This window comes from Carettochelys insculpta, chromosome 11 (genome assembly GCF_033958435.1).
Source record: "Carettochelys insculpta isolate YL-2023 chromosome 11, ASM3395843v1, whole genome shotgun sequence".
Lineage (NCBI taxonomy): Eukaryota > Metazoa > Chordata > Testudines > Carettochelyidae > Carettochelys > Carettochelys insculpta.
This window is the reverse complement of record NC_134147.1, coordinates 49724806-49989886: the sequence shown is the minus strand read 5'-3', so window position 1 is coordinate 49989886 and position 265081 is coordinate 49724806. Positions and strand designations below refer to the sequence as shown.

At 58.5% G+C, this 265081-nt stretch overlaps 5 protein-coding genes and 1 long non-coding RNA gene across 20 annotated transcripts; 4 read left to right on the top strand and 2 right to left on the bottom strand.

Annotated features, from left to right (window-relative positions):
* Positions 1-3850: 3850 nt before the first annotated feature.
* LOC142019227 (uncharacterized) lies at positions 3851-10468 on the bottom strand. The gene is made up of 3 exons (XR_012647027.1): positions 10399-10468; positions 9587-10054; positions 3851-4533 (listed from the first exon to the last, which is right to left on the bottom strand). It is a non-coding gene; the product is annotated as an uncharacterized LOC142019227 (long non-coding RNA).
* Positions 10469-11067: 599 nt separating this feature from the next.
* On the top strand, positions 11068-77983 carry MTMR14 (myotubularin related protein 14). 8 transcript variants are annotated; one of them, XM_075004968.1, is made up of 19 exons: positions 11078-11354; positions 11719-11867; positions 24591-24699; positions 33840-33915; positions 34732-34792; positions 47200-47322; positions 48038-48111; positions 52558-52628; positions 53666-53740; positions 56632-56698; positions 57705-57790; positions 58157-58233; positions 58469-58505; positions 59486-59556; positions 60344-60393; positions 60539-60677; positions 63304-63471; positions 74658-74813; positions 77759-77983. In XM_075004968.1, the coding sequence occupies exons 1-19, from the start codon at positions 11226-11228 to the stop codon at positions 77934-77936; spliced, it is 1896 nt and encodes a 631-aa protein (XP_074861069.1). In that variant the 5' UTR covers positions 11078-11225; the 3' UTR covers positions 77937-77983. The 8 variants fall into 8 exon arrangements, with proteins under 8 accessions (XP_074861074.1, XP_074861072.1, XP_074861073.1 ...); XM_075004971.1 differs by lacking the exon at positions 63304-63471 and having other exon boundaries at positions 11072-11354; XM_075004970.1 differs by lacking the exon at positions 74658-74813 and having other exon boundaries at positions 11082-11354.
* A 35586-nt stretch (positions 77984-113569) lies between these two features.
* On the top strand, positions 113570-161437 carry CPNE9 (copine family member 9). Of its 2 annotated transcripts, none has more exons than XM_075005313.1 (15): positions 113570-113623; positions 116822-116885; positions 118763-118866; positions 118978-119082; positions 120644-120685; positions 121385-121460; positions 138692-138745; positions 140866-140927; positions 146413-146459; positions 146884-147065; positions 147344-147471; positions 147918-148020; positions 155133-155190; positions 155421-155505; positions 157687-161437. In XM_075005313.1, exons 3-15 carry the CDS (start codon positions 118775-118777, stop codon positions 157733-157735), a joined length of 1083 nt encoding a protein of 360 aa, XP_074861414.1. In that variant the 5' UTR covers positions 113570-113623; positions 116822-116885; positions 118763-118774; the 3' UTR covers positions 157736-161437. The 2 variants fall into 2 exon arrangements, with proteins under 2 accessions (XP_074861414.1, XP_074861413.1); XM_075005312.1 differs by having other exon boundaries at positions 155432-155505; positions 157687-161416.
* Positions 161438-169114: 7677 nt separating this feature from the next.
* BRPF1 (bromodomain and PHD finger containing 1) lies at positions 169115-208954 on the top strand. 6 transcript variants are annotated; one of them, XM_075005009.1, is made up of 14 exons: positions 169115-169242; positions 170400-171008; positions 173601-174560; positions 178126-178282; positions 180665-180796; positions 181225-181353; positions 182632-182944; positions 183953-184255; positions 205552-205839; positions 205931-206078; positions 206760-206896; positions 206990-207108; positions 207743-207897; positions 208025-208954. In XM_075005009.1, the coding sequence occupies exons 2-14, from the start codon at positions 170410-170412 to the stop codon at positions 208206-208208; spliced, it is 3624 nt and encodes a 1207-aa protein (XP_074861110.1). In that variant the 5' UTR covers positions 169115-169242; positions 170400-170409; the 3' UTR covers positions 208209-208954. The 6 variants fall into 6 exon arrangements, with proteins under 6 accessions (XP_074861110.1, XP_074861109.1, XP_074861108.1 ...); XM_075005008.1 differs by having other exon boundaries at positions 181225-181371; XM_075005007.1 differs by having other exon boundaries at positions 206760-207108.
* Positions 208955-209281: 327 nt separating this feature from the next.
* OGG1 (8-oxoguanine DNA glycosylase) lies at positions 209282-250764 on the top strand. 2 transcript variants are annotated; one of them, XM_075005105.1, is made up of 7 exons: positions 209282-209416; positions 211849-212198; positions 234088-234267; positions 249693-249871; positions 249965-250112; positions 250194-250243; positions 250323-250764. In XM_075005105.1, the coding sequence occupies exons 1-7, from the start codon at positions 209334-209336 to the stop codon at positions 250584-250586; spliced, it is 1254 nt and encodes a 417-aa protein (XP_074861206.1). In that variant the 5' UTR covers positions 209282-209333; the 3' UTR covers positions 250587-250764. The 2 variants fall into 2 exon arrangements, with proteins under 2 accessions (XP_074861206.1, XP_074861207.1); XM_075005106.1 differs by lacking the exon at positions 249965-250112 and having other exon boundaries at positions 250323-250485.
* Positions 250765-250915: 151 nt separating this feature from the next.
* CAMK1 (calcium/calmodulin dependent protein kinase I) lies at positions 250916-263545 on the bottom strand. The gene is made up of 12 exons (XM_075005107.1): positions 263411-263545; positions 261558-261749; positions 257681-257809; positions 257189-257263; positions 256554-256692; positions 255517-255643; positions 255208-255283; positions 254990-255102; positions 252159-252237; positions 251900-251987; positions 251559-251691; positions 250916-251467 (listed from the first exon to the last, which is right to left on the bottom strand). Exons 2-12 carry the CDS (start codon positions 261644-261646, stop codon positions 251403-251405), a joined length of 1113 nt encoding a protein of 370 aa, XP_074861208.1. The 5' UTR covers positions 261647-261749; positions 263411-263545; the 3' UTR covers positions 250916-251402.
* Positions 263546-265081: the final 1536 nt, after the last annotated feature.

Genomic DNA, 265081 nt, shown 5'->3' with positions numbered 1-265081 from the left:
AGGGATGCTGGGGGGCGGGGTGCTGGGGGTTCCGGACGGGGGGGCGGGGGGTGGGGAGGGATGCTGGGGGGCGGGGTGCTGGGGGTTCCGGACGGGGGGCGGGGGGGTAGGAGGGCTGCTGGGGGCAGGGGCCGCGGGGGGCTGCTGGGGGGCGGGGGGCGCACAGCCCGGCAGGCGCTAGGCAGCGGGGCGCTGGCCCGGGAGGGGCTCCGGGGCGGAGGGCGAGCCCGGAGGGTGGCCCCCGCGGGGCCAGGCCATGGGCCCTAGACGCGCCCGCTCGCTCCCAGCAGCCGCAGCAGCCGTGACTCCATCTTTGCCGCCGCCTCCCTGCTCCGTGTGCGGCGCGCTCCCGCGGCGGGGCGCGCTCCCGCGGCAATGCAGCTGGGGGGGGCGGGGGTCTCGGGGCTCCCCGCGGCCCCGCCCCCAGGCAGCTCCCGGGGGCAGCCTCGGCCTCTGCTCCCGGCCCCCTGCGGGCTGCGGGGCAGGGACCCCCGGGCCGGGGCCGGCGGAGGGAGGCACAGCTGCTGCGGGGGGGCCCCGGCCCGGCCCGGCCCCTGAACGCCGAGCTGCGGCTCTGCTCGCGGCTCTTCTGGTGCCAGGAGGGGCCCGGGCGGCGCGACCACGGGGCGCTGGGTGCCCTTGGCGCGGCCGCCTGCGGGTTACGCGTCTCTCGGTGCCTCAGCTTCCCACGCGCAGGCCTCGCTGGTAGCCGGCGCACCAGTGTGTCTTCCCGGGGGCAGCTGCCGGCTGGTAAACGCGACCTGGGCCCACGAGGGGATGTGCCCAGGTGGCACCTTTTGTCCAGAAAGCCACGAGACTGGAGGAGGCTCTTGCGAGGCAGCTGGGGCTACCAGCTGGCCGGGCCATCCCTGCCACCATGCCAAACAGGCAGCCGTGTGGGGCACCACAAACTGACCCTAACGTCAACGCGCCCTGTGCAACTGGGTGCAGAGCATAGGCTCCAGCCACTCCCAGCCCACCCCAGGCTGCAGCCGAGCCCTGCTCACTGGTCAATGCGCAGCAGCACAAGCCTATGCTGCAGGACTCAGGAGGATCAGAGGGCAGAAGTGCAGCTGGCGAGAAGTACCAGCTTCTCCTTCAGCGCTTCTCTTCCCAATGGCCGGCTGCGCGGCAGTCCTCACCTCCTCCAGCCCACGCTTGTGCTGCCCAGCACCGCCTGCACCCCTGGGGTTGCAGGTGAGCCTCCTACTCAGCGCTGCACCAGGTTCCCAACTCTTCCAGACCAGATGGATCAGGCACCATTGCCGCAAATTGCATCTGACGCAGGAAAGTTGGTAACCCTAGTTCATGGGACACCCCTCCCGAGCTTCTAGCCTTGTCTCCTTCCCCTGCGGAGCAGCTGGTCCCCCTACAGGGCATGAGGAGCTGGTGCTGGGCTGCCAAGGTGTGATGGGGTTGAGGGCTCCCCCAAGCACTGCACCCCGTCCGCAGGCAGGAGTGACTGTCACTCAGCAGGTAGAACAGGAAGTTCATAAGGCGACAGAGCCCAGCTCAGCACAGAGGTGTCACTGCAGCCGGCAGAGACAGTCATTCCAACCCGTTCTGGAGAGAGGAACCCTAGGGGTGCCCCTCTGAGGTGTAGCTTCCCCCCTCGCCAGGCTGCCTTCCAGCTCCCTCTCCTCCCAGCTTCTAACTGCCGCCTCTGATTCAAACCCAGCTCAGCTCCTCCCTGCTCTGTGTTCAGGACAGAGGTGTTACCTGCCAGCTTAGGGTACAGCCCAGGGGTCATCCTTAGCTGCTGGGAGCTGCTCTGCCTGTCACACACACATCCAGCCTGAGCCTCACACCTCCCCCCCCCGCACCCCACCACGAGTCCATTGGTAGGAGGAGCTCTCTCAGCTGCTTTGGGACACAGAGGGAGGGCCTGGGCCCTGGCTCTAGGCTTTGCTTTCCCTGAGATGGATGTTACTGAATGCTCCTGGCTCCTGTGCTGACAAGTCTGTTCTACACTGGCCGTGTCTACACGTGCCCCAAACTTCGAAATGGCCACGCAAATGGCCATTTCGAAGTTTACTAATGAAGCGCTGAAATGCATATTCAGCGCCTCATTAGCATGCGGGCGGCCGCGGCACTTCGAAAGTGACGCGCCTCATCCAGACAGGGCTCCTTTTCGAAAGGACCCCGCCTACTTTGAAGTCCCCTTATTCCCATCAGCTCATGGGAATAAGGGGACTTCGAAGTAGGCGGGGCCCTTTCGAAAAGGAGCCCTGTCTGGACGCGCCGCGCAGCTGCGAGGCGCATCAATTTTGAAGTGCCGCAGCTGCCCGCATGCTAATGAAGCGCTGAATATGCATTTCAGCGCTTCATTAGTAAACTTCGAAATGGCCATTTGCGTGGCCATTTCGAAGTTTGGGGCACGTGTAGACGTAGCCACTATGTCCATGTCAACTAATAACCCTGCTGTTGCCCCAGCAGGTTGAGAGTCACTCCTCCCTGCAGGGGGGCAGTACAGGGCCTCTCATCCCCAAACATCTGTGACACGAGAGTCACAGCTCAGGCCCCAGCCGTCCCTGGTGTGAGCTGCGGTCTGGAGTCATGGGGCAGGGCCTTGGCAAGGTCAGTGCACGCTTTGCCAGGCAGCCGCCACGGGAGGTTCTGGTGGAGCCCTCCCTAAGGGAGTCTCAAGCATCCCCCATGCTTGGAACTCCCTGGCTCCTGCACAAGACGGGCAGAATCCCAAGGCCCAATGGAACAGAATGGAGGGTGGAGAATGGCAGGTGGAATCGCAGGGATATGCTGGTAGCTCTGAGGTGGATCTAGGTGGAGAACCGTCCTCCCAAGGCCTGGACTGGGAGCTCCGCTTCATGCATCTGACAAAGTGGGCTTTAGCACGAAAGCCCATGACCTGATAAATGTGTTAGTTTCTAAGGTGCCTCAGGCCTGCTTGTTGTTTGTCCTTTAGGAACGCTGCCAGCCACTGTCCCGAAGGGGACACCAGAGAGAAAGGCACGGGGCCTGCAGGGTGGAGTAAGACTTGGTCCTCTTCTAGTGCCACGCTGTGGGCAGCGCACCTGGTCTGCTTCAAAAAGGACCAGTTCAGGGCAGGCAGGTCCATCAATGGCTGTGAGCCAGGACAGGTGGCGGGGGAGGAGGTACCTCCAATTGCCAGAAGGGAACACTTGAAACTGCGCTGTTTTGTTCACTCTCTCCAGAGCATCTGGCACTGGCCCATCAAAGACAGGACCCTGGTCAGGATGGAACCCAAGCCTGACCCAGTGTGGCCATTCCGACAGGCTAGTGCCATTCCCCCTTGCACTACTCCAGTAACGCAGCCATGCTGTGTCTGCCCCACTGTGCACTGGGTGACAGCAGTCCCAATGGGGTGAATACCCAGCCCAGGATCAGGATAGCACAGCACAGTCCTAGCCCCATGCCCTTTCCCACTGCTCCTTGGGGCAAGGAGGGTGTGTGCCACTGAGCCCCGCTGTCAGCTCCACACCAGCACACCATTCCCCATCACGCTTGGCTGCAGTCAGTCCTCCCAGGCCAGGCACACAGCTCTCCCTGCCAGATCCAACCCTATGATCGTAATCTTCTCTGGCATCTTCACATTAAAATTAGACAAAGCAAACCAGGCACCAAATAGGCCCACGGGTGATGGGGAGCCCTTTCTCGGAGTCAGCAGTTCCTGTTCCAGGGCTTGTTAGAGCTCTGTGTAAGGATGGGCTCCCCCGGCTTACGGTTTGGGGCTTATTTTCTCTACCAGGTATTTCCTTGGCAAGGCTTCCCTTTCTCTGCTGATGTTTGGCTGGATCAGGCGTTTGGCCTACGGCAGCTGGGAATCCCCACTGAGCGAACATGGTCTGTGACACAAAACACTCACTTCACATCACCAACTGTTTCTCCAGTCATGCTGCTGCATACAGCACAGGGGCCTTTGTCAGAGAAATTCTCTGAGCAGAGCTCTTTACACCCTGACCGCGTTCTGAGCGAACAGCCTTCCACCCAGCACAGGGAACAACCCGTCTATGGCACAAGGGAATGCGTCAACCCCTCCTGACCTACCCATTCCTGGGACGAGAACCACAGTCCCCTTATTAATCACAACAGCTACCTGTTTCTGTACGTTTCACTGAGCACATCTCCCAGTGAGGCTCCCCGTCTCTGGGGGAAGCTCAGCCCTTGCCATGCAGGGAGAGTCAGAAGCTGTCCCCGAGGAGGCTGGGAATCTGCGCAGGGAGGCAGGAGCTCGGGGGCTGAAAGAAGACAAGGTGCTCTGCATGGCTTGTGATCTGGTGTAGCTCACAGGGTCCTTCTGCTCTCTCGAAAGCCTTGCTGCTGTGTGTTTCAGCTGGGTACAGGGTTCTTGCACATGGCTGCTTGCTTGGAGTTGCAACGTACTGCTGAGCAGCACCCAAATGGCTTTTCAGGGGATGATGAAGGGCACTTCCTCTGCTGCTGGAAGGTGCAGGTTTGTCTTGGATTCGTGTGTGGTATTTCCAAGGATTTCCTGAATTCCATTATGTACCTCTTTGATTTTGTCTTCATGAGCCTTGGCAGAACACTACCCTCCTGCAGAAAGGGGAACAATTAGCCAATACCAATACTGCTCCCAACTCCACCATGAAGCCTCTATGGCTTCCATGCCATTCCCAACCCTGGATAAAGGAGGAGGGTTGGTCAGATGAGTGACATTGCGCTGATTGTAAAACAATACACATGAAATCTGATCGTAGTACAACTAATTGATAAAAGATGCTGGCTCAGATGTCACCTGGATAAACAAGGCCTGCAATACCAATCGAGTGATTGAGGCTAGGTCAATAAGTTGGCTACCGAAAGAAAATTACATCTAACACATACATTATCCATTGGAACATGGAATGTCTGAACACTGTGGGCAACTGGAAAATTAGAGCTGCTTCGGGAAGCGATGGAGAGATACCGATGCGATATACTTGGACTGGCAGAGATGTGTCGGACGGCATCAGGAGAGATATGCGGTTGCGAAGTCATTTGGTCAGGAAACGAAACGAAGCATGAAGCAGGAGCCGGATTCCTTCTTAGCAAAACAGCTAGAAGAGCGTTATTGGGATACAAACCAGTGAGAGCAAGAATGATGGTAGCGAGATTTGAAGCAAAACCATTCAACATCTCAGCCATTCAGGTGTATGCACCCACATCGGACAGTACGGAGGAAGAGATTGGGCTATTCTATAAAGACTTGACAAAGACAGTGGAAGAGATACCGAAGAAAGATGTGTTGATCATCGGAGGAGATTGAAATGCGAAGGTTGGAACAGATAAGGAAGGTTGGGAGAGAGTCACGGGAAGGTTTGGATATGGAGAAAGAAACGAACGAGGTGAGAAACTACTAGAGTTTGCTACAGAGCATGAGATGGTGATCTGCAACATGAGATTCCAACAAAAGGACTGTAGGAAGCAGATATGGCGATCAAATAATGGGAAGTCCAAGAACATGATGGATATGATCGTGATAAGATGGGTAACATCAATACAGCAGTGACGACCTTCCCAAGGATTGGATATAGACTCAGGCCACAGTCTAGTGATCGCGATCATCAAGATGAAACTCAAGAGAAAGTATAAGACAGTTTAAAAAGAGAAGAGATGTAGCAAGGCTAGGTGAAGAAGAAATAGGGAACACGTATAAAGCAGCATTCGAAGAGAAGATCGGGAATGCAGGCAAAGAGAAAGACCTACGTAAGAGAGTGGAAGGGATAGCCACGGCAATAGAAGAGGCAACTGAACAGATGGTTCCAGAAGAAGAGAAGATCAATAAGAAGTGGATTATGCAAGAGATACTGAAGTTGGTCCAAGAGAAGAGAGCACTGAAGATCAGAAAGGATGTTTCCAAGAGGGCAGAACAGCAATACAGAACAAAATGCAACGAGATAAGGAAAGTGGCCAGAATGGATAAGGCGAAACGGTTAGAGCAGCAGTGTGAAGATATAGAGAGGTGTTTCAGTGAGTGTAAGACTAGGGAGGTGTATACGATGATCAGGAATATTAAAAAAAAAAGTGGCAGCCAAAGCAGATGGTGATCAAAGACAAGAATGATGAGATGCTCGTGTGCAGCAATCGACAAGATACTGCACCAATCTGTACAAAGCACAGTTGGACCCACGTGTCTCAGAGAGACTGATCAATGAACTGAAAGAGATATCACCATCGAGCATCGACAGCAAAAGCAATACTTCAAAGGAGGAAGTAAAAAAAAGCAGGGAAATGACTAAAGAACAACAAGAACCCTGGAAATGATAAGCTCACGGGAGAGATAATCGAATACAGCAAAGAAATTACGATTCAGGAAATGCACCAACTACGTAATATAGCATGCAAAGAAGGGAAGGCACCTAAGGAATGGACAAGATCTGTGCTAGTGACAATATACGAGAAAGGAAGCATATTGGAAGGCAAGAACTACAGAGCGATTGCCATAACAAGTCATCTAGGTAAAGTGCTGCTGATGATACTTACAAGGAGACTGAGATCGCAGCTAGAACAACATCTGGTGGACAAGCAAGTGGGATTCAGGAAACACAGAAGTACTGTCTAGCAGATATTGGCACTAAGACTGATAGCGGAGAAAGCGCAACAAAAGAACATCTACAATTACTTTGTCAATTTTCAAAAGGCATTTGACAGTATAGATCAGAAAGTGATTTGGGCAGCGTTGGAGTCATACAGAGCGGATAACAGGCTGATATGGTTCCTGAAGGACATCAACGACAACGCGAAGGCAGCTGTGAGAACATGCAGAGAGTCGGGAAGATGATTTAGAATGAGTAGAGGTACGATACAAGGGAGTATCTTCATCACACCCCTAGAGAGAGCGATGGACAAGATCAAGGAAGAGGTAAAAGTGATATTGGTGCACAGGATGAGAGAAGCTAGCAAGAACAGTGCAGGTGTTAAACGAGGAAGGGAAGCAGAACGGACTGATTATGAACAAAAACAAACAATGGTATTTGGAGATAAGGAAACAGGATGGGAGATCAGTGTAGACAGGATCAAACTAGAGAACGCAGAGAAGTTCATGTACCTGGGGAGCAATGTAACGTATGATCTAGACTGTAAGAAGGAAATAGTGACTAGAATATCGAAAGCAAGAGCGAGTTTGAAGGCGACGTATAAAATCTGGAAAAGCAAAGCAATTAGCTTAGGAATGAAGCTCAGCATCTTGAAAACACGTGTATTCAGCAGCATGTTGCACAGATGTGAGACATGGGTGATAATGAAAGATTCGAAGAGAAGGATGTTGGCATTTGAGAGGAGCTGTTCTGGAAAGATCCCAAGAATAGGATGGATGCAGAAGGTCACCAATGAGGAATTGTATGGGAAGATACAGCCGAAAGCAAACCTACAGCAGGTTATACAACGGAAGTTACAGCTATTCGGGCATACCTGCAGAATGAACAACGAATGAAAAGTGAAGGCCCCCGTATTTGGCATAATGGACAGTTTGAATAGGAGAGGCAGACCCCACAGAGAGCGGGTAGATGATATAGTAGATTGGCATGGAGCTAATTTACAGAAACTAAGCCACTGCGCACTGGACAGCGAAAGATGGAAGGAAGTAGTGAGGGAGACATCAGACCCCAACAGGAGCTGAGCACATGGTTGTTGATGATGAAGATGAGTGCTGCCCCTGTGTCCCTCCACCTGTTATAAAGGTGAAGAGGTGAGCAGAAATATTTAGGGAAGACCTCTGAATGAATCAGAAAGCCTGGTGGAATCTGTGGAGAAATGTTCTCTGCCTCCAGCAGAATACTTTTTAAAATGCTAGTGTGACAAAATTCTTATCCTCTCCTTGTGTCAGTGGCCAGCAGGCTGGCTGGGGGCTGAAGTGTGCTGCCAAAGGCAAGGGAAGGGAATTCCCTGGGTTAGCAATGAGGTCTCAGGTTTGTCACTCCTGGGGGTGTCTGTTTTGGAGTTCCTTTCTGCTTCACAGAGATGGTAGAAATGATGTACTGGGGATGCCTGCCATTTTATTGGGTGCTTCTGCATAAAGTGAGGAGTGAGATATCAGAGTATCCAAGGAAGAACGGGTCCAATCCTGCACTCCTGGAAGTCCCTGGGTGTCCTGGGTATATACAAGGCTTCCAGGGCAGACCCTGGCATGCCACTGGCATAAGGAATTGGGACTCACCAGATGTACAGTAGGAGAGAACTGAGGTGCTGAGTGTCCCCCCATCAGTCTAGAACAGGTAGCTGGTGAGCAACTGGGGAGCCCGGGCATGAAGCAATGCAGAGTTAGGCTCTGCTCAGATGACAGGTGTGAATTAGCTGAGCCAGGGTGCAGCTGGGACTCTTGGGTCACTGTACTTGATATGGGAGACCAGCAAACATGAGTTTAAGCACAAAAACGGCATTTATGTAATTCCTCCCCATGTGCCTAAAAAGCATCACTACTAATCACAGAATCCCAGGGCTAGAAGAGACCTCAGGAGGTTGTCTAGTCCAGCCCCCTGCTTCCAGCAGGATCAACCCCCACTAAGTCATCCCAGCCAGCACGTTGTCCAGCCGGGACTTAAAAACCTCAAGGGATGGAGAATCCACCACCTCTCTAGGCAACACATTCCAATGCTGCACCACCCGCCTGGTGAAGTAGTTTTTCCTAATGTCTAACCTACACCTCTCCCTCTTCAACTTCAGACCATTACTCCTTGTTCGGCCATCTGACACCACTGAGAACAGTTTCTCACCCTCCTCTTTAGAGCCCCCCTTCAGGAAGTTGAAGGCTGCTATTAAATCGCCTCTCAGTCTTCTCTTCTGTAAACTAAACAAGCCCAAATCCCTCAGCCTATCCTCATAGGTCTTGTGCTCCAGACCCTTAATCATTTTTGTTGCCCTTCATTGAACCTGCTCCAGCAAATCCACATCCTTTTTATACTGGGGGCCCCAAAACGACACAATATTCCAGATGTGGCCTCACCAGTGCCGAATAAAGAGGAATAACTACTTCTCTAGATCTGCTTGAAATGCTCCTCCTAATGCACCCTAGTATGCCGTTAGCCTCCTTGGCTACAAGGGCACACTGTTTACTCATATCCAGCCCTTCATCCACCATAACCCCTAGGTCCCTTTCCATCGTCCTGCTGCTGAGCCAGTCGGTCCCCAGCCTGTAACAATGCTTGGGATTCTTTCACCCCAGGTGCAGGACTGTACACTTCTCCTTATTGAACCGCATCAGATTTCTTTTGGCCCAGCCCTCCAATTTATCCAGGTCACTCTGGATTCTCTCTCTACCCTCCAAGGAATCTACTTCTCCCCCTAGTTTTGCGTCATCCACAAACTTGTTGAGGGTGCAATCCAGTCCCTCATCCAGGTCATTAATAAAGATGTTGAATAACACCGGCCCCAGAACCGAGCCTTGCGGCACTCCGCTTGAAACAGACCGCCATCCAGATATTGAGCCATTGACCACTATCCCTTGGGCCTGATCATCAAGCCAGCTTTCTATCCATTTTATAGTCCAAGGATCCAATCCATATTTCCTTAACTTATGGACAAGAATGGTGTGGGAGACCTTATCAAAAGCCTTGCTGAAGTCAAGGTATATCACATCCACTGACTTCCCCATGTCCACAGAGCCTGTTACCTCATCATAGAAGCTAATCAGACTGGTCAGGCAGGACTTGCCCCTGGTGAATCCATGTTGGCTACTTTTGATCTCTTTCCCCTCTTTCAAGTGCTCCAAAATGGATTCCTTGAGGATTCCCTCCATTATTTTCCCAGGGATTGAGGTAAGGCTGACGGGTCTATAGCCCCCTGGATTGTCCTCCTTTCCTTTCTTAAAGATGGGCACTACGTTTGCCTTCTTCCAGTCATCCAGTATCTCCCCTGATCTCGAAGAGTCTTCAAGGATAACGTCCAAAGGTTCAGCAATGACCTCTGCCAACTCCCTCAGTACCCTGGGGTGCATTAAATCCAGACCCATGGACTTCTGCACATCTCGTTTTTCCAGATGGGTCAGGACTTGTTTCTTCCCCACAGATGGCTGCCCTCCACCTTCCCATACTGCATCGTCTCAAATTGTCATGTGGAAATTGACTTTGTCCATGAACACCTATGCAAAAAAAGCATTGAGTACTTCAGCTTTTCCTATATCATCTGTCACTAGGTTACCTCTCTCATCCAGTAACGGCCTCACACCTTCTCTGACAACCCATTTATTGTTAACATGCCTGTAAAAACCCTTCTTGTTATTCTTCACGTCCCTTGCCAGCTGCAGTTCCAATTGTGCTTTTGCTGTCCTGATTACTGCCCGGCATTCTCCAGCCGCACGTTTACACTCCTCCTCAGTCAACTGTCCACGCTTCCATTTCTTGTACGCTCCCTTTTTGAGTTTAAGCTGACTAAGGATTTCCCTGTTAAGCCAAGCTGGTTGCCTACCATGTCTGCATTTCTTACTATGCAGCAGGGAGTCGAAGTCTGCTCTGCGGAGATCAAGGGTCCGTGTGTTACTGCTCACCCCTCTTCCTTCGTCCGGCTCCTGAAATCTACCACCTCATGGGCGCGGCAGCCCAGCTTCCCTCCCACGTCTATTTCTCCTGCTGGTTGCCCGTTTGTGAGCCGCAGGCCAGGCTGCCCGCGGCCCCGGCCGGGTCCATCAGCCCTTGTACCGGGCAGCTGTCCCCAGCACTCCCCACGCGCGATTCCTGGGCTGCCCGCGTGCTGCGGCGCGGCGCGGCGCGGCCCGGCCCACCCACGCCCGCGTGGTTAACGTCCCCCAGGAGAGCCAGGCGGCTCCGCGTGCGACCAGGGAGGGGAGGGGCGGGCAGAGCGCCGCGTGCTTCGAGCCGGGCTGGGCAGGGCGCCCGGGAAGAGCCGCCCCACGAGCGCCCCGCCGCTGTGACACGGCCCCGCACGCGCCCTGCACGCTCACACCCGAACGGAAGGGGGCGAGCGCGCGCCCCAGGCCTGCGCCTGCGCCTGCGCCTGCGCCGGGCCTCACGTCCCGCAGGAGTCGCTCACAGGATCCCGGCCCCGCCCCTCACGGCTCTGGGCCGGGCCAACCCGTCACCGCCCGCACGCGCAGGCGGGAGCAGGAGCCGTCGCGGTCGCCCCGCCCGCGGCCTGCCTTGTTTGTGTCGCGCTCTGATATCGTCACGGGCGGCAGCGGATTGGCTGAGCCCGTCACGAACATCCGGTGCGCGCTGCAGACCCGGAAGTGGGGAGCGGCAGCGGCCCGGAGGCCGAGTGGGACGGCGATGGGCCAGGCGCCGTGAGAGGGCAGCATGGCGGGGGCCTGGGGCTGCCCGCAGGCGGGCTCCGCGGAGCGGCCTCTGGCGGAGCTGCTGCTCGAGTTCTCTCGGGCGCAGTATCGGGCCAAGGACGGGGGCGGCGGGGCTGGGAGCAGCTCGAAGGTGAGAGACCGAGACCGAGACCCCGACCCCAGCCGCGGGGCCCAGTTCATCTCTCCGCGGCCGGCAACTGGGAGCCCCGCCCGTCGGGGTCTGGCTGCAACCCCGCAGAGAGAGCCCGCTCCGCCCCGAGAGCCCCTCCCCATCCTTCCGCAGCCGGGCCGGGACACCTGAGCCCCCGTCGTCCCGCTTCACCGACCCTGACGGCCTGATCTCTCCTGTCCCGTCCCGACCCGAGAGAGACCTTAAGCAGCCGACCCCTCCTGTCTCGGGCGAGGCATGTGGTGGGGAGGGCAGCAGAGCTGCCGTGTGGGTAAGAGGTAGCCTGAGCTCCAGTCTCTGAGCTGTAACTCTACCTGTGTTGCAGGTGGAGAGGATTGAGAAGCGCTGCCTGGACCTGTTTGCCAGGGACTATTGCTACAGCTTGATCCAGAATGTGAATGGAGAAATATGTGGCCACTATCCTCGACAGATTGTCTTCTTGGAGTACGAGAGCAAGGACAGGGATCAGAACATGTAAGTAACTCCAGCCCTGGCCTCTCCATTTTCTGTTAGGAGATCTGGGTACAGCAGAACAATTGAAAACTGCCCAAATCTGGCGTCATCTGCAAGGCAACCAGCCATGTTTCCTAGGTGAGTATGGTAAATTCCTGACTAATGCATAGGTTGCGTTGCTGGGCAACCATGTGTAAGTCAAATTTTGCACAAGTCGGGGAAACTGACCAGCGCTGGCTCCCAGCTCCTGCAAGTGGTTCTCTGCCATTCACAATTTCAACTTGTATTAATCTAAATAACATGCAAGTTGAAATCTCTTAAATAGGGATTTTGCTGTAGATGTGTGATTTGGTTCTGTATTTTTCTAGTCTTCTAGTCCCTTTCAGAGCAGCTGCTGCCTCAAACTCTTGTGCTTTCCTACAAGAGAAGCAATATTTTAAAGTTCTGTGATTTGCAGAACGGGAAAAACAAAATGGCTATGTCTACACTAGCCCAAATCTTCTTCCAAATGGCCATTTTGAAGACTACTAATGAGGCGCTGAAATACATATTCAGCACCTCAGTAGCATGCCAGCTGCAGCAGCCCTTAAAAATTGCCAAGGCTCGTCCAGACGAGGGTCCTTTTCAAAAGGACCCCACCAACTTCAAAATACCCTTATTCTTATCATCTGATAGGAATAAGGGGATTTCAAAGTTGGCGGGGTCCTTTAGAAAAGGAGCCCTGTCTGGACGAGCCACGCGGCAGCGAGCCATGGCAATTTTGAAGTGCTGCTGCGGCTGGCATGTTAATGTAGTGCTGAATATGTATTTCAGCGCCTCATTAGTAGTCTTCAAAATGGCAATTTGCATGGCCATTTTGAAGATTTGGGCTAGTGTAGACACGGCCCGTATGTTGTAAGGCAGCTTTAGGTGCACATCCATTAAGGGCGGGGACTAGTTTTTTCCACAGTATGCTATTTAGTGTAACTACTGTAGCATCTCTCTTATTTGTGTGGGGACAAATGCACTTTTGATGATCAATGAATGCTACGGGTATTTTGAGTAAGGGCAAGGGAAGAGTATGTGGATGGAAGCAATGTTACTGTGAACTGTGTTGTGCCACTGGCTGTGAGAGTGAGAAACTGTCATTTTACGTGAGGGCTGAGGCTGTCTCAAATCACATCACCAAGCATGGTTAGGCTAGGCCAGTAGTTGGCTCCAAGCTCTCAAAGCATAAATCGCTTTCAGGTAGTCAGCAAGGCTGTACAGTGGGCTTGTCATGACTGGTGACTTCAGTTCCAAGGTATTTGTGTTGTCTGGACAGATGACTGAAAGTTTTCAAGCATTAAAATTAGACAGACATTTGCAATAAGTTTTTGGACAATCATTTACTATAAAACGTGTTCCACTTCTGGGATTAGTGGGCTGGTGACACTAATTTAGAGACACATGAGCCACATAAAGAACCCAAATTCTGCTTTTATTTGCAAAATATTAGCAGGCCAGTTTACTGTATGTTGGCAGCCATTACTTTTGTGAATAGCATGTGTATGGCAGGTGAAAAGAGAGCTCCATAAAGTCTGAACATGCGCACTTCCAGAGTGTGCCTGCTGAGAACATTGAGCCACTTTAGAAAGGATAGACAGACTGGCTGTCTTTTGCAGGAGTTACAAGTTAGCATTTGCCTTATTACCTGACTTACTGGTCTGTTCTCTGTGTATATGTAGAAATAAAATAATGTGAAAAATAAATCATTATTTACTTTTGTACACAGATGCACAAGACTTTTATGTGGTTCTTGGTGTCATAGTCTCCTGTGGCAGATTGGTTTAGGGTTACCCAGCAGTTAATTTTGCATGTAAACATACAACCTATGTTTCAAATCTGTTTATACCTCTGATCAAACAATAGATGGCCCTCACTTCCACACAGTGATTAGAAGCTGAGCTGTGAGAAGGGGACCAAATTGTCTGGGCACAGCCTGCTTCATTTATGCAACACCTGTCCCCAGTAGCCATTAAAGCACACAGTTGTTTGTCATGACATAGCCAACAGGCCCCAGCAGAAGGGCTAAGGCCTGAACCAAAGTGCATGCAGTAGTTCCCACAGAACAGATTAGAACAGCCCCTGTGTTGCCAGGCGTGGTCCAGCTGCACCCACCATGTTCTCTTGCACTATGTCAGTCTTGGTGCAGGTAAGAATCTTGGTCACTGTTTCAAGCATCTTCCCCTATATGCACACCTGTGAGTAGGCCTCATTGTGTTATAAGAAGCACACAGGATCTGTTTCTGGAGAAAAGGTTATATGCCACATCAGCTGAAAATTGTTCTAAAGATTAGCATCGGTATCCATCCACACATGTGCAGGCACGAATCCTACAGGTGGTGTTATAGTTATCACTTTATCATGGCTCAGGTCAGTCTAGCAGCCAGTTAGACTGAGCGCAAATGGGGAGCTGGACACTCTTGGTTCTATCCAATGTGTCAAAATTGTGCAGAACAAACCCAAAGAATCAATATACCCTATTTTTAAAGTTGTAAATTCCTATTTGAGTCTATGGGTTTTGCAATACAGGCAGAACCTCTTTAATCCGGAACTCTCCCATCTGGAAAACTCTGTAGTTTGGCATGATTTTAATTAGCTGGATGACCACCTATCATAGGTGTGACCGAGTTTTCCATTGTCCCAGAAAGTTTGTTTACAGCTACAAGTCCTGACTCAATGTTCTGTGCTGTAATTTACCCCTAAATGGCTTCCATTGGTTACTGGGCTCCTAGAAGTGTTGGTAATGTGCAAGAAAATATTGACCTCCCATTGTTCAGCAGTTTCTCTCATCCTGCAACAGTCAGGTCCTGAGCGTGCTGGGAGAGAGAAGTTCAGCCTGTATTATGCTGAAGTAATGAATCCTAAAGAGGTGGTTATCAAAAGATTGTTTCTTTTGTCAACAAAATGTTAAAAAAAGCAAGAATCCCTGGGAGTCACTGCATTTGGTTTTGTTTTTAGTCTTGTTTTCAAGGGTGTGCCTATAGTTTAGGGTAGTCAGTCGTCCCTTCCGCCCTCATCAAGGTACCCTCATAGTCCAAATGACATGTCTCACTCTTCTCTTGCTTGACCATCTGGTACTGACATTTCCATCTCTTGTCTATTAGCATAACATGCACATCTCACTCACGCAGAACTACTACAGGACAAGCCCAAGAAGGAAAATAACAGAACATCATTGTTTATCAACTACAGCCCCCAGCTAAAATCCCTCCTGTGCCTCATGGACAACCTACAGCCTATCCCAGAAAGTAATCCCTCACTCTTGCAGACCTTGGGAGACAGGCCTCCAAACAGACACAAATATTCACCAAGAGCCACGCACCACACCTCAGAAACGCTAATCCAGGAATCTGTCTGTGCTATAGACCCCATAGCTAAATCTGCCCACATATCTATACAAGCAACACCATCACAGGACCTAACCACATAAGCCACATCATCGGGGCTCATTCACCGGCACATCTACTAACAAGGTATGTCATCCTGTGCCAGCAGCGCCCCCTGCCGGGTATAGTGGCCAACTCATATAGTCTCTGCTCCAAAGGATGAATGGACATAAATCTGACACTAAGAAAAGTAACATACACACAACCTAGTAATCTCCCTGGACACTCAGTAATGGATTTAAAAGAAGCTACCCTTTTACAAAAGAAACCCCTTCAAAACCACACTACAAAGAGAAATAGAAGAGCTGCTATCTCACTACAAAGGCAATTTTCCCTCTCTTGGTATTCACACCTACCCATTAACTGCTGGAAGTCAGCCCATCCACCTTGACTGAATTGGCCCTTAACATGGGTCCTATACTTGATAAGTAACTCCTTTCTTTTGATATGCTAGTACGTATATATCCCTGCCTCTATAATTTCCACACCAGTGCATCTGACAAAGTAGGCTTTACCCCTGAAAGCTTATGTCTAAAGAAATCTGTTAGTATTTAAGATGCCACAGGAATCTCAGATTGCCATGGCTACCCTTCTGAGACAGAACTGTGAATAATTGAAGAGATTTTCTTTTACAGCAGCAGAAATAATCTGTTACGGGGAAAAAAGAAGAGCTTTACTTCTTACTTTTAAAATAAAACATTTAAAGAGGTTTATATAAATAATATACCTTGTCTGGTGCCTACAATTGTCGGTAGAGTTTGTATTTATGCTTTATACACAAGCTACCTATTTTGCTTTTGGTTTTGTTTAGTTATTTTCTTTAATTTTATGCTTTCCTAAACGCACACATTCTGTTACAAAAAACTAAAAGTAATACACAGTGGTGCAGTTAAACACACAGCAGAGGAAGCATTTCACTTGCTGAGCAAAAAGCTAGATACAAACTGACTCCAATCCAGCAAAGTGCTTAAAAACTACATGCTTAAACGTGTGAATAACCCATTGATTTCAGAGGAATTATCTGCGGGTTTAAAATGCAGCATATGCTTAAATTGTTGTCTGGATTGTGCTCACATCTCTAGAGTTGTACCCTATTGGGAGGGAGGGAGCATGGGCTACAGTGTCAGAGTAAAAAGAGGGTCAGGGCAAAACAGGGAGGCAAGATCAAATCAATAGCTTACATGCCTGTATACAAATGCAAGAAGTATGGGTAATAAGCAGGAAGAACTGGAAGTGCAAATGAATAAATACAACTATGACATCGCTGGCATCACAGAGACTTGGTGGGATAATACACATGATTGGAATGTTGGTATTGAAGGGTACAGCCTGCTTAGGAAGGATAGATAGGGAAGAAAGGGGGAGGTGTTGCCTTATATATTAAAAATGTACATACTTGGACTGAGGTGGAGATGGACGTGTTGAGAGTCTCTGGGTTAGACTAAGAGGGATAAAAAACAAGGCTGATGTCCTGCTGGGGTCTACGACAGGCCATCTACCGAGGTGGATGAGGCTTTTTTTAAACAACTAACCCAAGTCATGCAGGGCACAGGATTCGGTGGTGATGGGGGACTTCAACTATCCAGATGTATGTTGGGAAACTAATACAGCAGGGCATAGAGTATCTAATAAGTTGTTGGACTGCATTGGAGACAATTTTTTATTCCAAAAGTTTGAAAAAGCTACTGGGGGGAAGCTGTTCTAGATTTGATTTTAACAAATAGGGAGGAATTGGTTGAGAATTTGAAAGTGGAAGGCAGCTTGGGTGAAAGTGATCATGAAATCATAGAGTTCACAATTCTAAGGAAGGGTAGAAGGGAAAACACCAAAATAGAGATAATGGATTTCAGGAGGGCAGATTATGGTAAACTCAGAGAGCTGGTAGGTAAGGTCCCACGGGAAACAAAACTGAGGGAAAAACCGCTGAGGAGAGTTGGCAGTTTTTCAAAAGGACATTATTAAGGGCCCAAAAGCAAGCTATCCCGCTGCATAGGAAAGAGAGAAAATATGGCAAAAGTCCGCCTTGGCTTCACCAGGAGACCTTGCATGATCTCAGAATAAAAAAGGAATCTCATAAAAAATGGAAACAAGGACAAATTACAAAGGATGAATATAGGCAAACACAAGAATGCAGGAACAAGATTAGAAAGGCTAAGGCACAAAATGAGCTCAAACTGGCTACCGGCATAAAAGGAAACAAGAAGGCTTTTTATAAATACATTAGAAACAAGAGGAAGACCAGGGACAGGGTAGGGCCATTGCTCAGTGAGGAGGGAGAAACAGTAACAGGGAACTTGGAAATGGCAGAGATGCTTAATGACTTCTTTGTTTCGGTCTTCACTGAGAAGTCTGATGAGGGAATGCCTAACATAGTGAATGTTAGTGTGAAAGGAGTAGGGTTAGAAGTTGAAAAAAAAAAACCAAGTTAAAAAGCACTTAGAAAAATTAGATGTCTGCAAGTCACCAGGACCTGATGAAATGCATCCTAGAATACTCAAGGAGCTGATAGGTAAAGGCTGAGCTACCTCCTCTATCATTTTTGGAAAATCATGGGAGACAGGAGAATATCCAGGAGACTGGAGAAGAGCAAATATAGTGCCCATCTATAAAAGGGGGAATAAGAATAACCCAGGAAACTACAGACGAGTCAGCTTAATTTCTGTGCCAGGAAAGATAATGGAGCAAGTAATTAAAGAAATCATCTGCAAGCACTTGGAAGGTGGTAAGGTGATAGGGAACAGCCAGCATGGGTTTGTAAAGAACAAATCATGTCAAACTAATCTGATAACTTTCTTTGATAGGATAACGAGCCTTGTGGATAGGGGAGAAGCGGTAGATGTGGTCTACCTAGACTTTAGTAAAGCATTTGATACAATCTCACATGATATTCTTACCAATAAACTAGGCAGATACAAGTTAGATGAGGCTATTATAAGGAGGGTGCATAACTGTCTGTATAACCGTACCCAGAGAGTAGTTGTTAATGGTTCTCAATCCTGCTGGAAAAGTATAACAGGTGGGGTTCCACAGGGGATCTGTTTTAGGACCGGTTCTGTTCATTATCTTCATCAACAATTTAGATATTCGCATAGCAAGTACACTTATTATGTTTGCAGATGGTACCAAGCTGGGAGGGGTTGCAACTGCTTTGGAAGACAGGGTCATAATTCAAAATGATCTGGATATATTGGAGAAATGCTCTGAGGTAAACAGGATGAAGTTTAATAAGGACAAATGCAAAGTGCTCCACTTGGGAAGGAACAATCAGTTTCGCACATACAGAAAGGGGAGAGACTCTCTAGGAATGACTACAGCAGAAAGGGATCTAGGGGTTATAGTGGACCACAAGTTAAATATGAGTCAACGGTGTGATGCTGTTGCAAAAAAAGCAAACATGATTCTGGGATGCATTAACAGGTGTGTTGTGAACAAGACACGTGAAGTCATTCTTCCGCTCTACTCTGCGCTGGTTAGGCCTCAGCTGGAGTATTGTGTCCCGTTGTGGGCACCGCACTTCAAGAAAGATGTGGAGAAATTTAGAGAGGGTCCAGAAAAGAGCGACAAGAATGATTAAAGGTCTAGAGAATGTGACCTATGAAGAAAGGCTGAAAGAATTGGGCTTGTTTAGTTTGGAAAAGAGAAAATTGAGGGAGGACATGATAGCAGTTTTCAAGTATCTAAAAGGGTGTCATAAGGAGGAGGGAGAAAACTTGTTCTTTTTGGCCTCTGAGGGTAGAACAAGAGGCAAGGGACTTAAACTGCAGCAAGGGAGATTAAGGTTGGACATTAGGAAAAAGTTCCTAACTGTCAGGGTGGTCAAACACTGGAATAAATTGCCAAGGGAGGCTGTGGAATCTCCATCACTGGGGATATTTAAGAACAGATTAGATAGATGTCTCTCAGGGATGGTTTAGACAGTACTTGGTCTTGCCATGAGGACAGGGGGCTGGACTAGATGGCCTCTCGAGGTCCCTTCCAGTCATAGTATTCTCTGGTTCTGTGATTTTGTTGTCTCCAGGTATTTATGTTCAGGAGCAAAATACAGAGTCTTTCCTACCAAGTACAATAATGTTATTGATGTGGAAACTTTCTGACCAAAGTCTTACACTAGTGACTTCAAGTTTGTATTATGTGGTAGTTTAGCTTAGCAAAACTTACTTAAACTTTTGAAAAAGCCTTTTAAAAAGGCCCACCAAAGAGACTGCTGAAGAAACTAAAAAGTCATGGAGCAAAGGGGTGCATGAAGTGCCAAGAACAGCAAACTCTTTCATAACTGGCATTCTGTTAAATTTTAGTTACATTTTTCATAAGTACAGTATAGTGAAAGTAAATACAAAGAAATATAGTATAAGTTTACAGTGTACGGTACTAGTGTTGTTGGTAAATAAAGTACTCTGCATGCATTTTTGTTTAATATCTAATCTTGTTTTTCTTGAGTGTTATGCATTGCTAAGTATACCTCTTGTTATCTGTGGTTAAACTGCTGGTTATTTGAGAGTTCTGGATAATAGAATGCTGGATATGCAAGAGTTTACTGTAGCACCTTAAGCTAGCGAACCATGATACTGCTGCAGCCAGTCTGTAGTGACTTATTTGGGTAGCCATGTATGGAATAAAGTATGGCATGCCTTGGTGGCTAGAGTACATCTGTGTCCAACCATTGTTCCATGCCCTATTGAAAGAGCACACGTATGGTCTCTGCCCAAATCTAAGAACTAACTAGTTGACTGCAAAGTGTTCATGCAGAGAACAGTTGTAGTGTTGTTTCATAGAATGTCTTATTCCAAGTGGGTTGGAAGTGAAACTTGTTACCTGAGGAGAAGCAGTCTGAAAGATGACGCAATAAGCATGGATGCCTGTTCCCTGGAATAATGACCTGTGGCAGAGCTGCGGCTGGCCTGGTTCACCCCATTTGGGGTTGTGGAGCTTAGACTGCAGACTAAATGTTCAAAGTCAGGCTGGAACCCAGCTGTTGGTACCCTACCCCCTCATAGGCTACCAGGGCTCAGGCAGCTGTCCAAGTCTCAAAACTTGCACTGTGGTTTTACAGCCTCTCAGTGCAAACCCTGGTCTCGTAACTCAGGCAGGCTGTAGCCATGCCAAGGGCCTTTCATTCTAGGGAAGGCCTGTCTCATGAGAACAGTGGCTAGCCTCATAGAATGCTAGGACTGGAAGGGACCTTGAGAGGTCATCATGTCCAGCCCCCTGCCCTCATGGCAGGACCAAGGACTGTCTAGACTATCCCTGATAGACACTTATCTAACCTGTTCTTAAATATCTCCAGAGGTGGAGATTCCACAACTTCCCTTGGAGACAGGCTGTCAGTATTAAGTGCAGGCTTGAGATTTAGAAAGACAAACACCCTCAGAGTTCTTGCGGGGGGGTGGGAAGGCGGGCAAGGCTAATAGCTTGCGAGGTTATACAAGCAGAAGCAGTGGCCCAAGTGGTTATCCATCACAGGAGGAGACTCTGAGCAGTGATGAGGAGGGTGACATGAAAATTGGGTCCCACTTTGAGTTGGACAGGTGCTGCAATGACCAATCTTGAGTGAGAAATGCCTTTTGAGACAGAGCAGTGATGTGGTGATAAGTGTAGGTCCCAGATTTAATCTTTTATTTTTCCTCTTATTTATCACTTTGTTTTCAAATCCTTGTACTACTTTGTACTGTAAACCCTCGCAATTCGCAGTTCCGAGTTGTGCTGTGCGAGTTAAGTGCAACTAAAAAGCCCACTCCCCCAACCCTGACTCAACACCCCCGGCCTTGTGTCCGCCCAGCTCACATCACCCCCAGCACATGGCTCCAGCTCACCACCTCCCCACACACACAGCCTGGCTCACCACTCCTGTGCACTGCTCCAGTTCAGCACCCCTGCATATGGCTCTGGCACAACCCCCACTCCCAACCCTGGTTCAAAATGACGTGTGCAGCTCCAGCTCAGCTCCACCTGCAGACCCCTCTGTAGCCCCAACCCACCACCAGGCTTAACCCTCCCCAAATGTGCCCCCCTCAAACCCCCGCCCCAGGACTTACCTTTCCTTTCAAAAGGAGCTCCAGGTGCTCCTGCTGCTTCCCCAGCTGCAGAAGGTGCATTCCACTGTGGAAAAAAGCACCCCCCCCGACACACACACACATGAAATTTGAGTTATGTGAGGGTGCGTGGGAATGCAACCAACTCGAGGGACTACTGTATTGTAATCTCTGTCTCAAGCACGGTTACATCCTCGTTAGTTTGCACTGAGGTGAAGCCACTGAGCTGGAAGGCCTGTTGCCATGGAGGCAGTGGCTTGGTACACATTGCTGGTGCCCAGAAGGTGAGATTGGGCACTCAGGTGTAATGAGGCTGGGTGTGTAAAGTACCAGCTTGCATTGGGAGAGAGTGGGACTCTGGGGGCCAGAAGCAGCATGCCTGTGTTGTTGGCACCCAGTGACAGGGCAGTGGTTCCCCTGGTGGGTTTTCAGCACTTCTTCCCGCTGCAGCAGGTAGCAGTGATCTGCCCCAGGCATATCAGATAAACCCAAAACAGCATCACACAGTGACCCAGGGACTTTGTCATAGGACACAAGGCTAACTAAGAGTAGCAGAGATCCCCTGGGTTTGGTGTCTACTTGCCGGTCCTCAAAAAAATGTCATGGGAGGTCACCGACTAAACCCCACATCTCCCTGCACAGTGAAAACATTGCAAGAGGGGTTGTGCAGGTGATGTGCAAGAAGACATGAGTGTACATACTGCAAAAGGCCTCATACTCCTAGGCAGGGCGCTCAAAGAGACAGTGCTTTGAGACAAACATCACCAGACGGGAGGTGAGGTACTTAGTGCCCTGGCTAAGCACTGACTACCATGTGATGTGCACTGTAGTAGATGTCAAAAGCCAATGAAGAACCTGTGGCCACTTAGAAGGAGGTTAACAGAGGGAAAACATGGGGTAAGGGAGAATCGTATCTTCAGGTGAAGGTCAGATGGCTGGTCTGGTGTTTCTGGGGGGTGAAAAAAATGCCCTGGCACCCTTCCCTGGGAAGGGAAACTGGCAGTGGGTTTGTGTCATGGAAAGAGGATCTCAGCTTGTCTGAAAGCTCTGGGAGTAGCTGAGAAACAGTATAGACAGGAGGAGAGCTTGTTAGGTGAGCTCAGACCACAAAGTGCGGTAGGGTTTTGCTGTCTGTCACCTTTAAAACATTGGGATTAAACATATTTTAGGAATCCAGGTTGTTCATAACTGTGAAATGTTCGTAGTTCTGATTTACTGGTTCTTTCAGAAGTTTACATTGACTTACCACAGCTCTGGCACTTTACTGCGCAACCCCACGTTTTAGTGGTTTAGATTTAACAGGGCACTGTACAGCATTTGCCTTCTATTTGAGTCTTGGTGGCTACTTGATTAGTTTACTTCTATTTCCAAATGAGTTGTGTGGTTGATTGCTCAACTCATAACTCTGAAGTTTACTGTATTTGTTTTAATTGCATGAATCTCTGCTCTTCACTAAAGAGATGCATATTTGTCTTCTCTAAATACACACACCCACTTAGATTTGCTTGAACTGGAGCTGTAATCTAAGATGGCTAATAAACTCTTGCCCTGTTCATTTGGGACTTTGGGCTTACCATCAGCCTAAAGAAGACAAACGTACTCGGTCAGGATGTTGCTGAATCCCCATCAATCAGCACTGACAACTATACGTTAGAGGTCGTCAATGAGTTTGTTTACCTCGGGTCCACCATCACTGACACCCTGTCATTGGAGACTGAGCTAAATAGGAGGATCGGAAAAGCAGCCACAACTCTGTCCAGACTCAGCAAGAGAGTGTGGAATAACAACAAGCTGTACACTCACACCAAAATGCAAGTCTACAGAGCCTGCATCCTCAGCACCCTCCTTTATGGCAGCGAGACTTGGACCCTGGATGCCCGCCAGGAAAAGAGGCTGAACATCTTCCACTTGCGCTGCCTCAGGCGCATCCTTGGAATATCATGGAAGGACAGAGTGACCAACACCGCCGTCCTCGAGCAAGCTGGAATCCCAACCATGCACACCCTCCTCAGGCAGCGGCGGCTCTGCTGGCTTGGCCACGTCCACAGGATGAAGGATGGAAGGATTCCAAAAGACATCCTGTATGGTGAGCTAGCCTCTGGCAAAAGACTTCCCGGACACCCCCAGTTGCGCTACAAAGATGTCTGCAAGAGAGACCTCAGAGAGGTAGACATCGAGCTGGACAACTGGGAAGAACTAGCAGACGACCACAGCAGATGGAGGCAAGGGTTACACAAGGGCCTTCAGAAGGGCGAGATGCGGATCAGACAGCTAGCAGAGGAGAAGCGAGCGCACAGAAAGCACACTAAGGACTTGCCAGACACCCACTACATCTGCAAGAGAAGCAGCAAGGACTCACTCTCGTGTGGGTCTTCATTGTCACAGTAGACGCTGTAAATGAAGTCCTCAATTGAAACTTTAAAGGGCGTGATCCATAGTGTATGCAGACTGAAGGATGCCTTCTACTACTAGTGGGTCTGATAATTGTGTGTCTGGTGGAGCAAGGCCTGGGCTCTCTGCAGACTGTTTGGAGGACTTGGAAAGTATCTATCACTTCCCTGCAAAGGGACAGCAGGGTTGAGGGTTCTCTGTGCCTTGGGGCCTGACCCTGATAGCTGCAGACAAGACACTCTCATGCTTCGGCGAGGTGGTAACAAAATGCTCCACAGTCTTGCATGCCCCAGGAGTGCCGCATGTGACACAGGTCCTTCTACACCCCTAGTACTGCTGCAAGAAGTCTCTTCAAGAGCAAACTGGGCTGCTGGTTTTTCAGCACCGTTAGATTGACTTAGGAGAGGGGTCAGCAATCAGAAGAGCAAGATGAGTCATTTTAAATTCGGTAGAAAAAACTCAGTAATTCAAGAGCCACAATACAACAAAGTCCTTAATAAATAAGGTCAAACTGTACTACTTATAACCGATTTTAAGAACAGTGCGTGCGCACATCCCACAATGCACTGATCATATTAAAGGGGGAGTTATCAGCCGTTTTGAGATCGCATATCATTTGCTATTTAGGTATGAGGAGTTCGTCATTCAGCTTTCAGACATTCACTGAAATAACAAAAATAATCATAATGTTTTTTTACTTTGCAGTGATAGCGTCTGTAGCCACAAAGAAGCCGGTAAGCAGACCGCTGTCTTAGGTGATGGGAGCTCATCCACCTTAGTGAAGCCAAGCAGTCTCTCGAGGAGTCCCCTGACGCCTTGACTTAATAGCTGGCTTTTCAGTTAATGGGATAAGCCTGCTGAGCTGTGACCACCAAGATGATGTGAAATAATGGACTCTTCTCTCCTCCTGACAGGTTTGAGAGCACTGTGCAGGTCAGCAAGCTGCAGGAGCTCATGAACCGCAGCAAGATGGCCAGGTGTAGAGGACGATTTGTCTGCCCAGTCATTCTGTACAAGGGAAAGGTAAAGCTGCATAAGTGTGTTTGTCTTGGTTTGCTTTAACTTTGGGAATGTCCTCTCGCTCATCTTTCTGAATGACATTTACTGGAGCTATGCTAAGGGAGGTCTATGTGGGCCATCAGCTCTCCTGCCCCTGGGACTGTAGATGCGCACTGAGGAGCCCGAGAGGTTGCTGTGAAGCAGTGTAGGAGATGGTCACAGTGTGAGGCTCTCTATCTGCTCTGCAAGCTCAAACAGATGGCGTTTATGCTAGGACCCTGGATGCTTGTGTTACGATGAGGCGTTGTGCTGGGCTGGCTCAGCTCTCACTCAGCCTCAGAACAGCACTAGAGATCTGCAAGAATGCACTGCTTCATCCAACAACCCTTCTTGTGAGCCACCTTGCTGGACAATGCCTCGAGCATCTCTGAGTGCCGCATTGTTCCGGAACAGTTGGGGAAATTTGCAGGAACGAGGGGTTGAGAGGGAGGGTTACTTCCTTTCTAGCCCTGCCCTTGCTGGAAACATGGTCTCCAAGAGTTTGATCATGGAGGCATGCAGACAGGTTGTTCCTGACCAGATGAAACAGCTTGCTGTTTATGCACTTGGGAGGCAAGAGCAAAGAAATAGCCTAATGGAGCTTTGTCTCAAACATTCATGAGTCTTTATAGCCATTCTCCCAGGGGAGCTCTCCATTTGGGACAGAAAAAGGCTGATGGGGCTTCTGGAGGGAAAAGATCTATGGGCAAAAGTGGCCAGTGTTTGGAATGACTGAATCCTGAACTTCTGCTTGGCCACAGTGGGGCTGGGGATACAACCAAAGTTCAGACTTCAGCATAATAGTAAGTCCTTTATTGGTGAAGAACAAAGAACACACAGTGGTGGTGGCTTTGGAAAAGATGTTAAATAGAAGAGAGTTTGTGGGAACGTTGTATATCTCATGGCTCTTCCGTGAGTGAGTCACGTGTCCATTCCACTCTAGGTGTGTGTGCACCTTGTGTACAGCTTTCAGAGATTTTTCCCACAGCAGTACCTGTCAGCAGTGTGAGCACCCCTGGGTACCTCGTGCCACTGCATATGGGTGTAAAGGGCCATGCTACCATTGACCTGCCTCAGTTTCTTCCTACCTCCAGTGATGTTTGTTGGAGCTGTGATCTTTGTATCTACGTGTCTTCATTCTGTCAGCATACATAGTGCCAGTAGCGTGCGTATTCAATCTGTTATAGTATATCTGTAAATAGTTTAGCTTGTTAGAAGACTCACTTAGCATAAGGTTACCAGTGCTGGGTTGAGTTACACCAGCAACGACTGAAAGTTACAAAATTTGCACCCACATTGGACTGCATTGGGTGGGGGCAGTCCAGTTCTCATGAGCCCTCTTTGGGTGATGCCTTGCCCCTTGTCTGCTCCTGTTACCTGCACAAATTTCTTTATCCCTTCCAAACTTCAGGGACACACACCTTTACCCAATTCGCAGAGCTCAAGGCGTTACACTCTTAAACTCCCACCCTTATCCAATTCCTAGGGCTCAGGGCGTGATTCCCTCCAGGTATGCAGGATCTGTGCCACTGACAAAGCCTTACACAGGAACATTCTTATTCTCTCTTTATTTACCAAGAAAGCAGAGCACATGCTAAGCACCCAGCATCATGCTCACCAATGCTGATAAGGCTGGCAGGCTTCCCCGGCTGGGAGAGACAAAATCACTCTCTGGATGCTGGTTGCTGCAGCTCAGGGTCTGGCAGTGCTGGTCTTGGGAGGACTCACCTCCTCACCAGGTTTCTTCCTTAGGGTGTTCCTTCTTCCCTTCCTTTTTGCCTTTCTTCTTCCTTTTTTGGACCCCAGTTTAAGTAGTGAAACTTGAGTTTTGCTTAGCTATACCTGGACCAATTATTTTAGTATAACTTTACTAACCAATCATAACCTATTGTAACAGAATTACCTAACCAATCATAACTCACCACCTTAACTGATTTACACCTAGCTAAATTAATTATACATCAGATGGGAGCAATAACAAACCAGACAGAGATTATGCAGAAAACTGTGGAAAAGTGAAGGCAATCATCATAGAATGGGGATTCCACAACCTCAGCTGTCAAGAAGTCATTGCCTGCCAGATGAAATGCAATTAACTAAGTTTTCTTTACCCGTCTTGAGATCTGTTTCTTTATCTGGAGACAGCAGGTGGCACTAGGATGTGGTCGTCTTCGAGCAGCATGATGTGACACTGTTGTACTGAAATGTAGACGGAATGTGAGTAAGTGACCTGTAGCTTCACAGTCACTGGCTGCTGCTCTTTATTCTGGCTGCAGAAGAGCTCTAGGCCTCTCAGTATGACACTAAAATACCCCTATGGGTTATGCTGTTACACTCGGCTGTCTCCACTTAGAGCCACATCTCTTCTAGACAGTAGCATCCTCTTCAGGGCCCCTACTCTCTTCTCCCTGCTCCAGGGGAACTGGCAATCCTCGGTCCTGGCACCTGCTTCAGTGGGGAGCTGCAGTCCAAAGCCCCTCGTCTCAGGACCAGATGGCAGTCTGGATTGGCCCCACTCTGCTGCACCCAGGCCTGCCCACTACTCTGGGCCCTGACTCTGGGGTCTCCTAGGCAGCAGCTATGTGCTGCATCTCCTGCACCCCTCTATACTGTTACATGGGCCACTTCCCCATAGCCCCAGCACCTTCCTGGCCCTTTGTATTGGGCCCCAGTTGGGCTTCTCTGACCCTGTGCAGCACTGTTCTAAACAGCCAGTCCTCCTCCTGTGTCCTCCAGAGAGAGGCTGAGCTCCCCTCTGCCCTGCAGCCTTCCTCCTTCTAGGCCCAGTCTGGCCCTAACTGCTGCTTCTGAGCCTTTACCAGATTAGCTTCCAATAAGCCCTTTCCCTATTGGCTGGGCTCTATGCAGCCTCTCTAAAGCTGCTCTAGCCCCTTCCATGCCAGTGTGCGGCAGCCCCCCAGCCCCCACCATATTGCTCATTTGTGAGATGATAGCGGTACGGGACATACGGCATGGCCTGTGAGGTGTGGGGAAAGGCCATGGTCCACGGACAGTAATGTTTCTGTCTAAAGATGTCTCTAGTGCAGCTGAAGTTATGAAACGGTGTTGTATGGTTTGTCTCTAAAATGGGATGTGAGCTGGGGAATCAGCCAGATATCAGCTCTCCAGGGACAACCGCAAGGGAAGTAACCAAAGCCCAGCCAGGAAGCTATAATTCAGTGACTCATATGCATACAGTCACACCTGGGGAATTAGGTGGACTTGTCTGCGGAGTCAGCAACGCCCACCAGAGGTGCCTGGAGTTTTGTGTTCTGCAAGCACATGGACTATGGGTGCAAAACTAACCATAGCAGTTCTATGCTCTGCTGATTGTGACGACAGAAAACAAGAGTCACGTTAGTTGTTCCCAAGCTGGTCATGGCCGAGGTTCAGTCATGGATGCTTTCCGCCTGGCCTGTTGTATACCCGCTGCTGTATACCCTCCCATCACTCCTGCTCCTGCCCAAAGTCAAGCAAGACTCTGCTCCTCTTATTCCAAGAGCCCCGCATGACCCTGTGAACACCGGAGTTATAGTAGCATCCTGCACTGTGCTCCGTCAAGGCATGGATGTGATTTCCCATGGCCACAGCCACCTCTTCCATCCCAGCCCCCAAGCCTTGCACCTGACCCCTTGGGTGCTCCATGGCTGGCTACTCGGAATACGTTCATCTTGGGCATACAAGAAGCCATCCGCCACCTTGATTAACTCACTAAGTGGAGGTGCTCTGTCTGGACTGTTCCAAGAGGCATGCCCCTATTTCAGGCTCCAAATTGCTATTATGTTGAACTGTCTTTTAGTTCTAAAACAGGAGGGGTTAGCTCTCAATTCCATCAGCGTGCCCCTAGCGCCTAGCTCAAGATTCTGCCCTCCCATGGATACCCAACCCATCGGATTCCTGAAACGCTTGCTGAGTATTCCCACAGGTTCATAGCCTGGTTCCACAGTGGAGTTTCAATTTAGTGCCGTCAAACTTGATGGGCTCCCCCCGTGTAAGCCACTGGCATCTTGTTCTCTGTTGTTTTGAAGAGGTGAGTCTTACCCACGAAAGCTCGTGGCCTAATAAATTTGTTAGCCTTTAAGGTGCTACAGAACTGCTTGTTCTGCTATACCTGTTTGAGATTGCTATCACCTTGGCTAGGAGAGTAGGGGAGCTGCAAGCTTTGGTAGCAGAGCCTTTCTGTACAGTGTCTTTTAGGTGCTAGGTATTGCCTCAACTGCACCCTACATTCCTGTCTGAGTGGTTTCTGAATTTCACATGAATCAAGCAATTTATTTCCCGGTTTTCTTTCCAAACCCGCATTTGAGTAAAAGGGAAGAAAATCTCCAGATTCTAGCCGTTAGAAGAGATTTGGCTTTTGATTGGATTGGACTAGATCTGAACTCTTCATCAGTGTCAGAGGGCATAAAGGGCCACCCGGACTCTATCAGGAGGATTTCTGCCTGGATTTCTAGCTGGATTCATTTATGCCAATGATTTCAAAGGAGCAAAGCAATGGCTCACTTGGGCCTTTCTGCTTTGTATTCCCATTCTGATATTTCTGGAGTGGCAACTTGGTCAGCACACCCTACGTTTGCCTGTCTCATCAGTCTAGAGATGAGCTCAGATTTGGACAAGTGAACAGTTGAAAAGCTGTATGTGTTGCTTGAAGAAAAAGCCATTCCTTACCTTTGCATTATGGTTATTATTCGAGATGCATTGCACATGTCTGTTCAATGGCCTGCCCTCCTTCCCCTCTCTGCTGGAGTCTCTTTTGGGGTGTGTGGGGGTGAGAACTGAGGGGGGTTGGGGGCAGTATGGTTTCCTATCGCTGCATGCAATGGCATGAGGCTCAAGCGGTTGCTCATGCTACCTGAGAGGTACTGCTGAGGGGAGGATCTCCAAGTGTGCATGAAGTGCTACTACCCTGGAATGGGTGTGTATAGCACAACTCCTCGAACTATGGTAATCGTTGTTTTTCCTTGGGTTTCATCCAAAACATGTCCATTTGGCTTGACTAGGGCCTTAGCCCCACTGCCTTGTGGGTTATCCTAGGAAGGAGCAAGGCTAAGGGAGTAAACCCTGACAGAAAATCCAGAGGGGAGTCCTAAGGCAGTTCTGTGCCAACTTCTGGCATTGACCCGGCAACTCCTGCAGCTGAGCTGGTACCAGACGTAGAGGTTATCCTCTCCTTCGGACTATATCAGTAAAACTCAGAGGGGGACACTGGCGTCTGGGCAGCCCAGGGTCCCAGAAAAATTGCCCAGGCTCGTGCCTGGAGAAGTACTCCGGCATCGCTTAACAGCATTGAACCAACATGGGAGGTAACAGATACCGGTTATAAGCTCTTGCTTGATTGGCATAGAGAACAAGCGCCAGGGGTTGCCTTCAACGGTGGGAGAGATGATCGCATCTCACTGGACAGTCACCGCCCGCCTCAGGCTGGGCAGCCCCTAGCCAGAAGGGTACTGTCCCGCCACAGTTCACCTGCCTCACTGGGTGCGTGAGGCTTAAGGTTCCCAAACCTGAGAAGTGACTGAAATTTGAGCACCAGGCAAACCAATAAGAAAATCAACGAGAAAAGGAAACCACCAAAGTTTTAAGCTTGCTTGCTGGAATGTGCGGACCATGCTGACCGGTTTGACTGAAGATCTTCAGGACATCAGCGACACCCGAAAGACTGCTGTCATCAATGAGGAACTGAAGAGGCTCCAAGTTGACATTGCTGCTCTGCAAGAGACGTGACTTGCAGATTCGGGATCTCTAAAGGAAAATGACTACACCTTTTTCTGGCACGGTAAAGCCCAAGATGAACCCAGGGAGCACGGTGTTGGCTTTGCCATCAGAAACACCCTTCTACAAATGGTGGAATTAGTCATGGGTGGATCAGAAAGACTCCTTCAGGTCATACTTCAAACTTGCACCGGTCCTGTCCACCTGATCAGCGCTTACGCTCCAACCCTGTACGCCACACCAGAAGTAAAAGACAAGTTCTGTGGCATGCTTAGTGCTGCCATAGCGCAAATACCTGCTCGCGAACAACTGTACATTTTGGGTGACTTCAATGCAAGAGTTGGAGCCAATCGTGACTCATGGCCTTCCTGCTTAGGCCACTTCGGAGTGGGAAAAATGAATGAAAATGGACAGCGTCTTCTCGAACTTTGCACGTACCACAATCTGTGCGTCACAAACACATTTTTCCAAACCAAGCCACAGCACAGTGTCATGGAGACACCCATGCTCAAAACACTGGCATCAACTAGATAGCTGCATGTCAGAAGGACGTTTTTGAGGTTATCATAGTGCCGACTACGATACAGATCACTCGCTAGCTTGCTCCAAACTCAAGGTGAGACCCAGGAAGCTGCACCACTCTAAACCAACTGGAAGGCCCCGCATTGATGCCAGAAAGACGGCAAACTCAGAGAGAGCTGAAAAGTTCAGAGACCCTCAAGGAGAATCTGCGCAGCAGCCCAGGGGGTGCTGATGTGACATCCAGATGGCAGCATCTGAGGGATACAATTTACAACACGGCCTTGTCGGTGTTTGGAAGAACAGCCAGCAACACAAATGACTGGTTCGAAGCTAACTCTGATGAAATGATTCGAGCCATCGAAAAGAAGCGCGCTGCACTCCTGGAGTACAAACGCTCACCGAGCCAGATTGCCCTGCAAGCACTCAGAGCAGCCAGCAAAACAGTACAGCAGACAGCCAGGCACTGTGCCAACAACTACTGGCTCGAGCTATGCAGCAGCATCCAGACCAGTGCTGACTCTGGTAATCTCAGGGGAATGTATGAGGGCATCAAGAAGGCATTAGGACCCACCCAGAACAAGATGGCACCTCTGAAATCCAAATTTGGTGAAGTCATTGCTGACAAAGCTAAACAGATGGAGTGCTGGGTCGAGTACTACTCTGAGCTGTACTCACGCAAGAACATTGTGGTTGATACAGCCCTCAATGCCGTCGAGCTCCTACCAGTAATGGACGAACTGGATCAGGAACCAACTGTGGACGAACTGAAGAAAGCCATTGACAGCATTGCGGTAGGAAAGGCCCCGGGCCAGGATGGTGTACCACCAGAGGTAATCAAGTGTGCCACGGACACCCTCCTGAAACCCCTACATGAGCTACTGTGCCTGTGCTGGAGAGAGGGAGAGGTTCCGCAGGATATTGTGATGCTAACATTGTAACCTTGTATAAGAACAAAGGAGACAGAAGCGACTGCAACAATTACCGTGGAATCTCCCTCCTAAGCATCACTGGTAAACTGTTCGCTCGCGTCATCCTCGGCAGACTCCAGAAGATTGCTGAGAGGGTGTATCCCGAATCACAGTGCAGATTCTGTGCAGAGAGCTTTACCGTTGACATGATCTCCTCTCTGAGGCAGCTGCAGGAGAAATGCAGGGAGCAGAGGAAGCCACTCTATATTGCCTTCATCAACCCGACCAAGGCCTTTGACTTGGTCAGCAGGGATGGACTGTTCAAACTGCTCCACAAGATAGGCTGTCCACCATGGTTACTCAAGATGATCCAGTCTTTCCACGAAGACGTGAGAGGAACCATCCAATATTACGGCACATTATCGGATGTTTTCAGCATCAGGAGCGGCGTCAAACAAGGATGCGTCCTTGCTCCGACATTGTTTGGGATCTTCTTCACACTCCTCCTGAAGTACTCCCTTGGATCTTCAACAGAGGGCATCTTTTTGCACACAAGATCTGATGAGAAACTGTTTAATCTCGTAAGGCTGAAAGCTAAATCTAAGGTGCGGGAAGTCCTCACCTGTTCGCAGATGACGCTGCTGTAGTGTCACACACAGAAGACCAGCTTCCGAAACTGCTGGATCAGTTCTCCAAAGCATGCAAGGACTTCGGGCTTTCCATCAGCCTAAAGACGACAAACATACTTGGTCAGGACGTTGCTGAACCTCCATCAATCAGCATTGACAACTATACGTTAGAGGTCGTCCACAAGTTCATTTACCTCGGGTCCACCATCACTGACACCCTGTCATTGGAGACTGAGCTAAATAGGAGGATCGGAAAAGCAGCCACAACTCTGTCCAGACTCGGCAAGAGAGCGTGGAATAACAACAAGCTGTACACTCACACCAAAATGCAAGTCTACAGAGCCTGCATCCTCAGCACCCTCCTTTATGGCAGCGAGACTTGGACCCTGTATGCCCTCCAGGAAAAGAGGCTGAACATCTTCCACTTGCGCTGCCTCAGGCGCATCCTTGGAATATCGTGGAAGGACAGAGTGACCAACACCGCCATCCTCGAGCAAGCTGGAATCCCAACCATGCACACCCTCCTCAGCCAGCGGTGGCTCCGCTGGCTTGGCCACGTCCACAGGATGAATGGTGGAAGGATCCCAAAAGACATCCTGTATGGCGAGCTAGCCTCTGGCAAAAGACCTCCCGGACGCCCCCAGTTGTGCTACAAAGATGTTTGCAAGAGTGACCTCAGGGAGGTAGCCAACGAGCCAGACAGCTGGGAGGAGCTGGCAGACGATCGCAGCAGATGGAGGCAGGGGTTACACAAGGGCCTTCAGAAGGGTAGGATGAGGATCAGACAGCTAGCAGAGGAGAAGTGAGCCCACAGAAAGCACAATAAGGACCTGCCAGACACCCATTACACATGCAACAGATGCAGCAAGGACTGTCACTCTCGTGTGGGCCTTCACAGTCACAGTCGACGCTGCAAATGATGATTCCAAATGGAACTATGAAGGGCACGATCGATAGTCTGCGTAGACTGAAGGATGCCCGCTACTACACTAAACTGCTGGCTAGAGGTGAATGGGTGTCGTCAGTTGGTGGGAGGCAGTGTGGAGAAGTAACAGTGTGGAAGATCAGATGCAGCCAGTATGTTAGTAGGCTGCTGTGCTTGGTTTAGTGACAGTGCAGAAAATGCAGGCAGCTTTAAGTCAGCAGTGCAGTAAGAATAACCCTGAGAGTCACCTGGCCAATGCGTAAGCAATAATCCAGCCCATTGTGAGTCAGTTACAGAGCAACCCCTGGGAGCCGAGCAGGCTGAACTGGAGGGCTCTCGGTGCACAGAAGCAAGGCCTGGGCTTCCAGTGGGACGAGCAGGAGGCCTGCAGAGAACTGGAGGTTTAGTTAATACTGACCTTTTCTCTAGCACATTTGTAGGTCAGCAACCCTGGCTGGATGGGGGGAGCTGTATGGACGTACCGGCTACAACTACATTTTCTCAGGTAAGTGGGGAATCTGGGCCAGCACGGGTGCCACATTGTGTGCTCCAAGTGTAGGTTAGGTGAGTGGGCTGGGCGGGCCAGAGAGTCGTGCGTGTCTGACCCGTGCATCATTGGGAAGGGGGGCATAGGCCAGTTAGTGCTAATGGTTTCTGGTCAGCTAACACCTGCAATATGATGTCTCTCTCGGGGTCCTGTGCAAAGCATAATGATGTGATTGAGAATTCAATGACTAGCAACAAAAACAAATGAAGGCTGGAGGGGGTGACTCCCCAGCTGCCTCCATGTCTTCCCAGTCGCCTCCCCACCCACTGCCTGGTGGTTGCTGCAGATGGGGGTCCACTCTGGCTCAGCTGGAGTGTCCCTGCTCATGGCAACTCCATGGGGCTGGAGCAACCTGCTGCCCGCTGGTTAACTGCAGTCAGTAAGCCTCGTTAGTTTGGTGACGCTTACCAGTTAAACATCAACATCCCTTGTGGGACGATCCCATGGCCTGAATTGTCTGAAACGAGGCTGGACAAAACACGAGTACTTGTGGGTAACTTTTCTGCCATAGCTCTTTGTGACTGAATTCATCTATTTTTTTTTTCTCCTCTGGGTTCCATCCTGGAACAGCCCTGTCTGGGGGTCCACACTCCCTGAAACCAGTGGGTTTGGCGACTGGGACAATGGAGTCACTTGTGGCTGGGGATGGTGACAGCAGAGTGCTCTTAAGTGAGGTTTCAAAGCCAGCCTTTAAGCTACTTGTGGGAGGGATGTTGGAGCCATTACATGAGCCTTGGTCACTCTTGCATTGTGTCTCCTCTGGCATCCTTGCAGGGGGCTCCGACGATGCCTGGGCCGACACTGAAGACCTTTCAGAAGAAGATACTGTGTTCAGGTCTGTGTGTGACATTTGGGTGGGGAGAGGATTGAAGGCCTGATGGACATTCAAGGACTGAACTAGTCAGTCAAACATCCCCGTCTGAACTGAACCGTGGGAGCAGTTAGGGGTCACTGCAATCTATGGGTCCTTATTTTCTTTGGTCATAAAGAGGAGCCCTTCAGGACATAGGCACAAAACTTAACATGCTCGCACCCGGGGCAGCTAGCTGGAGACTGAAGGTTGGGGAAAGGACAAAGGCCGAGGCAAGTAGGTCCCAAGTCATTAAAGAGGCTCCTAATTTGGGTCTAGCAGAGATATAACCCAGGCAGAGGAGAAGTGGTTCTGGACCTCTGCTTAGTGAGGAAGAGGCTGCACATGTCACTGCTGCAGCGTGATGGATCGGGGCAGGAATAGTGCGGCTGATGTGCCTGAAAGGGAAATCCTCACAAATCGACACTCACAGGTGGCAGAGCCGTACAATGTCAGCAATGCTGAAAGACCTGTGGGGAGTGGTGGCCAGAAATAGACAGGTTCAGAACAGCACAGCAACAAAGCAGAGCTGCCAAACGATTAAAAAATTAGTTGTAATTAACTGCACAGTTAGCTGGCAGTAGAATGTCATATATTTAATATTTTGGATGGCTTCTACATTTTCAAACATGCTGATTTCAGTTACAAGTAGGGTGACCATCTGTCCCGTTTTGGGCAGAACAGCCCCATATTTCAGGTGCCATCCTGGCGTCCCAATTTATTTTGCAAAAGGGGCTAATTGCCCCGTATTCCACTGGTTCTGTCTTGCCATGGCTGGGGGAGCTGGGAGCCGGACCTGCATGGCTGCTGCCTGGCTTCCCCTGGCTGGGGGAACCAGACCCATGCTACTGCCAGCTGGCTTCCCTGGGAGCCGGACCCACGCAGCCGCTGTCCGGCTTCCCCCAGCTGGCGGGAGCTGGATCAGTGTGGCTCCTGCCCAGCTTCCTGCAGCTGGTGGAAGCCAGGAGCTTTGCCAGTGGGGTGGCAGCCCCGTTCCTGGTGTCCCCAGTCATGCAGTAGCTGAGAACTGCAGCTGCTGCATCGCAGTCCCTCCAGCAGGGTGGCAGCTACCACCTGACTCCCAGGTAGGGTGACCATCCGTCCCATTTTGGCCAGGATGCACCTGTGCCTCATGTTTGGCCGGGGAGGTATGGTCACCCTAGTTACAACACAGAATCTGCAGTGTTCAGCGCTCTCTTTATTTTTGTTTACAAACATGCACACTGTAAAAAAGAAAAGAAATAGGTTTTCTCGGTTTAACTAATCAAGTACGTATTGCGATCTCTTTGTCGGGGTTGGGCCCCAGCAAATTCACAGCCATGAAATCAGATCTCTCGTGCTTTCGCCCTGTACTATCCAGATTTCATGGTGGGGGGAGGGGACCAGCGTTTCTTAGACTGGGAGTTCTGACCCAAAAGGGAGCTGCAGGGGGCTCACAAGATTATTTTAGGAGGCTTGTGATATTGCCTCCTTACTTCTATGCTGCCTGCTTTGCCAAGGGGACGGAGTAGTGGTTGTTGGTCAGCAGCCCAGTTCTGAAGGCAGTACCTTGCCAAGAACAGCGCAGAAGTAAGGGTGGCAAAGACATACCCTGTTACCCTTACTTCTGTTCTGCTGCCTTCATGGCTGGGTGGCCGGAGTGGTGCATGCTGATTGAGGGCCTACTTCTACAGGCAGCAGTGCGGAAGTAAGGGTGGCAATCCCACAGCTGGCATCCTTCGGTGCTGCTGCTGCAGGAGGCTTTGCCTTCAGAGCTGGGCTCGCAGCCAGCAGCTGTTAGTCGGCATGTGTTCAGCTCCAAAGGCAGCAGCACCACCACCACCGCGACCAGCAGTTAAGCTTTCATGACAGAGATTGCAATATAGTACTTGTATGAGGTGAATTGAAAAATACTGTTTCTTTTCTCATTTTACAGGGCAAATATGTGTAATAAACACAATACAAAGTGAGCATTGTACAGTTTGTATTCTGCATTGTAATAGAAATTTGAAAAGGTAGAAAACCATTGTGGCAGACCCCTACCTGGAAGCTTCAGGAACCTTCTAGAAGGACGGTATACTGGATGGTGGGCCAATGCTTTTTTTGTTCCCTGACTAGGCCCACGCCCTCATTGGTCAGCTGGGCCTTGCGCTCCCTATAAAAGGCTCCCCATCTGGTAGCGGGGGGCGGGGTAGAGGTTTTGGAAGGCGCACCGGAGGAGCTGAGCCAGAGCAGAGCTGAGTGAGTGAGTGAGTGAGCAAGAAGGTACCACAGGGAAGCGGTGGGTGAAGTGGCCCAGGGTGAGGTTGCTACTTTGAAGCAGGGGTGAAGGCCCTGCCAGTTGCCTCTTGTCCTCGTAGGGAGTTAGGATATCTTAAAATGGAGGAGCTAGTGGGGGCGTTAGTCCAAGCTGCAGTGACTCAGCAGGAGGCCAACCAGGTGCAGCAGGAAACCAACAGACTCCTAATCGACCAAGCTGCTGTAGATCGGGCCCTCCTCAGAGAGGTGGTTGACCAGCTTCGGGAGTTGATGGGTCAAACCCCTGGGGGAAGGGGGGTGAGGACCCTGAGGGCTGCAGGCTGTCTCCCCAAGATGGCACCAGGAGATGACGTGGAGGCCTACCTCCTTGCGTTTGAGAGAATGGCACAGCGAGAAGCCTGGCCGGAGGAGCAATAGGCCAGCATCTTGGCTCCATTTCTCTGTGGGGATGCCCAGAGGGCTTACTACGACTTGCCAGCAGAATATGCCAATACCTATGCTAGGCTCAGGGAAGAGATTCTGCCCCGACCGGGGGCGACTCCAGCACCCTGGTCCCAGAAGTACCATGCCTGGGAATATCACAAAGGTAAGCCAACAAGGGCTCAGCTTTTTGAGCTAGTCCATCTTGCCCTGAAATGGCTGCACCCTGAGGCCCGTACTATTGAGGACACGCTGGAAATCCTAGTGACAGACCAATTCATGAGGAAGTTACCCCCAGCCCTCCGGGAGCGGGGGCACCAACACGACCCCGCTACGTACGATGAGGCAGTTGCTCTGGTGGAGTGCTGGCTAGCAGAGAAGGGGCTGGCTCACACTCACCTGGACACCAGGCCTACCCCTAAAGGAAGGCCACCAGCTCGAGTCTTACCGGGATCTGGACTTGAGAACCTGGTGGGCCCCAGAGAGGAAAAGGAGGGGGCCAGAGGGCTGCGGGTACCTGAAACAAGAGGAAAGGAGCCACCTGACCCTAACACTCAGCCCCATTTTCCCCAGGGTTCTAGGCGAACCTACAGATGCTGTGAGTGCAGGGAGATGGGACGCGTAGCCGCCCCGTGCCCCAACCAAGAGGAGCCAATGCAGTGTAACCTCAGAGACTGGTCAGACCCGTGTGCCCTGCTTGATCTAGTGGGGGTAGTGGGTACCCTCCACAAGTGCACCCGCCCTGTACAGGTGGACAGAAAGGAGACTTTGGCACTAGTAGATTCAGGGAGTGTGGTTACCCTAGTTTCTAGGAACCTAGTCAGGCCTGAGCAGCTAATACCAGGGAAACGCACAGGGGTGACTTGCGTCCATGGGACAGTGAACTTTTACCCCCCATTGCAAGGGTGAGGATACACATTCAGGGGTCCAGCACTCAGGTGCAAGCTGGGGTGATCCCACACCTACCCTATCCGGTATTGATTGGAAGGGACTTCCCAGGGTTTAGTGGCCTGCTCCCCCTTGAAGAGCAGGGATCGGGGAGCTCCCCCATCACAGAGAGGTAGAAGCCGTAGAGCGACATACTTCAGTGTTACCAGAACTGGCCCAAGAATTGTGTTTCAGCCCAGGGAGGGACTGGAAGTCAGAGAGGCAGAGGCGAATGGCTAAGGAAATAGGTACACGTATCCTGATGCTGGCTCAAAGGCTCACCTGCTCGAATTGGCCCCCTGTGACACCCAAGGAGAAAGAAAAGTCATTCAGGGTAGGAAAGACCCTAAATTGCCAAAGGAAAGAGAGACAGTGGCTGGGGAGGAGGCAGAGGTCAGCACTGACCCCAACCCAACAGGATCAAAGCCAGAGCCAGAGGGGGCCTTCCCGTGTCTTGAACTGGCTGGTCCAGGGAGAGCAACATTTGGGCGTGATCAGGCAGAGGACCCCCGATACACAACCATCAGAAGGGAGGTGGTGGAGATCGACAGGGTACCGGTAGAGGGCAAGGCACGTGGCCCTGGCCCCTATTTTATCATGAAAAGGGACCTGCTGTACCGCATCATGCAGATTGAAGGGCAACAGGTACACCAGCTCCTGGCACCCCAGAAACATCATCAGGTCATCATGGACCTGGCCCACAGCCACCTCTTTGGGGCACACCTGGGGGTGGAGAAGACACAGGCGTGGATTTTGCACCGATTTTACTGGCCCGGGATACATGAAGATGTCCGCTGGTACTGTGTTTCCTGCCCAGAGTGCCACCTCTGCAGTCCACAGCCCCGTTTAAGGGTCCCACTGGTACCTTTACCCATTATTGAGGTTCCATTCGAACAGATTGCAATGGACCTTGTGGGTCCACTGGAGAAAACTGCCCGAGGACACCAGTATATCTTGGTGATCCTGGACTATGCTACAAGATACCCTGAAGCCGTACCTCTCCGAAATACAGCCTCCAAGAACATTGCCAAAGCACTGGTGGAGATATTTGCTCAGGTCGGTATACCAAAGGAAACTGTGACTGATCAAGGCACCCCGTTCATGTCTTGACTGATGAAGGACCTTTGTTCCCTCCTCCATGAACAGACTCTGAGGACCTCAGTGTATCACCCTCAGACTGATGGCTTGGTGGAAAGATTTAATCCTACTCTCAAGGCAATGATTAAGAAGGTCATGAGCAAAGATGGAAAGGACTGGGACATGCTATTACCCTACCTCATGTTTGTTGTCTGGGAAGTACCTCAAGCATCCACCGGGTTCTCCCCCTTTGAGTTACTGTATGGGCGCCACCCGCGAGGCATTCTAGACATTGCCAAGGAGAGCCGGGAGGAAGAGCCAAGCAAGGGGAAGAACATAGTAGATTATGTGGTGCAGATGAAGGACCGCATAGCTCAAGTCACTCCTATAGTGAGGAGACACATGGAAGAGGCTCAGGAGGCCCAAAGGACCTATTACAACCTCCAGGCCAGGTTACGATGGTTTCAACCTGGAGACCGGGTTATGGTGTTACTCTCATTAGTGGGGACTAAGCTGCTGGCCCAGTGGCAGGGTCCGTATGAAGTCATTGAGCCAGTCGGGGAGGTAAATTTATAAGATACACCAACCTGGGCGATGGAAGCAAGAACAGATATATCATATTTAACCTCCTGAAGCCCTGGCAGGAAAGAGAGGCCTGTCTGGTGGGCTGAAGGGAGGAGGAGGACCACTCTCTGGCTGAGTCTGGAGTACAGGTAAAGATAGGACCTGAGCTAACACCAGCCCGGAACCAAGATGTGCTTTCTGAAAAGCCTGGTCAAACATCAGAAGCCATGCACCACATCGTTACCAATCCCAGGGCCCGTGTAATGACGAGACCTTATCGGGTCCGTGCTGCAAAAAGGGAGGAAATCAAGGCAGAGGGGCACAAGATGTTGAAGATGGGCATTATTGAGGAATCCCACAGCCAGTGGTCCAGCCCCATAGTTCTGGTACCAAAACCAGATGGCACCACGCGGTTTTGTAATGACTAGAAAACTAAACGAAATCTCCCAGTTTGATGCCGATCCCATACCACGTATTGATGAGTTGGTGGACCGCCTGGTCAATGCTCAGTACCTGACCACACTAGACTTAACCAAAGGCTACTGGCAGATCCCACTGGCTGAAGACGCCAAGGAGAAAATGGCATTCTCCACACCTGAGGGACTGTTTCAATACACAGTTTTCCCATTTGGTCTTCATGGGGCACCAGCCACCTTCCAACGCCTGATGGACAAACTGTTGCAGCCCCACACCAGGTATGCGGCCGCCTACCTAGATGACGTAGTGATACATACCCCGGACTGAGAAACCCACCTGGAATGGGTAGAGGCCGTCTTGGACACCTTTAAGCAAGCGGGTCTCACGGCAAACCCTTCTAAGTGCGCTGTGGGGTTTGCTGATGCCAAATACCTCAGGTGTGTTGTGGGGAAAGGGGTAGTAAAGCCACAGCTAAGCAAGCTAGAGGCCATTCAGCAGTGGCCTCAATCTAAATGGAAAAAGCAGGTCTGGGCTTTCCTGGGGATTGTGGGGTATTATCGACGGTTCATTCCCCACTTTGCTACGCGGGCCAGCCCCCTGACAGACTTGGTGAAAGCTCGAGGCCCTGACCCAGTAAAATGGTCAGAGGCAGCCGAGGCTGCGTTCAAGGATCTCCGAACTGCGCTGTGTAATAATCCGGTGGTGTTAGCCCCTGATTTCACCAAAGAATTCATCCTACAAACAGACGCATCAGACGTAGGCTATGGGGCAGTCCTGTCCCAGGTGGTGGAAGGAGAGGAGCACCCGATTTTATACCTCAGCAGGAAACTGCTCCCCAGGGAAGGGAAATGTGCAGTTGTCAAGAGGGAGTGCCTTACGATATTATCTTCTTGGGCGACGTCCCACGTTGCCCAACCCCCTGGTGTTGAGCGGGGGGGAGGATATGTGGCAGACCCCTACCTGGAAGCTTTAGGAACCTTCTAGAAGGATGGTATACTGGATGGTGGGCCAATGCTTTTTTGTTCCCTGATTAGGCCTAAGCCCTCATTGGTCAGCTGGGCCTTGCGCTCCCTATAAAAGGCTCCCCATCTGGTAGCGGGTGGGAGGTTTGGGAAGGCGCACAGGAGGAGCAGAGCGCGCGAGCAAGAAGGTACGACAGGGAAGCGGTGGGTGAAGTGGCCCAGGGTGAGGTTGCTACATCGGGGCAGGGGTGAAGGCCCTGCCAGTTGCCTCTTGTCCTTGTAGGGACCCCGGGCCGGAGTCCAGGGTGGAAGGTGGGTCTGGACTCCCCCCATCCTTCCCCAGAGGGTTACTCCACTGGAGCAGGCGCAGGCCTGCAAGGGGACTAGCTTCATTCTCCCCATTCTGGACTTGCCTGTGATGAGGATGGCTTGCTAAGCAGAGACCCCTGCCTTTGGAAAGGCCTGGGCAGATAAGGGGCCTCCGTGAGTCTCTGAGGCAACAGAGAACCGCCGGGAAGCGCAGGAACCCACAGGGGCTGACAAGGGACTTTGTCACACCATCCAAAATATTTAATACATTTCAATTAATATTATGCTGTTTAACAGTATAATTAATCACAATTCATGTTTAATCATGATAATTTTTTGAATTAAATTGCATGATTTAACTATTAATGGACAGGTCTAAAACAGCCAGTGCAATGCTGACCTGTACAAAGGAGGCAGTTTGTTCGTATGGGTGGACTTGAAGCTGGAATTAATTAGGGAAGTCCTAGATCTGTGTTGAGCAGGTCAGACTGTCTCTATCATGCATCTGGAAATGACACCCCATGAAGCGCTTACCCCAATTCTTTCCAGCTCTTGTTAGGCCATGCCTAGAGGGCCCCATTCACTTCTTGACACCAGGGTTCTGAGGCTTGCCTGTGATATTTATGTGGAGCAGGATGCCTGTGGCAGACTCAGAAAATTGCTGAAGGACAGGTTCTGCCTCCACAGGTGGGGTAGCTCCAGAGGGTAAGCTGGCTGTCATTTATCCCTGAAATTCTGCTTTTTGAGCATGGTCAAGTACATAAGTCTCCAGCCTCTGATGAACCGAGGCCTGCCTTTCTTGCTCGGTGCTACAAGCTTTTTCTCAAAGATAAATAAATGGCAGAAAGTTGCACAGGTTCTGCCATGTCTTCTGAGATTCTGCCCAATTCCTTGTTACAGAATTAGTCCTTAGCCCCTCTGCATTCTTAGTGAACAGCTAAGCAGTCTTGGTAGGAAAGAATGGCACCAGCCTGCTTCTTGGTGGCAGGTTTCTGCTGAAGAACATAAGAATGGCTATACTGGGTCAGACCAAAGGTCCATCCAGCCCAGTATCCTGTCTGCCGACAGTGGCCAGTGCCAGGTGCCCCAGAGGAGGTGAACCGAAGACAATGATCAAACGATTTGTCTCCTGCCATCTGTCTCCAGCCTTTGACTAAAGGCTAGGGGCACCATACTTTACCCTTGGCTAATAGCCATTTATGGACCTAACCTCCAAAAATTTATCAAGCTCTTTTTTAAACTCTGCCAGAGTGCTGTCCTTCACAGCCTCCTCCAGCAAGGAGTTCCACAGGTTGATTGTGTGAAGAAAAATTTCCTTTTATTAGTTTTGAACCTACTACCCATTAATTTCATTTGGTGTCCTCTAGTTCTTATATTATGGGAACAAGTAAATAACTTTTCAATATTCACTTTCTCCACATCATTCATGATTTTATATACCTCTATCATATCGTCCCTCAGTCTCCTCTTTTCTAGACTGAAAAGTCCCAGTCTCTCTAGCCTCTCCTCATATGGGACCCTTTCCAAACCCTTGATCATTTTAGTTGCCCTTTTCCTAATGCCAGTATATCTTTTTTGAGGTGAGGAGAACACATCTGCACGCAGCACTCAAGATGTGGGCGTACCATAGTTTTGTATAGGGGAAGTAAGATATTCTTTGTCTTATTTTCTATCCCTTTTTTATCCCTTTTTTAGTTATTCCGAACATCCTGTTTGCTTTATTGACAGCTGCTGCACACTGCGTGGATGTTTTCAGAGAACTATCCACTATAATTCCAAGATCCCTTTCCTGATCCATTGTATCTAAATTTGCCCCCATCACATTGTATGTATAATTGGGGTTATTTTTCCCAATGTGCGTTACCTTACACTTACCCACATTAAATTTCATTTGCCATTTTGCTGCCCAGTCTCTCAGTTTGCTGAGATCTTTTTGAAGTTCTTCACAATCTACTTTGGTTTTGACTATCCTGAGCAGTTTGGTGTCATCTGCAAACTTTGCCACCTCACTGCTTACCCCTTTACCTAGATCATTGATGAACAAGTTGAACAGGATTGGTCCCAGGACTGAGCCCTGGGGAACACCACTAGTTACCCCCCTCCATTGTGAAAATTTACCACTTATTCCAACCCTTTGTTTTCTGTCTTTTAACCAGTTTCCAATCCATGAAAGGATCTTTCCTCCTATTCCATGACCACCTAATTTACGTAAGAGCCTTTGGTGAGGGACCTTGTCAAAGGCTTTCTGGAAATCTAAGTATATTATGTCCACTGGATTCCCCCCGTCTGCATGTTTGTTAACCACTGCAAAGAACTCTAATAGATTAGTAAGACACAACTTCCCTCTACAGAAACCATGCTGACTTTTGCCCAACAAATCATGTTCTTCTACGTGTCTGACAATTTTATTCTTTACCATTGTTTCAACTAATTTGCCCGGTACTGACATTAGACTTACCGATCTGTAATTGCTAGGGTTTCCTCTGGAGCCCTTTTTAAATATTGGCGTTATATTAGCTGTCTTCCAGTCATTGGGTACCGAAGCTGATTTAAAGGATAGGTTACAAACCACCATTAATAGCTCTGCAATTTCACATTTAAGTTCTTTCAGAACCCTTGGGTGAATGCCATCTGGTCCTGGAGACTTGTTACTGTTTAGCTTATCAATTAGTTCCAAAACCTCTTCTACTGACACTTCAGTCTGGGACAGTTCCTCAGATTTGTCACCTACAAAGGACGGCTCAGATTTGGGAACCTCTGTAATATCCTCAGCCGTGAAGACTGAAGCAAAGAAATCATTTAGTTTCTCTGCAATGGCATTATCTTCCTTGATTAGTCCTTTTATATCTCTGTCGTCCAGGGGTCCCACTGCTTTTTTAGTGGGCTTCCTGCTTCTAATGTACTTTAAAAACATTTTACTATTGTTTTTTGAATTTGTGGCTAACTGTTCCTCAAAATCTTTTTTGGCTTTTCTTATTGCATTTTTACACTTAATTTGGCAGTGTTTATGTTCCTTTCTATTTTCCTCACTAGGATTTGACTTCCACTTTCTAAAGGATGCCTTTTTATCTCTCACTGCCTCTTTTACATGGTTGTTAAGCCACGGTGGCTCTTTTTTTAGGTCTCTTACTGTGTTTTTTAATTTGGGGTGTACATGTAAGTTGGGCCTCTAATATGGTGTCCTTGAAAAGTTTCCATACAGCCTACAGGGATTTTACTTTAGTTACTCTACCTTTTAATTTCTGTTTAACTAACCTCCTCATTTTTGTGTAATTCCCCTTTTGAAATTAAATGCCAGAGTGTTGGACTGCTGCGGTGTTCTTCCCAACACAGGAATATTAAACGTTATTATATTATGGTCACTATTTCCAAGCGGTCCTGTAGTAGTTACTTCTTGGACCAGATCCCGCGTTCCAGTCAGTACTAGATCAAGAATTGCCTCTTCCCTTGTGGGTTCCTGTACCAGCTGCTCCAAGAAGCAGTCATTTAAGGCATCGAGAAATTTTATCTCTGAAACCCGTCCTGAGGTGGCATGTACCCAGTCAATATGGGGATAATTGAAATCCCCTATTATTACTGAGTTTTTTATTTTGATAGCCTCTCTAATCTCCCTTAACATCTCAGCATCACTATCACTGTCCTGGTTAGGTGGTCGATAATATATTCCTAGTGCCATAGTCCTATTAGAGGAAGGAATTGCTATCCATGATGATTCTATGGAACAATTTGATTCATTTAGGATTTTTACTTCATTTGAGTCTATATTATCTTTCACGTATAGTACCACTCCACCACCCGCATGACCCGTTCTGTCTTTCCGATATATTTTATATCCCGGTACGATTGAGTCCCACTGATTGTCCTCATTCCACCAGGTTTCTGTGATGCCTATTATGTCAATCTCCTCCTTTGATATGAGGTACTCTAGTTCACCCATCTTATTAGACAGACTCCTAGCATTTGTGTAAAAGCACGTTAAAAAACTACCACTATCTACATGTCTGCCCTTCACTGATGCGCTGGATTTTTTTTTTATATGTGACTGTTTCTCATCTGATCTGGCCCATACTTTACCATCTCCCATCTTCTCTTTCTGACTGAGTTCTAGGGAATCTCTATCAATGGAGTCTCATGTAAGAGAAGTCTCCGTCTGATCCACCTGCTCCCCTGCACCAATGAGCTTTCCCCCCATCTCTTAGTTTAAAAACTGCTCTTTGACCTTTTTAATGTTTAATGCCAGCAGTCTGGATCCACCTTGTTTTAGGTGGAGTCCATCGTTCCTGTATAGGCTCCCCCTACCCCAAAAGTGTCCCCAGTTCCTAATAAATCTAAACCCTTCCTCCCTACACCATCGTCTCATCCACTCATTGAAACTCTGAAGCTCTGCCTGTCTACCTGGCCCTGTGCGTGGAACTGGAAGCATTTCTGAGAGTGCCACCATTCCTGGATTTCAGTCTCCTTCCTAGCAACCTAAATTTGGCTTCCAGGACATCTCTCCTACTCTTCCCTATGTCATTGGTACCTACATGTGCCACGACCACCGGCTGCTCTCCAGCACTGCATATAAGTCTATCTAGATGCCTCGAAAGATCTGCAACCTTTGCACCAGGCAGGCAAGTCACCATACAGTTCTCCCAGTTATCTCAAACGCAACTATCTATATTTCTAATGATCGAATCCCACACTACTAACACCTGCGTTTCCTCTCCCGGAGAGGTATCCTCGGCGCGAGAGGATAACATAGCACCCTCTGGAAGGAGGGTCCCAACTATGGGATGGCTTCCCTCTGCTCCCATTGACTGCTCTCCTTCCCCAAGCCTTTCATCCTCCTTAACAGCATCAGGGCTGTCAGGCTGGAGGTGGGACAGTCCTACTATGTCTCGGAAAGCCTCATCAGCATAGCTCTCTGCCTCCCTTAGCTTCTCCAGTTCAGCCACCCTGGCTCCAAAGCCCGCCCTGGGTCTCTGAGGGTCAGGAGCTGCTTGCATCGAGTGCACACACAAGCCACCCACCCACAGGGCAGGTAGTCATACATATTACACTTGACACAATAAACAGGATAGTCCCCGCTGTGCTGCTGGGCTTCTGCCTCCATTGCCTGCTCTGATTTAATTTAATTTAATTATATATGGGGATTTTAAGTAAATGCTTCAGATGGGGATTATTATAAAGATTTATGTTTAAGGGTAATAGAATAACTAGCTCCCTCTAAGCTCCCCCTCTAAGCTCCCCTCTCAAAACTCCCTCCTGTTAGCAATCAACCTGTTCGCAAGCACCAGGTCGCAGGGAGTCCAGAAGTCACGTGGTGTAGCGCAGGGAGCAGTGCTCCTTTCTTTGGTCAGTGCTCAAGGATAGCTCCCCAAGCAGTACTGGGCTGCAAGTATGACCCCGTCTCACTGCAGCCCTGGTTAGAGAGTCACAACTCATCTGTTCTGAACTGACCCCAAGAATCTTGCCTTTCCCTGTACTGTGTTGCAGAAATGCAGACTCCCAGCTGTTTGACAGGGTCCGCGGACATGACATCAAGCTGCTTCGATACCTGTCTGTCAGATACATCTGTGACCTGATGGTGGAGAACAAGAAAGTGAAGTTTGGCTTGAAGTGAGTGTGGTGCTCTTGGTCTGGATAGCAGCTTTGCTGTTTGGATTTGTGCTTGCTTAGTCCCTGGTCTACACAAAGTCTGGACACCTGAATGCACTCTGAAAGGAGTACCTGTGTCCTGCCCCTCAGGGCCCTCTAGAGTTGTTATCCAGACAGTCAGCTGGTGCTGTAAAATGAAACTCTTGGGGTATTCAAGGCCCTCTTTTCCATACCCAGCTCCAGTATACCAGTGCCTTTGTGAAGGCCCAGCAGTAAGTTGAGTAGCTACTTCACTTTGTCTTCTGCATCATGCTAGCTTCCTGTTTGTCCTACGGCTTCTTTGAGCAGGAAGTGAGTGTTTGGATGTTCTGATCCATGGGGTACAATCTCCATCACATCACAGTGGTGATATGACTTCCTCCTGTGAGGCTGAGTTGATGCAATGAATGGGGGAGTCCTCCCAGTGTGGGGGTGGAGTGACTGGGAATGCCTCCCCGGGATTCAGCTGGGCGGAGGGCACAACTGTCTGTTAGCTGGACTCTTACTCCAGACCCCACAGATGGAGTCAGGTCAGGACAGTTCCATAGTGTAACATTGTGGGAGGTATTGTTTGACTCTGCAGATTCTTCTCCTAGGTCAGACTGAGTAGCTCACCTGGCCTCTGCAAGGTAGGGCTGCTGTGCTGCCGATACACTTATACTCGATACATGCGCTGTTCTCCTCTCATCCTTCTCAGTGTGACATCTTCTGAGAAAGTGGACAAAGCTCAGCGCTATGCCGACTTCGCTCTCCTCTCCATCCCATACCCAGGTATTGGATTGACATCCGTCCGGGGGTCACCCAAGGGCTGGTGACAGTCTGCTGTGGGGTGGGAATTCTCTGCATGTGTGGGGAGGCAGTTGGATTTGCTGGATTTTTCTCTTATTTTCTTCAGAGGGGAAACTTGTCCTCTGAGGACCACTGAGGACGGACTAGAGGGTGCACTCTGCCATGCAATGGCAGAAAGGTTTCTGTGGGACCCCAGCAGGGAGGTGGTCTGACACCTAGCTGGCTCAGCTGCTTCCTTTGCATAGCCAGCCGTGATACTGAAGCCCACCCCAGGCTGCAGTGTCTCCCATGGCTGCATTTTTTGCAGGTTTGCCACAGAGCCACCCTTCGCTGGAAAATGACGCTAACATCTCTGTGGGTTCTACTCTTCAAATGTTTCTAGCCTTTTGTGGCGCTGAGGAGAGCAGCCGTGTTATCTGTGGTGCAGTGCCCTGAGACTGGAAACTGGAGTGAACTGCTCAGCTCAGCTGCACCAGTTCTGTTGGCTCTGGAGCGTAGAGAGGCCCTTGTCACTTGCTATCTAAGGCTAACCATGTAAACGGAAAAGAAGGGGCTCAGCCAGCTGGTCAGCGCAGGGCTCGGATCCATGTCTGAGTGCGTGCGGTGTGACTGAGACGGCTGCTCTCTGGAGAGCAGGGAAGGGCTCTTGGGCTTCAAGGCTCCACCCTCCTGCCCACAAAGAAGGGGGCAAGAGGGAGATTCTCGTTCACGTGTGCACTCATGTCCATTCTGTGTGTGTGCCTGGCATGCAAGGTGGCTGGAAGGCTTTTCCCCTAGCAGTACCTGACAGGGCGGCTGTGGAGACCCCTGAAGTGGTGCCTGTGTAGCAATGTATGTACCGCTGCCTGCCTGTGACAGTCATTGGCATAGCTTGGTCTTGTGTTCTCAAGTGCCTCCCGGCAGGCTTGCTACTAGCTCTTGTATGTCTTTCTGTTGTTAGTTTTCCTTTATTGGCTGGGGGATTTCCCTGGGCCAGGACTTGAAGCCCTGTGAGAAGTGCCTGAAACCTGTGCCACATGGTGACCTGCATGACTCCTGCCTCGAGTGCCTCACAGAGGGTCACCAGGCAGAAAGGACCTGCAGAGTCCTCAAGCCTAGGCCAGGGAAGGGGAGAGGCTGCATCTGAGGCAGCACTTGGTCCCTAAGCCGCTCCGGAGTCGGCTCTGGCACCTCAGTACGGGACCTCACAGTGCTGAAGGACACTACCAGGGAGCACCGGTCCCCGGCACCGCAGCCCAGCATCAGTACGTGGCACCGCTCACAACTGCCATCGCTGCACAAGGAGAACAGGGCAGATGGGGCCCCTATCCGGCACAGCGCAGCAGGGGGTTCGTCCCATGCCCACCTCATTTGACACACGGCTGCTGACTTGGCTGTTCGCAGGGAGCTATTGGGTCCAGCTGGAGTGGACTCTCTGTGCTAGAAGTGGGGCAAATGATGTGCTTGGCCTTGGTAGCACTGATGGCAACACCACCTCCAATTAGAACAAAAAGGCCATCCAGCAGCACTGCAACAACTAACAGGAGAATTTATTAGGGGGTGAGCTTTCATGGGACAGACCCACTGGTCTGATCGTCTGAAGAAGTGGGCCTGTCGCATGAAAGCTCACCCCCTATAAACTGTTTGGTTAGTCTTTAAAGTGCTGCTGCACGGCTGTTTTGTTTTGGTAGGATACAGACTAGCATGGCTGTCTCTCTCTCACCTCCAGTTAGGCACCGGGAGAAGCTTGTGATGCTGAGCCACAGCTCTTCATGGCTGTGGCACACTTTCCCAGCACGTACGCTGCCGTCCTGCATGGCGCTGTTCCCTCAGCCCCAGCCCAATAGCAGAGAACGGGCACTCCCCTCTCCGGATGTCCGGCACTCACTGGCCTTTTCTGCAGTGTGTGAAAACCACATGAAAAGTCCCTGCACCTCTTTGTTGCTCTAGTGCAGAGAGCAAAGGGGCTTCCAGTCTTGTGCCAGCGCATCTTGGCCTGGATCATGTCCTGCATCAGGGCAAAGGTCCCAGCCCCAGCGCGGATGGCACACTCCACCAGAGTCCAGGCATCGTCAGCTGGCTTCCTGGTGCAAGTGCCCATCCAGGACATAAGCAGGGCAGCCACTGGGTCTTCTGTTCACACTTCTCTGCAGGCTAGGGACGATGCAGCCTTTGGTAGGGCAATGTTGCAGTCCGTAGCTGTAATCTCTGGCCACTTCTGCAGTGGTACAACATGGCAGTCACCTACAGGGAATGGACGTGAGCACCCACGTCAAGCCGAAACCCTCCCTTCGTACATATTTCTTTGAGATGTGTTGCTCTTGGCCATTCTGAGTCTTACCCACCTTGCCTTCACCAGTGCACTCTGGTAAGAAGGACTGGAGGGTTGGCAGGGCTGTGTGGAAGTGCCACTCCAGGGGCTCTCCCGCTGATCCGACACGTACCGCCGGGGAGAAGCCTTCCAACGGTCATGCCAGTGGCGCGTGCGTATCTAAATGGAACAGACAGAGCCAGACATCTCAAAGAACAACTGTTCCGAGAGTGGAGTAACCATCAGCTGTCCCAGCTGCTGCTCCAGACCCCGTCTCATGCTACATGACTGCTATTTTGTTTTGTGGAGGCTCTCCCCAGACCTTCACAATACCCTCCTGGCAGCCTGCAGGTCAGTGCAGGTTGAGACAGGGACACAAGAAAACTGGGGGGCTGCATTGAAATAAGCTGTGGACTAAGCTATGAGCCACGTCTCTGTGCCCCACAGGCAAGGTGCAGAGAAGCGGTGCTGGCTTCTGGGCTTAGCTGCATGAATGTCCCCCTGCTATTTCTGCCTGACTTGAGCAACTGCGTGTGCTGCAGTTTAGGGCCAGTGAGCAGCAAAGTCCCAGGACCAGGTCTTTCCTGCCAGCAGCTAATTCTGGGAAGGGGTTCAAGAGAGCAGGGAGAACTGTGCAGGACGCTGTGAGAACAAAATGCGGTTGTGTTGTGAGACCTGGTGTGTTCCACTTCTAACGGTCACAGCAGCAGCTAAACGCTCCTTCCACTTGTCGTGCCCTTGGCAGCTGCTTGCCTCTGTGCTGGAGTGAAATGTAACTAGCGTGCCAGCCTGCCTCTTTGCAAGCGCTGCCTAATCCAGGCAGCGGTGTGGAAGGTGGGGAATGCTGTGCATTGCACTAAGCAAGCACATATACACACAAACCAAGCAACCGTGCAAATGGGTGGTCAGACTTGGTGCACCCAGTCAGTCAGTCTGTGCTGTACGGGTGTCAGAGTGGGGTCTTGGCTGGAAAGCTGGGGTCTTGGGGAAACGAGGTGGTTTCCAGAAGGCGCTGAGCACATGTGTTGAAGGAGAGCGGTCTGTGGTTATGCTTGTGCTCCTGTGAATCACATGGGCTTGTTGTCGCTCTGGGGCGTGCTGTGCCCCCCACTGTGCTCACTGCCATCGTTCTGGATCGGCTCTCTGGACTTGTGTCTGGTGTTTGGAAGCCCGCTTGGCAGCTCCTCTGTGTGTGGTCGGGTGGGGTGGGTTCAGGTCAGCAAAATCCTATCTGACCCTTTGTCTTCCATGAATGCGAGCTCTGGGGCAGAGACCAGCTTGCGTGCAGCGCCTGGCACAGTGGCGCCCTGATTGGCCTCTGCTTGCTACAGCTGTACGTCCCAAGGGCCCCTGCCTAGGCTGTGCAGCCTGCTGCAATCTGCAGGCAGCTGCTAACATTGCTGCACAGAGATTTGCCAGGCAGCAGCGGCAGTGGCATGAGCCTGCTTCCGAGAGCTCTGCACAGGCCTGACTTGTGCACATGACAGCAGAGGCCAGTAGCAGAGTGGTTCCAAGGAGAAGAGGATGCAACAAACCGGTTGTAGGACAAGTGGGCTTCCCTGGTCCATGCAGCTGAGCAGTTAGTGTACATCCTGAATGGGGGCTTTCTGAAACTTGTTGGGCTTCCCCCAGGGCGTTGCCCTCCAGACCTGCTAGTGTTGGTTTGGCCCAGCCCCCCACTTTTCTGGTCATCACTGTGTGCAGTTCTTACCAAGGTGCTCCTGTGAACATCCACATACCTCCTTGAGGTCCCTTCCGGGAGCCGGGGGGCCTCTGGTGTTGAGTGAGGACACTCAGTGGCAAATGACTCTCTCCTGTCTGTGCCAGTGCCCTTTGGTCCTGGTCTCCCTCTGGCCCTGCCCACAACACCTGCTGCCTTTTCCCTGGTGACCACAGCAGCCTTGGCCTAGTCCTGGGAGCTGGGCTCGCTGTTTGGAAAGGGAGGCAGGCAGTGATCCTGCAAGTTCCAGCTGTGCTCCTCTAGGCGCTAGCTGTGGGAGTAGATGTGCTGGTGAGTGCTTTGGGTCATGGCTGCGTGCTGCTCTGTCTCCCACAGCCCTGGGGCTGCAGTCCCAAAGGGCTTTCTGCTGTCCATGATCAGAGCTGGGTATTGCTATTCCTTCTCTCTTCTCTTGCAGGCTGTGAATTTTTTAAGGAGTACAAAGACCGGGCTTACAGAGCTGAGGGTCTCGTATTTAACTGGAAGCAGGTACCAAGATTCCTCTCCCGGGGCAGTTTTCAGTTCCATTTCACCTGGGAATGCGCTTGAAGTTTGAAAACAGCATGTGGCATCTTTGCTTTCCTCCCTGCTGTGGGAAGGGACTCGCAGTGCTCAGACCAGGCAGAGGGCCTCTGAGGGCTGACCCTACAGAGCTGCTCGGCCCAATGGTCCAGCCTTCTGTGGCAAGCATGGTGCCCTGGTGTTCAGCACTGTGAAGTCATCCCATCAGAGCTGTGCCCTCTCTCTGGTTGGTCTGCCATCCATACGAGATGAGGAGGAAGGAGCAGGCCTGGGGGGATGCTGGAACTCCCCAAACTGTAGGCTGTGTCACCTCATGCTGTAACGTTCCCCTCTCTTGTGGGGTGGATGGAAAGAAGGTAACAGGTGACGTAGTCTGTCCTGGATGCTTGCAGCTGCTGACCCAGCTGTCTCCTGTTCTGGAGGAGTGCACGGCAGTGGGGAGGGCATGCAAGCATTGGGAAGGCTGTGGTGATAGCAGAAGGCCTGGAGGGCAGTGGACAGTATGTCGGGGTGCATGGCATGGAACGCTCCTCTGTCCTGGAGGATGGGTGGAATATCTGCTCTCCAGGAGAATGCTCTCACAACGCTGAGATGGTTCCCAGAGGATCGGATTGGAGCATAATCTCCAGGACCTGGGCAAGGGCAGCACTTTGTGGTTCGCAGAAGGATGAGGGATGCTGCGAACAGTGGCCTGTGTTCTCCAGTGGGGCTGGCTCTGGGCAGCTCTGCCATGGAAAACCTCTGGCACAGCTGGAGACTTTGTGCCAGCTTTCTGCAGTCCTTGCAGCGGGCACTGGGCATTCATATCCCTATCCCTGCAGGCATCACCCACCCAGAGGCATTCTGTCACCCTCTCTAGGGAGAAACAGCATCCAGAACCCAGGGAGGTGAGGAGAGGGTGAGCCAGACCTGCCGCGGGCGCTGCCAGGCTGCATGCTGCTAGAAGCACCCTTCATCTCTTCTCCACAGTAGTGCTCCCTGCCTGATTGCATGTCTCTTTGCAGGACTACGTAGATGCTCCCCTCAGCATCCCAGCATCTCTGACCCAGCCCTTGAACATCGCCTGGAGCGAGTACCAGGTGAGGAGAGGTGCTCACTGCTGACTTCTAAGTGAGGCCAGGACGAGCCATTCTGGTTCTCTGCTCAGGTTTTTGCTCAGCGCAGGTTGTGCAGTGTCCCCTGGTGAGCACTGGGGTGGCCGGTTTAGCTGCATGCAGTGCTGGGGGCTCCCCCGGCTGCAAAGCTCGGCCCACGGGAGGTCAGCTCGGCGGTTACCCACTGCCCAGATCTAAAAGCAGGGCGCTGCATGTACAGAGGGCATCTCGCCTCTGCACAGAAGGCAGTTCTGGGCAAAATGCCACTGTTCCTCTCCGGACAATAGCCCCTCTCTGGCCTGTTGTTTCCCAGCATGGCCCCCTGGCCTCATGCCCCTTGGGGTAGCTTCCCAGGGCCTGGCGCCCACACCTAGTCTACCCGTCAGTGTGTATGCTTGCACCCCTCTGCCCTTCCTCAAGTCCCTTTCTTTTCCTTCTCCCAAGCTCTCTGTTCAGAGCATCTCCTGGGGATCATCCCTCCACCTTTCTCCGCTCCAGTGGCCTTCACAGCATTGCCCAGGAGAGCAGCTGATTTTCCCCCAAACCAGAAGTGTCACTAGCATGGGGCATTTGTGGCCATAGGCCACCACATATTAAACTGGGCCACTGGGAGACAGCAGCGTGGGGGCTAGTGGGGGCTGATCCTGCTTGAAGCAGGGGGCTGGACTAGATGACCACCTGAGGTCCCTTCCAGCCCTGTGATCTGTGGTAGCCTGTCTTCTAGGTGGGCTCAGAACCCCTGAGGTATAGGCAGTTCTGTTCTGACCTACCCCGTTTTGTTACTGTCCTTTCCTGAGTTGGAAAGCAACATCCCTGGTTCCGAGTAGCTGAAGAGCAGCTGCAGTAGCTCACCTGGTCCAGCTGTGCAGGCTTACAGGGTGGGTTTGTGGAGTTATGCATGTGAAAATTACATGGCACCAGCCATCCCAGTATGAGACCACAGGGAAGGTGTCGTCACGGGACTGATTGCTGAAGCAATGGTCCGCACTACCCCAGAGCGGAGTGGTGCTCCGGGTACCACCTGGGCGCTGGTGGTTGTATACTAACTCAGAGCGGAGGGGTGCTCTGGGTACTACCACCCACAAAAGTACCTCTGCCAGTCCCACTGGCCAGCCAGAAGCAAACACAAGCAAACCCAAAAGTTCTCCAGCTATTCCTAATGCCTGATACAGCAACCTCCTTTATTCAGGTTGCACAGATTCTTTCAGGCCCCAAAGGGTCCAACCACAGTCTCAGGTCAATACCCAAAACAGCACTCTGGGCCAAACCCTTGGAGTCTAAAACTTTAAAGGCTTATTAACAAAGAAAGAAAAAGAACAGAGTGAGAGAGAAATGTTGTTGAAGGGGTGCATTACATAAGTCAATTCCAACTATTGATACAGGCCAGCAGTGTTACGTGCCGATGTTTTGAAAGTCTCTGAACACATTCATCAGGATGGGTGGGACCCCACTTCACAGTCTCAGTTCATGAAGTCTGGAAACTGGAGACAAAGGTGGTCACTGCCAGAGCCATCTTAGAGCTTGCCATGTGGAGGGAAAAACTTCTTTCTTCTCCCATAGGCCATGCAGGGCCACCTGACCACGTGGGCTGTTGTGGCCTGTTGCCATTGGTCGCTGAGTTTGCCAGCACGTCCCGGTCCATTTACATAGTACATGGAATGGACATCTGTTTTTTTTTGTTGTTTAGTCCATCACCCTGGCTGGGGAGGTGACCACAGCCCCTGTCGTGTACCCTTGGCTCTAAAACATTTCTAATACAGCTATGGAGCCCATATCGATAACTTGACATACAAACACAGCACAGACATGTAAGTGACGTAAACAGATCCGGGGCATTGCCAGCTTTCATTGGACATCTCACTTGGCCACTGTATACAATGGTGACAAATGGCTTCCATACTTTATCTAAAAATACAGTAACATCCCAGCGTGCAAGGAGATGAGTCTGTGGAACGTGAAGACTTTACTAAAGGGTGTATAAATGTGACATACAGACCTAAAGCCGGTATCACGTTTCAACATTTGTAATGAGCTGGGTGTGCCTGAGACCCAGCTGCTGATCGTGCTTCTCCCCCCTCGGAGGGGCCTGACCCCACTTTGCATGCCCCGGATCAGAAAGCTCATATGCAGCTGGCTGGGGTGGGGAGTGCAGGCTGACAAAGAGCCCCTGCAGTCAGTGAGCATTAGATGGCTAAGAGCTGATGGGTTGTGATTGTGCTAACAGCACCAGGAGGCTTTTGTTGGGGAGGTGAAATATCTGCTTCGCCATGTTCCTCTAGCACTGAGCTCTCGAGGTTTAGCCACCGTCCTGTGCTGCTGCTGGGAAGGCCGGGCCCAGACATCCATCCGTGGTGCGTGGAGGCAGGACAGAGGGGCCAGGAAGCTCTGCGGGTCACTTAGACAGCTATGCTTCAGCCTTGCAGGAGCACTGCAGTTAGCACAGCAGGTCTGCCCCAGCACACTGTGCAGCTAAGTCACTGCTCTCAGTGTGCCTGTGAGGGTTGGCAGAAGCGGTGTCCCCCCAGCCAGGCGTGCACTGGCTCTGCGTCATTGTTCTGAATCCTGGTGGCCCAGGCAGGCCTCAGCCAAATGTTGGTGTTTCCTGTGCAGCTTGCTCTGCCCTGCCGCTGGGAGGGGAGTCAGTTCCATGTCCTCCCTTTAGTGCAAAGAACCTGTGCTTGGACACTGAGCAGCCTCTTGAAACGCAGAATTGCTTTCCTAGCCTTGCCGGGCCCAGTCTCTGCAGGGATGGGGGGCTCGGCTCCTGTGGCAGCCACGGGATTGCCTTCACTCTAGCGCCCTCTTCCTGCATTCGCAGCGGAGAGAGGAGAGAAGGCTCCCTACCCTGCAAGGACCTCACCTCCTGTTCTCTGCAGAGCTGGGACCTGGTGCAACAGACGCGGAACTACCTGAAGCTGCTGATCTCGCTCATCAACGGGAACGGTGAGGTTTCTCTGTTGCTGCAGGGCCTGTGTGCTTTCTGCAGAGCTTTGGCGTTGGTGCTGGCTGGGGCTGAGGCAGGTTGTGGAAAGTGTGCCTCTCTGTTCCTGCCCTGAGTGGGGCTCTTGTCCTAGAGACCTATTACCCAGGAAAACCCCAGCCTCTGGAGAAGCCGTCTCCTCCCCCCGGGCAGGGCAGCTGATTATGTAAAAATCAAATTGGCCAAGTCCGTTTTTTCCCTGAGGTGGCTTAGAGCCCAGCTCTGCCTCTCTGGCGCAATGCGAGTGGCTCCTTTCACATCAGTGCTTTTGCAAACTGTGTTTGTCAAAGGGAGGTTAAGGGAAAGCCTGCTGGTCCCGTCCTGCTGCAGCTTTTCTCTGGGTCTGGCTGGGGATGGGGTGCCAGAAGGGCCTCCTCTTGTCAGTCTGTGCCTTTGTTTTTAGCGTCGTCTTGCCAGGCCCATCGGCTCTGGGCTGGAAGTGCATAGAACCAGGGTAGTGGGTTAAATCCAGCTGCTCTCTGCCAGCAGCCTCTAGCCCAGAGGAGCCTGGGTGACCTCAGCTGCAGCCATACTGCATTTGCCCCAGGACCTGCCGGCATAATGGAGGCGGTGGTGGTGGACAGTTCTCAGCCTCTGCCCTCTGTGGAGAGGTTATCCCATCTCGGGAGCAAGAGGGGACCTGCAGAACTGGGGTCTGACTCATTCAGACTGGGAGAAGGATGGAAATGCTCTCCTCACGCCAAGTCGGTGCTTGGGTGTGTGAGGAGTGTCACTGGGAAGACCTGGGGAGACCAGCACTGCAACAGCCTGGCCTGACTTGCTGAATCCAGGGCTTGTCCAAGGTCTGTGCTGTGGAGCCAACCCTCTGCCCAAGGCCGTTCCCCGTTCCCTCCCGGCAAACAGCCCTGGGGCCCACAGGGAGGTGGCAAGCGGAGAGCCACAGGCCTTGTTGAAGGAGCACTCCAGGCTCCTTACAAAGCTCTCTCCTTCCTTCCCGCCCTGGCGCAGATGACAGCGGGCTTCTGATACACTGCATATCTGGCTGGGATCGAACCCCTCTCTTCATCGCCCTCCTGCGCCTCTCCTTGTGGGCCGTGAGTACAGAGTTCGGCAGCTGGCAGCTTGGGGTGGCTGAGCAGCCATGTGACCCAGAGAGAAGAGCACTGGCTGTGCTGGCTGCTGTGCTGGCCTCCCAGGAGGCTTCTGCAGGGCAGAGCTGGGCATGTTGTCTGCTCCTGAGGCCAGTCTTCCCTCTGCATCGGGGCTACAGCCGCACTTGCAGCCTGCTGAGGTGGTGATGGGGCTGGTCGGTGGCTGCTGGGGAGGCAGCAGGACACCCCTCGTGGGGCATAGGGCACTCGGTGTGGTGGCTCCCCGCAGGGCTTGCACCCTCTCCTCGGTCTGTCTAGTGGCTGCTGTCTCCATGAGGTATCCCTCCTCTGCCCTTCCCTCCTTCCCAGGATGGCCTTATCCATGCCTCGCTGGACCCTGCAGAGATCCTTTATCTGACGGTGGCGTATGACTGGTTCCTTTTCGGGTAGGTTCACTGTGGCTGCAGATGCTGCAAGGTGGGCAGACCTGGCCCCTCATGATCTGGCTGGCGGGTCACCTGCTCGGGCTGAGGTGACGACTTTGCCTGGGGATATGGCACAGCTCCTGCTTTGAGCTGCTTGCTGCCTTGCTGGGGAGGGAGAGGCTTGTGCAGGCCACTGGCTGTGCCTGAGTCCACATCTAGTTCCTAGCGGGTGATCTCTCCCTGGCTCTCTTTGCAGGCACATGCTGGTTGATCGACTCAGTAAAGGAGAAGAGGTGAATGGCCCTGTAGGAGACCATGCGTGAGCTGGGCCTGGGTGCAGAACTTTACCCAATAGGCAGCAGGCTCAGCGGAGCAGCAGTCCTTGGGGCTCTGCGTGTCATTGGCCTGGCTTGGGCATCAGTCGTCTCCAGGTCCCGGCAGGGCTGGCACCTCCCTTGTGTCTGCTCCTTCCTAGCTTCCTCTCCATGAAGGAATGCAGCACCAGACTCAAGGATGCAGTGTGGGAGGGCTGGACATGTCTGCTCTCGGAGCAGCTGGGCCTCCCTGCCCTCATCGTGGACGCAAGGGCCCTGTCCTACTGGCTGGGTTCTGTGCTGGGAGCCCACACTTCCGGCTTCTGCATTTGCAATGCTCAAACAGAGTCAGCTGGGAAACTGTTTACAAACAGGAGGGCGAAATTGCCTCATTTCAGGGGGCTTCATTAACTGCTCTTCCCTTTTGGAGCTGGGGGCTGAGGCAGAACAGTAGGAAACTTGTGGGCTTTGCAGATAAGCTGTCCCTGTGTGCAGGGAGTGGGAGCTGCATGGGGCACAGTGCTGGAGCAGGCTGTACTGGGGAGGCTGCTCGTTTCCTGAGCATCTCTTGGCCTATCGAGCTGTGAGCCTTGCTCTGAGTCTGCACTGGCAAGGGTACGGTACCTCGCCTGGCCCTTCTCAGGGACTCTGTGTCCTGTGTGACAGTTCTTGGCCAGTAGCTTTCTGTTGTGCACTGTCCCAGCTGGCCCCTGCAGGGGTATGGGAGCCTGCACTCAGCTGGGGGAAGGGAAGGGTGGTGGTAACACACTGCAGGGACTTCCACACGTGCACCCAGGGCAGACCAGCGGGGGACAGTGGAACAGGTGGCTCAGCCTGAAACTGGCTACTGCTGGTCTCTTCGCTGTAGCTGCAGGTGCAGCACCCCTTCCCCCATTGAAATCAGAGGCTGCAGCCCTGTGGGTTTTTCTCAAGCTTCTCCTCTCTCTTCCGTTGCTCAGATTTTCTATTTCTGCTTCAATTTTCTGAAGCACATCACCTCGGAGGAGTTCTCTGTTGCGCAGCTGCAGAGGTGAGCGCTTGTGCCAGCTGCTGCCTGAACTGGAGCCACGCAGCTCGTTAGTGCTGTTCCCCAGGGGCGATGGAAGCCCTGGTGTCCTGGCCCAATTTTCCTTAATTTATTCGGCACTCAGAAGGCTGAAGAATGGGGCCAGGCCTTGGGAGGCGCACAGCGTGCTTGGAATAGCTGCCCAGACTGATGTGCGCTCTGTGTCTTGGGGGGTGGGGTCCGTTAGCCTGGCTCAGCCCATGGCGACAAGGGCTCTGACTCAGTCTCTGGCCACACAGCAAGTCCAGGCTGTGCTGCCCTAAGTGAAGGGCTTGCCGGGGAGGAGAGGCTGGACAATAGCCCCTTGTGCAGGGACAGTGGGAATCCAGCCCCTCCCTGGAGGGGGCTTCCCTTGGATTTCACTAACTTTCTTTTGTGTAGGGCTCTGCTGGGGCCCGCCAGGCTGCAGGAGCTGAGCTCCCTTCCCATCCCAGCAGGCAGTGGGGGCAGAAGCACCTGTTCCCACTGCCCCCGCCAGTGACTGCTCCATCTTGGCTCCTCTTTCACTGCCACTGTCCTTGGAGGGGATGACTGGGAGCCCCTGCCCACCACCCCTCAGCTCTGGGGCATGCAGGGCAAGCAGTGGGGTTTACCATCCTGGGCTGCCTGGACAGAAGCTGTAGGGCCGAGTGCATGCGGCTGGGGCCAGACAGAGGGTCACTAAGTGGCCCCACCTTGCTTGCCTGGACTGACAGGATGGCAGCAGCTGTCTCGTGGCTCTGTCCCTGCGTAACCGTTTCCTTTACCGCAGGAGGAAGAGCCTGCAGCCTGGCTTCACTGTGGAAGATATCTGCATGCTCAGTGAGTGCTGGCCCTGGCCGCTGCCACCCCCGGGAGCAGCCACACATGTGAAGCCCTCGTGCCCCGACCAGGCACGAGGGTGGAGCATGCCTTATTAACGGCTCCAAAGCATGGTGTCAGGCTGCTCCTGTCTTCTTCCTTGCAGAGCAGAGGCATCAAGGCAGCACCACGAGCGTGAGCAGTGACTTCTCCCTGCTGCTGGAGAGCTCACCGAGAGCAGCTGGGTGCTTTGCCTCTGAGGCCACGGAGCTGCTGCCAGCTGGAGTGCAGGCCCAGCCCACTTGGTAAGAACCCTGCCACATCTGGCTGGGGCATCGCAGGCTCAAGGGTTGCGTCATACAGCACTCAGACAGTGGGTGTTGAGAAGGGAGATGCCCGTGCTCCATGGGGTAGAGGGGTCAGTAGGTCACTGCAGAGAGCAAGAGAAAGAATTCAGCTGGCCACAAGCGCCAGGGCCTTCTGTTACATCCTGGCCCATAACGAGGGCAGAACAGGGCCCTGGCCTGGCTCACCTTAATGCCTGTTGTCTCATGTAGCTGCTCCTGCTGCAGAGCTGCAACTCCATCTGCCCCACAGTGGCCTTCATACTTACCAGGAGTGACTGTGGGTCTCACCAGGCACTGGGTGAAGAGTGATCATGCCAGGAGCCAGCTGCCATTTGGTTCCCTGCCACCTGGCAGGCGCTGGAGCTATCCCATGCAGTGGGCTGCAAAGTGGATAGCAGCCTGTGAAAGTCCCTGGCCAGGGGCTAACGCCACCTGGCCTGTCATTTAGAGCTCTTGGAGATAGCGCCAAGAAAGATTGGCAAACCCGACCCCTTCTCTTCCCTGCTGGGCACAGGCAAGACGCTGTCCTGGCGCTGGTTCCCTTGTGACTGACTGGAGGCCCCAGGGGCGGACTTTGGGCTAGGCAGGGAAAGGGCGTGTTTGGCAGGCTCATGTTGCAGGGCTGGTGAGATTGGGACACTTTCGGGCCTTTCTCTAGGGGTGCCCCTGGGAGTTTTTGTCTTCTCCTCTCCCTCAACACAAGTAGTGATGCTCTTGTGCTCAGCTATTTGAAGTTCAATCTGGGCTGTGCTTGGGGCAGCTGGAAACGCTCCCGGGAGAGCAGCCAGTAGCAAGCTTCCAGCAACCCAGCCTGGTGCAGTGAAGTGTTTCACCAGCCTTGGCTCCTGAGAGCAGGGACCAGCAGCCCGCAGCAGCACTACTTGGTGCGCTGGGCCTGGCCCAGCTCACCTGGAACACCAGCGAGCGCCAGCCACAGCAAACCCCTCATGGACCGTACAAAGCAGACTCGCCCTGGCACATTCAGGCAGTGCATTTAGGCTCTGGTGAGGGCCAGTGCTGGATGGGTCCCACAGGGGTAGGCCAGAAGCTCAGAATGAGCAAAGCATGCTCCTTCCGCAGGCGCGTCCTGTCAAGGCCAAACCTGGTCCCGCCAGCCTGTAGGCAGGGGGAATCTGGGAAGGTGGGGGGGGGCAGGTGCTGTTCTTGGGGGGCTGTCTCTCACTCGTCTGGCTTTGTGCCCCTGGGACGTGTCCATGCAGGCACCCCTTGCTCTGCTATCCCCAGAGGTCCCTGTAGGCCACACAGGCCGGTGTGTGGGCAGAGTGGTGCTGCAGGGGCAGTGCTGCATTCCTCGAGCTGAGCTCTGGGGCTTCTGGGGCCTGGGAGCACTGTACATTCTGACCACTAAGTACTTGCTGGCAGATGTGAAAGAGCTGGGCCCCACAGCTCTGCCAGCCTAACCCCCATTGTAGCCCGCAGCCGTAACCTAAGCCCAGGCCTCTTGCAGCAGTGGAATTCCTGCAGCAATGGAAACCCCCTGACTGTGCCATCTGCATTGCTGGTGCACCTCAGCTATGGCCTGGTAGCCCTGTGGCGCAGATGAGCCCTTGGGAGGGGCATCCCTTCAGAAAGTGAAGGGAGGCTCTGCTGGTCGCCTCCTCTGCTCTGTGCGTGTGGTCTTTCTGGAAGCCAGGGTGGCCACCCTGCCTTGTGGGGGCACTGTTCTCCTGGGGTTCAGTGCTGTCTGCACACGCGTTTGTCACCAGGTTGTGCATGCGCTTAGCTCTGCAGTTCTGCACTGAGGACAGCCCTGCCATGCCAGCTGAGGGGAAGGGCAGCGGAGGCTTTGGACTGGGACAGCAGGGAGCTGGCTTTCCTCCCAGACGGGCCTTGGTGACCTCTTGCAAGGCCGGGGGGTAGGTCAGAACCCTTCCTTGGTGGGCTGGTGGCTAGTGCACAGCGACAGCTTGGGGCCAGGAGGCAGCAAACTGAACCAGAGTCGGGGTCTGGCAGGACTAGACGAGGGGTCAGTTCAGCTGTGTCGGGAGGGCGGCCCTGTGAAGAGAGCTGGGATGGGCACCAGAGAGCAGTGACTGTGGTCCAGGGCTGGGCACAGCTGACTTGTGAGACTGAAGGAATGCAGGGGTGCTGCCCCCTCAGATCACTCCCGTCCTCACTGCTGACACAGACGGGGTTCTCCACTTGGGTATGGCCACACTGCAGGGGACCCTCCCACCGCTGCCCTGCATTTGCTGACTCCAGCTCCTGGGCCAGTAACACTGCCAGGAGACATCTGGGCTCTGGCTGCAGCCCAAGCTGTGGGACCCACGCGGAGGGAGGGCCCCAGGCCCCAGTGGCTCCTCCTGCTTTGCAGCCCTGTAAGCCAAGTCTGCTGACACAGTCCGGCTGCAAGTGTGTCACTGCAGTGCAGGTGTGCCCAAGATGCGTGAGAGGTGTAAGCGCAGCGCGTGCAGGCCAGAGCACACGGTCTGGCAGACTGCTGGAGCCATTACATCCGCTTCCCCCGTTCTTGGAGGCCTGGCAGGAGCTGAATCTCTTCTGATCTGGGGCAGCTTCCTGCCGGGGGAGCCGCCGTCTCACCCAGAGTCCTGTCATCATGCAGCAGGAAGAGCCGCAGAGCCTCTCCCCAGACGGTGCTCTGGAGCCGGACCTCGCACTCTGAAGACAGGCTGCCTGACCAGGAAGCCAAGTCCTCCAACTCCTCCTCTGCAAACCAGTCCGACGCTTTACTGAGAGTCGGAAGCAGCCCGCTGGAGGTCCCCAGACCCAGGTGAGATGCGAGTCAGGTGTAGGCTGGTGTAGCTGCTGTCATGCAGCCCTGATGCCCAGGAGTGCCAGAAGGGGCAGGGATCAGCAATCAGGTAGGAAATCATGCAGCCCATACGCAGGGATGAAGGTGCTGTGCGGAGGCAGAGCTGTGGTGGCAGCTCCAGTTGCTGTGACCTGCATGCCAGGCTCCACCCTGCCGAGGTTGTGAGCAGGAGGTCTCTGGTCTGGCTCCCTCCTGCATGGTCGTCTCTGCTGGCGCTGGAAGTGCGCTCTGTGCTCGAAAGCGAGTGTTCAGTGCCCGCACAGCGTCATGTGGAAGGGCCCACTGCTCCATTGGCATCTCTGCATTCCCTGGGGTGCCTGTGGCAGAGGAAGAGGCCATCACTAAGAGCAGGCTGGGAGGCTTGCACAGTGCAGGGCTCTGAGCCGACACAGCAGGCTGCGCGTCCGATCATGGCCCCTGCACTGGGGGAAGCTGGGGAAGCCAGGAGATTAGCCAGAACCCAGGCTAAAACCTGAGCTAAGACCAAGCGAGTTGCTGTCCATAATGAAGCGTATTCCAACAGCCTCTGGAGTCTGACGACTGCTTTCTGCAGCCCCAGAGAGGGGGTACTTGGGAATGGAGTTGGGGGGGCAGAGAGGAGGAGCCCACAGATCAGGCTGTGAATATTGCAGCCAACAAAGGAGAAGATGTTGTCATGCCCTTGTCTGCTGTTCTGTGGGATTTCCTGCTGAGCTGTCCCATCACAAGAGCCACTGTTTCAATCATATTGACTACTCCACCATGCGGAGCAAACAGAAAGAACAGACAGAGCCCTTCTTTGTACTTGGGATGTACATGCAGCCCCCATTGGAGAGAGAACTCACTGACAGGGCAGACTGCTCTGGAGCTGGGCTGACACACGTGGCCGTGTCCTTTGCCTTGAGCTGCTGCATGGCTGCTGCCTTGTCTTGCAATGACCAGGGTCAGACGCTGGGAAGATAGTGGCCCAAAGGGAGGGAAAAAAAGCAAAGAAAATTATGGCTGCTTCAGCTGGCACCAGCAGTGCTGGAGTCTCTCAGCCATAGCTCTGCCTGCCCGGCATTCCAGCCCTGACAAGTGGTGCCCATGTAGGGCAGGCAACTGCACTGCGATACCGTGGCCAAGCAGAAGCACGCCACAACTTCCATGGGGAGCATTCTTCCCGCTCGTTACATGGAGCCATGTTTGGGAGCAGCTCTGCCGCACCGCCAAATCCTTCTCAGCCTGGCCATGGCCCTTGCTGCCTCATAGAAACAATTGCTTACGATGGTTGTCAATGCAGAGAGCCAAGGCCGCACAGGATTTACGAGATTTGCTTCAACACAGCTGATTAGGGATAATTGTACTTTAGTAAGCATACCTACCGCATATCATTCACAAGATACACATTAGCAAGCACAGTACAGCAGGGTGTATAGGCCTGGACAAGAGGCGATTTGGCGTGCTCGCATTCCTTCTGCCACAGGGAGTTCTGGTCCCAAAGGGCCTCCATCAGGGCTGCAGCAGACGTTGCTCCATCTGGGGGAAAGTCTGGGGGACTCCTGAGGCTGAGTCTCCCCGGTCAAACTCAGCTGGGGTGGGACCTCAGTGATTCTATCCCTGCACTGTTTACTGGGTGTGCGCATACTGGCTCAACACCACTTTTAATGTCCTGACCGGGCGGAAGCCAAGATTGCCCTGGTTACTGTTTCCTCCTCAGGTTCCCGTCCAAACACAGGTGTCAGGCAATGATATGGCCATCTTGTGTCTATGTTTATAGCCTGGAACCCTGCAACACAGGGATGGTAACTTGATTGTGCCCCAGCAATGGAAGTTCCCACTCTTGCTCTCTGAGGCCTGCAGACAGGTCCCCTGCTGTGTTACGTGACAATGGGCTGAGTGGGGCTCTCGTTCTCTTGGGACTGCGCAAGAGCCTGGGGTGGGCTGGGCTCTGCAGCAGCACAGGAGAGGTCACCAGCACTAAGGCTTTGGCAACTAAGTCAGCTGTGTGCTGACAGCTGGTACTTACTCTCTCCTCAGGCAGCAGCTCCAGCCAGCGTCCAGCAAGCAGAGCTGCATTCCCCTTGGCTAGGCTCCTTGCACTTGTAGTCTCTATTCTGCCCTGGGTCCTGGAAAGCTGCGGTGAGCTCCTGGCTGGGTGACCCTGGGGAATGGGTGCAGTGGGTTCCACTCCCACTTCCTCACTGGATCCAGCCACCCCTGATACATACAGGCCTTTTGCCAGGGAGGGAGCTGATCACTGCTGGGTGAGCTGCAAGCATGGTCCAAATACACCCTTCCAATTGGAGACTGACGTGGCCTGAACTCCGTAGCTGGTGACCGCATGGGCTAAGGATGGGGAGAGGAGGTTTGCACAGGGGGGCCTTCTGTCTGGATACATTGGTGCAGGTTACGCAAGGGGTTATCCAGATCTCTCCAGTTGGAGTCCATGCACATTTGAATGCAGAACAGGTGGTGGTGTCTCTTCTTATTTGCATGTTCACCAGCGGCTCCCAGAGCACTGCTGTGTCAGTCAGCACATTGATCCCAGGGACTCTGGGATGTGGGAGAATATGATTTGCCCCATTGCATGAGAAGCCAGGGGACTTACCTTAGGCCACAAGGACATCCCCAGCAGTGTGGGAATTGAACCGCCTGCCTGTCTATCTGCCCTGCCTCATGGCGCTGGTGGGGGTGGGGGAGCAAGCAGGGAGCCCGTTCCCCTGACCCTGCAGCCAGACCTCTGGCTGGAGTGGCCTTGGAGTGGGCTCCCCTGCATGGCCGTGCGCCCAGACCTGCTCTTGTGCCAGCTGCAGGCCAGCTCCTGGGCAAGGCTGAGCTGCAGGAACAGCTGTACTTGATTGTCTAATCCTCTGGCCGTCTCATCATGGTAACAGAACAGTCAGCCATGGCTGAGGTGGCAGCTGGGAAGAAATAGCCTGTTCCTAGTGGGCCAGCAGCATTCAAGCAGCTAATCCAGCTGTCTGGTGCAGCCAGAGCGGGGAGCGGTGCAGAGCAGTGCCCCAGGGAGGCCAAGAAGGACCGGTTACAGTAGGTGTTGTGTTGGTCAGTGGGCAGCTCCATCGGGGCTGGATCCCCAGAGGTTTTCCCCAGAGCTTTCATCACACAAATAGTGTGATTAGTGACCTGTGAGCTAGTGTGAAGGCAAACCCAGACAGCGGGTCTCTGGTGGACAGAAGATCACTTCTTGCCACATCTCTGCATGGAGTGTTTCGCCAAACTTGCCAGGCATCGGGTCTAGGAAGGTGCCTTGGAATTATCTGCAGAGCAGGACACGATGTTCTCCCAGCTGAATGTCTGCTGTCTAGAAAGCAACACAGCTTGCCTCTACCTCATTATGCCGGTTGTGTGGATTGAGCACTAAATGTGGTGCCCTGAAGCCTGTGTTTCAGTTACTTGTGGGAGCTCCGGGAAACGCCAGCCTTGTAAGTGCTGCTGCAGCTCTCTTAGTAATGTGCTCTGGGGGAGGCTGTGTGTAAGCGTAATGCAGCCTGTCCAGCCAGCAGGTTTCACCGCGTCTGCGCTGCGTGTCTGCCATTCACTGTGTGGGATGGGGGTCAGAAAGAAGGCCACAGCTTGTCCAGAGCAGGACTGCAGAAGGACCCCATGTGTTTCCAGCACTGAGGCTGGGATTATGCAACAAAAGTACCTGACACCAGCTCTGAGTCTGACGGTGGTGGGACCCTGCCTGGCTAATGTTGGCCCATCTTTAACACAGGGGAGGTAGGAGCACAGAACTATAGCCCTGTCAGCTGGACTTCATAGCAGGGGAGCAGCGAGAGCTGCCTGCAAAACGCTCTGTCGGTGAGTACCTGGCAGACGAAGGCACAGTTACCAGTGTCGTTTAGGTCTTTCCCAACCTAAGCCAGATCAATTTTGGTATGTGCACCCATGGGGGGGTGACAAGTATAAGCAAACAATACACGTATGCAGGGGCAAGATTAGAAAGGCCAAGGCACAAAACCAGCTTAAACCAGCTAGAGACATAAAGGGTAACAAGAAGTCATTCTGTAAATATATTAAAGGCAAGACGAAGACCAAGGACAGGGTAGGCCCACTACTGAGTGATGAAAGAGAGACAAGAAGAAGTCTTGTGGCACCTTATAGACTAACAGATATTTTGGAGCATGAGCTTTCGTGGGCAAAGACCAGATTCATCAGATGCATGAGTGGGAGGTGGGGTCCCAGTAAAAGAGATGGCCAGAGCTGAAAAGGCCTAGTCAGTCAGGGTGGAAAAGGCCCATTATCAGTAGTATGTGTGAAGAGAGGAAAAAACAGGTCAGATAAAGACAGGGGGTCTGGATATGGTCTGAAGAATTGGGTCTGTCCCACGAAAGCTCACCTAATAAACTACTTTGCTAGTCTTTAAAGTGCTACTTGACTGCTTTTTGTTTTGATAAAGACGGGGGATATGGCTCATTGTCAGAAACTAATGTGGAGATTTTAACACATAGGGCAGAGAAGATCCTTTTGTAAGGTGTGAGCCACTCCCAGTCTCTCTTTAATCCTTGGTTAATGGAGTCAAATTTGCAAATAAATTGCAGCTCAGAGATTTCTCTCTCCATTTGATTTTTGAAATTTCTTTGTTTCAGGACTGCCACCCTTAAATCTGCCACTCAGTGTCCAGGGGGATTGAAGTGTTCCCCCACGGGCTTCCGTACATTACCATTCCTGATGTCCGATTTATGTCCATTTATTCTTTTACAGAGAGACTGTCCAGTTTGGCCAATGTAAATTGCAGTGGGGCATTGCTGGCACATGATGGCATATGTTATATTAGTAGATGTGCAGGTAAAGGAGCCCCTGATGGTGTGGTTGATGTTAGGTCCTGTGATGATGTCACTGGTGTAGATATGTGAGCAGAGTTGGCAGCAAGGACCGTTGCAGGGGCTGGTTCCAGGCCTAGAGCCACTGGTTTGTGATTTGTAGTGGCTGGTTAGGATTTGTTTAAGGTTGGCAGGCTGTCTGTAGGCGAGGACAGGCCTGCCTCCCAAGGTCTGTGAGAGTGAAAGATCATTGTTCAGGATGGGTTGCAGATCACTGATGATGCATTGGAGAGGGAGGGACAATAAGAGGAAACTTGGAAGTGGTAGAGGTGCTTAATGACTCCTTTTTTTCAGTTTTCCTCAAGAAGGCCGATGCAGAAATGCCTAATATAATACATGCTAGTGGGAAGAGAGTGGGTTTAGAGGATAAAATAAGTAAAGAACAAGTTAAAAATTACTTGGAAAAATTAGGTGTCTGCAAGTCACCAGGGCCTGATGTAATGCATCCTGGAATACTTAAGGGGCTGATAGCTAAAGGCTCAGAAACCTCCTCTATCTTTGAAAAGTCCTGGAAGTTGGGAAAGATTCCGGAATACTGGAAAAGGGGAAATATAGTGCCCATCTGTAAGAAAGGGAAAAAAAGAAAAACCCAGGAAACTATAGACCAGTTAGTTTAATTGCTGTGCCAGGAAAGATAATGGAGCAAATAATTAAGGAATTCATCTGCAAACTTCTGGATAAAAATAAGGTGATAGGTAACAGCCAGCATGGATTTGTAAAGAACAAATCGTGCCAGACCCATCTGATAGCTTTATTTGACGGAATAATAAGTCTTGTGGATAAGGGAGAAGCAGTGGATATGGTATACGTAGATATTTGACACGGTCTTGCATGATCTTATCAATAAACTAAGCAAATACAACTTAGGTGGGACCACTATAAGATGGGTGCTTAACTGGCGGAATAACTGTTCTCAGAGAGTAGTTATTAATGGTTTGCAGTCATCTTGGAAGGGCATAACAAGTGGGGTTTTGCGGGGATCTGTTTTGGGACCGGTTCTATTCAATATCATCATCAACAATTTAGATATTGGCATGGAGTATACGCTTATTATGTTTGCAGGTGATAACAAGCTGAGACGGGTTGCAGTTGCTTTGAAGGTCAGGCTCATGATTCAAAATGATCTGGACAAACTAGATAAATGGTCTGAGGTAAACAGGATGAAGTTTAATAAGAACAAATGCAAAGTACTCCACTTAGGAAGAAACAATCAGCTTTCTACGTATAGAATGGGAAGCGACTTTCTAGGAAGGAGTACTGCGGAAAGGGGCTTAGGAGTCATCGTGGACCACAAGTTAAATATGAGTCAACAGTGATGCTGTTGCAAAAGAAGCAAACAGGATTCTGGGATTCATAACAGGAGTGTTGAGAGCAAGACACGAGAAGTCATTCCTCCACTCTACTCAACGCTCATTAGGGCTCAATTGGAGTATTGTATCCAGTTCTGGGCACCACATTTCAAGAAGGATGTAGAGAAACTGGAGAAGGTCCAGAGAAGAGCAATAAGAATGATTAAATGTCTAGAGAACATGAGCTATGAGGGAAGACTGAAGGAACTGAGCTTGTTTAATTTAGAAAAGAGAAGACTTACAGGGGACATGATAGTGGATTTCAAGTACCTTAATGAGGGTTACAAGGAGGAGGGAGAAAAATTGTTCTCCTTGGCCTCTGAGGATAGGACAAGGAGCAATGGGTTTAAACTGCAGCAAGGGAGGTTTAGGTTGGACGTTAGAAAAAACTTCCCAACTGTCAGGGTGGTTAAACATTGGAATAAGTTACCTAGGGAGGTGGTATCTCTGTCACTGGAGATTTTTAAGGGCAAGTTAGCTAGATACCTACTGGGGATGATCTAGCTGGTGCTCGGTCCTGCTGAGAGGGCAAGGAACTGGACTTCATGACCTCTCAAGGTCCCTTCCAGTCCTAGTGCTCTGTGATTCTGTGACGTGCGACACATGGCTTGCACATTGGTGCACATAACATAACTTGAATGGCAAGGGAGTTCTGAGTGTGGGAGGGGGCTCAGGCCTTGGGTGAAAGGTTGGGATGCAAGGGTCTGAGGGCTCAGGGGTGGGGCTGGGTTGAGAGGTTTGGCATGAAGGAGGGTGCTCAAGGGCTATTGTGAGGAGAGAAGACTCCCACCTCTCACAGCAGCACCTGGGCTGAGGAGGAAAGGCAGCTGGGGCCTCAGTGTAAGTGACCCTCCCTTGCCCTCCACTGGCTCCAGCTGAGGCTGTGCTGGAGCTGAGGGGAGGGTCACATTGCCACAGAAGATCCTGGCATCAGGGCTGTGTCCGAGCCACCCCAGTCATGTCAGGGACCCCAAGACGGGGAGAGGTGCTGTGTTTATTTCATCCTTCCTCGGACCTTGGCATGCTGGACGCTAGGCTACGCTGGGGCCGTGAGATGGGTGGCCTCCACTGGCTATGGCTGGTCTCGGGGCAGGCATACTTGAACCCCTATATGGTACTAAATTTGCAAGAACGAATCCCGCCAAACCAGTTTGATTTCCTTCTGTGACTGGTAACTTGTTTGGTGGCTGGGGGAATGCAGTGGACATAATCGCTTGGACTTCAGCAAGGCCTTTTCCCACACGACATGTGGATAAGCAACCTGGAGAAATGCAGGCCTGACAAAACTATCATTACGTGGACACAGAATTGGATAAACCACTGCAAAGTTAATGGAACGAAGCAGGATTGCAGAAAGGTCTCCAGCGGGATTTCACAGGGACCCTTGTGTGGTCGGTGGTGTTTGACATCTTTCTCAATGATCTGGGTGTGGGTGAAGAGAGCGCTCTGATCAAGTTTGCAGGTGACACGAAGCTGGCTTGCAGGTGGCTGCCCGTATTTTGGAGGATACATCTAAAGTTCAGAGGGGTCTTGATAAACTGGAGAACTAAGCTACAGACACAAAGTGGAACTGAACAAAGATGTCAGGTGCACCTGTTGGCTTAGGAAAAACAAATGTACGAATGCAGACGGGGGGAACTGGCTGGGTGGCAGCACTGCTGAGAAGAATCTGGGAGCTGCGGTGAATCACCACTTCAACAGGCGTCAGCAGTGCAAGGCAAGAGCACTGCCCTATTCAGCGCTGCCTTAGGCCTCCGCTGGAGTCCTGGGTCTAGCTTTGGCCAGCCAGCTAAAGTGTGCTGAGGAAGTGGAGGGATCCAGAAGCAAGTGACAAAGCTGATCCAAGGGACAGAATGCAGCCACACGAGCAAAGGCTGGAGTACTTGGGGCCTGTTTAGCTGAGAAAAGAGGAGATTAAGGAGGGATCTAATACAGGTCTTCAGATGTTTGAGAGGATACCCCAAAAAGATGGAGAAAAGTTGTCCTCTTGAGCCACAGAGGGCAGGATGAGAGCCAATGGGTTCGAAGTGCAGGAGAGCAGATTTAGGTTAAATCTCAGGAAAAGCTTCCAAACGGTGAGCGCAGGAGGCCAGTGGAACAGAGGCCTTGGGAGGTGCTGGCAGCTGCTCACTGGAGGTTTTCAGGAGGCGTCTGGAGCCAACTGTTTCAGATGGTTCACCACGACACATCCTGCATCTTGGGGTGGCAGGGGGTGTTAAACTAGATGGCCCTTGTGGTTCCTGCTCACCCTCTGGCTGGCTCTGTGGCTGGCGCATGGCTCATACTGCAAGGTATTGTTGTGCTTGTACAATATTGTGGTCCAGCATACGGCAGCTTTAAAATGGTTGGTGTGTAAGTGGCTGAGACTTAGCCAGTGTTGTAAATGCCACATGCCAACTGCCAGCTGTTTTCTCTCTGAAGGCTGAAGGGCCTTCAGGAAACCTGCCTGGCCTGCCTTGCAATCAATGCCCTAGTCCAGTCTGATCATTTCACCTTCTGAAGAGCATTACTGCGTAGCCCCTGGCTGTGGTAACAGCTGCAGTGGTGTAAGTGTGCAGGGCAATGCACCCTTGTCTCCAAGCCATTCATAACCATCTGGACAAACAGCACATGAGCAGAGGGCAAAAAGGGGGATGATGCCAGTGGAGCAGCCAGGCTGGCTGGCATGCAGTTGAGGTGGGCCCAGCCTGCCTGCCTGCATGCTGTCAGGGATCCACGCACTCAGAAAGCCGGCTAGAGCGCTCTGTGGGAAGAGAGGCTGCTCGGGGAGCCTTGGCCTAATTACATGGAATCGGAACCACTGCAGGGTAACAGTTGCTTGCTGGTGTCCGCGCAGGCAGCCAGCAGACTCCCTGGCACTGCTGCATTTGTGCAAAGGGACAGCTCATGCCGTTTCTCAGTAGCCTCTCATACTTCGGAGGCACTCTTCCCGCTCCTGGGCTGAACCTCGTTCTCCTCCTGGTTTCCCCTCTCCACCATGTTTGTGAGATGGGCACAGCACTGTGCAAACCCTGCTGTGGCAGCCTGCGCTTGTGTGCCACTCTGTTCCTAGTCTCACTGGCCTGCTGCCCTCGTTGGCCCTGACTCTAAGTAGTTTGCTTGCTCCTTGGGCTTCTCCCCTGCCCTGTGGGCCCCACTCCATCATGATGGCTTGTGACAGGGTGTGCAACCTTCTGGTCAGCTCCTTCATCAGCTGGTGCTTGTGCTTTGCACGAGATAGGCTCTTGTCCTTCCCCAAGCGCACTAGGGTCATCTCAGTTCTTTGAGATACGAAGTGGTGTGGGGCCAGTGCAGACCTGACTGGAACACTGAAAGACATGTAGGTCTTGTCCCTCAGCCCCACACTTTCGGTGTAGCCACAAACTGCTGTTGGGGCGAGGAATCTGCTCCCTCAGGGAGCCACAGATTCCAGGAATCCTGCCAGGGAATTTGGGTTCGACTTCGTTGGCCTTTGTTGTGTTCTAAGCATGGCATCGAGTGGCTACCTGGCATGTTCCTGTTGAGCTAAAATTTCTGTCTGGGGTACTTGATTCTTACACCTGCCCCCACCTCTCTCCAGTACACTACATTTCTGTGCTCTTTCATACGCTAACCAAGAAAGCACAGGTTCTGTCGCTGGGGCGGGGCGCTGTTTGGAAAGTCTGAGGTGGAACATGGAGGCCAGGACAGCTGAGTCAGGTAGGAAGCAGACTAGGAAAGAGAAGTTCCCAAAAGTTCAATGTTGGTCATTCCACCAAACATCAAAAGGCCATCCTGGGATTTCCAGGGCCTTCATGAGCTACAGCCCCGGAGCTTGCTGCACTAGGGAGTTGTGCTTGGTGGACTACACCTGGGAACAAACACTTGAAAGCTACTGTTTGTATCCTAGGGCACCACCAGGGCAGTCTGGCACAGTGCACAATCCTTCTTAAGCAGTGGTGCTGATGGTCAGGCCTCCGCGAGTGTTATTCTCCGGTGATGAAATGAAGCCAACAGCTGCCAGGGTGTCGGGCTATGATGTCGTGCTCTGAAGTTCTTCCTTAGGTTGCTTCTGTGAAGTCGGTGAGCAAATGGCAATGCTATGCTCTCCAGCTTCTCCCACCTGCCAGCATACGCTCAAACTCGGAACCACCTTTCTGATTGCTGAGAGCCCTGGGTCATGGGCCTGATGACCTCCAGAACCCCCAGGAAACCACAGCCTCGCAGGCTAGTCTGCGGGGATTGTGCTGTGCTCACTGAGATTGTCAAAGGAGCTCCTCCAGTTCACTCCGGTTTCTGTCTTTTCTGGTAGGAGGCTGCATGCATTGATTGCATCGTCTTTCTTGGGCTCCTTTTCCTGTCCTTTTGTTTGCCTGCTGCTGCAGCATCGTGCTTCTGAGGAGTGAATACAATGCTGCTTAGGTGTTTAGTTCTGTGCTCTCATATGTCTTTGTGGGCAGCCCATGCCTGGGTGTATCTGTTCTTCCTTCTGCCAACAAGATCAGGTGTGCGCGCTCTCAGGGACTCCTTCCATTGCCTGCAGAAGCAAGCGCTCAGGGCCTCTCCCAAACAGACTCTGGTACACAGAGGCACCAGCAAGGTCTGAGCTTCTCAGAGTCCCTGCAGTTTGTATGTGTTAGCAGCTGCAGTGGGCTGTGGAGGGATGCCCTCTGTGGGGCGGGGTATCCATGTCTCTGGTTTTGGGCCAGGACATGCTAGGATGTTGTGCTATTGGGTTTCCCGGGTCCTGCATGACCCTCTTTCATTTGAGAGCAGCTAGAACAAATCTAGCAACAATCTAGTGCTTCTTGGTCACAACCAGCCTGGCTTTTCCTTTTGCTTCCAGAAGGAAGGTCTGCCTTGTGTTATGTGCCTGAATCCCTTCTGGTTGCACCCTCACATCCAGCAGCAGAACCCCTGGCACAGACGTTGACAGCTATGCCCTGTGCCCACTGGCACAGGAGTTTAGAAGAAAAGCCTGTGATTACATGACTTCTGACTGCCCCATCTCCCCTCTCTCTCTCTGCCCCAGGTCAGTGGACCACTCCCTGCCTGGACCCTCCATTTCTACAGACTTTGGCAGCTGGCAGATGGTAACGGGTTGCGGCAGTATTCAGGAGCGTGCAATCCTGAGCACAGATGCTGCTCTCCCTTGCAGCTTCCCGGATGAGCTCCCTAGCAGTGGCCTGTAAGTGTACTGAGGGGAGAGGAGGGCTCCCTGTGTGTAACGCTTGCCTGGCTCTGAAACTGGGGCAAGCCAGAGAGCTGCCTTAGCCCTGAGACTAATTTGAGCTGTTGACGTCTCCCCTCTCTTAGTGCTTCTCAGAAGTGCCTTCTGCCCAGGCACGCAGCGCCCCGTGCACAATGTCTGGGCGGCGTGGTGCTCAGGGACTGTGTCTATCCTGGAGGCAAAGGAAGCAAGCCCAGGAGCCTTTGTCTTACTGGGGCAGAAGTGGGGGGCAGTTTGCGGTTCTGCCCTGTAGCAGTGAGCAAGTCAGGCCTGTTTGTTTCCTGGATCCCACTGGGCTGCTTGGGGTCTGTCTGTACAGCAAAGAACCACCCAGTAGCTCCGGCACCTGGGCCTGTTTCCTTGCTGGGCTGCTCTCTGGACTCTAGCCCAAGTCTGGAGGGCGACAGAGCAACGGAGCCCTGTGGCCCAAGTCGGGGGCGCAGCCCAGCGGTGGGCTTTTGTTGGCAGTGCCGACAGGCCCGTTACGTCTACCATGGTTCAGATTCCAGCCCTTCCACAGGCCGTAAGCTGCATCTTGTACACCTTCCTTCTCTCCCCTTCAGTTGTCGCACTGTTGTCCAGGTACTTGTGTCAGGTGGGAGCAGGGCTCAGTACCAGCCACAGCCCCAAAGCCACACCTGCCTTCACAAGCTGGATGGGGGACAGCCCCTTACCCCAGAACAGAGCGTTTGTGTGTGAGGCAACTTCACAGGGAGCATTACACAGGCTGTGGGCAATGCCTCTGGCCGCTCCGTCTAGCCCGAGGGAGGGGAGCGTTCAGGCCAGGGGCTGCACTGTGCACCAAGCTCAGCACTCAGGTTCTGCAGCCAGCTCTCCTGGCCCCTGGGTTGTGAACTCAGCGGGAGGAAGCCCCTTGCTATGGCACGAGGGGGAGGGGTGGAGACCTGGAAAGCACCTTTCTTTTGGGCCTGTCTGTGCACCTGGCCATGGGTGCTGACAGCCGGAACCACAGCAGGTGCTGCACTTACCTGCGCTGCCCCAGAGCTGACAGCCAGAGCCCTGGCTGAGCGCAGCCTTTCCTGGGAGCGCTGGGCTGACTCCAGGTAGCAGCTGTCTCAGCTCCGCATGCAAGCCACTTTCCGTTCCCGTCCCCTCTGCCTGTGCAGCTGATGTGGCATGGCCTCTGCTTTCCCAGGGCTCTTGCTGCTGCCAGGCCCCTCTCCCAAAGAATCTCTCCCCAGGTTCTCCCAGAAAGGCTCCAGCCTGAAGTTTGGGCCTGGCTGCACACTTGCTTCAGGCCCTGCATGCTCTTGCCCCCTCAGCTGGGGTTTAAACCCCCTAGCAAGCTGTGACAGCTCCAGGGGAGCCGAGCCGAGCCGAGCCTCCCTGCTGCACAGTGGCAAAGCAGGGGCTGAGAGCCTGCCTGGGGTGGGAGACCGCTCCCCCCGGGGCTGGACAGGACTCTGCCGAACTAGCCCATGTTGGCTGGCCTCTCTGGTGAAGGAAACCAGGCCCCTTTCTCCCCTCAAAAGTAAAGGGGGACTGGAAGCATGAAGCACTGCAGCAAAGCTGTGCAGGTAAGCTGTTCTGTGGGGAAGGAGGGTCCCAGCCCCTGCTGTGCTCCTGGGTCTGCGCTGCTGGAAGCCCTTGGCTTATGGGAGCAGGAAGTGCAGGACTGTGCATAGGCGGGATGGAGACGTCGGATCAATACAGGAGGCTCTTTGAATTTTAACTAGTACAAGGGAGCAGGGAGTTCCCCAGGCCAGAGTATTTCTGCCCTGTCTGCTAAATGTGCTGCTGCTGCAGCAGCCTTCCAGCTTCTCCTGGAGCAAAGGGGTAACTTGGTTGCCCTGGGGCTTCTAAGCATCCCCCTTGGTTGGCCCTCTTGCTACTGTTTCCAGCTGTGGGTGGTTAACGTTTCCACTCGTTCACTGTGCCAAAGGAGTCACTCAGCACCTTGTGTGATCCCAGGGAAGTCTCGAGGGGAAGGGTTGTACTGTGTCCTTGGTGTGACCGCTGAAAAAGGCCTTTCTCTCTCTGGCCCCCCGGCTCCATTGGCTGACACACACAGGAAGGACTGCTGCAGTCCTGAGCCCTCCGCACAGCTGCCTTTGAACTGCAATCACTCTTCATGCTGCTCTCTCATCTGGACTAGCACATTTTCTTCCCCTGCCTCAAGCAGTTGGCGAGGCGAGCAGGCCCCAGGGGCACCGTGCCCTGCGCTGGAGGAATGATGCACACAGCGAGCTTGCAGGGCAAGGGTGGGGAGACAGCTCCTCTCTCTCGTGCCCTTAGCTGGGACCTGGGGTCTTCACCCCTCCCCCAATCCATCCTCAGCTGGTCTCATGCTCAGCCCGGCCTATGCACGGATGGGGGGGTGGGGCAGCAGAAAGCTGCCATGCCAGGGGCAGAGGGAAGCGCTCCGTGGGCTGTGCAGCGGAGGGCTGGGCGCGGGGGCAGAGCACCTAGCGGGGCAGGCCTGCTGCCTGCAGCGTGTGAGGAAGCGGCAGCTGCAGCACCGGTCCAGGTGGTGAACCGTGGGGCTTGGAACCCTGCGCGGGGACTGGCCGGGCCCAGGACCACTCAGCCTCCCCTCCTGTAGGAGCAGGGCCAGGGGCGGGCTAGTGCCTCGTTCTCCCCGGCTGGGGCTCACGTTCCCTCCCCTTCTCCGGTCCCCGGGGGTGGGCTGTGGTCTGCACTGTGGGGCGCGCCTCTCCCCCGGCTGCCCCCAGAAGCGTTCAGCTTCCCGGGAGCGCTGGCTGGAGCCCTCGGCTGCCCCCTCCTTGGCGTGCAGGTGGCAGGGGCGGCGGGCTGGACCCAGGGGGCTGGCTCGCCATCGGCCGGCCGCAGGCCTGGGGGCGTTCGTGCCTTGCGCCGGGGGCTGTGGGGCCAGCGGCCGCCAGAGAAGGGTGCGGCTGACCCCCTCCCCTTCTGTCTTGCAGGCTGGTCCCCGCAGCAGCCCGAGGGTCCCGCCTGGAGCAGGTGCGCTCTGCCTTCCTGGCCGCCTACCGCAGCACCATCGGCCTGCGGGCCGTGCCGCCCAGCCCCTCCAGCCTGGGGGGCCTGCTGGAGCAGTTCGCCCGGGGCGTCGGACTGCGAGGGAGCAGCAGCACCCTCTGAGCGCCGGGGCTGGCCGCCCGCTGTGTGCAGTAAAGCGTGCACCCCTGCGCCCCGTCTCTGCTTTCGGGGCGCGGCGCCGGGACCCGGGCAGCCCCCGCGAGGCCAGGGGGCCGGCAGGGCGGGGCTCTGGGCCGCTCCCCGGGGCGGGGCGGGGCGGCGCATGGAGCTGCCGGGGGCCGCCGCTTCCCCGCCCGGCAGCGCAGCGCTGGAGCCGGCCGGGCGGATGGCGTTTCCCGGAGCGCTGGAGCCGGCGTCCGCCAGCGTCCCGGCCACCAAGCTGGAGCTCAGCGTGTCCTGCAGGTGCGGGGCGGGGCGGGGGGAGCGTGCGCCCAACACGTGCCCCGGGGTGCGGGGGACAGCAGGGGAGTGTGCAGTGCTCTCCCCTCACGTGTGGAAGTGACCACCTGTGTGCAGCGTGAGTGTGCGAGGCATGGCTGCTATGCGTGTGTGCAACACTTTCCCAACAAGCGTGAGTGTGCAATGCTTGCCCATCGCTGCATGTGCAACACCGTGCAAACGTGCAAAGCGAGTCTGCCCTGCAAGTGTCTGTGATGGTGCGAGAGCATCCAGTGCGTGCCCAGCGCGCGTGTACCCAGGGCAGCAAGCAGGTGTGCAACGGGGGAGTGTGATGTGTGCAAGGGTGTAGTAGCGCACGGGGGTGGCTGTGCACACCTGCCAGGTGTGCAGGGCTGGCACGTTTGCACGTGTGGCTGGCACACACTGCCAGCTTGCTTGTTTGTGGTTGTGCCCAGATGTAAGCGCTGGTTGTGCTGTGTGCGAGAGTGAGTGACACCCCCAGCCCTCCCACCCAGGGCTCCGCCAGGTGAGCCGGTGGCCGGGCACAAGGGCTGGGTGGGAGGTTGCCCCTGCCCGCGGATGACAAACAGCCTGCCCAGCTCCGGGCTGTCCCACTCCAGCACGCCCCTCTGCTTGCTCCCTGCCTTCACTCGGTAGCGCTCAGCTGTCACCCTGGGGCCCAGGCCCACGCAGCAGCTGAGGTTCTGGTGGAGCCAGGCCAGCCCACCCCCTGACAGGGAGCCCCTCCATGGGTCCCGAGCTGAGCCCCAAAGCCCCTGAGGGGCAGTACGGGTGGTGCTGCCGGAGTGGGAGCGGCCAGTGTTGTGGCTGCATGGGCCCCCTTTGCTCACGTTCTCAGGGCACCCTGGTCTGAGCCCAGCCCAGGTTCAGGGGGTTGGCCCTGCGGCCCAAGGAGGAGCAGAGGCGGCTGTGGCAGGGCAGGGGAAGCGCAGCGTTGCAGAGGACAGAGCTGTGAGATGTTCTGGCTGCCTTCCTGCTCTGGTCGTGCTCAGGTTCGTCATTGGGCTTGTGTCTGATGGCACTGTGGGCTCACGAGGGCCTTGCCCTGGTGCAAGGAGGCTGAGGTGCAGCCTGGTATGCCTGGATCCTCCCCAAGGGAATCTGAGGGGTTTCTGGGCCCAAGCATGCTCCTCAGAGCCCAGCGTGACTGGCACAAAAGGAGCCCCAGAACAGCTGGCCGATCTGAACACTGGTGACCCTTCCCGGCGTTGGTTAGAAGTCAGCTGCCTGGCTGCTGCAGCCACGGGTGTGTGGCTCAGAGTGATGCCCCAGCCTGCAGCGAAAGCTGGGGGAGGTTTGCAAGCTGTTGCTGGTGAGGCTACCTGCATCTGCCGCTGCCTCCCCCAGCCAGTCAGGGCTGTGAGGGCCACTGGAGTCACCCCACACGCACACCCCTCCCGTTCCTGCAGGACCTGGGACTGCCTGGCTGATGTGGAAGGGCCCTGAGGAAGCTGTCACCCCAGGAGGCGGGGGCAGGGGCCAGCTCAGCAGGGAGCGATCTCCCACCACCCTGTCCCTCGGGGGCGGGATGCAGGAGGAGGCACCTCTGCCCTCCAGCAGTGCAGCCAGAGGTGCTCTCCGAATCAGGAGCACTCAGCTCCGGGCACACAGAGGGCGAGAGGCAGCCGCCAGGTTCTCAGCTCTCCGGGGGCTTTCCCTGGCCTCACCAGATCGCCCCCTCCCTGTTGGGGAAGGGCCCCTGCGTCCCCAGGCTGGGACCATGGGTCCGCTGGGGGCCAAAAGCCATGGAGCCAACGGAAACCACATCCAGCTGGGGTCCTGCAGCCCCAGCCCCTGGTGCTGCGGTGCCAATGTGGCTGCAAGTCAGAGCTCTTCCTCTGCCTGGGAGGGGCAGGCCGCACCTGCGGGGATTGAGAGCCGGGAGCCGGGAGGCCAGGAGAGTGACCCCTGGAGCTGTCACTGCTCTGTCCCCTTCCTCCTGGCCCCCGAGCAGCTGCTGCTGGAGCCTCTCCACCCTTGCTGCCTCCCTCTGAGAGAGCCCTGCCCCCAGCGAGGCCAGCTGGCTGGGACACAGCTCCTGGCCATGCTCCTGCCCCTCCCTGCTGGCCATCCTCAGACTTGACAGGTGTGGGGCAGGGGCCCACGGTGTTTTACAGGCTCCGTGCCTGCCGAGGGCTGGCAGCTGCTGTGCGGGGCTCTAGTGAGCTGGGAACCAGGCTCAAAGGGCCCATCTCCAGTCAGACTATGCCCAGCAGGAGAGCTCAGGGCCCTTCCTGCTCTGCTGGTGGGGCCATGTTGCTGGGGCAGGCAGGCCTCTGCTCCAGCTGAGTTCCTCATCCGTGCCACTCGGGGCAGACTGGGGCTTCAGGGCCCCCAGCCTGGCACCTGCTGTGAATGTGCCAGCCGCCCTGGCTGGGGTGTGGGAGACCAGGCACTGCTGGGAGCAGGAAGGACCTCGGTGGAGTCAGCAGCAGTCTTTGGTGCAGTCAGAGGTGATCAAGTGCTGCGGCTGCTGCTATTTCAGGGGGCTGGGAGAAGGGGCAGTCCAGCCTGGCTCAGGCTGTTCATACCCCACTAAGCATCTTTTCTTCCTCCTCCCCTGCCTGCATCTCTCCTGATGGAGGCTCCTGCGCCTGGGGGGCAAGAGCTGCTCAGCCACCCTGCAGTGCCCCAGTAAATGGGCTCTCTGTCACATCAGTGGCTGTCGAAGCCAGAGACATTTCCCCACAAGCTCCGCACCCCCCCAGCCCCTTCCTGCAGTGCTCTGAGCTGCTCTGCAGGCACCTCTTCCCAGGACAACTCTTAGCCCCCCAGGCTCACCTGTGCAGCCCTGGGTCCCCACTGCCCAACAAGCCTCACGGGTCAGGGCCCTGGGGCTGGTGACAGGCAATGGAACCCCGTTTCCCAGGAGTAGCATGGGCTGGGCATGAGTAGTGCAGCTGGGCTGGGGCTGTGAGACCCCTTTTCTCTTTCGCGCCCTGCTTGCGTGTGGGCCAAGACCGTAGCAGAGTTTAAAAAAGAACTTGATAAACTCATGGACAAGTCCAGCGACGGCTCTTGGCCAGGAGGGGCCTGGGTGGTGCCTCTGGCCTCCATTTGCCGGAGGCTGGAACTGGGCAACAAGGAATTGGCCACGGGATGGATGGACCACGGGATGGATGGACCACGGGATGGTTACCTGCTCTGCTTGTCCCCTCTGAGGCACCTGGCACTGGCCACTGTCGGAAGACAGGACGCTGGCCCTGAGGGGCTTGTGTCTGACCCACTGTGGCTGTTCTCATGTGGGAGCTCTGTGTGGGTGCGGTGCCCAGCCCCAGGCCCTGGTCCCAGACCAAATCCATCCAGCATCTCCTCTCCCTGCTCTGTCCCCTCTGCCGGGGATACCCCCCAGACCCCTGGTCCCCTTTTGGCCAGGCCCGTCCCTTTGCTGAGCCCCGTCCCAGCTGGCCAGGCTTCTGTGGCATATTGGGCACTTGTCCTGTTCACCTCCCTGATGTGCTCGGTTGGCAGGGGCACAAGGCGCACAGAAACAGCAGGCAGCACAGAGGGACAGGTGGGGTCGAGTGGAGGGAGGCAGGGCTGGAGAGCCTGGGGACCCCAGCCTTGCTGGGGAGGGGGATTCAGGCCGGCCCTGGGCATTAGGGAGGGGGGCTCGGGCCGGCCCTGGGCATTAGGGAGGGGGGCTCGGGCCGGCCCTGGGCATTAGGGAGCGGGGCTCGGGCCGGCCCTGGGCATTAGGGAGGGGGGCTCGGGCCGGCCCTGGGCATTAGGGAGGGGGGCTCGGGCCGGCCCTGGGCATTAGGGAGCGGGGCTCGGGCCGGCCCTGGGCATTAGGGAGCGGGGCTCGGGCCGGCCCTGGGCATTAGGGAGAGGGGCTCGGGCCGGCCCTGGGCATTAGGGAGCGGGGCTCGGGCCGGCCCTGGGCATTAGGGAGCGGGGCTCGGGCCGGCCCTGGGCATTAGGGAGCGGGGCTCGGGCCGGCCCTGGGTATTAGGGAGGGGGGCTCGGGCCGGCCCTGGTTGCTGGGGAGGGGGATTCAGGCCGGCCCTGGGCATTAGGGAGGGGGGCTCGGGCCGGCCCTGGGCATTAGGGAGCGGGGCTCGGGCCGGCCCTGGGCATTAGGGAGAGGGGCTCGGGCCGGCCCTGGGCATTAGGGAGCGGGGCTCGGGCCGGCCCTGGGTATTAGGGAGAGGGGCTCGGGCCGGCCCTGGGCATTAGGGAGCGGGGCTCGGGCCGGCCCTGGGTATTAGGGAGCGGGGCTCGGGCCGGCCCTGGGTATTAGGGAGGGGGGCTCGGGCCGGCCCTGGTTGCTGGGGAGGGGGATTCAGGCCGGCCCTGGGCATTAGGGAGGGGGGCTCGGGCCGGCCCTGGGCATTAGGGAGGGGGGCTCGGGCCGGCCCTGGGCATTAGGGAGCGGGGCTCGGGCCGGCCCTGGGTATTAGGGAGCGGGGCTCGGGCCGGCCCTGGGTATTAGGGAGCGGGGCTCGGGCCGGCCCTGGGCATTAGGGAGGGGGGCTCGGGCCGGCCCTGGGTATTAGGGAGCGGGGCTCGGGCCGGCCCTGGGCATTAGGGAGGGGGGCTCGGGCCAGCCCTGGGTGGTCCCTTTTTCCCTTTGGGGACAATTGTCCCCCTGCGTAGGAGCATCCCTGGCACAGCACCCATGGCAGCTGTTCCTGCTTGGCTGCCTGTTCCTGGTAACGGAGGGGCTGGTCCCCTGCCAGAGGCAGCACAGCCCCCGGGAGCCTGGCTGCAGAGAGCACCACGACTCAGCAGCTGGGCAGAGGTGCCCGGGTGTGTGCCCTGCGTGGGACTGCCCCAGCCGGAACTCAGACTGCTCCCGCCTCTGCTGGCTGCACGGGCCTCACACAAGTGCCTCCCAGATGCGCCTGTCCTGCGCCGGGGCTGGCACTAGTCCCCCTTGGCTTCGGTCCATGTCGAGGGCGTAAGAAGGAGACGTGCTGGGTGGCAGGGGGCCCATTGTGGCTGGACCCCTTCCTGCCACGTGCCAGGAAAGAAGGAGACCCTGCAGCTAGGGTAGCTGGCAGCCCCCATCTCAGTCAGCGCCCCCTGCTGGGAGCTCCCCAGCGCCCTGCCCCACAGCGCCCCTGCTGGGAGCTCCCCCGCATTCAGTGCCCTGCCCCACAGCACCCCCTGCTGGGAGCTCCCCCACATTCAGCGCCCTGCCCCACAGCGCCCCCGGCTGGGAGCTCCCCCGCATTCAGCGCCCTGCCCCACAGCGCCCCTGCTGGGAGCTCCCCCGCATTCAGTGCCCTGCCCCACAGCACCCCCTGCTGGGAGCTCCCCCACATTCAGCGCCCTGCCCCACAGCGCCCCTGGCTGGGAGCTCCCCCGTATTCAGTGCCCAGCCCCACAGCACCCCCTGCTGGGAGCTCCCCCACATTCAGCTCCCTTCCCCACAGCGCCCCCTGCTGGGAGCTCCTCAGCGCCCTGCCCCCCAGCGCCCCCCCCCCAGCTGGGAGCTCCTCCACATTCAGCGCTCTGCCCCACAGCGCCCCCTGCTGGGAGCTCCCCCTGCACCCAGTGCCCTGCCCCACAGCATCTGCTGCTGGGAGCTCCCCCCACACCCAGTGCACTGCCCCACAGCACCCCCTTCTGGGCGCTCCCTTCACCTAGCACCCTGCCCCACAGCACCCCCTCCTGGGAGCTTCCCCGCACCCAGTGCCCTGCCCCACAGCAACCCCTGCTGGGAGCTCCCCCACACACAGCGCCCTGCCCCACAGCGCCCCCTTCTGGGAGCTTCCCAGCGCCCTGCCCCACAGCACCCCCATCTGGGAGCTCCCCCGCATTCAGCGCCCTTCCCCACAGCGCCCCCTGCTGGGAGCTCCCCCTGCACCCAGTGCCCTGCCCCACAGCGTCTGCTGCTGGGAGCTCCCCCCACACCCAGTGCACTGCCCCACAGCACCCCCTTCTGGGAGCTCCCTTCACCTAGCGCCCTGCCCCACAGCACCCCCTGTTGGGAGCTCCCCCACACGCCCTGCCCCACAGCACCCCCTTCTGGGAGCTCCCTTCACCTAGCGCCCTGCCCCACAGCACCCCCTCCTGGGAGCTTCCCCGCACCCAGTGCCCTGCCCCACAGCAACCCCTGCTGGGAGCTCCCCCACACACAGCACCCTGCCCCACAGCACCCACAGCTGGGAGCTCCCCCGCATTCAGCGCCCTTCCCCACAGCGCCCCCTGGTGGGAGCTCCCCCTGCACCCAGTGTCCTGCCCCACAGCACCCCCTTCTGGGCGCTCCCTTCACCTAGCGCCCTGCCCCACAGCACCCCCTTCTGGGAGCTCCCTTCACCTAGCACCCTGCCCCACAGCACCCCCTCCTGGGAGCTTCCCCGTACCCAGTGCCCTGCCCCACAGCAACCCCTGCTGGGAGCTCCCCTGCACCTAGCGCCTTGCCCCATAGCACCCTCTGCTGGGAGCTCTCCTGCATCCAGGGCCCTGACCCACAGCTCCCCCTACTGGGAGCTCCCCCACACCCAGAGTCCTGCCCCACAGCGCCCCCTGCTGGGATTGCACAGTGGCTGCAGCCATTTCGATATCTTGCTTTTGTTTTTAAAACATGGATGACTGTGTTGTTTACAAGGGCCGCTGGGGTGGTGGTGGGTGGCAGAGAGCTGAGGGCTGGGCCCCTCTCACCTGCATGCACATCGTCCCCTGGGGGAGAAGGGGGACAGCCCCTTTCCCACCAGGCCCCACAGAGCAGGCCTTTTGCCCCAAGGGAATTCCAAGCAGAGACAGAACCCTAAACAGACAGGGCTGTTGAGTGGAGACAGCCACGCCGCCTACCGGCCCTTGCCCCAGGGCTGCAGCGTAGGGGCACCATTTAGGAACCCTGCCCCAGCTGCTTGTGGATTGCCTGCTCCACTGAGTTCCCTCTGCGACCCTCAGCCCATGCAAGCTCCAGCCCAGCACCCCCAGATTTGCCCAGGGGCTGGGCTGTGGGGCTCAGCTCTTAGCTTCTGCCAAGCTGCCGTGACAGCAAGGAGAGGTGGTCCTGGGGGCTGGGCAGGCCCCTCTGAGTTTTGCAGGGGGTACTCTGGCCTCATGTACCAGCCCTGAGACCCTGTGCCAGAGCTCTAGAGGGGCTACCTCTCCAAGGTGCAGACCCTTCAGAGGGTCCAGCACTTCCCCACAGTGGCTCTGGAGGGGAGGGGAGGATGGGCGGGGCCCAAGGCTTGCGGGGCTGCAATCTATACTGTAGCATGACTCCCCTCCGGAGCCAGGATTGCATCCCAGTTCCCCTTCTTCCACTGCTGGGCCAGTTTCCAGCAGGGCTCATGTCCCTCCCTCCATCTGTCTGTCTGTCTGTCTCCCCAGGAACTTGCTGGACATGGACACCTTCTCCAAATCTGACCCTGGTACGTGTGGGAGTGGAGCTGGCTGTGGGTCTGGGTCAGGTGCACAGGTGAAGCACAGCTGGGACAGAGGGCTGGGCCTGGGGCTGAGGGGCGGGAAGGTTGTGTCATTGCATCTCACTGCACAGCCTGAGCCCAGACAAACCTGCCCAGGGCACTGGGGATGGGGGCTGCACAGGCCGTCTCAGCACAGCCCAACCCCATGAGGCGGCGAGCTTGTAGTAGAAGCAGATTCTGAGGAGACGGGCTGGTGTGCACCGACATGCAGGGGGCCTGGGAGCATGCACACACTGTAGGATATGCTTGTGAGTGCTGGTGACAGTGTGAGGCATGCAGGGCTGGAGCGTGGTGTGCTTGGTGTGGTGTGCACAGGTGTGAAGAGTCCAGTTCTGGGCTGTAGTACTGAGGCATGGAAGGTTCATTTGTGCATGCAGTGCAACGTGCGAAGCATCTGGGGGAGGGATGTGTGAGACAGCCACAGGCAGTGAGATGGGGACGTATGCAGTGGGACGTGCAGCGGACAGGTGCCCATGAGAGGTGTATGTACAAGGGTGCTCCAGCATGGGATGTGCACAGTGGAATCTGTGTGAGACTTGCAGTGGGGTGGAGGTGTGTCAGGGTGCAGTGTTTGACATGCAGTGGGATGGAGGTGTGTCAGGGTGCAGTGTTTGACATGCAGTGGGATGGAGGTGTGTCGGGGCAGTGTTTGACATGCAGTGGGATGGAGGTGTGTCAGGGTGCAGTGTTTGACATGCAGTGGGATGGAGGTGTGTCGGTGCAGTGTTTGACATGCAGTGGGATGGAGGTGTGTCAGGGTGCAGTGTTTGACATGCAGTGGGATGGAGGTGTGTCGGGGCAGTGTTTGACATGCAGTGGGATGGAGGTGTGTCAGATGTAGTGTTTGACATGTAATGGGGTGGAGGTGTGTCGGGAGTGTAGTGTTTGACATGCAGTGGGATTGGGTGTGTCGGGGGGTACTGTGTTTTACATGCAATGGGATGGGGTTTGTCAGGGGTGCAGTGTTTGACATGCAGTAGGATGGAGGTGTGTCAGGTGCAGTGTTTGACATGCAGTGGGATGGAGGCATGTCAGGTGCAGTGTTTGACATGCAATGGGGTGGGGTGTGTCAGGTGCACTGTTTGACATGCAGTGGGATGGAGGCATGTTGGGTGCAGTGTTTGACATGCAGTGGGATGGAGGTGTGTCAGGGTGCAGTGTTTGACATGCAGTGGGGTGGAAGTGTGTCAGGTGCAGTGTTTGACATGCAGTGGGGTGGAAGTGTGTCAGGTGCAGTGTTTGACGTGCAGTGGGATGGAAGTGTGTCAAGTGCAGTGTTTGACGTGCAGTGGGATGGAAGTGTGTCAGTGGTGCAGTGTTTGACGTGCAGTGGGATGGGGTGTGTCTCATGCAGGGATAGCCATTTAATCCTGCACTCTCCTCCCTGCAGTAGTGGTTTTGTATGTCCAGCAGAGCGGCAGCAAGGAGTGGAGGGAGGTGAGTGCCCAGCATCAGCACGGTGGAGCGTGTCCCAGTGCCTGGAGCAGGCATCCTCCTGGTTGATGACATTCTGCCTCCCACTCCAGCTGGGTTCCCTGGGTGCTGAGAAGCTGAAGGGCCGGGTTCCCTGGGTACCGCAGGGCTGAGGGTCCGGGTTCCCTGGGTGCTGCGGGGCCAAGGAGCCGGGTTCCCTGGCTGATGCAGGGCTGAAGAGCTGGGTTTCCTGGATGCTGTGGGGCTGAGGGGCCGGGTTCCCTGGGTGCTGCGGGGCCGGGTTCCCTGGGTTCCGAGGGGCCGGGTTTCCTGGGTGCTGAGAAGCCGAGGGGCCGGGTTCCCTGGGTACCGCAGGGCTGAGCGTCCGGGTTCCCTGGGTGCTGCAGGGCCGAGGGGCCGGGTTCCCTGGATGCTGCAGGGCCGAGGGGCCGGGTTCCCTGGGTGCCACGGGGCCCCTGGATCCCCAGTTGCCAGGTGGGTGCCGAGTTGGCAGCACAGTGAGCAGTTTGCAGGGCTCGGATCAGCCTCATCCTGGGCCCTTGTGAATGCACTGAGGGGCCTGTGTGTGTTGTCCAGGTTAGTTCCCAGCCCACGTGACACATAGCCGCTGCCTGACGTCCCTTCTGGTGCCGGATTGTGTGCTGCTGGGGGCAGAGGGATGGGGTGTGAACCTCCAGCTCCTGCCCGAGGGGTGCTGAATACACCAGCATCGGATGGGCCTGCTTGGCCGTACTCACTGGCTGAACAGCAGCCTGGGTTCCTGTGCACCAGGCCAGCTCCCGGCTGGCACGGCCGTAGGTCCCACAGCACCTCTGGAGTGGCTGGGCTGCCCTACTCCGATGCCTGCGGGCGCCAGGCCAGCTGTTAATCCCCTGCTCTGTAACCAGGTCCATACGGCCTCCTGCTCCCCACCAATGACTGGCTCTGCCGCCGGCCTTAATCTCCAGGCAGCTGCATTATCGGCAGGGGGCAGCTGGGACTGGCTCTGGGGTCTCCTCTCCTGACACGTGCAGGGACGCAGGGGCCATGTCCCCGCAGCTGGCCCCCAGCACACGCTGTTGCTCACCCCCTTCTCCCCGCAGTTTGGACGCACTGAAGTGATTGACAACACCCTGAACCCCGACTTCGTCCGCAAATTCGTCCTGGATTATTTCTTTGAGGAGAAGCAGAATCTGCGCTTTGATGTGTGAGTGAAACCTGGTGCCCATTCCCCATCCAACCCACACTTGCTTGACTCCCCCCACTCGGCCCCCTCCCCGTCCCACATCTCCCCCCCACCGCCTCATCCCTCTCGCCCAGCCCTGCCCTGCACTGCCTCCTCCCCTGATTCGCACTGTGATAGGACGGGGGTTCTGGGCACAGCTGAGGGACCAACCCAGGGTAAAATTGGTTAAAACCGGGCCACTCACAGCCCCAGGCTGGGATTTCCTTCTCACTGAGGCAAATCCAGCCAGCCCCACACGTACCTCTGCCAGCCCCATGGCCAGCCAGAGGCCACACAAGCAAACCCTCCGACTGCCCAGCTGCTCCTAATCCCAGAAACAGCAACCCTCCTGCTCAGGTGGGAGGTTACTGCAACCTCTTTCACCAACACCAGCCAGATTCTTCCAGCCCCCAAAGGGTCCGGCCCCAGTCCCAGGGCAAGAAATGCTTTGCTCTTCCCCAGAACAGCACACTGGGCCAGTCCTTTAGCATCTGAAATCAGAAGGTTTATTAATCTAGAAAGAAAGAACAGGGGAAGAGAGGAATGGAGTTAAAGCGACACATCACATCACATCCATCAGTTACCGCCAGTGACTCAGGCCAGCGGCGTTAAAACCTGATTCTTGAAAGTCTCCGAAATACACACCGGGGGGGCAGGACCCCAGTTCACATGGCCTCAGTTCCTGGTGCTGCGCGGTGCTCACTGCCAGGGCCATCTTACAGCTTGCCATGGAGAGGTAAAACTCCTTTCTTCTCCCATACGCCAGGTAGGGTCACCTCACCAGGGGGGCCGCTGTGGGCCTTTGCTATTGGCTGCATCCCGGAAGACAAGTCCCACACTCCTGCCATGTGTATCCAGCATCTGGGCCTTTCTTCAGTCCATCCCCCAGCTGGGAGGTGATCCCAGCTCCTCAAAAAACACCTCCAATACAGCAGCAGGCCAATATCTACAATGTCACACACAGCTCCTCACCAAAACATCTCGAATACAGCGACAGGCCGATACCCACAACGTCACACACAGCTCCTCACCAAAACACCTCGAATACAGCGACAGGCCAATATCTACAACATCACACACAGCTCCTCACCAAAACACTTCAAATACAGCGACAGGCCGATACCCACAATGTCACACACAGCTCCTCACCAAAACACCTCGAATACAGCGACAGGCCAATATCCACAACATCACACACAGCTCCTCACCAAAACACCTCGAATACAGCGACAGGCCGATACCCACAATGTCACACACACAGCTCCTCACCAAAACACCTCCAATACAGCGACAGGCTGATACCTACAACGTCACACACAGCTCCTCACCAAAACACCTCAAATACACCAACAGGCTGATACCTACAATGTCACACACACAGCTCCTCACCAAAACACCTCTAATACAGTGTGATGGGGTTCAGGGGTCCCTATGCACTGCACCCCGTCCTCAGGCAGGAGTGACTCTCACTCAGCAGGTAGAACATGAAGCTTATTAGGTGACAGACGCCCAGTTTCTCACCGAGGTGTCCGTGCAGCCGGCAGAGACAGTCATTCCAACCCGTCCTGGGGAGAGGAGCCCGAGGGGTGCCCCCTCTGGGGTGTAGCTTCCCCCCTCACCAGGCTGGCTGCCTTCCAGCTCCCTCTCCCCCCAGCTTCTAACTGCTGCCCCAGAATCAAACCCAGCTTGGCTCCTCCCTCCTCTTTGTTCAGGGCTGAGGTGTTACCTGCCAGCCTAGGTTATAGCCCCACGGTCATCCTTAGCCGCTGGGAGCTGCTCTGCTTGTCTCTCACATCCAGCCTGACTCACACATGCCCTCCCCTCACTCCATCACATCTCTCCCCCCTTCCAGACCGAACTGAGCGGGGTCACTTAGCCAGTGACCTGGGGAAGTTCGGGGCCCTCCCTGCGTGACAGGGCATCGGCTATGGTGTTGTTGTTCCCCTTGACGTGGACCACCTCCATGTCGTAGTCCTGCAGGAGCAGACTCCACCGCAGGAGCTTGGCGTTGGCCCCTTTCATGCGATGCAGCCAGGTCAGGGGTGAGTGATCGGTGTACACGGTGAAACGCCGTCCAAACAGGTACGGCTGCAGCTTCCCCAGCGCCCACACCATGGCCAGACATTCCTTCTCTATGGCCGCGTAGTTCTGCTCCCGGGGCAGCAGCTTCTTACTCAGGTACACAATGGGGTGTTTCTCCCCTTTGTCGTTCACCTGCATTAGCACCGCCCCCAGCCCCACGTCCGAGGCATCGGTGAACACCAGGAAGGGTTTGTTGAAGTCTGGATTTGCCAGCACTGGGGCCCTGACCAGAGCCTCCTTCAGCGCACAGAGGGCCTCTTGGCACTGCTCGGTCCAGACCACCTTGTCAGGCTTTCCCTTCTTACACAGCTCCGTGAGGGGGGCTGCGATGGAGCTAAAGTGGGGCACAAACCTCCGGTAGTACCCCGCCATCCCAATGAAGGCCTGGACCTGTTTCTTAGTTTGGGGTGTGGGCCAATCTCTGACAGCCTCCACTTTAGCTGGCTCTGGCTTTAAGCAGCCGCTGCCCACCTTGTGGCCCAGGTAGGTCACCTCAGCCATTCCCACCTTGCACTTCCCTGCCTTGATAGTCAGACCAGCCTTCTGGAGTCGGTCCAGCACCTGCTTGACCTGGGACACATGGTCCTCCCACGTCTGGCTGAAGATGCAAATGTCGTCCATGTAAGCCAGGGCAAAGCTCTCCATCCCTTTCAGTAGCTGGTCCACCAGACGCTGGAAGGTAGCGGGTGTCCCCTTGAGGCCAAAGGGCAGGACCAGGAACTCGTAGAGCCCCACAGGGGTGATGAAAGCCGACTTGAGCCGAGCATCTTGGTCTAATGGCACTTGCCAGTACCCCTTGGTGAGGTCTATGGTGGTGAGGTAACGGGCTCCCCCCAGCTTGTCTAAAAGGTCATCAGGCCTGGGCATGGGGTAGGCATCCAATACGGTGAAGTCGTTAAGCTTGCGACAGTCCACACAAAACCGTACAGACCCATCTTTTTTAGGGACTAACACCACGGGTGAGGCCCAGGGGCTGGAGGAGGGTTGGATCACCCCCAGAGCCAGCATGTCTTCAACCTCGCGCTCTATGTCCTGAGCCATCTTCCCTGTGGCTCTGAATGGCACACACTTGATAGGGGCGTGGGTGCCTGTCTCTATTCGGTGGACAGCCAGGTCAGTGCGTCCGGGTCTGTCCGAGAACAGCTGTTGGTGTGAATGCAGCACCTCCTTGATCTCTGCCTGCTGGGCAGGGGTCAGCTGGTCTGAGAGGGGAATAGACTCCAGCAAGGAGCCGGCTCCAGTCCTTGTGAGTAAATCCACCAAGGGATCATCCCCCTGCCCCTCCCAGTGTCTGCAGACGGCCAGCACCAAGTTCTGCCTGTCCCAGTAAGGTTTCATCATGTTCACATGATAGACCCGGTGGCTGTGGGCCCGGTTTGACAGTTCCACCACATAGTTCACCTCATTCGGCTGTTTGATGACCTTGAAGGGCCCATCCCAGGCCGCTTGCAGCTTGTTCCGCCGCACAGGTATAAGGACCATCACTTGGTCCCCGGTGGCATAGGCTCGGGCCCTGGCGTTACGGTCATACTTTTGCTTCCTTTGGGCCATGGAGAGGTTCTCCCTGGCCAGGCCCATGAGCTCGGTGAGTTTTTCCCGGAAGGACAGTACATACTGTACCACTGACTCCCCTTCAGGAAAGGCCGTCCCCTCCCACTCTTCTCTGAGCAAGTCCAAGGGCCCCCGTACCCTCCTTCCGTACAGCAGCTCAAACGGGGAGAACCCCGTGGATTCCTGGGGCACCTCCCTGTATGCAAACAGCAGGTGGGGTAAGTACTTGTCCCCGTCGTGGGGGTGCTGATTCATGAAGGTTCTCAGCATCTGCTTCAGAGTCCCATTGAACCTCTCCACCAGCCCATTGGTCTGCGGGTGGTAGGCTGTGGCCCAGGTGTGCCGGACCCCACACTTGTCCCACAAGCTTTGCAGCAGGGCCGACATGAAATTGGACCCCTGATCCGTGAGGACCTCCTTGGGGAACCCCACTCTGCTGAAAATGGACAGCAGTGCATCCGCCACGGTGTCAGCATCGACAGAGGTCAAGGCCACTGCTTCTGGGTATCGCGTGGCAAAATCTACCACCACCAAGATATATTTCTTCCCAGAACGTGTTGCCTTGCTGAAGGGTCCCACTATGTCTATAGCCACTTTCTGGAAAGGCTCCTCTATGATGGGCAGTGGCCTCAGGGCAGCTTTCCCCTTGTCCCGGGTCTTCCCCACCCTCTGGCAGGGATCGCAGGACAGGCAATACAGACGCACAGCTGCAAAGATCCCTGGCCAAAAAAAGTTCCGTAACAACCTTCTCCTGGTGTGGTGGATCCCCTGGTGTCCTGCGAGCGGGACATCATGGGCTAGGTACAGCAGCCTGCGCCGGTACTTTTGGGGAACCACCAGTTGCCTCTGGACCTCCCATGGCTCCGCTTTGTGTCTGGGAGCCCATTCCCGGTACAGGAATCCCTTTTCCCACAGGAATCTCTCCCTGCAGCCCTCCCCCAGCTGTGGAGCTGGGCTGAGACTGGCCAGTTCCCTCAGCTTCTGCAAGGAGGGGTGTCTCTGCTGCTCTGCCTGGAACTCTTTGGCCTGTGCGGGGGCGGATGCTACTTCCCCTTCTCTGCCTGGCTCCAGCACCACTGGCCTGTGATACCTCGTTTTTGGGGGCCCCCTTTCTCTCAAGTTTGGCCCCTGTGGCTCCTGTGGCTCCGGCTGGGCCTGTACCCCTGAATCTGGGGAACACACCCCTCATTTTCTTTGGCTACGGGTCAGGACCAGGGCACGAGGGCGTTCACCTTGCCAGTTCTCCAGGCCAGCCCCCATCAGTACATCTGCCGGCAAATGGCTGTGCACGCCCACTTCCTTGGGGCCTTCCTTCTTCCACCATTTCAGGTGCACCCTCGCCATGGGCACCTTGAAAGGGGTCCCGTCAATTCTTGTTATCGTCAGGTGGGAATTGGGCATCATGCAGCCCGGTGCCACCACCCCGGGTCAGGCCAGCGTCACGTCAGCGCCTGTGTCCCAGAACCCCGTGACCTTTCTGTGATGGGGTTTGGGGGTCCCCCAAGCTCTACACCCCATTCGCAGGCAGGAGTGACTCTCACCCGGCAGGAGAACAGCGGGTTTATTAGCCAACAGGACACAGCGTTGTACAGAGGAGTCAGTGCAGCCGGCAGAGACCGCCAGTCCCATCCATGTCAGGGAGAGGAGGCCCCGAGGGGCCCCCAGAGCCAGGGCCTTGCCCCCTCCTTGGCCTTGCTCTCTCTCAGCCCAGACTAACTGCTTCCAACTCCCAGTTCCAATTCAAACCCCTCAGGCTCCACCTCCTCCTTTGTCTCCAGTACAAAGGTGTTACCTGGTCATCAAGGTTACCTTCAGCAGGAGACCCCCAACCTCTGTGAGCCACACACACACACACAGGTATCCCCTGCTCCATCACATCTCTCCCCACTTCCAGACCAAACTGAGCGGGGTCACTCAGCCGGTGACCTGGGGAAGTTCAGGGGCCCTCCCCTCGTGATTGGGCATCAGCTGTACCCTTGGTGCTCCCCTTGATGTTACCACCTCCATGTCATAATCCTGCTGGGGGAGGCTCCAAGTCAGGAGCTTGGTATTGGCCCTTTTCATGTGATGCAGCCAGGCAAGTCCCTCTAGTTCCCTCGGTTTGGTTGGTCCCTGCTTCAGTCTCCGGTCCATCAGCCACGTTCTGAAGTCGGGCAGGCAGAGCCCATGCAGCTGCTGCAGCACGTTTGGAATTCAGTTAGTAGTAGTAGCATTGTTCGGTCTATGTAGACTATGGATGGCGCCCTTTGTAGTTCCATTTGGGATCATCATTTGCAGCGTCGACTGTGACTGTGAAGGCCCACACGAGAGTGACAGTCCTTGCTGCATCTGTTGCATGTGTGATGGGTGTCTAGCAGGTCCTTACTGTGCTTTCTGTGGGCTCGCTTCTCCTCTGCTAGCTGTCTGATCCTCATCTCACCCTTCTGAAGGCCCTTGTGTAGTTCCTGCCTCCATCTGCTGCGATCATCTGCCAGCTCCTCCCAGCTGTCCGGCTCGATGTCTACCTCCCTGAGGTCCCTCTTGCAAACATCTTTGTAGCACAACTGGGGGCGTCTGGGAGGTCTTTTGCCAGAGGCTAGCTCACCATACAGGATGTCTTTTGGAATCCTTCCATCATTCGTCCTGTGGACGTGGCCAAGCCAGCGGAGCCGACGCTGCCTGAGGAGGGTGTGCATGGTTGGGATTCCAGCTTGCTCGAGGACGGCGGTGTTGGTCACTCTGTCCTTCCATGATATTCCAAGGATGCGCCTGAGGCAGCATAAGTGGAAGACGTTCAGCCTCTTTTCCTGGTGGGCGTACAGGGTCCAAGTCTCGCTGCCATAAAGGAGGGTGCTGAGGATGCAGGCTCTGTAGACTTGCATTTTGGTGTGGGTGTACAGCTTGTTGTTATTCCACACTCTCTTGCTGAGTCTGGACAGAGTTGTGGCTGCTTTTCCGATCCTCCTATTTAGCTCAGTCTCCAATGACAGGGTGTCAGTGATGGTGGACCTGAGGTAAATGAACTTGTGGACGACCTCTAACGTATAGTTGTCAGTACTGATTGATGGAGGTTCAGCAACGTCCTGACCAAGTAAGTTGGTCTTCTTTAGGCTGATGGAAAGCCCGAAGTCCTTGCACGCTTTGGAGAACTGATCCAGCAGTTTCGGAAGCTGGTCTTCTGTGTAGGACACTACAGCAGCGTCATCTGCGAACAGGTGAGGACTTCCCGCACCTTAGATTTAGCTTTCAGCCTTGCGAGATTAAACAGTTTCCCAACAGATCTTGTGTGCCAAAAGATGCCCTCTGTTGAAGATCCAAAGGAGTACTTCAGGAGGAGTGCGAAGAAGATCCCGAACAATGTTGGAGCAAGGACGCATCCTTGTTTGACGCCGCTCCTGATGCTGAAAACAGCCGATTATGTGCCGTCATATTGGATGGTTCCTCTCATGTCTTCATGGAAAGACAAGATCATCTTGAGTAACCGTGGGAGACAGTCTATCTTGTGGAGCAGTTTAGACAGTCCATCCCTGCTGACCAAGTCGAAGGCCTTGGTCAGGTCGATGAAGGCAATATAGAGTGGCTTCCTCTGCTCCCTGCATTTCTCCTGCAGCTGCCTCAGAGAGGAGACCATGTCGACGGTAGATCTCTCTGCGCGGAATCCGAACTGTGATTCAGGATACACCCTCTCAGCAATCTTCTGGAGTCTGCCGAGGATGACGCGAGCGAACAGTTTACCAGTGATGCTTAGGAGGGAGATTCCATGGTAATTGTTGCAGTCGCTTCTGTCTCCTTTGTTCTTATACAAGGTTACAATGTTAGCATCACAATATCCTGTGGAACCTCTCCCTCTCTCCAGCACAGGCACAGTAGCTCATGTAGGGGTTCCAGGAGGGTGTCCGTGGCACACTTGATTACCTCTGGTGGTATACCATCCTGGCCTGGGGCCTTTCCTACCGCAATGCTGTCGATGGCTTTCTTCGGTTCGTCCACAGTTGGTTCCTGATCCAGTTCATCTATTAATGGTAGAAGCTCGACGGCATCGAGGGCTGCGTCAACTACAATGTTCTCGCGTGAGTACAGCTCGGAGTAGTGCTCGACCCAGCGCTCCATCTGTTTGGCTCTGTCAGTGATGACTTTGCCAGATTTGGATTTCAGAGGTGCCATCTTGTTCTGGGTGGGTCCTAATGCCTTCTTGATGCCCTCATACATTCCCCTGAGGTTACCAGAGTCAGCACTGGTCTGGATGCTGCTGCATAGCTCAAGCCAGTAGTTGTTGGCACAGTGCCTGGCTGTCTGCTGTACTGTTTTTCTGGCTGCTCTGAGTGCTTGCAGGGTACTCTGGCTCGGTGAGCGTTTGTACTCCAGGAGTGCAGTGTGCTTCTTTTCAATGACTGGAATCATCTCATTGGAGTTAGCTTCAAACCAGTCATTTGTGTTTCTGGCTCTTCTTCCAAACACCGACAAGGCCGTGTTGTAAATTGTATCCCTCAGATGCTGCCGTCTGGATATCACATCGGCACCCCCAGGGCTGCTGCACAGATTCTCCTTGAAGGTCTCTCTGAACTTTTCAGCTCTCTCTGAGTTTGCCGTCTTTCTGGCATCAATGCGGGGCCTTCCAGTTGGTTTAGAGCGGTACAGCTTCTTGGGAATGACCTTGAGTTTGGAGCAAACTAGTGCGTGATCTGTATTGCAGTTGGCACTATGATAGCTGCGTGTCAGAAGGACGTTTTTGAGGTTATCACGTCTAGCGACATCCACGTCTAGTTGATACCAGTGTTTCGAGTGTGGGTGTCTCCATGACACTCTGTGCTGTGGCTTGGTTCGGAAAAATGTGTTTGTGATGCACAGATTGTGGAACGTGCAAAGTTTGAGAAGACGCTGTCCTTTTTCATTCATTTTTCCCACACCGAAGTGGCCTAAGCAGGAAGGCCATGAGTCACGATTGGCTCCAACTCTTGCATTGAAGTCACCCAAAATGTACAGTTTCAAAACAAAAAGCAGTCAAGTAGCACTTTAAAGACTAGCAAAATAGTTTATTAGGTGAGCCTTCGTGGGACAGACCCACTTCTTCAGACCATAGCCAGACCAGAACAGACTCAATATTTAAGGCACAGAGAACCAAAAACAGTAAACAAGGAGGACAAATCAGAAAAAGATAATCAAGGTGAGCAAATCAGAGAGTGGAGGGGTGGGGGGGAAGATCAAGAATTAGATTGAGCCAAGTATGCAGACGAGCCCCTATAGTGACTCAGAAAGTTCCCATCACGATTTAAACCATGTGTTAATGTGCCGAATTTGAATATAAAAGTCAGCTCGTCCACTTCTCTTTCTAAAACGGTGCGATAATGTCTCTTCAGTAGCACACACACCTTGAGGTCATTGACAGAATGCCCCATTCCATTAAAATGTTGACTAACTGGTTTGTGGATCTGGAGTGTTTTGATGTCTGTTTTGTGCCTGTTGACCCTTTGTCTAAGGGAGTGAGAAGTCTGTCCAATATACAAAGCATCTGGGCATTGTTGGCGTATGATGGCATATATGATGTTAGTAGAGGAGCATGAGAAAGTGCCCGTGATTCTGTGAGTAACCTGGTTAGGTCCAGTGATGGTATTTCCAGAGAAGATATGTGGACAAAGCTGGCAGCGGGCTTTGTTGCAGGGAAAGGTTCCAGGACTGGTGTTCCTGGGGTGTAGACTGTGGCTGTTAGTGAGGATCCTCATGAAGCTGGGAGGTTGTCTGTAGGAGAGAACAGGCATGTCACCCAGGGCCTTCTGGAGTGTAGCATCCTGATTAAGAATAGGTTGTAGGTCTTTAATAATTCGTTGCAGTGGTCTGAGTTGGGGGCTGTAGGTGATGAGCAGTGGTGTTCTGTTCTTGGCTTTTTTGGGCCGATCTTGGAGTAGCTGGTCTCTGGGTATGCGTCTGGCCCTGTCTATTTGTTTTTTTACTTCTCCTGGTGGGTAATTCAGGTTTATGAATATTTGGTAAAGTTCTTGTAGTTTTTGGTCTCTGTCAGTTGGATCAGAGCAGATGCACAGTCAAGCTCTTAGGTACAATCGTATCTGCTCTGATCCAACTGACAGAGACCAAAAACTACAAGAACTTTACCAAATATTCATAAACCTGAATTACCCACCAAATGCTTTCACCCTTGGCATTTAGCCACACCACCAAAATCGTTGTGTGCCTCAGTTTCCCCTTCTATGCCACACAATAGGTGTGGAATGTTCCTTCTCATGTGAGAGGTTGCAAGACTAGTTACAGGGAGCAACGGTGACATTTCAGAATTACAAACTCCTTCAACATACAGCTCGTTCTTATTCATCAACGTCATCATGTTACTTGGCTCTTTCCAAACATTCAGTACATGGTACAATTCTACAGCTTTTGGTAGCAGCACCCACTGGTTACAGCAGTCAGCGTGAGTAACAAGAACAAACCCATTGCAACTGTACATTTAGGTTGCTCTTAGGTAGACCACAATCTTTGTGTAACCTCCTTGAGAATCTGGTATTTTGGGGCTAAATGGCTGAGGCCTTTCTTAGCACCATCAAGTTCTAATCTTGTGGAGAAAGTGAATATAGAAAAATTATTCACCTTTTCCCATAATACAAGAACTAGGGGACACCAAATGAAATTGATGGGTAGTAGGTTCAAAAGTAATAAAAGGAAATTTTTCTTCACACAGCGCACAGTCAACCTGTGGAACTCCTTGCCGGAGGAGGCTGTGAAGGCCAGGACTCTATTAGGGTTTAAAAAAGAGCTTGATAAATTTTTGCAGGTTAGGTCCATAAATGGCTATTAGCCAGGGGTAAAGTATGGTGCCCTAGCCTTCAGGACAAGGGCAGGAGATGGATGGCAGGAGATAAATCACTTGATCATTGTCTTCTGTTCTCCTTCTCTGGGGCACCTGGCATTGGCCACTGTCAGCAGACGGGATACTGGGCTGGATGGACCTTTGGTCTGACCCAGTATGGCCGTTCTTATGTTCTTATGTAATCTTCTCTCTTGCCCCCGGGGTGGAAATCTGATCTCTCTGGCTGTGCCCTCCCTTCTAACAAGAGCTGGGCCATTGATGATCTCAGGGAGACGGCCCCTCCCTGCCAGCCTGGAAATTTGCAAACCAGACTGGTTTCTAAAAGTTGTTTTGTGAGTCCCAGAGGCAGAATCCACATGGAGGAATCCCTGTTTATCCCTTACTGGCCCACCAGGCCCACAGCTCCTTTGTCCTTCCACCTCCAACTTCTGCCTCCCCATGGAATCAGAAGTGGAGTCCAGTATGAGAATATAAGTGTTTCCACCATCTGGAGATGGGGAATTGCTGGCCCTCTCCTGCATCCTACAGAGACTGACTGTGCAGCTGTTTCACTTGGTTCTCACAGGGCTGCTCACACTCCCTCACAGTTTTCACTTTATTTGGACCAACTTCCAGCTCCTGAGAAACCTTCACCCTGCCTGCTTTGGACCCTTGCAGAGCACAGCCAGGGGTTTCACACTCAGGCAGGTCCTGGCCATCAGGAGCTGAAACAAACTTCTCCCCAGGCAAAGGGCTGCTCCGGCTCTCACAGACAAGCACCTTTCCTGTTCACTCTCCTTCACCTCACTCCCATGTTCTGCAGTCCCCACAGACGGCTCAGGAAAAGTTTCAGGGAAATTCTCTTCCTCAAGAGCTCCCCCAAACAACAACTCACCCCTGTCTGCCTCCACGGGGGCACTGCTCCCTTGAGCCACAACCAGCTCCTGGGTTTCACCTGTGAGGATCACTTCTGGCCCATCAGGCAGATTCCCACATAACCCCCCTCCAGGCAGACAGCTCGTACTACCAGACAGAAGGTCAGGATCCCTTTCCTCCCTTCTGCTACCAGCTTCTTTATCTTCATCAATCAGTGTAACTCCATTGCCAGTCTGCTCTTCCTGTGTCCTGGCGAGAGGGTGACTCTGGTAGGACAGAGTCCTCTCACCACCTCCCAGTAACACCTCAGCATCAGGCAAAGAACAAGCACCAGAATCGTCTGGTCTCTGGATTCCCTGATGATACTAACTGGATCAGACCGAGTTAAAGCATCATCCTCCCTGAGAGACACAGAGGTAGGCCCACTTCCCATCTGGGCTTCAGCTGCCCTCAGATCCAGCTCTGGGATCTTGGCTCCATCTCGAGCCCCCACAGGCTCAGGCAAAGGATTCACTTCCCCAGAAGCAGAAGCACTTTTCTTGCACCAAGGACCAGTGTCCTTATCAGGGATATCACTGCCCATCCCAGAGCCATTCCCTCTGCTCCAGCCCCCATGGCTGGATTCAGAGACACACCTGGAATGCTCTTTCCTGGGGTTCCCTCTCCAGCCACCCCAGGCTGGGGAATCCTCCTCAGACAATGGACTAGTTTCCTCGCTGGCAACTTTCCCAAATGCAGGCTCTGCTCTCTGCCCAGGCTGCTGCTGCTGCTGTTCAACACAGACAGACAACGGGAGACACTCTCTCCTTTCTCCCAGCCCCCCTGGCTGGTCTCAGACACACGCCCAGAAGGTGAGGCAGCTTCTCTCACAGACAACTTGCCATTCCCAGTGGATCAGCTGCTTTCCTGCACAGACACACAGGCACCTTCCTTGGCCCAGGCCTGGAAAACTCTTTGCAGGTCTGTCTTGGCCACTAGTGGATGATGGGTTGGAATTGCTCCTTCCCTCCTTGATCTGCAGCAGGCCACTTGGTTCAGAGCTCCATGCAGTCCAGGGTTCCCTGCCCCGATCCGGGCTCACCTCTACAGGAGTTTCCTTAATCCCCAGCTCTGCCAGTGCACATCCACGCTGCCTTGTCCAGCTCCTTTAATCTCGATTCAATTTCCAGGTGCTGCCGCTTCACAGCGGAGTTGGTGAGCGTGGTTGCAGGTTCTCAGGCTGATGCCCTCTGCACCCCACAGTCCCTGGAAGAATCCCTTCAGTGTGCCAGGCTCCTTGCAGGTCACAAGCTCCCCGGGATTAGGCCGTAGGCCCCTCCGCCCTCTGGGACTAACTCCAACAGACTCCCAGAGGAACCCCTTCTTTGCTGTGACACCCCCTCTCAAGGACCATGAACACACTGTCTTGGGACGAACTCATTCAGTGTGTCAGCCTCCTCAGTGTGCTCTCTCCCAGCCCAGACTCACTGCTTCCAGCTCCCAGTTCCAATTCAAACCGCTCAGGCTACAGTTCCTCCTTTGTCTCCAGTACAAAGGTGTTACCTGGTCGTCAGGGTTACCCTCAGCAGGAGACCCACACCCTCTGTGAGCCACTCACATACACACAGGTATCCCCCACTCCATCACACTTTCTGTCCTCTACCTCGAGGTGTTAGAGACACTTGCTCCGCAGAGGCATTACCGCACCCACTCAGTAAACTGACCTCTGAGCATTTGGTCCCCCTGAGGAGCTGGTCTATGACCCTTCCGCCCACAGCGATAACAGCCTGGGTCTTGTTGTGTCCCTCGGGCCGGCTGCTCTGTCCAGGCTCTGCTTGGCTCCCTTGTGGGTAGGTGGCTGGCCTCTCTTTCCTGGGCTCACCCAAGAGGTGATCCCCTCTGTCATAGGGTCAGGAACCGGTCTCTCTGAGATTCTCGGTCTCTCCGGGACTCCCTCTCTCTCCCGGACTCCCTCTCTTTCTGGGCTCACTTTCATACACAGCCCGGCTGTTTGTGAAGTAATCCACCAGCTTCCCTGCACTGTGTGGGTCCCGGGGCCTCTGGTCCACGAGCCACACCCTCAGGGCAGGTGAGCACATCTTGTAGAATCGCTCCACGACCGCCAGCTCGATCAGGTCCTCTACGGACTGGGCTCCCATTCCGAACGCCCACTTCTGGTAGTATTGCCTCAGGCGGGCGGTTGTATCTACATGGGTTTCCTCTGGCCTCTTCTGCGCCTCCTGGAACTTCTTCTTGTACATGTCCGGAGTCAGCCCGAACTTATGCAGCAGGGCCTGTTTGAACCGTTCATAGTCCCCAGGCTGCAGCCCCTCCAGCTGGCTGAGCGCCGCTGCGGCCTTCTGGCCCAGCAAGGGGGTGAGGTGCCGGAGCCACTCAGCTGGGGGAACCTCGTGCAACTCACAGGCTCGCTCAAAGGCGGTAAGGAACTCGTCCATGTCCCCTGGGTCCTGACACTGGGCCAGCACACGCGTCTCCAAGTGACTGGCCACCCCAAGCCGTCTGGCCCTCTCCCCGCTTACCGCAGCTGGGGCCTCTTGGCGACTCGCCTCTGCCATGGCCTGCGCATGCTCCCGCTCTCGCTCTCTCTCCTCCCGTTCTCGCTCTCTCTCCTCCCGCTGTCTCTCTTGTAGCTGGCGCTCGTGCTCACGCTCTCTTTCCCGTTCCTGGCGCTCATGTTCCCTCTGCCGTTCCTGGGCTTCCAGTTCCTTCAATCTCACCTCGAGCTCCAGCCGTCGCGACTCTGCGGCGGGGGACTCTGCCCGCGATGGACCACCGCTTGCTGAGCGTGACCTGGCGGGCACCACATCTGTTTGACGGCGTCGAGCCCCCGCTCCTGTCGGAGAATCCGAAATGCTTCCCGAGGCTGACCGGCCACTTTCTGCCGGGACAGGCTCTGCCCCCCCGGATCGGTCATTCTCTTCCAGCTGGGCAATCAGCTGGGCCTTGGTCGCCTTCCCCGTGGTCAGGCCCCTCTCTCTGCACAGCCTCGCTAGCTCTGCCTTCAGGAGTCGGGTATAATCCATCTCCCCGCTGTCTCCCGGGGTATCCACTCACCAGCAGCAGCTGCAGGAATCGCTCTGTTCCACCTCCGGCACCTCTGGCTCTTGTGAGGCTCCTTCCTTCTCCTGCGCTCAGTCAGCCACCGCTGGGAGCTCATCCCTGGGTGCAGTGCATCCCACTTCTGACACCAGTGTGATGGGGTTCCGGGGTCGCACCCCATCCGCAGGCAGGAGTGATTCTCACCCAGCAGGTACAACAGGAAGTTTATGAGGCGACAGAGCCCAGCTCAGCACAGAGGTGTCAGTACAGCCGACAGAGACAGTCATTCCAACCCGTCCTGGGGAGAGGAGCCCGAGGGGGGCCCCTCTGGGGTGTAGCTTCCCCCCTCGCCAGGCTGGCTGCCTTCCAGCTCCTCTTCCCCTAGCCTCTAACTGCCCCCCCCCACTTCAAACCAGCTCGGCTCCTCCCTGCTCCATGTTCAGGGCTGAGGTGTTACCTGCCAGCCTAGGTTATAGCCCCAGGGTCATCCTTAGCCGCTGGGAGCTGCTCTGCTTGTCTCACACACATCCAGCCTGAGTCTCACATTTGCACTCCCCCCGCTCCATCACACCCTCCGTGCCTGTTTCTCCTGCTCCACCCTGACTCTGCTCCCCCATCTCATCCTCCTCTCCTGGCCCTGCCTCGGCTCCCCCGGCTCTGTTTCCCTTGCCTGGGCTCCATTCCCTGCCCTGGCTCGGCTCGGCTCGGCTCGGCTCATCCCCTGCTTTCTCACTGGGTCCCTGAGGCGGAGACCAGGCTGTCACCTGGGCCAGAGTGGAGTCCTTACTGGGAGCTCGGGTGTGGCTGCAGCCTGGCAGGGCATGGTGGGATGGAGGTGGGGGCTGTGGTGTGACACGGCAGGAAATGCACAGCATGGTGGGATGTGGCAGTGCAGCTGTGTGGTGGCTGCAGGGCGGGGTGTGGCTGTGATGTGGGGGGGCAGCGGGGTGGCTCTGACATGCAGGGTGGCTGACGTGGCAGGAGGGCCACTTCTTGGCTGTGCTGTGGCAGGGTGGCTGGAGGGTAGCATGGTGGGCTAACACTGATGTGACGGGGCAGATGTTGGATGGCTGTGATATGGCAGGCAGATGTGGGGTGTCTGTGGCGTGGCGGGGTGGAAGTGGGGTGTCTGGCAGGCGTGGCGGATGAGAGGTGGCTGGGACAGGGCAAATGTGGGGTGGCTGTGGGAACAGATGCGGGGTAGCTGTGGGGGGCGGCTGCAGGGTGGCTGTGGGGGGCGGATATGGGGTGGCAACGGTGTGGTGGATGTGGGGTGGCTGTGGGGGGGGCGGATGCAGGGTGGCTGTGGGAGTGGATGCGGGGTGTCTGTGGCGGGGCGGATGCAGGGCGGCTGTTGGGGGGCAGATATGGGGTGGCAACAGTGTGGTGGATGCGGGTTGGCTGTAGGGGGGTGGGTGCAGTGTGGCTGTTGGGGGCGGATATGGGGTGTCGATGGTGTGGCAGATGCGGGGTGGCTGTGGCGGGGCGGATGCAGGGCAGCTGTGGGGGTGGATGCAGGGTGGCTGTGGCAGGGGTGCATATGGGGTGGTGATGGCGTGGCGGTTGCGGGGTGTCTGTGGCGGGGGTGGCAGATGCAGGTGTCTGTGGCGGGGCGGATGCAGGGTGGTTGTGGGGGGCAGATGCGGGGTGCTGTGGCAGGGGTGGATATGGGGTAGTGATGGCGTGGCGGATGCGGGGTGGCTGGTGGGGCGGATGTGGGGTGTCTGTGGTGGGGCGGATATCGGGTGGCGACGGCATGGTGGATGCGAGGTGGCTGTGGGGGGTGGATGCAGGGTGGCTGTGGGAGTGGATGGGGGTGTCTCTGGTGGCTGATGCAGGGTGGCTGTGGGGGGCGGATGCAGAGTGGCTGTGGGGGGCGGATGCGGGGTGTCTGGCGGGGCGGATGCAGGGTGGCTGTGGGAGCGGATGGGGGTGGCTGTGGCGGGGCGGATGCGGGGTGGTTGTGAGGAGCAGATATGGGGTGGCGACGGTGTGGTGGATGCGAGGTGGCTGTGGGGGGCGGATGCAGGGTGGCTGTGGGAGCGGATGCAGGGTGGCTGTGGGAGCGGATGGGGGTGGCTGTGGCGGGGCGGATGCGGGGTGTCTGTGGCGGGGTGGCTGTGGGGGGGCAGGTGCAGGGTGGCTGTGGGGGGCGGATATGGGGCGGCGATGGTGTGGTGGATGCGGGGTGGCTGTGGGAGTGGATGTGGGGTGTCTGTGGCGGGGCGGATGCGAGGTGGCTGTGGGGGGCAGATGTGGGGTGTCTGGCGGGGCGGATGCGGGGTGTCTGTGGGGGGCGTATGCGGGGTGGCTGTGGTAGCGTATGTCGGGTGTCTGTGGTGGGGCGGATGCAGGGTGTCTGTGGGGGGCGTATGCGGGGTGGCTGTGGTAGCGTATGTCGGGTGGCTGTGGAGGGGCGGATGCGGGGTGGTTGTGGGGGGCGGATGCGGGGTGGCTGTGGCGGGGGGGATGTGGGGTGTCTGTGGGGGCGTATGCAGGGTGGCTGTGGGAGTGGATGTGGGGTGTCTGGTGGGGCGGATGTGGGGTGTCTGTGGCGGGGGGGATGCGAGATGGCTGTGGGGGGCGGATGTGGGGTGTCTGTGGCAGGGTGGATGCGAGATGGCTGTGGGGGGCGGATGCGGGATGTCTGTGGCAGGGTGGATGCGAGATGGCTGTGGAGGGTGGATGCGGGGTGTCTGTGGCAGGGCGGATGCGAGATGGCTGTGGTGGGGCAGATGCGGGGTGGTTTTGGGGAGCGGATATGGGGTGGCGACGGTGTGGTGGATGCGAGGTGTCTGTGGCGGGGTGGATGCGGGGTGTCTGTGGCGGGGGGGATGCGAGATGGCTGTGGTGGGGCGGATGCGGGGTGGTTGTGGGAGCGGATGTGGGGTGTCTGTGGCGGGGGGGATGCGAGATGGCTGTGGGGGGCGGATGCAGGGTGTCTGTGGCAGGGCGGATGCGAGATGGCTGTGGTGGGGGTGGTTGTGGGAGCGGATGTGGGGTGTCTGGTGGGGTGTCTGTGGCGGGGCGGATGCGAGATGGCTGTGGGGGGCGGATGCAGGGTGTCTGTGGCAGGGCGGATGCGAGATGGCTGTGGTGGGGCGGATGCGGGGTGGTTGTGGGAGCGGATGTGGGGTGTCTGGTGGGGTGGATGTGGGGTGTCTGTGGCGGGGGGGATGAGAGATGGCTGTGGGGGGGGCGGATGCAGGGTGTCTGTGGCAGGGCGGATGCGAGATGGCTGTGGGGGGCGGATGCGGGGTGTCTGTGGCAGGGCGGATGCGAGATGGCTGTGGGGGTGGATGCGGGGTGTCTGTGGCAGGGCGGATGCGAGATGGCTGTGGTGGGGCGGATGCGGGGTGGTTGTGGGAGCGGATGTGGGGTGTCTGTGGCGGGGGGGATGCGAGATGGCTGTGGGGGGCGGATGCAGGGTGTCTGTGGCAGGGTGGATGCGAGATGGCTGTGGGGGGTGGATGCGGGGTGTCTGTGGCAGGGCGGATGCGAGATGGCTGTGGCGGGCGGATGCGGGGTGTCTGTGGCAGGGCGGATGCGAGATGGCTGTGGGGGGCGGATGCGGGGTGTCTGTGGCAGGGCGGATGCGAGATGGCTGTGGGGGGCGGATGCGGGGTGTCTGTGGCAGGGCGGATGCGAGATGGCTGTGGGGGGCGGATGCGGGGTGTCTGTGGCAGGGCGGATGCGAGATGGCTGTGGGGGTGGATGCGGGGTGTCTGGCAGGGCGGATGCGAGATGGCTGTGGTGGGGCGGATGCGGGGTGGTTGTGGGAGCAGATGTGGGGTGTCTGGTGGGGCAGATGTGGGGTGTCTGTGGCGGGGGGGATGCGAGGTGGCTGTGGGGGGCGGATGCAGGGTGTCTGTGGCAGGGCGGATGCAGGGTGGTTGTGGGGGGCAGATGCGGGGTGCTGTGGCAGGGGTGGATATGGGGTAGTGATGGCGTGGCGGATGCGGGGTGGCTGGTGGGGCGGATGTGGGGTGTCTGTGGTGGGGCGGATATCGGGTGGCGACGGCATGGTGGATGCGAGGTGGCTGTGGGGGGTGGATGCAGGGTGGCTGTGGGAGCGGATGGGGGTGTCTCTGGTGGCTGATGCAGGGTGGCTGTGGGGGGCGGATGCAGAGTGGCTGTGGGGGGCGGATGCGGGGTGTCTGGCGGGGCGGATGCAGGGTGGCTGTGGGAGCGGATGGGGGTGGCTGTGGCGGGGCGGATGCGGGGTGGTTGTGAGGAGCAGATATGGGGTGGCGACGGTGTGGTGGATGCGAGGTGGCTGTGGGAGCGGATGCAGGGTGGCTGTGGGAGCGGATGGGGGTGGCTGTGGCGGGGCGGATGCGGGGTGTCTGTGGCGGGGTGGCTGTGGGGGGGGCAGGTGCAGGGTGGCTGTGGGGGGCGGATATGGGGCGGCGATGGTGTGGTGGATGCGGGGTGGCTGTGGGAGTGGATGTGGGGTGTCTGTGGCGGGGCGGATGCGAGGTGGCTGTGGGGGGCAGATGTGGGGTGTCTGGCGGGGCGGATGCGGGGTGTCTGTGGTGGGGCGGATGCAGGGTGTCTGTGGGGGGCGTATGCGGGGTGGCTGTGGTAGCATATGTCGGGTGGCTGTGGAGGGGCGGATGCGGGGTGGTTGTGGGGGGCGGATGCGGGGTGGCTGTGGCGGGGGGGATGTGGGGTGTCTGTGGGGGCATATGCAGGGTGGCTGTGGGAGCGGATGTGGGGTGTCTGGTGGGGCGGATGTGGGGTGTCTGTGGCGGGGGGGATGCGAGATGGCTGTGGGGGGTGGATGCGGGGTGTCTGTGGCAGGGCGGATGCGAGATGGCTGTGGTGGGGCAGATGCGGGGTGGTTTTGGGGAGCGGATATGGGGTGGCGACGGTGTGGTGGATGCGAGGTGTCTGTGGCGGGGTGGATGCGGGGTGTCTGTGGCGGGGGGGATGCGAGATGGCTGTGGTGGGGCGGATGCGGGGTGGTTGTGGGAGCGGATGTGGGGTGTCTGTGGCGGGGGGGATGCGAGATGGCTGTGGGGGGCGGATGCAGGGTGTCTGTGGCAGGGCGGATGCGAGATGGCTGTGGTGGGGGTGGTTGTGGGAGCGGATGTGGGGTGTCTGGTGGGGCGGATGTGGGGTGTCTGTGGCGGGGCGGATGCGAGATGGCTGTGGGGGGCGGATGCAGGGTGTCTGTGGCAGGCCAGATGCGAGATGGCTGTGGTGGGGCGGATGCGGGGTGGTTGTGGGAGCGGATGTGGGGTGTCTGGTGGGGTGGATGTGGGGTGTCTGTGGCGGGGGGGATGCGAGATGGCTGTGGGGGGGGCGGATGCAGGGTGTCTGTGGCAGGGCGGATGCGAGATGGCTGTGGGGGGCGGATGCGGGGTGTCTGTGGCGGGGGGGATGCGAGGTGGCTGTGAGGGGCGGATGCAGGGTGGCTGTGGGAGCGGATGGGGGTGTCTGTGGTTCCTGATGCGGGGTGGTTTTGGGGAGCGGATATGGGGTGGCGACGGTGTGGTGGATGCGAGGTGTCCGTGGCGGGGCGGATGCGGGGTGTCTGTGGGGGGCGGATGCAGGGTGGCTGTGAGGGGCGGATGCAGGGTGGCTGTGGGAGCGGATGGGGGTGTCTGTGGTTCCTGATGCGGGGTGGTTTTGGGGAGCAGATATGGGGTGGCGACGGTGTGGTGGATTCGAGGTGTCTGTGGCGGGGCAGATGCGGCGTGTCTGTGGGGGGCGGATGCAGCGTGGCTGTCGGGGGCGGATGCGGGGTGGCTGTGGGAGCGGATGTGGGGTGTCTGTGGCGGGGCGGATGTGGGGTGTCTGTGGGAGCAGATGGGGGTGTCTGTGGTTCCTGATGCGGGGTGGTTTTGGGGAGCGGATATGGGGTGGCGACGGTGTGGTGGATGCGAGGTGTCCGTGGCGGGGCGGATGCGGGGTGTCTGTGGGGGGCGGATGCAGGGTGGCTGTGGGGGGCGGATGTGGGGTGGCTTTGGCTGGGGGCAGCCATGGGGTGGCAGGCTGATTGCAGTGGTTCTCACACTGTTCCCAGGGATCCTGGCTCTGTTGCAGGCAGAATCGCGCCCTTTGGGCCAGTGTGTGTGCTGGGCCCTGGCCGAGCTGAGCCGAGCCAGGAGCCAGGGCAGCATCCAGGCGTGGCCAGGGTAGCCGCCGTGCCCTGGTCCATCTGCGTCGTGCCTGCCTGGCTCATGAAGGCCAGGGCCCAGCGGGTGCCAGTGCTTCTGGGCTGGAGCAGAGCCCCTCACGCCCCCGGCACAGGGACTCCGGCGGCTGCCCGCCTTGTCCCAGCACGGCGCCCGCTGGAGCCGGTGCCCATGGGGCGGGGGCAGCAGCGTCACTCACAGCTCTGCTCTGCTCTGCTCTGTCCCCCAAGCTACAACGTGGACACCAGGAGCGGCAACATCTCTAAGCCTGTGAGTATGGACCTGGCTCGGCCCCAGCTCGGCCTCCCACCCTCGGCTTTAGCCCCCCGCCCTGGCCCCAGGCCACGGCTCCACACCCCCGCCTTCACCCCAGCTCTATCCCCTGCCCTGACCCCTGACTCTACCCTCGATCCCTGGCTTCAACACCCCACCTGGCCTCCGGCTTCCACCCCCAGTCCCAGGTCTGTCCCCCTGGCCTCAGCCCCCTGCTCTCCCCTCCCCACCTCACCCCCATCGCAGCCCCACTCTCCTCACCCCGAGCTCCACGTGCCCTGAGCCCATTGTCTGGCCTGGGCCAGTGACGCTGACGCTGACGCTGGCCGGCAGCGGGTGAGGTGCTCCTAGCTGAGAGCCAAGTGGCAGTTGGCCCTGCAGCAGGGGTACCTTGCAGCCCCACTGCACAGCTGGGAGCTGCACCGGGGCGGTGGGGAGTGGCAGGAGGCCTCCCCGGCTGACCGTGGGGTCCAGGGAAGAGCATGCACAGCCACCCCATGCCCAAGGGCTGCACAGCGTGCGTGGCACAGAGAACACAGGCCTGCTCAGCTGGCTGTGCACCATCCCCTGTGCTGCTCGGAGGAGGCTGCCACAGGGGTCGCTGCTCTGGCACTGCGTGGCTGGCTGGGCCCAGCGTGGCTCTGGGCGGGCGAGGGGTGGCCCACTGCCCGCTGCTGGGCCGCCCCCAGGCTCCATTGCTGCTCTGGTCTAACCTGCTCTCTCTGCTGCCCACGTGGGACCACAGAAGGTAGGTACCTGTCCAGCTCTGCAGGGGGGAGCCCCAGAGGGGCCATCACATCGAAGGCTGGGCCTCTGTCACACCCCTTGGTCCCCCCTTGGCCAGGCACACCAGTCCCAGGCCATTCAACCGCTCATTAGCCCTCAGCATCCACCTTGCCCCCTTGGGAGCCGTTCCCAGGCCCGCTCGATGAGCCGAGGCAGCTCGAGGTGTGGTGCGGTGCGCCAGGGACTGACAGAGGCCTTGGGACAGTCTGTCTTGTTCTGTCTCACCCGGCAGTGCCTGGCAGCCCCTGCCCCTTGCATGGGGGCTGCCACGAGGGTGCCAGGGTCTCTCCTGCATGGTCCCAGCTGGTCCCCACGCTGGCGAGTGCAGGCAGGGGATGCGGGGGAGCCTCGCCAAAGCTCACGGCACTGGTGGGGGAGGTGGCGGATTGAAAGAGGCCCCCGAGCTCTAGGCAGATTGGGGCCACCAAAAGCGCCTTCCCCACAGGGGCCGGGGCACAGGACAAGTTTGGTCGCAGAGCCGCGTGCGGGGCGGAGGCGCAGGAGTGGGGGGGGCGGGGGGCCCACAGCGGAAGGGGTGGAGTGGGGTGGATCCATGACAACCCCACACATGCTCTCAGCCCCCCTCCCTACTCCAGCTGGGCCCAGAGTGGGGAGACAGGCTGAGACCACCAAGCAGCATGTGGCCTCCGCTGCCCCAGGGTGCAGCCTCAGGGCGGCCTGAAGTGTGCACCTCGGCGGCCGCTTTGCGACCCGGACGTGGGGCGCTCCAGAGCAGCTCTTCCCCAGCCGCTGTGGGCCTGGCTGCCACGTGCAGCACCACGGGCCACAGTGCCAGTGCCCAGCTCAGGGGGCAGCCTGGGAGGTGCAGGGGCGCTGAGCTTCTGGCCCTGGGTGGGGTGCAGAGGTGCTGAGGTCCCAGCCCTGGGGAGGTGCAGGGGCGCTGCGCTCCCGGCCCTGGGGGGTGCAGGGGCGCTGCGCTCCCGGCCCTGGAGGGGTGCAGGGGCGCTGAGCTCCCGGCCCTCGGGGGGTGCAGGGGCGCTGAGCTCCCGGCCCTGGGGGGTGCAGGGGCGCTGAGCTCCCGGCCCTCGGGGGGTGCAGGGGCGCTGAGCTCCCGGCCCTCGGGGGGGATCACAGACACTGAGCTCCCGGCCCTTGGGGGGTGCAGGGGCAATGAGCTCCCGGTCCCGGGGGGGATCACAGGCACTGAGCTCCCAGCCCTAGGGGTTGCAGGGGCGCTGAGCTCCCGGCCCTCGGGGGGTGCAGAGGCGCTGAGGTCCCGGCCCTGGGGGGTTCACAGGCGTGGAGGTCCCAGCCCTGGGGGGTTCACAGGCGCTGAGGTCCCAGCCCTGGTCGGCTCACAGGCATGGACGTCCCGGCCCTGGGGGGATCACAGGCGCGGAGGTCCCGGCCCTGGGGGGTGCAGAGGCACGGAGGTCCCGGCCCTGGGGGGATCACAGGCGTGGAGGTCCCAGCCCTCGGGGGGTTCACAGGCGTGGAGGTCCCAGCCCTCGGGGGGTTCACAGACGCTGAGGTCCCAGGCCTCGGGGGGTTCACAGATGCTGAGGTCCCAGCCCTGGGGTGTGCAGAGGCACGGAGGTCCCAGCCCTGTGGGGTTCACAGGCGTGGAAGTCCCGGCCCTGGGGGTGGTGCAGGGGCGCTGAGCTCCCGGCCCTGGGGGGGTGCACAGGTGCTGAGGTCCCGGCCCTGGGGAGTGCAGGGGCACTGAGCTTCCGGCCCTGGGGGGTGCAGGGGCGCTGAGCTCCCGGCCCTCGGGGGTGCAGGGGCGCTGAGGTCCCGGCCCTCGGGGGTGCAGGGGCGCTGAGGTCCCGGCCCTGGGGGGTGCACAGGCATGGAGGTCCCGGCCCTGTGGGGGGTGCAGGGGCGCTGAGGTCCCGGCCCTGGGGGGGGTGCAGGGGCGCTGAGCTCCCAGCCCTCAGGGGGTGCAGGGGCGCTGAGGTCCCCGCCCTCGGGGGGTGCAGGGGCGCTGAGCTCCCGGCCTTGGGGGGCTGCAGGGGCGCTGAGCTCCCGGCCCTGGGGGGTGCAGGGGCGCTGAGCTCCCGGCCCTCGGGGGGTGCAGGGGCGCTGAGCTCCCGGCCCTGGGGGGGGATCACAGGCACTGAGCTCCCGGCCCTTGGGGGGTGCAGGGGCACTGAGCTCCCGGTCCCAGGGGGGATCACAGGCACTGAGCTCCCAGCCCTAGGGGTTGCAGGGGCGCTGAGCTCCCGGCCCTGGGGGGGGGTTCACAGGCGCTGAGGTCCCGGCCCTGGGGGGATCACAGGCGCGGAGGTCCCGTCCCTGGGGGGATCACAGGCATGGATGTCCCAGCCCTGGGGGTTCACAGGCGCTGAGGTCCCAGCCCTGGTGGGTTCACAGGCACAGAGGTCCCGGCCCTGGGGGTTCACAGGCGCTGAGGTCCCGGCCCTGGGGGGGGGTTCACAGGCGCTGAGGTCCCGGCCCTGGGGGGATCACAGGCGCGGAGGTCCCGTCCCTGGGGGGATCACAGGCATGGATGTCCCAGCCCTGGGGGTTCACAGGCGCTGAGGTCCCAGCCCTGGGCGGGGGTTCACAGGCACGGAGGTCCCGGCCCTGGGGGGATCACAGGCGCGGAGGTCCCGGCCCTGGGGGTTCACAGGTGCTGAGGTCCCGGCCCTGGGGGGCGGTTCACAGGTGCGGAGGTCCCGGCCCTGGGGGTTCACAGGCGCTGAGGTCCCAGCCCTGGGGGGGGGTTCACAGGCGCTGAGGTCCCGGCCCTGGGGGGGGGTTCACAGGCGCTGAGGTCCCGGCCCTGGGGGGGGGTTCACAGGCGCGGAGGTCCCGGCCCTGGGGGGATCACAGGCATGGATGTCCCAGCCCTGGGGGTTCACAGGCGCTGAGGTCCCGGCCCTGGGGGGGGTTCACAGGCACAGAGGTCCCAGCCCTGGGGGGATCACAGGCGCGGAGGTCCCGGCCCTGGGGGGTTCACAGGTGCGGAGGTCCCGGCCCTGGGGGGATCACAGGCGCGAAGGTCCCGGCCCTCGGGGGGTTCACAGGCGTGGAGGTCCCAGCCCTCGGGGGGTTCACAGACGCTGAGGTCCCAGGCCTCGGGGGGTTCACAGATGCTGAGGTCCCAGCCCTGGGGTGTGCAGAGGCGCGGAGGTCCCAGCCCTGGGGGGTTCACAGGCGTGGAAGTCCCGGCCCTGAGGGGGTGCAGAGGTGCAGAGGTCCCAGCCCTGGGGGTTTCACAGGTGCGGAGGTTCCAGCCCTGTGGGGTTCACAGGCGTGGAGGTCCCGGCCCTGAGGGGGTGCAGAGGCGTGGAGGTCCCAGTCCTGGGGGGTTCACAGACGCTGAGGTCCCGGCCCTGGGGTGTGCAGAGGCACGGAGGTCCCAGCCCTGGGGGGTTCACAGGCATGGAGGTTCCAGCCCTGTGGGGTTCACAGGTGTGGAGGTCCCGGCCCTGAGGGGGTGCAGAGGCGCGGAAGTCCCGGCCCTGGGGGGTTCACAGACGCTGAGGTCCCAGCCCTGGGGGGTTCACAGGCATGGAGGTTCCAGCCCTGTGGGGTGCACAGGCGTGGAGGTCCCCGCCCTGGGGGGATCACAGGCGCTGAGGTCCCGGCCCTGGTGGGTTCACAGGCGTGGAGGTCCCGGCCCTGGGAGGGTGCAGAGGTGGAGGTCCCGGCCCTGGGGGGTTCACAGGCGTGGAGGTCCCGGCCCTGGGGTCCCTGGGGAGGGCTCAGCTGCACACCCACTGGCAGGCGGGACCAGTGCTCGGCGTGTGCCCTCACTTTCAAGCTTGTCAGCAGGATTTTCTGGGCCAGGCGTTCGTGGCTCTGGGCGAAGTGATCGGATCCCAGCGGAGCCGCTTGGAGAGACCCCTCACGTGAGCTTTCTGTCCCTGCTGCTGGGGGCTGGGGGAGGGGCTGGAGCCAGAGCGCCTGTACCCCACCTGCTGTCCCCACAGCCCCCCACAGCCCAGAAGTCTGCATCTCCAGCTGGCCAACAGCCATCTCCGCACGTCCCCTGGCCAGCCGCTCCCCACCCCCCCGAGCTGCCCCCAGGCAGCCCACCCTGCCCCCACGGGACCCACAGCCAACCAGTCACTGCTCTGCACATGCCCCACCCACCACGTAATTCCTGTCCCCTCATGTGCTGCCTCCCCAGCCAGCCATTCTCTGCCCCCCCATTCCACCCCACAGCTGGTGTCTCCAGCCGCATCGCTCCCCTGCTGGGAGCTCCCCCACGTCAGTGCCTGCCCTGTGGCACTGTAATAATATGGGGGGGTTCTGGGCCAACCTGAGAGAACCTGCCCTGGGCAAGTTGCTTAAAGCCAGGCTATGTACAGCCCAGGATGGGGTCTCGGGCTCAGTAAGGCAAACCAATCAGCCACGAAAGCACCTTCGCCAGTCCCCCTGGCCAGCCAGAGGCCACACAAGCAAACCCACCGACTGCCCAGCTGCTCCTAGTGCCCAAAGCAGCAATACTCCTCACTCAGGCGAGAGGTTAGGAGAACCTATTTCTCCAAATCCAGACAGATTCTTCCAGACCCCAAAGGGCACAGCTACGTTCCCTGGTCAATATACACTCAGCTCTTACCCAAACCAGCACACTGGGACAACCCTTTACAATCTAAAGCCTAAAGGCTTATTAACAAAGAAAGACAGAACAGGGTGAGAGAGAAAACTTTTGAAGTGATACATTACATACGTCAGTTAAAGCTATTGATGCAGGCCAGTGATGGTACAAACTACTATTCTTGAGAGCCTCTGCAATACATCCTGTGAGGGATGGGCCCCTAGTCCACACAGGCTTAGGTCATGAAGAATGAAGAACGACATGATCACTACCAGGGACCTCTTATAGACTTGCCATGTGGGTGGAAAAACCCTTTCTTCTTCTCGGAGGCAATGGAGGACCACCCGATCAGGTGGCCTGCTGGGGCATTCTGCCATTGGTGGCTGGGTTAGCCAGCATGTCTCAGTCAATTTCCATAAGATGTGGAGCCCACATCTGGGTATCTGGTTTCTGTTCTTCTGTTCAGCTGATGTCACCTTACTAGAGAGATGATCTCACTCCCCATTGTCAATTGCAGCACTTTAAAACATTTCTAATGCAGGAATAAAGGCAATACCTATAACTGTAAATACAAGCATGGCACAGATATACAAGTAGCATAAACAGATTCAGGGCATGCCCAGCTTTCAGAAGGCACCTCACGTGGTGCAAGATTTGATGCAAATCTGGTACAGTGATCACCAAAACGGTTTTATAATTATTATAAAAATACAGTAACATCACAGACACCCACTGCCAGGAGCTCCACCCACCCAGCGCCCTGCCCTGCCCTGCCCTGCCCTGCCCTACAGCTCCCCCTGCTGGGAGCTCCACCCACCCAGCATCCTGCCCTGCCCCGCCCCACAGCGCCCCCTGCCCGGAGCTCCACCCACCCAGCACCCTGCCCTGCCCTGCCCTACAGCTCCCCCTGCTGGGAGCTCCACCCACCCAGCATCCTGCCCTGCCCCGCCCCACAGCACCCCCTGCCCGGAGCTCCACCCACCCAGCGCCCTGCCCTGCCCTGCCCTGGCCTGCCCTACAGCTCCCCCTGCTGGGAGCTCCACCTACCCAGCATCCTGCCCTGCCCTGCCCTACAGCTCCCCCTGCTGGGAGCTCCACCTACCCAGCATCCTGCCCTGCCCTGCCCTACAGCTCCCCCTGCTGGGAGCTCCACCCACCCAGCATCCTGCCCTGCCCTGCCCTACAGCTCTCCCTGCTGGGAGCTCCACCCACCCAGCGCCCTGCCCTGCCCTGCCCTGCCCTGCCCTGCCCTACAGCTCCCCCTGCTGGGAGCTCCACCCACCCAGCATCCTGCCCGGAGCTCCACCCACCCAGCGCCCTGCCCTGCCCTGCCCTGCCCTGCCCTGCCCTACAGCTCCCCCTGCTGGGAGCTCCACCCACCCAGCATCCTGCCCTGCCCCGCCCCACAGCACCCCCTGCCCGGAGCTCCACCCACCCAGCACCCTGTCCTGCCCCGCCCCACAGCACCCCCTGCCCGGAGCTCCACCCACCCAGCACCCTGCCCTGCCCTGCCCTGCCCTGCCCTACAGCTCCCCCTGCTGGGAGCTCCACCCACCCAGCATCCTGCCCTGCCCCGCCCCACAGCTCCCCCTGCCAGAAGCTCCACCTACCCAGCATCCTGCCCTGCCCCGCCCCACAGCACCCCCTGCCCGGAGCTCCACCCACCCAGCACCCTGCCCTGCCCTGCCCCACAGCACCCCCTGCCCGGAGCTCCACCCACCTAGCATTCTACCCTGCCCCGCCCCACAGCGCCCCCTGCCCGGAGCTCCACCCACCCAGCACCCTGCCCTGCCCTGCCCCACAGTGCCCCCTGATGGGAGCTCCACCTACCCAGCATCCTACCCTGCCCCATAGCACCCCACAGTGCCCCCTGCTGGGAGATCCACCCACCCAGAGCCGTGCCCTACTCCACAGCTCCCCCTGCCCAAGCGCCCTGCCCTGCCCCGCCCCACAGCGCCCCCTGCCCGGAGCTCCACCCACCCAGCACCCTGCCCTGCCCTGCCCTACAGCTCCCCCTGCTGGGAGCTCCACCCACCCAGCATTCTACCCTGCCCCGCCCCACCTGCCCGGAGCTCCACCCACCCAGCACCCTGCCCTGCCCTGCCCCACAGTGCCCCCTGCCGGGAGCTCCACCTACCCAGCATCCTACCCTGCCCCATAGCGCCCCACAGTGCCCCCTGCTGGGAGATCCACCCACCCAGAGCCGTGCCCTACTCCACAGCTCCCCCTGCCCAAGCGCCCTGCCCTGCCCCGCCCCGCCCCGCCCCACAGCGCCCCCTGCCAGGAGCTCCACCCACCCAGCGCCCTGCCCCACAGCATCCACTGCTGGGAGCTCCGGCCAATGACTTGCTCTTCAATGGGTTGAGCTGCTGATTTCATTTCCACCTCCCCATTGGCTAGTCGCTGGTGGGGCCGACCGGCACGGGGGTGTGGGGCGAACAGCCAGACCGCGGCAGCTGTGCTCCGTCCTGCCAGCGCTGCACTAAGGGGGTGTTTCTTGTCCCAGGGGGATCCCCGGGAAGAAGTGTGGGGCCATCCTGCTGTCAGCTGAGGAGCTCAGCAACTGCCGGGTGAGGGAGTCATCTCGGCCACCGCGCGGCAGGGCTCACAGGGGCCGTGCTGGGAGGTCCAGGGGCGTGCGGAGCCTGGGCACAGAGCCCTTGCTCAGGTCACGCTCCCCACCTCAGCGGGCTGAGGGCCAGGCCTACAGGCTCTGAGCATCCATGTGCCTCAGCCGGCCACGTGGGCAGCTCCTCGGGCCCAGCCGCTGTAAGGGCCAGGCGCTGGCAGGCAGGAGGAGCTGTGCCTTGTCCCAGCTTCCTAGCCACCCCAGCCGGGCTGCTGCATGGGCGCCTGTGCCCATGGTCCTGGGCTCTTCCCTCAGCACCAGCGGGGTAACCGTGCTGAGAGCCGGGGCGCTCCTGGGGCTAAGTAACCTGCCCCCGAGGCCAGGCCCCCCAGAAGGGCACCATGCTGGGACAGGGCTGTCTCCAGAGCAGGGGTCTCTTCCAGCCTGGGGAGTTTCACACAGGCTGAGCTGTGGGCAGCAGCTGGCGGGTGGGGCCCAGGCCGAGCTGGAGGCAGGAGGGGGCCCAGCATAAGCTGGGGGCAGGAGGAGGCTCAGGTGGGGTGGGACAGGGCCCAGGTGGAGCCGGGGGGGCGGGAGGGGTCCCGGGCGGAGCCGGGGGGGCGGGAAGGGGCCCAGGCCGTGATCGGGGCGGGAGAGGGCCCAGGCAAAGCCAGGGGCAGGAGGGGGCCCTGGCTGAGGCGGGAGGGGGCCCAAGCGGTGCCAGGAGCAGGAGGGGGCCCAGGCTGAGCTGGGGGCAGGAGGGGGCCCCGGCTGAGGCAGGAGGGGGCCCAAGCGGTGCCAGGAGCAGGAGGGGGCCCAGGCTGAGCTGGGGGCAGGAGGGGGCCCCGGCTGAGGCAGGAGGGGGCCCAAGCGGTGCCAGGAGCAGGAGGGGGCCCAGGCAGCGCCATGGGAGGAGGGGGTGGGAGGGGGCCCAAGAGGTGCTGGGGGCGGGAGGAGGCCCAGGCAGAGCCGCAGGCGGGAGGTGGGCAGGAGGGGGCAGGAGGGGGCGGGAGGGGGCCCAGGCCGAGCCGGGGGCAGGAGGGGGCCCCAGCTGAGGCGGGAGGGGGCGCAAGCGGTGCCAGGAGCAGGAGGAGGCCCAGGCACAGCCATGGGTGGGAGGGGGTGGGAGGGGGCCCAAGAGGTGCTGGGGGCGGGAGGGGGCCCAGGCAGAGCTGCGGGCGGGAGGTGGGCAGGAGGGGGTGGGAGGGGGCCCAAGCGGTGCCGGGGGCGGGAGGGGGCCCAGGCAGAGCCATGGGTGGGAGGGGGTGGGAGGGGGCCCAAGAGGTGCTGGGGGCGGGAGGGGGCCCAGGCGGAGTCGTGGGCAGGAGGGGGTGGGAAGGGGCGCAGGCAGAGCTGCGGGCGGGAGGGGGGCCCAGGCTGGGGCGGGAGGGGGTGGGAGGGGGCCCAGGCGGAGCCGGGGGCGGGAGGGGGCGGGAAGGGGTCCAGGCCAAGCCGGGGGCGGGAGGGGGCCCAAGAGGTGCTGGGGGTGGGAGGGGGCCCAGGCAGAGCCATGGGTGGGAGGGGGTGGAAGGGGGCCCAAGAGGTGCTGGGGGCGGGAGGGGGCCCAGGCGGAGTCGTGGGCGGGAGGGGGTGGGAGGGGGCCCAAGAGGTGCTGCGGGCGGGAGGGGGCGCAGGCGGAGCCGTGGGCGGGAGGGGGTGGGAAGGGGCGCAGGCAGAGCTGCGGGCGGGAGGGGGGCCCAGGCTGGGGCGGGAGGGGGCCCAGGCCGAGCCGGGGGCGGGAGGGGGCCCAAGTGGTGCTGGGGGCGGGAGGAGGCCCAGGCAGAGCCACGGGCGGGATGTGGCGCCGTGGTGGGTGCTGGCCTCCCCCCCGGCCTGGCTCTCGTAACGCACAGCCTGAGTGACTCCCGCCTCTCTCAGGACATCGTGACCATGCAGCTTTGCGCCAACAAGCTGGACAAGAAGGACTTCTTCGGGAAATCCGACCCCTTCCTCGTCTTCTCCCGCAGCAACGAGGACGGCACGTAGGTTGGGCTCGCCTGAGGCCTGCCGCCCCCCGCCCATGGGCATCGCCCCCGGGGCTGGGGCTCTGCCTGCCTGGGTGCCCTCAGCCCTGCTTCCCTTGCCTCCTGCAGGTTCACGATCTGCCATAAAACGGAAGTGGTGAAAAACACACTCAGCCCGGTGTGGGAGCCGTTCTCCATTCCCGTGCGAGCCTTGTGCAACGGGGACTACGACAGGTCAGGGCCGGAGCTGCGTCCCCGCGGCCCCCACCCGCACCGGGGACAGCGGCACCGAGCAGAGTGCGGCCGAGTGCCACACGGGGCCCTGCCGAGAGGCAGCCGTTTGGCATTGTCTGGGGGCGGCGAGGGGAGACGGCAGGACCCACAGAGGGGGAGAGGCAGCTCTTGGGCCTGGCCCAGCACAGACGGGCGAGTGGAGACCCAGGGAGGGGCTGGGGGAGCAGGTCCCTGGGGGGACAGTGGGGTCCCAGGGAGGGGCTGGGGGAGCAGGTCCCTGGCGGGCCGGTGGGGTCCCAGGGAGGGGCTGGGGGAGCAGGTGCCTGGGGGGACGGTGGGGTCCCAGGGAGGGGCTGGGGGAGCAGGTCCCTGGCGGGCCGGTGGGGGTCCCAGGGAGGGGCTGGGGGAGCAGGTCCCTGGCGGGACGGTGGGGTCCCAGGGAGGGGCTGGGGGAGCAGGTGCCTGGGCGGACGGTGGGGTCCCAGGGTGGGGCTGGGGGAGCAGGTCCCTGGCGGGACGGTGGGGTCCCAGGGAGGGGCTGGGGGAGCAGGTCCTGGCAGGATGGTGGGGTCCCAGGGAGGGGCTGGGGGAGCAGGTGCCTGGGCGGACGGTGGGGTCCCAGGGTGGGGCTGGGGGAGCAGGTCCCTGGCGGGACGGTGGGGTCCCAGGGAGGGGCTGGGGGAGCAGGTCCCTGGCGGGCCGGTGGGGTCCCAGGGAGGGACTGGGGGAGCAGGTCCATGGGGGGACGGTGGGGTCCCAGGGTGGGGCTGGGGGAGCAGGTCCCTGGGGGGACGGTGGGGTCCCAGGGAGGGGCTGGGGGAGCAGGTGCCTGGGGGGATGATGGGGTCCCAGGGAGGGGCTGGGGGAGCAGGTCCTGGCAGGATGGTGGGGTCCCAGGGAGGGGCTGGGGGAGCAGGTGCCTGGGCGGACGGTGGGGTCCCAGGGTGGGGCTGGGGGAGCAGGTCCTGGCAGGACGGTGGGGTCCCAGGGAGGGGCTGGGGGAGCAGGTCCCTGGGCGGATGGTGGGGTCCCAGGGAGGGGCTGGGGGAGCAGGTCCTGGCAGGATGGTGGGGTCCCAGGGAGGGGCTGGGGGAGCAGGTGCCTGGGCGGACGGTGGGGTCCCAGGGTGGGGCTGGGGGAGCAGGTCCTGGCAGGACGGTGGGGTCCCAGGGAGGGGCTGGGGGAGCAGGTCCCTGGCAGGACGGTGGGGTCCCAGGGAGGGGCTGGGGGAGCAGGTCCCTGGGCGGATGGTGGGGTCCCAGGGAGGGGCTGGGGGAGCAGGTCCCTGGGCGGACGGTGGGGTCCCAGGGAGGGGCTGGGGGAGCAGGTCCCTGGGCGGACGGTGGGGTCCCAGGGAGGGGCTGGGGGAGCAGGTCCCTGGGCGGACGGTGAGGGCCCAGGGAGGCGCTGAGGGAGCAGGTGGCTGGCAGGATAGTGGTGGGGCAGGGCAGGGCAGGGCCCTGAAGGCAGAGGTAGTAGCACAGGGGCTCCTATGCCCCCGTGGGGCTCTGCAGACCCATCCTAGGTGCTCACTAGCCCACTGCCTGTGCTTGTGTTTCAGGACAGTGAAAATAGATGTGTACGACTGGGACCGGGATGGAAGGTGAGGCCAGGCTGCCATGAGTGCTGCAGTACAACCCCCCCATGTCCCCCCCCACCATCCAGCCACTGCCGGGCCTCAGGGGCTGGTCCCAGGGCCTATGGGCCTATAGTCCCGATCGCTTGGCCCTTGGCCTGACGGGTTCCTGCCCTTCTCTGCCCTGCTGGTGTTGCCTGCTGGAAGTTTGCTGCCTCTGGGCCCCAGAGCTGCCCCTCTCTCATCCTCCAGCCACCCCCTTTCTGCTTTGCCTGCAAGACCACAAGTCCTAGTGAATACTGGGCTGGGAGCCAGGGCTGCTGGGATCTCTCCCCAGGCCAGGGGAGGCATGGGGGATCCAGTGGGTTGGAGTGAGGGGGCTTGGAAGCAGGACTCCTGGGTTCTCTCCCCAGCCAGAGAGGGTAGGGGTGTGGTGTGGGGCTGGGAGTCTGTACTTCTTGGTTCCCCACATCTGGGACTTGTGGCTGAAGGCATGAGCCACTCCTGCCAGGGTTAGAAGCTGACTTGTTGAGCTCTGAATGGCTGTGGTGCCCCACGACAGCACCGTGTGCAGCCGGCATGCAGGTTACACCCATTTCTGGGAGGGGGGTTAGAGCAGGGGGTGTCTCCTAGGTTCTGCCCATGCTGGATGTGTGACAGCCCCTGGGCCGTCTGCCCCACTGGTCTGAGAGGGTGACGTTCCTGTGCCCATTCTCTGCCCCACAGCCATGATTTCATCGGGGAATTTGCCACCAGCTACCGGGAGCTTTCCCGTGCTCAGAGCCAGTTCACAGTGTACGAGGTAAGGCCAGCTGCTACCCAGCCCCCCACTACCCCCCACACTTGGTTCAGGGGCTTGTAACAAGGGGGCTCTGGGGCACTGCTGAGAGTATCGATTCAGGGCAAATTACTTAGAGCCAGTGGTAGGTACAGCCCACAGCTGGGGGCCCCCATTACAGGGCCCCAAACCAGGCACCCAGAGCTTGTCTCTTCGCCACGTGGGCTAACAAGGAGCCACAGCTGCAGTCCTCTCAGTGTCACCCCTTGTGCAGCTCAGGCTCATCAGATAAACAGGCTCTTCCAAAGGATTCCAAAGGACCAGCCACTTTTCCAGGTCAATTTCTCGCTCAGGCTACGTCAGCACTATCAAATAGCGTCGGTTTTATTGAAGTCAGCTTTTGTCCACACATGTCCAGAAAGTCGGCATCATGTCTCTCCACTGCCTTAGCTCGGATCGACTGTGGCAGCAGTGCATTGTGGGTACCTAATCCACAGTGCCTGCAGCCCTGTTGCATTGTGGGTTGGGTTTTTTTGTCAGTGTATTATGGGACAAAAATGTGCCTCAAGTGCTTGTGGGTGTGTGACGTTGTCATCCCAGAGTGCAATGGCGCCCTGTGATAGAGTGGAGTGGGGTGTGAGACGCAGGCTGGATGTGTGTGCGACAAGCAGAGCAGCTCCCAGCTGTGATGGGGTTCGGGGTCCCCCAAGCTTTGCACCCCATCCGCAGGCAGGAGTGACTCTCACTCAGCAGGAGAACAGCGGGTTTATTAGCCGACAGGACACCGCGTGGTACAGAGGAGTCAGTGCAGCCAGCAGAAACAGCCAGTCCAACCCATGTTGGGGAGAGGAGGCCCAGAGGGGCCCCCAGAGCTGGGGCCTTGCCCCCTCCTTGGTCTTGCTCTCTCCCAGCCCCAACTAACTGCTTCCAACTCCCAGTTCCAATTCAAACCCCTCAGGCTCCACCTCCTCCTTTGTCTCCAGTACAAAGGTGTTACCTGGTTGTCAAGGTTGCCCACAGCAGGATACCCCCATCCTCTGTGAGCCCCTCACACACACACAGGTATCCCCCACTCCATCGCACCAGCGGCTAAGGATGACCCTGCGGCTATAACCTAGGCTGGCAGGTAACACCTCTGCCCTGAACAAAGAGGAGGGAGGAGCCAAGGTGGGTTTGAATCGGAGGCTGCAGTTAGAAGCTGGGGGGAGAGGGAGCTGGAAGGCAGCCAGCCTGGCGAGGGGGGAAGCTACACCCCAGAGGGGGCACCCCTCGGGCTCCTCTCCCCAGGACGGGTTGGAATGACTGTCTCTGATGGCTGCACTGACTCTTCTGTGAGAAACTGGGCCTCTGTCGCCTCATAAACTTCCTGTGCTACCCGCTGGGTGAGAGTCACTCCTGCCTGCGGCCGGGGTGCAGTGCTTGGGGACCCTGAACCCCATCACACACCCCTCTCCCTCAATCCCTCAGGTTGTTGGAGAGCAAATGGCCCAAGGAATTTCACGCCATTTTTCAGGCCATGTTCCCAAAGCCTCTTCCTGGCTCACAGCGCTGCACGGCGCTAGCACGAGTCTGAAGAGCTTAGCGCCATTGCACAGCGCGCTGTGGCCGCTTCCCGAAGCGTCATGTGGTATTTTATTAGACAAAGCCAGTGGGAGTATGAGGTGGACGAGGAGGATTTGGATGATGATACTGAAGAACTGGAGACCAGGAGTGCAGAGCTGCTGGCTGCACTGGATGCATTGCACACAGTGGAGCGCCGGTTCTGGAGACGTGAAACCAGCACACACTGGTGGGACCACATCATTTTGGAGGTCTGGGACGACCAGCAGTGGCTGCAGAACGTTTGCATGTACAAGGCCATTTTCATGGAATTTTGTGATTTTCTGTCCTCCACCCTGAAGTGCTGTGATACCAGAATGAGACCTGCTTTGACAGTTCATAAGCAAGTGGCAGTTGCTCTGTGGAAGCTTGCAATGCCCGACAGCTACCGGTCACTGGCAAATCAATTGGGGTGGGCAGATCTACGGTGGGGGTTGCAGGTAGCCAATGCAATCTGTGCCCATCTGATGCAGAAGACCGTGATTCTGGGAAATGTGCAGCACATAGTGGATGTCTTTGGTGCCATGGGGTTTCCTAACTGCTGTGGGGCAATAGGTGGAATGCATATCCCCCTCCTGGCCCTGGACCGCCTGGCCTCAGAGTACATAAACCACAAGGGGTACTTCTCCATGGTGTTGCAGGCATTGGTGAATCACAAAGGGCTTTCACTGATCTCTACATGGGATGGTTGAGAAAGGTACACAATGCACGCATCTTGAGAAATTCATGTCTGTGCAGAAACCTCCAAGTTGGGACTTTCTTCCCAGACCAGAAAAATCAAGATTGGCAACATGGAGATACCCATAGTTATACCGGGCAACCCAGCTTACCCTCTGCTCCCTTTGCTCAAGAAGCCACATACAGGCACCCTGAACTGCAGCAAGGAGCACTTCAACTAGAGGCTGATCAAGTGCAGAATAGTGGTGGAATGTGCCTTTGACAGTTCAAAAGCCAGATTCAGGTGTCTTTTGACCCATTTGGACCTTTGCACAGCCAACATCTCCACCATGGTTTCGGTGCACTACATTCTCCGTTACATTTGCACATCAAATTTCATGCTGTGATGGAGTGCGGGGAGTACATGTGTGAGTCAGGCTGGATGTCTGAGGCTAGCAGCAGCTCCCAGTGGCTAAGGATGACCCTGGGGCTACAACTGGCAGGTAACACCTCTGCCTGAACAAAGAGGAGGGAGGAGCTGAGCTGAGTTTTGAATCGGGGGCGGCAGTTAGAGGCTAGGGAAAGAGGAGCTGGAAGGCAGCCAGGAGAGGAGGAGGAAAGCTACACCCCAGAGGGGCACCCCTCGGGGGTCTTCTCCCCAGGACGGGTTGGAAGGACTGTCTCTGGCTGCTGTGCTGTCGCTTCTGGGAGAAACTGGGCATCTGTTGCCTAATAAACCTTCTGTTGTACCTGCTGAGTGAGAGTCAATCCTGCCAGCAGATGGGGTGCAGTGCAGGGGGACCCCTGAACCCCATCACACATGCCAGCCTGGGTGGCAGAGGCAGATGCCCTGGGCAGTGTTTATGAACAGCTGGACACAAGGGCAATGAGCAATCCACAGCCAGAAGCAATGAAAATCAGAGAAAATTTGAACAATAGCTTTATGACTGAGCAGACAGTCACATGAATCTGCTGCATTTAACTATTGTGATACCACCCCCACCTCCCGCAATGATGTGTGCTTGACCTTTATGAAAGCACCTCCAATTGCACCCCACTCCATGTAAACCAACAAACAACACTGGGGAGTGAGGGTTAAGGGGTGGAAAAAAGAAGGGAAGCCTGGTGTCACGTGTGGTGGAATGTGAGCCTTTTGAAGTGTGGCAAGGTCCTCCGGATGGACTGCCAGACTGTCCTTGCCCTCCTCATCTCCCGTGTTTGGAGCCCCCAAGGAGGGGAGAGTTTGGGCAGCACTGAGGGGAGGGTGAGGAGGTTGCATAACTCAAGTTCTGTGATAAGTGTCCTTCTGCAGTTCCAGCTTGAAATGCAGGATGTCGGTTTGCTCCTCGACAACTGTTGGCAGCACTGCCAAGTCCCTGTTCTTGCAGTGGAGGCTGCTTTGTTGCCACTGCTGGGTCCATTTGCTATGAGCAGCAGCTTGGGCTTGCTCCCTCTGTGCCTCTTGTCCTCTTTGGATCTTTTCCTCCTGCGCAGCTGTTACCCAATTCTGTTAGCCGGTGGCCAGGTAATGTGCGGTGAGGTACTCCCCTGGGTCCTAAGCAACCCAGTTTTTTACTGTTAGAGGAGGCAGGTCCTAGCACTCTCACCCACGGCCAGGCTGTAGTAACCAAACGGTTAAAGTTCTTTTTGTTGTGCCAGCTGTGTTGCAGTGACAAAAGGGTTAACAGCAGGGTCAGGCTCAGAGCTTAACTCATTACAAGTTTATTTAAGCTACAGTTATAAGCGTGCAGTTACAAAAGGCTATTGTTTACTTCTTATATGCTAGCAAAGTACAGGTGTTAACAAGTTACGTTACAATCCAATACAAAGATATCTGTTACCATCTAACACAATGATATCTTGACACTAGTTACAGAGCTCTAATTCTTTAGCTGTGCACAAAAACAAGTCAGAGACCTAGCATGGGTGTATCTTACCCTCTCTGCGTCTCTCGATACCAGCGTAGCCAAGCTGGATCGGTCACTCAATTCCGCGGAAAGACGAATACGAGGTTGGGCGTCCCCAGCTGTGGACCTCGGGAGGCAATCACCTGACCCGACCAGCAGGTAGTTGGTGGAATGCACTCAAAGGTAGAGTTCTGCTGGGCCCATCTTTTATACCCCTCTGGGTTACGTATTCTCTTTCTTATCTATGGTGCCAGATCATACTGGTCTGTCTTTGTGACACCAGTTTGTTACAAGGGCATTTCTTACTTAGTTTGCACTTGTAAGACAAGAGATAAGCAATTTAGGAGTACAGGACATTCTTTTGTGCGGGCAGGGCACGTCCCCTTCTGGGGTGATTGTGTGTGTGTGTGTGCATCATATCGATCAATGCCAGCTGGGGTGATTTCTGAGGGTCCCCCCCCAACCCTTGTTGACAGTCTGGCCTGTTAGCCTTCCATCTGTACTTTCTGCTTCTCAGGGTCACGATAAGCCAGCATATCTGGGCCTCAATGAGGGCATCAAAGACTGTGCTGTCAGCAGCCATTTCCGTGCCCTGTGTGCTCCTCGGTGGGGGGTGTGATGGAGTGGGGGATACCTGTGTGTATGTGAGTGGCTCACAGAGGGTGTGGGGCTCCTGCTGAGGGTAACCCTGACGACCAGGTAACACCTTTGTACTGCAGACAAAGGAGGAGGTGGAGTCTGAGGGGTTTGAATTGGAACTGGGAGTTGGGAAGCAGTTAGTCTGGGCTGGGAGAGAGAGACAAAGGAGGGGGCAAGGCCCCAGCTCTGGGGGCCCCTCGGGGCCTCCTCTCCTCAACATGGATTGGACTGGCTGTCTCTGCCTGCTGCACTGACTCTTCTGTACGATGCTGTGTCCTGTCGGCTAATAAACCCGCTGTTTTCCTGCTGAGTGAGAGACTCTCCTGCCTGCGGACAGGGTGCAGAGCTTTGGGGACCCCAGAACCCCATCACACTGGTGTCAGAAGTGGGATGTTCTGCACCCTGAGGATGGAGCATCCAGCAGTAAGTGACCGGGGCCCTGGAAGAAGTGGGGCCTGCGAGACCCAGGTGTGCTGAAGGGCAGTGAGGTGCAGTTCCCCAAGGCGGAGGGGCCTGCGGCCGAACCCAAGCAACTGCGGTTGTGGTCCTCGAGAGGGGGTGTCACACCCGAGGAGGGGTTACTCCTGGGAATCTGTTGGAGTCAGTCCCAGAAGGTGGAGGGGCCGAGAGCCCAACCCCCAGGAACAAGTGACCCCTGAGGAGGCTGACGCTGAATGAGTCCTTCCCAAGACAGGGTGCTCATGGTCCCTGAGAGCGGGTGTCACACTGAAGAAGGGGTTCCGCTGGGAGTCTGTTGGAGTCGTCCCAGAGGGCAGAGGGGCCTACGGCCTAACCCTGGGCAGCTTGTGACCTGCAAGGAGCCTGGCACACTGAAGGGATTCTTCCAGGAATCGTGGGGTGCGGAGGGCATCAGCCTGAGAGCCTGCGACCACGCTGAGCAACTCCGCTGTGAAGTGGCAGCACCTGGAAACCGAATCGAGATTAAAGAAGCTGGACAAGGCAGCATGGATGTGCAGTGGCAGAGCTGAGGGCTGGGGAGAATCCTGCAGAGGTGAGCCCGAATCGGGGCAGGGAACCCTGGACTGCATGGAGCTCTGAACCGAGTGGCCTGCCACAGCTCAAGGAGGGAAGGAGCGATTCCAACCCATCATCTACTAGTGGCCAAGACAGACCTGCGACGCGTTTTCCAGGCCTGGGCCGAGGAAGGTGCCTGTGTGTCTGTGCAGGAAAGCAGCTGATCCACTGGGAATGGCAAGTTGTCTGTGAGAGAAGCTGCTTCACCTTCTGTGTGTGTGTGGAGACCAGCGGGGGGGCTGGGACAAAGGAGAGAGTGTCTCCCATTGTCTGTCTGTGTTGAACAGCAGCAGCAGCCTGGGGAGAGAGCAGAGCCTGCATTTGGAAAAGGTGCCAATGAGGAAACTAGCCCATTGTCTGAGGAAGATTCACCAGCCTAGGATGGCTGGAGAAGGATCCACCAGAAAACAGCATTCCAGGTGTGTCTCTGAATCCAGCCATGGGGGCTGGAGCAGAGGGAATGGCTCCGGGATGGGGCAGTGGTATCCCTGCTAAGGACGCTGGTCCTTGGTACGAGAAAAGTGCTTCTGCTTCTGGGGAAGTGACTCCTTTGCCTGAGCCTGTGGGGGCTCGAGATGGAGCCAAGATCCCAGAGCTGGATCTGAGGGCAGCTGAAGCCCAGATGGGAAGTGGGCCTACCTCTGTGTCTCTCAGGGGGGATAATGCTTTAACTTGGTCTAATCCAGTTAGTATCATCAGGGAATCCCAGAGACCAGACGATTCTGGTACTTGTTCTTTGCCTGATGCTGAGGTGTTACTGGGAGGGGGTGAGAGGACTCTGTCCTACCAGAGTCATCCTCTCGCCAGGACACAAGAACAGACGGGCAATGGAGTTATGCTGACTGATGAAGATAAAGGATCTGGTAGCAGAAGGGAGGAAAGGGACCCTAATCTTCTGTCCGGTGGTACTGGCTGTCTGCCTGGAGGGGGATTATGTGGGAATCTGCCTGATGGGCCAGAAGTGATCCTGGGTGTAGGTGAACCCCAGGAGCTGGTTGTGGCTCAAGGGAGCAGTGCCCCTGTGGAGCCAGACAGGGGTGAGTTATTGTTTGGGGGAGCTCTTGAGGAAGAGAATTTCCCTGAAACTTTTCCTGACCCGTCTGTGGGGACTGCAGAAAATGGGAGTGAGGTGGAGGAGAGTGAACAGGAAAGGTGCTTGTCTGTGAGAGCCGGAGCAGCCCTTTGCGTGGGGAGAAGTTTGTGTCAGCTCCTGATGGCCAGGACCTGCCCGAGTGTGAAACCACTGGCTGTGCTCTGTAAGGGTCCAAAGCAGGCAGGGTAAAGGTTTCTCAGGAATTGGAAGTTGATGCAAGTAAAGTGAAAACTATCAGGGAGTGTGAGCAGCCCTGTGAGAACCAAGTAAAACCGCTGCACAGCCAATCTCTGTAGGATGCAGGAGAGGGCCAGCAATTCCCCATCTCCAGATGGTGGAAACACTTATATTCTCACACTGGACTCCACTTCTGATTCCATGGGGAGGCAGTAGTTGGAGGGGGAAGGACAAAGGAGCTTTGGGCCTGGTGGGCCAGTAAGGGATAAACAGGGATTCCTTCATGTGGATTCTGCGTCTGGGACTCACAAAACAACTCTCAGAAAGCAGTTTGGTTTGCAAATTTCCAGACTGGCTGGAAGGGGGCCGTCTCCCTGAGATCATCAATGGCCCAGCTCTTGTTAGAAGGGAGGGTGTGATGGGGTTCTGGGGTCCCCCAAGCTCTGCACCCTGTCCGCAGGCAGGAGAGTCTCTCACTCAGCAGGAAAACAGCAGGTTTATTAGCCGACAGGACACAGCATCATACAGAGGAGTCAGTACAGCAGGCAGAGACAGCCAGTCCAATCCATGTTGGGGAGAGGAGGCCCCGAGGGGCCCCCGGAGCTGGGGTCTGGCCCCCTCCTTTGTCTCTCTCTCTCTCCCAGCCCAGACTCACTGCTTCCAACTCCCAGTTCCAATTCAAACCCGTCAGGCTCCACCTCCTCCTTTGTCTGCAGTGCAAAGGTGTTACCTGGTCATCAAGGTTTCCCTCAGCAGGAGCCCCACACCCTATGTGAGCCCCACACACACACAGGTATCCCCCACTCCATCACATCTCTCCCCCCTTCCAGACCGAACTGAGCGGGGTCACTCAACTGGTGACCTGGGGAAGTTCGGGGCTCTCCCCTTGTGACAGGGCATCAGCTGTACCCTCTGTTCTCCCCTCGATGTGCACCACCTCCACGTCATAGTCCTGCTGGGGGAGGCTCCAAGTCAGGAGCTTGGTCTTGGCCCTTTTCATGTGATGCAGCCAGGCAAGTTCCTTTAGTTCCCTTGGGTTGGTTGGTCTCGCTGCTTCGGCCCCGGTCCGTCAGCGACGTTCTCAAGTCGGGCGGGCAGAGCCCATACAGATGCTGCAGCACCAACAGATCAAACAGGTCTTTTGTGGTCTGGGTCCTGCCCCATCTGACCACCAGTCCATACAGCTGCTCCAGCCAATGTCTGGAATTCAGTTACAGTCCAGTAACGGAAGGTACAAATGCTTCCGTCCTTGGCATTTAGCCAGACCACCACAATGGTTGTGTGCCTCAGTTTCCCCTTCCATGCCACACAATAGGTTTGGAATGTTCCTTCTCATGTGAGAGGTTGCAAGACCCTGTCTGGCTCCACAGGGGAACTGCTCCCTTGAGCCACAACCAGCTCCTGGGTTTCAGCTACGCCCAGGATCACTTCTGGCCCATCAGGCAGATTCCCATGTAATCCCCCTCCAGGCAGACAGCCAGTACCACCGGACAGAAGGTCAGGGTCCCTTTCCTCCCTTCTGCTACCAGCTCCTTTATCTTCATCAGTCAGCATAACTCCATTGCCCATCTGTTCTTGTGTCCTGGCGAGAGGATGACTCTGGTAGGACAGAGTCCTCTCACCCCCTCCCAGTAACACCTCAGCATCAGGCAAAGAACAAGTACCAGAATCGTCTGGTCTCTGGGATTCCCTGATGATACTAACTGGATCAGACCGAGTTAAAGCATCACCCCCCCTGAGAGACACAGAGGTAGGCCCACTTCCCATCTGGGCTTCAGCTGCCCTCAGATCCAGCTCTGGGATCTTGGCTCCATCTCGAGCCCCCACAGGCTCAGGCAAAGGATTCACTTCCCCAGAAGCAGAAGCACTTTTCTTGCACCAAGGACCAGTGTCCTGAGCAGTGACACCACTGCCCATCCCAGAGCCATTCCCTCTGCTCCAGCCCCCATGGCTGGATTCAGAGTCACACCTGGAATGCTCTTTCCTGGTGGTTCCTTCTCCAGCCACCCCAGGCTGGTGAATCTTCCTCAGACAATGGGCTAGTTTCCTCATTGGCACCTTTTCCAAACGCAGGCTCTGCTCTCTCCCCAGGCTGCTGCTGCTGTTCAACACAGACAGACAATGGGAGACACTCTCTCCTTTGTCCCAGCCCCCCGGCTGGTCTCCACACACACACAGAAGGTGGAGCAGCTTCTCTCACAGACAACTTGCCATTCCCAGTGGATCAGCTGCTTTCCTGCACAGACACACAGGGACCTTCCTCGGCCCAGGCCTGGAAAACTCCGCAGGTCTGTCTTGGCCACTAGTAGATGATGGGTTGGAATCGCTCCTTCCCTCCTTGAGCTGTGGCAGGCCACTCGGTTCAGAGCTCCATGCAGTCCAGGGTTCCCTGCCCCGATCCGGGCTCACCTCTGCAGGATTTTCCTTAACCCTCAGCTCTGCCACTGCACATCCACGCTGCCTTGTCCAGCTTCTTTAATCTCGATTCGGTTTCCAGGTGCTGCCACTTCACAGCGGAGTTGCTCAGCGTGGTTGCAGGCTCTCAGGCTGATGCCCTCTGCACCCCACGGCTACGTCTACACGTGCACCCAACTTCGAAATAGCTTATTTCGATGTTGCGACATCGAAATAGGCTATTTCGATGAATAACGTCTACACGTCCTCCAGGGCTGGCAACGTCGATGTTCAACTTCGACGTTGCTCAGCCCAACATCGAAATAGGCACAGCGAGGGAACGTCTACACGCCAAAGTAGCACACATCGAAATAAGGGAGCCAGGCACAGCTGCAGACAGGGTCACGGGGCGGACTCAACAGCAAGTCGCTCCCTTAAAGGGCCCCTCCCAGACACACTTTCATTAAACAGTGCAAGATACACAGAGCCAACAACTAGTTGCAGACCCTGTATATGCAGCACGGACCCCCAGCTGCAGCAGCAGCAGCCAGAAGCCCTGGGCTAAGGGCTGCTGCCCACGGTGACCACAGAGCCCCGCAAGGGCTGGAGAGAGAGTATCTCTCAACCCCCCAGCTGATGGCCGCCATGGAGGACCCCGCTATTTCGATGTTGCGGGACGCGGATCGTCTACACGTCCCTACTTCGATGTTGAACGTCGAAGTAGGGCGCTATTCCCATCCGCTCATGGGGTTAGCGACTTCGACGTCTCGCCGCCTAACGTCGATTTCAACTTCGAAATAGCGCCCAACACGTGTAGACGTGACGGGCGCTATTTCGAAGTTACTGCCGCTACTTCGAAGTAGCGTGCACGTGTAGACGCAGCCCACGATTCCTGGAAGAATCCCTTCAGTGTGCCAGGCTCCTTGCGGGTCACAAGCTCCCTGGGGTTAGGCCGTAGGCCCCTCCGCCCTCTGGGACCGACTCCAACAGACTCCCAGCGGAACCCCTTCTTCAGTGTGACACCCGCTCTCAGGGACCATGAGCACCCTGTCTTGGGAAGGACTCATTCAGCGTCAGCCTCCTCAGGGGTCACTTGTTCCTGGGGGTTGGGCTCTCGGCCTCGCCACCTTCTGGGACCGACTCCAACAGATTCCCAGGAGTAACCCCTCCTCAGGTGTGACACCCCCTCTCGAGGACCACAACCGCAGTTGCTTGGGTTCGGCCGCAGGCCCCTCCGCCTTGGGGAGCTGCACCTCACTGCCCGTCAGCACACCTGGGTCTCGCAGGCCCCACTTCTTCCGGGGCCCCGGTCACTTACTGCTGGATGCTCCATCCTCAGGGTGCAGAACATCCCACTTCTGACACCAGTGTGATGGGGTTCTGGGGTCCCCCAAGCTCTGCACCCTGTCCGCAGGCAGGAGAGTCTCTCACTCAGCAGGAAAACAGCAGGTTTATTAGCCGACAGGACACAGCATCATACAGAGGAGTCAGTACAGCAGGCAGAGACAGCCAGTCCAATCCATGTTGGGGAGAGGAGGCCCCGAGGGGCCCCCGGAGCTGGGGTCTGGCCCCCTCCTTTGTCTCTCTCTCTCTCCCAGCCCAGACTCACTGCTTCCAACTCCCAGTTCCAATTCAAACCCGTCAGGCTCCACCTCCTCCTTTGTCTGCAGTGCAAAGGTGTTACCTGGTCATCAAGGTTTCCCTCAGCAGGAGCCCCACACCCTATGTGAGCCCCACACACACACAGGTATCCCCCACTCCATCACATCGGGCACAGCCAGAGAGATCAGATTTCCACCCCAGGGGGCAAGGGAGAAGATTAGAACTTGATGGCGCTAAGAAAGGCCTCAGCCATTTATCCCCAAAATACCAGATTCTCAAGGATGTTGCACAAAGGTTGTGGTCTACCAAAGAGCAACGTAAATGTGCAGTTGCAATGGGTTTGTTCTGTTACTCACGCTGACTGCTGTAACCAAGGGGTGCTGCTCCCAAAAGCTGTAGAATTGTACCATGCACTGAATGTTTGGAAAGAGCCATTTGACATGATGACATTGATGTAGAAGCATGAGTTGTATGTTGAAGGAGTCTGTAACTCTGAAATGTCACCATTGTTCCCCGTAACTAGTCTTGCAACCTCTCACATGAGGAGGAACATTCCAAACCTATTGTGTGGCATGGAAGGGGAAACTGAGGCACACAACCATTTTGGTGGTCTGGCTAAATGCCAAGGGTGGAAGCATTTGTACCTTCCTTTACTGGACTGTAACTGAATTCCAAACATTGGCTGGAGCAGCTGTATGGACTGGTGGGCAGACAGGGCAGGGCCCAGACCAGAAAAGAACTGTTTGGTCTGTTGGTGCTGCAGCATCTGTATGGGCTCTGCCTGCCCGACTTGAGAACGTGGCTGACGGACCAGAGACAGAAGCAGGGAGACCGACCAACCTGAGGGAACTAAAGGGACTTGTCCAGCTGCATCACATGAAAAGGGCCAATACCAAGCTCCTGAGTTGGAGCCTCCCCCAGCAGGATTATGACGTGGAGGTGGTGCACATCAAGGGGAGAACAGAGGGTACAGCCGATGCCCTGTCACAAGGGGAGAGCCCCGAACTTCCCCAGGTCACCAGTTGAGTGACCCCGCTCAGTTCGGTCTGGAAGTGGGGAAAGATGTGATGGAGTGGGGGATACCTGTGTGTATGTGAGTGGCTCACAGAGGGTGTGGGGCTCCTGCTGAGGGTAACCCTGACGACCAGGTAACACCTTTGTACTGCAGACAAAGGAGGAGGTGGAGCCTGAGGGGTTTGAATTGGAACTGGGAGTTGGGAAGCAGTTAGTCTGGGCTAAGGGAGAGAGAGACAAAGGAGGGGGCCAGGCCCCAGCTCTGGGGGCCCCTCGGGGCCTCCTCTCCCCAACATGGATTGGACTGGCTGTCTCTGCTTGCTGTACTGACTCTTCTGTACGATGCTGTGTCCTGTCGGCTAATAAACCCGCTGTTTTCCTGCTGAGTGAGAGACTCTCCTGCCTGCGGACAGGGTGCAGAGCTTTGGGGACCCCAGAACCCCATCACAGGGGGTGCAGCGAGCAAGCTGGCTTGTAAGGGGGAGACTTTGTCTGGCTACAGCAGCACAGCAGTCCTGTCTCCCCGACTCACAACTTCCTTCATCATGCTCTGGGAAGTCTTCCCATAAATGCCCACATTTCTTTTGCTGCTTCAGTTTGCTCAGCACAGGTTCGTCACCCCACACAGAAATGAGATTCTGCATCTCCTGATGGTTCCATGCTGGGGCTCTTTTGCCACCCTGAGAACTCTGATCAGAACTAGAACCCTGGGAACTCATGACGGCTATGTGTGATTGCCCTGAGGTGCTCTCCTGAGGTGTGCTAGCCATGCTGGTGTGATGGGGTTCGGGGTCCCCCAAGCTCTGCACCCCGTCTGCAGGCAGGAGTGACTCTCGCTCAGCAGGAGAACAGCAGGTTTATTAGCCAACAGGGCACAGCATCGTACAGAGGAGTCAGTGCAGCCAGCAGAGACAGCCAGTCCCATCCATGCTGGGGAGAGGAGGCCCCGAGGGGCCTCCGGAGCCAGGGCCTTGCCCCCTCCATGGTCTCGCTCTCTCTCTCAGCCCAGACTCACTGCTTCCCAACTCCCAGTTCCAATTCAAACCCCTCAGGCTCCACCTCCTCCTTTGTCTCCAGTACAAAGGTGTTACCTGGTCATCTGGGTTACCCTCAGCAGGAGCCCCACACCCTCTGTGAGCCACACACACACACACACACACACACACACACACACACACAGGTATCCCCCACTCCATCACAGCTGGTCAGAAAAGAAATGAATTCAAATTCTCAGGCTTCCAGTAACCTTCTTCCTGCACACCTATAGAGCACTGGAGGTGAATGCAGTCAGAATGGACACCTGTGGGGCATTGTGGGACACCGCTAGGAAACCTCTAGAGGCCAATAAAATTGATTTAAAGTAACGCTGTTTCCATGTTAGCATTAATTTGACCATTTAAATTCAAACTTGGTGTTACACCACCTGGGAGGGGCAGGGCAAGAAAGTTGACGTTAGCGCCCCTTAAATTTGACCTAATGGTTTTTTTGATGAAGACAGTCGCATTGTAAAATCGAGATAAGTGCCTTAAAATTGACTTTATGGTGTAGTATAGACAGCCTCAGAATCTTACCCGTAAAGCATGCTGTGTCAGTCATTCAGACTTGAAAATCTAAAGAGGTAGGAAAGAAAGAACGAGAGCCACAGTGAAGCTGCATCTGCACTAAGCCGCTATTTTGCAGTAGCAGGTACAATTCAGAAGTAGCAGATGCCACTCACTACTTGGAAGTTGAAGTCAGAGCAGGTGCAGTGATGTCGAAATCGCTGGTCCGGCGAGAAGATAGCACACTGCTTCATCTAACATCGAAAACGACGTGTGTGGACGCTCCGCGTTCCGCTGCTTCGAAATAGCGGGGTCCGCCACGGCGGCAATCAGCTGGGGTGTGGAGCTGCGCTGCCCAGCCTCTGCAGGGCTCTATGGCATGTGTGAACAGCAGCTCTTAAAGCTCCACAGGCCCGGAAACCCCATGGCAGGAACCTGAGCGTGTGCAGGCAGCAGCCATCGCATGTGCTGTCCCTGCACACCCCAGCCAGGTCCCCAGCAGCCAATAGCAAGGGATGGAGACCAGCCAGCCACCCAAGTGCTTCCTCTCTGAGCCATCACAGGGCTCCCAAGCCTCCACCCGGTGGGGTAGGAAGCGCGGCCCCTCCTCGACCAAGGCCGAGCTCCAGGAACTGCTGGGGCTCTGGGACAACGAGGAGGTGCTCCACATAATGGGGAGCAAGCGGCTGCATTCACCCGGCTGGCTGAGGGCCTGACCGCCCGGCATCACCCTGTCCACACTCCTGGCCACATCTGTAGCAAGGGCAAGGAGCTGTACCAGAGTTACATCCGGTCCCAGGATTCAGCCAGCCAGTTGCGCGCTGCCCCTGCTGCTTGCCCGTATTCCCAGGAGCTCAGAGCCATCCTGGGCCCCTGGGACACCTCCTGCCCCGCAGCCATTCTGGACCCCGTGGCCAAGGAGACGCAGCAGGTCACAAAGCAGGAGCCAGGTCTGGGGGCCAGCCCTGCCACACCAGGGCGGCAGCCGGAGCAGGGCACTGAAGCAGAGTGGTCCAGCGAGGAGAGGGAGCTGGTGATGGACCTCCCCTCCCGCACCTCCAGCCAGGCATCCACTTGACGGGCTTCCCCCAACTGCAGCAGTGGACCCTCAGGTACGTACCCCACAGGGCACACCCCCCCCCAGGGCACGGGGTGGGGGCACCTAACATGACTGTGGGCCCCTCCACACCCCTGTCAGACTCTGGCCCAACCAGGCCCAAGCAGACCATGGCCCCAGGACAGCGGCACAGCTGCCAGTGCCTGTCAACACCTGCTCCCATGGGCAGCGCCGCGCCCTGCCCTGGGAGGCGGGGCAGACCGCACAAAGGGGCCGCCCACAGCCACCGCACCCACGGACGGGGGCAGGGACCCGGCGCCCACGAGGGGCTGGGGGGGGTGGGCCATGGGGCAGGGCTTGGTATTCATGGCCTTTTCCTCTCTCCCCCCATTTCTGCAGCTGTACCATCTGAGAGCCAGGAGAGCGTGGCACCATCCGTGGTCCCAGACAGCCACCGGGAGGAACCACCTGTGCTGGGACGGGCCTGCTCTGGCTGGAGCCAGAGGCAAACGGCTGGGGACCCGCTCGTGTCCACCTCCCTCAGGCGCCAGGTCAAACGTGCAGAGAGGCACCTCTGCTTTGAGGAGGAGGGGGAGGAGGAGGAGGCTGCCTGGTGCCGGGAAGCTCTCGCACACTTTCAACGACCTGGCGGCCTCATACTGGGAGCTGGTGGCCCGTCTGCCCCCTCCCTCCACCCCCCCCTTGCCCCTCCCGCTGCCCCTCCGGCCGTGGCCCCACCCAACAGCCCCCCAGGCGAGAAGCCCGCTGAGCCTGCACACCAGCCCAAGGCCAAGCCCTGGCCTTACTTGCCCGTGCTCCCCGCCCCGCCTCCAGTCTCACTGGGGACCCCGGATGGGGGTGTCGTGGGAGCTAGGGCCGGTGGGGGTTGCACCCCTCTACTCTCCCTTGGTTGCACCCCTCTACTTCCCATCCAAGTGCCCCCCCACCCCCTATAGATAGATGACACTCACCCCCACCATGTAAATAGTTTTCTTCGATGTTGTTTGTTAAACATACGTTTTATTCAAAGGTGCACTTGTTTTCAGGGCAGCAGTCACTGGGGCCCTTGCTCAAAGTATCGCCGCAGGGCCTCCCAGACGCTGATCCCATCTTGGTGGGCCTGACGGCTAGGGGTGGCAGCTGGCTGGGGTAGCCTGTGCTGGCCTCAACCGCCCACCCCTGCACAAAGGCCTCCCCTTTACTCCACAATGTGGCAGAGCATGCAGCGGGCGCCCACAACTGGGGGATGCTGAGAATGCCCATGTCCAGGTGGGCGAGGGGGGCAGCGTCACCACCCCTTCAGGTGGCCAAAGGTGCGCCCAACCACCTGGCAGACATGGTTGAGCTGCCCATTGAACCGCTCCTGGCTGGTGGTGAGGTGGCCCATGTACAGTGTCATGAGCCAGGGCTGGAGTGGGTAGGTGGCGTCAGCCACCAGGCAGAGGGGCACGGTGGTTTCCCCCAACAGGATCTGCCTCTGGGGGATGTAGGTCCCCTCCTCCAGCCACTGGTACAGGCCCAAGTTGCGGAAGACGTGCGCGTCATGGGTGCAGCCAGGCCAGCCCACATAAGTCCTGGAACTGGCCTCAGCTGTCCACCGTGGCCTGCAGGCCAATGCAACGGCAGCCCTTCCAGTTTATGAATTGGCCCCTGCTGTGCTCTGGGGCAGGAATGGGGATGTAGGTCCCGCTGAGGGCCCCAAAACAATTCAGGAACCCCAGTGCTGTGAAGCCTGGACGCAACCATTGCAGGTCACCTGTGTGTGGGGCAGGCAGCTGCTCTCCCCACGGGCCGGCTCTGGGGCAGGGAGCTGCTCTCCCCACGGGCCGGCTCTGGGGCAGGGAGCTGCTCTCCCCACGGGCCGGCTCTGGGGCAGGGAAGTGCTCTCCCCATGGGCTGGCTCTGGGGCTGGTGGGCATTTGCTGAGCTGGGTGGCTGTACTGAGGGGTTCACTCGTGTGGCATGTGCTGCTGGGTTGGGGGTCCAGAAGAGGATCTCGCCTGCAGGGTTTAAACCACAGCGTAGGATGCCCAGGGGTCTGGTGGCCCACAGCTGGCAACTGCCAGGAAGTACCAGGGAAGGCTGGTGGCCTGGTGGGGGCTGTCAGGCATGGGGCAGGGACCAGCCAGGAGCAGGGTCTGGGCTCTCAGGCGTGGCTGGGGTTGTCGGAGGGGAATGTATCAGGACCAGCCGGGGTCAGCTGCCAGGAATGAGGGACGGGGATGCTGGCAGCACAGGGCTGTCGGTGGGGGGCGGGGATGGGTGTCAGGAGTGGGGGGCTGTTGGTTGGGGCGGGGAGGCAGGAGCAGTGGGAGGTGGGGGGATGGTCAGGAACGGCGGCGCATGTCGGTACAAGGCCTGGGCTAGTGGCATCGGTCAGGAGAAGCTGGGGGCTGTTGACGGGCGGGCGCGTGGGGATGGAAGGTGGCAGGAGAGGCAAGGGGCAGGTTGCTCTTGTGGTGCCTGAGCTGTCCCTAGTCTATGCAGACTGAAGGACGCCTGCTGCTGCTGCTACCTGAGCTGAGCCTCTGCTCCCGCAGGTGTTAAATCCGAAGAAGAAATGCAAGAAGAAGAAGTACGTCAACTCCGGAACGGTGAGTGAACCTGCCCCGGTCCCACTGCCCCTTGGGGACACCTCACCGTGCCCTCCCTGGCCATGCGTGTCCCACACCCGCTGCCTCCAGCTCTGCTGCCTGGGGCGTGGAGGAGGTTTCGCGGCGGGGGGCCTCTGTGGCAGGAGCGAGGTCTGCTGGCGAGTGCCCTGGGCAGAGCGGCGCATCGGGGGCTTCTCTGGAGGCCGGGCTCACGCTCGGTCTCCAGCGAAGTGCTGTGACGTGCGGCTTGTCTCCACACCAGCGAGGTGCGTGCTGTGTGCGGCTGCTGGAGCGCTTCCCGAGCAGCTGCCCGTGGGCTCACCATGGAGCCAGCATGGTGCTCGCATACGACCCTGCCGATCTGACCCCATCAGCTCCTCCTCTCCTGTATGACAGTTGTTGGAACTGGGGGGGCTCTTGCTTCCCATGTGCTCCCCTCACTCCTTGCTTCTCTGTTGGTAGCAGGTGAAATAGGGCAGGGTTCTGGGCACAGCTGAGAATCAACCCAGGGTGTCTGCTTAAAACCAGGCCACTCAGAGCCCAGGCTGGGACTTCCTCCTACTAAGGCAAATATCCCCAGCCCCGAGTGTACCCCCGCCAACCCCCCTGGCCAGCCAGAGGCCCCCCAGGCAAACCCACCGAGCTCCCAGCCGCTGGCCCTGCCCGTCCAGCAGCCCCCTGCTCAGATGAGAGGTTCTTAAAACCTTTTTCACCAAATCCACACAGATTCACCCAGGCCCCAAAGGCTCCAGCCACAGTCCCAGGTCAATGTACACTTGGATCTTACCCAAAACAACTCACTTACCAATGCGTCAGATCGAACCATCTCAAGGTTTATTAACAAAGAAAGCAAAACCGGTGAGAGAGCAGAAGGGTGTTAGCGGCACTTTACACACAGCCATTACAGCTACTGATGCAGCCAGCAACGTTCTCTGCTGAGTCGTGAAAGTCCATCCCCCAGGGGTAAAAGCCCAGGTTACGTGGTTTTAACTAGCAGCGAATTGTAGATTGGGCCGACGGGGGTCAGCATGCTGGACCGTGGAACCTGGGACAGGATCAGAGACAAAAGACTTGTCCCGCAGAGGGACGCTGCTTGGCCCCGTTTATAGTTTTCTCCTGTGGCGAGAAGCAGCCCTTTCCTCTTCCCATGGGCCCTGCAGGGTCGGTGTCGTCCCACCCAGGGGAGCCGCTGTGGCCAAGTGCCGTTGGTCGCTCGTTTTGCCAGCGCGCCCCCGTCACTTCCATGGCGAGCGGGTTGGATGTCTGGGGGGCTGATTTCAGTGCCTTGGCTCAGCCCAGGTCACCTGACCGGCGGTCTGCATCCCGGGGGCTGAGCCGTTGTTTCCCATCCGGCCTCCTGGCTGGGGTGGCCGTCGCGCCTCCCGTGCGGTATGTTATCACTAGAGCACTGGGAATGTAACCACAGGGCTGAAATCGCCAACTCCCCGACGCGCACGGCACGGAAGAAGGAGTGCACAGATTCAGGGCGTCGGCGGCGCCCGTCAGGCCCCACCCACGGCCACGCTTGGGGCCGCCAGATGTAGGGGGCGCGTGACAGGGCTCCGCACCCAGGACGGAAGTCCAGTCCTGTGACACGGCTCCTTGGCTGAATGGCCTGGCCGATTGGCCTGGCTGTGCTAGTGGCTGTCCAGCGGAGCTTCTGTAGCCCTGGGAAGCCCCTCCGCAGTGCTGGTAGCCCAGGCTGAGAAGCACTGCCCGAGGGTCTCCACGGCGGCCCAAGGCCGCCACAGCGCCAGCAGCCACGCACGCAGGCGTAGAGCCGAGTGACACGTCACAAACAGCCCGTGGCAGAGGAACGCATTGCAAGGCTGCTCTTAGGAGCCGCTCTCGGGGCATGGCCGTCTTGTGGGGGCTATCTCGGGACAACGGGGCCTGCCCAGCAGGAAGTGCATGTCATGGGGGGCTGTCTCTGGGGAGGAGGGGCTGCCTGGGGGGAGGAGGCCATGCCAGGGGGGGCTCTGTCTGGGGGGGGCTGCCTGGGGGGAGGAGGCCATGCCAGGGGGGCTCTGTCTGGGGGGGGCTGCCTGGGGGGAGGAGGCCATGCCAGGGGGGGCTCTGTCTAAAGCAGCTCAGGGGCTTTGATGCTCCGTCTTTGGCAGGTGACCCTTCTCTCCTTCTCCGTGGAGTCCGAGTTCACCTTCGTGGATTACATCCGAGGCGGGTGAGCATAGGAGGCTCAGAGCCAGAGTGCTCAGGGCCCTGCCAGCAGGTCTGCAGCAGCCCCGAACTGCACCGCACTGTACCCCAGCAGCATGGGTTGGAGCATGGCCCCGCCCCCGCCCCTGCCCCCAGGAGATGGGGGGGAAGCAGGGCGGGACTAGGGGAGCAGGGCTGGGGGCAGCAGCAAGAGCAGGGCTGGGAGCTGGCCGGGGGGGGGGGGGCGGGAGGGGATGTTCTGGCCGGGGGTTCGGGGAGCCAGCTGGGGGGTGGGAGGGGATGTTCTGGTCGGGGGTTAGAGGAGCCAGCTGCGGGGCGGGAGGGGATGTTCTGGCCGGGGGTTAGAGGAGCTGGCCGGGGGCGGGGGGCGGGAGGGGATGTTCTGGCCGGGGGTTCGGGGAGCCGGCTGGGGGGCGGGAGGGGATGTTCTGGCCGGGGGTTAGAGGAGCCGGCTGGGGGGCGGGAGGGGATGTTCTGGCCGGGGGTTAGAGGAGCCGGCTGGGGGGCGGTAGGGGATGTTCTGGCCGGGGGTTAGAGGAGCCGGCTGGGGGGCGGGAGGGGATGTTCTGGCCGGGGGTTAGAGGAGCTGGTCAGTGGGATGTTCTGGTCGGGGGTTCAGGGAGCTGGTCAGTGGGATGTTCTGGCCGGGGGTTAGAGGAGCCGGCTGGGGGGCGGGAGGGGATGTTCTGGCCGGGGGGTTCGGGGAGCTGGTCAGTGGAATGTTCTGGTCGGGGGTTAGGGGAGCCGGCTGGGGGGCGGGAGGGGATGTTCTGGCCGGGGGTTAGAGGAGCCAGCTGGGGGGCGGGAGGGGATGTTCTGGCCGGGGGTTCGGGGAGCTGGTCAGTGGGATGTTCTGGTCGGGGGTTCGGGGAGCTGGTCAGTGGGATGTTCTGGCCGGGGGTTAGAGGAGCCGGCTGGGGGGCGGGAGGGGATGTTCTGGCCGGGGGGTTCGGGGAGCTGGTCAGTGGGATGTTCTGGTCGGGGGTTAGGGGAGCCGGCTGGGGGGCGGGAGGGGATGTTCTGGCCGGGGGTTAGAGGAGCCGGCTGGGGGGCGGGAGGGGATGTTCTGGCCGGGGGTTAGAGGAGCTGGTCAGTGGGATGTTCTGGCCGGGGGTTAGAGGAGCTGGTCAGTGGGATGTTCTGGTCGGGGGTTAGGGGAGCCGGCTGGGGGGCGGGAGGGGATGTTCTGGCCGGGGGTTAGAGGAGCCGGCTGGGGGGCGGGAGGGGATGTTCTGGCCGGGGGTTAGAGGAGCCGGCTGGGGGGCGGGAGGGGATGTTCTGGCCGGGGGTTAGAGGAGCCGGCTGGGGGGCGGGAGGGGATGTTCTGGCCGGGGGTTCGGGGAGCTGGTCAGTGGCATGTTCTGGTCGGGGGTTAGGGGAGCTGGTCAGTGGGATGTTCTGGTCGGGGGTTCGGGGAGCTGGTCAGTGGGATGTTCTGGTCGGGGGTTCGGGGAGCCGGCTGGGGGGCGGGAGGGGATGCTCTGGCTGGGGTTAGGGGAGCCGGCTGGGGGGCGGGAGGGGATGTTCTGGCCGGGGGTTAGAGGAGCTGGTCAGTGGGATGTTCTGGTCGGGGGTTCGGGGAGCCGGTCAGTGGGATGTTCTGGTCGGGGGTTAGAGGAGCCGGTCAGTGGGATGTTCTGGTCGGGGGTTAGAGGAGCCGGCTGGGGGGCGGGAGGGGATGTTCTGGCCGGGGGTTAGAGGAGCCGGCTGGGGGCGGGAGGGGATGTTCTGGCCGGGGGTTAGAGGAGCTGGCTGGGGGGCGGGAGGGGATGTTCTGGCCGGGGGTTAGAGGAGCCAGCTGGGGGGCGGGAGGGGATGCTCTGGCTGGGGTTAGGGGAGCCGGCTGGGGGCGGGAGGGGATGTTCTGGCCGGGGGTTAGAGGAGACGGCTGGGGGGCGGGAGGGGATGTTCTGGCCGGGGGTTAGAGGAGCCAGCTGGGGGGCGGGAGGGGATGCTCTGGCTGGGGTTAGGGGAGCCGGTCAGTGGGATGTTCTGGTCGGAGGTTAGGGGAGCCGGCTGGGGGGCGGGAGGGGATGTTCTGGCCGGGGGTTAGAGGAGCTGGCTTGGGGGCAGGAGGGGATGTTCTGGTCGGGGGTTAGGGGAGCTGGTCAGTGGGATGTTCTGGTCGGGGGTTCGGGGAGCTGGTCAGTGGGATGTTCTGGTCGGGGGTTAGAGGAGCCAGCTGGGGGGTGGGAGGGGATGTTCTGGCCGGGGGTTCGGGGAGCTGGTCAGTGGGATGTTCTGGTCGGGGGTTAGGGGAGCTGGTCAGTGGGATGCTCTGGTCGGGGGTTCGGGGAGCTGGTCAGTGGGATGTTCTGGTCGGGGGTTCGGGGAGCCGGTCAGTGGGATGTTCTGGTCGGGGGTTCGGGGAGCTGGTCAGTGGGATGTTCTGGTCAGGGGTTAGGGGAGCCGGTCCGTGGGATGTTCTGGTCGGGGGTTCGGGGAGCTGGTCAGTGGGATGTTCTGGTCGGGGGTTAGAGGAGCCAGCTGGGGGGTGGGAGGGGATGTTCTGGCCGGGGGTTCGGGGAGCTGGTCAGTGGGATGTTCTGGTCGGGGGTTAGGGGAGCCGGTCAGTGGGATGCTCTGGTCGGGGGTTAGGGGAGCCGGTCAGTGGGATGCTCTGGCCGGGGGTTAGGGGAGCCGGTCAGTGGGATGTTCTGGTCGGGGGTTAGAGGAGCTGGTCAGTGGGATGTTCTGGTCGGGGGTTAGGGGAGCCGGTCAGTGGGATGTTCTGGCCGGGGGTTAGGGGAGCTGGTCAGTGGGATGTTCTGGTCGGGGGTTCGGGGAGCTGGTCAGTGGGATGTTCTGGCCGGGGGTTAGAGGAGCCGGCTGGGGGGCGGGAGGGTATGTTCTGGCCGGGGGGTTCGGGGAGCTGGTCAGTGGGATGTTCTGGTCGGGGGTTAGGGGAGCCGGCTGGGGGGCGGGAGGGGATGTTCTGGCCGGGGGTTAGAGGAGCCGGCTGGGGGGCGGGAGGGGATGTTCTGGCCGGGGGTTAGAGGAGCTGGTCAGTGGGATGTTCTGGCCGGGGGTTAGAGGAGCTGGTCAGTGGGATGTTCTGGTCGGGGGTTAGGGGAGCCGGCTGGGGGGCGGGAGGGGATGTTCTGGCCGGGGTTAGAGGAGCCGGCTGGGGGGCGGGAGGGGATGTTCTGGCCGGGGGTTAGAGGAGCCGGCTGGGGGGCGGGAGGGGATGTTCTGGCCGGGGGTTAGAGGAGCCGGCTGGGGGGCGGGAGGGGATGTTCTGGCCGGGGGTTCGGGGAGCTGGTCAGTGGCATGTTCTGGTCGGGGGTTAGGGGAGCTGGTCAGTGGGATGTTCTGGTCGGGGGTTCGGGGAGCTGGTCAGTGGGATGTTCTGGTCGGGGGTTCGGGGAGCCGGCTGGGGGGCGGGAGGGGATGCTCTGGCTGGGGTTAGGGGAGCCGGCTGGGGGGCGGGAGGGGATGTTCTGGCCGGGGGTTAGAGGAGCTGGTCAGTGGGATGTTCTGGTCGGGGGTTCGGGGAGCCGGTCAGTGGGATGTTCTGGTCGGGGGTTAGAGGAGCCGGTCAGTGGGATGTTCTGGTCGGGGGTTAGAGGAGCCGGCTGGGGGGCGGGAGGGGATGTTCTGGCCGGGGGTTAGAGGAGCCGGCTGGGGGCGGGAGGGGATGTTCTGGCCGGGGGTTAGAGGAGCCGGCTGGGGGGCGGGAGGGGATGTTCTGGCCGGGGGTTAGAGGAGCCAGCTGGGGGGCGGGAGGGGATGCTCTGGCTGGGGTTAGGGGAGCCGGCTGGGGGCGGGAGGGGATGTTCTGGCCGGGGGTTAGAGGAGCCGGCTGGGGGGCGGGAGGGGATGTTCTGGCCGGGGGTTAGAGGAGCCAGCTGGGGGGCGGGAGGGGATGCTCTGGCTGGGGTTAGGGGAGCCGGTCAGTGGGATGTTCTGGCCGGGGGTTCGGGGAGCCGGTCAGTGGGATGTTCTGGTCGGGGGTTAGAGGAGCTGGTCAGTGGGATGTTCTGGTCGGGGGTTCGAGGAGCCGGTCAGTGGGATGTTCTGGTCGGGGGTTAGAGGAGCCGGTCAGTGGGATGTTCTGGTCGGGGGCTAGGGGAGCTGGTCAGTGGGATGTTCTGGTCGGGGGTTCGGGGAGCCGGTCAGTGGGATGTTCTGGTCGGGGGTTCGGGGAGCTGGTCAGTGGGATGTTCTGGCCGGGGGTTAGAGGAGCCGGCTGGGGGGCGGGAGGGGATGTTCTGGTCGGGGGTTAGGGGAGCTGGTCAGTGGGATGTTCTGGTCGGGGGTTCGGGGAGCTGGTCAGTGGGATGTTCTGGCCGGGGGTTAGAGGAGCCGGTCAGTGGGATGTTCTGGTCGGGGGTTCGGGGAGCTGGTCAGTGGGATGTTCTGGTCGGGGGCTAGGGGAGCCGGCTGGGGGGCGGGAGGGGATGTTCTGGCCGGGGGTTAGAGGAGCTGGTCAGTGGGATGTTCTGGTCGGAGGTTAGGGGAGCCGGCTGGGGGGCGGGAGGGGATGTTCTGGCCGGGGGTTAGAGGAGCTGGCTTGGGGGCAGGAGGGGATGTTCTGGTCGGGGGTTAGGGGAGCTGGTCAGTGGGATGTTCTGGTCGGGGGTTCGGGGAGCTGGTCAGTGGGATGTTCTGGTCGGGGGTTAGAGGAGCCAGCTGGGGGGTGGGAGGGGATGTTCTGGCCGGGGGTTCGGGGAGCTGGTCAGTGGGATGTTCTGGTCGGGGGTTAGGGGAGCTGGTCAGTGGGATGCTCTGGTCGGGGGTTCGGGGAGCTGGTCAGTGGGATGTTCTGGTCGGGGGTTCGGGGAGCCGGTCAGTGGGATGTTCTGGTCGGGGGTTCGGGGAGCTGGTGAGTGGGATGTTCTGGTCAGGGGTTAGGGGAGCCGGTCCGTGGGATGTTCTGGTCGGGGGTTCGGGGAGCTGGTCAGTGGGATGTTCTGGTCGGGGGTTAGAGGAGCCAGCTGGGGGGTGGGAGGGGATGTTCTGGCCGGGGGTTCGGGGAGCTGGTCAGTGGGATGTTCTGGTCGGGGGTTAGGGGAGCCGGTCAGTGGGATGCTCTGGTCGGGGGTTAGGGGAGCCGGTCAGTGGGATGCTCTGGCCGGGGGTTAGGGGAGCCGGTCAGTGGGATGTTCTGGTCGGGGGTTAGAGGAGCCGGTCAGTGGGATGTTCTGGTCGGGGGTTAGGGGAGCCGGTCAGTGGGATGTTCTGGCCGGGGGTTAGGGGAGCCGGTCAGTGGGATGCTCTGGCCGGGGGTTAGAGGAGCTGGTCAGTGGGATGTTCTGGTCGGGGGTTAGGGGAGCTGGTCAGTGGGATGCTCTGGTCGGGGGTTAGGGGAGCTGGTCAGTGGGATGCTCTGGTCGGGGGCTAGGGGAGCCGGTCAGTGGGATGCTCTGGTCGGGGGCTAGGGGAGCCGGCCGGGGCTGTTCCAGGCTGGGGCAGGCTGCCATGCAGAGCAGCTAATGGAGGAGTGGGCGGTGGGGGCCGGCACTCAGTGTCACCCCTTCCACCCACAGGACACAGCTGAATTTCACAGTCGCCATCGATTTCACAGCCTCCAACGGTGAGCGCCACCTGCACAGCCTGGGTCCAGGACAGTTCAGCCACAGATCTCCTTCCCCTTCCCTGCTCTCACAGGGGACCTGCATGCCCACCCTCTCCCCAGCCGCTGCCCCCGCTGCCAGGGGCTAGCCACAGGGTCCTTGGAACGGGGGTCGGAGGGCCAAGAGCCATGGGGGAGGGGGAAGCTGGGGGGCTAGGGCAGAGGACAGGAGTTGGATGGGGTGAGACCAGGCGGGCGAAGGGCTCCAAGGGAGGAGGGGGCGGGGTGAGGCATCCTGGGGGCGATGAGGTGAGGGGCCCGAGAGCCAGGGGCTGGGGAGGATGAGATGGGCTGAGGGGCGAAGGAGCAGGGGAAAGAGGTCACGGGAGGGGGTGGAGCTGGGGCCAGGGCCCAGGCTGAGGCGGGAGCCCCATATGCCCTGCAGGGGTCCCGTCGCAGCCCACCTCCCTGCATTACATGAGCCCGTACCAGCTGAGCGCCTACGCCATGGCCCTGAAGGCCGTCGGAGAGATCATCCAGGACTACGACAGCGACAAGCTCTTCCCCGCCTACGGCTTCGGGGCCAAGGTCCCACCCGATGGCCGCATTTCCCACCAGTTCCCCCTGGTAGGCAGCAGCGCAGGCCTCTGGCAGCCCCAGGCCGGGGACCGCATGGGCTGGGAGGGGGCACCCCGCGGGGAGCAGGTGCCTCGGGGGGCTGGGCCGAGCGGAGGGGCTGTGGCAGCATGCAGGGTGGGCCGGCTCTGGGACCCCCAGGCCATCCCCCCTTCCCGGCCTCGGGGAAGGACCGGGGCGGCCCCAGCTGCGCTGCTGAGGGCAGAGCCGTGGAACAGACCCTGCCCCATGGGTGCCCGGAGCCCAGCCTGCCTGGCTCTCTGCCCCAGAACAGCCACGCCGAGAAGCCGAGCTGCGAGGGCGTCGAGGGGATCCTGGAGGCGTATGCCCAGAGCCTGCGCACCGTCCAGCTGTATGGCCCCACCAACTTCGCCCCCGTCATCAACCAGGTGGCCCAGTGAGTGGGGCCAGCAATGCCTGCAGGGCCGGAGGGCAGGGAGGGCAGGTCGGGGCCAGCACTGGGTGTGGGGCAGGGGGGCAGGTCGGGCTGGCGCTGGCCGTGGGGCGGGGGGGCAGGTCGGGCCGGTGCTGGCCGTGGGGCGGGGGGGCAGGTCGGGCCGGCACTGGCCGTGGGGCAGGTTGGGCCGGCGCTGGCCGTGGGGCGGGGGGGCAGGTCGGGCCGGCGCTGGCCGTGGGGCGGGGGGGCAGGTCGGGCCGGCGCTGGCCGTGGGGCAGGTCGGGCCGGAGCTGGCCGTGGGGCGGGGTGCAGGTCGGGCCGGTGCTGGCCGTGGGGCAGGTTGGGCCGGCGCTGGCCGTGGGGCGGGGGGCAGGTCGGGCCGGCGCTGGCCGTGGAGCGGTGTGGCGGGTGCCTGCCAGTATCTCGCCCTCTGCGTTGTGCCCCAGCGCGGCGGCCCAGGTGACGGACGGGTCCCAGTACCATGTGCTGCTCATCCTCACCGACGGCGTCATCTCCGACATGCTGCACACCAAGGAGGCAATTGTCAATGTGAGTGTTGGGACGGCCATGTCGGGGAGCAGCCCAGGCTGGTGGGGGTGGAGCTGGCAGGGGTTGTAATGGGGCTCAGGGGCCCCCCAAGCTGCGCACCCGTCCGCAGGCAGGAGTGACTCACCCGGCAGGAGAACAGCAGGTTTATGAGCCGACAGGACACAGCGTGGTACAGAGGAGTCAGTGCAGCCGGCAGAGACAGCCAGTCCCAGCCATGCTGGGGAGAGGAGGCCCCGCGGGGCCCCCGGAGCCAGGGCCTTGCCCCCTCCTTGGCCTCGCTCTCTCCCAGCCCAGACTCACTGCTTCCGACTCCCAGTTCCAATTCAGACCCCTCCGGCTCCACCTCCCCCTTTGTCTGCAGCCCAGAGTGTCACCTGGTCGCCAGGTTACCCCCAGCAGAAACCCCACACCCCCTGTGAGCCCCTCACACACAGGTATCCCCCCCTCCATCGCATCTCTCCCCCCTTCCAGACTGAACCGAGTGGGGTCACTCAGCCGGTGACCTGGAGAAGTTCGGGGCCCTCCCCGTGTGATGGGGATCGGCTGTACCCTCAGTGCTCCCCTTGATGTTACCAGCTTCATGTCATAATCCTGCAGGGGGAGGCTCCAAGTCAGGAGCTTGGTATTGGCCCCTTTCCTGTGATGCAGCCAGGCAAGTCCTGTTGGTTCCCTCGGGTTGGTTGGTCTCCTGGCTTCAGTCTCTGGTCCATCAGCCACGTTCTCAGTTCGGGCAGGCAGAGCCCATACAGCTGCTGCAGCACCAGCAGATCAAACAGTTCTTTTCTGGTCTGGGCCCTGCCCCGTCTGCCCACCAGCCCATACAGCTGCTCCAGCCAATGTCTGGAATTCAGTTATAGACCAGTAAAGGAAGGTACAAATGCTTCCACCCTTGGCATTTAGCCAGACCACCAAAATGGTTGTGTGCCTCAGTTTCCCCTTCCATGCCACACAATAGGTTTGGAATGTTCCTTCTCGTGAGAGGTTGCAAGACTAGTTACAGGGAACTAGTTACAACGGTGACATTTCAGAATTACAAACTCCTTCACCACACAATTCATACTTACACATCCATGTCATCATGTCACATGGCTCTTTCCAAACATTCATTACATGGTACAATTCTACAGCTTTGGGTAGCAGCACCCCTTGGTTACAGCAGTCAGCGTGAGTAATAGAACAAACCCATTGCAACTGTACATTTACGTTGCTCTTTGGTAGACCACAACCTTTGTGCAACATCCTTGAGAATCTGGTATTTTGGGGCTAAGTGGCTGAGGCCTTTCTTAGCACCATCAAGTTCTAATCTGCTCTCTTGCCCCCGGGGTGGAAATCTGATCTCTCTGGCTGTGCCCTCCCTTCTAACAAGAGCTGGGCCATTGATGATCTCAGGGAGACGGCCCCTCCCAGCCAGTCTGGAAACCTGCAAACCAAACTGGTTTCTGAAAAAAGCAGTCAAGTAGCACTTTAAAGACTAGCAAAATGGTTTATTAGGTGAGCTTTCGGGGGACAGACCCACTTCTTCAGACCATAGCCAGACCAGAACAGACTCAATATTCAAGGCACAGAGAACCAAAAACAGTAAGCAAGGAGGACAAATCAGAAAAAGATAACAATGCCCAGATGCTTTGTATATTGGACAGACTTCTAACTCCCTTAGACAAAGGGTCAACGGGCACAAAACAGACATCAAAACACTCCAGATCCACAAACCAGTTAGTCAACATTTTAATGGAATGGGCCATTCTGTCAATGACCTCAAGGTGTGTGTGCTACTGAAGAGACATTATCGCACCGTTTTAGAGAGAGAAGTGGACGAGCTGACTTTTATATTCAAATTTGGCACATTAACACATGGTTTAAACCAGGACGGGAACTTTCTGAGTCACTATAGGGGCTCGTCTGCATACTTGGCTCAATCTAATTCTTGACCTTCCCCCCTATCCCTCCACTCTCTGATTTGCTCACCTTGATTATCTTTTATCTTTATCCTTTTCTGATTTGTCCTCCGTGCTTGCTGGTTTTGGTTCTCTGTGCCTTAAATATTGAGTCTGTTCCGGTCTGGCTATGGTCTGAAGAAGTGGGTCTGTCCCACGGAAGCTCACCTAAAATTATTTTGCTAGTCTTTAAAGTGCTACTTGACGGCTTTTTGCTTTGCTAGTGTATAGACTAGCACGGCTTCCTCTCTGTCACTGGTTTCTGAAAGTTGCTTTGTGAGTCCCAGATGCAAAATCCACATGGAGGAATCCCTGTTTATCCCTTACTTGCCCACCTGGCCCACAGCTCCTTTGTCCTTCCACCTCCAACTACTGCCTCCCCATGGAATCAGAAGTGGAGTCCAGTATGAGAATATAAGTGTTTCCACCATCTGGAGATGGGGAATTGCTGGCCCTCTCCTGCATCCTACAGAGACTGACTGTGCAGCTGTTTTACTTGGTTCTCACAGGGCTGCTCACACTCCCTCACAGTTTTCACTTTATATGGACCAACTTCCAGCTCCTGAGAAACCTTCACCCTGCCTGCTTTGGACCCTTGCAGAGCACAGCCAGGGGTTTCACACTCAGGCAGGTCCTGGCCATCAGGAGCTGAAACAAACTTCTCCCCTGGCAAAGGGCTGCTCCGGCTCTCACAGACAAGCACCTTTCCTGTTCACTCTTCTTCACCTCACTCCCATTTTCTGCAGTCCCCACAGACGGGTCAGGAAAAGTTTCAGGGAAATTCTCTTCCTCAAGAGCTCCCCCAAACAACAACTCACCCCTGTCTGGCTCCACAGGGGCACTGCTCCCTTGAGCCACAACCAGCTCCTGGGTTTCACCTACACCCAGGATCACTTCTGGCCCATCAGGCAGATTCCCACGTAACCCCCCTCCAGGCAGACAGCTAGTACCACCAGACAGAAGGTCAGGATCCGTTTCCTCCCTTCTGCTGCCAGCTTCCTTATTTCCATCAGGCAGCGTAACTCCATTGCCCGTCTGCTCTTCCTGTGTCCTGGCGAGAGGATGACTCTGGTAGGACAGAGTCCTCTCACCACCTCCCAGTAACACCTCAGCATCAGGCAAAGAACAAGTACCAGAATCGTCTGGTCTCTGGATTCCCTGATGATACTAACTGGATCAGACCGAGTTAAAGCATCATCCCCCCTGACAGACACAGAGGCAGGCCCACTTCCCATCTGGGCTTCAGCTGCCCTCAGATCCAGCTCTGGGATCTTGGCCCCATCTCGAGCCCCCACAGGCTCAGGCAAAGGATTCACTTCCCCAGAAGCAGAAGCACCTTTCTTGCACCAAGGACCAGTGTCCTTAGCAGGGACACCACTGCCCATCCCAGAGCCATTCCCTCTGCTCCAGCCCCCATGGCTGGATTCAGAGTCACACCTGGAATGCTCTTTCCTGGTGGTTCCCTCTCCAGCCACCCCAGGCTGGGGAATCCTCCTCAGACAATGGACTAGTTTCCTCGCTGGCAACTTTCCCAAATGCAGGCTCTGCTCTCTCCCCAGGCTGCTGCTGCTGTTCAACACAGACAGACAACGGGAGACACTCTCTCCTTTGTCCCAGCCCCCTGGCTGGTCTCCACACACGCCCAGAAGGTGAAGCAGCTTCTCTCACAGACAACTTGCCATTCCCAGTGGACAAGCTGCTTTCCTGCACAGACACACAAGCACCTTCCTTGGTCCAGGCCTGGAAAACTCTTCACAGGTCTGTCTTGGCCACTAGTAGATGATGGGTTGGAATCGCTCCTTCCCTCCTTGAGCTGTGGCAGGACACTCGGTTCAGAGCTCCATGCAGTCCAGGGTTCCCTGCCCCAATCTGGGCTCACCCCTGCAGGAGTTTCCTTAACCCCCAGCTCTGCCAGTGCACATCCACGCTGCCTTGTCCAGCTCCTTTAATCTTGATTCAGCTTCCAGGTGCTGCCGCTTCACAGCGGAGTTGCTGAGCGTGGTCGCAGGCTCTCAGGCTGATGCCCTCTGCACCCCACAGTCCCTGGAAGAATCCCTTCAGTGTGCCAGGCTCCTTGCAGGTCACAAGCTCCCTGGGGGTTAGGCCGTAGGCCCCGCCGCCCTCTGGGACCGACTCCAATAGACTCCCAGAGGAACCCCTCCTCGGGTGTGACACCCGCTCTCAAGGCCCACGACCACACTGTCTTGGGAAGAACTCATTCAGCGTGTCAGCCTCCTTGTGGGTCTCTCGTTCCCAGGGATTAGGCCGTAGGCCCCTCCATCTCTGGGACCCACTGCAACAGACTCCCAGAAGAACCCTTTTGTGGGTGTTGTTGGGGAACCCCGTTCCCCTGGGGTACGGTGTCCCCAGTAGTCCGAGGCTGGAGGTCAAAGCAGTGAGGCAAGAGTTAGATCTGAAAGGAAACTATTATGCATGCGTGCAGGCTGCCCGCTACAAAGAAGTGAGAGCCTGAGCACCAGGTGTGTGTGCCATTCCCTGCCCCTCGGCGCGTAAGAGGCGTGAGTGAAAGCTGACAGTTTGGCTGGACTCCCACCCTCTCCTTGGAGAGGGTAGTGTTGCTGGATGCCTGTGCTGCCCTTGGATAGGGTAACACCACTAGGTTCCTGGGCTGTCCTTGGACAGGATAGTGCTAACATGGGTGGCAACACTCCCTCGAGTATGTCTCCGACCCCGGGGAAAGGCGCCTCGCAGCCTGGGACTCCCTTGTCTCAGATTATAAGAATTTACAGTCTGCGAGGGAAATTGCCAGCAGGTGTGAAATTTAGGAGACTTCAGAAATTGATGGAAATTTGGACTGGCTCTACTTAAGGGAATCGCTGCAAACAGGCCAGTTTACACTACAAACGTACGTGATAACCCAGACGGAGGAGCCTACAAGATAAATGTCTCTGGGTGACAAGATAGGGCCTTCAAAGAAATGCAGATGATTCCCTAGTTTCTGTTACAGAGTGAGGCCTGGTTGGTGTGAAAACTCTTTTAACCCTTAAAGCAGTTTTTACCGCCCCCCCCCGTGTGACACCCCCTCTCGAGGACCACGACCACACTCCCTTGGGAAGAACTCATTCAGCGTCAGCCTCCTCGCGGGTCACTCATTCCTGGGGGTTGGGCCCTCAGCCCCTCCGCCATCTGGGCCCAACTCCAATGGACTCCCAGGAGTAACCCCTCCTTGGGTGTGACACCCCCTTTCGAGGACCGCGACCGCACTCTCTTGGGTTCAGCCACAGGCCCCTCTGCCTCAGGGAACTGCACCTCACTGCCCGCCAGCAGACCTGGGTCTCGCTGGCCCCCTTCTTCCTCCTGCGCCCCAGTCACTAACTGCTGGCTGCTCCATCCTCGGGGTGCAGTATGTCCCACTCCTGACACCAGTGTGATGGGGTTCGGGGGCCCCCCAAGCTCTGCACCAGGCCGCAGGCAGGAGTGACTCTCACCCAGCAGGAGAACAGCAGGTTTATTAGCCGACAGGACACAGCGTGGTACAGAGGAGTCAGTGCAGCCGGCAGAGACAGCCAGTCCCAGCCATGCTGGGGAGAGGAGGCCCCGCGGGGCCCCCAGAGCCGGGGCCTTGCTCCCTCCTTGGTCTCGCTCTCTCCCAGCCCAGACTCACTGCTTCCGACTCCCAGTTCCAATTCAGACCCCTCCGGCTCCACCTCCCCCTTTGTCTGCAGCCCGGAGGTGTCACCTCAGTTACCTCGGCAGGAGCCCCCCGACCCTCTGGGAGCCCCACACATACACACACACATCCCCCACTACATCACAGGGGTGCAGCCCAGTCTGGTGGGGGCAGGGCCATCTGAGGTGGAGCCTGGTCGGGGGGGGGGGGGGGCTGTCAAGGGAGCAGCCCAGTCTGGTGGGGGGCAGGGCTGTCGGGGGAGCAGCCTGGTCTGGCAGGGGTGGGGGGCAGGGCCGTCGGGGGGAGCCCAGTCTGGCGGGGGGCAGGGCCGTCGGGAGCAGCCTGGTCTGGCGGGGGGAGCCCGATCTGGTGGGGGGGGGCAGGGCCGTCGGGGGGAGCTCGGTCTGGCGGGGGCGGGGCAGGGCCGTCGGGGGGAGCCCGGTCTGGCGGTGGGGGGGCAGGGCCGTCGGGAGCAGCCCGGTCTGGCGGGGGGCAGGGCCGTCGGGAGCAGCCCGGTCTGGCGGGGGGCAGGGCCGTCGGGGGGAGCCCGGTCTGGCGGGGGGCGGGGGCAGGGCCGTCGGGAGCAGCTCGGTCTGGCGGGGGGCAGGGCCGTCGGGGGGAGCCCGGTCTGGCGGGGGGCAGGGCCGTCGGGGGGAGCCCGGTCTGGCGGGGGGCGGGGGCAGGGCCGTCGGGGGGGAGCTCGGTCTGGCGGGGGGCAGGGCCGTCGGGGGGAGCCCGGTCTGGCGGGGGGCAGGGCCGTCGGGAGCAGCCCGGTCTGGCGGCTCTTGGGTGCTATTTCCCTCTCGCCCGGCCCTGGGTGTGGTCACCCGTTTCATGACCCCTACGCAGCGCCCCCCGCATGGCCCTTGTGCTCCGCCCCCCCAGCCCCACACACCGTTCCCTGCATGGCTGCTGCGTGCCCGGGCGTGCGGGGGATGCCGGCTGGGCCGCGGCAGGAGGCTGTGCGTGCCCGGGGGTGCGGGGATGCCGGCTGGGCCGCGGCAGGAGGCTGTGCGTGCCCGGGCGTGCGCGGATGCCGGCTGGGCCGCGGCAGGAGGCGGTGCGTGCCCGGGGGTGCGGGGATGCCGGCTGGGCCGCGGCAGGAGGCGGTGCGTGCCCGGGGGTGCGGGGATGCCGGCTGGGCCGCGGCCGGAGGCGGTGCGTGCCCGGGCGTGCGGGGATGCCGGCTGGGCCGCGGCAGGAGGCGGTGCGTGCCCGGGGGTGCGGGGATGCCGGCTGGGCCGCGGCAGGAGGCGGTGCGTGCCCGGGCGTGCGGGGATGCCGGCTGGGCCGCGGCAGGAGGCGGTGCGTGCCCGGGCGTGCGGGGATGCCGGCTGGGCCGCGGCAGGAGGCGGTGCGTGCCCGGGGGTGCGGGGATGCCGGCTGGGCCGCGGCAGGAGGCGGTGCGTGCCCGGGGGTGCGCGGATGCCGGCTGGGCCGCGGCAGGAGGCGGTGCGTGCCCGGGGGCGCCGGTGCGGGCACAGTGCCGAAGGCCGGCGAGGCGGGGGGGGCGCGGGCTGGCAGTAACGCGCTCCCTCGCCCTGCAGGCCTCTGCCCTCCCCGTGTCCATCATCATCGTGGGCGTGGGCCCCGCCGAGTTTGATGGTAGGTGTGATGCCCGGGGCACTGTGGGTGGGCAGCGCTGGCGGGAGGGGAGCCCCAGGGCACCTGTGGTGGGGTCTGGACACGGGGGCATGAGGGGGCCCTTCTGCTGCGCAGTCAGGCAGAGCCTCCGGCCGCACCCTGGGCAGCCCAGCCCCGCCCCGGAGGCGGTGGCGGTGGCGGTGGCGGGGGGGCGGGGGTCAGGCAGTGACAGCTGCGCCTGCTGACTGCAGCCTGTCCGCAGCCATGGAAGAGCTGGATGGAGACGACGTGCGGGTCTCCTGCCGGGGGCGCTACGCAGAGCGGGACATTGTGCAGGTAACGAGCCCCCCGCAGCACGGCCCACAGGGTGGAGTGGTGCGCGAGGGGGCAGGACCTCTGGCCACGCGCACTGGCTCCTCCCCTGCCCCTGCGCCGCGAAGGGCCAGGCAGCGCCCTCTGCTCTCCGCCCCAACCCACAGCACGGCGGCCCTGAACCCAGGGGGTGGCTCTGCAGTGCGCTAGGAGCCCTGAGGGAGCCTGTCTTGCTGCTCTCCTGGGGGTACCTGCCCTGACCCCCACTCGCAGCCAGGTGTTTGGGGACCCACCACTGCCCCCCCACACATACACCCCCCCCATACCTGCAGCCTGGGGCTCAGCACCCAGCACAGCCTCCCCCCCCCCACCGGGTAGCTGCACCAGGCGCTCAGGGCCCCGGTGTGTCCCCCCCCCCCCCCCCGCCCAGAGCTGCACCAGGCGCTCAGGGCCCAGCGCTGTGTCCCCCTCCCCCCCCAAGAGCTGCACCAGGCGCTCAGGGCCCAGCGCTGTGTCCCCCCCTCCCCCCTCAGAGCTGCAGCAGGCGCTCAGGGCCCCCGTGTGTCCCCCCCTTTCCCCGGTAGCTGCAGCAGGCGCTCAGGGCCCCGGTGTGTCCCCCCCCTTTCCCCGGTAGCTGCAGCAGGCGCTCAGGGCCCCCGTGTGTCCCCCGCTTTTCCCGGTAGCTGCAGCAGGCGCTCAGGGCCCCCGTGTGTCCCCCGCTTTTCCCGGTAGCTGCAGCAGGCGCTCAGGGCCCCCGTGTGTCCCCCCCTTTCCCCGGTAGCTGCAGCAGGCGCTCAGGGCCCCGGTGTGTCCCCCCCTTTCCACGGTAGCTGCAGCAGGCGCTCAGGGCCCCCGTGTGTCCCCCGCTTTCCCCGGTAGCTGCAGCAGGCGCTCAGGGCCCCCGTGTGTCCCCCGCTTTCCCCGGTAGCTGCAGCAGGCGCTCAGGGCCCCGGTGTGTCCCCCCCTTTCCCCGGTAGCTGCAGCAGGCGCTCAGGGCCCCCGTGTGTCCCCCCCCTTTCCCCGGTAGCTGCAGCAGGCGCTCAGGGCCCCGGTGTGTCCCCCCCCTTTCCCCGGTAGCTGCAGCAGGCGCTCAGGGCCCCGGTGTGTCCCCCCCTTTCCCCGGTAGCTGCAGCAGGCGCTCAGGGCCCCCGTGTGTCCCCCCCTTTCCACGGTAGCTGCAGCAGGCGCTCAGGGCCCCCGTGTGTCCCCCCCTTTCCCTGGTAGCTGCAGCAGGCGCTCAGGGCCCCCGTGTGTCCCCCGCTTTCCCCGGTAGCTGCAGCAGGCGCTCAGGGCCCCGGTGTGTCCCCCCCTTTCCCTGGTAGCTGCAGCAGGCGCTCAGGGCCCCCGTGTGTCCCCCCCTTTCCCCGGTAGCTGCAGCAGGCGCTCAGGGCCCCGGTGTGTCCCCCCCCTTTCCCCGGTAGCTGCAGCAGGCGCTCAGGGCCCCGGTGTGTCCCCCCCTTTCCCCGGTAGCTGCAGCAGGCGCTCAGGGCCCCCGTGTGTCCCCCCCTTTCCACGGTAGCTGCAGCAGGCGCTCAGGGCCCCCGTGTGCCCCCCCCTTTCCCCGGTAGCTGCAGCAGGCGCTCAGGGCCCCCGTGTGTCCCCCGCTTTCCCCGGTAGCTGCAGCAGGCGCTCAGGGCCCCGGTGTGTCCCCCCCTTTCCCCGGTAGCTGCAGCAGGCGCTCAGGGCCCCCGTGTGTCCCCCCCCTTTCCCCGGTAGCTGCAGCAGGCGCTCAGGGCCCCGGTGTGTCCCCCCCGCTTTCCCCGGTAGCTGCAGCAGGCGCTCAGGGCCCCGGTGTGTCCCCCCCGCTTTCCCCGGTAGCTGCAGCAGGCGCTCAGGGCCCCGGTGTGTCCCCCCCCCTTTCCCCGGTAGCTGCAGCAGGCGCTCAGGGCCCCGGTGTGTCCCCCCCTTTCCCCGGTAGCTGCAGCAGGCGCTCAGGGCCCCCGTGTGTCCCCCCCCTTTCCACGGTAGCTGCAGCAGGCGCTCAGGGCCCCCGTGTGCCCCCCCCTTTCCCCGGTAGCTGCAGCAGGCGCTCAGGGCCCCCGTGTGTCCCCCGCTTTCCCCGGTAGCTGCAGCAGGCGCTCAGGGCCCCGGTGTGTCCCCCCCTTTCCCCGGTAGCTGCAGCAGGCGCTCAGGGCCCCGGTGTGTCCCCCCGCTTTCCCCGGTAGCTGCAGCAGGCGCTCAGGGCCCCGGTGTGTTCCGTTGCAGTTCGTGCCGTTCCGGGATTACGTGGACCGCTCCGGGAGCCAGGTGCTGAGCATGGCGCGCCTGGCCAAGGACGTGCTGGCCGAGATCCCGGAGCAGCTACTGACCTACATGAGGAGTCGGGACATCAAGCCCCGCCCTGCGGCTGCACAGTAGCTCCTCGTCCATGCAACCCAAGCCCATCAGACACCGCTGCTCCTGCCAGGCCTGAGCCCAGGCCCCCCACATGCGCCTGCTTGGTTGAGCTGGCTGGTGGTGCTGCAGCCGGCCGGCAGGACCCCGTGGGGCTGGCGCTACTCCTCCTGCGGGGGAAGTGGCCTGCTCAGGAAAGGGCCTTCCTGGGCTCCCTTCCCTTCCAGCTGCCGGCAGCCATGGGGGCTGGGAGCAGGCTGGGGCCAGAGGGGCTGAGCATCGCCTCGCCAGGGACCCAAGCAAGGCTGGCCAAGGACATGCGGAGCGCTGGGCTGTCCAGCCCCGGCCAATAAAGCTCTGTAGGTGCCCCAGTGCCCTGTGTCTGTGTCAGGAGTGGGGCCAGGGCCTTGGCTCTGGTCTCGCAGACTTGGTCCTTGCCCGCCCCTCCCACTGCTTCTTGCTGAGCTGGCAGTGTGAGACTACTGCACCCAGCTGGGACTCCGAGCTCCATCTCTGGTCCCTGGACTCCCCCGCACAGCTGTGTCCTCCACAGAGCCAGGCCTGGGCTGGAGATGACCACAGAGCGTGGGAGCCACACCCCGGTAGCAGAGCCCTGCAGCGTGGCTGCCATGCTCCCCTGCAGTGCCTGCACCAGCAGGGACTTCCTGCCACGCGCTGGCCCTGACAGCCCTTGGCTCTGGGGCTACCAGTGCCCGTACGCTGGAGTCTCAGGCTGTTCTCTGTGGCCACGGACCCCTCCTCCAAGTGCTCTTCAGCCTGAACCAGGAAGGGGGTGAAGCTGGGGGCTGACAAGGGCTCAGGCTCATCCCAGGATTTGTGCACAAATGAGCCAAGACCCTGCAGCTCCTGGCCAGCACTGCACGGCGTGTGCCCTTTGGCTCAGCCAGAGCAGGGAGGCAGGCCAGCTCCGTGATCTGTCCTGAGCAGAACTGGGCTCCTCGACTGCCCTCATAGAGCCCAGTCAAGGCTGGCAGAGCTGTCCTGACTGAGCAAAGCCCCAGCCCCCCACCCTGCGTAACCCCTTTGCCGGCCTTGTCTGACCTTTGGAGTCTGTCTCTAGGGGGTACCTGAGCCAGGGCTGCAGTCAGGCCTCCCTGAGAAGACATCACCCAGCCTGCCTCAGGGACATAGTTAGGCGCATGCTTGCCCATCCTGTCCCAGTGGAACGACCTTCCCAGCTGGTCCTTAGCTGTGTACACCCCACTAGAGCGATCGTGGAGTAAGCTGAAGAGCATTTCCCTGTACCTAACTGGAACTACCAACTGCCTCTGAGGATACTCGTCCTCCTCGTGCCCACCAGAAAGAGTCTCCTTGTATAAAAACAACAAGCAGTCAAGTAGCACTTTAAAGACTAGCAAAATGGTTTATTAGGTGAGCTTCCGTGGGACAGACCCACTTCTTCAGACCATAGCCAGACCAGAACAGACTCAATATTTAAGGCACAGAGAACCAAAAACAGTAAGCAAGGAGGACAAATCAGAGAAAGATAATCAAGGTGAGCAAATCAGAGAGTGGAGGGGTGGGGGGGAAGGTCAAGAATTAGATTGAGCCAAGTATGCAGATGAGCCCCTATAGTGACTCAGAAAGTGTAGACGAGCCCCTATAGTGACTCCTTGTATAGATGCCCTCTTGCTATCACAAACCCAGACCTGTTAGAAGAGCTGAGCGGCGGTGGGTCACTCCAGGGCACTGCCTCAGCTCCTTTGAGGCTCTCATCTGCCTCCTGTTCTGCCTGGAACTGCTCTCTCATTGCCAGAGATGTCGGCCCCCCCACCTGGCTTGTGGGCTTCAGCTGGGCCCCTCTGGAAGCGATGAGAACCTCGGCTGGTTGGGATTCTCTTCCCACTGGTGCGCTGGAGTGCCTTGCACGTTCCCGTAGGGTCAGTTGCTGCTGTACACTCCCTGGCACCCTATGCTGCCGACTCCAACACCAGCACGGGCTGGTTCACTGACTTCAGCTCTGGGCTTGGGTCTGGCTGGGTTTCAGGAACTGGATTCACTGTTGTAGTTGGAGGTTCTGATCTGGGGTCTGGCTCTGTCACCTCTGGCTGGTCTCTGATCTAGGGTGTCTGGGTGCACAGACCAGTCCCTAGCAGGAGGCTCAGGAACTGGGTGGTTCTGCTTAGCCCTGCTACAGGTGACCACTCCTCCACTCCAGGCTTGTTTCACGTGGTTCGCTAGGTCTTCTCCCAGCAGCACAGGAATTGGCTAGTCACCTCAGGCTGCAAAAGTCCGCGTTCCTGACCAGTCCTTGTACTTACCTGGCAACTTGGCTGTAGGCAGGTCAAAAGATTCCACCCTGAACAGTCGAACAGTTATTTGAGCCTGGGGGTTAACGAGTTCAGAGTCCCCTAGATACTGGTGGATCGCAGACACGTGTGCCGGTGTCTCTGCATGCAATGACCTTCTTCCCACCCACACTCTGTTCCCCTTCACTCTGGGGCTGTCTGAGAGGCATCTGGGCCTGAGGACTCTGGGTGTGACCCCCCAGTGCAATGAACTGCACTGTTGGAATTGTTGGGACAGCTGGCCTGCACATGCCCTGGCTCACTGCATTTAAAACAATGCCCAACTGGCAAATCACTGGCGTGAGACAGAGGGGTGGAATGAGAGGGTGGCTGGGGTCTCCCTTGCAGTGGGTAGGGTCCTTCCTGGCGAAGTAGGTTCCTGGAATGACCCCCTACACTGCTAGGAGCTTTGGTTGGATGGTGTACTTCCACCCAGTTGGTGCCAATCTTCCTGGCTTCAGCTATGGATTTAGGATCTTTGTCTAGGATGTACATCTGGATCTCAGGAGGAAAACCCTCTAAGGACTGTTCCATTTTCAACAGGAAATATAGCTCTTCCCAAGTGTTAGCCTTTGCTCCTTTTACACCAGCCTCTGTGGCTGTGTTGATATTGTAGACGTGTGGCAAAGGGCAAATCTACTCTCAACTTAGGGGTCTGAACCAGTGACAAGCCTCATTGGGGTTGAACCCCATTTGAATTTTGGCCTCTGTTTAAAGAGGTCATGACTGTTCTTGTTTTCTATAGGTATTTTAGCAGCTACTCCTTTTAAGGGCCCAGTGATTTGGGCTCATCTCAGACATGTACTGCTCAGGGGGAATACTGTACCCTCGGCAGGCTCTCTCAAAATGTATCAGGAATTCATCGATATTCTCTTCCACTGGGTACATCGGGAGTGTTCGAGGGTGTTGAACTGTGATTGGAGTTGGGGCAGGTGGCGTACCTGGGCAATTTTGCATCTTAAGTTTTTCCAGTTCAATTTCTGTCCGCTTCGCTTCTGCCTCTGCACATTTCATCTCTGCTTCTGTGCATTTTGCCTCCGCTTCCACCCGCTGCACTTCTGTACCCTTCTGCTGCAGCTGGGTGAGAGACTTCATTTGTCTCCTTGGAGAACTGTCAGCCTCCCAGCAAGGCAGGCTCCCATCCTAAGGGCCCGTGTGTGATGGCTAGGTTCACTCCCTCACAGTACCTCAGGTTGGGCCACTTGGGTCATGTCTGGGGTAGCTTCCAAGCTACTGTGCTTTTCCCCAATTCTTGCACTGGGCCGCTTCCTGCCCTACTATACCCTAGCTATTCAGTTGCCCCAAAAGCTAAAAAAAAAATAAATAAACTCTTTGGTATGGACTCTCTGGCTTGCGGCTGAAAGCTCGGCGCCAGTTCCCCACCAGGCAGCAAACAAAAAAAAGAGAGGAAAAAAAGATTTTCCCCCCCGTAAAACTTCCAAAGATTGTGGGGGGGGTGAGGGGGGTGGCGGAATCTGTCCTTTTAAAATCCTGAGGTTCGTTTTCCTGGTTCAAAAATGATCCTGTCATTCTGGGGCTTCCTCCAGGCCACGCTATGAGAGCAGAAAGTGGGGCCTTGCAGAGACTTAAAAAACACCTTGCCTGTAAACAGGCTTTACTTTAAAACTTCCCATGGTCACAGGTATCCTGGTGTGATGGGGTTCTGGGGTCCCCCAAGCTCTGCACCCTGTCCGCAGGCGGGAGAGTCTCTCACTCAGCAGGAGAACAGCGGGTTTAAGAACATAAGAACATAAGAATGGCCATACTGGGTCAGACCAAAGGTCCATCCAGCCCAGCATCCCATCTGCCGACGGTGGCCAATGCCAGGTGCCCCAGAGAAGGAGAACAGAAGACAATGATCAAGTGATTTATCTCCTGCCATCCATCTCCTGCCCTTGTTATGAAGGCTAGGGCACCATACTTTATCCCTGGCTAATAGCCATTTATGGACCTAACCTGCAAAAATTTATCAAGCTCTTTTTTAAACCCTAATAGAGTCCTGGCCTTCACAGCCTCCTCGGGCAAGGAGTTCCACAGGTTGACTGTGCGCTGTGTGAAGAAAAATTTCCTTTTATTAGTTTTGAACCTACTACCCATCAATTTCATTTGGTGTCCCCTAGTTCTTGTATTATGAGAAAAGGTAAATAATTTTTCTATATTCACTTTCTCCACACCATTCATGATTTTATATACCTCTATCATATCGCCCCTCAATCGCCTCTTTTCCAAACTGAAAAGTCCCAGTCTCTCTAGCCTCTCCCCATATGGGACCCGTTCCAAGCCCCTAATCATCTTAGTCGCCCTTTTCTGAACCTTTTCTAATGCCAATATATCTTTTTTGAGGTGAGGAGACCACATCTGCACGCAGTACTCAAGATGTGGGCGTACCATAGTTTTATATAGGGGAAGTATGATATCTTTTGTCTTATTATCGATCCCTTTTTTAATAATTCCTAACATCCTATTTGCCTTACTAACTGCCGCTGCACACTGAGTGGATGTCTTCAGAGAACTATCCACTATAACTCCAAGATCCCTTTCCTGATCTGTCGTAGCTAAATTTGACCCCATCATGTAGTACGTGTAATTTGGGTTATTTTTTTCCAACATGCATTACCTTACACTTACCCACATTAAATTTCATTTGCCATTTTGCTGCCCAATCACTCAGTTTGCTGAGATCTTTTTGTAGTTCTTCACAATCCCTTTTGGTTTTGACTGTCCTGAACAACTTGGTGTCATCTGCAAACTTTGCCACCTCACTGCTTACCTCATTTTCTAGATCATTGATGAACAAGTTGAACAGGATCGGTCCCAGGACTGACCCCTGGGGAACACCACTAGTTACCCTCCTCCATTGTGAAAATTTACCATTTATTCCCACCCTTTGTTTTCTGTCTTTTAACCAATTCCCGATCCATGAAAGGATCTTTCCTCCTATCCCATGACCACCTAATTTACATAAAAGCCTTTGGTGTGGGACCGTGTCAAAGGCTTTCTGGAAATCTAGGTATATTATGTCCACCGGGTGCCCCTTGTCCGCATGTTTATTAACCCCTTCAAAGAATTCTAATAGATTAGTTAGACACGACTTCCCTCTGCAGAAACCATGCTGACTTTTGCCCAACAATTCGTGCTCTTCTACGTGCCTTGTAATTTTATTCTTTACTAGTGTTTCTACTAATTTGCCTGGTACTGATGTTAAACTTATCGGTCTATAATTGCCAGGGTCTCCTCTAGAGCCTTTTTTAAATATTGGCATTATATTGGCCGTCTTCCAGTCATTTGGTACCAAAGTGGATTTAAAGGATAGGTTACAAACCAGTGTTAATAACTCCGCAATTTCACATTTGAGTTCTTTCAGAACCCTTGGGTGAATGCCGTCTGGTCCTGGAGACTTGTTACTATTCAGCTTATCAATTAACTCCAAAACCTCCTCTAATGTCACTTCAATCTGAGTGAGTTCCTCAGATTTGTCACCTAAAAAGTCTGGCTCAGATTTAGGAACCTCTGTAACATCCTCAGCCGTGAAGACTGAAGCAAAGAAATCATTTAATCGCTCCGCAATGGCACTGTCTTCCTTGATCGCTCCTTTTATATCTTTATCGTCCAAGGGCCCCACTGCTTTTTTAGCGGGCTTCCTGCTTCTAATGTATTTAAAAAACATTTTACTATCGTTTTTTTAATTTTTGGCTAGCTGTTCCTCAAAATCTTTTTTGGCTTTTCTTACTACATTATGACACTTAATTTGGGAGTGTTTATGTTCCTTTCTATTTTCCTCACTAGGATTTGACTTCCACTTTTTAAAAGCTGCCCTTTATTAGCCGACAGGACACAGCATCGTACAGAGGAGTTAGTACAGCAGGCAGAGACAGCCAGTCCAATCCATGTTGAGGAGAGGAGGCCCCGAGGGGCCCCCAGAGCTGGGGCCTTGCCCCCTCCTTTGTCTCTCTCTCCCTCAGCCCAGACTAACTGCTTCCAAATCCCAGTTCCAGTTCAAACCCCTCAGGCTCCACCTCCTCCTTTTGTCTGCAGTACAAAGGTGTTACCTGGTCGTCAGGGTTACCCTCAGCAGGAGCCTCACACCCTTTGTGAGCCACTCACACACACACAGGTATCCCCCACTCCATCACATCCTGGCTCTGGGGTAGTTCACTGCCACCACCAAGTGAGAAAAGACACTGCTACTCCAAGAAGACACTCAGACATCTTCCTGTGGGGGCACCCCAAGCTCTTAACCCACCTTCAGGAGAGAGCTTGGACACAAAAACCTGTAATTCAGTAGCTGACCCTTTGGTCTGAGGCCCAGACTCTTAGGACACAGAAATCACAACAGTTGCTTACCACAGTGATTTATTCACAAAACAGGAGCAAAATAAGTCATGGGGTTGCACACAGAGAGAAATATTTCCCTGAGATTGAGCTTAAAAGTTACAGGGGCAAATCTCAAACAACACCCTGAAAGAGAAAAACCAGGGCAGCCACAGGTAACAAGCCAACAGTCCCTCCAAATGTAAAAGACCCCGAAACCTGAGTGCCTCTAACTCTGCATTTCCCTGGTACTTACATGGCCATGGTTGATTTTGCGAGGGTCAGGATCTTTGTGACTTCCTTCCAGTCGCCCTGAGCCATCTGCCCTCTGGGTCTTTCTCCCCACCGCAGACAACAGCCCTGGGCACCTGCAATTGCTTCAGTTTAAACAGCGCTACGTCACTCCCCTCTGCCCGAGCGGCTCTGCCCACCAAAACCTCAGCTGCAAAAGCGCAGAAGGTGCCACAGGCCTTCCTGGTGCTCACTCCCCCCAGGGTAAGGTACCTCAAAAGATTAACTCTTCCCAGCACTCATTCATCACGCCCCCACCTCAGCCCCCCCATGCCCTCCCGCCCAGACCCCCGCCTCAGCCCAGTCTGGCTCCCCTCCTGCCCAGACCCCCTGCCTCAGCCTGCTCCCCCTCCCTCCCGCCAACACCCCCTCCTCAGCCTTCTCCCCCTCCCCCACCTCAGCCCCCCACCTCAGCCCAATCTGGCTCCCCTCCTGCCCAGACCCCCACCTCAGCCTGCTCCCCCTCCCCTCCCGCCAACACCCCCTCCTCAGCCTTCTCCCCCTCCCCCACCTCAGCCCCCCACCTCAGCCCAGTCTGGCTCCCCTCCTGCCCAGACCCCCTGCCTCAGCCTGCTCCCCCTCCCTCCCGCCAACACCCCTGCCTCAGCCTGCTCCCCCTCCCTCCCGCCAACACCCCCTCCTCAGCCTGCTCCCCCTCCCCCACCTCAGCCCCCCACCTCAGCCCAATCTGGCTCCCCTCCTGCCCAGACCCCCACCTCAGCCTGCTCCCCCTCCCCTCCCGCCAACACCCCCTCCTCAGCCTGCTCCCCCTCCCTCCCGCCAACACCCCTGCCTCAGCCTGCTCCCCCTCCCTCCTGCCAACACCCCCTCCTCAGCCTGCTCCCCCTCCCCCACCTCAGCCCCCCACCTCAGCCCAATCTGGCTCCCCTCCTGCCCAGACCCCCACCTCAGCCTGCTCCCTCTCCCCTCCCGCCAACACCCCCTCCTCAGCCTGCTCCCCCTCCCCCACCTCAGCCCCCCGCCTCAGCCCAATCTGGCTCCCCTCCTGCCCAGACCCCCACCTCAGCCTGCTCCCCCTCCCTCCCGCCAACACCCCTGCCTCAGCCCAATCTGGCTCCCCTCCTGCCCAGACCCCCACCTCAGCCTGCTCCCCCTCCCCTCCCGCCAACACCCCCTCCTCAGCCTGCTCCCCCTCCCCCACCTCAGCCCCCCGCCTCAGCCCAGTCTGGCTCCCCTCCTGCCCAGACCCCCTGCCTCAGCCTGCTCCCCCTCCCCCACTTCAGCCCCCCCCCCATGCCCTCCCACCCAGACCCCTGCCTCAGCCCAATCTGGCTCCCCTCCTGCCCAGATCTCTGCCTCAGCCCAATCTGGCTCCCCCTCCCCCACTTCAGCCCCCTCCCATGTCCTCCCACCCAGACCCCCGCCTCAGCCCAGTCTGGCTCCCCTCCTGCCCAGACCCCCACCTCAGCCTGCTCCCCCTCCCCTCCTGCCAACACCCCCGCCTCAGCCTGCTCCCCCTCCCTCCCGCCAACACCCCCGCCTCAGCCTGCTCCCCCTCCCCCGCCTCAGCCCCCCGCCTCAGCCCAGTCTGGCTCCTCTCCTGCCCAGACCCCCTGCCTCAGCCTGCTCCCCCTCCCTCCTGCCAACACCCCTGCCTCAGCCTGCTCCCCCTCCCTCCTGCCAACACCCCTGCCTCAGCCTGCTCCCCCTCCCCTCCCGCCCACACCCCCGCCTCAGCCTGCTCCCCCTCCCCCACCTCAGCCCCCCCCCCGCCCACACTCCTGCCCACACCCCCCACATCAGCCTGCTCCCTCTCCCCTGCTGCTTCCTTCTGGGACAGGATCCAGGCCCCGGACTGGTCATTCTCTTCCAGCCCGACAACCAGCTGGGCTTTGGCTGCTCTCCCCATGGTCAGGCCCCTCTCCTGGCACAGCCCCATAACGTCTGCCTTCAGGAGTCAGGTGAAATCCATCTGCGCCCCATTCCCCGGGGTGCCAACTCACCTGCCGGGGCTGCAGCACCCCACGCCTCCCAGGAATTGCTACTGTGCCTCCAGCTCACCTGACTCTTCAAGCCCCCTTCAATCTACCGCGCCCAGTCACTCACTGCTGGGTGATCGATCCGCAGGTGCAGGGGGTCCTACTCTTGACACCACTGTGACGACACGTCAGGGAGCCCCCGACCCTGCACCCCAGCTGTGACTCTCCGCCGGCCCGTCGAGTAGAAGGTTTATTGCAGCTCAGAGACACGGCGTAGCTCAGGCTCCCGGTTAGCACAGGGGCCAGGGCAGGCAGCCTGATTCCTCTTGGGGGGAAGGGCTCACAGCCCACGAACCCACTTTCCTGCTCCCGCCTGCTGTCCGCATCCCGCCCGGCCCCGACAAACCCCACTCCCCACAATGGGAGCCTCGGCCCCTGGCTTTGCTCAGACAGTCTCCACCCAGCCGAGGGGCCAGGGGGCTGGGCCATGTCCTACTGCCTCCCGTCGGGGACGGCTCCGCTGCACGCTGAGCACAGATGCATGCTGGCTCGGCTCGGCTCGGCTCGGCTCGCTGTAGCCCAGCCTCGGGCAGGAGGGATCTTGCACAGCACACCAACCGGCCAGTGCTAAACCGCAGTGGAGCCAGGCGCCGAGCGCAGAAGCACAACCCCCATGGCACAACCTCTCAGCAGAAATGCCAGCACAGAGGCCCCCACATCAGCCCCCTCCCTCATGCCCTCCTGCCCACACCCCCAGCTCACCCCAATCTGGCTCCCCTCCCGCCCACACCCCCAACTCGCCACAATCCTGCCCCCATCAACCACAGCCCACCCCTTCCTGCCCCCACCTCCCACAGCCCACCCCCATCCTGCCCCCATCAACCACATCCCTCCCCCATCCTGCCCCCACCTCCCACAGCCCAACCCCCATCCTGCCCCCATCAACCACAGCCCACCCCTTCCTGCCCCCACCTCCCACAGCCCAACCCCCATCCTGCCCCCATCAACCACATCCCTCCCCCATCCTGCCCCCACCTCCCACAGCCCAACCCCCATCCCGCCCCCACCTCCCACAACCCAGCCCCATCCCGCCCCCATCAACCACATCCCTCCCCCATCCCGCCCCCACCTCCCACAGCCCAACCCCCATCCCGCCCCCACCTCCCACAGCCCAACCCCCATCCCGCCCCCACCTCCCACAGCCCTCCCCCATCCCGCCCCCACCTCCCACAGCCCAACCCCCATCCTGCCCCCATCAACCACAGCCCACCTCTTCCTGCCCCCACCTCCCACAGCCCAAGCCCCATCCTGCCCCCATCAACCACATCCCTCCCCCATCCTGCCCCCACCTCCCACAGCCCAACCCCCATCCACCACATCCCTCCCCCATCCCGCCCCCACCTCCCACAGCCCAACCCCCATCCTGCCCCCATCCACCACATCCCTCCCCCATCCTGCCCCCACCTCCCACAGCCCAACCCCCATCCACCACATCCCTCCCCCATCCCGCCCCCACCTCCCACAGCCCAACCCCCATCCACCACATCCCTCCCCCATCCCGCCCCCACCTCCCACAGCCCAACCCCCATCCTGCCCCCATCAACCACATCCCTCCCCCATCCTGCCCCCACCTCCCACAGCCCAACCCCCATCCACCACATCCCTCCCCCATCCCGCCCCCACCTCCCACAGCCCAACCCCCATCCTGCCCCCATCAACCACATCCCTCCCCCATCCTGCCCCCATCAACCACATCCCTCCCCCATCCTGCCCCCACCTCCCACAGCCCAACCCCCATCCACCACATCCCTCCCCCATCCCGCCCCCACCTCCCACAACCCAGCCCCATCCCGCCCCCATCAACCACATCCCTCCCCCATCCCGCCCCCATCAACCACAGCCCAGCCCCCATCCCGCCCCTCCGCACAGCCCAACCCCCATCCTGCCCCCATCAACCACAGCCCAGCCCCATCCCGCCCCCACCTCCCACAGCCCAGCCCCCATCCCGCCCCTCCGCACAGCCCAACCCCCATCCTGCCCCCATCAACCACATCCCTCCCCCATCCTGCCCCCACCTCCCAACCCCCATCCCGCCCCTCCGCACAGCCCAACCCCCCCGCACCGCCGCGCACCCCCCCTCGCCCCCAGCCGTGTCCGGAGCCTGCCGAGCGCGGAGTGAACCCAGGCGTCCGGCGCCGCTCGCGCTCATTGGCTGGGCAGGAGGTGCCATTGATTCCCGTCCGCAGATTCGCCCTTCGCTGGCCGGTCCGGTCCGGCCCGACCCGGTCCCGGGGGCGCTCGAGGGTCGCGCCTCGCCCTGCCCTGCTCGGATCGGCCCCGGCTCCGGCTCCGGCCCCGGTCCCTGTGCTGCCCGGCCCGGCCCGGCCCGGCCGTGGCGAAAGTGCGGTTGCTAAGGGCGCGCGGCACTTTACCCAGCGGGGCGGCCCCGCGCCAGCAGCCGCCGGAGTCTCCATTGTTCCGGGCCGGGCCGGGCCGGGCCCCGCCGCCATGGCCGCGCCCCCGCCCCCGCCCGCAGCTCCCCGGCGCCGCCGCTGAGCGCGGCCTCCTGGCGACTGGTGCGTCCCGGGCCGGGGCGAGCCCGGGGGCGGGGGGGCAGCCGGGGTACGGGGCGAGCCCGGGGGCAGGGGGGAGAGCCGGGGTACGGGAAGAGCCGGGGGGGCGGGAGCCGGGGTACGGGGCGAGCCCGGGGGCAGGGGGGAGAGCCGGGGTACGGGACGAGCCCGGGGGCAGGGGGGCGAGCCCGGGGGCGGGGGGGCAGCCGGGGTACGGGGCGAGCGCGGGGGCGGGGGGGCAGCCGGGGTACGGGGCGAGCGCGGGGGCAGGGGGGAGAGCCGGGGTACGGGGCGAGCCCGGGGGCGGGGGGGCAGCCGGGGTACGGGGCGAGCTCGGGGGCGGGGGCGGGAGCCGGGGTACGGGGCGAGCTCGGGGGCGGGGGGGGGGAGCCGGGGTACGGGACGGGACGGGACTAGCCGGGGGGGTGGGGGGGGAGCCGGGGTACGGGAAGAGCCGGGGGGGCGGGAGCCGGGGTACGGGGCGAGCTCGGGGGTGGGAACCGGGGTACGGGGCGAGCCCGGGGCTGGGGGGGAGCCGGGGTACGGGGCGAGCTCGGGGGCGGGAACCGGGGTATGGGGCGAGCCCGGGGCCGGGGGGGGAGCCGGGGTACGGGGCGAGCTCGGGGAGGGGGGAACTGGGGTACAGGCAAGCCCGGGGTGGGGTTGAGCCCGGGGGGGGGAAACTGGGGTACGGGCAAGCCTGGGGTGGGGTTGAGCCCGGGGGGGGGAAACTGGGGTACGGGCAAGCCTGGGGTGGGGTTGAACTCGGGGGGAGGGGGAACTGGGGTACGGGTGAGCCTGGGGAGGGGGGAACTGGGGTACAGGCAAGCCCGGGGTGGGGTTGAGCCTGGGGGAGGGGGGGACCAGGGTGTGGTTGAGCCCAGGGCAGGGGTGGGGGGGGACCAGCCTGAGGTTGGGGCTCCAGGAGGACAAGCTGTGGGAGCCAGGTTCGAGCTGTGGGGGTCGAGGAGGGCCCAGGGAGGTGAGAGTACGCTGGGGCTAGATGTAGTGGGGTCGGTCGGTAGGTGAGAGCATGAGCCCAGGGGTTGTGCAGCTCTGGGGCACTGGATGGATGGGCCCAGGGAGTTGGAGCACAGATGGGCGGACTGGGGGGAGCCCATACCAGCACCCTATGCCTGTCTCCCTCCCCTTCCTTGCAGAGGTGACGCCATGGGGGTGGACTTTGATGTGAAGACGTTCTGCCATAATCTCCGGGCGACAAAGCCCCCGTATGAGTGCCCTGTGGGCACTTGCCGCAAGATCTACAAGAGCTATAGTGGCATCGAGTACCATCTTTACCACTATGACCATGACAACCCTCCTCTGCCCCAGCACACCCCCATCCGCAAACACAAGAAGAAGGGGCGCCAGGCCCGTGCCGCCAACAAGCAGTCACCCAGCCCCTCGGAGACCTCCCAGTCACCAGGCCGTGAAGTGATGACGTACGCCCAGGCCCAGCGCATGGTGGAAGTGGACCTGCACGGGCGCGTGCATCGCATCAGCATCTTTGACAACCTGGATGTGGTGTCAGAGAACGAGGAGGCTCCCGAGGAGGTACCAGAGAATGGGAGCAGCAAGGAGAGCTCAGAGACCCCCGCGGCCGCCCCTAAAGCTGGCAAGCACAAGAGTAAGGAGAAGCGCAAGGACTCCAGCCATCACCATCACCACAACGCCTCTGCGGGCACCACTCCCAAGCTCCCGGAGGTTGTGTACCGGGAGCTGGAGCAGGACACCCCTGATGCACCCCCTCGCCCCACTTCTTACTACAGGTACCGCCTGCGCTTCGGGCAAAGGGAGACTCCTTGCTAGGTTTCAGCTAAGGGGCAGGGACAGGTATCTGTTAGAACATTGTTCCTGCCATGGGCCTCTCTGGTGCCTCACTGCAGTGAATTCTATAGATCATGCTCAGGCTCCAGGGACTTTTTCTTTTGGTCTTCTTCATTGTGACCTATTAGCCCTGGTCCGGGGTCTGTAAGCTGGAGTCTCATTTTCTCACTGTTTGTCTGATTATCAAATCCTTTCTGCTTGCACTGAGTCCCCTTGCAGTGGAGGAACAGCCTGTTGACAGGTCCCTGTGGGTACGTCTGCACTTCAGAAAAACACCCAACTGGGCCATGTCAGCTGACGTGGATTGTGGGCTAGCAAATGGCAGTGCAGACCCTCAGGCCTGAATCAGAGCCAGGCTCTGGAACTCTCCCTCCTGCAGGTCTCAGAGCCCTGTCTCCTGCCCAAGCCAAAAGGTCTGTGCTGCAGTTGTACTGGCCCACAGCCCAGGTCAGTTGTCCCAGGTGTGTATTGCAGTGCAGAGGAAGGCTGTGTCTTCCACTGTTCTGCTCTGCGAACTGGCTGCAGAATGGATGTGTTTGTCTGAAACACAAGTGTGATGTGTTCCCCTCAGGGTGTCACTTGGAACTGGGATACCACTGACCCTGCCAGACCCAACATCCTGGGTTCCCTTTATGCCAGGAGCAGGTTACCTCTCATTTTCCCACCCCTGAGCAGAATGGATTTTGTTATGTTCACCAGTACTGAAGTGGTGGCCAGGAGGTTCTGAGTGTGGGAGTAAGTGCAGGGCTGGGACGGAGGCTTGGGGTGCAGGAGCAAGAGGGCTTTGTCTGGGAATGTGGGCTCTGGGATGGGCTTGGGGACAAGGGGCTGAGGACTGGAACAAAGGGTTGAGGTACAAGGTCTCTGGCTGGGTTGCAGGCTCTGGGGTGGGGCTGGGGCAGAGGGTGGGATGCAGGAGTGTGAGGAGGGGCTTGGAGCCAGGTCACGGCAGGGATGTTCCAGGGCCAAGCTGCTCCGGTGACATGGGTTGGGGGTCTGGGCCACTTGGACCATGGTGAGAGGGGAGGAATCAGGGCTTCCCCAGCTATCCATGCTGCTCTGACTGTGGCAAGGGGCTATCTAGGGCTGGGGTGTGGTGGGTGACCTCTGGCAGGCCACCCAGACCACACTAGTGGTGCTCTGGGGCTTGGCTGTGGTTGCCTTCCGGCTGGGTGAGAGGCACCTAGTTCAGGCTTTTGACTGTTGTACAGGTTGAACCTCTCTAATCCTGCACCCTGGGGACCTGACTGGTGCCACATGTGAGAATTTGCCAGACCATGGGAGGTCAATGTTGCTGAGCGTGTTACCAGCACTTGTGCTGCTTATGGGGCTCCTGGAAGACAGCTGGGGGTAAATGACAGCTAAATAACAGCACAGAACACTGAGAGCCAGGGCTGGTGGCTGGAAAGAAACTTTATGGGACCACAGGGAATTTGGCTACTCCCACGAGAAGTGGTCGTTCGGCTAACTCAAATCATGCCAGATTACAGATGTTGCCGCACAAGAGTGTGCCAGATTAGAGAGGTTCAGCCTGTACCTGAAAGGCTACTTGTGGGGATTTTCAGTCTCGCGGCGTGCTTCAGTAATACCAACCGAGCCAGACTTCATAGCGTCACATTTGCCAACCGCATATACAATCCGGCGAGACAGAGGTGTGTAACGGATCAAGACTTGTAGCAGGACACCTCATATCATGTGCTTGATGCAACCCATGTACGTGACAGTGGTGAATGTCGGGTGCCAGGGTGTTGCAGCAGGCGTCTCCTCTTCTGTGTGGGAAGACAAGTGGGACTTGATCGGGCAGCTGAGAACAGCTGATGTACCCCACTTGGCTGCAAACCAATGGGAACCATGTTGCTGAACTGTGCGGTTCTGTCTGTGCAGTGTGAAGCTGGTGTTATTACATTTCTGATTCCTGTAGCAGAGATCTGCTAGCCGAGCCAGGTGATGGGTGGCTGGTTGGGCGCAGGTGACCGTAAGGGAGATCAGTGCTGCCATTAGGTGCTGAAACGGGAAATCAGAAGTTCAACCCTTCCTCCAAAAACAAGTCTCCTAGTTGGGAGGTGAGAGACGGTTTGGTCCCTTCTTGTGCCAAACCCAGACTGCGCTCCATGCCTTCTTGGTTGTCGTGCTCCAGGCAGCAGAAGGGCCAGTTCACTGCTGAGTTCAGCACCGTGCGAGCCAGTGGCCCTGGAGCACATGGGAGCTTGCCTGAGGCTGGCACCATGTTCTGTTTGGTTGCCTTGCCTTCGTGAGCACGCCAGGCTTCATCAGCTGCCAGGCAGGAGCAGTATCCTTGCTGTGTTGTTTCAGCTGCGTCAGTGTACGACTGCAGTTTGGCTCAGCAACTGTGACAAAGAGCCTGTGACAGCATCATGCATTTCAGTGGTTTCCTTCCATTCCCTTTTCTTTCTTGCTTAGTGCTGCTTTGTGACCATGGTGGTAATGTCTCCTGCTCTCGTCCCGTTGGGGGGTTAGGTGCACCTGCTCTTGGTCCGTGCCAGTCACTCCTTCCCTCTCTTTGTTCCTCTCAGGTATATTGAAAAGTCAGCAGAGGAGCTGGATGAGGAAGTGGAGTATGACATGGACGAGGAAGATTATATCTGGCTGGACATAATGAATGATCGGCGAAAGACAGAGGGCGTGAGTCCTGTTCCCCAGGAGATCTTTGAGTACTTGATGGACCGGCTGGAGAAGGAGTCCTACTTTGAGAGTCACAACAAGGGGGACCCCAATGCTCTGGTTGATGAGGATGCAGTCTGCTGCATCTGCAATGACGGAGAGTGTCAGAACAGCAACGTCATCCTCTTCTGTGACATGTGCAACCTGGCCGTGCACCAGGAGTGCTACGGGGTGCCCTACATCCCTGAGGGCCAGTGGCTCTGCAGAAGGTGTCTCCAGTCCCCCTCCAGGGCAGTGGACTGTGCTCTGTGCCCAAACAAGGGTGGTGCTTTCAAGCAGACTGATGACGGGCGCTGGGCCCACGTGGTGTGTGCCCTGTGGATCCCAGAGGTTTGCTTTGCCAACACCGTGTTCCTGGAGCCCATAGACAGCATTGAACACATACCGCCTGCACGCTGGAAGCTGACCTGCTACATCTGCAAGCAGCGTGGCTCTGGCGCTTGCGTCCAGTGCCACAAGGCCAACTGCTACACAGCTTTCCATGTGACCTGTGCCCAGCAGGCTGGGCTCTACATGAAAATGGAGCCCGTCCGGGAGACGGGTGCCAACGGCACCTCCTTCAGCGTGCGCAAAACTGCCTACTGTGACATCCACACACCGCCCGGCTCTGTGCGCAGGCTCCCGGCCCTCTCCCACAGCGAAGGAGAGGAGGAGGAGGAGGAGGAAGAGGAGGAGGGCAAAGGCTGGAGCTCAGAGAAGGTGAAGAAGGCAAAGGCCAAATCCAGAATCAAAATGAAGAAGGCAAGGAAGATCTTGGCAGAGAAGCGAGCAGCAGCACCTGTGGTATCAGTGCCCTGCATCCCACCGCACAGGTATGGCCCCGGTGCCCGCCCCTGACCAGACAGCACCTTCCCCTGAGTCCTGCGCCCCTGCTGGGGTACAGCCCCCCGGCCACATGGCCCCTGGTGCCCTCCTCTGACCAGACAGCGCCATCCCCTGGGTTCTGCGCCCCTGCTGGGGTACGGCCCGCTGTCCCCATGGCCCCGGTGCCCTCGTCTGACCCCACAGCACCTTCCCCTGAGTCCTGCACCCCTGCTGGGGTACAGCCCCCAAGCCACGTGGCCCCGGTGCCCTCGTCTGACCCCACAGCACCTTCCCCTGAGTCCTGCGCCCCTGCTGGGGTACAGCCCTCCAGCCACATGGCCCCTGTGCCCTCGTCTGACCAGACAGCACCTTCCCCTGGGTCCTGCACCCCTGCTGGGGTACAGCCCTCCCAGCCACATGGCCCCTGTGCCCTCCTCTGATCGGACAGCACCTTCCCCTGGGTCCTGTGCCCCTGCTGGGGTACAGCCCCCCAGCCACATGACCCCTGTGCCCTCCTCTGACCAGACAGCACCTTCACCTGGGTCCTGCGCCCCTGCTGGGGTATGGCCCCCTGGCCCCATGGCTCCTGTGCCCTCCTCTGACCCCACAGCACCTTCCCCTGGGTCCTGCGCCCCTGCTGGGGTACGGCCCCCCCGTCCACATGGCCCTGGTGCCCTCCTCTGACCAGACAGCGCCTTCCCCTGGGTCCTGCACCCCTGCTGGGGTACGGTCCCCCCAGCCACATGGCCCCTGTGCCCTCCTCTGACCAGACAGCACCTTCCCCTGGGTCCTGCACCCCTGCTGGGGTACAGCACCCCGTCCAGATGGCCCCTGCCCTCGTGGTGCTGCACCCCTGCTGGGGTACGGCCCCATGTCCACATGGCCCCTGGTGCCCTCCTCTGACCAGACAACACTTCCCCTGGGTCCTTGGCCCCTGGCCTCGCGGTCCTGCGCCCCTGCTGGTGCACGGCCCCTTGTCCAGACAGTCTGCGCTGTCCTCTCTTTAGTTCCTTCAAGCTCTGGTTTATTTTGATCCTTGTTTGGGGAGTTTGGTGTCTGTGCAGTTTGCAGCCAGTTTCATAAGTGTTGAGATCTTCTCCTCTGCACCACCTCCTGAGTATGGCTGGGGCCACCAGGACAAGGGGGGTCCTGCTGTTAGTCTGATGACAGAGTGATCTCGCTGGAGGGGTCAGGAAGCAGCAGCATTTCCAGGGCTCCTTTCCTCTCAACTTAATCTCAGGGACCTTGGGACAAAGCACTGTAGAGGAAAGTAGGTACTGTTAATTTCTCTGCCTTGGTTTATATTTCTTTGCCTGGCCCTGTTGCTCTATCAGCTCTTTAGGGCCAGGACCATCCTGCTGAGGAAGGCCTTGGTGCTAGCTGCTGGCCCGGAGAGTGCGAAGAAGAGCACTTTCTTGCTGCTTGCTGCTGGTTGCCAACCCTGCCGGCCTGGAGAGGCACCTACCCTCCTCTGACACACAGTGAACCGTTGTGAGAGCTAAGAAATCGTTTGGCCCTTGCTTGTACTCAGTTGACCTATGGGGTTAGCCAAGACCACCAGGGTGTCCTCCTGGTGTTTCTCATCTGCTCTTGGCATCCCCCGTCCTGCTGGAGACAGCTACCTGAGAGGGGAAGAAGGGCCGCTCACCAGCAAAGCCGTTGGGCTTTGCACAGACGTTGTCGTTGCCAGACTGGCTCAGACTCAGGGTCTTTCTAGTCCCATCTCCTGTCCCTGACAGCGGCCAGCCCCAGAGGCTTTGGGAGAGGCATAAGAACCTCACACTACGGAGGATCTGGTCCCCACAGCCGACCCTACGGTGCTCCCCCGGTAGACAGAAATTGGCTTAATCCCTGCAGTTCCGGGCCTTAGTGACATTGTGTGCCAGTGCGTTCCAGTGGTTAGCTAAGCGTTGTGTGACAAAAGGCTCCTCTCTTGTTGGGGGTGAGTGTGCCACCCTCAGTTTGATTAAACACTTCTTTGTTGTGTTGTGAGGTGGGGAGCAGAAGTGAAGCAGGGCCTTGACAGTGACCCTGTGAAATACGAGCACGTTGGATGCCTGACAGTAATAAAGACTCCTGGAGTCCATGTTCTCCTTGCGATGCGCCCTGGGGCTCACTGGCTCCAGCCCTCTCTCAGGCTAGGGTAGCTCTCCGAGGACGTGCGCTGGGGGTGGGTAGGCAGAAGCTGGGGAATTTGGTTCCTGGAGGTGTGTTGTGCGGGGAGGTCTGTCCTGTGGAGCTGTTTGGTGACTTTAGGTTGTGGACTTTAGCTGGTGAGGCTGGTCCTCTGCCCTTTTCCTGGTTGGTTTTGGACCCACTGTGTCTTCTTTTGGTGCTTCAGCTCCTCTGCCTCCCTGCCAGGCTGCCTGAGAGATTGCTGCTCTCACTGAGCTAGGGGAGCACACGCAGCAGTGATGGAGGCTTCCTCTTTCTGAAATCAGCTGGTGAAAGTGCTGGCTAGTTCAGTGTGGCCTGTGTGTGTGACCAAGTGTGTGACACGACTCCCATCTGCACTGTGTGTCATTACAGGGTCCTTCCACTCTTTGCCCACCCAGCTTCCAGAGGCTTCGGCTGTGGAGCTGCCGGAGTGACCAGAGCGGGGACTCTGGGTGTTAGAGACCTGGACGGTGCAGATTGTCTGGTTGTGTCAACCCTCCCTCCCCAGTCTCTCCACCTTGGCTTTCGGCCATGCCAACCCCTCTCTAGGCATTTAGCCCCTCCCCACACCTCCCAAAAGTGACGAGCTAGCACGCTGCTTGGTGCCACTACCTGGGTCTCGCAGCTGGTGGTATAGATCCCTTCCCCCACCCTGGACATAGCTGTTCTCGTTAGACTGTGAGCTCTTCAGGGTGGTGCTGTGCTGGATTTCCTACACGCCTGGCTCCTGCTGGCTCCTGCTACCTCCCAGCTGAGCACTGGGAACGTGTGCTAGGCTGAGGCGAATCTGCTGGGTGTCTGGCAGATTCCTCAGGGACCTTGCACTTGAGAACTGCTGAACTAAGAGTTTTCTCTGTCCCCTCTGGCTGGTTGGTTGGTCTCCCAGGTCACATGGCTGTTGCCCTCTATCTGCACAACCCTCCTGAAAATGCCCCTTAGAGTGAGCCCTGCAGGATCAGGGCCCTGGGGCTGGTGACTGGCAAAAGAAACCCTGTGGCAGGGCTCCGTTGTGCAGCTGGGCCTCGGGCTGTGAGACCCCTTTCCTCCCCTTTGACTCCCTGCTTGTGTGTGTGTTCAGTCCCCAGACTGAGGGCTGTGGGCACTATTGCAAGGTAAAGAATGACTGTAATTGTCACTGAGCCCCAGGAAGGCCCATCGTCTTTGTGACACCCCTGGGTGGGATTCCCAGCCCCACCTGCCAGAATGGTCTGCAGTAGGCAGGGCCATCGCTAGCCCTCCGCATGTCACACTGCACAGGCCTCCAGAGGAGAGTCTGCTTGTCTGGTACCCTTCTCGGCTGGCCTGCTGCCTTGCAGGCACCTCCCCAGTTACAGCAAAGCCGCTAAGTTGGGGCCCCCTTGCAGGGCAGGGCTCACGTGGCTGCCTCTGGCTGTTCTTCCCCCGTCCCTCCTGCAGGCTCAGTAAGATCACTAACCGTTTAACCATCCAGAGGAAGAGCCAGTTCATGCAGAGACTTCACAGCTACTGGACGCTGAAGAGACAGTCCCGCAACGGGGTGCCTCTGCTGCGCCGGCTCCAGACACACTTGCAGTCACAAAGGAACTGTGACCAGGTAGGGGCTGATTGGCTGGGCTCTGAGGCTTACCCGGAACTGCTGTGTGCCGCCCCAGGCCTTGGGGCTGAAGCATATGCTGCATGTGATGCCGTGCCAGAGAATGGGCCGAAGTGTCTGGGAGGAAGGGGGAGCCCAGCGCCCTGCCACTGCTGCTTCCCCTTTCCTCTCTCGTCTTCAGAGGCACTGACCTTCCTGGGCTCGCTGTGGGGAGGGATTCACAGAGGTGTGTGTCTAGCTGGCTTTGTCTCTCCTGCCCATCTAAAGCTGACATGGTTTAGAACACCATGGGGGAGGGGTAGCTCAGTGGTTTGCTCATTGGCCTGCTAAACCCAGGGCTGTGAGTTCAGTCCTTGAGGAGGCTATTTAGGGACTGGGGCAAATAGATGTCAGGGATGGTGCTTGGTCCTGCCAAGAGGGCAGGGGACTGGACTAGATGACCTCCCAAGGTCCCTTCCAGTTCTAGGAAATGCGTATCTCCAATTAATTTTTTTTTAAATTAAAACACCTCTTGGAGAGCTACTAGGCAGAGGCCAGATATGAGCGTGGGGGTGCTCACTGGTGGTGTCCAGGGCAGTAACCCAGGAGAATGGTGCCCCACCCCACATTCCAGCGGCTGGGATTTCTATAAGAGTTCTGCCTCTGGGGCCTGCTTGTTTCCCATCCTCTGCATCAGCCTGTCACTCCTGGGGTGCCTCTGAGTTCTGGAAAGGAGCGGGGATTTCTGCTCTCTGCTTACCACCTGAGAGCTTGCTGGCTCATGAGTGAACTCTTCCTCTCTTCTCAGGTACCCCAAGTGGTGGGCTGAGGCAGAGGTCTTCTGTAATAGGACAGGGTTTCTGGGAACAGCTAGAGAAATCAATCCAGGATAACTTGGCTTAAAACCTGGCCACTTACAGCCCCAGTTGGGATTTCCTTCTCATTCAGGCAAATCCAACCCGCCACAAAAGTAACTCCGCCAGCCCCGCTGGCCAGCCTGAAGCCACACAAGCAAACCCACCAACTTCCCAGCTGCTGCACCAGCCCAGCCCAACAACCCCAAACTTACGTGAGAAGTTCATAAACCTGTTTCGCCAACTCCACGCAGACTCTTCTGGGCCCCAAAGGGTGCAGCCACGGTTCCTGGGCAATATATACTTGGATCTGACCGAAAAACAACACACTTACCCAAACCCTTCAAATCTAAACATCTAAAGGGTTATTAGCCAAAAAAAGGGCTAGAGAGCAGAACGGTGTTAGCGACACTTTACACACATCGATTACAGCTACTGATGCAGCCAGCGATGTTCTATAATGATTCTTGAAAGTCACTAAAAGCCCATCCCGTAAGGGATTTAACTCCAGGGTACATAACTTTAATTGCTAGAGAACTGTAGATCTGGCAAGCTGATGTCAGCATGCTGGAACATGGATCCTTTGAGCAGGAGCCAGAACAAAGAATAAAATCAAGTCCAAGGTAGATGCTGCTAGGTCCATCTCCTGGCTCTCCCTTGGCTCGGGGGAGAAAAGTCCTTTCTCCTTCTCATCAGGCACCAGAGAGCCTGCCCCACCTGACCCAGGTGGGCGGTTGTGGCAAACTGCAATTGGATGAATCCCAGGAGACAGTCTCAGATTCCTGAGCTGTGTGTGTTCTTTTGTGTCAGTCAAGTGCCCGGGCTGGAGAGCCCACCAACCACGCCTCCCGTTGTGTTGTGCACCCTTGGCTCTGAACATTTTTAATACAGTTAGAGCTAGAATCTGTAACTTTCCCTACAGACACGGCACAGACACACGAGTAGCACGCACAGATTCAGGGCGTCCTCGGCTTTCATGAGACACCTCACACAGCCCCCTTGGTGCACTGTTTGGGGCCACTAGATACAAAGGACACACAAAATGGCTTCCATACTCAATATAAAAATCCAGTCACATGACACCTTCCCTACTCTGCTCCTTCTCCGTGTTGCGGGCTCCAGAACAGCCCCAGCAGACAGAAATTCACCATTCCTTTACTGCCCGGGTAGCGAACTGACCCGGGTTGCATTAACTTGACTCTGCTGCCCTTCCACGGAGCTCTGAGCAGTTGCAGAACCACCAGCTTTCCCCGCCTTGCAGGCTTGGCAGGCAGTGCTGCAATGAGTTGTGTTGGGAACAGCCTTGTAACCCAAGGATCAGGAGTTTGCACTTTCAGATGGGTGCGCAGCTGGCTTGGCTTTCCAAGGACAGGTGCTCAGTACTGGCTGGATGTGGGCACATCACAGACCACACCCATCACAAGTCAGTTCTGAACATTTAGGCAGGGCATGTAAAATGAGAGTAATTCACAAGGCAGAGAGTGCCAGCACGCTGGCCCACTGGGGAAGCTGCTTCCCCTCCCTCTCACGGTCTCTGATGTTCCTGCAGAGGGAGACAGAGGATAAGAATTGGGCCCTGAAGGAGCAGCTGAAGTCATGGCAGCGTCTCCGCCATGACCTAGAGCGTGCACGCCTGCTGGTGGAGCTGATCCGCAAACGGGAGAAGCTCAAGAGAGAGACGGTAAGGGGTGTGGGGGCACCTGGGGACAGCACAGGCCCACCTGCAAAGATTTCTGAATGGAGCCTGGGGAGAAGGGAGGCAGGTTCCCCCTGTGGCCAGGTAGGGGCTAGTTCTGTCTGTGCCGTGTGGGGATTTGTGCCCTGTCCCCCAAGGTCTAAGTGGGGGGTGAGGAATGTTTCTGCATCTCTGCTTTTCATTGGCATTGGCACACTGAGTGGGAGCACCCTGCATGAAGCTTTCGCCCAGGGAGGTTGGCCTGGGATGGCAGCTGGGGAATGGCTCCCCTTAGCTATAAAGTGGATCTCTGTACAGTCTGGATTTTGCCCTGAGAGCCTCGGCTGTGTCCCGAGGGCACAAGCTGTCCTGGATGGCCATAGCAGCAGTCAAGGAGGCAAAAGGCTTAATCCTGCCCTGTTCTTTTGTTTCAGATTAAAATCCAGCAAGTAGCGCTGGAGATGCAGCTGACCCCCTTCCTCATCCTCCTCCGCAGGACGCTGGAGCAACTCCAGGAGAAGGACACAGGCAACATCTTCAGCGAGCCGGTCCCTCTGTCTGAGGTAACAGAAATCTACGAAGTAAGAACCCCCTCCCCCAGATTTCTACTTCGCTTGAGCTCAAGTGCAGTCTGCCCGGGCCCAGGGCCGCCAGTGGTACTCTCCAGCCCGCTAGTGGGCAGCCTGGGGCAGTTACCAAGTGGGGATATCGGTGCTAAGATGCCCACTGCCAGCCGAGCTGAGCATGTCTATGAATGGAGCACTATATGCGGCCGAGCAGAGAGATTCATGTCTTCTTCTTGTGCCAGCCATCTCCCCGAGTGGGCAGGCGAATGGGGCTCCTTGCTTGGCAGGGCAGGCTGCAGTGGGACCCTCAGTACGTGTCCTCCCAGTCCTTTGGGAGCCCCCTCTCAAGGCACAGATGTGTAAGGAGCTAGGCCTTAGCCTTCTCCCAAGTGGATGCAGCAGCAGCTGCTGTCTGAGTTAGGGATGCAAATATCTGTTAAAGCAGTTAACTGGTTAACCATTTAAAATTACACCATTTAGTCAGCTACCTGTTGGCAGACTGGCTTAGGGCAGCCAGAGCTGGGGTCCTGCCAGGGCTGCAGTCCTGCTGAGTGTGTGGGGCAGGAGTGTGTGGGGCTGCAGACCAGCCTGTCCACTGTGGATAGGACTTACGGCTGCTCTGGGTTCCTGTCTGCCAGCCTGATCCCTCCCCTGCTGGCGTGCCACAGCCCAACTGGCCTCCCCAACATGACAGAGTCCAGTCAGCTTGCTTGATGCAGCTGGGGCTGGGATAGTCTGGTGCGGCTAGCCATCCACTGTGGCTTGGACAGGGTCTGGTTAACTGGTTACCTGGTAAGAATTCCAGTCAGCCTAATGCTTATCCGCTAACTAGATAACCTCTCACCTCCCGAGTCTGAGCTTTGCCCTCCTTGGCCAGTCTCACCAGTGGCTGCAGAGCTGGGAAAGGGCTGCACTGAGCCTGCCTGCAGCCATGGTCTTGGTCTTGCAGTTCTTCGTTTGCCGGGCTTGGAGCCCTGTGTCCTTGGAGCTTTGAAACTCCACCCCCTTAACCCATCTGGGGGTTCGGGCAAGCCGTTGCCACACCTCTGGGAATTCAATGCCATCTATGAAACACCCAGAGCAAACCACTGGTGTGGGGTGGAGGACAGCAGTGTGCAGGGGTGCCTGTGTTTGCACAGAGCAAACAGTGCTTACAGGGTGTGATGTGCTGGCTGGGGCAAAGCACCAGGCACTGGATTCCACTAACAGTTTTCTTGCAGCAGGGAGTTCCGAGGTGTGACTTCAGTCTCAGCTTTGCCTATTCTCCCTGTGCAGGTCCCAGACTACCTAGATCACATCAAGAAGCCAATGGATTTCTACACCATGAAGCAAAACCTGGAGGCCTATCGCTACCTGAACTTGGATGACTTTGAAGAAGATTTCAATCTGATTGTCAGCAACTGCTTGAAATACAATGCCAAGGACACAATCTTCTATCGTGCAGCCATCCGGCTGCGAGAGCAGGGGGGTGCTGTGCTGCGGCAGGCTCGCCGGCAAGCGGAGAAAATGGGCATTGACTTTGAGACAGGCATGCACTTTCCACACTGCATCCCTGTGGACGAGGCGCTGCACCGAGACACCGAGGAGGGTGGGTACTTACGCCCTGTCCCCGGGTACGAAGGCTGCAGGAGGGCAACCCATGGAATCACTGTTAGATCGCTGGGGTCAGGCATGATTCTTCCCCCCCAGCACACAAGACAAGGCTCCATCCTCCCTGGTAGTCTCTGCCATGGCCTCTTATGTCTCCTTGCTAGGAGGAGCTTTCGTGGGGCAGACCCACTTCTTCAGATCTGGAAACAGTCAGAGCTGAAGAAGTGGGTCTCTGCTCCATAAAAGCTCATCACCTAATGAACCATTTTGTTAGTCCTTAGAGCGTTGCAGGACTGCTCTTTGTTCTGTGAAGATACAGACTAACACAGCTGTGACTTGCTGGGAGGGTTAGCTGGCTTTCTTCAAGAAGACAGGGTCGTTCCCAAGTGGAAAGCTCCAGGTTGGTACTAGGCCCCGAGGCCTAGTTTGCAGGTGGGCAGCTGTGACGGAGACAGCTTCCTGGCCTGCCACAAGCGGTGCACAGTGTCCGCCTGTCCCAAGAGAGGCTGGGTTTGTCCCAAGGATCTGGGTGGCACCTCAGGCATGTGCTGCCAGACAGGGCCTCTCCCTTGGCAGTGGCCCTTCTGCTGTCAGGCCAGACCGACTCTGATCTCCCTTCAGTGCCCTCAAGCAGGGCAGCACACTCCTCTTCCCAGAGCCAGCCCACGCCCCTGCAGCTCGGGCAGCCTGGGGGATTGAGGGGCCTGGAGCTGAGTGGTGGAGTCTCCTTCTTCTTCCGGCTCCAGGACACCCCAGAAATAACAGACTCTTGTTCTCCTGCCCCAGCCAGTTGCAGCCTCATTCTTGCTGTTCCCCTGCCCCCTTCGTCACAGTCTGGGAGGCTCTCTGTGCCTTTCCGAGGTTGAGCCCATCTGGCTCTTCCCTTCCTCTTGGGCCTCTTCAGGTGGCTGTTGAGTGCCTGCGGATTAGTCCGCTCCAGACTGGCCCGGCTCCTTCCCAGGAGGCAGGGAGCACATTTCACCCATCTGCCCCTTTGCTCCCCCAGAGGAGGTGCGCTTGCTGCTCTCAGAGAGCCAGAAGCACTTGCCCTTGGAGGAGCAGCTCACGATCTTGCTGGAGCAGTTGGATGAGGTCAGTGCGGGGAAGCAGAACGCTGGGCGCTCCCGCCGTGCCAAGATGATCAAGAAGGAGATCACAGTCCTGCGCCGGAAGCTGGCTCACCCGCGGGACATGATGGACAGGCAGGGCCCCTCCGTCAGAGGGGCCCTGCAGCCTCAGCACCCCTGCGAGAAGGACATGCAGACTGACAGCGCTGCAGAGGAGAGCAGCAGTCAGGAAACTGGGAAAGGTACTGGCTGAGGGGCGACTGGCGGTTCCCAGGCGGTGCAGTGCAATCCCATGCTTGGGTGGGGCACGGCAGAGGGGGCAGGGTCAGCAGCCGTGGGCCTTCCCTCCCAAAGCCTGGGCTGCTCCTTCCTTCTTTCCCCTTTAGTGTTGGCTGAGGAGCAATGCTGTAGCTTCTCTGCTTGCATGGGCGTGCGCTAGGCAGCTGGGGCCTGAAAGGTGTGCCCTGCGCACTCTGCCGTGGGCCTGTGTCAGGCTGGGAGCTCCTGGGGGCGGCTTGGGAACCAGCTGGAGACATTTTCCCCAGGATTTCGGGAGGGAGCGTAGCTCTGGCACCATCCCTTCAGGGTGGTGGGACCTTTTGGCCAGTTCCTGATAGTGACTGGACTAGGCTGAACTGACTGCAGGGAGAGCCCGGATCGGGGCAGAGGCAGCTGGGAGGAGTGGGTTGACCTGCTGGCCTATGCTGACCTGATGGGAGAGAAGCCAGGCAGTCCAAGTACACAAGGGTAGCCGTATTAGTCTGTAGCGTCACAAAAAACAAACAAACAAAAAACCCAACAGTCTTTCAGCCTCTTAAAGACTGACCCATTTATTTACTGGGTCATGAGCTTTCATGCTGAACTGAGGAAATGGGTCTGACCCACAAAAGTTCCTGATCTAATATTTATGGAGATATATCTATACCTGTCTATCCCATAGAGCTGGACGGGACCGTCAGAAGTCATTGAGTCCAGTCCCCTGCCCTCACAGCCGGACCTATCACCATCCCTGACAGATTTTTTTTAAAAAGTCTCTTTGTCCCAGATCCCTAAATGGCCCCCAAGGAAACAAGCAGGAGGAGCTAGAGGCCCTGGCACAGTCAAAGGAGTCCGAGGTGGTTGGAGTAACGGAGACTTGGTGAGATGGCTCATATAACTGGAGCACGGTCATGGAAGGGTGTAGGCTGTTCAGGAAGGACAGGCGGGGGTGAAGAGGAGGAGGAGTTGTGCTCTATGTGAAGGAGCAGGATGATTGCTCAGAGCTCCAGTATACGGAGGGAGAAAAGCCAGTTGAGTGTCTTTGGGTTAAGCTTAGAGGCGCAAGCAAGAGAGGTGATGTTGTAGTTGGTGTCTGCAGTAGACCACCAGATCAGGGAGATGAGGATTTCTTCAGCCAGCTAAGAGAGGTTTCCAAATCACAGGCCCTGGTTCTCATGGGAGACTTCAATCGTCCAAACATTTGTTGGGAGACCAATACAGCAGCACACAGACAATCCAGGAAGTTTTTGGAGAATACTGGGGATAACTTCCTGGTCCAAGTGCTGATGGAATCGACCAGGGGCCGTGCGCAACTTGACCTGCTGCTCACAAACAGGGAAGAACTAATAGGAGAAATAGAAGTGGGTGGCAACCTGCAGTGATCACAAGATGGTAGATTTTAGGATCCTGACAAGAGGAAGACAGGTGAGCAGTAACATGCAGACCCTTGATTTCAGAAGAGCAGAATCTCTTGGGAAACGAAGATAAACAGGAAAAAAGTTCAAGCGAACGGGCAGTATTTTAAAGAAGTCTTACTGAAGGCACAGGAACAAACAACCCTGCTGCGTAGTAAGAAATGCAAATATGGTAGGCAACCAGCTTGGCTTAACAGGGAAATCCTTGATCAGCTTAAATTCAGAAAGGATGCATGTAAGAAGTGGAAACTTGGACAGTTGACTAAGGAGGAGTTGTGATGGGGTTCCGGGGTCCCCCTGCACTGCACCCCGTCCGCTGGCAGGAGTGACTCTCACTCAGCAGGTACAACAGGAGGTTTATTAGGCAACAGATGCCCAGTTTCTCACAGAAGCGACAGTACAGCAGTCAGAGACAGTCCTTCCAACCCGTCCTGGGGAGAAGACCCCGAGGGGTGCCCCTCTGGGGTGTAGCTTTCCCCCTCCTCAGGCTGGCTGCCTTCCAGCTCCTCTTCCCCTAGCCCCTAACTGCTGCCCCTGATTCAAAACCCAGCTCGGCTCCTCCCTCCTCTTTGTTCAGGGCAGAGGTGTTACCTGCCAGTTGTAGCCCCAGGGTCATCCTTAGCCACTGGGAGCTGCTGCTTGCCTCAGACATCCAGCCTGACTCACACAGGCCCTCCCCCAACTCCATCACATCTCTCCCCGCTTCCAGACCGAACTGAGCGGGGTCACTTAGCCAGTGACCTGGGGAAGTTCGGGGCCCTCCCTGCGTGACAGGGCATCGGCTATGGTGGTGTTCTTCCCCTTCACATGGACCACCTCCATGTCATAGTCCTGCAGGAGCAGACTCCACCGCAGGAGCTTGGCGTTGGCCCCTCTCATGTGATGCAGCCAGGTCAGGGGTGAGTGATCGGTGTACACGGTGAAACGCCGTCCAAACAGGTACGGCTGCAGCTTCCCCAGCGCCCACACCGTGGCCAGACATTCTTCTTTGAGTGTCCCCGTGGGTGCTCCACAATAGGTGTCGGGCTTGCCCGGTGCCGCAGATCGGATCTTCCAAGCAGTTTCTGCCGGACCGCGCATGCGCCGGCGCGCGCCGCTCCCTTGCGCGCTCCTGGCCATGTGCGCGATCCGGTCCCCGCCAGTTCCTCTTAACCGCCGTCGGCTGCAGACGGAATCCGAACTAGGCTAAGGCCAAGTAGCGTATTCAATGACTTTAACTGTTTTTCTTAAAAGTTTTTCAAGTACTTAGGCTACTGCAAGTTAGCCGGTTGTTATTTTTGCAAAAAAAAAAAAAAAAAAAAAAAGCAACAAACAAACTACAAGCGGGACAGCTTCAATCCAGTCCCAGTAACAAGCGCCGGAGGCCAGGAGCATAGGGCCATCAGCCCTCCTGCTGCGGCAGGCCATCGGAAGGGGAAAACAGCACAGAGAAGGTGCTAAGTACCCGTTTAACAACTGAAAGACTCACCAACAATGTCCTCTTCAGGATTTAAAAAATGTGAGTCCTGCCGAGAGGCGATGCCAGCGTCCGATGGGCACAGTCTATGCATAAGGTGCCTTGGGGAGTCCCATGTTGCACAGAAATGCTCCTTCTGTGCTAAATTAACAGCCAGAGCAAGGAGAGACAGGGAGATGCGGCTTAAAATGCTGCTTTTTGATAAGGCCCTCCAGCCAGACGTGCCGGAGCGGCCGCAGCAGGAGGGACCCTCCGGGGCCCATAAAAGGAAAGCTGCCTCCCTCACCCCATCAGCGCAAAAACGGAGGAAAGCCTCCCCAGCCCGATCCCTGCCGGCAGCAACAGCGAGCGGGACGGGAGGAGCGAGCAGCCCCCAGCCGCAGCAACAGCTGATCGGCGGCGGCACGGAGAGCCACGTGGAAGCGGCTCAGCCTCCAATAATCAGCCAGCCGCCCCTCCCCACAGGCAGGGCGGCGGCTAAACAAGCGCTGGTGCCGGCGGCACCGCAGGCAGCGGCACCGACCCCCGGGGAACCAGCGGTGCAGAGCGCGCAGGCACGCAGCCTGCAGGCACCAAAGGACACCGCACGTGCGGCACCGCCTTCGAGCGTGCCTAGCACGGTGCGGACGGGGCCGGGATCCCCTGTGCGTCAGGGGGTGGAGTTACCTCCTCCAGGGAGGGGGAAGGCTGCACACAAGAGGAGGCACTGCAGCCCCTCTCCGGACAGGGCTGTGGAGTTGCTTTCTCACAGCCCTCCGCTTATGTTGCAGACTCCAACCAGAAGGCAGGGGTCCCCCCTAGCCTACCCGGAGCCCCCTTCTCCATTTTTGCAACCAGCCTCACCCTGGCTGGGACCACCTTCACCCTTCCTGGGGTTTGAACCGCTGGACTATTATGCAAAATCGCTCTCTCCAGTGTCTCGACGATCTCCCTCCCCCAGACGCAGAGGGTATGCACCAAGGGAGTGGTCTAGGTCACCTTCCCAAGAACAGTGCCTACACTGCCATGGTCGCCCCTACCACGCGGGGCATAGACACCATCAGCAATCTACTAGGGAAAGATCCCCACAGACGATCTCGTACCCCCGAGGGCAATTGCGACCGGGGACAGAGACTCAAGCATCTCAGGGGGGACTGGTTATGGAACCCCGAGATTTTCCCTCACAAACCTCTAGCGAGAGGGTGTACCATCACCAGCAGGAACCGGAAGGGTCCAGAGAGACGTACCCCAGCGGTTCCTCGCTCTCCTCACCGGACGAGGCTACGGCCCCAGGGGACGTCCATCCTCCGGACGATCTCAAACAGTTTCAAGAGCTGTTTAAGAGGGTGGCCTTCACGCAAGGCATCCAGACAGCAGAGGTGCAAGAGAAACACCATAAGCTCCTCAAAAATTTGAGACCTCCGGCCTCCTCCAGAGTAGCAATACCGCTTGATGAAGCGATCTTAGAGTCCGCCACTACGATATGGCAGACCCCTGCGACTATTCCGCCTGTCCAAAAGAGAGCGGATAAGAAATACTTCGTGCCGGCGAAGGGCATGGAGTTCCTGTTCAGCCACCCACAGCCAAATTCCTTGGTGGTGGAGTCGTCGCAACAAAGATCAAAGACATCTCAATTCAGGACAGGGGGAACAGACAAAGATGCCAAGGAGCTAGAGCTGTTCGGCAGAAAGGTCTACTCCTCCTCCACTTTAACGTTGCGAATGGCAAATTACGCAGCGCACTTAGCGAACCATAATTTCGACAACTATTCCAGGTTAACCTCCCTCATGGACTCGCTTCCAGAGGACAAAAAGCCGGTGCTCAAGGCCATAGTGCAAGAAGGCTACGCGGCTGCGAGGATGGGAGTTCAGATCGCCCTGGACATTGCGGACACAGCAGCACGTTCCACAGCAACGGCAGTGGTGATGCAAAGGGAGTCCTGGCTCCAGACTTCGGGTATACTGAGGGATCTGCAGGCAAAGATAGTTGACCTTCCCTTCGACTTGCAGAAGCTGTTTGCTGAATCAACTGACTCGGTCCTTCATTCCAGTAAAGATTCAAGAGCCACACTCAGGACCCTGGGGATTTACACCCCTCCATACACAAAGAAAAGGTACTACCCTCAACAAAGATGGTACCAGTACCAGCAACAGCGCCCCCAGTACCACAGGGGTTACGAGCAAGGGCGACATCAACAGCACCAGCAATACAGAAGTCCCAGGCGACGTTCACAACAGAGCCGTGCGTCCTTGGGGCGGGGCCAAAGGCCACAAGTTTGACATACAGATCCAGGGCTGCGCCATCACTACCATCGCACAAGGTCATCCGAAGCGACTATTCCACCATCGCCTCCGACCATTCTACGACCAGTGGCAAAGGATCACCACAGACAAATGGGTGCTGGAGATCATAGCCACGGGGTACGCCATCCCCTTCCAGTTGCTCCCACCGTCACGACCTCCACCCAAGCCCCACCTCCAGGAGGCCTCCCATGTAGCGAGGCTCAGGCAGGAGGTGGACCATCTCATGCTCATAGGGGCAGTGGAAAGAGTGCCGGAGCAACTGCAAGGGAAAGGGTTCTACTCCAGGTACTTCCTCGCGGAGAAAAAGACAGGAGGCTGGAGGCCCATCTTAGACCTTCGCGGCCTCAACAGGTACCTGTGCAAGCAATGTTTTCAGATGACCACAATCGCCTCCATCCTTACAGCACTGGACGATGGAGACTGGTTCGCAGCCCTCAATTTACAAGATGCGTACTTCCACATAACTATCCATCCGGCTCACCGGCGATTCCTCCGGTTCATGGTAGGCAACGAACACTTCCAATACAAGGTCCTACCGTTTGGCTCTCCTCGGCCCCCAGAGTCTTCACCAAGACCTTGGCAGTGGTGTCAGCCTACCTGCACAGACAGGGGGTATTTATTTTCCCGTATCTGGACGACTGCCTGCTCAAAGGGGCCTCAAAGGGGGAGGTTCTGCGCATGATACGCGTCACAGCAAACACGTTCTCTTCACTCAGCCTGGTTATCAATCTGGCAAAATCAAAAATAGACCCCACACAGGACATAGAGTTCATAGGGGCTCGCATAAACTCGGTTGCAGCGAGAGTATATCTACCAGAGGCTCGCTTTCGGGCCATCGGTTCCCTCGTGCAGGTCATCACCTTCAGCCCTACGGTGCCGGTCTTGACGTGCTTGCAGCTGCTGGGCCACATGGCAGCGGCGACGTTCGTAGTACAGAACGCCAGGTTACACATGCGCAGCATGCAGCACTGGCTGGCGAGAGTATACAAACCGGCCGTACACACCGTTCACAGGGTGGTGTCGCCCACAGCCGGGGTGCGCAAATCCCTACAATGGTGGGTAAACCCCAGGAACTTGCTAACAGGGGTACCCTTCCACCAGCCGCAAATATCGGTTTTTCTCACTACAGATGCCTCCCTCATAGGGTGGGGAGCGCACATGGGCGAAGAGGTGACTCAAGGACTGTGGTCACCCACGGAACAGTCACTACACATAAATATACTGGAGCTCAGAGCAGTGTTCAACGCCTGCAGACACTTTCGAGACCACATACAAGGCAAAGTCGTCGGGATCAGTACAGACAATACTTCCACCATGTTTTATATAAACAGGCAAGGAGGAGCTCGATCCCGTGCCTTATGCGCGGAACCAATCCACTTATGGAACTGGTGCATCGCCAACAATATAATCTTGAAAGCCTCATACTTGCCGGGTGTGCACAATGTGAAGGCAGACCAGCTGAGCAGGCGTTTTGCGCTCACACACGAGTGGCAGATCCGTCCCGATCTGCTACGGCCGATTTTCCACACATGGGGTTTTCCCCAAATAGACCTGTTTGCCACTCAGCACAACAAGAAGTGCCCACGATTCTGCTCCAGGGCAGGACTGGGATGGGGGTCCCTGGGGGACGCGTTCGCGATCCCGTGGAGGGGCCCCCTGCTTTATGCGTTTCCTCCCACAGTGCTGATCCACAAAGTCTTGCAGAAAGCCAGGAGGGAAAGGGCCCGGATGATCCTGATAGTCCCAACGTGGGATCGACAACAATGGTTCCCCCTACTCCTGCGCACGTCAGACCGTCCACCGATGCCTTTTCCGGTGGCGCCGGATCTGCTCACGCAAGGCCAGGGGTCCATAGTGCACCCGCACCCCCAAAGCCTGCAACTGCAAGCGTGGTTAATCCATGGCTCAGGTCCCTAGAGAGCACATGCACAGTGGAAGTACAGCAAGTCCTAGAAAGTAGCAGGAGGACTTCCACCAGGAAGACCTAGAAGCAAAAATGGACTCTCTTCACGGCTTGGTGTTCTACCAAACAGGTGGCCCCCCTTTTGGTGCCTATACCTACAATACTAGAGTATTTACTGGACCTCAAGAGAGGAGGACTCTCACTATCCTCGTTGAAGGTCCACCTTGCCGCCATCTCGGCGTTCAGACACGAGGAGGAAGGGCACACGGTGTTCGCCCACCCTATGGTTACCAGGTTCCTCAAAGGGTTGGTAAACGTATACCCACCTCGGAAACCGATTCCACCTTCGTGGAACTTGGACCTGGTGGTTACCACGCTAATGGGACCACCGTTCGAGCCCTTGGCCACGGTTCCCCTCCGCCTCCTTACAGTAAAGACGACCTTTCTTCTTGCAATTACGTCAGCTCGTAGGGTGAGCGGCAGTCATGGCAACGCCACCCTGCACTATTTTTTCCAAGGAGGCGGTAACCATACGGCTGCATCCAGCCTTTGTTCCCAAAGTTTCTTCCGAGTTTCACATTAACGAACCTATTGTTCTACCCTCGTTTTATCCAAAGCCTCATAACTCCAACGAAGAGGCGCGCCTACACCTCCTGGACGTGAGGAGGGTGCTAGCCTTCTACGTAGACAGGACCAAGTCCTTCCGGAAAACGGATAGACTCCTAGTCTCCCTCGCTCCCAAATCGAAAGGAGAAGGTCTCTCCTCGCAGAGAATCTCAAAGCACATTGTATCCTGCATAAAAATGTGCTACGAGCTCAAAAAGACTCCTTTATCGGCCACTCCCAGGGCTCATTCCACCAGGGCGGAGGCGGCATCAACAGCCTTTTTCAAGGGCGTTGCGTTAAAAGACATTTGCAGAGCGGCGACCTGGTCATCCTATGACACCTTCGCCAAGCATTACGCCCTTCACAGGGTATTCCAAGAGGATACCCGTCTCTCTGCAGCGGTCCTCTCGGGGACAAGCTGCACATAATCCGATTACCCACCTCCTGTCGTAGGTTACTGCTGGGTAGTCACCTAATGTGGAGCACCCACGGGGACACTCGTAGAAGAAAGAAAAGTTACTCACCGTAGTAACGGTGGTTCTTCGAGATGTGTCCCTGTGGGTGCTCCACCACCCACCCATCCTCCCCGCTCCGGATCTCTGTTAGTGTTTTGCAGGGGCACCCGAGGCGGTTGCTCGAGGAACTGGCGGGGACCGGATCACGCACATGGCCAGGAGCGCGCAAGGGAGCGGCGTGCGCCGGCGCATGCGCGGTCCGGCAGAAACTGCTTGGAAGATCCGATCTGCGGCGCCGGGCGAGCCCGACACCTATTGTGGAGCACCCACGGGGACACATCTCGAAGAACCACCGTTACTACGGTGAGTAACTTTTCTTTTCTTCTTTATGGCCATGTAGTTCTGCTCCCGGGGCAGCAGCTTCTCACTCAGGTACACAATGGGGTGTTTCTCCCCTTTGTCATTCACCTGCATTAGCACCGCCCCCAGCCCCACGTCTGAGGCATCGGTGAACACCAGGAAGGGCTTGTTGAAGTCTGGATTTGCCAGCACTGGGGCCCTGACCAGAGCCTCCTTCAGCGCGCAGAGGGCCTCTTGGCACTGCTCGGTCCAGACCACCTTGTCAGGCTTTCCCTTTTTACACAGCTCCATGAGGGGTGCTGCGATGGAGCTAAAGTGGGGCACAAACCTCCGGTAGTACCCCGCCATCCCAATGAAGGCCTGGACCTGCTTCTTAGTCTGGGGTGTTGGCCAATCTCTGACAGTCTCCACTTTAGCTGGCTCTGGCTTTAAGCAGCCGCTGCCCACCTTGTGGCCCAGGTAGGTCACCTCAGCCATTCCCACCTTGCACTTCCCTGCCTTGATAGTCAGCCCGGCCTTCTGGAGTCGGTCCAGCACCTGCTTGACCTGGGACACATGGTCCTCCCACGTCTGGCTGAAGATGCAAACGTCGTCCATGTAAGCCAGGGCAAAGCTCTCCATCCCTTTCAATAGCTGGTCCACCAGACGCTGGAAGGTAGCAGGTGCCCCCTTGAGGCCAGAGGGCAGGACCAGGAACTCGTAGAGCCCCACAGGGGTGATGAAAGCCGACTTGAGCCGGGCATCTTGGTCTAATGGCACTTGCCAGTACCCCTTGGTGAGGTCTATGGTGGTGAGGTAACGGGCTCCCCCCAGCTTGTCTAAAAGGTCATCAGGCCTGGGCATGGGGTAGGCGTCCGATACAGAGATGGCATTAAGCTTGCGACAGTCCACACAAAACCAAACAGACCCATCTTTTTTAGGGACTAACACCACGGGAGAGGCCCAGGGGCTGGAGGAGGGTTGGATCACCCCCAGAGCCAGCATGTCTTTAACCTCCTGCTCTATGTCCTGAGCCGTCTTCCCTGTGGCTCTGAATGGCACACACTTGATAGGGGCGTGGGTGCCTGTCTCTATTCGGTGGACAGCCAGGTCAGTGCGTCCGGGTCTGTCCGAGAACAGCTGTTGGTGTGAATGCAGCACCTCCTTGATCTCCGTCTGCTGGGCAGGGGTCAGCTGGTCTGAGAGGGGAATAGACTCCAGCAAGGAGCCGGCTCCAGTCCTTGTGAGCAAATCCACCAAGGGATCATCCCCCTGCCCCTCCCAGTGCCTGCACACGGCCAGCACCAAGTTCTGTCTGTCCCAATAAGGTTTCATCACGTTCACATGATAGACCCGGTGGCTGTGGGCCCGGTTTGACAGTTCCACCACATAATTCACATCATTTAGCTGTTTGACGACCTTGAAGGGCCCATCCCAGGCCGCTTGCAGCTTCCGCCGCACAGGTACACGGACCATCACTTGGTCCCCGGTGGCATAGGCTCGGGCCCTGGCGTTACGGTCATACCAGACCTTTTGCTTCCTTTGGGCCATGGAGAGCTTCTCCCTGGCCAGGCCCATGAGCTCGGTGAGTTTTTCCCGGAAGGACAGTACATACTGTACCACTGACACCCCTTCAGGAGAGGCCGTCCCCTCCCACTCTTCTCTGAGCAAGTCCAAGGGTCCCCGTACCCTCCTTCAGTACAGCAGCTCAAACGGGGAGAACCCCGTGGATTCCTGGGGCACCTCCCTGTATGCAAACAGCAGGTGGGGTAAGTACTTGTCCCAGTCATGGGGGTATTGATTCATGAAGGTTCTCAGCATCTGCTTCAGAGTCCCATTGAACCTCTCCACCAGCCCATTGGTCTGCAGGTGGTAGGCTGTGGCCCAGGTGTGCCAGACCCCACACTTGTCCCACAAGCTTTGCAGCAGGGCTGACATGAAGTTGGACCCCTGATCTGTGAGGACTTCCTTGGGGAACCCCACTCTGCTAAAAATGGACAGCAGTGTATCTGCCACGGTGTCAGCGTCGACAGAGGTCAAGGCCACTGCTTCTGGGTATCACGTGGCAAAATCTACCACCACCAAAATATGTTTCTTCCCCGAACACGTTGCCTTGCTGAAGGGTCCCACTATGTCTATTGTCACTTTCTGGAAAGGCTCCTCTATGATGGGCAGTGGCCTCAGGGCAGCTTTCCCCTTGTCCCAGGTCTTCCCCACCCTCTGGCAGGGATCGCAGGACAGGCAATATTGACAGACAGCCGCAAAGATCCCTGGCCAGAAAAAGTTCTGTAACAACTTTCTCCTGGTGCGGTGGATCCCCTGGTGTCCTGCGAGCGGGACATCATGGGCTAGGTACAACAACCTGCGCTGGTGCTTTTGGGGAACCACCAGTTGCCTCTGTACCTTCCATGGCTCCGCTTTGCGTCTGGGAGCCCATTCCCAGTACAGGAATCCCTTTTCCCACAGAAATCTCTCCCTGCAGCCCTCCCCCAGCTGTGGAGCTGGGCTGAGACTGGCCAGTTCCCTCAGCTTCTGCAAGGAGGGGTCTCTCTGCTGCTCTGCCTGGAATTCTTTGGCTGGGGCAGGGGCGGATGTTACTTCCCCATCCCTGCCTGGCTCCAGCGCCCCTGGCCTGTGAGATCTGGTTTTTGGGGGCCCCCTTTCTCTCAGGGTTGGCCCCTGTGGCTCCTGTGACTTTGGCTGGGCCTGTACCCCTGAATCTGGGGAACGCACCCCTTGTTTTCTTTGGCTACGGTTCAGGACCAGGGCACAAGGGCGTTCACCTGGCCAGTTCTCCAGGTCAGCCCCCATCAGTACATCCGCCGGCAAATGGCTGTGCAGGTCCACCTCCTTGGGGCCTTCCTTCTTCCCCCATTTCAGGTGCACCCTCGCCATGGGCACCTTGAAAGGGGTCCCATCAATTCCTGTTATCGTCAGGTGGGAATTGGGTATCATGCGGCCTGGTGCCACCACCCCGGGTCGGGCCAGCGTCACGTCAGTGCCTGTGTCCCAGAATCCCGTGACCTTTTTCCCGTCTACCTCGAGGTGTTTGAGACGCTTGCTCCGCAGAGGCAGTGCTGCCCCCACTCTGTAAACTGGCCTCCGAGCATTTGGTCCCCCTGAGGAGCTGGTCCGTGGGACGGACTCGGCCCAATCCGAGTGCCCACTGTCAGCACCACCCGCCTTGGCCGCCAGCCCCTCTGGCTTCTGGGACTCCACCCAGTTGACTCCATGACCCCCCGGCCTGCTCAACCTGTCTGGGAGCTTGGGGCGCTGGGCTGCTCTATGCCCTTTTCGCCCACAGCAATAACAGCCTGGGTCTTGTTGTGTCCCTCGGGCCAGCTGCTCTGTCCAGGCTCTGCTTGGCTCTCTGGGGGGTGGGTGGCTGGCCCCTCTTTCCTGGGCTCGCCCAAGAGGTGGTCCCCTCTGTCATACTGTCAGGAACCGGTCTCTCTGAGATTCTCGGTCTCTCCGGGACTCCCTCTCCCTCCGGGACTCCCTCTCTTTGTGGGGTTCACTTTCAAACCTGGCCCGGCTGTTTGTGAAGTCATCTGCCAGTTTCCCTGCATTGTGTGAGTCCCCAGGCTTCCGGTCCATGAGCCACACCCTCAGGTCAGGTGAGCACATCTCGTAGAATCGCTCCACGACCGCCAGCTCGATCAGGTCCTCTACGGACTGGACTCCCATTCCGAACGCCCACTTCTGGTAGTATTGCTTCAGGCGGGCGGTTGTATCTACATGGGTTTCCTCTGGCCTCTTCTGCGCCTCCTGGAACTTCTTCTTGTACATCTCCGGAGTCAGCCCGAACTTATGCAGCAGGGCCTGTTTGACCCGTTCATAGTCCCCAGGCTGCAGCCCCTCCAGCTGGCTGAGCACCGCTGCGGCCTTCTGGCCCAGCAAGGGGGTGAGGTGCCGGAGCCACTCAGCTGGGGGAACCTCATGCAACTCACAGGCTCGCTCAAAGGCGGTAAGGAACTCGTCCATGTCCCCTGGGTCCTGACACTGGGCCAGCACGCGCGTCTCCAAGTGACTGGCCACCCCGAGCCGTCTGGCCCTCTCCCCGCTTACCGCAGCTGGGGCCTCTTGGCGTCTTGCCTCTGCCATGGCCCGCTCGTGCTCCCGCTCTCACTCTCTCTCCTTCCGTTCTTGCTGTCTCTCCTCCCGCTGTCTCTCTTGTAGCTGGCGCTCATGTTCCCTCTGCCTTTCCTGGGCTTCCAGTTCCTTTAATCTCGCCTCGAGCTCCAGCCGTCGCAACTCTGCAGCGGGGGACTCTGCCCGCGATGGACCACCGCTAGCTGAGTGCGACCTGGCGGGCACCGCGTCTGTCTGACGGCGTCGAGCCTCCGCTTCTGTCGGAGAATCCGAAACGCTTCCCGAGGCTGACCGGCCGCTTTCTGCTGGGACAGGCTCTGCCCCCCCAGATCGGTCATTCTCTTCCAGCTGGGCAATCAGCTGGGCCTTGGTCACCTTCCCCACGGTCAGGCCCCTCTCTCTGCACAGCCCCACTAGCTCTGCCTCAGGAGTTGGGTATAATCCATCTCCCCACTGTCTCCCGGGGTATCCACTCACCAGCAGCAGCTGCAGGAATTGCTCTGTTCCCCCTCTGGCTCTTGTGAGGCTCCTTCCTTCTCTTGCGTTCAGTCAGCCACTTCTGGGAGCTCATCTGTGGGTGCAGTGCATCCCACTTCTGACACCAGTGTGATGGGGTTCGGGGGTCCCCCTGCACTGCACCCCGTCCGCTGGCAGGAGTGACTCTCACTCAGTAGGTACAACAGGAGGTTTATTCCGCAACAGAAGCCCAGTTTCTCACAGAAGCGACAGCACAGCAGCCAGAGACAGTCCTTCCAACCCGTCCTGGGGAGAAGACCCTGAGGGGTGCCCCTCTGGGGTGTAGCTTTCCCCCTCCTCAGGCTGGCTGCCTTGCAGCTCCTCTTCCCCTAGCCTCTAACTGCCACCCCCGATTCAAAACCCAGCTCGGCTCCTCCCTCCTCGTTGTTCAGGGCAGAGGTGTTACCTGCCAGTTGTAGCCCCAGGGTCATCCTTAGCCACTGGGAGCTGCTCTGCTTGTCTCCCACATCCAGCCTGACACACATGCCCTCCCACGACTCCATCACAGGAGTATAAACATATGGCTGGAAAATGCCGGATGTAATCAGGACAGCAAAGGCACACTTGGAACTGCAGCTGCAAGGGATGTGAAAGGTAACAAGAAGGGTTTCTACAGGCATGTTAACAATAAACAGGTTATCGTGGAAGGTGTGGGGCCGTTACTGGATGAGGGAGGTGACCTAGTGACAGATGATGGAGGAAAAGCTGAAGTACTCAATGCTTTTTTTTTCTTTTGCCTCAGTCTTCACAGACAAGGACAGCTCCTACACTGCAGTGCTAGACAATGCAGTATGGGAAGGTGGAGGGCCGCCCTCGGTGGGGAAGGAACGAGTTAAGAGCTACTTAGAAAAACTAGATATGCACAGATCCATGGGTCTGGATTTAATGCACTCAAGGGTACTGAGGGAATTGGCAGATATCATTACCGAGCCTTTGACCATTATCCTTGAAGCCTCTTGGAGATTGGGAGAGATCCCGCGTGACTGGAAAAAGGCAAACGTAGGGCCCATCTTTAAAAAAGGAAAGGACAATCCAGGGAATTATAGACAGGTCAGCCTTACCTCAGTCCCTTGGAAAATAATGGAAGTGATCCCCAAGGAATCCATTTTGGAGCACTGGGAAGAGAGGAAAGTGATGAAAAGTAGTCAACATGGATTCACCAAGAGCAAGTCCTGCCTGACAAATCTGATTTGCTTCTATGACAAGGTAACAGGCTCTGTGGACATGGGGAAGTCAGTGGATGTGATATGCCTTGACTTCAGTAAAGTTTTTGATACGGTCTGCCACAGCATTCTTGCCGATAAGTTAAGGAAGGATGGGTTGGATCCATGGCCTAGAAGATGGACAGAAAGCTGGCTTGATGGTCAGGCGCAATAGGAAGTAGTTACTGGCTCAATATCTGGATGGCGGTCTATTTCAAGTGGAGTGCCGCAAGGCTCGGTTCTGGGGCTGGTGTTGTTCAATATCTTTATTGATGACCTGTATGAGGGACTGGATTGCACCCTCAGCAAGTTTGCGGATAACACAAAGCTGGGGTGTTGGCGGGTAGAGAAAGGATCCAGAGGTTCAACAAGAAGATGTGTAGAGTCCTGCACTTGGGACAGAAGAATCTCAAGCATTGTTACAGGCTGGGACCAACTGGCTAAGCAACAGTACAGCAGAAAGGGACCTAGGGGTTATGGTGGATGAAAGGCTGCATATGAGTAAACAGTGCGCCCTTGTAGCCAAGAAGGCTAATGACATATTGGGGTGCATTAGGAGGAGCATTTCGAATAGATTAGAGAGGTGGTTGTTCCCCTCTATTTGGCACTAGTGAGGCCACATCTGGAGTACTGCATCCAGTTTTGGGCCCCCCAGTATAAAAAGGATGTGGATTTGCTGGAGCAGGTTCAGTGGAGGGCAACGAAAATGATTAAGGGGCTGGAGCACATGACCTGTGAGGGAAGACTGAGGGATTTGGATTATTTAATTTGCAGAAGAGAAGACTGAGGGGTGATTTAATAGCAGCCTTCAACTTCATAAGAACATAAGAATGGCCATACTGGGTCAGACCAAAGGTCCATCCAGCCCAGCATCCCATCTGCCGACGGTGGCCAATGCCAGGTGCCCCAGAGAAGGAGAACAGAAGACAATGATCAAGTGATTTATCACCTGCCATCCATCTCCTGCCCTTGTTCTGAAGGCTAGGGGCACCATACTTTACCCCTGGCTAATAGCCATTTATGGACCTAACCTGCAAAAATTTATCAAGCTCTTTTTTAAACCCTAATAGAGTCCTGGCCTTCACAGCCTCCTCGGGCAAGGAGTTCCACAGGTTGACTGTGCGCTGTGTGAAGAAAAATTTCCTTTTATTAGTTTTGAACCTACTACCCATCAATTTCATTTGGTGTCCCCTAGTTCTTGTATTATGGGAAAAGGTAAATAATTTTTCTATATTCACTTTCTCCACACCATTCATGATTTTATATACCTCTATCATATCGCCCCTCAATCGCCTCTTTTCCAAACTGAAAAGTCCCAGTCTCTCTAGCCTCTCCCCATATGGGACCCGTTCCAAGCCCCTAATCATCTTAGTCGCCCTTTTCTGAACCTTTTCTAACTTCCTGAAGGGGATCTCTAAAAGGGATGGAGAGAAACTGTTCTCAGTGGTGTCAGGTGGCAGAACAAGGAGTCATGGTCTGAAGTTACAGAGGGGGAGGTGTAGGTTAGATATTAGGAGAAACTACTTCCCCAGGAGGGTGATGAAGCACTGGAATGTGTTGCCTAGAGAGGTGGTGGATTCTCCATCCCTTGACGTTTTTACGTTCCGGCTTGACAAGGTCCTGGCTGGGATGACTGAGTTGGAGTTGGTCCTCTTAGGGGCTGGGGGTGGGCTCAATGACCTCATGAGGCCCCTTCCAGCTCTGATTCTATGATTCTATGGTTGAGCTCACAAACCCGGGGTTAGCAGGCCAATGCTCAAACCACTGAGCTATCCCTCCCCTTTCAATAAATAAATAATGATAAATAAATAGGTTAGTCTTTAAGGGACTATAGAACTGATTGGTGTTCGTCAACAACACAGGGATTATGTTACATGCGTAGAACTTGGAAGGGAAACCCCCAACCATAGCAGGAACTGAAACTGTCCAGCCTGCAGGGCTGCCCTTGGGCGCAAGCAGCCACTGTGCCCTATGCTGCATGTGTCTAGTGCCGGCTCAAGCCGCCCCTTCCTCCCTCTGCCCACACACTGGACAGCTCGGACCAGAGACGTGTTAATAAGGATAGAGAGCTCGCTCTCCGGCTGCTGGGCAGCATTCCCTCTCCTTGGGTAGCAGTGCAGCCCGGCTGGCAGTCCTGCTCCTTGGCTGTCCCCATGCGGGTTTCTGCACTCAGCACCTTTGACCTGGACTGCGTCACTGTCTGGCTGGTCTCTCCTATCATGTACTGTAAGCCTGGCAGGGGGTCCTTCACTTGGAGCAGCTTTTGGAGCTGTTCCCAGCGTCAAGGGTTCGAATGGCTGGAAGCTCTCTTGTGGAGGTCCATAGCTGTTTTCCCTGCTTTCCCTCTGCTCTAGACCCAGGTCTGACTTGCCTGCTTCTCCTCACATCTCTGCTGTTGTACTTAAGAGCATAGGACCAGACTGGATCAAACCCAAAGGTCAATCCAGCCTGGTGTCTTGTCTTTGGACAGAGGCCAATGCCACGTGCCCCAGAGGAATGAACAGAACAGGGAATCGTCAAGTAATCCCTCCCGTTGCACATTCCCAGCCCAGACAGAGGCATAGCCTGGCCAGTAGCCATTGATGGACCTGGCCTCCATGAATTGATCTAGCTCTGTTTTGAATCTTGGTAGTCCTGGCGTTCAACTCGTCCTCGGGCAGGGACTTGCACAAGCTGACTGTGCGCTGGGTGAAGAAGTATTTCCTTTGGTTCGCTTTAAACCTGCTGCCTACTGCTTTCACAGGGTGACCTCCGTTCTTGTGTCAGGAGCAGTGTATAACACTTCCTTATGTACTTCCTCCACACTAGTCAGGGTTGTATGGATTTCTATCATATCCCCCAGACATATCTCTTCTAAGCTGAAACGTCCCAGCTTTATTCATCTCGCTCTGTATTACAGCAATTCTGTGCCCCTAATTATTTTGTGCCCTTTTCTGAACCTTTTCCAATTCCAGTTATGTCTCTTTTGATATGCAGTGACTACGTCTGCCTGCATGATTTGAGATGCCCGCATACCATGGCTTTAAACAGCCCTTTCTTAATGATTCCCAACATTGTTTGCTTGCTTTTTTTTTTGACTGCAGCTGCACAGAGTGGATGAGAACTATCCAGAGTGACTCTCTAAGCACTCTCTCTCTCTGAGTGGTCACAGCTAAGCTAGACCCCATCATTTTGTGTGTGCAGTTTTCCAAGGTGCATTACTTTGAATTTACCAGCACTGAATTTCATCTGCCATTGTGTTGCTCAGTCACCCATCTGATCCCTCTGACTTATTACTGTTTAATTTTTCAGTTTGTTCCAAACCTTCCTCTAATGACACCTCAATCCGGGATAGTTCCTGAGATTTGTCCCCTAAAAAGAATGGCTCACATTTGGGACTGTCCCTCACATCCTCAGCCGTGAAGCGTGATGAAAGAATTCATTCCGTTTCTCCACAATGGCCTCACCATCCTCGACTGCTTTGTTACTGTCTCGATTGCCCAGTGGCCGCACTGGTTGTGTAGCAGGTGTTCTGCTTCTGATATTTGCTATTAATTTCTGAGTCTTTGATTAGCTGTTCTTCAGGTACTTTTTTTGGCCTTGTTAATTCTATTGTCACACTGTGTTTGACAGAGTTTGTGTTGCTCTCTAAGATTTAACCTCCACTTTTTAAAGAATTCCTTTTTCTCTCTTACTGCTTCCATTTCGTTGTTAGTTAGCCAAGGTGGCACTGCTTTGGTTGTGATTTTAATTTGGGGTATACATATAAGTTGAGCCTCCATTATAGTTTCGTTAAAAAGTTTTTCTATTCCACTGGTATGGATTTGACTTTTGGCACTGTACGTTTCAATGTCTATTTAACTAACTTCCTCATTTTTCTGTAGTCCCCCTTGCTGAATTTAAATGCTACAGTGTTAGGCGTCCACAGGGTTGTTAAATCTAATTATGTGATGGCCAGTATTACAGTCATCTCTTGGACAAGATCCTGCGTTCCACTTAGGATTAAATCCAAGAATGGCCTCTCCTCTTGTGCGTTCTAAGACTGGCTGCTCCACTAAACAGTCATCTAAGGTGTCAAGAAACTTAATCTCCTCATCTTTCCCGAGATGACGAGCCCAGTCAGTGTGGGGGAATAGCTGAGAGCCCTCATATTTACGGAGGTATTTTATTTTAATAGCCTCTCTAATCTCCCGGAGCATTTCACAGCCACTGTCACCATCCTGGCCAGAGTGTCAGTACTATATCCCTATTGCCATATTCTTCTTATTAGAGCAGGAATTACTATCCACAGAGATTCTATGGTACAGTTTGGTTCATTTAAGATTTTTACTTCATTTGCTCGTAGGCCGGGGTTGGCAACCTCCAGCATGCTTGGCATGTGAGCCAGTTTCTAATGGCAAGTGAGGCAGGAGCTCAGCCCTGCCCCTTCTCCCCACATGCAGCCTGGACCTTGCACTGGGGCCAGCCAGGGCAGGGACTGGAACCAGAGCACCTGCCAGACCTACTGCAGGACGGAGGCAGGGTGAGCCCCTGCTGGAGTGCTGGGGTGCAGCGTGGTGCCCCAGCAAAGTACGGGGCTGGAGCGCAGATCCAGAACTGGGCTTCTGACCGAGCATGGGACCGGAGCATGGGGCTGGGAGAGCATGGGGCTGGGGCCAAAGCCCCCACCAGACTGTGGGGCTGTGGCAGGAGCCCCTGCTGCAGCACAGTGATGGGTGCAGAGTCAGGGCCCCTGCCATGGAACCCCTGCTGGAGCACGGGGCTGGGGCTGGAGCTCCCACTGGAGCCCCTGTGTGGGCGCTTAGTTGCCACGGCTTTCCGAGTACCAAGTAAAAGTGGAGAAGAATTAATTAATGTACCAATTGAAAACACTTGCGTAATTGGAGACCACACTGTGGAGAGTGGCAAGGTAAATTAGTAGGTTATGTTTACACTACAAAACATGTGCCCGGTGTAACTGTGCAAACAAGACCTGGTACTTTACTTCTGCCAACGCAAACAGCAGTGGCGGCGTAGGATGGGAGGAGTCACGACTGCGTATCAGTCCTTCAGCAAAGTCTGTACTAGTGTGTAATTGCTGGGGGAAAACATTGCAGATCCCAGCAACAAATGGCCCTTTGCACTTCTACAGTAACCCTTCGTCAAGCAGCACTGGGGTCATGTGAGGTCTGCTCTGCCCGTCGTAGGTAGAACTAGTAGTGACTTCAGAAAAAGTGTCACCAGCACACGGATCATCCTTAGAGGTCGAAAGGTGAACTCGTGGCAGCCTGCCTCAGAAAGGGTGCTGTGCTGCCCCTGCTCTAGGCTGTCTCTCACACATGGTGCCCTCCCCAGCAAGCACAGGTAATTCGTGCCGTGGTATTACTGGGCCCTATTGACTCTCCTCTTCTGCCAGCTTTCTGGGCTGCCTGTTCTGTCAATCTCCTCATTCCAGAGGAGACAGTCGCGTTCAGCCATCTTGTTATTCAGACTTCTCGCTTTTCTGTCAAACACTTGAAAAGCTTGTCCTTGCTTAGCTGCCATTTCCTGATGCGATTGACTGGGGCTCTTCTTCACTTGAGTGTTTCTGATGAGAACCGACGTGTATTTGATGATCTTTCATCCTCTCCCCATTACTAGGACATAGAGAATCTCCATCACTCGAACTTCCCTTAAGAGATGCCTCTGTCTGTTCAACCTGCACTTCTGCACATGTCGGCTTCCCCCCTTCCTTAGGCTAAAAACTGCTTTATGACCTGCTGAATGTTAAGTGCCACATCTGGTTCCATTTTCGGTACTTTCCTCCTCCTCACATCCCCATTCTTCTGTTCTGAGACCTCCTCCCTTCTCCTGCAGCTTCAGCTCACCTGTGAGCACCACATCTCCAACCTCCTGCCCCTAAGTTCTGACCAGGTGCCCCTCCCAGCTCTCCCACCTCCCGTTGGCCATGTCTCCACAGGCCAGCAATGTGGCAGCATCAGGGGCAGGGTTACCACACCCCACGTATTGGCCTTCTTTCCAGAACGCTTAGCAGGGCCATGTGCGAGGAAGAGCTCGGAGTGCGTCAGGGACCAGTCACTTGAGCGCGCCCTGCCTGCCGTGCTCTGCTCACATGGGACCTTCCCAACTCCAGAGTGCAGAACTGGGCACTTCCCAGGCCTGGGCTTTCTTTTTGCTGCAGCGGGTGCCCAGCATTTCATCTCCTGTCTCTCTCTGCGGTGCCAGGATCTGCCTGCAGCTTCCCCCAAGAGGCAGTTAACTGGCTATGCAGTGTGCTCCCTGTGCCGTGCCATGGACTGGAGAGCAGAATCGGAGCTGGGCAGGAGCCAGCAATATGGGCTGGTGAGCTAGGCTGCCTGGAGACCAGTCCAGCAACCCAGAGCTGTGGGCTGAGGCGCGACCAGCTCCAAGCTCCCTCTTCCTTGGCACACAGAGAGGAGGAGGATGTGGGCCTGGGTGCCTTGAGAGCACAGCCAGAATTCCACCCTCTAAACCAGCCCCAGGCCATGAATTGACTGGAGCCCAGTGGGAACGTGCTGCACATCCTCCCTGCTTCAGGCTTGCTGGCCTTGGCACAGAGATGTGCCTGCTCTGCCACAAGCTGCCCCAGGGCTGGGGCCAGATAAAGTGGGGAGTTGTTGTAGCTGTTGCTGCTTGAATGTGGGGTGTGTGAACCTGGGAGAGTGCTGCGCTGCTGGGAGGGGTCTCTGCTAGAGATCACCTCTAGGCCGGGTTTTCTGCACGGGCCCAAGAAGAGCAGCTCTGCTGACTGCCCAGGAATGGCAACACAAGGACAGTGGTGGTGTGACTCCAGCAGGATGGGACACAGCCTGGGCCTTTCTCTGCTTGCCAAAGCTCTGGGGCTGCCCCTTCATGCTGCTCTGCAGCCCTGTAGTGCCAGGCCGAGCCCCTGGCGCGTTCGGACACGTTTATCTGATGGTTATGCTGAAGACGGATGGGGAGGGGCAGCTCTCCAGGGCCGCCAACTCAGGGAATTGGGGGTGATGCCCACAGCCCAGCTTCTGACCTCACCCTCTCACATCTGCTCTCCTCCAGGTCTGGGGCCCAACTCTTCCTCCGCCCCGGCGCATGAAGTTGGCAGGAGGACTTCCGTGCTCTTCTCCAAAAAGAACCCCAAAGCCACAGGGCCCCCCAAGCGTCCTGGTCGGCCACCCAAGAACAGGGACGGCCAGCTAGCTGCAGGGCATGGGAGTAGCCCGATAGGTCCCCCGCAGCTCCCAATAATGGGGGGTCCACAGCGCCAGCGGAAGAGAGGGAGGAGCCCACGCCCAAGTTCCAGCTCAGACAGTGACAGCGATAAATCTGCTGAGGAGCCTCCCATTGGTGAGTGTGGCGGGGGCGGTAGTGAGGGTCAGAGGGGCCTGGCTGGGCCTGGCTGTGACTCTCCTGTTGTCCCTTGCCTGGCCATCTGCAGACCTGTCAGCCGATGGGTTCAGTGGCGGGAGCCAGCTGGTGAAGAAGAGCTTCTTGGTGTACCGGAATGATTGCAGCCTTCCCCGGAGCAGTTCAGACTCGGAGTCTACCAGCAGCAGCAGCAGCAGCGCTGCCTCGGATCGCACCAGGTACTGTGCTGCCTTCCGGTGCCCCTGCTTAGGCCAGGGGGAGGTGATCTCCCAGCAGCTGCACTAGGAGCAGATCCTTCAGCCTGTTGGGAAATCCATTTACCAGTAACTCTTTAAAAGCTGCAGCACCTACCGGGGCTTCCCTGGCTCCTCCTTTCTTGCCATGTGCAGCCCCAAAACCCCATGTTTGCAGTATTCCTGCAGAGCAGCACAGGGGCCAGCCTCTGGGACTCGTTGGGCCTAGCTTGCTATGAGTCTACCAGTGCTCAGGTCTGCCCTGTGGAGTGCTTGCCAATAGCCCTCTTGGAGAGGGCATGGACAGAGTGCCTGCTGGAGGCAGGTCCTTTATCTCCATGGTCAGAGGGACTTCAGGCCTGCCAGGGAGTGAAGACCCAGGCTGAATGCTGGGGGTAGGGTCCATGCCATCCGGGGAGACTCTCGGCACTTAACCAAACCACTGACTCCCCGTTTCAGAGGCAACTGGGGAGCCCAGTATTTCAGGGCACTGTTATCAGTTCCTCAGCTGAGCACTATGGGATCTGTTCCTGAGGCACTGACCAGCTGCCATTCCAAGGCGTGGGTACCCTAAGGATCCCCTCCACCCCCTCACCCCAAAAGAAGGCAGTCGCTGGATGGGTAATGTGGCACCTGGTAACTGGCCTGCTCCCTTCCTTCCTACAGCACAACGCCCTCAAAGCAGGGCAGAGGGAAGCCCTCCTTCTCCCGTGTGAACTTCCCAGAGGACAGCAGTGAGGACACCTCTGGGACAGAGAACGAGTCCTACTCTGTTGGCACTGGTCGAGGTGTGGGCCATAGCAGTGAGTATCTTAGGCCTTGGTCAGCAGTCCCCAGCTCCTCTCATTCTTCAGAGGGGCAGTGCCAATTCTCTCTCCTCCCCCACTTTGGTGCAGTGGTGCGGAAGAGCATTGGGCGTGGAGCTGGCTGGTTGTCCGAAGATGAAGACTCCTCTCTGGATGCTCTGGACTTGGTGTGGGCTAAGTGCCGGGGGTACCCGTCCTACCCTGCGCTGGTGGGTACAGCAGACTGCATGACCTCGCGTCTCCTTTAGCCCACATGGCAGGGTCTGGGGCCTGGCAGAATCTTCTCTTGACTCTCAGTCAGGGACTGAACTGATTCCTTACAGGCAGAAAGCCAGCCCTCTTGATAGAGGGGCCAGAACCCGGGGAATTCCCTCTCCTTGCACCAAATGGTCTGCACACCATGTCACTGCCATCCTCAAGCCAACAGAGGCTGGGATCCCCCAGCCCTGGCACTTCTGGAGTAGTTAAGGGCTTGCTGCTTCTCATACCAATTTTGACTAATGCACATTTGCCATTTGCTTCAGTGTGCAAACCCTGTGGGGACCCGTTCCTTGGCTCTTACCCTGGGATCTGGGGTGGCTTCTGGTCTCTTCCCCAGTTCCTAAAGAAAACCCTTACCCAGGGGTCTTTAGTGGGGATGGAACAGCTTCCACTATGGCTACAAAAGGTGCTGCTGCCAAGAGCTGGCAGGAGCGTGAGAACAGATTTGTGAGGGCTGGGCAGCCCTCTGCTTGTTCTGAGCTGAAGTGCACCTCTGGGGGTCTGCCTTTATGTCCCTAGGAAAGACAGGCCCAGGCTGCAGCTTCCAAGAATCTCACCTGTATCTCTCTGCTGCTTTGGTAGATCATTGATCCCAAGATGCCCCGGGAGGGTATGTTCCACCACGGCGTCCCCATCCCAGTGCCTCCCTTGGAGGTGCTGAAACTGGGAGAGCAGATGACTCAGGAAGCACGAGAGCATCTCTACCTTGTCCTCTTCTTTGACAACAAGCGCACCTGGTAAGGGCCCCGATATGTCCCCCCAGCACGGCGGGACAGGGGCTCAGTGGCCCCACCAAGGTGCGGGGTGGGCAGGCAGGGCAGATGATGGGAAGCCTCCAGTGAGGTGCGCTGTCCTTTCCCCCAGGCAGTGGCTGCCCCGCACCAAGCTGGTGCCGCTGGGCGTGAACCAGGACCTGGACAAGGAGAAGATGCTGGAGGGCCGCAAGTCAAACATCCGTAAGTCTGTGCAGATTGCCTACCACCGTGCCATGCAGCATCGCAACAAAGTGCAAGGTGAACAGAGCAGCGACTCCAGCGAGAGCGACTGATGCCTGCACCTGCCTCGGGAGCCGCTCGCAGTCTCAGGGCAAACAGGGCTCTCTGTCCCGGGCACTTGGTGCAGCTGGTCTGTACAGGCGCAGGGGTTGAGCACGCTCCTGAACACAGCACTGGTGGAGCCCCTGCAGCTTGCAGCACGTGGGTTAGAGCAGGAGCAGGGAGAGCTGCAGCCTGCTACAGAAGGTGGTGTCCAGCAGTTTCTCCACTGCCTTGGGCACAGCATAGGCTGGGGCGCTTCAGAGCACAGGGCCCTTTCTCTGTCTCTCCCTTCTTTCCAGCTGGCATTGCGAGAGCCCCTTCCTAGTGTGCCCATGTGTGCTCCATGGGCTTCCTAGCTCACATTTCCCATTCCTGGGGACAGGGCCCGGAGGCCTCACTCCCTGAACCCGACTGTGTCCTCCTCTATGGCAGAGGGGAAGTGCCCATGCCTACAGAGGCGCAGTGAATACTGTATGGGGGGAGCAGTTAAATTATTCTCTGTTGTAGCCTGATTCCGTGTCCTGGGGGAGGCATTTCTCTCATGCCTCTGAGCCTGCCTAGCTTGGGCCTTCTTCGGAACCTTCTTTCCTGCACCCTTTGATACTTCGGTAGCTTTGGGGAGCGGCTGCGCGCTGCCCTCTGCCTCACCAGACTCACGTCTCCACCTCCCTTGCGGATGGGCGGGCGGGCGCTCGTTTGTATTTATTTGGAAGGGAGAAAATCTATTGATTCTTAGCAAATAAACGGTCTATTTGGAGCCAGGCCTGTGCCTATTACTGTGGGGAGGGGTCCTAGCGCTGAGCAGTGGGATGTGGACCACGGGTCCCAGTGCTGGGGCGGGGTCTCAGCCTAGAGCGGTGGGGGTGGGCAGACCGGGGTCCCAGTCCTGAGCCGGGGGGCGTGGATCAGGGCTCCCAGCACACAGCTGTGGGGGCAGGGACCAGGGGGCGGGGACGTGACACGGGGGCGGAGTCACGCCAGGACACGCCTCTGCGCAGAACAGGGCTGGGGCTTAGGTAGGGCGGGGCCCCTGGCGTGTGAAGGGGGGGTCAGGTCTCGGGCGCATGCGCCGTGGGTAGCGGACTCAGCCATAGAGAGAGCGGCGGGAGGCTAGAGTGGAGCCGGAGCCGCGCGCCATGAGGTGCTGCGGAGGGAGCCTGCCCTGCCCGCGTGCGGCGCTGCGGCTCGAGCTGGTGCTGCGCTGCGGACAGGCCTTCCGGTCAGTGCCCCGCCCCTTCCGCCACGTCGCGCCCGCCCCTTCCGCTCCCGCGGGACCGGACCAGACCCCCCCGTCCCGTGGGGTTATCTCCCCCCCCGCTGTGCGCCCCCCCGCGGGACCAGAGCCCCCCCCCATCCCGTGGGGTTATCTCCCCCCCCCCGGGACCAGAGCCCCCCCCGTCCCGTGGGGTTATCTCCCCCCCCGCCCTGCGCCCCCCCGCGGGACCAGAGCCCCCCCCCCATCCCGTGGGGTTATCTCCCCCCCCCGGGACCAGAGCCCCCCCCCGTCCCGTGGGGTTATCTCCCCCCCCCACTGTGCGCCCCCCTGCGGGACCAGAGCCCCCCCCATCCCGTGGGGTTATCTCCCCCCCCCGGGACCAGAGCCCCCCCCGTCCCGTGGGGTTATCTCCCCCCCCCGGGACCAGAGCCCCCCCCCGTCCCGTGGGGTTATCTCCCCCCCCGCCCTGCGCCCCCCCGCGGGACCAGAGCCCCCCCCCGTCCCGTGGGGTTATCTCCCCCCCCCCACTGTGCGCCCCCCTGCGGGACCAGAGCCCCCCCCCATCCCGTGGGGTTATCTCCCCCCCCCGGGACCAGAGCCCCCCCCGTCCCGTGGGGTTATCTCCCCCCCCCCGCCCTGCGCCCCCCCGCGGGACCAGAGCCCCCCCCCATCCCGTGGGGTTATCTCCCCCCCCCGCCCTGCACCCCCCCCGGGACCAGAGCCCCCCCACATCCCGTGGGGTTATTTCCCCCCCCCCGCTGTGCGCCCCCCCGCGGGACCAGAGCTCCCCTCATCCCGTGGGGTTATCTCCCACCCCCACTGTGCGCCCCCCCGTGGGACCAGAGGCCCCCCCCCTTCCTGTGGGGATATCTCCCCCCCGCTGTGAGGCCCCCCCCATCCCGTGGGGTTATCTCGCCCCCGCTGTGCGCCCCCCAGCGGGACCAGAGGCCCCCGCCCCATCCCGTGGGGTTATCTCCCCCCTTCCCTGTGCCCCCCCACAGGACCAGAGCCCCCCCATCCCGTGGGGTTATCTCCCCCCCCGCCCTGTGCCCCCCCGTGGGACCAGAGCCCCCCCCGCCCCGTGGGGTTATCTCCCCCCCCCAGCTTTGCGCCCCCCCACGGGACCAGAGGCCCCTCCATTCTGTGGGGTTATCCCCCCCCGCAGGACCAGAGCCCCCCCATCCTGTGGGGTTATCTCTCCCCTGCTGTGCGCCCCCCCATGGGACCAGACCCCCCTATCCCGTGGGGTTATCTCCCCCCCTTTCCTGCGCCCCCCCGCAGGACCAGAGCCCCCTCATCCCGTGGGGTTATCTCCCCCCCGCTGTGTGCCACCCCGCGGGACCAGAGCCCTCCCATCCCATGGGGTTATCTCCCCCCCTGCTGTGCACCCCCTCGTGGGACCAGAGCCCCCCCATCCCGTGGGGTTATCTCCCCTCTGCTGTGCGCCCCCCCCACAGGACCAGACCCCCCCATCCCGTGGAATTATCTCCCCCCCTTCCCTGCAACCCCCGCGGGACCAGACCCCCCCATCCCGTGGGGTTATCTCCCCCCCCTTCCCTGCGCCCCCCTGCGGGACCAGACCCCCCCCATCCCGTGGGGTTATCCCCCCCCCTTCCCTGCGCCCCCCCGCAGGACCAGAGCCCCCCCATCCCGTGGGGTTATCTCCCCCCCGCTGTGTGCCCCCCCATCCCGTGGGGTTATCTCCCCCCCCGCTGTGTGCCCCCCTGCGGGACCAGAGCCCACCCATCCCGTGGGGTCATCTCCCCCCCAGGTGTGCACCCCCTCGCGGGACCAGAGCCCCCCCCCACATCCTGTGGGGTTATCTCCCCTCGTGGGATCAGAGCCCCCACGTCCTGTGGGGATATCTCCCCCCCTGCCCTGCGCCCCCCTGCGGGACCAGAGCCCCCCCATCCCGTGGGGTTATCTCCCCCCTGCTGTGCGCCCCCCCTCGGGACCAGAGCCCCCCCATCCCGTGGGGTTATCTCCACCCCCCTGCTGTGCGCCCCCCCTCGGGACCAGAGCCCCCCCATCCCGTGGGGTTATCTCCACCCCCCTGCTGTGCGCCCCCCCCGCCGGACTAGAGTTCCCCCTATCCCGTGGGGTTATCTACCCCCGCTCTGCGCCCCCTCACGGGACTAGAGCCCACCCATCCTGTGGGGTTATCCCCCTGCTGTGCCCTCTGCATCCCGTGGGGTTATCGCCCCCCGTGCAGCCCACCTCACCCGTGGCATTAGCAACCCCCCCGTGCCCCCGCCTGACTGTGCTTGCCCCTGGTGTTGGACAGCTGCTGCTCTGCGAGGACGTGTGGCGTGGGGCAAAGCCACTGGGGCAGATAGAGGACTTGGGTGGAGAGCCCAGCCTCTAGCATGGGTGAGCAGCATAAAGCTGCCATGTGGCTCCCCATGCCCTCTCCCTGACTGGCCTTCGTGCGTCAGCTGGAGGGAGAGCAGCCCTGGGCACTGGACGGGGGTCCTGGCAGACCGGGTGTGGACCCTAACACAAACAGAAGAGCGGCTCTGCTACACTGTTTACGAGGAGGAGGAGGAGGAGGAGGAAGGCAGCAGCACAAAACCCAAGCAGCGAGACGTGCAGCGGCAGGGAGAAGAGGCAGCAGGGAGTCTGTGTTCCGAGCCCTCTCCCAGGGAGCCCGGGGGTGGCACAGACAGCTGTGAGGCCCAGCAGATCCTCCATGACTACTTCCAGCTGGATGTAGACCTGGCCGCGCTGTACCAGGCCTGGGGTGCTGCAGATCCACACTTCCAGCAAGTGGCTGCCAATTTCCCAGGTATGTTGGCGCTGGGCAGCCAGAGCGGAGGGCTGAGCTGGAGGGAGCATATCGCCTGGCTGCACAGGGGCATGGCTGGGGTGGGACGGGACCTACTCTCCAGGAGTCCATGGGTGCAGTTGCAGTCCCTTGGGGCTTTTTTTCTGGCTAGTGCTGTGTGCTTCCGGTCTCCTGGACTGCTTGCTCAGGGACTAGACCAGCAGAGCCGCTGTGCGCTGAGCCTGGCGCGCAGAGAGGGCTGCACTGGGTATGGGAGCACTAGGGGACAGGAGCTTTCTTCCATTCACCAAGCTTTGGTACCAAATGACTGGAAGACGGCCAATATAACACCAATATTTAACGGCCAGTATAACGGCCAATATTTAAAAAAGGCTCTAGAGGAGACCCTGGCAATTATAGACCGATAAGTTTAACATCAGTACCAGGCAAATTAGTAGAAACACTAGTAAAGAATAAAATTGCAAGGCACGTAGAAGAGCACGAATTGTTGGACAAAAGTCAGCATGGTTTCTGCAGAGGGAAGTCGTGTCTAACTAATCTGTTAGAATTCTTTGAAGGGGTTAATAAACGTGCGGACAAGGGGCACCCAGTAGACATAATATACCTAGATTTCCAGAAAGCCTTTGACACGGTCCCACACCAAAGGCTTTTATGTAAATTAGGTGGTCATGGGATAGGAGGAAAGATCCTTTCATGGATCGGGAATTGTTTAAAAGACAGAAAACAAAGGGTGGGAATAAATGGTAAATTTTCACAATGGAGGAGGGTAACTAGTGGTGTTCCCCAGGGGTCAGTCCTGGGACCGATCCTGTTCAACTTGTTCATCAATGATCTAGAAAATGAGGTAAGCAGTGAGGTGGCCAAGTTTGCAGATGACACCAAGTTGTTCAGGACTGTCAAAAGCAAAAGGGATTGTGAAGAACTACAAAAAGATCTCAGCAAACTGAGTGATTGGGCAGCAAAATGGCAAATGAAATTTAATGTGGGTAAGTGTCAGGTAATGCATGTTGGAAAAAAATAACCCAAATTACACGTACTACATGATGGGGTCAAATTTAGCTACGACAGATCAGGAAAGGGATCTTGGAGTTATAGTGGATAGTTCTCTGAAGACATCCACGCAGTGTGCAGCGGCAGTTAGTAAGGCAAATAGGATGTTAGGAATTGTTAAAAAAGGGATCGATAATAAGACAAAAGATATCATACTTCCCCTATCTAAAACTATGGTACTCCCACATCTTGAGTACTGCATGCAGATGTGGTCTCCTCACCTCAAAAAAGATATATTGGCATTAGAAAAGGTTCAGAAAAGGGCGACTAAGATGATTAGGGGCTTGGAACGGGTCCCATATGGGGAGAGGCTAGAGAGACTGGGACTTTTCAGTTTGGAAAAGAGGCGATTGAGGGGCGATATGATAGAGGTATATAAAATCATGAATGGTGTGGAGAAAGTGAATATAGAAAAATTATTTACCTTTTCCCATAATCCAAGAACTAGGGGACACCAAATGAAATTGATGGGTAGTAGGTTCAAAACTAATAAAAGGAAATTTTTCTTCACACAGCGCACAGTCAACCTGTGGAACTCCTTGCCGGAGGAGGCTGTGAAGGCCAGGACTCTATTAGGGTTTAAAAAAGAGCTTGATAAATTTTTGCAGGTTAGGTCCATAAATGGCTATTAGCCAGGGATAAAGTATGGTGCCCCAGCCTTCATAACAAGGGCAGGAGATGGATGGCAGGTGATAAATCACTTGATCATTGTCTTCTGTTCTCCTTCTCTGGGGCACCTGGCATTGGCCACCGTCGGCAGATGGGATGCTGGGCTGGATGGACCTTTGGTCTGACCCAGTATGGCCATTCTTATGTTCTTATGTTAAGCTGCATGTGCACCAGGACCTTGGCCAGCCACTCCTGCTCTCTGAGCAGCAGAGCCATGGCACCCAACAAGTAAGGGGAGTTCCTCTCCCTGGCTGCCACAGCATCCCTCCTTACACCCTCAGAGTGGGGCTGGCTGAGCCATTGCGCCTGGCGTGGGCCTACGCCAGCTCTTTGCATGTGCCTGTTGGCTCCTGATCGGTTCGTGGGTTTTCCCATTGGCTCTGCTCTGTTCTTGGCTCCCCAGCTGAGTGGGCTTGTCCAAGGGCACTGGGGGGTGCCTGGCATACTTCCCCTCCCCAGTGCTGGAGCTGCCCCTGGGGCTCTGTCTGAGGGGTGCCAGGAGCAGGGCTGGTAACATGTCAGGTAGGCTTTGGAAACCGCACCTACAGTTTCTCAGTGGCCAGGCATAAGCTCCAGGGTTGACAAAGGCTCTAAGATGAGTTTTGTACACACAGCCAAGTGTCACTTACCACATCAGTCCTGCCCCATTCCATGGTTACACAGGGGTCCAGCCAAACGCTGGCCGTGTGCCAGGCCCTACCCTGAACCTGGGCTGGTACTTGCCTGTTGTCTGTGGGCGTGTGTTGGCACTGAGATGTCTCCTAATGAACTGTTCTGTCACCCTCCCTCTAGAATGTGTTTACAGCCCATGCCTTGTATCAGTTAGGTTTGAGTGTTTCTGTAATGCCGCCCCGCTGGTGCCTAGATCTGTGAGCAGGCCCTGGCTTCGCTTTACTTCATACAGAGGACCTCAGGCAATCATCGAGCACAGTCTCCTACACTTATGGCAGGACCAAGCACCATCTAGGCCATCCCCGAGAGGTGTCTAACCTGCTCTCAAATTTCTCCACTGATGAAGATTCCACAACTTCCCTAGGCAGTGCTCAACCACCCTGATAGGAAATTTTTCTCAGTGTCCAGCCTAAGCCTCTCTTGCTGCAGTTTAAGCCCATTGATCCTTGTCCTATCCTCAGAGGCCAAGGAGAACAATTTTTCTCCCTCCTTATTCATAGCACCCTTTTAGGTCCTTGAAAGCTGCTGTCATGTCTTGTCTCAGTCGTCTCCTTTCCAAACTAAACAAACTCGGTTCTTTCAGGCTTCCCTCACAGGTCATGCTCTCTAGACTTTTAATCATCTGTGTTGCTCTTCTCTGGACCTTCTCCAGTTTGTCCACATCTTTCCTGAACTCTGCTGCCCAGAACTGGACACTGCACTGCAGCTGAGGCCTACGCAGAGCAGAGCAGAGCAGAAGGGTGACTTCTCGCAACACTCCTGTTGGCCTATCCCAGACTGTTTGCTTTGTTTGTAATGGTGGTGCACTGCTGACTCCTATTCAGCTTGTAGTCTTGTATGACCCTTGGTCCCTTTCTGCGGTGTGCCTTCGGAGATGGTCACTCCCTGCTCTGTACGTGTGAAGTTGGCTGTCCTTTCCTAAGCAGAGTACTTCATATCTCTCATAAGCACGGCCACACTGGTCAGACCAAAGGTCCATCTAGGCCAGTGTCCCTTCTGCTGACCGTGACCAACGCCAGGTGCCCCAGAGAGAGAACAGAGCAGGTGATCATCCAGTGGTCCTTCCCCATCAGCCTTTCCCAGATTCTTAGGCACCGAGACTTGGGACACTGTTCTGACTGATTTTGGCTGGTAGCTATGGAGTGACCTACCCTGCATGAATGTGTCTCGTTCTTTTTCTAACCCTGCTAAAGCCCTGGTCTCCACAGCGTCCTCTGGCCACGAGTTCCACAGGCTGGTGTCTGTTGTATGAGGCAATACTTCCTTTGGAGCCTGCTACCTACTGATTTCATTGGGTGACGCCCCCCCCCCGCCTGTTCTTGTGCTATGGGAACAAGTACAGAACGTCCCATTATTCACTCCTGTCACACCGTTCATGACATTGTGGAGCTGTGTCAGGCACCCGTAGCCCCTCCTGTCTAAGAAGAAAAGTCCCAGTCTTTTTCATCTCTCCGTATGGCAGTCCCCCACCCCCTCGTTGCCCTTTCCGGAACTTTTCCCAGTCCCCAGAAGTCTCTTCTGTGAGGAGGCAGCCATGCCTGGACACAGGGCTTGAGATGGGGTGCACCAGGGATTTATCGTACGAGGCAATATGATATTTTCTGTCTTATTCGCTATCCCTTTTTAAGGATTCCCAGCATTCGGTTTGCTTTTTTGATTGCTGCAGTGCACTGAGTGGCTGTTCTCGGGGAACTACCCACAGTGACTGCAAGAGCTCTCCCTTGAGTGGTAATAACTCATTTGGTCTCCGGTACATTTGGGGCTATGTTTCCCAGTACACATTACCTTGCGTTTGTCAGTATTAATATTCATCTGCCATTTTGTTGTCCAGTCACCTAGTTTTGTGATTTCTTTTTGAAGTTCTTCACAGTCTGCTTTGGACTTAACTGTCTTGACTTAACTGCCCCTCTTGGGACAGCCACAGAGCAGAGAAGTGCTGGGGCTTTGGGATGAGGTAGCCCATGTGTCTGGAAGGGGGGCAGTGGGAGCCCGTCCATCCACCAGTATAAGAGAGGTTCAACCTGTATTAAAATCCCAGACATTTTTAGATAGTTAAAAGCTCTGCATCTTTATTTATTAATGAGGCTGTTGTAAGTAGGGCTATTAGTGACTTGAGAAAGCATCACCTGCACTGGGAGTAGACATAGAGGTCAAAAGGTGGAATTTCAGCCCTGGGTCTGGGAACATTGCTGATCCCCACCTTAGAATCCTGAACTCTCTTATAATGACCATCTTCAGCCAAGCTGCCTTCCACTGCCAAATTCTCAGTTAGTTCCTTCCTGTAGGTTAAAATCAAATCAACTCCAGAAGAGCCTCTCCCCCAGTAGGTGTTTCTACTTTGTGTTATAAAAAATTGTCTCCCTACGTTCCAGGAACTTGTTGGATAATCTGTGCCCTGCTGTGTTCTTTTCCTGACAGCTGAACTCTCCCACCACCACCGAATCCTGTGCTTTGGATTATTTTGTTTGTTGTTTGAAAAAGTCTCACCCACCTCCGCTTCCTGGCCAGGTGGTCTGTGTCTTTACTCATAGACTCTCAGCAAGTCTGTCTTCTATGTTCATCTCAACCTTGTGCCACGTGTACGCATGTTTAATCTTTTTCCTCTGCCTGTCCTTCCTGAGCACATTGTTCACTTCTAGAACAATATTCCAGTCATGCAGTATCCTACCAAGTCTCTGCAATACCAACTGTGTCACAGTTGTGTTTACTTACTAGCATTTCAAGTTCTTCCTGCTTATTCCCCATGCTTGCATTTGTAGATGGGTAACTAAGATCCTGATTTGAATTTTCCTCCAGTCCTCCTTGTCCTTCCTTTATCTCTGTTGTTATAGGCCACGCTCCCTCCCATTTCGGATTCCTCTCCATGGTTTTCACTTATATGTGTGCTCTGGTCACTTGCTCCCATCCAACTGAGTTTAAAGCCCTTCTCGCTGGGTTAGCCAGTCTGTAACCAGTACGCTCTTCCCCTTCCTCGATAGGTGAACCCCATTTCCACTTAACAGTCCTTCTTCCTAGAACAGCATCCCATGATCAGGAAGCCAAAGCCCTCCTGGCAACCCCATCCTCGCAAGCAGGCATTCACCTCCTGGATGCCCCTGTCTCGGCCTGGGCCCCTACCTTTGACCAGAAGGACAAAGTGAATACCACCTGCACTCCATATTCCCTCACCTATACTGCCAGTGCCCTGTAGTCACGCTTGGTCTGCTCAGGGTCACACCTGGCAGTATCATTCGTGCTCACATGGATGCGTGGCATTGGGTAGTAATCAGTGAGCCAGATGGTACTTGACAATCCCTCCATAACATCTTGGATATGGGCCCCTGGCAGGCAGCATACCTCCTGAGAGACATGTCAGGGTGTCATAGGACGGGGTTTCTGGGCGCAGCTGAGACAACCAACCCAGGGTATCTTTGCTTAAAACTGGGCCACTCACACCCCAGGCTGGGATTTCCTCCTCACTAAGGCAAATCCAACCAGCCATAGACGAACCTCTGCCAGCCCCATGGCCAGCCAAAGGCCGCACAAGCAAACCGACTGAATTCCCAGCTACTTCAGTGCTCCATCCAACAGCCCTCTGCTCAGGTCGAAGGTTCTTAAAAGCTATTTCTTCAACTCCACACAGATTCTTCCAGCCCCAAAGGGGCCAGCCACAGTCTCAGGATCTGACCAAATCACCATGCAGCTTCAATCCTTCAGATCTAAAGCCTAAAGGCTTATTAACAGAGAAAGCAAGACCAGGGTTAGAAAGAAGAACGGTTTTAGCGGTATTCAGCATACATAGATTACAGCTACTGACACAGCCAGCGATGTTCTATGGTGATTCTTGAAAGTCTTTGCAAGTGTCCTTTGGAGGGATGGGCCCCCATTCCAGACAGGCTTAACTCATGGGGATTGAAAGAACCAAGATGGACCCTGTCAGGGCCCCACCTATAGTTTTCCAAGTGGAGGGAGAAAGTCCTTTCTCCTTCCCATCAGGCACTGGAGGGTCAGGATCACCTGACCCAGGTAGGCTCTGGTGGCAAACTGCCATTGGATGCATTCCAGGCGACAGTCCCAAATTCATGAGATGTGTACAGTAAACCCTTGAAATGTGCAGTGTAGAGTTGTGCTTAACTCATATTAATGTGAGTTAAGTTCAGCTCAAAATCCCGCTCCCCTGGCCCTGTGTGGCCCTGGTTCAACAGCCCGCCCCTAGCCCCACTGACCACCTGTGCCCAGCTCCAGCTCACCCCCTACCCCTGCACTTGGCTTCGGCTCGCCACCCCTAACGTGCAGCTCCAGCTCAGCCCACCCTCCCTGGATCGAAAACCCCCACCAGCTCACCACCCGAGCATGGCTCTGGCTCGACCCTCCCCCCCATCCTGGTTCAAACACCCTGCGTGCAGCTCTGGCTCACCTCCACCCCACTGCAGCCCAAAGCCACCCCAGGCTTAACCCTCCCCAACTGCCCCCCCACCTCAGGACTTACCTCTCCAAAGGAGCTCCAGGTGCTCCTGCTGCTTCCCCGGCTGTAGAACGTGCGTTGCGCCGGGGAAGAGAACTCCCCCCGACTTACGTGAAATTTGGGTTACGCAAGGGAGTGTGGGAATGGAACCCTGGCGTGAATCGAGGCACTGCTGTATTGGACATCTGTGAATCTCTTCCTTTGTTTAGCCTGTCACCCAGGCGGGGGAGGCAGTCTCACCTCCTGTTGTGATGCTCATCACTAAACATTTCCAATACCGCTACAGAGCCCCTATCTGAGTGTTCACACACCCACGCACAGACGGACTGGGGCATTGCCAGCTTTCATTAGGCACCTCACTTGGCCCACCTGGCACAGGTTTGGTGCCACTGTCTACAATGGTGAGAAAATGGCTTCCAAATTCAAGGTAAAAACCCAGTAGCATCACACAGGGTAGCAGCTGGGTGCCTGCGCCCCTCAGGAGAGTCTCTCACCACCGCTACCCGCCGTGTCCTCTCCACAGGAGTGGCTGCAGACCTCTCAGCCTTGGGTAATAGCTTTTCCTCTCCCTCCTCGGGGCTCAAGTCCTTATCTCACATACCAGGGCGGCATACGGTTCCCAGAACCGCAGCAGGGTGGGACACTGCCTGCTGCCAGTTTCCAACTCCTCCTCCCCCCATGCTGTGCCACAGGCATTTGTAGCTGGATAGCTTCATCCGCACGAGCTGTCTCCACATGAATGCTCTCAAGGAATTCTTCATGGCTCGAGTGCTTCTCAGCCTAGCCGCCACTTCCTGTAGCTCTCCCACCTGCTTCCTGAGGTATTGCACCAGCCGGCATCTTTCACGTTGGATGGTCTCCCAGCCTGGATTTCTGTAAGTGGAAAGTGTGAGCTGGTGTCTCTGCAGAACCACACCAGGACCTAGGCATCCACAATCAGGTAGTCTGTCTGGCCACAGGCCCAGGCCAAGCAGACAGGACTAATGTCACGGGTGCTGGGGCCCTTCCTTACCAGAACTCCCTCTCACACGCCCCTGCTTGCAGTTCCCTGGTCACTTGTCCTCTGGCTTTTAAAGCCTTCTCATATAGGTCAGCCCTACTCCCTTGTTAACTGCAGAGGGCAAAAGTGGTCAAGGCAACAAAGGTTCAAGGAGTCCCAGACACACAATCCCACCTGACACAATCATTGCAATAACTGAGTCCTTACGGAGTAGCCATGTTAGTCTGTAAGTTTCAGAACAACAAGCAGTTCTGTAGCATCTTAGACACTAACAAGTGTCTTAGGTCATGAGCTTTCATGGGTAAAACCCACTTCATCAGATGAGGTGGAGTGGAAATTACAGAATCCAGGGTATGTGGGCAGCAAAAGACAAAAGAAATAACCTGTCTTTAGTAAGACCAGTTGTTAAACTAAGCAAATTAAGTCAGACTGGGTGTGTCTCGTGCATAGCGTGTGATGTAGATATGCAAATATCAAAGGTAATCTCTTACTGCATTCTCCCACTTTTTGTCCTGTCTGGGGGCAGGTTTACCCATTGTCTCAGAAACACAGGATGCCCTGTCTGAAAGTGGCCCAGTGGGTTAAATACTGTTATGTGGCCACTTTAGCACCCACACCTCCATCTGTCCCCTCGTCTGCACCCTCCCTCCTACAACAGGACAATGTTATTTGCCAGTTATGGCTAGTCGCTTATGGTGTGCCTGGGACCATGACTGAGTACTGTAGTTTTATGATTGAGCCTTAGAAGCCCTCTGGAATGATTAATAGCTCTGCCTGGGATGGGCCGGGGGTATGTACGTGTAGCGTTTCGGGGCAGAGATGTGTAGTATGTAGGTGTACATGTGACAAAAGCATGAGAGTTTATTTTCCCATTTGGTATTGTGGTTTGGCCCTTTGGTACGTAGATAGCAACGTGCTCTCATTCGGGCATCCCATCTATATGAGCAGTGCAGGCTGAATCTCCCTAGTCTGCCACTTCCTGGTCTGACGACATCTGGGGTCCAGCATGATGTCAGTGAGCCGGATGTCCATTTGTCATGGATGTGACCAGGTTTCCTGTAGTCCCATACAGTTTGTTTACAGTTGTAATATTGGAGGATTTTCTGGGCATGGCTAAGAGAGCCAAATCAGGGCAAAATGCTTAGAACAAGGCTACTAACAGACTCAGACGAGGGGTCCTCCACCACAAGGCACCAAACCATCACACAAAGCAATTCTGTTGCCTCACTGTCCAGCAGTAAGTCTCACCAGCATTTCCCTCAGCCACCCCAGCTCCCCTTGGGCACCGCCAGGCCCCTCCCGACCCAGGTGGGAGGTGAGAGCCCATCGCACCAGCCCCAAGGAGCAGCCCCAGCCCCAGGGCAGCGCGTAGCTCAGCTCTCAGCACCACGCGCTGGGCCCGGCCATTCCAGTCCAACAGCCAAAGAGCGATGGAGAGAGCAGGGAAAGGGGATCAGGTGCCGCGCCCCAGGCCCCCAGTTCTGGTGCAGGCTGCAGCAGAGGCGGAGCAGGCTCTGTCTGGGAAGTCTCTGGAGTGTGTCCTTTGTCAGGCCGGGTCGGTGATCCTTCCGGCCTCAGCGCCCGGCGCAGACGCTCCTGAACCGACGAGCTGGAGCGAAGACATGACAAAAGGGAAGAGCTCTCAGGGTCCTCTTTATCGCCTTGCACATGTGGAAGGAATTCTTTTTTCCTACCTCTGGACACACGTCTGAGATGGAGCCTGTCGCACAAGCAGGTCACCTGTCCATTTCCTTTTTCGGACACACTGCCCATGCCTGTCTGCTGGGCTACACGTGCGCAGCCAAAGGTCTCGGGTGGATTGGAATCAAGTACTGCTTTATGCGACTAGGAGCCCTTTCACTGCAGGCTGCCATGCCCCCTTGTGTGGTCTGCCACAGACTACAATTTTGACTACAAGCACAGAGCCAGTACTTACAACTCTACACATAAACGTGATGCAAACATATAAACAGATTCAGTGAATCATCAGCTTTCGATAGACGTCTCCCTTGGTCCCCTTAGCGCAAGGTTTGGTGCTAACCTAGGAGAGAGGTTGCAATACTGTTCTGCATGTCACAGCAGCCACCAGCCCTGGCTCTCAGTGCTCTGGGCTGTTGGTTAGCTGTAATTTACCCCTACAGGTCTAAGAGCGTGGGAAGCAGTGGGAGTGTGTTTAGACAATTCTGACCTCCTGTGGTTTGGCAAATTCTCTTGTTGCGATCCCGAGGTGCTGGACTAGAGAGGTTCAACCTGGAGCTGGCTGCTAGTTTTGGAATGCTGGAGTGGGCCTTGTTAGTGTGTCCCACAGCATTCGGTATGTCCACAAGTAGAACAGACGTTTGCAGTAGTGACATTACAAATGAAGCCTCTCTCTATAACTGGCTTGTAATTGCGAACTACCCAGTCCTGTACAAACCTGTGACTGGAAATTTTTACTGCCGGTTGTCTGTTCTGCCACCCTCTGGTAAGCTTTGCTGGGCATGAAACAGCTAGCTTCTCTCGTCCCCTGCTTGCAGTGTTTTGTAGCCGACACAGAGCGAGGTCTTTCTTATGGATGCTGTCTTCCAGCTAACCTACTGTCTGGACAGTGACCAGTGGATCAGATATTGCTGTGTCGGTAGCCAGTGCTGGTAGCCAGGCACAGACGAGTTTTGAATAACAGGTGCCTCCAACAGGGTCCAATGTCACTGATCCAAATTGTGACTGGACTACCAGGGGATTTGTTTACTTTTCATAATTACTGTGTAACTTATTTATTGCTTTTAACCAGTTCGTTCTCCTTCCCTGCATGTTACTTGCCGCCATTCATGTGTTGATTTTTACCCACGTGCTGGTTGACCAGTTTAGCAATGTTACGAACATGGTAAGTGGTGCACAGGAGTAATACAGTACAGGAATAATACAGCAAAAAGACAGTTTTACACAGTAGCCAAATTTAAACTAACTGACAGTGATTTCCAGCTGACAACTTACTTGTCTATTTAGGGGAGATTGGGGTGTATTTGACTAGTCTCATTTATAAAACACTTCATTTCTCTTTTCTTGGTGCTTGGCTTTTCTTCACTGTATACTGTTACCTTCTGGTCTCTTTGTGGTGTGATGTCTTTCATCTGTGGAATGCAACCTTAAACAACTGAAGCGAGGTAAAATAATAAAGGTGGGGTTTTTTGTAACTTTTACATTTCTTTGGTTTTTAGTAACCCAAATTTAATACACAGATTAGTTTCTTTACAATGTAATTGGAGCCAAGTAATTTATAACACAAGCAATACTTTTTGCAATTGTTGCGTAGGCATTCATTTTCACTGGAGATGTGTTAACAATAGTGTATCCTAAACAGTGCTTAACTGCTGAAGTTCATGCTCAGTCTTTCATCAGCCAGTGTCCCCTTGCTGAACACTCTGAGCAAAAAAGTGAGTAACAATTTTTACCAAGCTTTTTAGAGTTAATTTGTGATAACAATTCTACTTTTGTTAACCATGAAACATTGCTACTACTTCCCTTTAGCGTGTGTGTTAAAGTGTGGAAAATGAAACCTAGTGTATACAATTAGGGCAAACTCAAATTTTAAGTACAGGTCTATGCAAATTCTTCGAGGGTATTAAACTTTCCTGATACTTATGTGTTTAGGAGTCTATGGTGGAAATTATTTGTTTAGCTTTATGCATAAATTATTTTAAAACATTTATTACTGTGCCGTTCTTACAACCCCTCCACTAGCAAACTGACCTGGCATTGCTCAGGTACTTAAGTTAAATAAGCTTTTTTTTTTCTTCTTCTTCTTGTGTTTGCAAAATAAAAGGAAGAAGGATGTGGTTTATGCAAATGATTGGGGGCTAATTGTGTGGGGGAGTTGCGGGGAGGCAGCAGGACTCCGTCTGCGCAGCGCTGTGACCATGCAGCAGGGTGGAGGTTGAGGTGGAGGGGCACGTACCCCTCCTGGAAGGGTGGAGAGCCTCGTCTCCACGTGGCCACTGTTTTTCTGCTGTGGCTGCCCCCAGTGGTAACTCTGCAGTATCGCTTTTCCCTGCACTCACTGCCCCAGGTGGTGAGTCTGGAGTTGTCATCCCTCCTGTCGGTGCCCCTCTCTTTCCATGTTCCAGGAGATCCTGGAATTTCAGGCACCTCCCACTTTCCAGGCACAACCAAACGCTGACCTTGGTTTAAGTTGGGGTAAGAGGAAGCTGCCACCAGATTTCATGGTTGTAGCTCTTCATGACTTAAGAGGAGGTCTTGAACAAATGTAGCACAGAGAGGCAGGCAGGCAGGCACGCTCTAAAATATATAGTGGGTTTAAAAGTGGAAACAGGTATGTGGAACCCAAATAAGACATAGAGATTTTATTAATTTTAACATAGAGGTAGCCGTGTTAGCCTCCAGTCTAACAAAACGAAACAGCAGTCAAGTAGCACTTTAAAGACCTAACAAAATCACTTATTAGGTGGTGAGCTTTTGTGGGACAGACCCACTTCTTCAGTCTATAGAATTTCCAGTCCAGACCCAGTTATAAAGCGCACAGGTCCAAAAAAATTGCAGTAAAAACTGACAAATCAAATACACAGAACTGAAGGAGGAGATGAGGGGTGGGGGGGATGTTAACTGTCCTGCCTGAGAGAATTCCAAACATCAAAGAAAGGGAGGCAGTCCTTGTAGAGCGTGAGATAACTGCTGTCTTTGTTCATTCCAAGTGTTAATGTGTCGAATACACAGGCAAAAAGAAAAAAAAAAAAGCTTAAACAATTAACTAAACAAGTTATTACCTAATTTAAAACTTTTAATAAAATTATTAAATTTATATTATTTGCCAAATGTGTTGTATTAGTTTAGTAACTTCTGGCATTTTCCATTACTTTCTATTAGTTCTGTTTTAAAACTGTGTGCTAGATTAAGAAAAACCCGTGTTCAAAATATTAGCCAGTGGTTAGAATTAGAAGCAGAGTCTGCATGCCTGTTGCTTAGCAACCCTATCGTCAAGAAAGCTGGGAATAATTCCAGCTGTTGCATTCCTGACGGGTCAAAATAATGAATGCCCTGGATTACTGAAAGGCAAAGATTTACCTTCTTTTCTCTTTGTTTGCTGTTCTGTTCAGTTTTCAGTTGCTGTATCCTTGGGAGGTTTCCATAGAAACTGTCCTTTTTTAACTGAGAGAGTCAAAGTGAGAGGGGAGAAGCAACCTAAGAAGGTAGTGGGACTGGAGGAGCACCCACAACTGCCTTAAGTAGAGCTGAAAGTAACCCGGCGCACCCAGCCAGGGTGAGACTCTGGCTTTTGCCAGCCACTATACATGGGGGAGGTTCCTGTGCCATTGCTAGGTCCAGCCCCCTGCCTAAAGCAGGATCAAACCCAACTAAGTCACCCCAGCCAGGACCTTGTCCAGCCAAGTGTCTAGGGCGGTTAAAGCGTTCCTCTACAGGCTTGTGTGCGTTCCAGTCGCTGAGGTCAGATTTGTGCCCATTCAGCCTTTGGTCAGAGACTGTCCGGGTTGTCCAACGTACCCGGCAGAGGGGCATTGGCACATGATGGCACAGATCACGAGTGGCTGTGCAGGTGTACGAGCCCCTGCTGGCGTGGCTGACGTGGATAGGTCCCGTGATGGTGTCGCTGGTATAGCAATATGGGCACAGCTGGCAGCAGTCCCTGGGTTAGAGTTTCAGTGTGGCTGCTGGTGAGTGTTTTCTTGAGGTTGGGCAGCTGTCTGTAGGAGAGGACAGGCCTGTCACCCCTGGTCTGTGAAAGTGAGGGATCATGTTCCAGGATAGGCTATGGATTGTCAGTGATGTGCTGGAGGATTTTGGCTCCTGTTCTTCCCTTTGCCAGCTGTTGTAGTTGTTTATCCCTGTGTGTGTGTGTGCGTGCGCACTTGCCTTCATGCCTCATTCATCAAGAATGGAACTACTCTCAAGACGAACCCTAGCCATACCAGAACAGACTCAATATTTAAGGCACAGAGAACCAAAAACAATGCCAAATGAGAGACAGTCTCAACCATGCTGAACGCCAGGCTGTCCAGAGTCTCAAAAATAACCGACATCATAATCAAACCAGCTGACAAAGAGGGTGCTGTTGTCATCATGAATAAGTCCAGGTATTGGCACCCTCACCACCGGACTATCCGGTTATGTGGACTCCCTGCTCAAACCCCGTACCACCAACAGTCCCAGCTATGTCCTAGATACCACTGACTTCCTGAGGAAATTACAAAACATCGGAAAAGTTCCTGATAACGCCATCCTTGCCCCAATGGATGTAGAGGCTCTGTCCACTAATATTCCACAAAAGGATGGATTACAAGCAATCAGGAACACCATCCCTGAGGTCACCACAGCCAATCTAGTGTCTGACCTCTGTCTTCATTCTCACCCACAATTATTTCCAATTTGGGGACAATTTATACCTCCAGATTAGTGGAACTGCTATTAGCACCCGCATGGCCCCACAATATGCTAATATATTTATGGCTGACCTGGAACAACAATTCTTCAGCTCTCATCCCCTATTACCACTCCTCTACTTAAGATACATTGATGACATCTTTATGATTTGGACCCATGGTACAGAGACTCTGGAAGAATTACACAGAGACTTTAACAATCTGCACCCCACCATCAACTTATGCCTCAATTACTCCATGTGAGGGATACATTTCCTGGACACTACAGTACAAATCAAGGATGGCCTGATCAGTACCACACTCTACTGGAAACCCACTGATCACTATACTTATCTTATACACCCTTCTAGCTTCCATCCTGCACACATAACTAGATCCATTGTTTACAGTCAAACCCTTACCCTAAGCCATGGGTGTCCAACCTTTTGGCTTGCCTGGGCCGCATTGAGTGAAGAGGAATTGTCTTGGGCCGCATATAAAATATATAATATAGTTAATGTATATAAATCACATAATAATGTTAACAGTTTACGATCTTGTGGGGCCGCGTTACTAGCTATCCAGGGCCGCGGGTTGGACACGCCTGCCCTAAGCCCTTAGCCTAACCCTAACCCAGCTTTGTCCACATATCTTCTCTGGAGATACCATCACTGGACCTAACCAGGTTACCCACAGAATCACGGGCACTTTCTCATGTTCCTCAACTAACATCATATGTGCCAACAATGCCCAGATGCCCAGATGCTTTGTGCATTGGACAGACTTCAAACTCTCTTGGACAAAGAGTTAATGGGCACAAAACAGACATAAAAACACTCCAGATCCACAAATCGGTTAGTCAACATTTTAATGGAATGGGCCATTCTGTTAATGAATTAAGAGTTTGCGTGTTACTGAAGAAAAATTTTCCCACCGCTATTCAAAGGGTAGCAGCCGAGCTGTCTTTTATATTCAAATTTGGCACGTTAACATGTGGTTTGAACCGGGATGGGAATTTGCTGAGTCACGATAGGAGCTCGTTTGCATACTTGACTTCATCTAATTTTTGACCTTCCGCCCCCACTTCTACCTCTCTACTCTCTGATTTGCTCACCTTGATCATTTTTTTTCTGATTTGTCCTCCTTGATTACTGTTTTTGGTTCTCTGTGCCTTAAATATTGAGTCTGTTCTGGTACGGCTATGGTCTGAAGAAGTGGGTCTGTCCCATGAAAGCTCCTCAGCTAATAAATTATTTTGTTAGTCTTTAAAGTGCTACTTGACTGCTTTTTTGTTACGAATGTAAATGTGACGCTTCTGCAAAAGGCTACTGTGATGGAGTGGGGGAATGCGTCTGAGACAGGCAGAGCAGCTCCCAGCAGCTAAGGATGACCCCCTGGGGCTGTAACCTAGGCTGGCAGGATACACCTCTGACCTGAACACAGAGCATGGAGGAGCCAAGCTGGGTTTGAATTTGAGGAGGCAGTTAGAGGGAGAGGGAGTTGGAAGGCAGCCAGCCTGGCAAAGTGGGGAAGCTATACCCCAGAGGGGCATCCCTCAGGCTCCTGTCCCCAGGATGGGTTGGAAAGACTGTCTCTGACTGCTGCACTGACTCTTCTATAAGATGCTGGGCCTCTGTTGGCTAATAAACTTCCTGTTCTACCTGCTGAGTGAGAGTCACTCCTGCCTGCGGACGGGGTGCAGTGCATGGGGACCCCGAACCCCATCGCACTGGTGTCAGCAGTGGGATGCACTGCACCCGCAGATGAGCTCCCAGCCGTGGCTGACTGAGCGCAAGAGAAGGAAGGAGCCTCACAAGGGCCAGAGGTGCTGGAGATGGAACAGAGCCATTCTTGGGAGCCTTGCAGTGCTGCAGCTTCTGCTGGTGAGTTGATACCCCGGGAGATGGAGGGGAGATGGATTATACCTGACTCCTGAAGGCAGAGCTAGCGGGGCAGTGCAGAGAGAGGGGCCTGACCATGGGGAAGGTGACCAAGGCCCAGCTGATTGCCCAGCTGGAAGAGAATGACCGATCCAGGGGGGGCAGAGCCTGTCCCAGCAGGAAGTGGCTGGTCACCCCCGGGAGCATTTCAGATTCTCAGACAGGAGCGGGGGCTTGATGCCATCAGACAGACGCGGTGCCCACCAGGTCGCGCTCAGCTAGTGGTAGTCCATCGCAGGTGGAGTCCCCCACCGCAGAGCTGCAACGGCTGGAGCTCTTGGTGGGATTAAAGGAACTGGAAGCCTGGAAGCGGGAGTGCCAGGCACAGGAGAGAGAGCACGAGCGCCAGAAGCAGGAGAGAGAACGTGAGCGTGAGCGCCAGGAACGGGAAAGAGAGCGTGAGCACGAGCGCCAGCTACAAGAGAGACAGCGGGAGGAGAGAGAGCGAGAGCGGGAGCATGCGCGGGCGATGGCAGAGGTGAGACGCCAAGAGGCCGCAGCTGCGGTAAGGAAGGAGAGGGTCAGACGGCTCGGGGTGGCCAGTCACTTGGAGACGCGTGTGCTGGCCCAGTGTCAGGACCCAGGGGACATGGATGAGTTCCTTACCGCCTTTGAGCGAGCCTGTGAGTTGCACGAGGTTCCCCAGCTGAGTGGCTCTGGCACCTCACCCCCTTGCTGGGCCAGAAGGCCGCAGCGGTGCTCAGCCAGCTGGAGGGGCTGCAGCCTGGGGACTATGAACGGGTCAAACAGGCCCTGCTGCATAAGTTCGGGCCGACTCCGGAGATGTACAAGAAGAAGTTCCAGGAGGCGCAGAAGAGGCCAGAGGAAACCCATGTAGATACAACCGCCCGCCTGAAGCAATACTACCGGAAGTGGGCGTTCGGAATGGGAGCCCAGTCCGTAGAGGACCTGATCGAGCTGGCGGTCGTGGAGCGATTCTACGAGATGTGCTCACCTGACCTGAGGGTGTGGCTTAAGGACCGGAAGCCAGGGGTGCGGGGGAAGTGGTGGATGACTTCACAAACAGCCAGGCCAGGTTTGAAAGTGAGCCCCAGAGAGAGAGGGAGTCCCGGAGAGACCGAGAATCTCAGAGAGACCGGTTCCTGACCGTACGACAGAGGGGACCACCTCCTGGGCGAGCCCAGGAAAGAGGGGCCAGCCACCCCCACCCCCCAGAGGGCCAGCCAGAGCCTGGACAGAGCAGCCGGCCAGAGGGACACAGTAAGACGTGGGCTGTTATCGCTGTGGGTGGAAGGGGCATAGATCAGCCCAGTGCCCCAAGCTAAGAGACAGGTTGAGGAGGCTTGAGGGCTCATGGGGTCAGCTGGGTGGAGTCCCAGAAGTCAGAGGGGCTGGTGGCCAAGGCGGGTGGTGCTGACGGTGTGTCCTCAGCTTGGGCCAAGCTGGCCCCACAGACCAGCTCCTCAGGGGGCCTCAATGCACAGAGGTCAGTTTACAGAGTGGGGGCAGCTCTGCCTCTGCGGACTGAGTGTCTCACACCCCTCGAGGTGGATGGGAAAAAGGCCACGGGGTTCTGGGACACAGGCGCTGACGTGACGCTGGCCCGACCCGGGGTGGTGGCACTGGGCCAGATGATGCCCCATTCCCACCTGACGGTAACGGGAATTGATGGGACCCCTTTCAAGGTGCCCATGGCGAGGGTGCACCTGAAATGGGGGGACAAGGAAGGCCCCAAGGAGGTGGGCCTGCACAGCCATTTGCCGGCGGATGTACTAATAATGGAGGGTGATCTGGAGAACTGGCCAGGTAAACGCCCTCATGCCCTGGTCTTGACTGGCAGCCAAAGAAATCGAGGGGTGCGCTCCCCAGGTTCAGGGGTAGATACCCAGCCAAAGCCACGGGCTGACCTTGAGAGAAAGGGGGCCCCCAAAAACCAGGTCTCACAGGCCGGTGGTCCTGGAGCCAGGCAGGGAAGGGAATGTGGCTTGCCTCCCTGCCCCAGCCGAAGAGTTCCAGGCAGAGCAGCAGAGAGACCCCTCCTTGCAGAAGCTGAGGGAACTGGCCCGTCTCAGCCCAGCTCCACCGCTGGGGGAGGTCTGCAGGGAGAGATTCCTGTGGGAAAAGGGATTCCTGTGCCGGGAATGGGCTCCCAGACGCAAAGCGGAGCCATGGGAGGTCCAGAGGCAGCTAGTGGTTCCCCAAAAGTACCAGCGCAGGTTGCTGTGCCTAGCCCATGATGTCCCGCTCGCAGGACACCAGGGGATCCACCGCACCAGGAGGAAGTTGCTGCAGAACTTTTTCCGGCCAGGGGTCTTTGCAGCCTATGCGGCAGAACAAGCTGCAAGCGGCCTGGGATGGCCCCTTCAAGGTCGTCAAACAGCTGAATGAGGTGAACTATGTGGTGGAACTGTCAAACCGGGCCCACAGCCACCGGGTCTATCATGTGAACATGATGAAACCGCACTGGGACAGGGAGAACTTGGTGCTGGGAGTGGCAGGGGGATGATCCCTTGGTGGATTTTCTCACAGGGACTGGAGCCAGCTCCTTGCTGGAGTCTATTCCCCTCTCAGACCAGCTGACCCCTGCCCAGCAGACGGAGATCAAGGAGGTGCTGCATTCACACCAACAGCTGTTCTCGGACAGACCCGGGCGTGCTGACTTGGCTGTCTACCAAATAGAGAGAGGCACCCACGCTGCTATCAAGTATGTGCTGTTCAGAGCCACAGGGAAGATGGCTCAGGACATAGAATGGGGTCCAAGACATGCTGGCTCTGACTGCTGCACTGACTCTTCTGTAAGATGCTGGGCCTCTGTCGTCTAATAAACTTCCTCTTCTACCTGCTGAGTGAGAATCACCCTGCCTGCGAACGGGGTGCAGCGCTTGGGGACCCCTCAACCCTATCACAGCTGTGTGTAAGGAAAGGGTGAATAAGCATTCTTCAGTGGGCCCCACTTTTCATCCCTGCAATTAGCAGGGGCTCTGAACCTGTCTAATGTAATCCAACCTTACGGAAATCTTGATTTTGTTCATATGGGAAAACCCCCCACTTCCAGCAGGTGTCAGAGAAGTCTGTAGCATGAACAAACGTTATTCAGGGGTGTATAAATGAGAATCCACACACACAAACCCAGCAACATGCTTCCACGTGGCAGGGGGACGGATGAGCGTGAGCCCCAGCAGCTGATCATGCTGCGTCCCCTTATGCAATGGCACACCTGAAGGCTCCCCCCCCCCGAGGGTGCCTGCCTGCACTTCACACACCCCTAAGGTAAGGTATTGTTGGAACTCTTGTCATCTGCTGAATGAGAACCTCCCCTTAAAGTATAAACCTGTCTGGTTAACATAGCCATGGCACGTGAGGGCCACGACGGGAACGCAAGAATCAATAAATTGTAAATGGACTTATTTTTCCTCTAAGTCTGCAGGAAAGAGCCAAGGTTTGTCCTATCAAGCGCTGTGGCCGTGTCCCTGAGGCCAGGACCCATCTTGGTGGTTGTTCTTTTCCACTTAAAGTGAGAAAAAATTTAAACTGAATACAGAGGATCCCAGTGCAACTAGAACCTGGCTTTTATCACAGTTTTAAGTTTCCATCCCCATTCTTCAGGCCCCGGGCAGCTACTTGAAGCTTGCTGCTGATCACCCTTATGTATAACAGATGGCACAGATCTTTTTGGTCTGTTTCCATGGCTTCATTTTGTTCCCACGCAAAGGGAACAGGGTTAGAGAGAACAGTTAAAGTGATACGTTACAAACGTATTTGCAGTTATTGATACGGGCCGGCGATGTTACTTGCTGGTCCTTGGAGGTCTCTGAAAGCCCATCCCATAAGGGGTGAGATTCCAGGTTACAGGGTCTTAGTTAGTGGAGAATTGGAGATCTGGCGAGCTGGGGCCAGCGTGCTGGAACATGGATCCTCGGAACAGGAACAGGGCCCAGGATGGATGCTGCTAGGCACATTTTATTGATTTCTCCTGCAGAGGGAAAAGGTCCTTTCTCTTTCCCGTCAGGCTCACCTGACTCAGGTAGTCTGCTGCGACACTCTGCCACTGGAGGCATTCCAGGAGATGGCCCCAAATTCCTGAGGCATGTGTGTGTCTGGGAATCTGTTGCTTTGTCTTAGTCCAACACCCTGGCTGGAGAGACCACCACTTGCACCTCCCATTGTGTATCCTTGGCTCTGAACACTTCTAATAGAGCTACAGGGCTGAGATTAGAACTCTACCTACAGACATGGCACAGACATACAAGTAGCACACACAGACTCAGGGCATCCTCAGCTTTCAGTAGACACCTCGTGCCCCCCAGCACGATATTTGGTGCCACTAGAGACAACGGAGACATAAAATGGCTTCCATGGGCAATACAGAAATCCAGTCCCGTCACACCACGCTGTCTCCAGCTGAGGTGGTCTGTTACATACGCTCTTGACTGGAGTTAGAGCCTGTGGCTCACGCTGGTTAGGGCTGATTGGTTCTGCACTACACCCCTCTTCATGCCAAGAGCAGGGAGCAGGTCCACCACTTGATTTCACTGTGTATTAGAAAAGGTTTGATGGTTGTGCTTAGGCCTGAGGCTCAACTTACGCCACGTGCCTGGTTCCCAGATTTGCTAGTTACACATTTGTCCCTAGGGGATGTTAACAAGCAGGCCTGTAGCACCTTGGAGACTACCTGGGTATTAACTAATGAACTGCAGCGTGGAAGTCCCACGTCCAAGCTGAAGCAGTGGGTCTTAGCCATGCTAGTTGAGTGCCTAATAAATGAATGTTAGTCGTAACAGTGCTACAGGGCTGCTTGTTGGCTGGGAAGCGGCAGACAAACACGGCTATGCTTCTGCGTCTTCTACATTACTTCTGGCCTGCATTAGCCTCATTTCCTGGGCACCCTCTAATTTTATGTGCACAGGTGCACCACCACGGCAACGTAGGTTGAGCACTGGGAGCAGCTGTGGACATGCAACGCATCAGCTGCCCAAGCACTCAGCTTAGAGTGACCACTGCTCACGTGCCAGACGCTGCTCCTTCCCCAATGCAGACAAGTGTGCAGGTCGGGGGGCCCTGCAGCACCACCAGGCCTGGCTAGCCAGAGCTGCTCTGCTCTTTTTTTCTTGGCTTTGTAATCAGCTTATAAAGAATGCCTCAGTCTTGCCAGCCAGGGACTTTCCCATGTTGTGTTTAGCTTCCCTGAGTAACTTCCTGAGTTTTACTGCATAGCAAGTACCCTCTGTCTCCCCTTCTCCCCTTTGCTGTCTGTTGCGCTTCATTTCTAGTTCCTGGCCACACAGCCAGAGAAGCTGAATGTTCTCGGTTGCCGGGTCTGGACAAGGCAGCTGCGTTCAGCTGTCAGTAAACACCAGGAGTCAGGGGGCACCTTAAGGGCTACCAGCTGTATCATGAGTGTGTTAGGGCACAAGCATGTGTAAAATCCATCTCACCACCTCCCCTGCTGCAGAACAGCCAGGGGCACAGAGATGGGCGTGAGCCAGCAGTGCTAATGGACTCAGGGGGCTGGGGCCCATCGCCAGCTGCGCGGAGGAGGTGGGAAAACCAGTGTAGGAAAGGGCCACCAGCAAGGTGAGAACCGCAACAGCTGCATGTTGGTCCTGGCTTACAATGTGCAACTGGCAGGTGACTTCCAGCTCAGCCCTTCCTCCCCACAGGCTTTGCCTGCCTAGCCGAGGGGCAGTGGCTGCGGTGCTGTGCTGTGCCTGGCCTGAGCGGGGCATGGCCCTGGGGCTGCAAGGCATCCACTGCCCTGTCTGAGATGCCCTCTGTCTGGTAGGTGTTCGCATCCTGCGCCAGGACCCCGTTGAGTGTCTCTTCTCCTTCCTCTGCACCTCCAACAACCACCTAGTGCGCATCACAGGCATGATTGAGCGCCTCTGCCAGGCCTTCGGGCGCTGCCTGGGCCAGCTGGACGCGGAGCCGTACCACACCTTCCCCTCGCTGCAGGCTCTCGCTGGTGAGTGGCCTCTTCTGCCGTGCCATCCCTGTGCTCGCTCCCTCAGCCAGAGCCTCCCCTCTGCCAGCATCTGCCCCGTCGTGCTCCTTCCCTGCCCCAGCTGCCATCCCTGTGCCCGCTCCCTCAGCCAGAGCCTCCCCTCTGCCAGCATCTGCCCCCTCGTGCTCCTTCCCTGCCCCAGCTGCCATCCCTGTGCCTGTTCCCTCAGCCAGAGCCTCCCCTCTGCCAGCATCTGCCCCGTCGTGCTCCTTCCCTGCCCCAGCTGCCATCCCTGTGCCCGCTCCCTCAGCCAGAGCCTCCCCTCTGCCAGCATCTGCCCCGTCGTGCTCCTTCCCTGCCCCAGCTGCCATCCCTGTGCCCGCTCCCTCAGCCAGAGCCTCCCCTCTGCCAGCGTCTGCCCCCTCGTGCTCCTTCCCTGCCCCAGCTGCCATCCCTGTGCCCGCTCCCTCAGCCAGAGCCTCCCCTCTGCCAGCATCTGCCCCCTCGTGCTCCTTCCCTGCCCCAGCTGCCATCCCTGTGCTCGCTCCCTCAGCCAGAGCCTCCCCTCTGCCAGCATCTGCCCCGTCGTGCTCCTTCCCTGCCCCAGCTGCCATCCCTGTGCCTGTTCCCTCAGCCAGAGCCTCCCCTCTGCCAGCATCTGCCCCCTCGTGCTCCTTCCCTGCCCCAGCTGCCATCCCTGTGCTCGCTCCCTCAGCCAGAGCCTCCCCTCTGCCAGCATCTGCCCCGTCGTGCTCCTTCCCTGCCCCAGCTGCCATCCCTGTGCCTGTTCCCTCAGCCAGAGCCTCCCCTCTGTCAGCATCTGCCCCCTCGTGCTCCTTCCCTGCCCCAGCTGCCATCCCTGTGCTCGCTCCCTCAGCCAGAGCCTCCCCTCTGTCAGCATCTGCCCCGTCGTGCTCCTTCCCTGCCCCAGCTGCCATCCCTGTGCCCGCTCCCTCAGCCAGAGCCTCCCCTCTGCCAGCATCTGCCCCGTCGTGCTCCTTCCCTGCCCCAGCTGCCATCCCTGTGCCCGCTCCCTCAGCCAGAGCCTCCCCTCTGCCAGCATCTGCCCCCTCGTGCTCCTTCCCTGCCCCAGCTGGAAGCCCTGTGCTCGCTCCCTCAGCCAGAGCCTCCCCTCTGCCAGCATCTGCCCCGTCGTGCTCCTTCCCTGCCCCAGCTGCCATCCCTGTGCTCGCTCCCTCAGCCAGAGCCTCCCCTCTGCCAGCATCTGCCCCGTCGTGCTCCTTCCCTGCCCCAGCTGGAAGCCCTGTGCCTGTTGCCTCAGCCAGAGCCTCCCCTCTGCCAGCATCTGCCCCGTCGTGCTCCTTCCCTGCCCCAGCTGCCATCCCTGTGCTCGCTCCCTCAGCCAGAGCCTCCCCTCTGTCAGCATCTGCCCCCTCGTGCTCCTTCCCTGCCCCAGCTGCCAGCCCTGTGCCCGCTCCCTCAGCCAGAGCCTCCCATCTGTCAGCATCTGCCCCCTCGTGCTCCTTCCCTGCCCCAGCTGCCATCCCTGTGCCCGCTCCCTCAGCCAGAGCCTCCCCTCTGTCAGCATCTGCCCCGTCGTGCTCCTTCCCTGCCCCAGCTGCCATCCCTGTGCCTGTTCCCTCAGCCAGAGCCTCCCCTCTGCCAGCATCTGCCCCGTCGTGCTCCTTCCCTGCCCCAGCTGCCATCCCTGTGCTCGCTCCCTCAGCCAGAGCCTCCCCTCTGCCAGCATCTGCCCCCTCGTGCTCCTTCCCTGCCCCAGCTGCCATCCCTGTGCCTGCTCCCTCAGCCAGAGCCTCCCCTCTGCCAGCATCTGCCCCGTCGTGCTCCTTCCCTGCCCCAGCTGGCATCCCTGTGCCTGTTCCCTCAGCCAGAGCCTCCCCTCTGTCAGCATCTGCCCCCTCGTGCTCCTTCCCTGCCCCAGCTGCCAGCCGTGTCCCCGCTCCCTCAGCCAGCGCCTCCCCTCTGTCAGCATCTGCCCCCTCGTGCTCCTTCCCTGCCCCAGCTGCCAGCCCTGTGCTCGCTCCCTCAGCCAGAGCCTCCCCTCTGCCAGCGTCTGCCCCGTCGTGCTCCTTCCCTGCCCCAGCTGCCATCCCTGTGCCTGCTCCCTCAGCCAGAGCCTCCCCTCTGCCAGCATCTGCCCCGTCGTGCTCCTTCCCTGCCCCAGCTGCCATCCCTGTGCTCGCTCCCTCAGCCAGAGCCTCCCCTCTGCCAGCATCTGCCCCGTCGTGCTCCTTCCCTGCCCCAGCTGCCATCCCTGTGCCCGCTCCCTCAGCCAGAGCCTCCCCTCTGTCAGCATCTGCCCCGTCGTGCTCCTTCCCCGCCCCAGCTGCCATCCCTGTGCCTGTTCCCTCAGCCAGAGCCTCCCCTCTGCCAGCATCTGCCCCGTCGTGCTCCTTCCCTGCCCCAGCTGCCATCCCTGTGCTCGCTCCCTCAGCCAGAGCCTCCCCTCTGCCAGCATCTGCCCTGTCGTGCTCCTTCCCTGCCCCAGCTGCCATCCCTGTGCTCGCTCCCTCAGCCAGAGCCTCCCCTCTGCCAGCATCTGCCCCGTCGTGCTCCTTCCCTGCCCCAGCTGGCATCCCTGTGCCCGCTCCCTCAGCCAGAGCCTCCCATCTGCCAGCATCTGCCCCGTCGTGCTCCTTCCCTGCCCCAGCTGGCATCCCTGTGCTCGCTCCCTCAGCCAGAGCCTCCCCTCTGCCAGCATCTGCCCCGTCGTGCTCCTTCCCTGCCCCAGCTGGCATCCCTGTGCTCGCTCCCTCAGCCAGAGCCTCCCCTCTGCCAGCATCTGCCCCCTCGTGCTCCTTCCCTGCCCCAGCTGCCATCCCTGTGCTCGCTCCCTCAGCCAGAGCCTCCCCTCTGCCAGCATCTGCCCCGTCGTGCTCCTTCCCTGCCCCAGCTGCCATCCCTGTGCTCGCTCCCTCAGCCAGAGCCTCCCCTCTGTCAGCATCTGCCCCGTCGTGCTCCTTCCCCGCCCCAGCTGCCATCCCTGTGCTCGCTCCCTCAGCCAGAGCCTCCCCTCTGCCAGCATCTGCCCCGTCGTGCTCCTTCCCTGCCCCAGCTGCCATCCCTGTGCTCGCTCCCTCAGCCAGAGCCTCCCCTCTGCCAGCATCTGCCCTGTCGTGCTCCTTCCCTGCCCCAGCTGCCATCCCTGTGCTCGCTCCCTCAGCCAGAGCCTCCCCTCTGCCAGCATCTGCCCCGTCGTGCTCCTTCCCTGCCCCAGCTGGCATCCCTGTGCCCGCTCCCTCAGCCAGAGCCTCCCATCTGCCAGCATCTGCCCCGTCGTGCTCCTTCCCTGCCCCAGCTGGCATCCCTGTGCTCGCTCCCTCAGCCAGAGCCTCCCCTCTGTCAGCATCTGCCCCGTCGTGCTCCTTCCCTGCCCCAGCTGCCAGCCCTGTGCCCGCTCCCTCAGCCAGAGCCTCCCATCTGCCAGCATCTGCCCCGTCGTGCTCCTTCCCTGCCCCAGCTGGCATCCCTGTGCTCGCTCCCTCAGCCAGAGCCTCCCCTCTGCCAGCATCTGCCCCGTCGTGCTCCTTCCCTGCCCCAGCTGCCAGCCCTGTGCCCGCTCCCTCAGCCAGAGCCTCCCATCTGTCAGCATCTGCCCCCTCGTGCTCCTTCCCTGCCCCAGCTGCCATCCCTGTGCTCGCTCCCTCAGCCAGAGCCTCCCCTCTGTCAGCATCTGCCCCGTCGTGCTCCTTCCCTGCCCCAGCTGGCAGCCCTGTGCCCGCTCCCTCAGCCAGAGCCTCCCCTCTGCCAGCATCTGCCCCGTCGTGCTCCTTCCCTGCCCCAGCTGCCATCCCTGTGCCCGCTCCCTCAGCCAGAGCCTCCCCTCTGTCAGCATCTGCCCCGTCGTGCTCCTTCCCTGCCCCAGCTGGCATCCCTGTGCCTGCTCCCTCAGTCAGCGCCTCCCCTCTGCCAGCGTCTGCCCCGTCGTGCTCCTTCCCTGCCCCAGCTGCCATCCCTGTGCCCGCTCCCTCAGCCAGAGCCTCCCCTCTGTCAGCATCTGCCCTGTCGTGCTCCTTCCCTGCCCCAGCTGCCATCCCTGTGCCTGTTCCCTCAGCCAGAGCCTCCCCTCTGCCAGCGTCTGCCCCCTCGTGCTCCTTCCCTGCCCCAGCTGCCATCCCTGTGCTCGCTCCCTCAGCCAGAGCCTCCCCTCTGTCAGCATCTGCCCCGTCGTGCTCCTTCCCTGCCCCAGCTGCCATCCCTGTGCCCGCTCCCTCAGCCAGAGCCTCCCCTCTGCCACCATCTGCCCCCTCGTGCTCCTTCCCTGCCCCAGCTGCCATCCCTGTGCCCGCTCCCTCAGCCAGAGCCTCCCCTCTGTCAGCATCTGCCCCCTCGTGCTCCTTCCCTGCCCCAGCTGCCATCCCTGTGCTCGCTCCCTCAGCCAGCGCCTCCCCTCTGTCAGCATCTGCCCCGTCGTGCTCCTTCCCTGCCCCAGCTGCCATCCCTGTGCTCGCTCCCTCAGCCAGAGCCTCCCATCTGCCAGCATCTGCCCCGTCGTGCTCCTTCCCTGCCCCAGCTGCCATCCCTGTGCCCGCTCCCTCAGCCAGAGCCTCCCCTCTGTCAGCATCTGCCCCGTCGTGCTCCTTCCCCGCCCCAGCTGCCATCCCTGTGCCCGCTCCCTCAGCCAGAGCCTCCCCTCTGCCAGCATCTGCCCCGTCGTGCTCCTTCCCTGCCCCAGCTGCCATCCCTGTGCTCGCTCCCTCAGCCAGAGCCTCCCCTCTGTCAGCATCTGCCCCGTCGTGCTCCTTCCCTGCCCCAGCTGCCAGCCCTGTGCCCGCTCCCTCAGCCAGAGCCTCCCCTCTGCCAGCATCTGCCCCCTCGTGCTCTTTCCCTGCCCCAGCTGCCATCCCTGTGCCTGTTCCCTCAGCCAGAGCCTCCCCTCTGCCAGCATCTGCCCCCTCGTGCTCCTTCCCCGCCCCAGCTGCCAGCCCTGTGCCCGCTCCCTCAGCCAGAGCCTCCCCTCTGTCAGCATCTGCCCCGTCGTGCTCCTTCCCTGCCCCAGCTGGCATCCCTGTGCTCGCTCCCTCAGCCAGAGCCTCCCCTCTGCCAGCATCTGCCCCGTCGTGCTCCTTCCCTGCCCCAGCTGCCATCCCTGTGCTCGCTCCCTCAGCCAGAGCCTCCCCTCTGCCAGCATCTGCCCCCTCGTGCTCCTTCCCTGCCCCAGCTGCCATCCCTGTGCCTGTTCCCTCAGCCAGAGCCTCCCCTCTGTCAGCATCTGCCCCGTCGTGCTCCTTCCCTGCCCCAGCTGCCATCCCTGTGCTCGCTCCCTCAGCCAGAGCCTCCCCTCTGCCAGCATCTGCCCCCTCGTGCTCCTTCCCTGCCCCAGCTGCCATCCCTGTGCCCGCTCCCTCAGCCAGAGCCTCCCCTCTGCCAGCATCTGCCCCGTCGTGCTCCTTCCCTGCCCCAGCTGCCATCCCTGTGCTCGCTCCCTCAGCCAGAGCCTCCCCTCTGTCAGCATCTGCCCCGTCGTGCTCCTTCCCTGCCCCAGCTGCCAGCCCTGTGCCCGCTCCCTCAGCCAGAGCCTCCCCTCTGCCAGCATCTGCCCCCTCGTGCTCTTTCCCTGCCCCAGCTGCCATCCCTGTGCCTGTTCCCTCAGCCAGAGCCTCCCCTCTGCCAGCATCTGCCCCCTCGTGCTCCTTCCCCGCCCCAGCTGCCAGCCCTGTGCCCGCTCCCTCAGCCAGAGCCTCCCCTCTGTCAGCATCTGCCCCGTCGTGCTCCTTCCCTGCCCCAGCTGGCATCCCTGTGCTCGCTCCCTCAGCCAGAGCCTCCCCTCTGCCAGCATCTGCCCCGTCGTGCTCCTTCCCTGCCCCAGCTGCCATCCCTGTGCTCGCTCCCTCAGCCAGAGCCTCCCCTCTGCCAGCATCTGCCCCCTCGTGCTCCTTCCCTGCCCCAGCTGCCATCCCTGTGCCCGCTCCCTCAGCCAGAGCCTCCCCTCTGCCAGCATCTGCCCCCTCGTGCTCCTTCCCTGCCCCAGCTGCCATCCCTGTGCTCGCTCCCTCAGCCAGAGCCTCCCCTCTGTCAGCATCTGCCCCCTCGTGCTCCTTCCCTGCCCCAGCTGCCAGCCCTGTGCCCGCTCCCTCAGCCAGAGCCTCCCCTCTGCCAGCATCTGCCCCCTCGTGCTCCTTCCCTGCCCCAGCTGCCAGCCCTGTGCTCGCTCCCTCAGCCAGAGCCTCCCCTCTGCCAGCATCTGCCCCCTCGTGCTCCTTCCCTGCCCCAGCTGCCATCCCTGTGCTCGCTCCCTCAGCCAGAGCCTCCCCTCTGTCAGCATCTGCCCCCTCGTGCTCCTTCCCTGCCCCAGCTGCCATCCCTGTGCTCGCTCCCTGAGCCAGAGCCTCCCCTCTGCCAGCATCTGCCCCGTCGTGGTCCTTCCCTGCCCCAGCTGCCATCCCTGTGCTCGCTCCCTCAGCCAGAGCCTCCCATCTGTCAGCATCTGCCCCCTCGTGCTCCTTCCCTGCCCCAGCTGCCATCCCTGTGCCCGCTCCCTCAGCCAGAGCCTCCCCTCTGCCAGCATCTGCCCCGTCGTGCTCCTTCCCTGCCCCAGCTGCCATCCCTGTGCCCGCTCCCTCAGCCAGAGCCTCCCCTCTGCCAGCATCTGCCCCGTCGTGCTCCTTCCCTGCCCCAGCTGCCATCCCTGTGCTCGCTCCCTCAGCCAGAGCCTCCCCTCTGTCAGCATCTGCCCCGTCGTGCTCCTTCCCTGCCCCAGCTGCCATCCCTGTGCTCGCTCCCTCAGCCAGAGCCTCCCCTCTGCCAGCATCTGCCCCCTCGTGCTCCTTCCCTGCCCCAGCTGCCATCCCTGTGCTCGCTCCCTCAGCCAGAGCCTCCCCTCTGTCAGCATCTGCCCCCTCGTCCTCCTTCCCTGCCCCAGCTGCCATCCCTGTGCTCGCTCCCTCAGCCAGAGCCTCCCCTCTGCCAGCGTCTGCCCCGTCGTGCTCCTTCCCTGCCCCAGCTGCCATCCCTGTGCTCGCTCCCTCAGCCAGAGCCTCCCCTCTGCCAGCGTCTGCCCCGTCGTGCTCCTTCCCTGCCCCAGCTGCCATCCCTGTGCCCGCTCCCTCAGCCAGAGCCTCCCCTCTGTCAGCATCTGCCCCCTCGTGCTCCTTCCCTGCCCCAGCTGCCATCCCTGTGCCTGTTCCCCCAGCCAGAGCCTCCCCTCTGTCAGCATCTGCCCTGTCGTGCTCCTTCCCTGCCCCAGCTGCCATCCCTGTGCCTGTTCCCTCAGCCAGAGCCTCCCCTCTGTCAGCATCTGCCCCCTCGTGCTCCTTCCCTGCCCCAGCTGCCATCCCTGTGCCTGTTCCCTCAGCCAGAGCCTCCCCTCTGTCACCATCTGCCCCCTCGTGCTCCTTCCCTGCCCCAGCTGCCATCCCTGTGCTCGCTCCCTCAGCCAGAGCCTCCCCTCTGCCAGCATCTGCCCCCTCGTGCTCCTTCCCTGCCCCAGCTGCCATCCCTGTGCCCGCTCCCTCAGCCAGAGCCTCCCCTCTGTCAGCATCTGCCCTGTCGTGCTCCTTCCCTGCCCCAGCTGCCATCCCTGTGCCTGTTCCCTCAGCCAGAGCCTCCCCTCTGTCAGCATCTGCCCCCTCGTGCTCCTTCCCTGCCCCAGCTGCCATCCCTGTGCCTGTTCCCTCAGCCAGAGCCTCCCCTCTGCCAGCATCTGCCCCCTCGTGCTCCTTCCCTGCCCCAGCTGCCATCCCTGTGCCCGCTCCCTCAGCCAGAGCCTCCCATCTGTCAGCATCTGCCCCCTCGTGCTCCTTCCCTGCCCCAGCTGCCATCCCTGTGCCCGCTCCCTCAGCCAGAGCCTCCCCTCTGCCAGCGACTGCCCCCTCGTGCTCCTTCCCTGCCCCAGCTGCCATCCCTGTGCCTGTTCCCTCAGCCAGAGCCTCCCCTCTGCCAGCATCTGCCCCCTCGTGCTCCTTCCCTGCCCCAGCTGCCATCCCTGTGCCCGCTCCCTCAGCCAGAGCCTCCCATCTGTCAGCATCTGCCCCCTCGTGCTCCTTCCCTGCCCCAGCTGCCATCCCTGTGCCCGCTCCCTTAGCCAGAGCCTCCCCTCTGCCAGCATCTGCCCCGTCGTGCTCCTTCCCTGCCCCAGCTGCCATCCCTGTGCTCGCTCCCTCAGCCAGAGCCTCCCCTCTGCCAGCATCTGCCCCCTCGTGCTCCTTCCCTGCCCCAGCTGCCATCCCTGTGCTCGCTCCCTCAGCCAGAGCCTCCCCTCTGTCAGCATCTGCCCCGTCGTGCTCCTTCCCTGCCCCAGCTGGCATCCCTGTGCTCGCTCCCTCAGCCAGAGCCTCCCCTCTGCCAGCATCTGCCCCCTCGTGCTCCTTCCCTGCCCCAGCTGCCAGCCCTGTGCCCGCTCCCTCAGCCAGAACCTCCCCTCTGCCAGCATCTGCCCCCTCGTGCTCCTTCCCTGCCCCAGCTGCCAGCCCTGTGCCCGCTCCCTCAGCCAGAGCCTCCCCTCTGCCAGCATCTGCCCCGTCGTGCTCCTTCCCTGCCCCAGCTGCCATCCCTGTGCCCGCTCCCTCAGCCAGAGCCTCCCCTCTGCCAGCATCTGCCCCGTCGTGCTCCTTCCCTGCCCCAGCTGCCATCCCTGTGCTCGCTCCCTCAGCCAGAGCCTCCCCTCTGTCAGCATCTGCCCCCTCGTGCTCCTTCCCTGCCCCAGCTGCCAGCCCTGTGCCTGCTCCCTCAGCCAGAGCCTCCCATCTGCCAGCATCTGCCCTGTCGTGCTCCTTCCCTGCCCCAGCTGCCATCCCTGTGCTCGCTCCCTTAGCCAGAGCCTCCCCTCTGCCAGCATCTGCCCCCTCGTGCTCCTTCCCTGCCCCAGCTGCCAGCCCTGTGCCTGCTCCCTCAGCCAGAGCCTCCCATCTGCCAGCATCTGCCCTGTCGTGCTCCTTCCCTGCCCCAGCTGCCATCCCTGTGCCCGCTCCCTCAGCCAGAGCCTCCCCTCTGCCAGCATCTGCCCCGTCGTGCTCCTTCCCTGCCCCAGCTGCCAGCCCTGTGCCTGTTCCCTCAGCCAGAGCCTCCCCTCTGTCAGCATCTGCCCCCTCGTGCTCCTTCCCTGCCCCAGCTGCCATCCCTGTGCTCGCTCCCTCAGCCAGAGCCTCCCATCTGCCAGCATCTGCCCTGTCGTGCTCCTTCCCTGCCCCAGCTGCCATCCCTGTGCTCGCTCCCTTAGCCAGAACCTCCCCTCTGCCAGCATCTGCCCCCTCGTGCTCCTTCCCTGCCCCAGCTGCCATCCCTGTGCTCGCTCCCTCAGCCAGAGCCTCCCCTCTGCCAGCATCTGCCCCCTCGTGCTCCTTCCCTGCCCCAGCTGCCATCCCTGTGCTCGCTCCCTCAGCCAGAGCCTCCCCTCTGCCAGCATCTGCCCCGTCGTGCTCCTTCCCTGCCCCAGCTGCCATCCTTGTGCCCGCTCCCTCAGCCAGAGCCTCCCCTCTGCCAGCATCTGCCCCCTCATGCTCCTTCCCTGCCCCAGCTGCCATCCCTGTGCCTGTTCCCTCAGCCAGAGCCTCCCCTCTGCCAGCATCTGCCCCCTCGTGCTCCTTCCCTGCCCCAGCTGCCATCCCTGTGCTCGCTCCCTCAGCCAGAGCCTCCCCTCTGCCAGCATCTGCCCCCTCGTGCTCCTTCCCTGCCCCAGCTGCCATCCCTGTGCCCGCTCCCTCAGCCAGAGCCTCCCCTCTGCCAGCATCTGCCCCCTCATGCTCCTTCCCTGCCCCAGCTGCCATCCCTGTGCCTGTTCCCTCAGCCAGAGCCTCCCCTCTGCCAGCGTCTGCCCCCTCATGCTCCTTCCCTGCCCCAGCTGCCATCCCTGTGCTCGCTCCCTCAGCCAGAGCCTCCCCTCTGCCAGCATCTGCCCCGTCGTGCTCCTTCCCTGCCCCAGCTGCCATCCCTGTGCCCGCTCCCTCAGCCAGAGCCTCCCCTCTGCCAGCATCTGCCCCCTCATGCTCCTTCCCTGCCCCAGCTGCCATCCCTGTGCCCGCTCCCTCAGCCAGAGCCTCCCCTCTGCCAGCATCTGCCCCCTCATGCTCCTTCCCTGCCCCAGCTGCCATCCCTGTGCTCGCTCCCTCAGCCAGAGCCTCCCCTCTGTCAGCATCTGCCCCCTCGTGCTCCTTCCCTGCCCCAGCTGCCATCCCTGTGCCCGCTCCCTCAGCCAGAGCCTCCCATCTGTCAGCATCTGCCCCGTCGTGCTCCTTCCCTGCCCCAGCTGCCAGCCCTGTGCCCGCTCCCTCAGCCAGCGCCTCCCCTCTGTCAGCATCTGCCCCCTCGTGCTCCTTCCCTGCCCCAGCTGCCATCCCTGTGCCCGCTCCCTCAGCCAGAGCCTCCCCTCTGTCAGCATCTGCCCCCTCATGCTCCTTCCCTGCCCCAGCTGCCATCCCTGTGCCTGTTCCCTCAGCCAGAGCCTCCCCTCTGTCAGCATCTGCCCCGTCGTGCTCCTTCCCTGCCCCAGCTGCCATCCCTGTGCCCGCTCCCTCAGCCAGAGCCTCCCCTCTGTCAGCATCTGCCCCGTCGTGCTCCTTCCCTGCCCCAGCTGCCATCCCTGTGCCCGCTCCCTCAGCCAGAGCCTCCCCTCTGCCAGCATCTGCCCCGTCGTGCTCCTTCCCTGCCCCAGCTGCCATCCCTGTGCTCGCTCCCTCAGCCAGAGCCTCCCCTCTGCCAGCATCTGCCCCGTCGTGCTCCTTCCCTGCCCCAGCTGCCATCCCTGTGCCTGCTCCCTCAGCCAGAGCCTCCCCTCTGCCAGCGTCTGCCCCGTCGTGCTCCTTCCCTGCCCCAGCTGCCATCCCTGTGCTCGCTCCCTCAGCCAGAGCCTCCCCTCTGTCAGCATCTGCCCCCTCGTGCTCCTTCCCTGCCCCAGCTGCCATCCCTGTGCTCGCTCCCTCAGCCAGAGCCTCCCCTCTGCCAGCGTCTGCCCCGTCGTGCTCCTTCCCTGCCCCAGCTGCCATCCCTGTGCCCGCTCCCTCAGCCAGAGCCTCCCCTCTGCCAGCATCTGCCCCCTCGTGCTCCTTCCCTGCCCCAGCTGCCATCCCTGTGCCCGCTCCCTCAGCCAGAGCCTCCCATCTGTCAGCATCTGCCCCCTCGTGCTCCTTCCCTGCCCCAGCTGCCATCCCTGTGCCCGCTCCCTCAGCCAGAGCCTCCCCTCTGCCAGCATCTGCCCCCTCGTGCTCCTTCCCTGCCCCAGCTGCCATCCCTGTGCTCGCTCCCTCAGCCAGAGCCTCCCCTCTGCCAGCATCTGCCCCCTCGTGCTCCTTCCCTGCCCCAGCTGCCATCCCTGTGCTCGCTCCCTCAGCCAGAGCCTCCCCTCTGCCAGCATCTGCCCCCTCGTGCTCCTTCCCTGCCCCAGCTGCCATCCCTGTGCTCGCTCCCTCAGCCAGAGCCTCCCCTCTGCCAGCATCTGCCCCCTCGTGCTCCTTCCCTGCCCCAGCTGGCATCCCTGTGCTCGCTCCCTCAGCCAGAGCCTCCCCTCTGCCAGCATCTGCCCCCTCGTGCTCCTTCCCTGCCCCAGCTGCCAGCCCTGTGCCCGCTCCCTCAGCCAGAACCTCCCCTCTGCCAGCATCTGCCCCCTCGTGCTCCTTCCCTGCCCCAGCTGCCAGCCCTGTGCCCGCTCCCTCAGCCAGAGCCTCCCCTCTGCCAGCATCTGCCCCGTCGTGCTCCTTCCCTGCCCCAGCTGCCATCCCTGTGCTCGCTCCCTCAGCCAGAGCCTCCCCTCTGTCAGCATCTGCCCCCTCATGCTCCTTCCCTGCCCCAGCTGCCAGCCCTGTGCCTGCTCCCTCAGCCAGAGCCTCCCCTCTGTCAGCATCTGCCCCCTCGTGCTCCTTCCCTGCCCCAGCTGCCAGCCCTGTGCCTGCTCCCTCAGCCAGAGCCTCCCATCTGCCAGCATCTGCCCTGTCGTGCTCCTTCCCTGCCCCAGCTGCCAGCCCTGTGCCTGTTCCCTCAGCCAGAGCCTCCCCTCTGCCAGCATCTGCCCCCTCGTGCTCCTTCCCTGCCCCAGCTGCCATCCCTGTGCTCGCTCCCTCAGCCAGAGCCTCCCCTCTGCCAGCATCTGCCCCGTCGTGCTCCTTCCCTGCCCCAGCTGCCATCCCTGTGCCCGCTCCCTCAGCCAGAGCCTCCCCTCTGCCAGCATCTGCCCCCTCATGCTCCTTCCCTGCCCCAGCTGCCATCCCTGTGCCCGTTCCCTCAGCCAGAGCCTCCCCTCTGCCAGCGTCTGCCCCCTCATGCTCCTTCCCTGCCCCAGCTGCCATCCCTGTGCTCGCTCCCTCAGCCAGAGCCTCCCCTCTGCCAGCATCTGCCCCGTCGTGCTCCTTCCCTGCCCCAGCTGCCATCCCTGTGCCCGCTCCCTCAGCCAGAGCCTCCCCTCTGCCAGCATCTGCCCCCTCATGCTCCTTCCCTGCCCCAGCTGCCATCCCTGTGCCCGCTCCCTCAGCCAGAGCCTCCCCTCTGCCAGCATCTGCCCCGTCGTGCTCCTTCCCTGCCCCAGCTGCCATCCCTGTGCTCGCTCCCTCAGCCAGAGCCTCCCCTCTGCCAGCATCTGCCCCCTCATGCTCCTTCCCTGCCCCAGCTGCCATCCCTGTGCCCGCTCCCTCAGCCAGAGCCTCCCCTCTGTCAGCATCTGCCCCCTCGTGCTCCTTCCCTGCCCCAGCTGCCATCCCTGTGCCCGCTCCCTCAGCCAGAGCCTCCCATCTGTCAGCATCTGCCCCGTCGTGCTCCTTCCCTGCCCCAGCTGCCAGCCCTGTGCCCGCTCCCTCAGCCAGCGCCTCCCCTCTGTCAGCATCTGCCCCCTCGTGCTCCTTCCCTGCCCCAGCTGCCATCCCTGTGCCCGCTCCCTCAGCCAGAGCCTCCCCTCTGTCAGCATCTGCCCCGTCGTGCTCCTTCCCTGCCCCAGCTGCCATCCCTGTGCCTGTTCCCTCAGCCAGAGCCTCCCCTCTGTCAGCATCTGCCCCGTCGTGCTCCTTCCCTGCCCCAGCTGCCATCCCTGTGCCCGCTCCCTCAGCCAGAGCCTCCCCTCTGCCAGCATCTGCCCCGTCGTGCTCCTTCCCTGCCCCAGCTGGCATCCCTGTGCCCGCTCCCTCAGCCAGAGCCTCCCCTCTGCCAGCATCTGCCCCCTCATGCTCCTTCCCTGCCCCAGCTGCCATCCCTGTGCTCGCTCCCTCAGCCAGAGCCTCCCCTCTGTCAGCATCTGCCCCCTTGTGCTCCTTCCCTGCCCCAGCTGCCATCCCTGTGCCTGTTCCCTCAGCCAGAGCCTCCCCTCTGCCAGCGTCTGCCCCCTCATGCTCCTTCCCTGCCCCAGCTGCCATCCCTGTGCTCGCTCCCTCAGCCAGAGCCTCCCCTCTGTCAGCATCTGCCCCCTCGTGCTCCTTCCCTGCCCCAGCTGCCATCCCTGTGCCCGCTCCCTCAGCCAGAGCCTCCCCTCTGCCAGCGTCTGCCCCGTCGTGCTCCTTCCCTGCCCCAGCTGCCATCCCTGTGCTCGCTCCCTCAGCCAGAGCCTCCCCTCTGTCAGCATCTGCCCCGTCGTGCTCCTTCCCTGCCCCAGCTGCCATTCCTGTGCCCGCTCCCTCAGCCAGAGCCTCCCCTCTGCCAGCATCTGCCCCCTCGTGCTCCTTCCCTGCCCCAGCTGCCATCCCTGTGCTCGCTCCCTCAGCCAGAGCCTCCCCTCTGCCAGCATCTGCCCCCTCGTGCTCCTTCCCTGCCCCAGCTGGCAGCCCTGTGCCTGTTCCCTCAGCCAGAGCCTCCCCTCTGTCAGCATCTGCCCCGTCGTGCTCCTTCCCTGCCCCAGCTGCCATCCCTGTGCTCGCTCCCTCAGCCAGAGCCTCCCCTCTGCCAGCATCTGCCCCCTCGTGCTCCTTCCCCGCCCCAGCTGCCAGCCCTGTGCCTGCTCCCTCAGCCAGAGCCTCCCCTCTGCCAGCATCTGCCCCCTCGTGCTCCTTCCCCGCCCCAGCTGCCAGCCCTGTGCTCGCTCCCTTAGCCAGAGCCTCCCCTCTGCCAGCATCTGCCCCCTCGTGCTCCTTCCCTGCCCCAGCTGCCATTCCTGTGCCCGCTCCCTCAGCCAGAGCCTCCCCTCTGCCAGCATCTGCCCCCTCGTGCTCCTTCCCTGCCCCAGCTGCCATCCCTGTGCCTGTTCCCTCAGCCAGAGCCTCCCCTCTGTCAGCATCTGCCCCGTCGTGCTCCTTCCCTGCCCCAGCTGGCAGCCCTGTGCCTGTTCCCTCAGCCAGAGCCTCCCCTCTGCCAGCGTCTGCCCCCTCGTGCTCCTTCCCTGCCCCAGCTGCCATCCCTGTGCTCGCTCCCTCAGCCAGAGCCTCCCCTCTGCCAGCGTCTGCCCCCTCGTGCTCCTTCCCTGCCCCAGCTGGCATCCCTGTGCCCGCTCCCTCAGCCAGAGCCTCCCCTCTGTCAGCATCTGCCCCCTCGTGCTCCTTCCCTGCCCCAGCTGCCATCCCTGTGCCTGTTCCCTCAGCCAGAGCCTCCCCTCTGTCAGCATCTGCCCCGTCGTGCTCCTTCCCTGCCCCAGCTGCCATCCCTGTGCCTGTTCCCTCAGCCAGAGCCTCCCCTCTGCCAGCATCTGCCCCGTCGTGCTCCTTCCCTGCCCCAGCTGCCATCCCTGTGCTCGCTCCCTCAGCCAGAGCCTCCCCTCTGTCAGCATCTGCCCTGTCGTGCTCCTTCCCTGCCCCAGCTGGCATCCCTGTGCCCGCTCCCTCAGCCAGAGCCTCCCCTCTGTCAGCATCTGCCCCGTCGTGCTCCTTCCCTGCCCCAGCTGCCAGCCCTGTGCCTGTTCCCTCAGCCAGAGCCTCCCCTCTGTCAGCATCTGCCCCCTCGTGCTCCTTCCCTGCCCCAGCTGCCATCCCTGTGCTCGCTCCCTCAGCCAGCGCCTCCCCTCTGTCAGCATCTGCCCCCTCGTGCTCCTTCCCTGCCCCAGCTGCCATCCCTGTGCCCGCTCCCTCAGCCAGAGCTTCCCCTCTGCCAGCATCTGCCCCCTCGTGCTCCTTCCCTGCCCCAGCTGCCATCCCTGTGCTCGCTCCCTCAGCCAGAGCCTCCCCTCTGCCAGCATCTGCCCCCTCGTGCTCCTTCCCTGCCCCAGCTGCCATCCCTGTGCCCGCTCCCTCAGCCAGAGCCTCCCCTCTGCCAGCGACTGCCCCCTCGTGCTCCTTCCCTGCCCCAGCTGCCATCCCTGTGCTCGCTCCCTCAGCCAGAGCCTCCCCTCTGTCAGCATCTGCCCCGTCGTGCTCCTTCCCTGCCCCAGCTGCCATCCCTGTGCCCGCTCCCTCAGCCAGAGCCTCCCCTCTGCCAGCATCTGCCCCGTCGTGCTCCTTCCCTGCCCCAGCTGCCATCCCTGTGCCCGCTCCCTCAGCCAGAGCCTCCCCTCTGTCAGCATCTGCCCCCTCGTGCTCCTTCCCCGCCCCAGCTGCCATTCCTGTGCTCGCTCCCTCAGGAGTCAGCAGGCCAGTGATCCCCCCACTATCCCGTCCCCCACCCATGGTTGACCTGCTGTTATGGTGCAGGGGCTGATGCTGAGCGCCGGCTTCGGGGGCTGGGCTTTGGCTACCGAGCAGCGTTTGTGAGCCGGAGCGCCCAGGCTGTCCTGAAGCAGTTTGGCACCAAGGGGCTGTACCAGCTGCGCCACGTCCCCTACCCGGAGGCCAGGAGGCTGCTGTGCACCCTGCCGGGCGTGGGGGCCAAGGTGAGGGCAGGTTCCTTGCGCAGCTCTGGGCCGGAGCCCCTGCTGCTGGGGGAGCGGAGGGGCCTTGCCGGCTCACTTGGCTGTCACTGGCAGGTGGCCGACTGTGTGTGTCTCATGGCCCTGGACAAGGCCGAGGCTGTTCCCGTGGACACCCACGTGTGGCAGATCGCCCGGCGGGACTACGGGCTGGAGCTGGGCGCAGGGGCCCGGAGCGTGCCGCTTCGCATGCACCGCGAGCTTGGTGAGTGCCTGGGGCCAGCCCCACACCCCAGCAGCAGGTGCCAGGGGCTGCTCACCCCTCACTAGCCCTCTCTCTCCCCAGGAGGCTTTTTCCGGCGGCTCTGGGGACCCTATGCAGGTTGGGCACAGGCGGTAAGTAGGGCCCAAGGCATGGCCAGGGCGCCTTGTCCCCCGCCGCGCCTGCAGCTGCCCCTCTCGCCCTGTCTTGCAGGTTCTCTTCTGTGCTGATCTAAAGCTGTTCCGCCAGAGGCCCAGTGCAGGCCGTGGGCCGAGCGGGGAGCCTGCCTCCAGAGAAGCTGCTCTGGCCCATCGCAGACCCACCTCTGCCCCAGCAGCGGGTCAGGGCTCAGCTTGGCCTGGGGCTACGGAAGCAGCCGCAGCCCCCAGCAAAGGCCAGCGTGGGGCCAGGCGGAAGCGCTGCAGTGGGGAGCCGGACTGCACGAGCCCTGGCTGCGCTCCCCAGGGGGGACTGTAGGGGAGCTCCTGGGGCTCCAGGCTTTGTGGGATCTTCTCTGGCGATGGCAGCCCGGAGACCCATGAGCCACTGGGGCAGGGGAGGGCAGCAGAGGCCCTGCACAGCATCCCACTGGGGCGGGGCGGGGCGGGGCTGGGCTGAGCCTTTGCAGGTTGGCATGGCAACGGGGCCACTCAGCCTTACGCCCCTGCCAGAGCCCCCTTGCCCCAGCGGGCACTAGGGCTGCACCCTGGCTCAACCCCCTAACCCTGGCATCCCCTGGGCTGGGGCCCTGCATCGCTGCCTGCCCCCCGCCCACCGGGGCCCAAAGGGGCAGAGTCACCCAGCCGTGAGGGTTGCTCTCCTTTAATACAAGGCTCCCTGCAGAGAGCCAGGTGTGAAATTCTGCGTTGCCATGCGGGGGGGTGAGACCCGAGCCGGAGGGGCCGGAAGTGAGAGGTGTAGCTCAGCAAGCCCCCTTGCCCCATAGCAGAGAGCCCACCCCAGCCTGCCCACCGAGCCCTTTCTCCTCCCCTGCTGCAGTTAGCTCAGCGCTTGCTCAGGGCCCCGGCCCCAGCCCCTGCAGCATAGCCGGGGGGGTCAGTGGGCCTGGCCTGGCTCTGTCCTTGGGCGAGTGCTAGGGTCCCAGCCCACACCCTGCAGCAAGGGCACCTCTGCCTGCCTGCCAGCGGTGCTGAATTCCCCAGCGGCTCAGTCCCAGGGCAGCTCTCTGCTGTGCCCGGGGGGCGTCCAGTCCCTGCTTGGATAATCACAGCGCAGCCATGTTCGGAGCCCCCACTGGCCTGTGCTGCTGCGGCAGAGCCACGGCAGGTGCCATCAGTCCTTGGGGAGGTGCTGAGAACTGGGCCCCAGGAACCGGGCACAGCTCCTGGCGGCCGATCCTGCCAGGCAAGAACAGAGCGTCAGATGCAGCGTTCCTGCTCAGGGCCCTGCTGGGCGAGTCCCCCGGCCAAGGTCAGGGCTGATACTCACCATCACTGGCCTCAGCTCCCAGCAGCTCACCGGGACAGAGGCCGGTTGGCGTGGTTTGCACAGGTCCTTCCTGGCTGGTTCCCAGCTGCAGCTTCCTCATGTGTCTCACCACGGCCGTGGCGTTGAAAGCTTGCTGCACAGGACAGAGGGATGGCTGGGACCAGGGGCCAGGCCCGAGACCAGGTGGAGGCTGTGCCTGCAGGCACCCCCATGGGGCGGATTGCCAGGTGGGACTATGACCTGGCGCTGGGCGCAGGAGCCCGCAGTGCCCCCTGCGCAGCACCCTGGCAGGCAGAGCTGGGGCGGGGGGCGCTGGGTACAGGGCGGCACAAGGCGCTCACCTTCCACTTGCTCTTGGCGAAGTTCTTTTTGATCTGCTCGCTGACAGACTGGTGGATGTTCTTGTCCAGGGCTGTGTCCCCAGCGATCCTGAGAGCACACAGGGAGTTGGGGCGCAGGCGGCAGGGGCCCAGCCACACGGCTCCACCAGCGGGCCCAGAGGGACCCACAGCAGCTAAGCCCTGGCTGTGGAGGGACCAGGGAGGGATGCCCAGGGCTGGGACCCTTCAGCAAAGCGGGAGGGCCACAGAGGGGCCTTACCAGGGGTGCTGCAGAGCCTGCTCACATGTGAAGCGCTTGTTGGGCTCCTTCTCCATTAAGTGCTGGATGAAATCTTTGGCTAGAACCAGAGAATAAAGCGCCAGCCGGGCCCCCGCCCCCCTTCCTGCCCCTCTTCCCCTCAGCCCCTGCCCCTGCACCAGCCGGGCCCCCGCCCCCCTTCCTGCCCCTCAGCCCCCGCCCCTGCCCCTGCACCAGCCGGGCCCCCGCCCCCCTTCCTGCCCCTCTTCCCCTCAGCCCCTGCACCAGCCGGGCCCCCGCCCCCCTTCCTGCCCCTCAGCCCCCGCCCCTGCACCAGCCGGGCCCCCGCCCCCCTTCCTGCCCCTCTTCCCCTCAGCCCCCGCCCCTGCACCAGCCGGGCCCCCGCCCCCCTTCCTGCCCCTCAGCCCCCGCCCCTGCACCTGCACCAGCCGGGCCCCCGCCCCCCTTCCTGCCCCTCTTCCCCTCAGCCCCTGCACCTGCACCAGCCGGGCCCCCGCCCCCCTTCCTGCCCCTCTTCCCCTCAGCCCCTGCACCTGCACCAGCCGGGCCCCCGCCCCCCTTCCTGCCCCTCTTCCCCTCAGCCCCTGCGCCAGCCGGGCCCCCGCCCCCCTTCCTGCCCCTCTTCCCCTCAGCCCCCGCCCCTGCACCAGCCGAGCCCCCGCCCCCCTTCCTGCCCCTCTTCCCCTCAGCCCCCGCCCCTGCACCAGCCGGGCCCCCGCCCCCCTTCCTGCCCCTCTTCCCCTCAGCCCCTGCACCAGCCGGGCCCCCGCCCCCCTTCCTGCCCCTCTTCCCCTCAGCCCCTGCACCAGCCGGGCCCCCGCCCCCCTTCCTGCCCCTCAGCCCCCGCCCCTGCACCAGCCGGGCCCCCGCCCCCCTTCCTGCCCCTCTTCCCCTCAGCCCCCGCCCCTGCACCAGCCGGGCCCCCGCCCCCTTCCTGCCCCCCTTCCCCTCAGCCCCCGCCCCTGCACCAGCCGGGCCCCCGCCCCCCTTCCCCTCAGCCCCCGCCCCTGCACCAGCCGGGCCCCCGCCCCCCTTCCTGCCCCTCTTCCCCTCAGCCCCCGCCCCTGCACCAGCCGGGCCCCCGCCCCCCTTCCTGCCCCTCAGCCCCCGCCCCCGCCCCTGCACCAGCCGGGCCCCCGCCCCCTTCCTGCCCCTCTTCCCCTCAGCCCCTGCACCAGCCGGGCCCCCGCCCCCCTTCCTGCCCCTCTTCCCCTCAGCCCCCGCCCCTGCACCAGCCGAGCCCCCGCCCCCCTTCCTGCCCTTCAGCCCCCGCCCCTGCTCCAGCCGGGCCCCCGCCCCCCTTCCTGCCCCTCTTCCCCTCAGCCCCCGCCCCTGCACCAGCCGAGCCCCCGCCCCCCTTCCTGCCCCTCAGCCCCCGCCCCTGCACCAGCCGGGCCCCCGCCCCCCTTCCTGCCCCTCTTCCCCTCAGCCCCTGCACCAGCCGGGCCCCCGCCCCCCTTCCTGCCCCTCTTCCCCTCAGCCCCCGCCCCTGCACCAGCCGGGCCCCCGCCCCCCTTCCTGCCCCTCTTCCCCTCAGCCCCCGCCCCTGCACCAGCCGGGCCCCCGCCCCCCTTCCTGCCCCTCTTCCCCTCAGCCCCCGCCCCTGCACCAGCCGGGCCCCCGCCCCCCTTCCTGCCCCTCAGCCCCCGCCCCTGCACCAGCCGGGCCCCCGCCCCCCTTCCTGCCCCTCAGCCCCCGCCCCTGCACCAGCCGGGCCCCCGCCCCCCTTCCTGCCCCTCTTCCCCTCAGCCCCTGCCCCTGCACCAGCCGGGCCCCCGCCCCCCTTCCTGCCCCTCAGCCCCCGCCCCTGCACCAGCCGGGCCCCCGCCCCCCTTCCTGCCCCTCAGCCCCCGCCCCTGCACCAGCCGGGCCCCCGCCCCCCTTCCTGCCCCTCTTCCCCTGCCCCTGCACCAGCCGGGCCCCCGCCCCCCTTCCTGCCCCTCAGCCCCCGCCCCTGCACCTGCACCAGCCGGGCCCCCGCCCCCCTTCCTGCCCCTCAGCCCCTGCCCCTGCACCAGCCAGGCCCCCGCACCCCTTCCTGCCCCTCAGCCCCCGCCCCTGCACCAGCCGGGCCCCCGCCCCCCTTCCTGCCCCTCTTCCCCTCAGCCCCCGCCCCTGCACCAGCCGGGCCCCCGCCCCCCTTCCTGCCCCTCTTCCCCTCAGCCCCCGCCCCTGCACCAGCCGGGCCCCCGCCCCCCTTCCTGCCCCTCTTCCCCTCAGCCCCCGCCCCTGCACCAGCCGGGCCCCCGCCCCCCTTCCTGCCCCTCTTCCCCTCAGCCCCCGCCCCTGCACCAGCCGGGCCCCCGCCCCCCTTCCTGCCCCTCAGCCCCCGCCCCTGCACCAGCCGGGCCCCCGCCCCCCTTCCTGCCCCTCAGCCCCCGCCCCTGCACCAGCCGGGCCCCCGCCCCCCTTCCTGCCCCTCTTCCCCTGCCCCTGCACCAGCCGGGCCCCCGCCCCCCTTCCTGCCCCTCTTCCCCTCAGCCCCCGCCCCTGCACCAGCCGGGCCCCCGCCCCCCTTCCTGCCCCTCTTCCCCTCAGCCCCTGCCCCTGCACCAGCCGGGCCCCCGCCCCCCTTCCTGCCCCTCTTCCCCTCAGCCCCTGCCCCTGCACCAGCCGGGCCCCCGCCCCCCTTCCTGCCCCTCAGCCCCCGCCCCTGCACCAGCCGAGCCCCCGCCCCCCTTCCTGCCCCTCAGCCCCCGCCCCTGCACCAGCCGGGCCCCCGCCCCCCTTCTCCCCCTCAGCGCCAGCCAGGCCTTGTCTCTCTTCCCCCGGTTGCCCTCCCACCCTCACACAAGTCTGGCCTGGGGAAGTGCGACAGCAGCCCCACGTACCGGACTCGGAGATGTCGTCCCAGTAGGGCGAGTCGAACTCGTACTCGGCCTGCAGGATCTGCTCAAAGAGCTTGGCGTCGCTCTCGTCGTAGAAGGGCGGGTAGCCACACAGCCTGCGCGGGAGAGAGCTCTGCTAGAGTGGGGTGCTGGGAAGTGGGGTGGTGTGGCCAGGGTTCCCTGGGCATCCCAGCCCACCCCCCAGCCCTGGCAGTACCTACAGGATGTAGGCGATGACGCCGATAGACCAGCAATCCACGGCCTTGCTGTAGGGCTTCTGCGCTAGCACCTCCGGGGCTGCAGAGAGGGGGTAAATGTGAGGAGGGGCTTGGGCCCCACACAGAGCTGATTACGTGACACCTGCCCCCCAAGGAGCCCCACATGGGGCAGAACCCCTCTGCCCCTCAAGAAAGCCCCACCCCCACGGGCAGAACCCTCTGCCCTACACAGCAGACCCCAGGGGGGCTGCCCCCCTGGCCCCCAGAGACCAAGGCGACCTGGCTACTGGTGCTCTTTCTGGCTTCACGCACCCACATAGCCAGGGGTCCCACACGCTGTGGACATGACGCTGCCGCAGCCCTCGATCTTCGACAGCCCGAAGTCGCTGATCATGATCTTGGAGTCGGGGTCCAGGCTGTAATAGAGCAGGTTCTCGGGCTGTGCCGAGCCAGGTGCAGGGGGTACAGTCACACAGGTCCAGTCCTGTTCCCGCGGCCCAGCCCTGTGCCTGCCACGCTCCCTGCCCCACTTCTCCTGCGCCCCGCCAGCCTCCTCCCCACTGCCCCCTCGCCATGCCTCACTCGCAGCCTGGCCAGCGTAGAGCAGGGGCCTGCCCTGCCCAGGGCACAGGGGAGCCCCAGCATGCTCCGTGCACACAGACGCTCTGGAGAACATTGCGCACAGTGCAGCACTGGGGCCAAGCAGGGCCCCCTTGAGCCTGCCCTGCAGCCTGGGGCAGGTCACACACCCCACAAATGGAGAGCTCCACCCCTGCGCCCCTCAGGTGCTGCCTGTCCAGCCCCAGGACATAGCTGAGCCCAGGCCCTTTGGAAAGAACAGATGCAGGAGACACCCTGCAAATGGTTCCCACCCTGCAAACAGCCCCTCTGCTGGGGCTCCCAGCCCATCACCCTTCCTGAGTCACAAACACTGCCCCTGCAGCCACCACTAGCAAGCGCCTAACAGAGCACTCACAGACGCCTTCCTGCAGGACACAGCGGAGACCAGGTGTCACCACGGACACAGCCAGGGGGCCTACAGCGAAACCAGACCTGGCCGGAGAGAGCCCAGCTGCCCCAGGGCCGTGCCGTGCTGCAAGACCCGACCCAGCTGCCCCAGGGCTGTGCCATGCCGCGAGACCAGACCCAGCTGCCCCAGGGCTGTGCCATGCCGCGAGACCAGACCCGGCCGCCCCAGGGCCGTGCCGGGCTGTGACACATGCAGCCAGAGTGCGAGACGGGAGTGGATGGTGAAAGCAGCAGGGCCCCTGTGCCCACACCTGGGTGGCCCTGGTGCAGGCACTGTGCTTAGCCCGCCTGGGCGTCTCCAGCGCCGGCGGCCGGCTCACCTTCAGGTCCCGGTGCACAATGCCCCTTTCGTGCAGGTACCGCACCGCGTCCAGGATCTGCCGGACCAGCTGGCTGGCGTCCCGCTCCGTGTAGAAGCCCTTCTCCACAATCCGGTCGAACAGCTCTCCGCCCGAGACGCTGCGGGGCGCGGGGAGCTGTAGTCAGCCCGGCTCAGCCCCCGCCCCCAGCACGGAGTGAGCGGCGTGGGCCCTGGGTGCCCCAGCTCCTGGACCTGCTTGGGACCTGGCTCCAAGGGCCGCTCGCCTGCAGCCCACCCATACGCCCCCAGCTGCACCTGCTGCCACCAAGCAATTCAGGGCCTCCTGAGGGCTCACCTACCCGACACTCTCCCCCCGCAGCCAGTGGAGCAGCCAGCAGGAGCAGGAGCAGGCTGTCGGAGGGGTGCCCCAAGCGAGTACTGCCCCTGACACCCCTCCAGCCACAAAACTTCCTCCCAAGGTCACATCCCACCCTCACTCCCACCTCTCCAGCACATCAACTCCTTCCCAGGGCCTTAGGGGGCAGAAACAAGGCTCGGGGCCCTCTGAGCACATTTCTGCAACCCTGGGCTCCTGCAGGCCTCCTTCCGAGCCCTAGAGGAGCCACCCACCAGCCCGGCCCCTGCCCCACTCACAGCTCCATGATAAGGTAGAGGTGACCCCCGCTCTCGTAAATGTCATCCAGAGCCACAATGTTGGGGTGCTTAATTCTGAAACAGATGGGGTGATCGTGCAGTGAGATGGGGGAGCTGGAGACAGAAATGGGGTGGTCTTGTGGTGAGATGGGGGTTGGAGACCGGGGCCCAGAGATTGGGGGGGCGCAGCAGATGGGGGCTGGAGACAGGAGCCCAGAGATGGGGGGGGTGGCAGACAGGGGCTGCGCTGAGACAGGGAACCTGGAGATGAGAGCGGCCAAGCAGCCGCAGCAGGCTGGGAGCAGCTAGCCCGGGCAGCTGGCGGCTTCTCCAGGAGCCGGAGGCTCCAACCCGTGGCCGTTTGCAGAAAGGGGCCGAGGCGTGGCCCAGGTGCCAGGCTGCCGGCACAGAGGGGCGGTGCAGGGTGCCCAGCACGGAGCCACGGGCACGCGCCAGGCTCGGCGCTCACGCTGCCTGTGCCAGGGCACCTACTTGTGCAAGACGGCAATCTCGTTCTCCAGGCTGCTCTTGCTCTGCAGGGCCTTCTTGGCAATGCACTTAATGGCCACCAGCTTCCGGCTGCTGCGCTCCTCTGCCAGCACCACCTCGGAGAAGGCTCCGCTGGGGAAAGAGGGGAGCTGGGGCCAGGCCAGGGCTGGCGGCTGTTGGCATGGTAACTGCTGGAAAGGGCTATTCCAGCCCCATGTGAGCTCCCCCCTCTGCAGCGGGTGGGGCTGCTGCCCAGCGCCCAGCACACAGAGCTGCCACAGGGCGGGCGCTGCCCTGGAGCTGAGTGAGGAGCACAGGCCTGGGCTGGCCAGTGTGTGGCAGGGGCCTCAGGGGCTGCATAGTCACGGGGCTCCCCCCCCCCAACCCTCACAGCCCTGGGCACCTCAGGGGGCACCTCCCCACAGGCTGCCAGCAAGGAGACAGCCCTGACCCCAGCCCCTTCCACTGACTGCATCCACAGGCCTCCCTGGGCCGACCACACCCAATGCCAGCACCCAGAGCCAGCTGCAGCCCAGCCCCAGCAAGGGCGGCTGGCTAACCAGCCCCCCATGCTCCTCCCCAGAGCCAGCTGCAGCCCAGCCCCAGCAAGGGCTGCTGGCTAACCAGCCCCCCACGCTCTTCCCTAGAGCCAGCTGCAGCCCAGCCCCAGGCAAGCATTCTTTGTGTATTCAGCTGCTGCCCACTCCAGAGGCATCCCAGATGAGATGGCCCCTTTGAGTGGAGCCAACAGGCCAGCCCCGGACTCCAGCTCAGGTAACAGCATGGCCCCAACAGCAAACTCTCCTGCCAGGGCGGCGGCAGCAGCAGCCGCAAGGGCCCGTGTCCAGAGCCTGCAGGGCTAAGCCACGCAGCTGGGCTGGGCATTTGCACGAGGCCCAGGCAGGAGGCTGGAAGAAACACGGGGCCAGGGAGCACATGAAAACCAGCCGCACCAGGCTCACCCCAGCCATGGCCACAACTGGCTCGGCTCCTGCTCCTCCCTCTGCCCCTCTAGCCAGGAGCAGGACCAATGAGCAGCTCCCAGCGGCCCCAGTGACAGGAGCCCAAAGTGGGCTGTGGTGCTCAGCTGGGGGACGTTAGCAGCTGGCTCCAGGCCTGGTGCTCATGGCCCATCCTTCCAGAGAGGCTGGAGCTGCAGGTGACTTGGGAAGGGGCTGGCAGCGGCCGCTTGCAGGAGCGGCGCTGGGTGCCTGCCCACCCTGCACACTGCTGACCCATGGCCAGCAGCTCTGGCTGCTCACTTGGGCTGCACACAGGAAACAACAGACACACTAGGGCCCCCGTTTCCGGAGAGGATGGGAAGTGAAATGTGGTTTAGTTCAGACGTGGGCCTTTGCAACGCCAATCCCTGTGTGCCCCACACTGCCTCCCAGAAACCCTGGTCCTTGGGAGTGTCGATCTGCCCCCCCCGGCTCCTGGGGAGCCCCCGCTGCCCCCAGCTCCTGCCCCCCAGCTCCTGGGGAGCCCCTGCTGCCCCCAGCTCCTGCCCCCCAGCTCCTGGGGAGCCCCCACTGCCCCCAGCTCCTGGGGAGCCCCCGCTGCCCCCAGCTCCTGCCCCCCAGCTCCTTCCCCCTGCCCCCAATGCCCCCAGCTCCTGGGGAGCCCCCGCTGCCCCCAGCTCCTGCCCCCCAGCTCCTGGGGAGCCCCCACTACCCCCAGCTCCTTCCCCCTGCCCCCACTGCCCCCAGCTCCTGGGGAGCCCCCACTACCCCCAGCTCCTGCCCCCCAGCTCCTGGGGAGCCCCACTGCCCCCAGCTCCTGCCCCCCAGCTCCTGGGAAACCCCCGCTGACCCTCCCAGAAACCCCAGGCCCCATCGCGGCCTACAGTCACCCGCTCCCAGTACCCAGTAGCCTGTAAGTCAGCCCATTGAAGGCGCCCAAGGCCAGGCAGGGGAGTTACCCCCTCCCCACGCTTACTGTGTAAGCTGAGTAAGGCCTCAGGGCCCACCCCCACAGCAGGCCCCTCACCAGCTCCAGGGTTCCCCCAGACAGGCAAAGTCCCCTCAGGCTAGAGCTGAGCGTGGGGCCGGCAGAGCAGGAACCAGTGGAGGGCTGCAGACCCCCTGGCCCCACATATCGTCCTGAGGGGGGCTCTCACCCCCCAGCCCCTCCCTTTGCAGCAGGAGCTCAGGGCATGTGGGTAGGGGAGTGCGGTGCCAGGACACTCAGCCAGTGCCTGCATCCTGTCCAGCTGAAGGCAGGCGGGGGGTGGGGGCAGGAGAACGGGGTATGTAGGGAGAGGGGGTGAGGCTCCTGCTCTCTGTAGGGAGGGGCACTGCCACAGGCAGGGCAGAGGGATGGCTGGGACTCTAGGGCAGGACAGCAGACGGGGAGGTTGGTGGGAGCCCCCCTGGGGTCCCTCCCTCTCCCCAGCAGCCAGGCCACACGCCCAGCCCAGCCCCGGGGAAGCCAGCAGCCGCCAGGGCGGCAGGCAGGCTGTGCTGCCCAGGGCCATGCGGCGTAACGGCCCCTCGGCCAGCTGGGCCCCAGGCCCCCAGAGGCGAGGGGAGGAGGGCCCCACCCTTGCTGGAGGTGTGGCAGGACCCCGACTCGTCTGGGAACGGGCGCACAGAGGCAAACCCGCCGGGGAGCTGCTGAGCACCAAGTGCCCTGGACAGAGCCAGCGCCACAGCGCCTCAGGAAGGGCAGGATGTGCAGCTGCCCGGCAGGGTGGGGCAGGAGCGACAGCCCAGGAGCCCCACGCCTGCCCCCTCCCCTGCTGGGCCAGGCCGGGGGCAGCCGCTGGCAGACAGACCCCTGCACCAGCTCACCGGGCCTGTCTCAGTGGGCCCTGCTCCATTGGCGGGGTGGGGGCAGATGCGGCTCGGGGATCCGTGTGCAGCCTGTGAATGCCAGCAACCCTGGCGAACTCCAGCACCGGCAGAGACCGGGCCTCCGGAAGGGGCTGGAGGACAGAGGCTGGGCACGTGCAACGGCTCGGCCAGGCCTGCCAGGGGACGGGCAGAGGCCTGGCCAGGCTGAGGTAGACTGCCCGTCCCAGGCAGCCTGCAGAGAGCCGGGCTGGGGGGAGGAAAGGCTGCCTCGGGGGCTGCTGGGCTGGGGAGCACGAGCCTCCAAGGGGAAGCTCTGCACAGATCTCCCTGGGGCAAGCAGCTGACAGCAGCCCCAAGCGCCAATACAGGGAGCCCTGCCCGCCTGGCACCAGAGGGTTCCTTCGTCCCCAAGCCGCTCAAGGGCTCCGGCAGGGCAAAGCTGGCAGTGCCTCTCCCGGCGGGGGTCTCCTCCCGGCCCCGCCCTGCCCCGCCAGCACGCCACCGGCTCTGTCAATATTGACCTACCCGCCCAGCACCAGCTCCAGCTCCCGCTCCCGCTCCCAGCCTTGCGCTAATATTTGAGGCAGCTGGTTTCCACCCTGCCCAGCCCTGCCCAGCAACTGCCCCCAGGCAACCCAGAGCCAGTGTGGGGGCAGAGGTCCGCCAGCTGGGGAGCAAACAGCACCAGCCACCCCAGCTTCCAGGGGCATATCCGCTACGACAGGACAGGCTGGAGCAGCTGGGAGCTTCCACCACCCCGCAGCCAGCGCCCCGCCCCCCCAGCTGGGAGCTTCCACCACCCCCCAGCCAGCGCCTTGCCCCCCCGCCCCCCCAGCTGGGAGCTCCTCCCCCAGCCAGCGCCCCACCCCCCTTGACCTCCAGCTGGGAGCTCCTCCCCCAGCCAGTGCCCCACCCCCCCCGTGCCCCCTGTTGGGAGCTCCCCCCCCAGCCAGCGCCCCGCCCCTCCATCCCCCCAGCTGGGAGCTCCCCCCCAGCGCCCTCTGGAGTTGTACAAGCAGCACAGACAGGAGCACAGCCCCCAGCAGTGGCACAGGGCCCTGGGAGGGGCAGCTGCTCAGACTCACGTGCCCAGGGTCTCCCGGAACTCGTAGATCTCTCGAATGTCCTGGGCTTTCTTCTTCCAGCTCGGCCCGTCCTCACCCAAAGGCATCATCCTTCCCGGGGGCCAGCCTCAGCCGCCTGCCCTGAGGTGCGCTGGGCAGCCTACCCAGCAGGCCTGGTGCGGATCAGCCTCCTGCCAACACCCAGCTCAGGGCCTGCGCAGAGCAGAGGAACTTGCAGCTTGTGCTTGCCTGGGTAGGAGCTTCACCTGACCCAGCAAAGCTGTGCATCCCTGACTAGATGAGCTGGGCCTGGGCCAGGGCCAGGGCCAGGGCCAGGGCCAGGCTGGGTCCATGCCGGTCGGGAAGGGGCAGGAGGCCAGGGCCAGGCTGGGTCCATGCAGTTCGGGAAGGGGCAGGAGGCCAAGGCCAGGCTGGGTCCATGCAGTTCGGGAAGGGGCAGGAGGCCAGGGCCAGGCAGGGTCCATGCAGGTCGGGAAGGGGCAGGAGGCCAGGGCCAGGCTGGGTCCATGCAGTTCGGGAAGGGGCAGGAGGCCAGGGCCAGGCAGGGTCCATGCAGGTCGGGAAGGGGCAGGAGGCCAGGGCCAGGCTGGGTCCATGCAGTTCGGGAAGGGGCAGGAGGCCAGGGCCAGGCAGGGTCCATGCAGGTCGGGAAGGGGCAGGAGGCCAGGGCCAGGCAGGGTCCATGCAGGTCGGGAAGGGGCAGGAGGCCAGGGCCAGGCTGGGTCCATGCCGGTCGGGAAGGGGCAGGAGGCCAGGGCCAGGCTGGGTCCATGCAGGTCGGGAAGGGCCAGGCAGGGCAGGGCCAGGCTGGGTCCATGCAGGTCGGGAAGGGGCAGGAGGCCAGGGCCAGGCTGGGTCCATGCAGGTCGGGAAGGGGCAGGAAGCCAGGGCCAGGCTGGGTCCATGCCAGTCGGGAAGGGGCAGGAGGCCAGGGCCAGGCTGGGTCCATGCCGGTCGGGAAGGGGCAGGAGGCCAGGGCCAGGCTGGGTCCATGCAGGTCGGGAAGGGCCAGGCAGGGCAGGGCCAGGCTGGGTCCATGCAGGTCGGGAAGGGGCAGGAGGCCAGGGCCAGGCTGGGTCCATGCCGGTCGGGAAGGGGCAGGAGGCCAGGGCCAGGCTGGGTCCATGCAGGTCGGGAAGGGGCAGGAGGCCAGGGCCAGGCAGGGTCCATGCAGGTCGGGAAGGGGCAGGAGGCCAGGGCCAGGCAGGGTCCATGCAGGTCGGGAAGGGGCAGGAGGCCAGGGCCAGGCTGGGTCCATGCCGGTCGGGAAGGGGCAGGAGGCCAGGGCCAGGCAGGGTCCATGCAGGTCGGGAAGGGGCAGGAGGCCAGGGCCAGGCAGGGTCCATGCCGGTTGGGAAGGGGCCGGGCAGCACCCACGGGCTGGGGCGGAAGGGCCCATGAGCTCAGCCCCTCGGAGACCCCAAGGTCCTGGACGGGCGGCCGAGGCCCTGCAGCCCAGGGGCGGCTGGGCACCCACGTGGCGGCCCAGGCTCCTGCCAGCGCTCCGCATCCACAGGTGGCCGCGTCCTGTCCCCGCACGGAGCCGGTGCGGATGTGCACGGGCAGGGGACGGGCAGGGGTGCGCAGACTCAGCGGCAGCCGCTATGCGGTGCAGGCGGGCGCACGGCCACCCCGCGTGCCGGGCACGGGGGGCACAGCCCGGCCCGTGCCACTGGGGCCGGCGGCCACGCTGCGGCCCGGGGCTTGCGCCAGCAGCCTCCCGCCACGGCCACGGCCACGGCCACGGCCCGGCCCGGCCAAGCACCTGCGTGCGCCGCCCCTGGCCGGAGGGGGGCGCGCAGGGAGCAGCCCCAGCCGGGGGGCCCGGCCCGGCCCCGCCCGCGCGCACTCACCGCGCTCCCGCCAGCCGAGCGCCCGAACCCCCGTCCGCACCCCGCCGGCACCCCGGCCCGTGACGTCACGGCGGGCGGGGCTCGGCTCCCCGAGCGGCCAATCCGGGGCCGGGAGCTGCCTGGCGACGGGCTCCCACTAAAATTAGACGGGGGCGGGGCGGGGCGACTCGGGCGGCCGCTGCCAGCCTGGCACCGAAGGGCTGGAAATCGCGTCGGGCGGGGGAAGAGCGCCCCGGGACCCCCCCCGTGGGAGCCCCCGAGACCCCTACCCGCCGCCCCCCCCGCGGGAACCCCCTATGCCCCCCCGAGATCCCTACCTGCCAGCCCACCTCCTGCGGGAACCCCCTACACCCCCAAGACCCCTACCCACCCCCCATGGGAGCCCCCTGCCCCCCCGAGACCCCTACCCGCCACCCCCCCGCGGGAACCCCCTACACCCCCCGAGCCCCCTACCCGCCGTGGGAACCCCTATGCCCCCCCGAGACCCCTACCCGCCGCCCCACCTCCCGCGGGAACCCCCTACACCCCCCCGAGACCCCTACCCGCCATGGGAACCCCTATGCCCCCCCGAGATCCATGCCCGCCCCCCGTGAGAGCCCCCTACACCCCCAAGACCCCTACCCACCCCCCATGGGAGCCCCCTGCCCCCCCGAGACCCCTACCCGCCGTGGGAACCCCCTATGCCCCCCCGAGACCCCTACCCGCCGCCCCCCCCGCGGGAACCCCCTACACCCCCAAGACCCCTACCCACCCCCCATGGGAGCCCCCTGCCCCCCCGAGACCCCTACCCGCCACCCCCCCGCGGGAACCCCCTACACCCCCCGAGCCCCCTACCCGCCGTGGGAACCCCTATGCCCCCCCGAGACCCCTACCCGCCGCCCCACCTCCCGCGGGAACCCCCTACACCCCCCCGAGACCCCTACCCGCCATGGGAACCCCTATGCCCCCCCAAGATCCATGCCCGCCCCCCGTGAGAGCCCCCTACACCCTCGAGACCTGTACCCACTGTGGGAACCCCCATACCCCCCCGAGATCCCTACCCGCCGCCCCACCTCCTGCGGGAACCCCCTAAACCCCCAAGACCCCTACCCACCCCCCATGGGAGCCCCCTGCTCCCCCGAGCCCCCTACCCGCCGTGGGAACCCCCTATGCCCCCCCCGAGACCCCTACCCGCCACCCCCCCGCGGGAACCCCCTACACCCCCCGAGACCCCCACCCGCCATGGGAACCCCTATGCCCCCCCGAGATCCCTGCCCACCCCCCGTGAGAGCCTCCTACCCCCCCGAGACCCCTACCCACTGTGGGAACCCCCATGCCCCCGAGACCCCTACCTGCCACCCCACCTCCTGCAGGAACCCCCTACACCCCCCAAGACCCCTACCCACCCCCCCGGGAGCCCCCTGCTCCCCCAAGACCCCTACCCACTGCCCCATGGGAACCCCCTACCCCCCAAGACCTCTACCTGCTGTGGGAACCCCCTATACCCCCCCGAGACCCCTACCCGCCCCCCGTGAGCCCCCTCCCCCCCAAAACCCCTACCCGCCGCCCCACCCCCTGCAGGAAGCCCCAATGCCCCCCACAGGAACCCCCTATGTAGCCCCAAGACCCCTACCCACCCCCCCATGGGAACCCTCCTACATTCCCACCACCCCCCACTGGGAACCCCCTACA

Bases quoted from the DNA above. Each gene is read 5' to 3' on its own strand.
- MTMR14 (XM_075004968.1), top strand. From the start codon at position 11,226: ATGGCGGGGGCCTGGGGCTGCCCGCAGGCGGGCTCCGCGGAGCGGCCT. The intron at 33,916-34,731 runs GTAAGTGGGGAA...GCATCCTTGCAG, and splicing joins CTACAACTACATTTTCTCAG to GGGGCTCCGACGATGCCTGG. The intron at 74,814-77,758 runs GTAAGTGTACTG...TCTGTCTTGCAG, and splicing joins GAGCTCCCTAGCAGTGGCCT to GCTGGTCCCCGCAGCAGCCC.
- CPNE9 (XM_075005312.1), top strand. From the start codon at position 118,775: ATGCAGCTTTGCGCCAACAAGCTGGACAAGAAGGACTTCTTCGGGAAA. The intron at 118,867-118,977 runs GTAGGTTGGGCT...TGCCTCCTGCAG, and splicing joins CGCAGCAACGAGGACGGCAC to GTTCACGATCTGCCATAAAA. The intron at 155,506-157,686 runs GTAACGAGCCCC...GTTCCGTTGCAG, and splicing joins CAGAGCGGGACATTGTGCAG to TTCGTGCCGTTCCGGGATTA.
- BRPF1 (XM_075005006.1), top strand. From the start codon at position 170,410: ATGGGGGTGGACTTTGATGTGAAGACGTTCTGCCATAATCTCCGGGCG. The intron at 171,009-173,600 runs GTACCGCCTGCG...TGTTCCTCTCAG, and splicing joins CGCCCCACTTCTTACTACAG to GTATATTGAAAAGTCAGCAG. The intron at 206,079-206,759 runs GTACTGTGCTGC...TCCTTCCTACAG, and splicing joins GCTGCCTCGGATCGCACCAG to CACAACGCCCTCAAAGCAGG.
- OGG1 (XM_075005105.1), top strand. From the start codon at position 209,334: ATGAGGTGCTGCGGAGGGAGCCTGCCCTGCCCGCGTGCGGCGCTGCGG. The intron at 212,199-234,087 runs GTATGTTGGCGC...TCTGTCTGGTAG, and splicing joins AGTGGCTGCCAATTTCCCAG to GTGTTCGCATCCTGCGCCAG. The intron at 234,268-249,692 runs GTGAGTGGCCTC...GTTATGGTGCAG, and splicing joins CTCGCTGCAGGCTCTCGCTG to GGGCTGATGCTGAGCGCCGG.
- CAMK1 (XM_075005107.1), bottom strand. From the start codon at position 261,646: ATGATGCCTTTGGGTGAGGACGGGCCGAGCTGGAAGAAGAAAGCCCAG. The intron at 255,644-256,553 runs GTGAGCCGGCCG...GGCTCGGCACAG, and splicing joins TTGTGCACCGGGACCTGAAG to CCCGAGAACCTGCTCTATTA. The intron at 251,692-251,899 runs GTGAGCGCCTTG...TGTCCTGTGCAG, and splicing joins TCGCCAAGAGCAAGTGGAAG to CAAGCTTTCAACGCCACGGC.